The 256,362-nt window shown below is 47.4% G+C and overlaps 5 protein-coding genes across 6 annotated transcripts; 2 read left to right on the top strand and 3 right to left on the bottom strand.

The window, feature by feature from the left end:
* The first annotated feature begins 50,926 nt into the window (after positions 1-50,926).
* On the top strand, positions 50,927-68,433 carry DHX33 (DEAH-box helicase 33). Its single transcript, XM_063146511.1, has 12 exons — positions 50,927-51,109; positions 53,083-53,243; positions 54,544-54,771; positions 55,962-56,132; positions 57,976-58,161; positions 59,465-59,576; positions 59,867-60,026; positions 60,484-60,572; positions 62,045-62,172; positions 63,153-63,356; positions 65,638-65,724; positions 67,548-68,433. Exons 1-12 carry the CDS (start codon positions 50,962-50,964, stop codon positions 67,854-67,856), a joined length of 1,983 nt encoding a protein of 660 aa, XP_063002581.1. The 5' UTR covers positions 50,927-50,961; the 3' UTR covers positions 67,857-68,433.
* A 1,883-nt stretch (positions 68,434-70,316) lies between these two features.
* On the top strand, positions 70,317-77,070 carry C1QBP (complement C1q binding protein). Its single transcript, XM_063146579.1, has 6 exons — positions 70,317-70,575; positions 72,197-72,347; positions 74,031-74,115; positions 74,460-74,555; positions 74,865-74,987; positions 76,666-77,070. Exons 1-6 carry the CDS (start codon positions 70,332-70,334, stop codon positions 76,813-76,815), a joined length of 849 nt encoding a protein of 282 aa, XP_063002649.1. The 5' UTR covers positions 70,317-70,331; the 3' UTR covers positions 76,816-77,070.
* A 5,341-nt stretch (positions 77,071-82,411) lies between these two features.
* On the bottom strand, positions 82,412-115,637 carry CAMKK1 (calcium/calmodulin dependent protein kinase kinase 1). Its single transcript, XM_063146393.1, has 15 exons — positions 115,090-115,637; positions 108,659-108,706; positions 106,134-106,187; positions 103,944-103,995; positions 102,572-102,705; positions 101,581-101,617; positions 100,229-100,250; positions 98,670-98,758; positions 93,819-94,018; positions 92,739-92,792; positions 91,961-92,034; positions 88,863-88,950; positions 87,137-87,265; positions 85,879-85,982; positions 82,412-82,846 (listed from the first exon to the last, which is right to left on the bottom strand). Exons 1-15 carry the CDS (start codon positions 115,543-115,545, stop codon positions 82,774-82,776), a joined length of 1,614 nt encoding a protein of 537 aa, XP_063002463.1. The 5' UTR covers positions 115,546-115,637; the 3' UTR covers positions 82,412-82,773.
* On the bottom strand, positions 115,587-176,675 carry P2RX1 (purinergic receptor P2X 1). Of its 2 annotated transcripts, none has more exons than XM_063146392.1 (13): positions 176,298-176,675; positions 163,477-163,624; positions 161,789-161,860; positions 161,175-161,244; positions 159,799-159,895; positions 158,502-158,582; positions 157,500-157,641; positions 156,601-156,731; positions 155,156-155,246; positions 154,288-154,353; positions 153,158-153,259; positions 151,156-151,226; positions 115,587-115,649 (listed from the first exon to the last, which is right to left on the bottom strand). In XM_063146392.1, exons 1-12 carry the CDS (start codon positions 176,432-176,434, stop codon positions 151,188-151,190), a joined length of 1,176 nt encoding a protein of 391 aa, XP_063002462.1. In that variant the 5' UTR covers positions 176,435-176,675; the 3' UTR covers positions 115,587-115,649; positions 151,156-151,187. The 2 variants fall into 2 exon arrangements, with proteins under 2 accessions (XP_063002462.1, XP_063002461.1); XM_063146391.1 differs by lacking the exon at positions 115,587-115,649 and adding an exon at positions 149,271-149,631.
* A 14,378-nt stretch (positions 176,676-191,053) lies between these two features.
* On the bottom strand, positions 191,054-255,831 carry ATP2A3 (ATPase sarcoplasmic/endoplasmic reticulum Ca2+ transporting 3). Its single transcript, XM_063146736.1, has 21 exons — positions 255,696-255,831; positions 226,137-226,154; positions 225,439-225,521; positions 219,461-219,565; positions 218,716-218,854; positions 217,380-217,460; positions 216,388-216,473; positions 215,707-216,171; positions 207,427-207,515; positions 203,222-203,324; positions 202,359-202,490; positions 201,340-201,465; positions 199,412-199,630; positions 198,357-198,692; positions 197,133-197,353; positions 196,768-196,970; positions 195,804-195,889; positions 194,791-194,924; positions 193,789-193,906; positions 192,527-192,644; positions 191,054-191,323 (listed from the first exon to the last, which is right to left on the bottom strand). The coding sequence occupies exons 1-21, from the start codon at positions 255,811-255,813 to the stop codon at positions 191,304-191,306; spliced, it is 3,000 nt and encodes a 999-aa protein (XP_063002806.1). The 5' UTR covers positions 255,814-255,831; the 3' UTR covers positions 191,054-191,303.
* Positions 255,832-256,362: the final 531 nt, after the last annotated feature.

Raw genomic sequence — 256,362 nt, 5'->3', positions numbered from 1 at the left:
CCATGTCATGCAGATTCTGCAGACGTGCTGACCGGTTTTTCACTTTGGGGCCCCGATTTGTGCTAAGTCAGACTAGCGTGGATGTGCTAATGTGTGTTAGTGAATGCGAATCAGCGCCAGTGCGAATAAACTAGTGCAAATCGGTGCAAGCAGAACGAAATTCTGTTAATTAAAAGAAAATCGTTTCTGTCAGTTACCTAGGGAATCAGTTACCTAGGGAGATTGTGGGCTCTCCCACACTACAGTCATTCAAGAGGCAGCTGGACAACCATCTGTCAGGGATGCTTTTAAGGTGGATCCCTGCATTGAACAGGGGGTTGGACTTGATGGCCTTGTAGGCCCCTTCCAACTCTGCTATTCTATGATTCTATGAGCCAAGTAGAAATTTGGTGTTACGAATTCCCAACCCCATCCTGGCTCGGAGCGTTGGGAGCCGCAGTCCAACACATTGGGAGGGCCCCAGTGTAGGGTGGCCAAGTGTCCTCTTTTACAGAGGACCGTCCTCTGTTTGGTGGCATCCTCTCTTTGAAGGGCTTGTCCTGTCTGATTCCCATACAGGCCTCCTGGGCACCATCTTCCACACTAGGATGAGATGTACAGTATTTCTATTGAAGTGGTTGGAATTATTTCTAAATTTGCACGTGTCCTAAGTTAGCATGTGCCTATTTTATGCAAACGTGTGCCTCCTTCTGCCCTGTTTTTTGGCGGAGCTGTTAAGAGCGCTGGACTGGGACTTGGGGGAGGCCTGGGTTCTGATCGCCATTTGGGCCATGAAGTTCCCTGGGTGACTTTGGGGCAGCCAGGGACTCTCTCAGCAAAGCCTGCCTCACAGGGTTGTTGTTGTGAGGATAAAATGGAGGGGAGGCATTTTAGGTGGTAACAATAACACTTGCTTACGAATCGTTTAGGGCGATTCGTAAGCAGCTGCATCAACTCCGGACTGGGGGAGCCACCTTCTCAAAACCACAAATCCCAAGACTTCCTGGGCAGGGCAGGGCTCTGAACCAAGGCAGCTTAAGTCGGGAGCGCACATGCAGCCCAGGATCTGGAACGCCGTAATGGTTCCTGCAGGGCCGGCTGAGGAGGCAACTGAGAAAGCAGAGCTTCCCCTTCGCTTAGGGCCAGCCTTGACCTCCCGATGGCTTCCAAATGGCCTGTTTGTTCCCAGCCAGACTGGACAGGAGGGGGAGCATTTGTCTCTCGGGCACCACGATGCATCGTTGCACAACGCCACGGGGAAAGCATGTGCTGCTCACACCTTTGGAGCTGGCCCAGCTGTGCGTTCTTTTCCAGGTCTCCAGGGAAGGTTGAAGCTCCAACCAACCAGAATTCAAACTCTGGGCCTTTGCGTCACCAGCTCCACCGACCCACGGCTGGATTGCAACAGGCCCGTTTGCTGATGCAAGGCGAAGGAGAGCTTGCCACGAAGTGACGTCCTGCTGGCTGAAAGGCGGATTTGGGGAGGAGCTTCTTTTTTAAAAAAAGAAGAAGCCAAAAAAGCCAACAGATTCTTCTTGCAGAAATGGAGATGCTCATGGGAACTGGTCAAATCCTGCTTCTCAGTCGGCACAAGCAAGCCGTCTCCCAACCTGCTGCCTTCTAGATGCCTCGGACTGCAACTCCCATGGTTCCTAGCCAGTGGCTGATGAAGTGGGTTTAGCCCAGGAAAACTCATCAGGCCCTCATCATCATCATCATCATCATCAATAATAATAATTTTATTTGTTACCTGCCTCTCCCTCTGGATCAAGGCGGGGTACAACACAAATGAAAACACCATAAAATACATATAACTAATTATTATTATTATTATTATTATTATTATTATTATTTATTTATTTATATAGCACCATCAATGTACATGGTGCTGTACAGAGTAAAACAGTAAATAGCAAGACCCTGCCGCATAGGCTTACATTCTAATTAAAACATTTAAAACTAATACATTATTAAAAAAGGCGTCTTAACTGGGACATGGCTGGAAGTTATAGGACTTTTAAAACATGCCTAGGATTGCACCCTTATTTTTATTTTTCTTCTTCCCTCCCTGTTTCTTTTTCTTCGTATGCCTTTTTAGATTGCAAATCCACAGACGTGGATTGTCTTGTTTTGCTGATAGGTTATAAGCCGTCTCCGGGAGCCTTTTTTTTTTTTTTGGCTGAGGGGCAGCATAAAGACACTTCAAATAAATAACTAAATAAACATGCCTCGGTTCTTTGTGAAGGAGCCAAAGTTCAAGGGGAAGCATCAGAATTACAAAAATATATAGAATCCAGCTGCTAATGAAATGTCTTGTTTTGCTCTGCTGATCAGCAAGATAGAAGCTTGGATGCTTGCGCCCTGAGAAATGGATTTCCCCCCCAGCAAGATCCACCTGTCCAAATACTCTCATCAGGAGAGCGTGCTTTCTTTAAGGAGAACGCCTCGTGTGCTGTTGTTTTTGACTCTGGGATGGCGGTTCAGTGATGTGGGAATGAAGGAAAAAGGAGGAAAGGCAGTGAGAACAGCAACACATCCATCAAAGAGAAGAGGAAGGAACTTGGTGTGGCTCAGTCCAAAGCATGTCTACTCAGAAGTAAGCCCCACTGGGTTCAACAGGGCTTACTCTCTGCTAAGCTACTGGGGAGACGGACTTTTCAGTGGTGGCACCCAAATAGTGGAATGCCCTCCCACAACATGAGGACCCAGAACCACTGCCTTCGTCCTTTCGGTGCCAGGCATGCTGTTCGTGGCTTTTGATATGTACCGTGTCCTTTTCATTGCTTTTGTCTTGTTACTCTTTTAAGTAGTTCTACTGCTATTCTTTCTTTTTTACTTCTATACTTTTAAGCTGCCTTGGGGTAAAGTGATAAAAGCAGGATATAAATAAGATGGATGAATAAATAAATAAGCACACATTTGCTTTGCATGCTCATTCCACAGCCGGGGTGCCACAGCAGAGAAGGCCCTCCTCCTGGTAGCCACCTGCCTCACTTCCTTTGGCAGGGGCTCATGGGGAAGGACCCCTGAGGATGACCTTAGGGTCCGGGCAGGTACATATGGGAGGAGGCGTTCCTTTAGATAACCTGGCCCCAAGCCGTTTGATGGTGGAGTACTCCCATGCATCCTGCCTTAATTGTGCAATAAAGCCAAAAGATTCGCCGTATTTAGCCCCTACATTTTGAGTGTATCTTCCGAGCCACCGCTGGGGTGCAGGAGCAGGATTTTAAAGAAATGCTTACATCTGCGTAAGCTTTAAAGATAAAGACACCAAAATTGACACAGTAATAGATACCAGGGAGAGCTTTAAGCATACCAAATTTGAATTGAATTGGGTCATTCGTTGATTTTTTAATGATTTTTTACATTTCCCCCCTTAAACTCACTTCCTGGTATGCAAAGGATCGCTGTCGCCCAGTAGCAAAAACAACAACCGCGAAAGCTTAGCGCTACGGGGATAATCCAAGGGAAGCAGGTATGTGGGGTGAAACTTTACAGTTTAGATTGTATGTTCCATGGGGCAGAGACCTATCCCCCTCCCCAGTTATGTTACTCTGTGCAACACAGTAGAGGCATTCAAGAGGCAGCTGGACAACCCTCTGTCAGGGAGGCTTTAGGGTGGATTCCTGCATTGAGCGGGGGGTTGGACTCGATGGCCTTGTAGGCCCCTTCCAACTCTGCTATTCTATGATTCTATGATCATAAGAGAAGTCCTGCTGGATCGAACCAAAAGACTGCCTAGATAGGGCGACCATGTGGAAAAGACGACAGTTCTCCAATATCTTTAACAGTTGCATAGAAAAGGGAATTTCAGCAGGTGTCGTTTGTACGCGTGCAGCGCCTGGTGAAATCCCCTCTTCATCACCACAGTTAAAGCTGCAGTTAAAGCTCCATGCCCCCATCGTACCACCTGCGGGATGTTGCCCTCCCTGCCAAAAAGCTCAGATCACTGCCGGAAAAATAGTGCAGCGTGAAAACGGCACACTCAGAAGAGATGCTGCAATCTGACACAGAGTTACATCATGTGTAACCCGAAGGCTTTCCGTGTACACAATTGATGGCAAGCTGGCAGCCGAGATAAACTGGAAGCCCTTTACATAATTAATTCTTGAAGCAGAATTTGATTTCTTCCTTTCTTTGTTTTTACAAGTTTTCTTTCGCAAGGTTTTGCCTTGGCTTCTCCCTAGCATGGATGGGTGACCACAGGCAGACCTGCCTTTAACGCACCCAGCTGCTGTCGGTAAAAGCGACAGCAGGTTTTCAAACTTCAAAGAGCCCTGTGCAAAAGAGGGGATTTCTTTTCACGCAATATGCGATGATAGAATCATAGAATAGCGGAGTTGGAAGGGGCCTACAAGGCCATCGAGTCCAACCCCCTGCTCAATGCAGGAATCCACCCTAAAGCATCCCTGACAGATGCTTGTCCAGCTGCCTCTTGAAGGCCTCTAGTGTGGGAGAGCCCACCACCTCCCTAGGGAACTGATTCCATTGTCGTACTGCTCTAACAGTCAGGAAGTTTTTCCTGATGTCCAGCTGGAATCTGGCTTCCTTTAACTTGAGCCCGTTATTCCGTGTCCTGCACTCTGGGAGGATCGGGAAGAGATCCTGGCCCTCCTCTGTGTGACAACCTTTCAAGTATTTGAAGAGTGCTCTCATGTCTCCCCTCCATCTTCTCTTCTCCAGACTAAACATGCCCAGTTCTTTCAGTCTTTCTTCATAGGGCTTTGTTTCCAGACCCCTGATCATCCTGGTTGCGTTCAATCCACCCTAAAGCATCCCTGACAGGTGGTTGTCCAGCTGCCTTTTGAAGGCCTCTAGGGTGGGAGAACTCAAGCACTCCCTAGGGAACTGGTTCCATTGTTGTAGGGTTAAGTACGGGCTTAAATGCCTTTCAAAACATTGGACCCATTAACGGAAGACAGACCCCTCGATGCCTATCAAAGAGGATGACAAAATGAAACCTCCATGTTCAGAAGCAGTGTACCTGTGGGCACCAAGTGCTGGGGTCAAGCAACCAGACACGGGGATTGCTGTTATGCCATGCTCGTGGGCTTCCTAGCAAGATCTGGCTGGCCGCTGTGAAAAGCAAACGAGATGCCTGTGACCTGATCTAACAAAACTCCTCCTATGAATGGCCCTGTTCAGACGACACCTTAAACCACGGTGGTTAAGGTGTAAGGTGTCGTCCGAACCGGGCCAATAACAGGTTTGAAGCCGCTGCAGTCCTCGCCAGGATTTCCACTGAAATCCGCGTTTATTTCTGATTGATCTAATACAGCCTTCCCGCCGACTCTCCCCGGCAACTCCAGGTAGGACAGGGAAACCTCTGGCCTGAAACGCTCAGTGGTGTTCCTACGTAACCTGTTGCCTCCTATCATGCTCAGTCAGCATCCCTCCGCCTCCTCCTTTCGAAAACAAGTCAGCAGGGGAGAGGGAACCTCGGAGCGGCTCATCCAGGACACAGAGGCAGCAGTACCCTTCCTGAAGCTGATGCTTCCCCTGCTAGAGGTTGCATCATTCATTCATCCCGCTGTGAGATGGCACAAGCAGGCCTTGTGCATTTCCCCACAGCTGCTGCTGCTGCTGCAGAGAAGATCCCCACCAGCAGAGGGGCCTGGGAGTCCATTCCCCGGCGTTCGCTGTCAGCTGGAAGCCGGAGCAAGAAAGAGGCACAGAAAGATACCCCCTGAACGCAAAGCTCTGGGCAACTTACAGTACAGTGGTGCCTCTTGCTGTTTGGGATGTCCTAGCTGGGCACCTCCTGGCGACGGAGGCAAGAGAAGGTGCCGCAACGGCGCTCGGTCACAGAGATGCAAAGGCGGCACTGAGCGATCTGGAAGCCAGCCACATTTCCTGAGCAGCTCTTTTCTGCCCCCCCTTCGTAATCGCTGCATACATGAAAGCTGTTTACAGAGCAGCTCAGGAAAAGAGAGGTGTAATTTTGCACTTTTGTGGGGAGGAGCCCCTCAAAGCCAGCCCTGAGCGCTCCCGGATTGGCTCAGGGGAAGCCGGCAGAGCGACAGCTGGTGTGGGAGGAGGTGGAGACCTGGCACTTGCCAAGTTTGCAGGAGCCACGAGATTAAGGCCGTGGCGAGCGGAGCCAGGAGGCGGCCCGGGCCCGGGCCAGGATCAGGAAAAGGTGAATCCAGAGGGAAGAGGTGGCTGGCCGCAGAGGTCAAGGGTTACCACTAGGACCCTTACAAGGGCTCAGGATGGGATGCACTTCTCGAAAGTGCACTCTTCTGGAAACCCAGCGTTCTGAGGGGTTTCCAGAAGAGTGGCCGTGACGGTCCCACAGCAAAAGCCACAAAGAGCCTTGTGGCTCCCTAAATGTACTCTGCCAGGTGCTTTCCCGCACACCGTCCTCTTCATCAGACGCATGAACGCAGGGTGTTTACCCCCGGAGATCAGAAGCTCAGTGAGCCATTTCTGAGCTTTCTTTCTACCTGCAAAGAACTCTTTCCACGCGGTTTTGCCAGCCGTGAAACTCTGGTGCATTGCAGAAGATCCTGCGATGTGTTCCGAGAACCGTAAGCGGGTAACACCGAGCCGTGGATGGCTCCGTGGGAACTGCAGCACTCCCATCACTCCCCTGCAACTCAGGAGCCGGTGGGCAGAACGTCTTTTCTGGGACCCTTGTCTGCCACTCGTGGTCTTCTCACCAAAGAATCCCTGACAAGCATCCTTGCTCAGAATACGGCTTGAAAATCGCCGCTCTACATCTCGGTGGGAGACCATGGCCCTTGAGTTATTTAAATGGACAGAATACTTCAGCCTTCCCTGCCCCTGATGTTCTCCAAATGTGTTGGAACGGCAACTCCCGTCATTCCCAACCAGCATGGCCAATGGAATGATGGAAGTTGTAGTCCAGCACACATTTGGAGGGCACTGGGTTGGAAAAGGTTGGCCTATTCTTTTCCTGAACATAAAGCACATCTTCCAACAACAGAACAGCTGTTCCTGATCAAAGAGGATCAGGTAGCTGAAAGTCACCCAAAGACTATGAGTTGAACTCCCCGGTTGGAGGCAGGGGGTGATAAGTAAAAGAAAACACACACACACACACATGTATGCAAGACACAGCCCTATGAAGAGAGACTGAATGAACTGGGCATGTTTAGCCTTGAGAAGAGAAGGCTGAGGGGAGACATGATGGCACTCTTCAAATATTTGAAAGGTTGTCACACAGAGGAGGGCCAGGATCTCTTCTCGATCCTCCCAGAGTGCAGGACACGGAATAACGGGTTCAAGTTAAAGGAAGCCCGATTCCGGCTGGACATCAGGAAAAACGTCCTGACTGTTAGAGCAGTACAACAATGGAATCAGTTACCTAGGGAGGTTGTGGGCTCTCCCACACTAGAGGCCTTCAAGAGGCAGCTGGACAAGCATCTGTCGGGGATGCTTTAGGGTGGATTCCTGCATTGAGCAGGGGGTTGGACTCGATGGCCTTGTAGGCCCCTTCCAACTCTACTATTCTATGATTCTGTCACACACACACACACGTGTCTACCGGCAGGCAGCCAGATGTTCTGGAAATGGTCAAAGATGGCATCCAGTCAATGGACAGCCCCAATATCATTCCCAGCATTGAGTATTCAGAGGTATACTGTCTCTGAACAAGGAGGTTCAGTTTAATGATTACAGCTAATACATATACGCATTGGCAGGCTTCGTTCAGCCATGTAAAGCATTCCTTCCCTTGAAGGACAAGTCCTTCTGGATGGTTCATATAACTGAGCAAACTATGTTCTTTGCATGGAAAACCAAACTCAACAAAAATGAAGCCAGGTATGCTAACCAATTGCAGGGGAAATTCCACCAGCTATTCAGTGTCGAATATTGCCACATGACTCTGCCTTCGAGTCTTCTCGAGGGGAATTTCATCTGAGCGAAACTCACAACCCACCAAGCAACGGTTGCATCTGACCTGAGCCACAATCCTGCCGAAGTTATACAATTCAAGATCTAGAAGTTTAACTATGTCTGACGGGACTTAATATTGGTTGGGTTGTGACCTTAACAATGCCGTGACACCGGGCATCTCATGATCAGTGTTGCTCTCAAACGGTCCGTCACGGGCACGAACAATTCCGCCTGCTTTAATGTTTCATTTGCAGACGCATAAATGAAAAGCTGACATTCATTTCTACATCTCATGTACTAGTACTTGCCCTGCGTCTGCAAAGGTCATGAGTATCAATATATAGTTTTGAAAGAAACCTTTGTCATAGTTTTCTAATCTGGCCCACACCCTATCAGCGTTAGGACATGGTACTGGAAACTCCGCTCAGTAAGAGTAATTCATGCAAACAGCCTGAACTCCTTCGATAAAGATTAGACAAGCCTCTTGCTTTGGACGCTCCGGGTCAAGGTAGACGTACCATTTTATGAGTGACGAAGAGTGCATTAAAGATCCCCTTGCTACCTTCAGATTACATGCATTTTGAAAATTATAATTAGTATTTTATTATTATTACATTTTTATCTCACCCTTTTTCCATCGTGGAACTCAAGTTGGCTACATGGGATTCTCGGGATGTGGGTGTGGGTGTCTTCCCCTCCAAGCACGGACCAGGACCAAGCCTTGCTTAGCTTCAGCAAAGGGGCTGGCTGGCAACCCTCAAACCATTTTTCTGCCATGGGCAAGTTCTGGCAAACCCGTAACACAAGGGAAGTGTTATCTCAGGTATTCCAAGGGTAGCCTGCTCCTGTACAAACCTGCCCATCCTTTGAGGTTATACACAGGGAGATTTTTGGGTATGAGAGTAGGCAGATGAATCAGTTTTATTTCCTAATACTCTTTAATTCAGGATTTTATTGCATTTAATCTGCTAACTGATTTTTTATTCTTTTTTTTACTGCTGCCAGTGTTTTAATCGCTGTTTTCTTTCCTTTTACTGAGTATTAAGGTTTGTGCCCCACCGTTCAAGCACATAGTCAGGACAGCTTACAATAAAATATGTAAAACACCATATAATAACAAAATAGATAAAAAGAATAAGCTAAAAATAACAACTCCATAAAAGCATCGTAAACATAATATTGAAATAATCTGGGTAAAACAGGTCAACAGAAGTCTAGGAAAGGAAAAATGCCTTTGCCGGGCACCAGAAAGACATCGGAGATGCCGCCTCTCTGGGGAACGCATTCCTAAAATGTTGTGCCACTACTGAAAAGGCCCTTTCACACTTCAGATGTCTGACAATGATACCAAATATAATTGTGTCTTATTTTACAGCTTTAGTATTGGCATTGTGGGTACATTGTGTTTGCTGCCTAAGACAGTTATGAATAAGACAGGATATAAATGTATTGACAACCCAGCTACTGATGAAGGTGTAAGCCAAAACGTTTCACATTAAACATTTGGAAAGTACTCTGTTGTTAGTCTGTCTTACTTATATAGTAAAGAAATATATAGATAAAGCTTGCAGGTATATAAGGCAAGCTGCAAGGCTAGGTTTGCACCACAGGTAGAAAATCCCTTGTAACCACTGTTAAGAATATTAAAACTAAAGAAGAGCCCTGATGCTGGATCAGACCAAGGGTCCATCTAGTCCAGCACTCTATCCCAACCAGCTATTAGCCAGGGACTCACAAAGCAGATCATGGTGCAACTGCACCCTATCACCCATGTTCCCCAGCAACTGGTGCACACAGGCTTATTGCCTCGGATACTGGAGGTAGCATGTAACCATCCGGGCTAGTAGCCCTTGATAGCCTTCTTCTCCAGGGATTTATCCAACCCCCTTTTAAAGCCATCCAAATTGATGGCCATAACTACATCTTGTGGTAGTGAGTTCCATAGTTTAACTCTGCGTTGTTTGAAGAAGGGCTTCGTTTGATGGTGTTTGCATTTGTGTTGTACCTCGCCTCGATCCAGAGGGAGAGGCGGGTAACAAATAAATAAAATAATTATTATTATTATTATTATTATTATTATTATTGATCTGTCCAGAATCTCCCACCATTCAGCTTCATGAGATGACCTCGGGTTCTAGTATTATGATGTTATGTCTCTCTTCACCTTCTGTTGCAGTGATTCGAGAGAGTTTCTTGACGGGTTGCTAACGTCTTTGAGGTTGCTGAAATTCTGATGCTGTCTATGGTTTGCGCTAGCCAGGATTTTAAAATTAGCTGACACTGGCCCTGTTCAGACAACACACTATGCCATAGTTAGGCCGCAAATCCTTTTGCAGCAAATGATTAGCGAGCGTGTTTAATCTGTGGTTATGCAGCCACCATGGTTAGGAATAGTTCAGATGACACACTAAACCGTGGTTCACATGACCTGCTAAGCCAGCCTTCCTCAACCTGGGGCACTCCAGATGTGTCGGACTACAACTCCCAGAATGCCCCAGCCAGCTGGCTGGGGCATTCTGGGAGATGCAGTCCGACACATCTGGAGCGCCCCAGGTTGAGGAAGGCTGCGCTAAGCCATAACGTTTAGCTCAAAATGCTTAACCACTGTGGCTTAGTGTGTCTCCCTCCCACCCCCATGTATATTTTAAACTTTGTAAGGCCGCCTTGAGGCCCAGCATTGGGCAAAAGGCGGGATACAAATAAATAATAATAATAATAATAATAATAATAATAATAATAATAATAATAATCTGAACAGGGACTGCAATCCTATACTCCATTGATCCTCATAGGACTTGCTGCTGAATAAACCTGCGTAGGATTGCAGTGTTGTTAAGAGCTTCATCCCACGTACCCGTTTCCCTCGAATTATCCCCATAGCATAAAGCTGTTGTTGTTGTTGTTGTTAGCTAAATCACACTCCGGGCGGCGGCACTCCTAAGATCCTTTGCATACCGGGAAAAGGGTTTAAGGGGGAGAAATATAAAAAATCATAAAAAATCAACAGATGACCCAATCCGATTCAAATTTGGTATGCTTAAAGCCCTCCTTAATATCTATTACTGTGCCAATTTTGATGTCTATCTTTAAAACTTATGCAGATGTAAGCATTTGTTTAATTTGTACTTTAAACGTATCAAATCCTCTTCTATCGCCCCCAGTGGCCGCTTGGAAAACAACAAATGATTCGCTCCTAAACAGGTAGCTAAACAGGTTGGGTCTTTTGGCTTCAAAGCAGAATTAAAGCAGGATGCCTGGGAGTACTTCACAGTCAAAGCAGATTAAAACTGGAGAACTTCGGAGTCCTTTGCACGCAATTCACAGTGACTGCACTGTATAACACTGGTGTGATGAAGCTCATATTGCCCTTACAAACATTTTATTGTTTGTGCTTTGCTTTACTTGTGATGTAATACAATTACAATGATGTTGAAAGAAAGGAAAATCCACTAGTTGTTTTGCCTGTGCACCGTGCTGTCGTAATCGTATGTAATGAGAATAACAGCTCATTAAGGATAATTAGCACATCCCCTTAATTAATGTGCGTGTCAAATTCAAACAAACAACAAAGTGTGTAAGGAGCCATTCTTGGTAGCTGCTCCCCAGCTCTGGAATGTTCTTCCTCTTGGAATTCGTCAGGGTTTAACCTGCGCTAAGATTTGGCAACTAATGAAGATTTGCAAGCCTGTCCTGTCCTGTTTTTTGCTTTTAAAATCCACTCTGTGTGCCAAAACCAGCAGGTGAAACGTGTCATGGCCTAGACCAGCTTGCTCCAACTTGATGCCTTCCAGATGTTTTGGACTACAACTCCTAGCATCCCCAGCCAGTCTGGCTGGGGTTGCTAGGTGTTGTAGTCCAAAACATCTGGAGGGCATCAAGTTGGAGCAACCTGGTCTAGACTCTAGTCCTAGAGGTCAGCATTGTCTGCATAAACTGTTCTGCGTTGAGCAGGGGGTTGGACTTGATGGCCTTATAGGCCCCTTCCAACTCTACTATTCTATGATTCTATGGTTAAAGGCTCATTTACAGCGGCCCGGATGAAAAGTTGGCAAGCCTGATGTGAGCATCACCCGGACATTATGTAAACTGTTCCTCTTGGGTCGAGCATTTAGTAGTATTTAGTGGCTCAGGGTAAGTAAGTCAAATGGGGTGTTTTTTGGTCAAAATTTACAGGGTTCCATAGGGGGTATTCAACATATCCTGTACATGCATACATCCGTTTACAGACAGATGTACAAATGCACATGCTGTAGACAAGCAGCATGCATTAAATACTGTTTATTTCTTGCACTGCAAGTTTTGAGCCTCCAGCCTGGCTCAGAAATAGTTTCCTGGCTTCAGATGTGTTTTGGACCTGCAGGGGATCTACACTACTGCTTTTAAAGCGATTTAAAGCACTTTGAAAACGTTTTGAAACCTGTATATGCAGTGTGTCCTGGGCCCCAACAGTTGTCAAAACTGCTATAAAGCGCTTTAAAGCAGTAGTGTAGATCCCCCCTTGGAGCCAAACTAGATGTGAGGTTGGAAGTCTACCGATTAGACTACTGCAATGCACTCTACGTGGGGCTGCCCTTGAAGACGACTCGGAAGTTGTAGTTAGTGCAAAATGCAGCAGCTAGACTGCTGGCGGGTACATCTTAGAGAGACCACATAACACCGGTCTTAAAGGAACTGCACCATCTGTCAGGGATGCTTTAGGGTGGCTTCCTGCATTGAGCAGGGGGTTGGACTCGATGGCCTTGTAGGCCCCTTCCAACTCTGCTATTCTATGATTCTATGATCTCAAAGGTGTTATTAACCATGAGGCAAGGGATTGACAGGTTTTTACACGGATTTTATTCTGTAATTCTATATTCTGTTTTATCGTGAGATATTTTATGGTTCTGATTGTTCTGAGATGCCCAGAAAGCTTCGGCTATTGGGACAGTATAGAAGTGTAATAAACAAATAACAAATGAATACAAAATCCTTTCCGGAATCAAGAGGTGGCTTCCCTGATTTTCACTTGAGATACCTTTGATTCCTGACCATGCTGAGAAATGGATGTAAGCTTTCTGATGGCACAAGACTGCGTTGCCCTCTACTGGCAGGCTGCACATCCAGTGAAAATAAGGTCTCTGCTCACCACATGGAATCCTGGGAGTTGTAGTCCAACATCTGGATTGCACCAGGTTGGCAAAGGCTGATGCAGATAGAACAGATTGAGAGCTTCAGAACCAGGGCAGGGAAAATAATTGATGAAAGGTCCTCACCAGTATCTTACAAAAATGTCAACTGCTGTGGGCATTTTTTGGCATGCGTGCTCCGCTTTAGGGAAAATGCGTCTTCATTAGATGCTGCTTTTTTCTCATCAAAGTGCTAGAGAGTGGGGAGAAGCTGCATCCTGGAAAAATTCTCCCTTCTCTGCAACTCATACAGCCAGACTGGAAGCATGCTTTCTCAGAATTAAGTCAAGCAGAGGTCAATGGGTCTAACTTGAACTACAAGTTCAATCGCAGTTTTTAAAGCTCAGCTAAAAACTTTTCTTTTTTCTAAAGCTTTTAGAACTTGATTTTGATCTGACTTTTATACTGTTAGTTTTATCCTACCCTGTGCCTGTTTGGTGCATTCTCTTCCCCTTCTTATTGTTTTATTATGATTCTATTAGAATGTAACCCTATGCGACAGGGTGTTGCTATTTTATTGTTTTACTCTGTACAGCACCATGTACACGGATGGTGCTATATAAATAAATAAATAAATAATGATAACAACTTACTCATACACGTGTTTAAGACGGCAGCTTGAAACATACCGTAGAAGAAAATCCAAAAGGGAGTCTTTACCGCACGTTAGAGGAATTAAAAATGGAGGCTGTGTTGAAGGAACTTAAAAGTGGTGTTTGTTATGTTGAACTATGTAGGTGAAATCATTATGGAGCTCTGTGTAGAAACAATGCCAACGTTTGTATCCAAAATAACTTTGCTTGAAATAGATGGTGGAATCTAAAAACAAAACAAAATCACACTTAAAAAAGAGAATCTAGCCCTCGTCCAACCAGACTAAAGCAAAACAAGAGTCCTCAATTACTAGGAAAAAAACTCTTGTTTAGGATGACCATATGGAAAGGAGGATAGGGCTCCTGTATCTTTAGCAGTTGTATAGAAACGGGAATTTTAGCAGGTGTCATTTGTATACATGCAGCACGTGGTGACAAACACCCAGCTTTGACCTCCAGCAGCTAGTATTCAGAGGTACTTGCTCTTGAACATGGAGGTTCCATTTAGTTCTCATGGCCAAACAATAACTACCCAACAACAGTGCTGGCTTGCAAAGATGGTCTCCTCAGGAGAAAGCATGTCCTCTTTGCCAGAGAGTTCTAATTGGCAGCACCTGAGTCTGGGTGGGGCCCAGCAGCCTTTATGAGGAGAAGCCAGCAGTCAGCATTTGCTAGCTGCTGGAAACGACCTCTCCCCAACTTCTCCTGGTTTCTTCACCCTGCCTTGGCCATCTTGAACCCCTGTGCTATGAACTTGGGCTCCTGCTTGACCTTGCTACTGGATTGTGTAGGTATTGGGCTGCCTCTGTTCGACCACTTCTGCTTTGCCTGACTCTAGGGCCCTGTTCAGAAGATACCTTAAACCACAGGTTTAAGGTGTCTTCTGGACAGGGCCATCATCTTGGCCTGGTTGCCTGTGCTTTGACCCTGTGGCTCTTATCTTGACCCCTCCTGCATTTGCCTGAACTTCTCAAACTTGTCTGCTGGAACATTGACCTGGGTTATTACTTGTCCTTGCCATCAGCCCTATAACTAAGACTGCTACCAACGCAGGACACTGAAAATCAAATGTTAGAGAGGTGCTGTGTGTCTCTGGCCTGGTTCAGACAACACGCTAAACCATACTGCTTAACCACAAAATGGTTAAGGGAATTCCCTTACCCATTTTGTGGTGAAGCAGCATGGTTTAGCGTGTTGTCTGAACCAGGCCAGTGAAGGCTAAGGAAAATGGGTGATGGGGGGGGGGGGGGCTGACAAGAAGAGGCAGGACACCCACCAATGGCACTTTGCTCTGGCAAGCAAGAGGCCTAGTGCTTTCAGCAGGAGCCTTTCCTCTGGGAAGAGAGACTCAATGGTTTCAGCAGCAGTGTTGTACCTTGCCCTGGGGTGGGGGATAAGGCACACAGTCTTGTTTTAATTAGGTTTTACTGTTTTAAAATTTCATACAGGTTTTAACATAATACTTTAATTTGTTTTAAGATTGTATATTTATTCTATTTTATACCCTGAGATCTTTGTGTTATGTGGTGGGATGGAAATACTTTAATAAATAAAGAAAATGCCTCTGGGAAGAAGGGGAGCATTCTGTCTGCAAACTGGGTTCATTTTCACCTGTGCTGTTGAGAAGCTAAAGCATTAATGTTGGTCATGGGCGCACTTTGGTTTAGCACCTTGCTGTTTGGTGCTGGCATTTAAAAATAAAAGTTCAGTGGCAGCAATATTTGGCTTCACGCAGGCAGCCTGCGCATGATTCTGGGCTTCCAATTCTTTGTCTGCTCTCTTGTGACTGTAATCTGATATCACTTGCTGGTTTAGAGAGAGAACAGTGTTAATATTGAAACTTAATTCAGGTTTCAGGTAGACACCTCCTGCAGTTGGAGGCTCTACTTTTGAAATCCATTTAATTCCGTTTAGTTCTCATGACCAAACAATAACTACCCAACAACAGTGCTGGCTTGCAAAGATGGTCTCCTCAGGAGAAAGCATGTCCTCTTTGCCAGAGAGATCTAATTGGCAACACCTGAGTCTGGGTGGGGCTCAGCAGCCTTTATGAGGAGAAGCCAGCAGTCAGCGTTTGCTAGCTGCTGGAAAACGACCTCTCCCCAACTTCTCCTGGTTTCTTCACCCTGCCTTGGCCATCTTGAACCCCTGTGCTATGAACTTGGGCTCCTGCTTGACCTTGCTACTGGATTGTGTAGGTATTGGGCTGCCTCTGTTTGACCACTTCTGCTTTGCCTGACTCTAGGGCCCTGTTCAGAAGATACCTTAAACCACAGGTTTAAGGTGCTTTCTGGACAGGGCCATCATCTTGGCCTGGTTGCCTGTGCCTTGACCCTGTGGCTCTTATCTTGACCCCTCCTGTATTTGCCTGAACTTCTCAAACTTGTCTGCTGGAACATTGACCTGGGTTATTACTCGTCCTTGCCATCAGCCCTATAACTAAGACTGCTACCAACACAGGACACTGAAAATCAAATGTTAGAGAGGTGCTGTGTGTCTCTGGCCTGGTTCAGACAACACGCTAAACCATGCTGCTTAACCCCAAAATGGTTAAGGGAATTCTCTTACCCATTATGTGGTTAAGCAGCATGGTTTAGCGTGTTGTCTGAACCAGGCCTCTGTGTGTTCTCTCCTCAAACCCCCAAACCCCCAAATCTGGACTCCAGCAGGATCAGGAGAAAATTGCAATGCCCCAGGCCCTTCCTGGCTAAAAAGGATTCAGTAGCACCTATTCCAGAGTGTTTCCTAAAACAATTCCCATCTGCCCCTGCTTATTTTAGGGTGTCTAAACCCCCATTTTTTCATGCAAAAACGATGCAGTAACCAGCAAACTGTTCTTTTGGTAAACGTGGGGTGTGTCTGTGTATCTTGTGTCACCTTAAAAACAGAGCTGCAGCACAATCCCAAGTATATCTACTCAAAGTAAGCCCCACTAAGATCAGTAGGACTTACACCTTTCTAGTTTTGGGTCTGTCTACAAGACTTTCTAAACAAAGGAAGGTTATTAATACACAAACATATAACCATCTCGCTGCCTCCTTAGCAGAGGCAGGGTGTTGCATGGGTGAGCATTCTGTCTGCAAACTGGGTGCATTTTCACCTGTGCTGCTGAGAAGCCAAAGCATTAGTGTTGGTCATGGGTGCACTTTGATTTAGCACCTTGCTGTTTGGTGCTGGCATTTAAAAATAAAAGTTCAGTGGCAGCAATATTTGGCTTCACCCTGACAGCTTCCCCAGGATTCTGGGCTTCCAATTCTTTGTCTGCTCTCTTGTAATCTGATATCACTTGCTGGTTTAGAGACAGAACAGTGTTAATGTTTCAACTTAATTCAGGTCTCAGGTAAACACTTCCTGAAGTTGGAGGCTCTACTTTTGTAGTCCTTGGCCTGGTTCAGACAACACGCTAAACCATGCTGCTTAACCCCAAAATGGTTAATTGAATGCATTAAGGTCAATGCGTTCCCTAACCATTTTGGGGTTAAGCAGCGTGGGTTAGCGTGTTGTCTGAACCAAGCCAGTGAAGGGGAAGGAAAATGGGTGATTGGGGGGCTGACAAGAAGGGGCAGGACACCCACCAATGGCACTTTGCTCTGAAGCCTAGTGCTTTCAGCAGGAGCCTTTCCTCTGGGAAGAGAGACTCAGTGGTTTCAGCAGCGGTGTTGCACCTTGCCCTGGGGTGGGGGATAAGGCACACAGTCTTGTTTTAATTGGGTTTTACTGTTATAAAATTTCATACAGGTTTTAACATAATGTTTTAGGGTGGATTCCTGCATTGAGCAGGGGTTGGACTAGATGGCCTTGTAGACCCCTTCCAACTCTGCTATTCTATGATTCTATGATTTTAATTTGTTTTAAGATTGTATATGTATTCTATTTTATACCCTGCGATCTTTGTGTTATGTGGTGGGTTGGAAATACTTTAATAAATAAAGAAAATGCCTCTGGGAAGAAGGGGAGCATTCTGTCTGCAAAGTGGATTCATTTTAACCTGTGCTGTTGAGAAGCTAAAGCATTAGTGTTGGTCATGGGTGCACTTTGGTTTCGTACCTTGCTGTTTGGTGCTGGCATTTTAAAAGAAAAGTTGAGTGGTAACAATATCTGGCTTCACGCAGGCAGGCAGCCCAGGATTCTTGTCTTCCAATTCTTTGTCTGCTCTCTTGTGACTGTAATCTAATGTTGAAACTTAATTCAGGTTTCAGGTAGACACCTCCTGCAGTTGGAGGCTCTACTTTTGAAATCCATTTAATTCCATTTAGTTCTCATGACCAAATAACTACCCAACAACAGTGCTGGCTTGCAAAGATGGTCTCCTCAGGAGAAAGCAAGTCCTCTTTGCCAGAGAGTTCTAATTGGCAACACCTGAGTCTGGGTGGGGCCCAGCAGCCTTTATGAGGAGAAGCCAGCAGTCAGCGTTTGCTAGCTGCTGGAAACGACCTCTCCCCAACTTCTCCTGGTTTCTTCACCCTGCCTTGGCCATCTTGAACCCCTGTGCTATGAACTTGGGCTCTTGCTTGACCTTGCTACTGGATTGTGTAGGTATTGGGCTGCCTCTGTTTGACCACTTCTGCTTTGCCTGACTCTAGGGCCCTGTTCAGAAGATACCTTAAACCACAGGTTTAAGGTGTCTTCTGGACAGGGCCATCATCTTGGCCTGGTTGCCTGTGCCTTGACCCTGTGGCTCTTATCTTGACCCCTCCTGCATTTGCCTGAACTTCTCAAACTTGTCTGCTGGAACATTAACCTGGGTTATTACTTGTCCTTGCCATCAGCCCTATATGTAAGACTGCTACCAACGCAGGGCACTGAAAATCAAACGTTAGAGAGGTGCTGTGTGTCTCTGGCCTGGGTCAGACAACACAATAAACCATGCTGCTTAACCACAAAATGGTTAAGGGAATTCCCTTACCCATTTTGTGGTGAAGCAGCATGGTTTAGCGTATTGTCTGAACCAGGCCTCTGTGTGTTCTCTCCTCATCACCCCCCTGCCCCCAAAATCTGGGCTTTAGCAGGATCAGGAGAAAATTGCAATGCCCCAGGTCCTTCCTGGCTAAAAAGGATACATTAGCACCTTTTCCAGAGTGCTTCATAAAGGTTTTAACATAATGTTTTAGGGTGGATTCCTGCATTGAGCAGGGGGTTGGACTAGATGGCCTTGTAGACCCCTTCCAACTCTGCTATTCTATGATTCTATGATTTTAATTTGTTTTAAGATTGTATATGTATTCTATTTTATACCCTGAGATCTTTGTGTTATGTGGTGGGATGGAAATACTTTAATAAATAAAGAAAATGCCTCTGGGAAGAAGGGGAGCATTCTGTCTGCAAAGTGGATTCATTTTAACCTGTGCTGTTGAGAAGCTAAAGCATTAGTGTTGGTCATTGGTGAACTTTGGTTTAGCACCTTGCTGTTTGGTGCTGGTATTTAAAAATAAAAGTTCAGTGGCAGCAATATTTGGCTTCACCCTGACAGCTTCGCCAGGATTCTGGGCTTCCAATTCTTTGTCTGCTCTCTTGTAATCTGATATCACTTGCTGGTTTAGAGACAGAACAGTGTTAATGTTTCAACTTAGTTCAGGTCTTTGGTAAACACTTCCTGCAGTTGGAGGCTCTACTTTTGTAGTCCTTGGCCTGGTTCAGACCACACGCTAAACCATGCTGCTTAACCCCAAAATGGTTAATGGAATGCATTAAGGTCAATGCGTTCCCTAACCATTTTGGGGTTAAGCAGCGTGGGTTAGCGTGTTGTCTGAACCAAGCCAGTGAAGGGGAAGGAAAATGGGTGATTGGGGGGCTGACAAGAAGGGGCAGGACACCCACCAATGGCACTTTGCTCTGAAGCCTAGTGCTTTCAGCAGGAGCCTTTCCTCTGGGAAGAGAGACTCAGTGGTTTCAGCAGCGGTGTTGCACCTTGCCCTGGGGTGGGGGATAAGGCACACAGGCTTGTTTTAATTGGGTTTTACTGTTTTAAAATTTCATACAGGTTTTAACATAATGTTTTAGGGCGGATTCCTGCATTGAGCAGGGGGTTGGACTAGATGACATTGTAGACCCCTTCCAACTCTGCTATTCTATGATTCTATGATTTTAATTTGTTTTAAGATTGTATATTTATTCTATTTTATACCCTGAGATCTTTGTGTTATGTGGTGGGATGGAAATACTTTAATAAATAAAGAAAATGCCTCTGGGAAGAAGGGGAGCATTCTGTCTGCAAATTGGATTCATTTTGGTCATGGGTGCACTTTGGTTTAGCACCTTGCTGTTTGGTGCTGGCATTTAAAAAGAAAAGTTGAGTGGTAACAATATCTGGCTTCACGCAGGCAGCCTGCCCAGGATTCTGGGCTTCCAATTCTTTGTCTGCTCTCTTGTGACTGTAATCTAATGTTGAAACTTAATTCAGGTTTCAGGTAGACACCTCCTGCAGTTGGAGGCTCTACTTTTGAAATCCATTTAATTCCATTTAGTTCTCATGACCAAACAATAACTACCCAACAACAGTGTTTGCTTGCAAACCTGGTCTCCTCAGGAGAAAGCAAGTCCTCTTGGGCAGGGCTCTGGGCAGAGCCTTTCCTCTGGGAAGAGAGACTCAGTGGTTTCAGCAGCAGTGTTGCACCTTGCCCTGGGGTGGAGGATAAGACACACAGTCTTGTTTTAATTGGGTTTTACTGTTTTAAAATTTCATACAGGTTTTAACATAATGTTTTAGGGTGGATTCCTGCATTGAGCAGGGGGTTGGACTAGATGGTCTTGTAGACCCCTTCCAACTCTGCTATTCTATGATTCTATGATTTTAATTTGTTTTAAGATTGTATATTTATTCTATTTTATACCCTGAGATATTTGTGTTATGTGGTGGGTTGGAAATACTTTAATAAATAAAGAAAATGCCTCTGGGAAGAAGGGGAGCATTCTGTCTGCAAACTGGATTCATTTTGGTCATGGGTGCACTTTGGTTTAGCACCTTGCTGTTTGGTGCTGGCATTTAAAAAGAAAAGTTGAGTGGTAACAATATCTGGCTTCACGCAGGCAGCCTGCCCAGGATTCTGGGCTTCCAATTCTTTGTCTGCTCTCTTGTGACTGTAATCTGATATCCCTTGCTGATTTAGAGAGAGAACAGTGTTAATGTTTAAACTTAATTCAGGTCTCAGGTAAACACTTCCTGCAGTTGGAAGCTCTACTTTTGTAGTCCTTCCTCTATAAAAAAGGGCCGTTGATTAGGAAGCAAGAGCTGGTTAACAAACACAAACTGGTGTGATGGAGGTTTTAGAGCATGCACACATGCACAGACCATGTAAGGGGAAAAGGAGAGGGAGCCTCAAAAAGCAAGACACCTTTCCCCTTGCTGAAGCCCTTTCCTATAGACTGCAACTAGTGTGTGTCACAGCTCCTGGTCTCAGTGGCCTGGTTCAGACAACACGCTAACCCATGCTGCTTAACCACAAAATGGTTAATGGAATGCATTAAGGTCAATGTGTTCCCTTAACCATTTTGGGGTTAAGCAGCATGGTTTAGCGTGTTGTCTGAACCAGGCCAGTGAAGGGGAAGGAAAATGGGTGATGGGGAGGTGACTAGAAGAGGCAGGACACCCACCAATGGCACTTTGCTCTGGCAAGCAAGAGGCCTAGTGCTTTCAGCAGGAGCCTTTCCTCTGGGAAGAGAGACTCAGTGGTTTCAGCAGCAGTGTTGCACCTTGCCCTGGGGTGGGGGATAAGGCACACAGTCTTGTTTTAATTGGGTTTTACTGTTTTAAAATTTCATACAGGTTTTAACATAATGTTTCAGGGTGGATTCCTGCATTGAGCAGGGGGTTGGACTAGATGGCCTTGTAGACCCCTTCCAACTCTGCTATTTTATGATTCTATGATTTTAATTTGTTTTAAGATTGTATATTTATTCTATTTTATACCCTGAGATCTTTGTGTTATGTGGTGGGATGGAAATACTTTAATAAATAAATAAAATGCCTCTGGGAAGAAGGGGAGTATTCTGTCTGCAAATTGGATTCATTTTGGTCATGGGTGCACTTTGGTTTAGCACCTTGCTGTTTGGTGCTGGCATTTAAAAAGAAAAGTTCAGTGGTAACAATATCTGGCTTCACACAGGCAGCCAGCCCAGGATTCTGGGCTTCCAATTCTTTGTCTGCTCTCTTGTGACTGTAATCTAATGTTGAAACTTAATTCAGGTTTCAGGTAGACACCTCCTGCAGTTGGAGGCTCTACTTCTGAAATCCATTTAGTTCTCATGACCAAACAATAAGTACCCAACAACAGTGCTCGCTTGCAAAGCTGGTCTCCTCAGGAGAAAGCAAGTCCTCTTGGGCAGGGCTCTGGGCAGAGCCTTTCCTCTGGGAAGAGAGGCTCAGTGGTTTCAGCAGCAGTGTTGCACCTTGCCCTGGGGTGGGGGAGAAGACACACAGTCTTGTTTTAATTGGATTTTACTGTTTTAAAATTTTATACAGGTTTTAACATAATGTTTTAGGGTGGATTCCTGCATTCAGCAGGGGGTTGGACTAGATGGCCTTGTAGACCCCTTCCAACTCTGCTATTCTATGATTCTATGATTTTAATTTGTTTTAAGATTGTATATTTATTCTATTTTATACCCTGAGATATTTGTGTTATGTGGTGGGTTGGAAATACTTTAATAAATAAAGAAAATGCCTCTGGGAAGAAGGGGAGCATTCTGTCTGCAAACTGGATTCATTTTGGTCATGGGTGCACTTTGGTTTAGCACCTTGCTGTTTGGTGCTGGCATTTAAAAAGAAAAGTTGAGTGGTAACAATATCTGGCTTCACGCAGGCAGCCTGCCCAGGATTCTGGGCTTCCAATTCTTTGTCTGCTCTCTTGTGACTGTAATCTGATATCGCTTGCTGGTTTAGAGAGAGAACAGTGTTAATGTTTAAACTTAATTCAGGTCTCAGGTAAACACTTCCTGCAGTTGGAAGCTCTACTTTTGTAGTCCTTCCTCTATAAAAAAGGGCCGTTGATTAGGAAGCAAGAGCTGGTTAACAAACAGAAACTGGTGTGATGGAGCTTTTAGAGCATGCACAGACCATGTAAGGGGAAAAGGAGAGGGAGCCTCAAAAAGCAAGACACCTTTCCCTTTGCTGAAGCCCTTTCCTATAAACTGCAACTAGTGTGTGTCACAGCTCCTGGTCTCAGTGGCCTGGTTCAGACAACACGCTAACCCATGCTGCTTAACCACAAAATGGTTAATGGAATACATTAAGGTCAATGCGTTCCCTTAACCATTTTGGGGTTAAGCAGCATGGTTTAGCGTGTTGTCTGAACCAGGCCAGTGAAGGGGAAGGAAAATGGGTGATGGGGAGGTGACTAGAAGAGGCAGGACACCCACCAATGGCACTTTGCTCTGGCAAGCAAGAGGCCTAGTCTTTCAGCAGGAGCCTTTCCTCTGGGAAGAGAGACTCAGTGGTTTCAGCAGCAGTGTTGCACCTTGCCCTGGGGTGGGGGATAAGGCACACAGTCTTGTTTTAATTGGGTTTTACTGTTTTAAAATTTCATACAGGTTTTAACAATGTTTTAGGGTGGATTCCTGCATTGAGCAGGGGGTTGGACTAGATGGTCTTGTAGACCCCTTCCAACTCTGCTATTCTATGATTCTATGACTTTAATTTGTTTTAAGATTGTATATTTATTCTATTTTATACCCTGAGATCTTTGTGTTATGTGGTGGGATGGAAATACTTTAATAAATAAAGAAAATGCCTCTGGGAAGAAGGGGAGCCTTCTGTCTGCAAACTGGATTCATTTTGGTCATGGGTGCACTTTGGTTTAGCACCTTCCTGTTTGGTGCTGGCATTTTAAAAAAAACGTTGAGTGGTAACAATATCTGGCTTCACACAGGCAGCCTGCCCAGGATTCTGGGCTTCCAATTCCTTGTCTGCTCTCTTGTGACTGTAATCTGATATTACTTGCTGATTTAGAGAGAGAACAGTGTTAATGTTGAAACTTAATTCAGGTCTCAGGTAGACACTTCCTGCAGTTGGAGGCTCTACTTTTGTAGTCCTTGGCTTGGTTCAGACCACACGCTAAAACATGCTGCTTAACCACAAAATGGTTAATGGAATGCATTAAGGTCAATGCGTTCCCTAACCATTTTGGGGTTAAGCAGCATGCGTTAGCGTGTTGTCTGAACCAAGCCAGTGAAGGGGAAAGAAAATGGGTGATTGGGGGGCTGACAAGAAGGGGCAGGACACCCACCAATGGCACTTTGCTCTGAAGCCTAGTGCTTTCAGCAGGAGCCTTTCCTCTGGGAAGAGAGACTCAGTGGTTTCAACAGCAGTGTTGCACCTTGCCCTGGGGTTGGGGGTAAGACACCCAGTCTTGTTTTAATTGGATTTTACTGTTTTAAAATTTCATACAGGTTTTAACATAATGTTTTAATTTGTTTTAAGATTGTATATTTATTCTATTTTATACCCTGAGATCTTTGTGTTATGTGGTGGGATGGAAATACTTTAATAAATAAATAAAATGCCCCTGGGAAGAAGGGGAGCATTCTGTCTGCAAACTGGATTCATTTTGGTCATGGGTGTACTTTAGTTTAGCACCTTGCTGTTTGGTGCTGGCATTTTAAAAGAAAAGTTCAGTGGTAACAATATCTGGCTTCACACAGGCAGCCTGCCCAGGATTCTGGGCTTCCAATTCTTGTGACTGTAATCTAATGTTGAAACTTAATTCATGTTTCAGGTAGACACCTCCTGCAGTTGGAGGCTCTACTTTTGTAGTCCTTGGCTTGGTTCAGACCACACGCTAAAACATGCTGCTTAACCACAAAATGGTTAATGGAATGCATTAAGGCCAATGCGTTCCCTAACCATTTTGGGGTTAAGCAGCATGGGATGGCATGTTGTCTGCACCAGGCCAGTGAAGGCTAAGGAAAATGGGTGATGGGGGGGGGGGGTGACAAGAAGAGGCAGGACACCCACCACTGGCACTTTGCTCTGGCAAGCAAGAGGCCTAGTGCTTTCAGCAGGAGCCTTTCCTCTGGGAAGAGAGACTCAGTGGTTTCAGCAGCAGTGTTGCACCTTGCCCTGGGGTGGGGGATAAGGCACACAGTCTTGTTTTAATTGGATTTTGCTGTTTTAAAATTTCATACAGGTTTTAACATAATGTTTTAATTTGTTTTAAGATTGTATATGTATTCTATTTTATACCCTGAGATCCTTGTGTTATGTGGTGGGATGGAAATACTTTAATAAATAAATAAAATGCCTCTGGGAAGAAGGGGAGCATTCTGTCTGCAAACTGGATTCATTTTGGTCATGGGTGCACTTTGGTTTAGCACCTTCCTGTTTGGTGCTGGCATTTAAAAAGAAAAGTTGAGTGGTAACAATATCTGGCTTCACGCAGGCAGCCTGCCCAGGATTCTGGGCTTCCAATTCTTTGTCTGCTCTCTTGTGACTGTAATCTAATGTTGAAACTTAATTCAGGTTTCAGGTAGACACCTCCTGCAGTTGGGGGCTCTACTTTTGAAATCCATTTAATTCCATTTAGTTCTCATGACCAAACAATAAGTATCCAACCACAGTGCTCGCTTGCAAAGCTGGTCTCCTCAGGAGAAAGCAAGTCCTCTTGGGCAGGGCTCTGGGCAGAGCCTTTCCTCTGGGAAGAGAGACTCAGTGGTTTCAGCAGCAGTGTTGCACCTTGCCCTGGGGTGGGGGATAAGACACACAGTCTTGTTTTAATTGGATTTTACTGTTTTAAAATTTCATACAGTTTTAACATAATGTTTTATTTTGTTTTAAGATTGTATATTTATTCTATTTTATATGCATGGTTTTATCTGTACGCAGCCCTGAGATCCTTTTGTTATGTGGTGGGATGTAAATGTTTTAATAAATAAAATGCCTCTGGGAAGAAGGGGAGTCTGGACTCTCCCAAACCTGAGGGTACTTGTACAGTTCAGAGAAGTGCAGTGCCATGGGTCCTAAGCCCTGGAAAAGATGCTTCTTAATATGGGAGAAAGACTGGGCCACCTTTCCATCCCATCTAACCAAAGGGAAAAATAGTTGTAGGCTCCAGAAACCTCCTTTTAACAAAAGATGGCCTTGCATGCTCATGGCTGCCTTAAAAGACAGGTGTGCAGACTGGCCAGGTGTGTTACTAACGATCACTCTGGCTCTCCAGCATTCACATTCTGCTCAAATTTAAAATAAAACACACTTTTGCCTTTGGGGAATACATTTGTAAGAGGTCTGTTAGGGACTGAATTGCCTGGTCCAGCCTTTGCGGATTCCTCTCAGCCCTGTTCCCTGGGCTTTTCCCCCAAGGGGGGACGGAGAGGCCTTCGCTTTTGGGCTGCCTCAAAATGGAGCCGCTACTTCTCACTGGCAAAAGAGCTGCTTTGGAACAAGAGAGTTCCTTAAGCCCTGAAATAAGAGTAGGGTGACCCTTTGAAAAGGAAGACAGGGCTCCTGCATCTTTAACAGTTGTATTGAAAAGGGAGTTTCAGCAGGTGAAATTTGTATATATGGGGAACCTGGTGAAATTCCCTCTTCATCACACCAGTTAAAGCTGCCCTCTTTTGAATCTGGTCTCTCTAGTATAGCTCCTGCAGCTTTAACTGTGGTGATGAAGAGGGAATTTCACCAGGTTCTCCATATATGCAAAGGACACCTGCTGAAATTCCCTTTTCCATGCAACTGTTAAAGATGCAGGAGCCCTGTCCTCCATTTCATATGGGCCCCCTAAATAAGAGGCATTTGCCATGAATAAGAAACCCCAGTGCTGAGGGGAGAGAGAAAAATCCCCTCAGGAGGAACACCTCCTCCCAGAGCAGTTTGTAAATCAATCAGAATGCAATTAGTAACAGCTGGCTGCACTCTCGCCATTGCTGGGAGCCAGAGGAAGGCGAGGTGGAGATGGGTGAGGGTTTAGGGAATATGGCCTGAGGTAAAAAAGAAAGGAAAAAAGTATTTATTAAGAGGCTTGTAGGGTGGATTTGATTTAAATCATGATTTAAATCACTACTTAGAAAGACTTTGAGGTGACCCCCCCCCAAAAAAAGTGCACTCTTCCTTGCTAAATTTTACACAACTCAGAGTTACCAAAGACTCATTCTTGCTGGTATAAGCTTAATATTTGCAACCAGATGAATGTTTCATTTTTAAAATAGCAACTTTTCAGATTAGTTTTACAGTTACATTAAAAAAAAAGTGTCTAATAGTTCTTCATCGTGGTCTCTATGCATCACACATATGGGCTTTGCGCCTGCGCAGAGACCAGACCGGAATCTCCAATAGCTTAGGGAAACGCTTTTGGGCGGGAACCCCTCCCCCACGCTACCGCGCATGTCCACGGGGTTCCCGCCCTTCCCTCAGTTTTTTCGTCGTCCGCCATCGTGCACAGACGTAGAAACCGTGTTCTCTCCAGCTTGTGTAGTACTTACCTTTTTTTGCTTCGCTATCTGACTCTTTTTTCTGCGCTATTCTTCTTTTTCTTGTCTATCTGAAAAAAAAAAAAAAAAAATATATTATTGTTGTTTCCTACTCTTTTTCCAGCGATCTTTGATCGCTTTCGGCGCCTGAGGCGCATGGCCGTGAGGGCCCCCTTCAGGAAGTGCGTTAAATGTGGCGCTAAATTGCCACCTAAGGACGGCCATTCCCTGTGTGTGTTGTGTTTGGGTGAAGCGCATAAGGTTCAACAGTGCCACCACTGTATGGCATTTACCAAACAAACACGGAAAAATAGATCAGATAGACTGCGGTCTATACTGTGGGAAAAAGCTCTGCGAGCAACTGAACCTTCGCCTCATAAGCGTAAGGAGCAACACTCCTCAAGGGCAATGGAAAAACCTCTTAGCCCAGAAGTCCAATCAGTCGTTATTGGTGAGGAGTTGATGGCGGATAACAGGGCCATACCCCTGACGCCAGGCCGATCCCTAGCGGTTTCCGCAGCCAAGAAGATTTCAAAAAAGGCTCGGACCCCTAAATCGGCGGAACAGCTAAAGAAAAAGAAGAAAAAGAGGAAGGACGCAGAAAAATGCTCCACCTCGAGGGTCGATACCCTATCTTCGATACCCACCGAGCCTGCCAGGTCGGCGCCGACCTCGGTATCGACGCAATTGCCGACGCAATTGCCGATACCAACACCTTTACCGACTGCGAGGAGTTCGATGTCGGAGGGTGAAATTCGGGACTCCGTATCGGTTGCGTCCATACCATCGGCTCAGGTACCGTGCACGACTGAGTTGGAAGAGCCGACTAGGCTTGTTCCACATCGGCGGCACCGATCTCCTGGCCCGGACTTCGATCGAGTGTCTCAATACTCTGAATATCAACGGGACTACCCTTATGATTGGGAGTATTATCGGCCTCAGGACTATTATCCTTCTGAGCGCAGACGTATTGAGCATTTTGCACAGCCTCCTCCGAATTCAAGAGTCTTGCAAATTCCTCCAGATCCTCGATCCTATACACCTCGCAGCCGTGATAGCAGGACTGAGCGTATTGAACACCGATCAATACCGACTGCAACTGTCGTTGCGCCCTCACCTCAACATGAACGAGCTCTGCAGCCAGTGCATCAAACGGTGCGGGCGGCTCAAGAGTCTCCTGATGAGGACTATAGGTCTGATTCAGACTCTATTGTGTCCGTAACCCCATCTATGCCTTCACCTGACGATATTGTAAATAGTAATGAACCGGTCTCCGCCTCAGAAGATGTGGGGAAATTCTCTGACCAGGTACTCCGAATGGCCAAGTCCCTAGGTCTCGACATCGATCAACCAACAGAGATCGATGATGACCCAATCTACGATGTGACTCGAACGGAATCTAGCTCGACCATCGCGATTCCCTTCCCTCCTACACTACGGAGGACTGCACAGATCTCCTGGAAAAATCCGTGTGCAGCACAGTCGACATCTAAAAGATTGGAGTCAATGTATAAAGTCAAGGAGGCCAATGCCGAGTTTCTATTCCAGCACCCGAAACCTAATTCGATAATCGTGGAATCTGCCCAGGGAAGATCACAGAAAGTGCATTCAGCTCCTACCGATAGAGAAGGCAGAAAATTAGACTACCTCGGCAGAAAGGTGTATGCCTCGTCTTCTTTAGGAATAAGAACCTCTGCGTACGAGGCAACTATGGCCAGGTACCAAATATTCATTCTAGAAAAATTAAACTCTCTCTCTGACCATCTGCCCGAAGATAAAAGGGAGTTGGCGAGGATTTTCCATACCGAGGCAACTGCAATAGCCCATCTGCAGCTCAATTCTGCAAAACATCAGACGGATTCCCACTCCAAGTCGATGATGGGTTCTATAGCCCTTCGACGTCATGCTTGGCTGAGGTCAGCCAACTTGACAAATGAGACGAAGACTAGAATAGAAAGTCTGCCGTTCGACGGAGAGGGGCTATTCAACAATAAGACCGACGAGTCCTTAGATTCGATATACAAGGCTCGCACGACTGCCAAGAAGATGGGTTTCTCACAACCCCAACCACAATTTAAGCAAAGGCGCTGGACTAGACAACCGTACCAGCAGATCCAACAGCGCCCTCAGTTTGACAAGCAACCTCCAAAACAACAACAACAGATGCAGAGAAAGAGACCTTATCAAGGTCGATACCAGCAAAGCAGACATCAGCCGGATTTCTCAAAGAGGCAGCGGCTTTGACTTCTCCGTACCAGGCCTACTACCCTTTACAGACCGTCTAGCACCCAAGTACCATCAATGGGAGTTCATAACATCCGACTCCTGGGTGCTCACTATCATCAAGACGGGTTACGCCATCGAATTCGATGCCCTTCCTTTCTCTTCGGGAGTGAAGATAACAGCACCATCCCCTCCTCTGCTGCTCGAGGTACAGACCTTACTATCGAAGGGAGCCATCTCTCCCGTACCTACAGAGGAGCTCAACCAGGGATTTTTCTCCCGTTACTTCACGGTCCCGAAGAGAGATGGAGGTCTTCGACCGATCATGGACTTAAGACAACTGAACAAATATATCACCCCAAGGAAGTTTCGTATGACAACAGTCACTTCTATTCTCCAACTGTTGCATACAGGGGTTTGGTTCGCGGTAGTAGACCTGAAGGATGCGTATTTCCACATCGCCATCAGGAAGTCGCATCGAACTTACCTACGCTTCTCCATCGGCGTCGAGCAGTTCCAATTCAACGTCCTCCCTTTCGGCCTCGCGACGGCACCGAGGGTCTTCACGAAGGTGATGGCTGTTGTGTGTGCCCACCTGCGAAAGAAGGAAATACATGTTTATCCATACATAGACGACTGGCTCCTGGTTGCGGAGGACAGTCACACGCTCCAGGAGAATATAACCACGACTCTAGAACTTTTAGAATCCCTTGGCCTGTGGGTCAATCAGGAAAAATCTATACTGACTCCTCAGCGAACGATAGACTTCATAGGAGTGACTCTGTCGTCTCGAGATGGAAGAGCTTACCTCCCGTTAGCGAGGGCAAAAACACTTCGAGACCTGATTCTCGATGTCGAAACCCAAGCAAGACCTTCGGCATGGACAATCCAACGATTGCTGGGTTTGATGGCGGCGACTACCGCTGTCATCAGATTCGCCCGATTGCGAATGAGGATTCTTCAAGGGTGGTTCTTGAAGACCTTCGATCTTCGACGCAACGCTCGCAGGACTTACCTTTCGATACCGAGTCAGGTTCGGGCGTCGTTAAAATGGTGGCTTTCGATGGGAAACCTCCTGGAAGGGATTCCTTTTCAGCAAGGAGCACCGTCGCTTACCATCACGACAGATGCTTCTCTCGATGGATGGGGAGCTCACTGCAATTCGCTCACCGTCCAAGGTCGATGGTCCCCTCGGCAGAAAGGGGATCATATCAATCATCTGGAACTCTTGGCTGTGGAAAATGCTTTGAAAGCGTTTGCCCAGATCATCGAGGGCAAGGACGTTCTGATTGCAACAGACAACACCACTGTTGTCTGTTACATAAACAGGCAAGGGGGAACGAGGTCATACCCCTTAACCCGCTCTGCACTCAGGATTTGGAATTGGTGCATAAGGAGACAAACTTACCTGACTGCGATCCATGTAGCGGGGAAGGAGAACATCGTAGCGGACTCCCTAAGCAGGTCCTTCCATGTCAACCACGAATGGGAGCTCGATATCGAAGTAAGAAGCAACCTCTTTCGATATTGGGGCGATCCGTCTGTCGATGTCTTTGCCACTGCAGAAAACGCAGTTTGTACCAACTTCTGCAGCAGAGCAGGAAGCGGAAGGAACTCGCTAGGAGACGCCTTCGCAAGAACCTGGACAGGGGGACTACTATACATTTTCCCACCGTTCCCACTACTGACAAAAGTCGTGGCCAAGATAAGAACAGACGGCACAAACTGTATTCTGATTGCGCCGTGGTGGCCTCGACAACCATGGTTCCCTCATGCTCTTCGACTGTCGAAAGGGGATTACATCGAGCTACCATCGATACCGAACCTTCTGTCTCGACACCAAGGCAGAGTTCGACACCCAGACCTTTCGACTCTCAAGATGACGGCATGGAGAATACTGCCATAACCTCCGGCATCGAACAGTTGACGGTACAGAGTATTTTGACTGCATCGAGAAAACCTTCGACAAGGAAATCATATGCGACTAAGTGGCAGAGGTTTTCTAAATTTGCGGTGCAAATGAATCACATCGCTGAGGCTTGTCCCATGTCTGTGATTCTAGAATACCTACTCTCACTGTTCCAAGGAGGCTTAGGACTTTCGTCCATCAGAGTCCATTTGGCTGCCATCACTGCTTTTCATGAAGGTGTAGAAGGGTTCTCGCCTTTCACCCATCCTACATCCAAGGAATTTTTAAAGGGTTTGAAAAACACCATACCGACTACTAGAAACATCGTACCATCGTGGAGCTTGTCGGTGGTGCTCCATGCATTGATAAAGAAACCTTTTGAGCCCATGGCTACAACGGACTTAAGACTCTTGACTCTCAAGACTGTGTTTCTGGTAGCCATAACTTCAGCAAGGCGTGCAAGTGAGCTTAGAGCTCTAAGAATTGATGCGCCATATACAATTTTCCATAATGACAAGGTCGTGTTGCGAACAGACCCATCCTTTTTACCCAAGGTCGTGACACCCTTTCACTTGGCTCAGGACATTATTTTGCCAGCCTTCTTTCCAAACCCTACAACGTCTGCAGACACTGCTCTCCACATGCTGGACGTTAGAAGAGCTCTTTCTTTCTATAGAGCTAGAACTGAAGGATTTAGAAAATCCAAACAACTATTCGTATGTTATGGTGAGCCTTATAAGGGACTCCCGGTGTCATGCCAGCGATTGTCACGCTGGATAGTAGAGACAATTGAACTTGCCTACTCTATCTCTAAACTAGAGATACATCGACCTGTGACAGCTCATTCAACCAGAGCGATGTCGACGTCGGTGGCCTTCAGCAGGGGTGTTCCACTTCAGGACGTTTGTAAGGCTGCGACTTGGTCCACCCCTTCTACATTTGTCAAGCATTATAGCTTGGACACTCGATCCAGACATGACTGTTCGTTTGGAAGGGCGGTGCTCTCGGAAGTGTTGAAATAGTATACCAACCCACCTCCAAGGTATGTGAGCTTGCTACTCGCCCATATGTGTGATGCATAGAGACCACGATGAAGAAATGCAGGTTGCTTACCTGTAACTGTAGTTCTTCGAGTGGTCATCTATGCATTCACACAACCCACCCACCATCCCCTCTTGGTGGTGTGATATTTGATAATGACATAATTGACTATAGATTTATTTTATCTTATTTATTGATTTACACTCATGTTTATGGGGGCACGATGTCGGACTCCTGTAAACTGAGGGAAGGGCGGGAACCCCGTGGACATGCGCGGTAGCGTGGGGGAGGGGTTCCCGCCCAAAAGCGTTTCCCTAAGCTATTGGAGATTCCGGTCTGGTCTCTGCGCAGGCGCAAAGCCCATATGTGTGAATGCATAGATGACCACTCGAAGAACTACAGTTACAGGTAAGCAACCTGCATTTTCTAATAGTATCATATTTGGTGATACTATTAGAAACACATCATAGATAGATAATTATGAAATTATTCTGAGGTAAACTCTCTCCAGTTTAATAGGTTAATCACTCATATTTGGACCACTTTTCTGCTGTACTTTATTGGAAGGAGAAAAATAATCTTACAGAAACCTCTGGAAGAGGATGACATTGTGAATGGATTCATGGAATTCATTTACCAAAAAATTAAAAATGCCTCATGCTACGTAGTTAAAAACTAATCCTTATTTCATGATGAATAACGTTTGGACTATAATGTATCTTAAATAGAAAACTAGATAGATTTTTCCTCAAAAAACTTCAAAAGCATCAAATTTAAATTTAAAAACCCCATTTTTTGGGATTTTTTTTAAAAAATCATGGATTTTTAATCAGTGATTTTAAAAAATCACTGTTGCTGCTTGTAGTCCTTCAGAGTTGCCACCAAGCAATCTTGAAAATCCTAAAGTAAATATTAGGGTCCCCTCAGGTCTGGAGTTCTTGCTGTCTCCTGCACCCCACACTTTCAGTCCTTAATCTCTCTCAGGGAACCCCCCCCACACCACCCCCAAAACTTCCATGTCCCCTTTTAAGTCAAAATCACGCACTCCAGAGTAAAGTTTTAAAAATAAAACTTTTGGTGGTTTTAAATTTTGTATATTTGTTTTTAATGTTCATTGTTTATAACTTTTGTAAACCACCCAGAGAGCTTTGGCTGTGGGGCAGTATATAAATGTACTAAAACAATAAAGTTAACAGAAAAGGAGCACAAGTCCTGGTTTCCCCCAATCTAGAGCTTTCAGCTACAGAAGGGGCCCAATCCTCCCCCTTTCCCAAACACAGAGGTAAAGGGGTTTAAGGACTGGGGCATTGCTTCAGTAGGAAAAGCACCTAGTTTGTGTGAGAAAGGGGGGATCTACACTATTGCTTTTAAAGCGCTTTGAAAACGTTTTGAAACCTGTATATGCAGTGCGTCCTGGGCCCCAACAGTTGTCAAAACTGTTATAAAGTGCTTCCAAATCAGCTTTGGAAGAACCAGTTCCCCACTATTTATATTATATATTAATGCCACTTTATAACATTACAGACTACACAAAGGCTCGAGGCTGAAAAATTCTATTCAGGCGCAAAAGCCTGCTCATGAGGAGAAGGAACCAGTCCTTTTAAAGTTTCTTTTCCCCTTCTTTTTTTAATAGCTGCTTTCAGTGCTGCAAAGAATCGAATGGGCCGAAACTGAAGGGGTCTACTCAAGAGAAGGAAGGACCAGCTGTGAATGCCAAGAAGCCAGACTCGTTCAGCTGCAGCAACAGAGCCAGCGTGCGCATAATCTCTCCGTCTCACCCAGGACCTCAGTTAAGTGGAGAGTTTGCGCAGGGGAGAGACTCAAACGAAGAACCAGCCCTGTCGTGCCAGCAGCACAAACTGGCCATGTGGGGCCAGAGACTCACCTGGAAGTGGCTCATTTAAAAAAACCAGAGCTGCCTCGTGGGGGCATAGCCGGGCATAGCCGCCTCGTGGGGGCATAGCCGCCTCGTGGGGGCATAGCTGAGCATAGCCGCCTCGTGGGGGCATAGCTGGGCATAGCCACCTCGTAGGGGCATAGCCGGGCATAGCCGCTTCATGGGGGCATAGTCGCCTCGTGGGGGCATAGCCGGGCATAGCCGCCTCGTGGGGGCATAGCCGGGCACAGCCACCTCGTGGGGGCATAGCCGCCTTGTAGGGGCATAGCCACCAGGCATAGCCACCCGTAGGAGCATAGCCGCCTCATAGGGGCATAGCTGGGCATAGCCGCCTCGTAGGGGCATAGCCGCCTCGTGGGGCCATAGCCAGGCATAGCCGCCTCGTGGGGCCATAGCCGGGCATAGCCGCCTCGTAGGGGCATAGCCGCTTCGTGGGGCATAGCCGGGCATAGCCGCCTTGTGGGGGGGCACAGCTGCCACGTTGCCACGAGGGAGGACAGCCGAGCACAGCCGCCACGAGGGGCACAGCTGAGCACAGCCGCCATGAGGGGGCACAGTCGCCGCGAGGGGGCATAGCCGGGCACAGTCACCACGGGGGGGCATAGTCGGGCACAGCCACCACATGGCATAGCGCCTTCTTGCTTGGCCTGCCTGCTGACCGGGACTGTTTCAACCTGCAGCTGGCCACTAAAGGTTTGCTGTTGGGCACTCTGTGGTGGCTGGATTGGCCCAGAGCCTCACCTGGAAGTGGCTCATAAAAGAGCTAGCCCTGCCGTGTCCTTCCTTCCTGGGAGCAGCACAAAGGCCCAACTCGCAGCGTGAGACACCCAGCCCACTGCCTCACCTGCGTTTTACCTGCTAGCAAGAGTGCCTTCTCGCTTGGCCTGCCTGCTGACCTGGACGGCTTCAATCTGCAGCTTGGCTGGTAAGGGTTTGCCTCTGGGGACTGTGTGGTGGGGGGATTGGGCCGGAGCCTCACCTGGAAGAGGCTCATTTAAAAAACACACCACCAGCCCTGCCGCTTGGGGGCAAGCTGTCATTTGGGGGCAAGCCTCAACACACGGGCAACATTTACGATCATCAGAGGGGGCCCCTGTTTCTCGTTCCAAGAAGAACAAACTGTCGTCATGTAGATCCTCAATGGCAGGGCCTTCTCTGTAGCAGCACCCACCCTCTGGAAAAACCCTCCCTCGTGCAGTTTGGGAGGCGGAAAATGCAACTTCCTTCAAATGCCTCCTGAAGACATACCTGTTTAGACAAGCTTTCCCTGCACTATAACTTGCATTGGTTTTATATGACATTTTTAAATCGTTATTCTTGATTTTGTGTATTATGATTTGAGCTGCCCAGAGAGCCTTGGCTGTTGGGCAGTATAAGTATATAATAAAGGAATAAAATAGGGTTCTGCTCTCTTGGCTAGTCTGCTGTAGTTATGGCCAGGGTGGTCAGAGAGTTACTTGGCCAGTGGCTTTGCTCCCCTTCTCCTCCTGGTTGTGCTGAACAGCAGATGAGCCAACAAGCCCTGTTGAAATGCAGCTTCTGTTTGAGGGACACCTGAAAACTAAAGGTGTCTCTTTGGATATTGCAATTAGTAAGTTTTAGTTTACATTAGTCTTAAGTGTTTTATTTGTTCTTGTGTGTAATTGTATGTTTTCACTTCTCTTCTCAGCTTGTCTGTCTGCTTGATCTACTTGCATCAAAGACAGCTAAGTGCCTGGGATTTCATTTTATAATGTTTCTTGCGTTTTGCATTGTTGTGGGTTGCATTTTATTTTCTGATGCATTTGGGGTTGGAATTGTTGTGGGTTGCATTTTATTTTCTGATGCATTTGGGGTTGGAATTGTTGTGGGTTGCATTTTATTTTGTAATGAATTTTGTGGTTTGAATGGTTATTATTGTGAGAGTTGGGTTGTGTAACTTTTTTAGTGTTTATCACACAATCCTACGTGTGTTTAATCAGAAGTAAACCCCAATGACCCTGTTCAGGAGGCGCCTTAAACTACGGTGGTTCAGGCTTTTTTGTTAACAAAAAAGGCTGAACCACTGTGGTTTAAGGAGCCTTCTGAACAGGGCCAACAGGGTCTTCAACTGAAATGGGAGGGCACCAGGTTGGGGAAGGGTGGTTTAGAGGAGGAATGATTGGTACTGATGGGGTTAAACTTAAACCCCTTACCAAGATTCCTTCCTGGCTTCCTAAATGTGCTTTCACATTTTATATTTTATTTTATTTTATGATGCGTTCTGTGGTTTGAATTGTGTATTTCATTTTATTTAATGATGCGTTCTGTGGTTTGAATTGTATATTTCATGTTATTTAATGATGCATTTTGTGGTTTGAATTGTGTATTTCATTTTATTTAATGATGCATTTTGTGGTTTGAATTATTGTGTATTGCCCACAGAACTCAATTGTAAGAGTTGGTTAGTGCCACTTTTAGGATTTATTACACAATCCTATGTGTGTTTAATTGGAAGTAAATCCCAATGTGTTTAACTGCAAAATGGAAGGGCACCAGGGCAAGGGTGGGTTAGAGCAGCGATGGTGTGGTTGGGATTGCTTCCTAGCTTGCAGACTTCGAGGACCAGGCCCGCTCCCATCACGTCTGACAAGGTAAGACATTGTGGGTACTTTTACTTCTTTACTAGCAATTGTTTCATTACCTAGTCATGTTTTATTAGGTTGTGTGGGGTGGCACAGTTTTGGGGATTGCTTCAGGCAGCAAAACACCTTGGGCCAGACCTGGACTTAGAACTGTGTTAGACACATCCCTTTATGGGATGTCCCAGGTTAGCCATGGTGCCCTTCCAAGGACCCTCCTTCATGGAGAACATTATGGTCTAAGTGCTGGAACTTAGCAGACTTCTTTGCCACCTCTTCACGAGGACCGCTGACTTGGGACTGTGTTACACACAGGCACTGTTCCCTTCATGGGAATGTCTCAGGTTAAGTGAAGATGCCCTAGCAGGCATGGCCAGCATTCATGCATTTTGTGGTTTTAATTGTGAATTGCCCAAAGTGCTTCACTGCAAAGAGTTGGTTTGTGCCCTTTTTTAGGGTTTATCACACAATCCTATGTGTGTTTAATTAGAAGTAAATCCCAATGTGTTTAACTGTGAAATGGGAGGGCACCAGGTTGGGGAAGGGTGGTTTAGAGGAGCAATGACTGGCAGTGATACGGTTAAACTCCCTTTACCGAGATCCCTTCCTGGCTTCCTAATTACAATATAAAATGTAAAAGCACATTTTATTCCATAATGAATTTTGTGGTTTTTATTGCATTTTTTGTTATGGATTTTTTGGTTTTAACTGTATTGCGTGTTATTTGAACATGCATTTTGGAGGTTCAATTGTTGTGTGGTTTTGATTGTTGTGAGTTTCTCAAAGGGCGTCATTGGCAGAGACAGGGCTGGACACCGCAAGATTGGTTCCTAATTGCAATATAAAATGTAAACTCAAGATTCCTTCCTTGCTTCCTATTTGCAATATAATATGTAAAAGCGCATTTTATTACGTATTTTGTGGCTTTAATTGTTGTGTATTGTGTTTTATTATGCATTTGGTGGTTTAATAGTGTATTGTGTTTGATTTTATCATGCAATTTGAGGGGTTAATTATTGTGTATTGTGTTTGATTTACTATGCAAATTGGGAGGTTAATTGTTTTGTGTTGCAATTTATTGTGTTTTATTTAATTTCTTAAATTTTTATACTGTCCCATAGCCAGGGCTCTCTGGGAAGTTCACAAAAAAATAATTCCAGGCTCATAGAATCATAGAATAGTAGAGTTGGAAGGGGCCTATAAGGCCATCAAGTCCAACCCCCTGCTCAATGCAGGAATCCATATAATAATAATAATTAATATTTCTTAACCGCCTCTCCCTCTGGATCGAGGCGGGGAATAATATAAAACAATACAGATAGTGGGATAATTGTAAACAGTGAGGACAAAATAAAATTAACTGCAAAAAGCTGCAACTGCATTATCAGTAAACAAGGTAAATGATAATACCATCGCCCTGACACCAGGATACAATCAGACAGCTGGTGTTAATTGGCTTAATTGCCAGAGGTGTCGATGTATTCAACATAATTATGCATGGGGTTTAATTGTTGTGAATTTCCCAAAGAGCCTGGTTGTAAGAGTTTGTGCCCACAGGCTTTTTGCAAGGTAAGTGTTCATAGGAATGACGCATCTCATCAGGCTCATTAACATCAGTTGAAGACTTCTGACAAGGTGAGTGCAAGACTGTACATGTGTTAGAGTAGAATTATAAAAACTCAGCTTAGCTTAGTCCTATGTACATCTTTTCTCAGACACTGTTAGTTCTGTTGCTGCTTTACTAGCAATTGTTTAAATATCTAGTCATGTTTTATTGGGTTGTGTGGGGTGGCACAGTTTTTGGGATTGCTTCAGGCAGCAAAATACCTTGGGCCAGACCTGGACTTAGGACTGTGTTATACACAGGTAGTGTCCCCTTTATGGGGACATCACTGGTTAGCAATGGTCACTTGCAAGCAAGGCTGGCCCTCCATGGAGAACGTTATGCGCTAAGTGTAAGGACTTAGCAGTCTACTTGCCACCTCTTTATGGGTTGGCTGACTAAGTGCTGTGTTACACACAGGTAGCGTTCCCTTTATGGGGACGTCACAGGTTAGCAATGGCCACTTGCAAGCAAGGCTTGGCCCTCCATGGAGAACGTTATGCGCTAAGTGTAAGGACTTAGCAGTCTACTTGCCACCTCTTTATGGGTTGGCTGACTAAGTGCTGTGTTACACACAGGTAGTGTTCCCTTTATGGGGACATCACAGGTTAGCAATGGCCACTTGCAAGCAAGGCTTGGCCCTCCATGGAGAACGTTATGCGCTAAGTGTAAGGACTTAGCAGTCTACTTGCCACCTCTTCATGGGTTGGCTGACTAAGTGCTGTGTTACACACAGGTAGTGTTCCCTTTATGGGGACATCACAGGTTAGCAATGGCCACTTGCAAGCAAGGCTTGGCCCTCCATGGAGAACGTTATGCGCTAAGTGTAAGGACTTAGCAGTCTACTTGCCACCTCTTTATGGGTTGGCTGACTAAGTGCTGTGTTACACACAGGCAGAGTTCCCTTTATGGGGACGTCACAGGTTAGCAATGGTCTTTGTGGATTATGGAGGTTTTAATTGTTGTGTATTGCATTTACTGTACACATTTAACATTAGTCATTAGGCAGATTTAAAATATAAATTAATGAGAGGATATTAAATCAAAAGAAATGTTTTATTATGAATTTTATTTTATTTTTCTCCTGAGATATTAATGTAACAATCTAATAAAGGCATCTGAAACCTGAGTTGGTGTATTTATTTTGTCCGTGTGCATTTATTTTGCCTGTGGGTATGTAATAAAAGTATTCTGTTGCAAAAGTGTAATTTTTCTTTGGTCACCTTATTACTCTAAAAAGTTTATTAAGTTTCTCTGAAAGTGCCATTTTTCATGCTATAATGTATCATCTTATGTTGAAATGTTTTGCATCCTTGCAAAATTTGTTTATGTGCATTTGGCTATCTGCATTTTATTTTACAAAGTATTTTGTGGTTTTAATTGTTGTGAACTGCCCAAAGAAATTAGTTGTAAGAGTTGGTTTGTGTCATTTTTTTTTAGGGTTTATCGCAAGGTCCTATTTGTGTTTATTCAGAGGTAAATCCCAATGCATTTAACTGTGGAATGCGAGGACTCCAGATTGGTGAAGGTTGGTTTAGAGTTTGAGTGGTTGTCAGTGATAGGGTTACACATCCCTTACCAGGACTGCGCTTTTACATTTTATATTGCAAAACATTTCGTGGTTTTAATTCTTGTGTATTGCATTTTATTTTGCAATGTGTTTTGAGGGTTTTAGTTATTGTGAATTGCCCGAAGAGCATTGTTGTAAGAGTTAGTTTGTGTCATTTTTAAGGGTTTATTGCAAAGTCGACAGAAGTAAATCGCAATGTGTTTAACTGTGAAATGGCGGGTGAGGGACCAGCTTGGTTAAAGGTGTTTTAGAGGAACTGTTGGCAGTGATTGGGTTAAATACACCTTACCAAGTTTCGTAATTGCACGTTTTCATTGTTGTGTATTGAATTTTATTATTTTATTATAAAACTTAAATATCACCATAATACAGAAATCTTAAATGCAAGGAATAAGTAATAAATTGCTATATATATTTAAAAGAAAGAGTCCGACACTATAAATACCCAGTAGGAATTTAACATTAATTATTAGGCAGGTTTAAAATTAGATAAACTAATGGGAGGATAGGTATCAAATAGAAAGGTAGACTGTTTTTTATTATTATGTACTTTAATTTTTATCTCCTGAGAAACTATTGAAACCATAACCTAATAAAAGCATCTGAAACCTGTGTTGGTACTTTTATTTTGTTTGTGTGAATATAATAAAACACCGGCATTCTGTTGCAAAAGCGTCTCCTTCCTTTGCTTTCTTAATAGTCTAAAATGTTGAGTATGTTTCTCTGTAAGTGCTATTTCCCATACTGTATTGTACCGTCGTCTTAGGTTTAAACCCTTTTGCATCCTTCCAACAGTTGGCAAATGCCATTTCCCATACTGTATTGTACCGTCATCCTTAGTTTAAACCCTTTTGCATCCTTTCAACAGTTGGCCATTTGCATTTTATTTCAAAATGCATTTTGTGCCTTTAATGGTTGCTAGTAGACCAAAGAGTAAAGAGTTTGTGCCCACTTTGTGATAAATCCTAACAGTTTTCAGTTCCCAATCAGGCTTTCTGCAAGGTAAGTATGCATAGGAATGACACATTCCATTACTTCTGTCAAGGTAAGTGTATAATTTGTACATGTGTGAGAGCAGAATTATAAAAACTCAGCTTAGTCCTATGAACATCTTTTCTCAGAGACATTGTTAGTTCGCTTACTGCTTTACTGGTAATAGTTTCATTACCTAGTCATGTTTTATTAGGTTGTGTGGGGTGGCACAGTTTTGGGGATTGTTTCAGGCAGCAAAATACCTTGGGCCGGACCTGGATTTAGAACTGGGTTACAGCCTGTATCCCCCTACATGGGGATATCTCAGGTTAGCAATCCTGACTTGCAATCCTGAAGAAAGTTATGCTTGAAGTTCTCAGATATAGGGGGATCTACACAGAGTCGTCGGGGCGCCCTGAAGGCACTTGCGTGCGCCTCCAGGGCGCCCCGAAACTCCTAGTGTAGATACCTGTCCAGAAGAGGCGGAGGAGGAGGCGGCAGCGGCGGCGAAACGTTCCCAGGGCTCCTGTCAGATGCGAGGGTGCCTAGAGCATCCTTGCCGCCGCCGCTCACCTCCCCGCCGGCCTCCTGCTGCCGGCGAAAGAGCCACCGTGGTTGGAGAGCTTGGCGGAAGAAGGCGGGCTTCTGCTGAGCTCTCCAACCCGGGTGGCTCTTTCGCCAGCAGCAGGAGGCCGGTGGGGAGGTGGGCGGTGATGGCAAGGACGCTCTAGGTACCCTCGCATCTGACAAGGAGCCCTGGGAACTTTTCGCCGCTGCTGCCGCCTCCTCCGCCTCCGCCTCTTCTGGACAGGTATCTACAGGTATCTACACTAGGAGTTTCGGGGCGCCCTGGAGGCGCACACAAGCGCCTTCAGGGCACCCCGAAGACTCTGTGTAGATCCGCTCTTAGAGACCTAAGAGCTTGGTTGTAAGAGTTTGTTTGTGCCAACTTTGTGATAAAGCTTAACAGTGTTCAGTTCCCAGTCAGGCTTTCTGCAAGGTAATTGTGCATAGGAATGACGCGTCCAAACAGGATCATTAACATCAGTTGAAGACTTTGAGGACCAGGCCCGCTCCCATCTCTTCTGACAAGGTAAGTATATAATTTCTACATGTGTGAAAGCAGAATCATAAAAACTCAACAGACACATTGTTCTGTTGCTTCTTTACTCGTAATAGTTATATTGCCTAGTCATGTTTTATTGGGTTGTGTGGGGTGGTGCAATTTTTTGTATTGGTTCAGGCAGCAAAACACCTTGGGCCAGACCTGGACTTAGAACTGTGTTAGACACAGCTTGCATCCCTTTATGGGATGTCTCAGGTTAGCTATGGTGCCCTTCCAAGGACCCTCCTTCACGGAGAACATGGTCTAAGTGCTGGAACTTAGCGGACTTCTTTGCCACCTCTTCACGAGGACCGCTGACTTGGGACTGTGTTACACACAGGCACTGTTCCCTTCATGGGAATGTCTCAGGTTAAGTGAAGATGCCTTAGGAGGCATGGCCAGCATTCATGCATTTTGTGGTGTTAATTGTTGTGAATTACCCAAAGTGCTTCACTGCAAAGAGTTGGTTTGTGCCCTTTTTTAGGGTTTATCACACAATCCTATGTGTGTTTAATTAGAAGTAAATGTTAATGTGTTTAACTGTGAAATGAGAGGGCACCAGGTTGGGGAAGGGTGATTTAGAGGAAGAACGGTTGGCAGTGATAGGGTTAAACACCCCTTACCAAGATTCCTTCCTAGCTTCCATGCTTGCAGACTTTGAGGACCAGGCCTGCTCCCATCACATCTTGGAAGGTATGACGTTATCGGTTCTCTTGCTGCATTATTGGTAATTGTTGCATTACCTAGTCATTTTGGGGTGTGTGTGTTGTGTGGGGTGGCACAGTTTTTGGGATTGCTTCAGGCAGCAAAATACCTTGGGCCAGACCTGGACTTAGGACTGTGTTATACACAGGTAGTGTCCCCTTTATGGGGATGTGTCAGGTCAGTGAAGGTACCGTAGGAAGCAAAGCCAGCCCCTCTTTCATGTGTTTTGAGGGTTTTAGTTGTTGTGTATTACATTTTATTTCATGGCTGACTGTGGGGAATGCTAAGAGTGGTATTCTTGCGTGAAATTACATGTGAGCACACTTGTGATCTTGATCACGCTTGATTCCTCTACTGAGGATGTGCCTAAGTTCCTAAATTCTTAGCATACGTCCAGGATTCCTATTGGAAATCCCACGAGCCCTTAAAGGACTGGATTTCCTGATAACGCACATCCCTAGCCAAGAAGCGTACATCTAACGAGAGGATGTACGGCTGGGTCCAGGAGTTTAGAAATTCCTGTTTGAGAGAAGGGTGGGTCACTCTTGGGTCGACCTGTGCCAGCAGAAGGACAGAGGACCTGCAACCCTGTGGACTCCCTTGGACCTCTCATGCCATCCTTCTGGGAAGGCTGCCTTGAGTTGGGATGTGAAGTCATTATTGTGATGGTCCCGCTCCTGCCAAGAATTTTGAAGGTGCTGGTAGGGGATGATGGATCTGTCCTATGGCAGTCTTACTATGGAGTGTCTCAGGGCTTTATTTGACCCCCAAGCTTTTCAACATCTACATGAAACCGCCGGGAGACGTTTACCAGGGGTGCGGGCTGAGGCATCACCCATGACACCCAGCTTCGCCTTTCCTTCTCAGCTAACAGAGGTGGGGCAGTTGGAGCCCTGAACCAGCGCACGGGCAGGAGAATGGACTGCATGAGGGCCAATAAACTGAGATTCAATCCAGCCAACACAGAAATACTGTTTGCGCGTGGTTCATCATTCCGGTTTAGTGACATTGACCCTGTTCTGGCGGGGGGGTTCAGACTTCCCAATCGGTGACGTCTGTAGTTTGGGGACGGTCATGGATCCATTGTTGCCCGTAGAGGCACAGGCTCCCTCCGTGGCTCAGAGTAGCTTCTCATTAGCTTAGGCCAGGGAGGAGCAGCTGCAGTTGTTTTGGCCTAAAACTCCCATGATCCCCTGCCATCGGCGATGCTGGCTGGAGTTGATGGGGATTGTAGTCCAAAACAACTGAGGTCACCGTTTTTTTAATTTCCATTTGTATTTTAGTTGTGTTTTATTTTATTTTAGTTCATTTTTTTGTTTTTATTTATTGCACCCAATCCCAAAGTTCTTCAAGCATTTAAAATAATAAGAAATTAAAACAGAATAAAACTAGCCAAGATCCAAACAATAGAAATAAATATACTAAACTAAAATCAACAGGAGAGAAAATAACTAAAATCACTGAGTGTCTAATAATATTTAAAATAACTAAGAAGAAGTAAAAACATCCCCTTAACAGGTGGCTCTCTGAACCACTGAGGGAGCCTGTGCCTATGCGGACGATGACGGATCCATCATCGTCCCCAACTTGCAGACCTCACCCTTTAGGAAGTCTGAAACCCCCTTTCAGAACAGGGTGACTGTCACTTAACCGGATAGATGAACCACCCACAAACAGTATTTCTGTCTTGTCTCGATTGAATCTCAGTTTATTTGGCCCTCATCCAGCCCACTCCTCTGCCCATGCGCTGGTTCAGAGCTTCAACTGCCTCACCTCTGTTTAGCTGAGAAGGAGAGGTGGAGCTACGTGTCATTGGTGATGCCTCAGCCCGCACCCCTGGTTAACGTCTCCCGGCGGTTTCATGTAGATGTTGGAAAGCATGGGGGTCAACTACAGCCCTGAGACACCCTGTAGCAAGACCGCCGTAGGACAGACCCATTATCCCCTGCCACCACCTTCTCTAAGGGGCATTCTAGGCAGGAGCGGAACTGTTGCAATACGTGACTTCACATCCCAACCCAAGACAGCCTTCCCAGAAAGATAGCATAAGAGGTCCAAGGGAGTCCACAGGGTTGCAGGTCCTTCTCCCGGCAAAGGGCACAAGCAGGCTTGCACGTCCCTCACCTGGCTCAGGTCGACCTAATTGTTTCATGACCTAGTCATGTTTTATTGGGGATTGCTAAAGCAATTTGGGGATTGCTTCGGGCAGCAAAATACCTTGGGCCAGACCTGGACTTAGAACTGTGTTACACACAGCCAGGATTCCCTTCATGGGATGTCTCAGGCCAGTGAAGGTGCCCTAGGAAGCAGAGCCAACTTCTCCTTTATGGAGAAGGCCACGCTTGAAGTTCAGGGACTTAGCAGTCTGGCCTGCCTCTTCATGGGGACGGCTGACTTCAGAACTGACAGGCATGATCACAAACTTGTAATTTGGAGTTAACAGAACACAGGCTTCTAATATTGAAGGCTGAGTTCAGAATGTATTTAAATAGTTCTCACAGAAAAGAGACATTTGCACTGAGATTGTTTACTTCGCGGTATAAAAAGGCTGCTGTAACTGTTCTCTGGGCCTTCCCTCTCCTGTTGGGGTTCAGCCCACCGCTGTGCAAACTCTCTTTTGCTGTGGGAAATAATTCTGTTGCTAGTGTCTCACTGGTCTCTTTGTCTGTGCCTTGGAGATCCACGACAATACCTGGGGAGCCTCGTCTGGGATTTGACAGCACTCGTCAGAAGCACACCGGCAGAAGCTCTCTGGGGACCGCCATTCCAGCGCGCACCCAAGGTAAGAGACCTTTTGAAATCCCTATTGGCTTAGCCTCCTGTTTCAGGTGACACCGTGGGTCTGGATCACACTGGACTCCCAACCCAAGACTTCTGTGAGACCCAGCAAAACAGACTTAGAAAAGTGGGCCTGGTCCATTGGAGGGGCAGATGAGGTTTAACATGGCTGGGCCCAGCGCAAAAGACAGGTCAGTAAAACAGGTACCTGAGGAAGCAAGTGAACAGAGCTGTCGCTGACACCCACAGTGTATATGTACAAAAGTTATGGGCCAGAACCTGCAAATTTGAAAACACTTAAATTGTTGAGATTCTCTTTAAGATAGCTAGGAAGAAGTTGAATGGTTTGTGGCTTCGTTTGCAAAGAGACAGGTAGAAGAAGAGTTTAAATCTGGCACATAGCAAAAGGTGTTGTGGAGCCTAGAGACAAGAACCGAGAAAGAAAGGGGAGGGAGATTTCTCCTGCCAAAGAAAGAAAGGATTTTTAGGCTGTTGTATATTTAAGCTACCTGCATTTTTAAAAAATGTATCACTAGTATTGAATTGTAGGAGTAGAAATTTCAGACTCTGAAGGGTTAAATTGCATTTAGAGTTCAAGCAATTAAGAATCTCATTTTTAAAAAAGCCCACAAAACAAGAACAACGCAGAATCCATGGTAGATTCAAGGGCAGAGGCGATGGATGAGAACATGGTGTGAGCAAAAAGCAAAATCACCCTAGAATATTGCCACTATTGTGGTGAAATTGGTCTTTAGAAAATGAGTGTCTTAATAAGCCTGGCCAGCTTATGCAGACACCTCATAAAGCTAGCTGATCTACACTAAAGTTTCAAGATTTCCTTACAGCTACAATGTCTGCTAAAAAAATTATAGCTGTTGTAGGCATGTTTCTTAACTAACTGCCTCACTATCCAGACCAACATGCTTCCTCTTTAAGCAGAAGGCTATTCTGTAAATAAAGATTTACTCACCACATGAAGCATTTCTTGATGCCCTAAATATGTTGTGACCTTGCTGCAAAGCATGGTGTGTGTGTTCTCCTGATTCCTCTTCATGAAATCCAAACTTCCAGCCTGATCACCTGGGGGTCTTGGAATTTGATGAAATCCTTTTTTTGCAATTAAGAAAAGGGAGTATCAAGGATATCAGGGCACACCATGTTTCCAGGGAAGGGCAAGCTCATACCTCCTGTGTAGTCTGAGCTATATGCAGTTGATAACGCCATGATTAACAGCGTAATTACTCTAGTTGGGCAGAGCAGTTGGGTGTGTGGCCGGCCTCTGGCACTTACGAACAAGAGATTAGTCCTTATGGGAACCCTCATGGGTAAACCAATGACCCCCCCCCACTAACATTCAGGCCACCAAACTCCCGCTAACAGATGATCAAGTATTAAGACTATGGCCGTGCATTAATGAGGTAATTTTAGGTTGTCATTTACAGATTAAAGGCACCCAGACGAGCCCTGCACGACCACCGGCATCACGGTTCTTCAGTGGACAAGAGTGCCCAGGTGGAAAGGTCCCTACCAGATGTTCCCGGATCCACACATCACCCTGCAAGAGGGCCGTTGACCCAGACTTCGCCAGTCAAGTGTAGACAGCGACCGAGGCGGCGCTCTCAAGGACAACGCAGGCGATTTCTCCCCGACGCGGCCAACAGCAGGTGTCGACTGCTTCTCCCAAGACCCAGCGGATCATGCCCGGAGACCACCTAACTTTACTCTACAAATATTTAAGGGCCATAATAATGCCCAGCCACTCTCTAGAAACCAAAACGATTTCATCCTACTGGTAGAGTTGGCAAAAGTCCAGCCAGCTGCACGAAGACAGACTTCGCCAGGCAGCCAACGATGACGGAGATGGCCGCTCTGTTCCAGTCTTGTTCTTTTTGGACTATGCTTTATGGGAAATAAAGAAGGGAATAGTACAACTATGTTTAGCAGTAGCAGAAATAGTTAACCTTATTAATTTGTTAGATATGTGTTTTAAATGTTAGCTGTTTTTATGCTTTTTTAAAAAATTGTATATCGATTTTTAATGTTTAGTCTTTTTAATCTTTGTAACCCGCGCAGAGAGCTTCGGCTATGGGGCGGTATATAAACGTTAACCTTACTAACCTTACTAACCCTACTAACCTTATTTTATTTTATTTTATTTTATTATTTATTTTATTTATTACATTTCTATACCGCCCCATAGCCGGAGCTCTCTGGGCGGTTCACAAACATTAAATTCAAAGTATAAAACAACAGTGTAAAACCATAGTACAAAATACAATATAAAACTCAACCTAGTTAACCTTACTCACTGTGGGATATGCGCTTTAATTGTTTTAAACGTTAGCTGTTTCTATGCTTTTGATTTTAAAATTTGTATATCGATTTTTAATGTTCAGTCTCTTTAATCTAATCTTTTGAATCTTTGTAAACCACCCAGAGAGCTGAGGTGATTTTATAAATGTAATAAACAATAATGATATTAATAATAATGCCAGCCCATCATGCACAAGGCATACCTGTAATTAGTGTGCCTGCCTGTCTTGGGCAAAAGAAGGGTGGAAGGCATACCGGTTTGAACAAAACATCACCAAAGAAAATGAACAAACTTTGGTACAGAGATATATAGACTTTGCAGCTGAGAATCTAGTGACTGAATTTGCTTCCATCCCCTTTTCCCCTCCTCCCTCCTCACCTCCTTTCCTTTTGTGTCATGTTTGTTAGATTGTAAGCCTGTGGGCAGGAATGTTTTTTTAGATTGTAAGCCTGTGGGCAGGAATGTTTTTTAGATTGTAAGCCTGTGGGCAGGGACTGTCTTAAAAAATATTTTTGTAAGCTGCCTTGAGAGCCTTTTTGGCTAAAGGGCAGGATAAAAGTGCTTAATCAATAAAGTAAATAAAGGATGGAATATAATGGAATATAATCCATCCCAGTATGAAACCCCTCTACGCTGCCAGTACAATGGCCCATATCAAAATGCCACACATACTCAGTGACAACAACCCGTAGGAGATTACCCAAATAATAAAAGTTATTGTGGATTACTTGATTGACACTAATTATGGGAAAGTTTTAAGAGGTAGAACACTGCACAAGATTCTGGGTTTCTGAGTTCTTTGTCTACTCTCCTTTGACCATAATGTGATTGCACTTGCTGGTTTAAAGATAACACAATGTTAATTTTTTAGGCTTCATTCAAGTTTCAGGTAGACACTTCTTGCAATGGGAGGCTTCAAGCTAGAGATGGTTAGCAAATACAAAGACCTCTTCATTAGTAGCACTGTTGGTTCTTTCTCCTTTACTGTCTTGTTTCAAAAGCAGTTACACACTGACAGATAATGGTATAATAAGTAAACCCAACGTAGCAAAATGCTGTAAAGATTACAACCAAATAATAGAGAGGTCTCCCTCTTCTGTTATATGGTATTTGAGAAGGTGTGGAACATATTCCTCTACCAGTATGTTTTTCCAAAACATATGCCAAGGTGAGAAATTGTTAATCTACCCAGGGTTGCACGTCCAAGGACTCTATTGCCTCTGTGGACCATAAGATCCTGCCATAGAACTATTGCCTGGTCTCAGTTCACACACCAGTTTAGCAGCAGGCATAAGGTCAAAAGGGCTGTTGATAATCCTTTGGAAATGCGATACAAGCAGCCTTCTGCACATACATTAAAGGCTGTTTATTTCTTGCACTGCAAGTTTTGAGGCTCCAGCCTGGCTCAGAAATAGTTTCCTGGCTTCAGCTGTGTTTGGACTTGGAGCCAACTAGATGTGAGGTTGGAAGTCCGTAACTAGATCTTCCAATGTCCTTTTTTTTTTTTTAGGACTGAAAGCGCCCATGTTAGGAGGGGAGATTTATAAAAACAGATCTGCTGCGTTCCCTTGCAGTTTGCTGGAAGAGGGTGAAATGTGTGAAATGTGCCTTTGAGAGCACCCCGTCCCAATTTTGCCCCATTAGAGCAAACTGTCAGGGGCATAGAAGACGTATCAACTAGGGTGACCCTATGAAAAGGCAGACAGGGCTCCTGTATCTTTAACAGTTGTATTGGAAAGGGAATTTCAACAGGTGTCATTTGTATATATGGAGAACCTGGTGAAATGCCCTTTTCATCACAGCAGTGAAAGCTGCAGGAGCTATACTGGAGTGACCAGATTTAAAAGAGGGCAGGGCTCCTGCAGCTTTAACTGGTGTGATGAAAAGGGCATTTCACCAGGTTCTCCATATATACAAATGACACCTGTTGAAATTCCCTTTTCAATACAACTGTTAAAGATACAGGAGCCCTGTCCTCCTTTTCATAGGGTCACCCTATATCAACACCCCCTTTGAGATTTTGATCACTCCTGTAGTGCCGGGTTTTTTTTTAACCCATTTCCCCTGCCATGTTGTCAACCAATACCGGCCTTCCCCATCTCAAAGGTGTTGTTATTAATACCGTTGAGTAATAACACCTTTATTATTTTTATATGTTTAATATATTTTATAATGAAGGTATTATTACTCAAAGGTGTGATTACTATTACTCAAGGGTGTTATTAATAATATCTGTTTACACTTCCCTGTGCCTGTTTGCATTCTCTTTCCCTCCTTATTGTTTACTACAACTTTATTAGATTGTAAGCCTATGCGGCAGGGTCTTGCTATTTACTGTGTAATCTGTACAGCACCATGTACATCGATGGTGCTATATAAATAAATAATAATAATAATAATAATAAAGGTATTATTACTATTACTCAAACGTGTTAATAGTAATAATTCCTTTGAGTAATAATACCTTCATTACAATAAAATATATATATATTAAAAATATAAAAATATAAAAATAATAAAGGTGTTATTACTCTTATTAACACCTTTGAGTAATAGTAATAATACCTTTGAGTAATAATACCTTTAAGGTGTTATTACTCAAAGGTTATTATTAATAAAAGTTATTAATAATAAAAGGTGTTATTAATAACACCTTTTATTAACTTTTATTAATAATAACCTTTAATAACCTTTGAGTAATACTAACACCTTTATTATTTTTATATTTTTAATATTTTTTATTATAATAAAGGTATTATTATTACTCAAAGGAATTATTATTATTAACAACACCTTTGAGTAATAGTAATTATAATAACACCTTTATTATTATTCATAATAATTGGATGGAGGCGGGGAACAACATTAGTACAGGAATCGACACATCTTAAAAATATTATTATTATTATTATTATTATTATTAACCACGAGGCAAGAAATTGACAGGTTTATTTTTAGAGTTTTTATTCTTTGATTCGTCAGGGGCCCCTCCGGCAGGGACGCAGTGCGCATGCCTGGTTTAGGAGGGCGGGGCAAGACTGCAAAAGCCCCAGGGGCCTTTGCGCGCGACCCAGCGCGAGGCATCTTGGGAAGCGCAGTCCGCCCGCTCTGAGGGGGAGCAAGGGGCGGTCCCCGGCGGAGCGTGTTCCCTGACGCGGCCGGCGAGAGCGGAGGATGCCTCAGCGAGGCGGCGAGCTGCCCCCGACCAAGAGACCGAAGCTGGCGGCGGCGCCCCCGCGCAGGGCCATGTTGGTGGTGGCGGCGCCGGGCGCCAAGCGCCACCCTCCGCCGGCCTCCGCCAGCATCGACAGCCAGCGCCGGGGCTTGCCCATCTTCCAGGCGCGAGGGACGCTGCTCGGGCAGCTCCGCGGCCTGGACTGCGCCGTCCTCATCGGTGAGGAGAACCGCGCCCCTCCCCCCCCGCTCAGGACACGCCCCCTTGCCCAGGACACGCCCCTCCCCCGCTCAGGACACGCCCCCTTGCCCAGGACACGCCCCTCCCCCGCTCAGGACACGCCCCCTTGTCCAGGACACGCCCCCTTGCCCAGGAAGCGGGGTTCTATGGGGGGGGGGGAAATCGCAGGGAAAGGGCGGAGACTAGAGGTCTCCTTCAGGGGTGGCTCCGCCCCCCAAAAGAGGCCCGCCCATTTCAGTGCAGGTGGAAAGGGGCGGAGCGACTCTTCTCTTTCCCCACGTCTCCAGGACTGAGGGGCGGGGCGTATGTAAGCCGCGCCCTATTTGGCTCTCTTCCGGGTTGGGAGACAACTCATTTTTCATTGTGGGCAGCCCACCTCCTGTCATAGAATCATACCCTGTTTCCCCGAAAGTAAGGCATCCCCCCGAAAATAAGACCTTTTTTTTGGTTCAACAATAAATGTGTACCATATTCTTCTTCATGGAAAAATAAGACATCCCCTGAAAATGAGACCTAGCGCATCTTTGGGAGCAAAAATTAATATAAGACACTGTCTTATTTTCGGGGAAACAGAGTAGAATAGCAGAGTTGGAAGGACCCCACAAGGCCATTAAGTCCAACCCCCTGCTTAGTGCAGGAATCCACCCTAAAGCATCCCTGACGGATGGTTGTCAGTTGCCTCTTGAAGGCCTCTTGTGTGCGAGAGCCCACAATCTCCCTAGGTCACTGGTTCCATTGTCGTACTGCTCTAACAGTCAGGAAGTTTTTCCTGATGTCCAGCCGGAATCTGGCTTCCTTTAACTTGAGCCCCTTATTTAACTTGAGTCCTGCACTCTGGGAGGATCGAGAAGAGATCCTGGCCCTCCTCTGTGTGACAACCTTTTAAGTATTTGAAGAGTGCTATCACATCTCCCCTCAATCTTCTCTTCTCCAGGCTAAACAGGCCCAGTTCTTTCAGTCTCTCTCCATAGGGCTTTGTTTCCAGACCCCTGATCATCCTGGTTGCCCTCCTCTGAACACGCTCCAGCTTGTCTGCATCCTTCTTGAATTGTGGAGCCCAGAACTGGACGCAATACTCTAGATGAGGCCTAACCAGGGCCGAATAGAGAGGAACCAGTACCTCACGTGATTTGGAAGCTATACTTCTATTAACGCAGCCCAAAATAGCATTTGCCTTTCTTGCAGCCCTATCGCACTGTTGGCTCCTATTCAGCTTGCGATCTACAACAATTCCAAGATCCTTCTCATATGTAGTATTGTTGAGCCAAGTAACCCCCATCCTGTAACTGCACCTTTAGTTTCTATTTGCTTAATGTAGAACTTGGCATTTATCCCTATTCAATTTCATCCTGTTGTTTTCAGCCCAGCACTCCAGCCTATCAAGATCACTTTGAAGTTTCTTTCTGTCTTCCAGGGTATTAGCTATCCCACCTAATTTTGTGTCATCTGCAAATTTGATAAGCATTCCTTGCACCTCCTCGTCCAAATCATTAATAAATATGTTGAAGAGCACTGGGCCCAGGACTGAGCCCTGCGGTACCCCACTCGTTGCCTCTCCCCAGTTTGAGAAGGTTCCATTGATAAGTACTGTCCTTTCCCTCAGTGCCAAGGAAAGGTGGGGTGAGTGATAGTGGGAAAAATGCAACTTAAGTCCTGCTTAGAGTAGGCCCATTGAAATGAATGGGGCTTAAATTAGTCATGACTGTATTTTTTCGATTCTAAGACGCACTTTCCCCTCCATATAAACATCTCTAAAAATGGGGTGCATCTTAGAATTGCGGGTGCGTTTATTATTGCTTAGAATCAAAGCTTTTTTTCTGTTGGTGGTAATGAAATTAATGTGCATCTTACAATCGATGGCGTCTTAGAATCGAAGAAATACAGGTATCTCGCATCTTACATTGTTTTAGTGGACTAACCCCCCCAAATCTCGTTGGTTTAATGTTCTGCAGGGGAAACAGGTTCTGGGAAGACGACGCAAATCCCGCAGTACCTCTATGAAGGGGGAATCGGGCGCCAGGGCATTGTTGCTGTGACACAACCTCGCCGCGTGGCTGCTATATCCTTGGCTACCCGAGTCTCGGATGAGAAGAAAACGGAGCTGGGAAAATTGGTACGTCTCTGTTTGGCTAAGCTAAAAGGGTCCAACACACATTGAAACTCAATGCTTTGCAGATCAGGAGCTGGCTTCTAGAATGCAATGCCCAGAATGAGTTCCCCACCTCTCTCTCCCCTTGTTTGCATGTGGAACCTTGTTGAACATCGTGTATGCGCTGACGATAACCTTGACTAAGGATCTGCAGATTCCGTCATAACCGAACTGGGAGCAAGAATCAGGAATCCAGTCCTTTCTCCCCTTTCAGAAGCAAATCCCCACCTCCCTTCCTAATGGCTTAGCATTAAATGTAGATGAATGCTAACAATGGTTGATGCTATTCAGGCTGCAATATAACTCATTCAAAAGCAAGCCTCAGGAATATACTCTTCCTCTCTACTCGGAATTTCTATTGTAGACCGTTTAGAATAGGGAAGAATTTAAGCTTGCAGGATCTACTTTATTTTTTTTATAGAGCCCCAAGTTCCACCAAAGAGAGACTGTCTGTTGCAAAATTTATTTATTTATTTATTACATTTCTATACCTCCCAATAGCCAGAGCATTCTGGGTGGTTCACAAAAGTCACGCACTTGAGGGGAACAAAACCCTATAGCTCCCAGCATTCCCCAACACCGCTGAATTTATCATTTATACACCATGTTCTTAACTACTATATTGTGCTAGCGCATATTAGCAAGCGTTGAGGAGGGTCGCTTTGCTTGTTCAGAGGAGGGCAACCAGGATGATCAGGGGTCTGGAAACAAAGCCCTATGAAGAGAGACTGAAAGAACTGGGCCTGTTTAGCCTGGAGAAGAGAAGGTTGAGGGAAGACATGAGAGCACTCTTCAAATACTTGAAAGGTTGTCACACAGAGGCGGGCCGGGATCTCTTCTCGATCCTCCCAGAGTGCAGGACACGGAATAAGGGGCTCAAGTTAAAGGAAGCCAGATTCCGGCTGGACATCAGGAAAAACTTCCTGACTGTTAGAGCGGGACGACAATGGAACCAGTGACCTAGGGAGGTGGTGGGCTCTCCCACCCTAGAGGCAGCTGGACAAGCATCTGTCAGGGATGCTCTAGGGTGGATTCCTGCATTGAGCAGGGGGTTGGACTCGATGGCCTTGTAGGCCCCTTCCAACTCTGCGATTCTATGATTCCAAGTCTGGCTGGCTGAAATAGATGCCCTACGACTGGCCTTCTTTATTACATCACTGCCCAGAGAGCTTTGGCTATGGGGCGGTGTATAAATGTAATAAATAACAAAATAATCCTAATAAGTCTTCCTCCTCTCCTTTCTTCCGACGGCCGCAACGCTCAGGTCGGCTACACCGTGCGCTTCGAGGACCTCACCTCCGAGGAGACCAAGATCAAGTTCCTGACGGACGGGATGCTGCTGCGTGAGGCCATCGGCGACCCCCTCATGCACAAGTACAGCGTCGTCGTTTTGGACGAGGCCCACGAGAGGACGGTCCACACGGACGTGCTCTTCGGCGTGGTGAAAGCGGCGCAGAAGAAGCGGAAGGAGCTGGGGAAGTTGCCCCTGAAAGTGAGCGCTGGAAAGCAGATTGGGGAGGGGTGGGGGGTGGGGAGGCTGGTTAGGGGAGCCGTACTCCGGAACAGGTTTGGGAAGGCTGGGTGGAAACGGTTCATGGGCAGGATTTATGCATTAGGCTCCAGCGGATGTATGCGCAAGGCCTCGCCTTGCTCCCTTCCAGCCCCAGGAAGAGAATGAACTCTGTGCCCTCTTGGTGGCTCTGATTGTGGAGGCTTCCTCCATCGCAGGAGTCCATGGTGCCCCCGCCACAATGCCCCAGAAGGCAGTGCCATAGGAAAGGATTGGGAGCCATTCACCCGTGTGCCAGGGAAGAAAGAGTTCATAGAATCATAGAATAGCAGAGTTGGAAGGGGCCTACAAGGCCATCGAGTCCAACCCCCTGCTCAATGCAGGGATCCACCCTAAAGCATCCCTGACTATCCAGCTGCCTCTTGGAGGCCTCCAGTGTGGGAGAGCCCACCACCTCTCTGGCTAATTGGTTCCATTGTTGTACTGCTCTAACAGTCAGGAAGTTTTTCCTGACGTCCAGCCGGAATCTGGCTTCCTGTCACTTGAGCCCGTTATTCCGTGTCCTGCACTCTGGGAGGATCAAGAAGAGATCCTGGTGTTTCTGGAGATTGTTGGGGTGTCAGTAAGACTGTTCCTTGCCGTGGTGGTGATGTTACCCATTGAGAATCAAGCCTGCTCTTACCTGCGTAGTTCCCCACCCTGGATAATCTATCTTGGCCCCTCTAAAGGGTGCCAGAATGATGGGAGGCCAGGAGGGAATTTTGGGGAACATGTGTGATAATTATGGAAGGCTCTCCCCAACGAGGCCCGCCTGGCGCCAACATTGATACCTTTTCGGCGCCAGGTTAAAACTTTTTAATGCTCACTGTTTTTAACTTTTGTAAACTTCCCAGAGAGCTTCGGCTATGGGGCAGTATATAAATGTAACAAATAAATAAATATTAATGCAAGTTGCAAAGACCCACATCTCCTGGTTGGCTGCAGAGGAAAGTGAGGAACAGCTCAAAGCACAAACGTTGATGGTATTTCTCCGGTCCAAATGAAGACCTTTTACCTTCGCCAAAACCTTTGCCTGGCAGACAACCTGAGCACCAGTGACGCTGCCGCCTTCAAGGGCCTGAACGTATCCCACCCATCAGGCACCAGCCTCGCTAACAGTCCGCTTCTTACAGGTGATCGTGATGTCGGCCACCATGGACGTAGACCTGTTCTCTCAGTACTTCAACGGCGCTCCTGTCCTCTACCTCGAGGGCAGGCAGCATCCCATCCAGATCTTCTACACAAAGCAGCCTCAGAGCGATTACCTCCAAGCGGCGCTGGTGACCGTCTTCCAAATCCATCAGGTACCACGTTCTGTTCCAGTCGTTTTGTCTACCTGCTGCTCTCTCTGCTTTTATTGACTTTGCTACCTTTTCGTCCTGCCCTTCCTCCGAGGTGCTCAGGGTGGTGTCCGTAGTTCTCCTTCCCCTCTCGCCCACGTTACTTTCACAATAACTCTGCGAGGTGGGTTAGGCTGAGGAATGGTGACTGTCCCAACATCGCCTGTTGAGCTCCGTGGCGGAGTGAGGACTTGAACCCAGGTCTCCCCTGTCCTAGTTGGACGCTCTAGTTCAGCCTGCCCCAAGCTGGTGCCCTCCAGATGTTTTGGGCTCCAGTTCCATCAGCCCCAGCCTATGGTCAGGAATGCTGGGTTGTAGTCTAGAACATCTGGAGGGCACAGGTCGGGGAATGCCGCTCTAGCCGCTACACCATGGCGGTATCTAAATACATTTGGAGTCTTAAGATGTTCAAGGAGCAAGGTGCCTCGTTAACTTCCGCAGTACCCAGGAAGCTCTACTTTGGGGCATTCGCTCTCCGAGATGTATACAGGTCTTTGAAAATGGAATGGAATTGGCTGGGGGATGCTGGGAGTTGTAGTCCAAGTCATCCGGAGGGCACCAGGTGGGCAAAGGTGGGCTTGGGTCTCTAAAAAGTAAGTAGAATCATAGAATAGTAGAGTTGGAAGGGGCCTCTAAGGCCATCGAGTCCAACCCCTTGAGTATCGTGAGTTGGATCTGGATGCTAATTTTCCACCGGGTGGCAGAGCAGCAAGAGAGAACAGAGGCAGTTCTATTCCACCGCCTTTGCTGACAGGCCGGCTGCCTTTGCCACCCCCCTCAACTGTCTCCTAGCGGCAGCCATTCCACCAAGAGACCTGAACTGTTTCCATCGCGGCTGGCTGTGATAAGAACTATAACGTTAAGAATAGGTACCTGCGCTTGCTTTTTTTGTCCTCCCTCCCCATCCCTTCTTCCTTGTGTGTCGTGCTTTCCAGGCCTTTAAGTTTGTGGGCAGGGGCTGCTTTATTGCTGATGTTTGCAAATTGCTCTGCAAGTCCTTTTTGGCTGAAGAGCAGCATCGAAATGCTTTAAATTAACCTTACTCAACTGGGTGCCCTCCAGATGGTTTGGACTACAATCTCCATCATTGGGGCCAGGTTGGCTGGGGATGATGGGAGTTATAGCACAAAGCATCTGGAAATGCCCCGTCGGGGAAGGCTTTATTTATTTATTTATTTTATTTATTTATTTAAGGATTTTTATGCCGCCCTTCAGCCAAAAAAGGCTCTCATGGCGGCTTACAAAAGTATTTCTTGACAGTCCCTGCCCACAGGCTTACAATCTAAAAAACATGACACAAAAGGAAAGGGGATTGGGAGGGAGGAGGAGGAAAAGGAAAGCAAATTCAGGCACTACAATCTTAGTTGGAAAAGTTCAGCAGTTACAGGTGACAGCAGGAGGGAGGGGGCTCTCAGCTGGAGCTGGACCCAGGCACGGTGGAGAGGCGCCTGGCTGCTGCTTCCTCCCTCACTGGTGGCCTCTGCAGAGACAGTTGGTGGCAGGAGGGAGGGGGCTCTCAGCTGGAGCTGGACCCAGGCACGGTGGAGAGGTGCCTGGCTGCTGCTTCCTCCCTCACTGGTGGCCTCTGCAGAGACAGTTGGTGGCAGGAGGGAGGGGGCTCTCAGCTGGAGCTGGACCCAGGCACGGTGGAGAGGTGCCTGGCTGCTGCTTCCTCCCTCACTGGTGGCCTCTGCAGAGACAGTTGGTAGCAGGAGGGAGGGGGCTCTCAGCTGGAGCTGGAGCCAGGCACGGTGGAGAGGCTTTAAACAGATCCCTGATTCTTTTAATATATCTGATTACTTTAAAGGAAGCTCCTTCCTCCCACGACATCCTGGTGTTCCTGACGGGCCAAGAAGAGATTGAAGCAATGACCAAAACGTGTCGGGAAATTGGGAAGCACCTTCCGGACGGCTGTCCTCAGATGGTGGTCCTGCCGCTCTACGCTTCCCTGCCTTATTCGCAACAGCTCCGAGTCTTCCAGGTTGCGCCGAAGGTAAAGGAACCGGAGAGAAACAGCAGGAGGGGTTTTCTTGCCACAAACAACACTGTCTTTAAAAAGAAAAAATCATCTTCTTACAGTTTCCCAGATGGTACCCAAAAGGCAGGTGAAGTCCCAGTTGTCAGAGATAAGGATCTCCATCTGGTTGCGATTCAACTCTTCTTTATTGAACAGTCACAGCTGTGGGAGCCTGTACACGCGCAGAGTTCTCTTAGAACAAAGCCCACGCAGTACTTTTACAGGAGTTCACTTAATCTTAGAAATGAGTGAATCGCCCCAAAGCCTTGTTCCATAAATGGCAGAGCGCAGGTCATAGAATCACAGAATAGCAGAGTTGGAAGGGGCCTACAAGGCCATCGAGTCCAACCCCCTGCTCAGTGCAGGAATCCACTCTAAAGCATCCCTGACAGAGGGTTGTCCAGCTGCCTCTTGAAGGCTTCTAGTGTGGGAGAGCCCACAACCTCCCAAGGTAACTGGTTCCATTGTCGTACTGCTCTAACAGTCAGGAAGTTTTTCCTGATGTCCAGCCAGAATCTGGCTTCCTTTAACTTGAGCCTGTTATTCCGTGTCCTGCACTCTGGGAGGATCGAGAAGAGATCCTGGCCCTCCTCTGCGTGACAACCTTTTAAGTATTTGAACAGTGCTCTCATGTCTCCCCTCCATCTTCTCTTCTCCAGCCTAAACATGCCCGGTTCTTTCAGTCTCTCCTCATAGGGCTTTGTTTCCAGAGCCCTGATCATCCTGGTTGCCCTCCTCTGAACACGCTCCAGCTTGTCTGCGTCCTTCTTGAATTGTGGAGCCCAGAACTGGACGCAATACTCTAGATGAGGCCTAACCAGGGCCGAATAAAGAGGAACCAGTACCTCACGTGATTTGGAAGCTATACTTCTATTAATGCAGCCCAAAATAGCATTGGCCTTTCTTGCAGCCTTTTGCACTGTTGGCTCATATTCAGCTTGCAATCTAGAAAAAGGCCTGCTGAAATAGAAGTGTGTCTCTGCTGCTGTTCTGAGAGCAGGCAACGCCTGTACCTCTCTAGGAAGGCTATTTCAGTGCTAGGCTATCGGGGTACCCACCTGCCATACATCCCAAAACACAGGAGGGCCTTTTCCTGTTCTACTGCCGCTTTGTTATCCTTGATGTGTTATTTATTGACTCCAATAGATCCCCCCCCCCCGTTTTTAATTTCGGAGAGCCAGCTGGCACGTTTTTGAGACATTACAAGGCGAAGCATAAACGTTTAGAATGAAGAATAAAGAAATAACCGCTAAAGCTTTCCTACTTTCTTTTCTTCCAGGGTTACCGCAAACTCATTCTCTCCACCAACATTGCAGAGACCTCTATCACCATCGCAGGCATAAAATACGTGGTGGATACGGGCATGGTTAAAGCGAAGAAGTATTCTCCCGGTACGTATACGTCAGACACAACCTATGCTATTCTATGATTCTGTGAACTGAGCATAAAAAATGCTGGAAAACGTTGAAATGCTCCCTAGACAACTTAGTCGAGTTCAGCCTTCCCCAACTTGGATCCCTCTGTATGTTTTGCACTACACCACCCATAATCCCCAACAATGGGACCCTGCTGGCCGGGGCTGATGGGACGTTTAGTCCAAAACCAGGCTAGAGAAGGCTGGCCTCCTTCGATCCGAGGAGTCCCATCTTATTTAACGACAGACATTTCATACCCTTCGTAGAAAGCGGCCTGGAGGTGCTGGCGGTCCAGCGTGTGTCGAAGGCCCAGGCCTGGCAGCGAGCCGGACGGGCTGGGAGAGAGGACAGCGGCCTTTGCTACCGCCTTTACACGGAAGACGAGTTCGAGAAGTTCGAGAAGATGACCGTGCCAGAGATCCAAAGGTGAGCTTTGCGGGGGCCCTTTCAGGAACGGGGAGTCCCTGGCAGGGATTTATTATTTATTTGTTTACAATATTTATATACCGCTCCCCATGCAAAATTTATTTTACAAGGTAAAATAAAATAAAAGCAGCATAAACACTTTAAAATAGATTTTAAAAGGAAGCAAAATGTACAGTGAACCGTGGCTGGTGATTCAGGGAAGCCTTCCCGGAAGAATGACGTTTTCAGGAGTCGCCGAAAGGAATACCAAGAATGCAGGAGAAGTTGGACCTTAGTTGTTCAGCCTGCTGTCCATCAGCATTCCCTGGCGTGGACCAATGTCTCTCCTCCTGCATTTAGAGGAAGATTTTAATTTTGCCGGGTGTTCCCAAATTGCTCTTCGTCCATGGGCAACCCATCGACAGTGAGACTTCAATTTTGCACCGTTCTAAGAGGCCGGGCTCCTTTCCCTCTGCAGGTGCAACCTGGCCAGTGTGATGCTCCATCTCCTGGCTCTGAGAATCCCCAACGTCCTCACCTTTGACTTCATGTCGAAACCATCCCCAGGTAAGTGAACGGCGGCTAGGAATTGGGGCCAGAATAAGGTTTGCCTTTGCAGGCCTTTTCTCTGTTTATAAATCAATAGAGAAGGCCGTTGTTGTCAAAGACAAAATTAAACAGGTAGTGCATAAGGCAATTCTTAGATTTTAATTATACACACACACACACTTGCCACTGGGCAGTGAGAATACAGAAATACAGTTATTATTACATAAACATAGTTACTAGTTTGGCAGGGACTTCAAGTGATTCTCCATATGGAGTGGAGGAATATATGGAGTGGAGGCAGCTGGACAACCATCTGTCAGTGATGCTGTAGGGTGGATTCCTGCCTTGAGCAGGGGGTTGGACTCGATGGCCTTGTAGGCCCCTTCCAACTCTGCTATTCTATGATTCTATGATTCTTCTTGTCACCCACGGCAATAGCCTGTTAGACGGTGTTGGTAAACGATATTGGCTGATGAAGCCATTTGCAAAACAGGGTGTGAAAATATACCGGATGCCTGTTTAACTTTGTATGAATCGTTTATAACTCTGAAGAAATCTGTTTAACTTTGTCAAAAATTCCTCAGCTGTTCCAGCTTGTCAATAATAACTGGGTTTATGTAATAATAATTGTATTTCTGTATTCTCACTGTCCAGTGACGATATTGTGTGTGTGTGTGTGTGTGTGTATAAATAATTAAAATCTAAGAATTGACATATGTTATGAAGAATTGTGTACCCCAGCTTTGAAATCTTTTTTTCTGTGTAAACATGCACAGGATTGCACCTTAGAGGGTGCAATCTCTGAGCTGTGATTGGTATCCAATATCTTGGGTACCACCAGGAAGGTGTCTCCTGAGAAGCACACACAACCTTCCTAGACGATCAGGGGATCTCTTAAGTATCCTAGTCCTGTTTAGAGCTTTGTAAACACAGATCAACAGTTGAAACCTAGCCTGGAAGTATATAGGCAGCCAGCGCAACTTCCCTCCACATAGGGGTAAGATGCTGGCCATGTTGGCCCTGTTACCAACCTGACCGAGTGCAACTTCTGGACTACCATAAAGGGCAGCCCCCTGTAAAGCCCATTGCAGTAATCTATCTGCAGTCACGTTGAGCCTCGTGTGGCGCAGAGTGATAAGCGGCACTTACTGCAGCGGAAACTCTCTCCACGGCCTGAGTTCGATTCCAGCGGAAGCTGGTTCTCAGGCAGCCGGCTCAGGTCGACTCAGCCTTCCATCTTTCCAAGGTCGGTAAAATGAGTACCCAGCTAGCTGGGGAGAAAGGTAACCGCGACTGGGGAAGGCAGTGGCAAACCACCCCGCTGCAAAGTCTGCCGAGAAAACGTCAGCGAAAAGCAGGCGTCCCTCTAGGAGTCAGCAGTGACTCAAGTGCTTTGCACGAGAGGTTCCTTTCCTTTTCCCCCCTGACGTTACCGGTGCCTGGACCGCAGTGGCTGAGCAATGTCTGCTGTGCTTGTCTTGCCCCGACAGAGGCTCTCCAGGCTGCTATCGAGCAACTGGCCCTCCTGGGCGCGGTGGAAAGGAAAGAAGATCAACTGGTCCTCACCCCGCTGGGAAGGAAGATGGCTGCGTTTCCCCTGGAACCCAAATTCGCCAAAGTAAAATATTACGTTCTTGTTTCCTTGATGGGCGGCGGGGAGAAAAGGGACACTTTGAGTTGATTTCCTTTTCTTGCCCCTCGACCTCCTTAGCAAAGTAGAGTCTCCTACTTTGGTGTGAGTTTTTCCCCGTTTTGCTTTTCGCCTTCCGTTGAATGAGCAAGAGACGTGTCGGAGGGTGGGCGCCAGTTCCGCCCCCCCCCCCAATGAATTTGGTGAGGTGTAAAAAAGAAAAGAAAAGTAGGTTTTTGAGCCCAATTACCCAGGCTTTTGCAATGAGGAGGCCAGTATAGCCCAATCAGAAATGACTGGGGATTTGATTTGATTTCTCTCCCATCATGGGATCCAGAAGAATCCCCAAGGCAGCTTACAGAGACTAATAAAATTCATTTGAATTAGGGCTGCATGGCTTTGCGGTAGCATATTTCCCCCACAACCCCATTAGCATGGCTAATGGTTGGGGATTATGGCAGTTGTAGTCCAAAACATCAGGAGGGCACCAGGTTGTCTACTCCTGCCTTAATGGATAGTCTGTTGATTCGCAGCACTAGGTTTACAATCTAAGAAAACATGACAAAAGGAAAGGGGATTGGGAGGGAGGAGGAAAAAAAGTGCAAATTTAGGCACTAGATTCTTAGTTTACTGGGGTTTGAGCGGGGAAGAACAGCAGGAGCTTTCTGTCTGTGGCGTCACAATTAATTTGAAGAAGACAAGCTAGGCTGGCTACAAAAATTCCCAAGAGAGACTAGGAGAGGGTGTCCTTGAACAGAATATACATTCTCTGGCCTTATAGAAAATATTCTCTGTTTTCCAGTTTGCTGACTGGAAAGTCTTAAATGCAAACTTCAGCCAGGGATCACTTTAGGAGGACTTCTGTGTCGTTTTCTACACGCACATTTCTTGTCTGCCGGCTGCTTTGCTCGCTGAATCTCTTTATTAAAAGCCTCCCCTTCCCTCCCTCTCCTGCCCGTGTTCGGCAGACGATCCTGACGGCCCCCAAGTTCCACTGCACGGAGGAAATCCTCACCATTGTCTCTCTGCTCTCCGTGGACAGCGTTCTTTACAACCCTCCCTCACGGCGGGACGAGGTCCAGGCCGTCCGGAAGAAGTTCATCTCCAGCGAAGGGGATCACATCACGTTGCTCAACATCTACCGAGCCTTCAAAAACATCAGCGGCAATCGGGTAAGCACTCAGGGGGCCTCCGACTGAGCAGGCGCCGGGTCCTGCTTTTTACAACCCTAGAATCGTAGGGTTGGAAGGGGCCTATAAGGCCATCAAGTCCAACCCCCTGCTCAATGCAGGAATCCATCAGTCATACCTTCTGTCGCACATTTTATTTATTTATTTTTATTTATTTATTACATTTATATACCGCCCCATAGCCGAAGCTATGCAGAGTGCTGTCTGTAGAGTGCTGTCTAATTTTTGCCGGCCCTCCACTACCTCTCGGTCCTTCTATTCCCAACGTTCAGGCTGGGACTGCCCTGGCTTCTGTCGTCAAAATGGCACTGCTCAAGCACACGACAGGAGGTGTTAGCAGGCTTGAGAGGGACCCAAGTTTTGCAGAATTACAAAATACCCTTAGAGGGCGTGGGGGAGGGGGGAACACCACAGCAAAGACTGGGAGAGGATCCGAACAGGATAATTGCAGTAGGAGGGATGGAGAATCAGGTCCGACACGGGATGGAGGGTCTGAAATCCTGAGCACTCATTTTGGCAGAATCTAGAATGTGGGGGTTGCCATTTGGCAGAACTTCCATGACGTTTCTCTGAAAATTACTCTTTTGCCCCTCCAGATGTTTTGGCTGGGGCTGACGGGAAATATAACCCCCAACATCTGGAAGGCAGATTTGCCCACCCTGACTTCCATTTTCCGCTTCCCTGGGGGAAAGGCTTTCTTAAACCATAGAATCAATAGCGAATGAAACCGGCATATCGGCCCTCCTCTGTGTGACAACCTTCTAAGTATTTGAAGAGTGCTTTCATGTCTCCCCTCAATCTTCTCTTCTCCAGGCTAAACATGCCCAGTTCCTTCAGTCTCTCTTCATAGGGCTTGGTTTTCAGACCCCTGATCTAAACATGGTTGCCAGACCATGTTTAGCCTGGAGAAGAGAAGATTGAGGGGAGACATGACAGCACTCTTCTAATACTTAAAAGTTTGTCCCACAGAGGAGGGCCAGGATCTCTTCTCAATCCTCCCAGAGTGCAGGACACGGAATAACGGTCTCAAGTTAAAGGAAGCCAGATTCCATCTGGACATCAGGAAAAACTTCTTGACTGTTAGAGCAGTGCGACAATGGAATCAGTTACCTAGGGAGGTTGTGGGCTCTCCCACACTAGAGGCCTTCAAGAGGCAGCTGGACAACCACCTGTCAGGGATGCTTTAGGGTGGATTCCTGCATTGAGCAGGGGGTTGGACTCGATGGCCTTGTTGGCCCCTTCCAACTCTGCTATTCTATGATTCTATGATCCTCTTGGTTGCCCTCCTCTGAACACACTCCAGCTTGTCTGCGTCCTTCTTGAATTGTGGAGCCCAGAACTGGACGCAATACTCTAGATGAGACCGAATAGAGAGGAACCAGGACCTTGCGCGATTTGGAAGCTATGCTTCTATTAACGCAGCCCAAAAGAGCCTTTGCTTTTTTTGCAGCCACATCCCACTGTTGGCTCCTATTCAGCTTGCGATCTGTCACAATTCCAAGATCCTTCTCGCTTGTCGTGTCACCGAGCCAATACTGGGGCACACAAGCAAGAGGGTGCTGTTGCGGTCCTGGCCTGCTTCCAGGCTTCTCATACATGAAGCCACGGTGGAAACAGGATGCTGGACTAGGGAGGCCTTTGGTCTCATCCAGCACGACTCTTACGTTATGTGTGAGCACAAAAGTAGCCCTGCCCTCCTGGTCTGGATATCATCATCTGCTCTGCTTCTGGATGTGCTCTGTGGGGCGAGTTGGGGAGTGTTGCTCCTTGGTGAGGCAAAGACAGCTTGAGCAACCACTGATATCAGCAACTCTGCTGAACCCCCTCCTGTGAAGGTCTGAACTCCCATCAAATCAGCTGTCTGAGAGGAGAACTGTGTGTAATAGGAGGTGCAGCCCGGTGTCTCCCCTGTTCTGGTTCCTTCTCAAATATGGTTTTGGGGAGTGGGGGAATGGGTACTTCCAAAGAGGGATGGCCAGAGCCCACATAGACACCAGGCGTAGGGCGGTGGAGTCTGCCGCTTCAGGGGTGGAAAACTCTACCTGCTGGAGTCTGTTTCCGGGGAGACTGTCGGCAGCTTTATTGTGGCATGTTTGGAAGGAAACTTCCCAAAACCATTGGGGACTTTTTGTTGAAATATATATATATATATATCGATCTTGGTAAATGTATGGATATTGGAGTCGGATGCGTAATGCAAATTGGCTTGATTCTTGACCTTAGCAAGTAACTTTCTCTTCTCTTCCACATCCTTTTGCCTCAGGAATGGTGCAAAGAAAACTTTGTGAACAGCAGAAATATGTTGCTGGTCTCGGACGTCAGGGCTCAGCTCCGGGACATTTGTATGAAGGTAATTGCGGGAATGGTCAAAGGCAGCTGGTTCTCAAGCTGAATGAGCCAACAGTGCCATATGGCTGCAAGAAAGGCAAATGCTATTTTGGGCTGCATTAATTGAAGTATAACTTCCAAATCGCGTGAGGTCCTGGTTCCTCTCTATTCGGCCCTGGTTAGGCCTCATCTAGAGTATTGCGTCCAGTTCTGGGCTCCACAATTCAAGAAGGACGCAGACAAGCTGGAGCGTGTTCAGAGGATGATCAGGGGTCTGGAAACGAAGCCCTATGAAGAGAGACTGAAAGAACTGGGCATGTTGAGCCTGGAGAAGAGAAGATTGAGGGGAGACACGATAGCACTCTTCAAATACTTAAAAGGTTGTCACACAGAGGAGGGCCAGGATCTCTTCTTGATCCTCCCAGAGTGCAGGACACAGAGTAATGGGCTCAACCCAGATTCCAGCTGGACATCAGGAAAAACTTCCTGACTGTTAGAGCAGGGCGACAATGGAATCAGTGACCTAGGGAGGTTGTGGGCTCTCCCACAATAGAGGCCTTCAAGAGGCAGCTGGGCAACCCTCTGTCAGGGATGCTTTAGGGTGGATTCCTGCATTGAGCAGGGGGGTGGACTCGATGGCCTTGTAGGCCCCTTCCAACTCTGCTATTCTATGATTCTACGTTTACGAACTGTTTTTCATTGGACTTCGTTGTCATTCGGGCTCCGGCATTTAATTGAATAAAGCTGCAAGCCTATACTCATTTACCTAGGAGTAAGCCTCATTGAACGCATGGGATTGACTTTTGAGTAGCCTGGGAGAAGAGAAAAGTCTTGACCTGGCGCCTGAAAGATAACAGTGTTGGTGCCAGGCGAGCCTCATTTCTCAGCTCCCTCTCTCAAAATACCCCATGAAGCTGATTGGTGGGAGATTCAAGACAGATCAAAGGACAGACTTCTTCACACAGCGCAGAGTTAAATTGTGGAATTCACTACCGCAAGATGAATTGATGGCCACCAATTTGGATGGCTTTAAAAGGGGGTTGGATAAATCCCTGGAGGAGAAAGCTATCCGTGGCTACTAGCCCTGATGGTTGTCTGCTACCTCCAGTATCTGAGGCAGTAAGCCTGTGTGCACCAGTTGCTGGGGAACATGGGCGGGAGGGTGCTGTTGCACCGTATCCTGCTTTATTGGTCCCTGGACGACAGCTGATTGGCCCCTGTGTGAACAGAATGCTGGACTAGATGGACCCTCTGTTGGAAAGTAACTCCTCTCAAGAATAAGCAGAGTTCTGTTAGAAGTTCTCTCAGTAGAAACGCAGCAAAGACTCAAAGAAGCTCAAACACTTCGTTAAGATAAAACAGAGCTTTTTTTACTGGCATAGAAATTGGTTGAATAAATTAGTTACAACACACACAAACAACGATTTTATCTGATAACAGCAGTAGCAGTAAAGCAGCAGCAAGGGGAAAGAGATAATGATGCAACACAGAGCCATATATATAGTGTAAAAACTGTACAGTCATCCCAGCCACTAATTGACTAATTGAAAAATCATCCCAAGCCGTCAATAATTCAATAATTGCATCGTCCAGATGGCGGCCTTGACATTTAGAAATATTTCTTCATGTTTCTTCATATCTTCTGCCACTGGGGATCCTAAAACTAAGGAATGAAGTAAAACCTGATCCATTCCAGGATCCGACACCCTCAGTCTGATCCACTTCAGTTATGTCCATAACTGAATTTAATGAGCGGAGGAGGTGTGTCCTGGTCTTCGTCGCCTGTGGAGCGGTCGAACCTTGGCCTCCCATGACCTTGCTTTTGTCTTGCTCTCAACCCTCCAGCTTTCGATTCCGCTGGAGTCTTCCCGATCCGACACGGGGAACATCCGCCGCTGCCTGGCCTACAGCCTCTTCATGAACACGGCAGAGCTGCAGCCGGACGGCACCTACGCCACAACCGATGCCCGCCAGCCGGTGGCCATCCACCCTTCCTCGGTCCTCTTCCACTGCAAGCCAGCCTGCGTCACGTACAACGAACTGCTCCACACCAGCAAGTGCTACATGCGGGACTTGTGCGTGGTGGATGCCGACTGGCTGTATGATGCCGCCCCCGAGTACTTCCGCCAGAAGCTCAGGACGGCCAAGAACTGACCGTGAGGCTTCCTGGGTGTGTGTGTGTGTGTGTCTTGCGGGCCGGGATTTGGGTCACCAAACCTCCAGGAACTGTGCGGTACCGATCGCCCACCCGCTGACAGGAGAGTGTCTTCTTGAAAGAACCGTGTGTCGGAAACACGCCTCAGGCTGCAGTCGCCTTTACCTGGAAGCGGTTTACCAGGCAACGTTTATTTCTGCTGAAGCGCCTCTCTGAATTGGTCCTCCTCTGTTTCCGTTCCAAATGTGGGAGCGTCCCTATTTGACAGGTGGGGAAAAAGCTGTCCTTGGCCCTCCACTGATTTCAGTAGGATTGTGCACCAAGGGAAAAGAACTCACATTGCTTTCCAAGGCGAACTCGAGGGATCTATGTATTCGAAAATATATATATATATTGCTGCCTTGTCCTGGGCTTTGTCAACATGATGTTATAACCTGAATTGGAGGAGGGGAGTTTTTTGAAATGGTTATTTTGAGGATGGACGTGCTAATCTCTCTCCCCACCCCCTGGCACATATTTTAGGTTGTAGTTATTTTAATAGTAACAATTAATAATAATAAAATTATTTATTTCTTACCCACCTCTCCCTTTGGATCGAGGCAGGGAACGACATTAGTACAAGAATCAACACATCTTAAAAATACTTGATTTCATGTTCATCTGGGTCTGGGTAGGCCTGTTGGAAAAGGCTAGTTTTCAAAGCTGTCTTAAAATCGCAGAGAGAGTTAATTTTATGAATCTCCTCTGGAGATTTTAAACACTTTATTGCCCAGACGTAGTAGGCTGGAGGAGCACTTCTGTGGGTTTATTGATCAAGGGTCTGGAAACAAAGCCCTATGAAGAGAGACTGAAAGAACTGGGCATGTTTAGCCTGGAGAAGAGAAGACTGAGGGGAGACATGAGAGCACTCTTCAAATACTTGAAAGGTTGTCACACAGAGGAGGGCCAGGATCTCTTCTTGATCCTCCCAGAGTGCAGGACACGGAGTAATGGGCTCAAGCCAGATTCCAGCTGGACATCAGGAAAAACTTCCTGACTGTTAGAGCAGTACGACAATGGAACCAGTGACCTAGGGAGGTGGTGGGCTCTCCCACACTAGAGGCCTTCAAGAGGCAGCTGGACAACCCTCTGTCAGGGATGCTGTAGTGTAGATTCCTGCCTTGAGCAGGGGGTTGGACTTGATGGCCTTTTGGACCCCTTCCAACTTTACGATTCTATGATTTGTTTCAAGATGCATCAGCCCAGGGACTATGTGGTCCATCATCCACATCTGGGCAGCAAGGCGAACAGGCCTGCTGGCTGCTCAAGGGTGAGATGGATGGCATTTCCCGCCTCAATTTGAACCCTGCCCCTTTGTACACCTAAGGCTTACCCCAGGCAAATGGAGGGCTCGTCCCCTGCCTGCTCCCGGGATCCCCTGGGTGTCCTTTGGATGCACAGGGCTGATCCTGGGGCAAATGAGCTGGTGTGTATACCTGCTGCCCTATGTCTAAATGGGCACGTGTGGATTTGATGCAAAGTGCCGGCTTGGGTGCGACGCGTGCCTGTGTGTCCTGGAGGTGGTTTGTTGTTTATTCGTTCAGTCGTTTCCGACTCTTCGTGACTTTCTGGACCAGCCCACGCCAGAGCTTTCTGTCGGCCGTCGCCACCCCTAGCTCCCCCAAGGTCAAGTCCGTCACCTCCAGAATCTCATCCCTCCATCTTGCCCTTGGTCGGCCCCTCTTCCTTTTGCCTTCCACTTTCCCTAGCATCAGCCTCTTCTCCAGGGTGTCCTGTCTTCTCATTATGTGGCCAAAGTACTTCCGTTTTGCCTTTAATACCATTCTCTCAAGTGAGCAGCCTGGCTTGGTTTCCTGGAGTATGGACTGGTTGGATCTTCTTGCGGTCCAAGGCACTCTCAGGATTTTCCTGAGATTTTCTCCAGCATCTCTCTTCCTTCGCTCAGCCTTCCTTATGGTCCAGCTCTCGCAGCCATAGGTTACTACGGGGAATACCATTGCTTTGACTATGCGGACCTTTGTTGTCAGTGTGGTGTCTCTGCTCTTAACTATTTTATCGAGATTTGTCATTGCTCTCCTCCCAAGAAGTCAACGTCTTCTGATTTCCTGGCTGCAGTCAGCGTCTGCAGTAATCTTTGCGCCCAGAAACACAAAGTCTGTCGCTGCCTCCACGTTTTCTCCCTCTATTTGCCAGTTATCCATCAAGCTGGTTGCCATCATCTTGGTTTTTTTGAGGTTTAAGTGCACCCCGGCTTTTGCACTTTCTTCTTTCACCTTTGTCATAAGGCTCCTCAGCTCCTCCTCGCTTTCAGCCCTCTGCCACTCCCATCGCCCCTCTGGCTAGGGCTGATGGGAGTTGTAGGCCGCCCGCCCCTGCTTTAACTAGGAGGAGGCGGAGGCAGCCCCCCTTTCCCTTCCGGGCTTCCTCTGCACGTGTGTCCGGCTCGCTCGCTCGCTCGCTCTCTCGGCGCCACCATGCTGCTCGCCCGGGCTCTGCGCTCCGCCGCGCTGGCCGCCGTGCGCCCCCGCCGCCCTGCTGCTCTCCCGCTGCCGCCTCCGCGGCCCTTGCAGCCCGGTGCCCTGGTGGCCGCGGTGGCCGCCCGGCCGTTCACCCGCTCGCTGTGGCTGCTGCGCGGGGCCGCCCGGCCGCCCAGCGGCCTCCTGCGCGTCGTGCCCTCCTCCTCCGCGCCCTGCGCCTGCGGCGGCCTCCACACCGAAGGTGAGTAGCGGTGGCGGTGCGCCCTGGGCGCACACGCGCGCGCCAGGGCAGGGATGCCGGGCAGGGATCCGAGCAGGGCGCGCTGGCTCGCGAGGAAGCCCGGCTGCCCGCCCTGCGACCCCGAGGCGCGCTTGCACCCGGCTGGCGCCACTGGGGCGGGCGGGCGCGCGGGACCCGCTAGGCTCTTGTTTTGGAGACGATCTCCGCCTTCCCCGGCGGGGTGTGTGGGGGGCTCCCAACTCCCATCATCCCGGGGGTGCTGGCATTACAGCTTCCATTGCGGGGCTGCGACCTTGTGAGACTAGGACACCCCCCCCAAATGCGCCGTCTTGGGGGATGATGGGAGTTGGAGTCCCAGCCACCCCACCCCATTCCCCCGTAGGACTAGAACCTCCCCCATCAAACGCCAGCCAAGGGAGATGATGGGAGTGGAAGCCGCGTGCGTTTGGTGGGACTGCACCATGCCACTCCCACCATGTGCCGGCTTGGGGGAGTGATGGGAACTGTAGTCGCGCACATTTGGAGGGGGTTAGGGCGTGTGTGGGGGACGCTGAGATCATGTCCTCTTAGGCCCCTCACGTGGCTCTGGGGCTCAGCTTGTTGGAACAGGAAATGGGGGTGGGGGGGGGAGAGAGAGAGCACGTGTTCTATCCGATGGTGCCCTACTATTTTGCGCCCTAGGCAAAGTGAGCCATTTTCACACGCACCCCCCCCCCCCAAAATGCCAACTTTGATTTTTAAGAACAGATGTTTCCTGGAAAAAATAAGAAGCACAAAACCTGAAACTGCTAAATTTATTTTAAAGTGCAAGAAATATGCCATGCCAATTATAGCAAACAAATTGGAAAGGAACATCTATGGGTCTAAAATGCATTATTTAATAGGAATATCACCTCCAAATCATCCCCCCCAACCCACATGTGTGTGCATACACACACACTCAGCATCACTCACTCCAAACAAACACACGCATGAACACATGCGTTCACTCAAAGACCCCTTGATGCACCCCATTCACCCATACATTCTTTCTCCCTCTCTCTTCCGGGCGCGTTCCCCCCGTTTTATACTGTAGCTTTAAACTTTTGCACGGTGGAGGCTGGTGACTCCGATGTCAGTGGGGCAGTGACTCCTCTCCGGGTTTTAGTCAGAACTCTGTTCCTTTAGAGTTCTGACTGAAACCCAGAGTGGATTCACGGCCCCACTGACATTTTACATTATATTTTACCGTGCTGTATTTTATGATCAGGTATTGGGCAATATAGAAATGTAGAAAGAAAATAAGAGCCCTGATGCTGGATCAGACCGAGGGTCCATCTAGTCTAGCACTCCGTTCACACAGGGGCCAACCAGCCATCGGCCAGGGATGAACAAGCAGGACATGGTGCAACAGCACCCTCCCACCCATGTTCCCCAGCAACGGGTGCACACAGGCTTACTGCCTCAGATACTGGAGACAGCAGTAAATAAATTACACCTATCATCCTGAGACAATGTTGTCAATGGCAGAGCCCCAAGAGATAGTGTTATAGAAATTAATAACATGAAATTGCAGTTCCCCTTTTTAGCAGGGGTTTTGTGGGATTGTAACAGCGGCTGTTCCTTTCTTTTTGACCTGCAGGCGACAAAGCATTTGCCGAGTTTCTGACTGATGAAATCAAAGAGGAGAGGAAAATCCAGAAACACAAATCCCTGCCCAAGATGTCCGGAGGATGGGAACTGGACGTGCAAGGCACCGAGGCCAAGCTGGTGCGGAAAGTAGCCGGTGAAACGTAAGTGTGCAAGGAATTTGCACGGAAGAGCGTGTGGTGGTCCCTAAAATGTCAAGAGGGTTGTCCCTGGAAGCCAGAGGTTATGACTGTAGCATCATGGTTGTCGTCGTCATCATCATCATTATTATTATTATTATTATCTCTTTTCTCGCTTATGGTGGTTTTTCTAGATGGACATGACAGTTTTTTCCAGGTCCTGCTGTCTTTTACTGGTTCAGGAACTTCCAGACAATTATTTATTATTTATTTATTTATTAATTAATTACATTTCTATACCACCCAATAGCCGGAGCTCTCTGGGCGGTTCACAAAAATTAAAATCACTTAAAGTATAAAACAACAGTATAAAACCATAATATAAAATACAATATAAAAGCTCAACCAGACAATTGAGCATGTTTTGAGTATGACGGCTTTCTGGATATTGGTGCGGATGCATTTCGGTAGGCCCAGTTTCTGAAGGTTTTCTGTATAGTTTTTTGATGTGATGCCGGTGACTGATGTGACTAATGGAATAATTGTGACCTTTTCCTGTTGCCATAGTTCTTAAACCTCCATGGCCAGTGGTGTATATTTTCCTCTCTTCCTTGTCTAAAACTTGTTATTTGTACCACCCAATAGGTTAGGTTACAAAACCTTAAACATACAATAAAAAAAATATAATAGAAAAACCATGACATACAAAACAGTCAATAGAAAATCCCCGGAGTGGTTAAAACCTTATCATATGCTGACAAATGCGTATGATTTCTGCTTGAATCATCTTATATCTATTAATTCCAATGTTCAAGGTCAGCGTGCCGATGTTTTTGTCGCCGAAATTGCATCACTTATGCTTGGGTGACCCCAAAATTTGCAAAAGTAAACACACACGCACACATACACAGAGAGGCTAGACTGCCTCCCTCCTTGATGTATTTCTGGAGGCAGGCAAAAACTTTTTTTGTTTCAGCAGGCTTTTGGAACTATACTAGACCTGTGTTAATGTATTGGATTCCTCTCCCTTTTAATCTGTTGCAGTTTTTAATTTTTGTTAACATGTTTTTAATTTTACTGTAGGTTTAATTCTATTTTATAGCCTCGTGTGGCGCAGAGCGGTAAAGCAGCAGTTTCTGCAGCTGAAACTCTCCCCACGGCCTGAGTTCGATCCCAGCGGAAGCTGGTTCTCAGGCAGCCGGCTCGGGTCGACTCAGCCTTCCATCCTCCCGAGGTCGGTAAACTGAGTACCCAGTTAGCTGGGGGAAAGGCAATCACGGCCGGGGAAGGCAACGGCGAACCACCCCGCTATAAGGCCTGCCAAGAAAACGTCAGCGAAAGCTGGCGTCCCTCCAAGAGTCAGTAATGACTCAGTGCTTGCACGAGAGGTTCCTTCCTTAATTATATTTTAACTTTTGTAATTTGTATTTATGTGTTTTAATTGTACATGTTTTAATCACCTTGAGCCCCAGTCCTGGGAAAAGGGTGGGATATAAATAATAATAATAATAATAATAATAATAATAATAATAATGATGTCTACGTTGGCAGCCTTGGAAGTCCGGGGCACGGAATTCCGTGGGTCTGGCTCCCAGGTAAGTGGGAGTGGAATTGCGGCCGGGCTGTCCAATGAAATGAGAAATTGGAGCGTTGCATAATGTTGTCTGTCGATTTCGGTTTGCTAATTCTGGGACCCTTTTCCTGCAGGGTCACCATCTCGTTCAACATTAACAACAGCATCCCACCGAGTTTTGACGAGCCGCCGGAAGGGCAGAAATCCGACGAGCAAGAGGTGAGCGGAGAGGGACCTTTTTTTAAAAAAATAATAATAATTGCAAATATAAAACTTAAATATTAACATAATAGAGAAACCATACATGCAAGGAATAATAAATTACATATGCTATTTATAAAAGAAGCATTCGGGCAGAGTTGAGCGCTTTGAAGTCCTGTTGGATTTCAATGGGACTTGAATGGTGCCCTGTATTTGGATGGATCGTGTCCCCAGTGTGTCTTCGCGCCAGGTTTTAATCTGGAGCAGCGCCGGAGGAGCAGCTTGGTCTCGTCTGCCGTGCTGCGAGCGAAGCGTGCTTTTTGCGTCAAAGGTGCTTGGAATTTCCTGTCCTTTTTCTGCAGCCTGAGCTCACGTCGACCCCAAACTTCGTGGTGGAAGTCACCAAAGACGACACCAAGCAGACGCTCGTGCTAGACTGCCACTACCCTGAAGACGAGGTGGGTGTCGCCATAGATGCGCAACAATGTGCATTTCATGCAGGAGGGGGACTCCTGAGGCCTGGCAGATGTGGGACTCCGGACTCCCATCCTCCACGGCATGGCCAGTGTTAAGGGATGATGGGAATTGCAGTCCCACAACATCTGGAGGGACTCAGTTTTAATGGATTGCGCCGTTTCACCCGTGTCTCTGCGCGTGTGTGAAAGCCCCTGGCCTCTTCCGGGTCCTGGTCCTGTGAAAACTTTGGCCTCTTAAGAAGTGCAGAGTTTGGTTTTCACCCGTGCCTGTCTGGTTGCCCTCCTGATCAGGGTGCTCCCGGCGAGGAAGAGGAGAGCGACATCTTCTCCATCCGGGAGGTCAGCTTCCAGCCCACCGGAGACGCAGAGTGGCGGGAAAACAGCTACACCCTCAACACGGACTCGCTGGATTGGGTAGGAGGGGCTGCTAACTGGGATGGGTGCGCGCAGGGCTGATTTTGTATTATTTTAACTGGGTGATTGTGTGTGTGTGTGTGAGGAGAGCATGTGTGCTTATTTTGTGTCATCTTAACCAGTGTGTGCACATGAATGCTTTACAAAACCTTAACCTGTGTGTGTGGCAGTGAGTGTATGTGTGCTTAGTTTGCATAATCTTAACCTGTGTGGGTGTGCTTTTATCTTAATGTGTGTGTGTGTGTGCACGCATGCTTATTTTGCATCATCTTACTTGTAGAGAATTGACTTGGGTCAAGAGACTGGAAGTCAGACTCCGGCTGGACATCAGGAAAAACTTCCTGACTGTTAGAGCAGTACGACAACAGAACCAGTGACTTAGGGAGGTGGTGGGCTCTCCCACACTAGAGGCATTCAAGAGGCAGCTGGACAACCCTCTGTCAGGGATGCTTTAGGGTGGATTCCTGCATTGAGCAGGGGGTTGGACTAGATGGCCTTAGAGGCCCCTTCCAACTCTGCTATTCTATGATTCTATGAACTGTAAGCGGCCTGGCATTTATTCAAAACTCGCAAACCTGCTGTTATGACAGGCTGTGTGTGTCTGTGTGTAGCAGGAGCTGCAAAGGCCCAGAGAGAGAGGGGGGGGCACTGCTCCTGCGTCCACCGAAGTTGTGACTTCACCTGTTGGGTGACTGATGTCGCGTCAGAAGAAGGAACATCTTTTCTGAGGTGGCATCTTCTGACATTTTATTAAAAAGGTGCCTTTCCATAGAATCAGAGTTGGAAGGGAGTTCATCTATCCCAGCCCGCTGTTCAGTGCAGAGAATTGGCAATGAAATAAATCTGTGGCCTGATTCAATTGGGAGTGCCTGCTTTGATCAAGGAAAAATTATTTAAGGTGTAATTGTATGCATGTTTAGACAGGAAAAAGTCCTACAATCCAATGCATGTTTAGACATAAGCAAGTCTTATAAGCAAGTCTTACAATCCTATGCATGTTTAGACAGGAAAAAGTTCTACAATCCTATGCATGTTTAGACATAAGCAAGTCCTACAATCCTATGCATGTTTAGACATAAGCAAGTCCTACAATCTTATGCATGTTTAGACAGGAAAAAGTTCTACAATCCTATGCATGTTTAGACATAAGCAAGTCCTATAACCCTATGCATGTTTAGACTGTAAGCCTGAGGGCAGGGACTGTCTTTTTTTCTAACTAATTGTAAGCCACTCCGAGAGCCTTTTTTGGCTGAGGAGCGGGGTATAAGTATGATTAATAATACTAATAATGATAATGATAATAATAATAATAGACATAAGCAAGTCCTACCATACTATGCATGTTTAGACATAAGCAAGTCCTACCATACTATGCATGTTTAAACAGGAAAAAAAGTCCTACAACTTTGCGCTGGCTAGGGAATGCTGGGCGTTGTGGGATTTATTTGTGTCTAACCATGCATGCAATTGAACCCTTAACCAACTTAAACCAGTTGCAGCCTGGCTAAAAATAGATTGTGCGAATGGGAAAAGCGAGTGTAGCACACCGGCATACTTGTCAGGGAGCCGCCCAGGGCTGCAGCCGTGCGGACGGCTGCCGGCAAAGCCAGGTTTGCCTTGCGTGAGTGTGTGAAACTTGATTTTTTTGAAGCGGAAAAAAGCCCTAATTCTATTCCAGGCTCTGTATGACCATCTGATGGATTTCTTGGCCGACCGCGGGGTGGACAACACGTTTGCGGACGAGCTGGTTGACCTCAGCACGGCGCTAGAGCACCAGGAATACATCCGGTTCCTGGAAGATCTTAAACTCTTCGTCAAATGTCAGTAGGGTCTGAGCGCACGACTGCGGCCTGTATCTTCTCCAGATGGGAGCGGGGGGTGTGTGTGTGTGTGTGGATTTGCAAGTCAAAGCTGGACTCGTGTTTCAAAATCCCAGGAACGAGAGAGAAAGAGAATGGAAGCTTTCTCTTGGGAGTTAAGGCCGCACTGCGAGAAGAGAAAACAGCCGGTTGGTGGACCCCGTACAGTTGAAGGAGGACGGCAAACAAAGTGAGAATAAAACCCATGATACACTTCACCTGTACCCAGTAAGCGGTGTGTGTGTGTGTGTATGTGTGAGTTTTCGCCCCTTCTCGTCCTCCCCCTTATATCAGAGGCAGGGGACTATGGGCCATGCCGGCTGGCGCTGATGGGAATTGTAGTCTGGGAGTGCCACGGGCAGTGGAGGCTGGTGGCTGTGATGGTGGTGAAGCCGCTCTGGGTTTCGGTCAGAACTCTAAAGGAGAGGCAGTGCGGTGTAGTGGTTGGAGGGCTGAACTGGGAGTCGGTTGATCCGGGGTTCTAGTTCCCCGCTCAGCCATGAAGCTTCTAAAATATCAGCCTAACCTACCTCACAGGGTTGTTGCGAGGATAAACTGGAGAGGAGGAGGGTCACGCAAGCCGCCTTGGGTTCCTTGCAAGAGGGGAGAAGGCGGGATATATAGTATAGTAAGGATATATAGTAAATGTAAGAAATAAATATGTAAGGTGCAATGTCTCTTGGAGAGCGCCTTTGGGGTTCTGACTGACACCCAGAGTGGGTTTACCGCCCCACTGTCATCCGAGCCACCAGCCTCCACTGGCCATAGGTTTCCCCCTTCCCTGCCTCATATTTCAAAGTATTGCGAATTTTCCATAATTTGGCAAAAAGCTAGGACCTACGGTTTCTTTTAATGCATACTTCCTGGGATTTTTATATTTTCCCCTTCCTCCAAGGAGGCTGAGTGGGGATTTGAACTCGGGTCTCCCACACGCTAGTTTGACACGCGAACTGCTACGCCACGCTGGCTGGCTACACAGACCCCGCCTCGTTCTGGAATTCAAGGTGGCCCAGATGGGCACCTTCTTACCTAGGCGTTGCCTTGGCTGAAATTATCTGCTGAAATTAAATGGCGTTGCTGCGTCATGTGACTAAGCCATGTCTGTTTGGGAGAATGGGAAGGTTAAAAACCCTTCCTTGCAGTTGGAAAGCTAGCCTTTCAAGGAGAAGCATATCCTAAAATCCTTCCGTGCTAGCTTTCTATGTGCAGGGAGGCTTTGAAATGGGGGTGGGGGGAGAATTGAAACTAGGATCCTCTGCCTTTGCTCCAGGTGAAACCATCATATCCATCTCGAACTGCACCAGGAGAGATCCATTATGAGCATTTGGGGGAAGGACGGCAGCTTGATTAACACATGAGCATGACTCAACTGGTGCTTTGTTTTTTCCAAGTACTTTATTGGCATTTTCCACCATCCTCTCCCTCGTCCCTTCCATTCTCTAGAATACAAAAGCATGCAAAACCCCCCACTCCCCAAAATAAGCTCTCTAAGTCATGATACATATTTACAACGCAACGGCGGCTGAGGCCATCGCTGTGCGTGACTACGGACACAGCCTCATGCTTTCAGTTTCTTGGAGTTGGGAGAATAAATATACATACAGATCGTTGATCTTCACACCGAACACACACAAAGTACTGACACAGAACAGGCGTGTAACTTGGGTGCAAAGCAGCACAAAAGTAAAAAAAAGAAGAAAAAGGGATGCGTGGAGTTTCGCAACATTGGGGAGGGTCTTTAAATTTTTTAAAGTAATTAAGGCACCATGACAACAACACTAAGAATGCACGAACTGCAAGGTACATTATCCACGGCTCATTCGGTTACCCCTGGGCAAAGGGGTGGGGTGTTAAGTGTGGCTCATTACCTGCTGAGGATTACTTTGCATGCAAAGTGAGGGTGTGTTTTGATGCACACCCAAGCCCACATCAGAGATCAAGGGTGGACTACAGGTTCTTAGCAGTTGAAGACTGCGTTAACGTCGTGAAGCAGAGCACAAGCTAGACAGCTCTGTTCAGCTTTCGGCCCAGCTGAGAATTCCCTGAAAATCCTCAGCGCCTGTCTCTAAGCTGGGGGCAGTAATACCAGTCCACCTTGCAGGGTTGTTGTAAGCACTACGGGAGCCCTTAGAAAGTGCGCTACGTAAATGCTAAATACGACTATTTCTTGTCCAGTTTTGGATGACGTGCCAATGAGTTTCACGTTTGGTGGCCGTGCAAACCCATTTGCGGTTACATTTTGACCACAGACTACATTGGACAGACGTAACTACTTGAACGGGATTAGCAATTCATCTTGAGGTAGCATGTAGATGTTAAAGTGAAGAAAACTCAGCGACGAACGATCAACAGCCATGCGTTTGGAAAGCGATGGAATGGCTCACACCGACTTAATTTGGGAAGGGCAGGAACTTGCACACAATTTACAGAGGGGTGGAATAAATTTCGAAATGTTGGGAAGTGGAATCTTGAATCGGGATGCCGGGGTTTTCCTTTGGTCTGCATTTTTTAAACGACTCAACTCGATTCGCACTTAGATGAATATGGAAGGCTAGGAAACAGCTATTTCGCAGTCCTCCGAATTTTCTGAGCCAGTCTTGGGCTCAGAAAACAGACCCAAACGTGCAAAAAATATTAATGCATGTTTTAGGAGGAAATGAGTACAAAAATGTGTTTTATTTACAAAAATGTATACTTCGTGGGGGGAAATACATCCAAAAGCAATGCAATTTTTCTTGTGTATATATATAAAAAAACCACAGCCACAAAGTGATGTAAATGCAGGATGAAACTGACTTGAGGGAAACTGACATAAACCTGAAACCCAGTGATCCATCTGTCTCTAATTTTGAATACAGAGCTTTTTTTAATGTTAATTTTTAAACGTGACTGCTTCATAATGACTGAAAAAGCTTCTCCTGGAGTGCTCCCTTGCTGTATTTCACAATGGCTCAAACACACACACATTGGGCTGAGGATTTAATCTTCTCTTCATCAACACATTGGATTTTTATGTACTGCTTCGTAAGGCTGATCCCTGTAGCTGTGTTCATTGGTCTCCCTCTCTGGAACAAAGGATGCAAGTTGTAGACCCAGCCAGAGATGGGGAGAAATGTGTTGGGTTTAGCGTTCCACAAACTTCTTTAATTTCACACTTTCATCCTTCGAATCGACCGCTTCTCTGGATTTTGCGATGGGAGTTCTCTAATCAAAAAACGCGTACAAAAATGCATTCTGTTAGGAAAACCGCTTGCAAAAAAAGTGAAAATTAGGCAAAAATGCCTATGAAAACAGGAGGAAAGTGCACAAAAAGGCTTATGAATTTTCAGGTGAACTTGGAAAAAAAATCTTGAACTTCAGGATGAACTAAATGTAAGACTGGAAAAATAAGAAATGGAGGAGGGATCAACCCATCTGTCCCTAATTCCAGCATCTTTTCTTGCAAAAATTATGCTCTAAGTTCAGACCGTTGGGGTTTCAACCATGAAAAAATGGTAGATCTTAGATCAGGTTCAGTTCAGGGATTTCAGGTAGGCAGAAAAGGGTTGACCTCGTTGACATTGTTTCGTAAGTAGCCAGTTCTTGAATCAATGATTGGGGTCTGGAAACAAAGCCCTATGAGGAAAGACTGAAAGAACTGGGCATGTTTAGCTTGGAGAAGAGAAGATGGAGGGGAGACATGAGAGCACTCTTCAAATACTTGAAAGGTGGTCACACAGAGGAGGGCCAGGATCTCTTCTCGATCCTCCCAGAGTGCAGGACACGGAATAACGGGCTCAAGTTAAAGGAAGCCAGATTCCAGCTGGACATCAGGAAAAACGTCCTGACTGTTAGAGCAGTACGACAATGGAACCAGTTACCTAGGGAGGTTGTGGGCTCTCCCACACTAGAGGCAGCTGGACAGCCACCTGTCAGGGATGCTTTAAGGTGGATTCCTGCACTGAGCAGGGGGTCGGGCTCGATGGCCTTAGAGGTCCCTTCCAACTCTACTATTCTTTGATACTAGGATTTCCTTGTTCCCTAGAAAAGTTGCTTTGGGTCCCTGTCAAACACACCCAAGGCATTGTTCTGGTAGGCGCACGGGACATGCCTCAGAATTTGCTCCGCAGAGAATTTTCATCTATAGCAATTCTTCTATTTCTTTTCCTCTCATCACCCGCCTCTTTTACCAAGTGAAATGGTGTGACCGGTCTCCCTGCAAAATGCTGCCCTTTTATCACGCGCGTTCTTTCTTATCCGTGTTTCCGCCCGGAGTTACAAAGAGAGTTACAACAGGGCAGAGGCCAGGCGTAGAAGAGAAAAGAAGTTCAGTTCATTGCACGTGAACTGGACAGCACAAGTAAGAATGAACTGCAAAGCCCCAGGGCTTAAACTTGAACAAAATTCAGATGGGATCCAGAAAGATTTGCTGCGAATGGGTCTCCGAGCACGCAGTGGGCCTCCCCCTTTTAGGGGGTGTGTGTCTCTCCTCTGGCATTGCTGACTTTACGCTCCATGTATCGCTTGCCAGGACGCTGGGTCTCACCCTCTTGCCGGCAGGCCAATTTTAGGCTAGTGGTTCATCTCTCCGCCATCGGTGTGACCGACAGCGTCCTTGATGGGCTGGCCAAAGTTAACAACTCCGAGCAATTCCCAGAAGCGAGTCCCGCTGCTTTTAACCAGCTCCTGTAACGCTGGCATCTTCCTCTTCCTAAGGTTTGTCAGGCCTTCGGACAAGTTTTACAACGGGTGGGCAAGGCATGGCTCACCTGTGCCCCCTCAAATTAAAAAATAAATACACAGCGTTGTCTGTAAACCTACAGATTGCCCAAAAGGTCAAATTTAATTTGCAAACAAGCTCCTTTTGACCCTTTCAGCATACCGTCGCTGCTACGGACGCCATTAATTTTGTTTTAATTTGGCGCCCAGGAGGGGTGGTGGTCCCACCTGGAGGGATCCGTCTCTGGACTTCCACAGTTACTCATTACAAATCCCTCCCTGGTTTTGGCATCCATCTGACTGTTACTTCTAGTTTTCTGGCTTGGGTTCAACAGACATGCATCATGTGCACGGGGGAAGGCATGTACAAAGGAATATCAAGCTGTAGATCTGTTTTGACAAAAGGGAGAGGAACCGAAGAGGATTCCTACCTAACACACCGGTGTCGTTTCAGAAACTCCGAAATTTGGGGGGGAAGGGAGTATTTCGGAAGCCTCCCTGGGCACATCCCAACATATACAGACAGGCAGATCCCAGCTGTGTGAAGGCAGCCTTCTCCAACTTTGTGCCCTCCAGAGGGGCTGGACTACAACTCCTATTATCCCCAGGCATGCGGGGTCCAACACCTGGAGGACGCCAGGTTGGAGAAGGGATCACCAATCCCAACGAGAAGAGACCGGTTTCCGAAATGTACAATTCCACCATGTAATCAACCAAATCAGTCTCGGAAGAACCAACACGGCTGCTGGATCTCTGGTATTCAGAAATTGAAATAAATAACTGGAACGCAGGCAGTGCGCTGCCCGTTGGAGCCCAACGGTCACTGGCGGGGAACGCTGGGCGGAATTTACGAAACAGACGGGCGCCCGTTAGTCAAATTACCAGCGGGCGCCGGCCACAGACCACGCTATGAGGCGCAACCGGGAGGTGAGGCACAGGTCAAGTACACAACACCACAATGTCTGACGACGTGAACGCATGCGGACAGCCGGTTGCAGAAGAATCAACCGCTCCGTCTTCCTCCACCAGCTGGGGTTTCGCCGCTTTATCACCTTGGTCATGTATGTACGTGAGTATGTATGTATCTCGATTTTTTTTTGCAAGTCACGAACTTTGGTTGATGAGAACATCACGGTGCGCAAGATGACACCACCGCTCGTAATGGCTACAGCAGCAGCAGCAGCAGCGGTTGAATGATGGGGTCCGTGACATGCCATTGCCCGGGGCCTTCAGGAAGTGGTCTCGTCTTCATCAACATCGGGAAGGTCCGGGTCTTTAATCCCTTCCCGGCTGCCTTGCTTTCTGCAAGCGTGCGAGAGAAACGAAGACAAAGTGAGATTTCATGCAGGGGCAAAACGCACGGTCATGTGACAGCACCCACCGTAAACGGCTCCAAACGGTTTACCGGGGGGGACGGGGACCTACATTGTGGGTTCTGGACCTGCAATGAAACGGCATTTCTGGAGAGAAGATATCATCGAAGGGACAGAGTTCAGTGGAGGCTGGTGGCTGCAATGTCAGCAGGGCGGTGATTCTGCTCCATGTTTCCGTCAGAACCAGTCAGAGTTCTAAAGAAGAACTCTGACTGGTTCTGATGGAAACCCAGAGCGCATTCACCACCCCGTTGACATTGGAGCCATCGGCCCCCACTGCAATTGGGAATTTGAAACCCTTGCTGATCTACTGCGGATCATCCAGAGATTATCCAAAGCTCTGGCTTTTCATCGGCATGCTTGCTTCGTCTGCTGTGCCTGGGTTAATTGCGGCTGGTTGGCTTCCAAGGACCTGCCTGCTATCCCTTCTTTAGGGTTTTCTTTAAACTGGACTTGAACCGCACAGTCTTTCAAGCAGAGGACGCCTTCAAAGAGAGGACTGCCTGTTGACAGCCATTCAAATAAAGGCCTGTCCTGCGTAGACATTTTATTCTGTCCCCAGGACTAGCAGTGGGGACTAGCTAAACCCTGTCACTTGGAGAAACCCACAACACCCAAGCTGCGTCAATCGAAGCTGTAAAAAGAAGCTAGGAGGGGACAGAGAAGAAGGCGTTTCATGTCTAAAACATGAAGCATCACGCAAATGTACTCTTCTAGGGAGATCAGTAATGTCTTCTCTCTAGGACAACACGCACATGTACCACAGATATACAGACGGATGATCTACTGCACAGGGGTGGGAGCAAAGATGCTGAGTTACCTTAAAGATGGGTGCAAATATATAGATGGGCTTAACCGAAAACCGTGCCTGCAGGCAAAAGAAAAACAAAGGAAATGGTGGAAAGAAAAGCTGGACACGACGACTTGATAATGAGATTTCATGCGCCAGGCGGAAGACGGGGATTTTGCAGAGCCAAGCGAAGGAAATAAAACGTTGATGGAGGTGGCGAGTGAGGAAAAGAGGAAGGAGGAGGGACTAGAAGTCAGAGAGGATTTGGAAGGGACCGAAAGGTTGTTTCTGGACAGCCCAAAGGAAGGACGCCTTCGTGCTAGATGCGATTCATTTAATGCGCAACCCTGTGGACATTTAGGCAGAAAAACCACCTACAATCCTATGCATGTTTAGGCGGGGGGGGGGGAAGCCTGGCTGGAGCATGCTGGGAGTTGCTCTACTTCCTGCCCCCCTGCCTAAACATGCATAGGATTGTAGGACTTTTTTCCTGCCTACACATGCATAGGATTGTAGGACTTTTAAAATGCCCAGACACACATAGGATTGCATCCCTTATGGCAGTGGTCCCCAACCTTTTTGGCACCAGGGACTGGTTTCGTGGAAGACAATTTTTTCACGGACCGGGGGGTGGGGGTTGAGGGGATAGTTTTGGGATGCCCCCCCACTCCAGCATCCTGGCTTCGGAACGGCACGCCCGGAAGTTGCTCTCCCAGAGCGGCTTCTGGATGGGCGCACCATTCTGGCACCAAAGGCTGGTTGTGAGGGGGGGCATTGCAGCAGCATGGGGGTGTGTGTTACTGCTTGTGGTTCCTGCAGCCATGTGGTTGGCCGCATTGGGGCGGGGGACGACGTGCACGATTACTTCTGAGCAATCTGGATTGCTCTGGAAGTCAATTCAATTTGCGATAACACAGACATTAGAACAGGAAATGTCTTCATTCCCCCAATCGCGACCAGCTTCAAGGAGTGGGACCGCGAAGAGTTTTGCTGTTTCCACCTTCTTGAAAATGACAAATTCGTTTTGGGGAAATTATGACTTGGTACTGGGGGGGGGGGTGTCCAAAAAGTGAACCCAGCTGGTCCAACGGCTTCACGGGAAATGAGAGAACATTAACCCTAACAGGCCCACAGCCTTCATTGCGATTTGGGCAGGAGGCAGGCGGGCTCCCGCTGTTCCTTTTCCAGATGCCTAATTAAACAAATTGATCGTGAAATTGAAAATGAGGTTGGTTTTTTTTGGTGGTTTTTGTTGTTGTTGTTGGCCTAATTGCCTTTCTCCTTTCCTTAATTTTCTTTTAGAGGAACATGAAAGCTATTATCCTTCCTTCCGATGTGGAAATACACGGAACATTACAATTGCTAATTTTCCATAATTCAAAGTCGGTGCAACCAAAGCTGTAAAGGAGAGTGGAGGAATAATAATAATAATAACAACAACAACAACAATAATAATAATATCATCATCATCAGCAGCAGCCATTGCTGCAAAAAAAGAAAAAAGCAATCCCGGCGGCTCTCCTAGAGCGGCACTCGCCCTTTTCGTCACTCTTGCCAGAGAACTCTAAAGCCAGTGGGAAAAGTCCACTCAACGCAACGGGAAACTTCACGGAGCCCACCACACAACAGTTGTGCAGGAACTGTCCTCTGCACAGCATGGATGTTCAGTGTGGTGTGTTTCCCCAAAAAAACCCTCCACCGATGTGTGTTTTCCCACCAGACAACGCATTTCTCAACGGTGGTGTAAAAACTGGAGTTCTAAAACCACCATTGAAAAATGTGTTGTTTGAACCGAGCCTATGAGTTAGGCTGAGCTGAGAATCTGTCACTGGCCTAAAGTCACCCGGAGAGCTTCCACGGCCGAGTGGGGACTAGAACCCGGATCTCCCGACTGCCAGTCCAACGCTCTAACCACTAGGCAATGCCGGCTCTCTGTCTGACCTGTCAGTCATGATGGATAGCCACGAGACACCCTTTTAAATTGGGGGCTGCCATTTTTAATTTATACAGTGACCCAGAGCAATGCTGGGGCATTGAGGAATTTTTTTAAGTGGTGTGTTGTGCTGGGTGTGGATAATGGGCCTAGCGTTCCATCTTCCTCACTCCTTCCTTTTGGTAAACGAGACGTACACAAATTGTACAAGTGAGCATGAAAAGATGGGTTGACGTACATCAATAAATCTCCGGGGGCAGACATGGACCGCTCCTCTCGTCTCGCCTGGGCCTCGAATGGGTTTCCAAACGACCGTTTCCTCAGCATGGCTTTCACTAAAATCTTTGGGGGAAAAGGGGAAGGAAGGAAGAAAGAATCAGAAATGCAAAAAGATCTAATGTCAAGTAAATGAAAACACACAGAAGGAGAAAGACATATGGACAACTTTGAAGAACCCTGCTTCCCTTTTGTTGCATTTCTAAATACAGAAAATTCCTTCTAGAATTCTTTGGAGCATCGTTTGAAGCATTGGAAAAGCTGCATTGATGGATTTGTCACCAAAGAAGCAGTAAATACAACATAGATGGACCTTAGGACCTGATACTTCAATTATATAGTCTAAATGGTGGCGGTTCCTGACGCAATTGATTATTTATGGTTGTAACAGATAGTGAGAAGAATGTTATAGCTGTGTTTGGTTTCTCCTCTCTCTGTGTGTGTTTAAAAATAAGAAATACAAAGGGATCAGGAGGGGCAGGGTGGGAAAATGGCAGGCCTCTGGGCACCCCATTTCCAGAAGGACATTGACGGGTTAGAACAGGCAGGGCCTACACTACTGCTTTATAATTGTTTATAATGGTTTTGACAACTGTTTGGGTGCCGGAGACGCTACGTACACAGTTTTCAAACTGTTTTCAAAGTGTTATCTCCTGCTTGGTGTAGATCAGGCCCAGGTTCAGAGGAGGGCAGCAAAGATGATACAGGGAGTTGAGGACAGGCTGAAGGAACTGCCCTCGTAGGACCTGATACTTCTATTATAACTGATCTCTTCTCGATCCTCCCAGAGTGCAGGACATGGAATAATGGGCTCAAGTGACAGGAAGCCAGATTCCAGCTGGACATCAGGAAAAACATCCTGACTGTTAGAGCAGTACGACAGTGGAATCAGTGACCTAGGGAGGTTGTGGGCTCTCCACACTAGAGGCAGCTGGACAACCATCTGTCAGGGATACTTTAGGGTGGATTCCTGCATCGAGCAGGGGGTTGGACTCGATGGCCTTACCTTCCAAGTCTACTATTCTATGCTTCTAACTTGGGATGTTCACTCTGGAGCAAAGGAGACCGAGGGGAGACATGTGAGCAGTGTTCAGATACATCAAAGGGCTCCCCAGGGAAGATGGTCAAGAACTATTTTCCATGGCCACCATCTTGAATACCAAGAGGGGCCCAGGTTTTTGTGTCGCACCACAGAGCACCACAGCCACAGCGATACACACCACAGCAGGTAAGCTTGGGATGGTCTTGACGGAGTTCTTCACTTCCTCTTCAGTTACTTCCACGATGGTGCAATGCTCCTCCTCCAGAGGAAGTGGATCCTCACCAAACTTGGTCACCCAAGGATGCAACTACATGGAAAAGACAGCCAAAGTACATGGTAATGATTGGCAGGCCATTCGTGGCATGGATCATTTGGACACTTGGGGCGGTATCAACCACAGGAAGTTGCTACGAAAAGGTAACTGCACTGGAATAAAAAACAGTGAGGAATGCTTGCACTTGGCCTAGGATTAGTGCCTCACCTCCCTGCAGCGCCATGAGATGGAATGCAAGACCAACTAGCATGTAGTCAGAGTTTTTGAGACTTATTATTACCTCTTTCTCTATATAACAGTAAGGTGATGCGTGGCATGAAGGTTCTGAGCTATGAGAAGAACTTTGTACGCTGGAGGTTCTGAGCTATGAGAAGAACTTTGTACGCTGGAGGTTGCAATGGGGAAGGGGAGAAGCATCGTCCGTGGGGCCTCTGCTGGGATGTGGACCTTTGCAGGGTGTCCGATCAGCGAGGGTCCCAATTCTTTAACGATAGGAAGCAGCTCCAGATCTGCTCCAGGTTTCAGGCAGAAACTTTGAAGGCGCCATCCAAGTAATCTCAGACGGAGATTAGAATTTGTCACCCATTACAGGGCGAAATTGGCTCCGCCCCATGAACCACCATTTTGCATCTGGCTTTCACCTGGCCACTTTTGTGCACCTGCCTCCGCCTGGATAACTACGTCAGCCTCCTTGGCTGTTGCTGTTCTTCTGTTTGCCACCAGGGGGCAGGCCGCGCGCTACTACTCCGCATCCGTACAGTGCTTTCGAGCGGGGAAAATTTGTTTCGTTCGCAAATCACGTGAACCAGGGGCCCCCCCTCAGCATTCCTGAATGCGAACAGGAGTGCGTTCTTTCGAGAACTGTTTGCAAATGATTGAATTTGGGATGATGTTAAAAAAAAGTGTATTTTGCTGAGCCTAAGCCTAAAAAAAAAGAAAAAGAGATTGTACAGTTGGGAAAAGTAAAGAAGAGGGCAACTCAAGCATCTCCCCTATAAGGAACGGTTACAACAGCTGGGACTGTTGAGCTCGGAATAAAGGCCGGGACGATTTGGAGGCACCCCGAGTTGAATCGGGGCCGGTTTAGAAGCTCCGAATCGGCCTCCGAGGCGAATCGGGGGAGCTGTTCACAGCCCTAGTTACAACAGCTGGGATGGTTACACTTGGAGAAAAGGTGGGTAAGGGGAGACATGATGGCGTTGTACAAAATTTTGCATGGGGCGGAGAATGTGGAGAGGGAGGCCTTTTTCTCCCTCTCTCTAGAACCCAAAGGGAACATCCCAGGAAGCTGTTTGGCAGGAGTTTCCAGGAGAGATAAAAGGAAGGACTTTTTCACTTCTCATTACCAGAAGATGTGGTGACGGCCACCAATTTGGTTGGCTTTAAAAGGGGGTTGGACAATTCCTGGATGGGAAGGCTATCAATGGCTAGTAGCCCTGATGGCTCTATACTGTCTCCAGCCTCTGTATTCCAGTTGCTGGGGAACATGGGAGGGAGGGTGCCGTTGCACCCGTGTCCTGCTTGTGGGCCACTGTGTGAACGCAATGCTAGACTAGACGAACCCTTGGTCTGCTCCAGCAGGGCTCTCATGTTCTTATGACCCTGAATAAGTCATTAATGCTCATGCTACCTTAATTTCAGGAACAGTGATCCTGGATTCGGGTGATTTTTGCAGCATCTTCAGAATCAGATCTTTGAGGTCCTCGCTGACCCAGGGCCTGGGGGAAGAAAACACAACGAACGTGGTTCAGACAGAAGCGACAGGTTCCCACATCCCTCCTTGTCCAAATGCTGTCTTACTGGGTTACAGTCTTACTGACTTTGCCTGTAGCTAGACAGGCGCTGTTAAAGAGACGTTTCACTTGCACAAAGGTAGCTTTTGCTCCACTTATCACAACCGGACCTATAACCACAAAATCTGTTGATCGGAGGAGAAAGCACCATGAGCACAGCCCACACCAGCAGTGAGGAATCATGGGAGTTGTAGTCCAACACTTCTCAGTGGAGGCTGGTGGCTCCTATATTAGCGGGGCGACGAATCCGCTCTGGGTTTCAGTCAGAACTCTGAAAGTGCTCTCCAAGGTACGTAAGCTCTAACTCCTTCAGAGTTCTGACTGAAACCCAGAGCCGATTCGTTGCCCTGCTGACATCGGAGCCACCAGTCTCCACTGTTTGGTTACCCATACAACTTCTCTGCACGGCATTATTAGGGACTTTTAATTTAATGTATTTTTCTACAACCAAATGTGCATAAAATTCCGGAACGTTTTTAAAAACATGGCCAACAAGTCCACGGGATTCGTGTGAATGACCCGCTGCGCAATCCATGGGACGGATTCATAGAAATTCGAACTCCTTCGATTCCATTGTGGATATTTCTGACATCCCTTTTCAAAACACAACCCTCTTCCCCCCGGAAAGAACCACTTATCACTCGGGGAACTGGGGAGGCGAAACCATTTTTAAAAGCCCTTGAAAACCAAACGAAAACAAAACCTGTATGCTACAAGATGGAACCCGCTCTTTTGGAGTGTGAAACACACGGGTCCTTGACCTACGAACATTATGTTACGGCTTTGCCGTTCCTTCTCCCTGAAACCCCGCGGTAACGCTGCTGCAGGGTGGAGGTAGGAATTCCCCATGCCAAGAGGGAGTGTGGGGTTTCCCAGTGGTCGTCTGGGTACTTTCTCCCCGCTATCTCCCTGCCTTCTGGCGACCAATCACCAGTCACCATCTGCCCAGGATCTCCCCAGGAAGGGCTGTGGTGACCTCGCTTCTTCGGGGAAAACTCAGACAAGCCCCCGATTTTTCCAACACACAGCTTCGGAGGAAAGCCCCGAAGCAGCTACTGCTTTGCATATCCAACGCAGCGTCGATTTGCAGGGCTTAGAGGACGTATAGACAGCCCCCGAGAGGTAAAAGTTAAGCAACGCTGCCGAAGGATGGTCTGTCGGTGACTTATTTCCCTTCACGCTCAAGGAAGTAAAAGCAGAGATTCCTAAGGCTTCCTAACAGGCAGAAGACCACGTCCTCAGGTAGCCATGGTGGTATATGCTCCGCGTGGGAGATCTAAAGTGGAGCTCACCCAGTACATTCTAATTTCAAGATATTTTCCTCTCCCTCCCTCCCAGGTCGGGCTTTTATCAAATTGATGGGATTCGTTTAAACATTGAGTCAACACAGCCGTCATCCGCTCCGCCTCGCTACACACTAATGAGCAGAGAGGCCTTTTTAGATGGGAGATAGCAGGTCACCGGGATGTCAAAATAAGCCAGGCAGCCCGAGTTATTGCCGCGGGAGATGTGAGGAGGAAGGGAAAAGTTGCCCATTAAAAGTTAACCCCTCGCTGCGGAGGCAGATGGGAAGAATCACTCCCGAGCTGACTAATAAAGCCAAATATAATAAAGCGATTTGGAGAAGGTGGGCAGAACCATCCCCGCTATTCCTTCTATTTACGACGTTCAGGTTGCTGAGTGCCGACGCTTATGTAGCGAAAACTGCACTACCCATGCAAGGGGTTAGCAGCAGCGGACTCCAGGAAACCGCAGGGTTTGCAGGACTACAACGAATTTTATGGGAAACAGAAACGTCTCTCTCTCTCTCTCCCCTGCAACAAGGAACAGCCTAAGGAAGACGGAGCATGGTCAGTGGGCCCAGAATATGGACTGCCTGTTTTGCGGCGTAATGGAGTAGCGGAGAGGAGCGCCTGGCCGGCTAACTGGTACACTGGAAAAACAACGCTGCACACTGCAACAGTTTATTCCTTTTATGTTTGTTTGCTGCTCAAGTCACTTCTCTTGAACTGCTCAAATTTGAGCTGGAATCTGGAAGGTCTGCAAGGGATTTCTAAGTACATTCACTTGAAGCCTTCGGGATAAAGAATTCTTTTATTCTTTAACCAGTTCTTTCCACCTTTCCTCGTAGCGAGGTGGGAAGGCACCAAAACACATTGGATCCTGCAGCAGGGAACCCTTCAAGGCCCTGAACTTCAAAAGCACGGCTAGTTGGGAGATTGCAAGGTGGCTTATTCAAACACTTGCACAATACACACCCGTCAGTCTGCACGGGGTCCTCCAAACTGCCAACCCCCTCCCCAAAATGGGTGGCTCTGCTTTTTCAGCTCAGCCCTAGTTATAATGATCTTCCACGTAGGCAGTTAAGAGCCGGAACGGGAGGGGGAAAAAGACGGCAAAGCCCTTTGCGGATTCAATGGTTTTATAACACAACCAGGATAAAAGGCGCTACTTTTCTCGGGCTCATTCCCCTGCGCCCCACCTTAAATTCTCCACCCACCCGTTCCCCTACGCCTTTCCAAGCAGCGATATGATATCATCTTTACATTTGCAATTGGAGGCGAAGGATTAATTAATGCAAGTAGGTCAGCAATTCTTTGCCTGATAGGAAAAATCGCAACACTGGCATTGCATCCAAAGCACACGGGTTTTTTTTTTTGGAAGGGGTGTACGTGCGTGTTTGTATGTTTTGAGGGCGGACGGTTTAGATTGGTAATGCACCTTCCTGCGAGAGCTTCAGGAAAAGGTCAGAAACGGCCTTCCTGCCATGCATGACAGATTTTGTGAGTACATATTTCAATGCAGAGATTTAGAGAGGTGTGCTGCTAAATCTAGCCTACTATGCATGTTTAGATAGAAAAAAGTCCTACTATGCGTGTTTAGACAGCAAAAAAGTCCTGTGCATGCATTCCACACCTTTGTCAGGTTTACTTACTCTCCTGGAAATTCCAAGGGCTTGTTCTTGATCTTGTTGTGAAGGGCCAGAATGAATTCGTCAATGAACGGACACTGTAAAACAAACCAAAGTTTTCCTCGGTGGCTGGCCTTTGGGAACGCTCTGTTGGCAGGAGCATTCACAGCCTTTAGGATGCAATCCTATGCATGTTTAGACAGAGAAAAGTCCTACAATCTTATGCATGTGTAGACGGGAAAAGGGGCTTATAATCCCATGCATGTTTAGATAGAAAAAGTCTTACAATCCTATGCATGTTTAGATAGAAAAAAAGTTGTACAATCCTATGCATGTGTAGACTGGAAAAGGGGTTTATAATCGAATGCATATTTAGATAGAAAAACGTCCTACAATCCTATGCATATTTAGACAGCAAAAAATCCTACTATGCATGTTTAGCCAGAAAAAAATCCTACAATCGTATGCATGTTTAGACAGCAAAAAGTCCTACTATGTATGTTTAGATAGAAAAAAGTCCTACAATCCTATGCATGTTTAGACTGGAAAAGGTTCCCCCTCCAGATGTGTTGTACCACAACTCCCATTATCCCCAGACATGGCGGGAGGCTGGTCCTGGATGAAACTGAAGCTGAGAGCAGTGTTTGCAAGTTATTTGGGAAAAGAATTCAGAATGTGCGCAGCTAATGTGTATGCCTCTCTGGAGGTGCAGCATTTTTCCTTGGTTATAGAGGCCATGATGTACCGCCTGTGTTCACCCCCACTACCAAAACCAGGCTCCCCATTTTAACTGACGCCTTACCTTCCCATATACAAAGCAAAAGAGAGTGATCCCCATGGCCCAGACATCCAGTGCCTGAAAAAGAAGCAAGCCGATTTTATTAACGCGATAGATGCCATTCCATTCCACCTCTCTCCTGGTTTTCCGGGGTTCAACAACCCCCAACAACTGTCCATCACTCTTTTGTGGTCACTGAGCACGCTCTCCGTCCTCATCTGCCTCTTTTGACGGTTTCCCCCTCAAAGATGTATTGTCCTGCTGCAAAAACCTGGGGTTGCCCTCAGCCTGCTGATATCTCCCACTCATGAGTGGGTGAAATTGTTTTGGCTATGTAAGCAACTGCACGTCACCTCTGAACATTGGAAATAGAGGGAGTGATTTTGAGATCAGGGCAGAATGCGTGTCAGCAGCATGCATGAATAGACAGTTTTAGTCCTCCTTGCAGGGCAAACGTCGCTGGGGAACCCCACCCTTTGGGGGCTTGCTGGACTTCTGCAATGTGCCCAACTTGGCAAGCTGAGCTGTGCGGTTTCCCTGAGTTCTGGGAATTTTAAAGAATTTTTTATGTCTCTCGGTCATGATGTGCGCAAAACTAAATTTACACAAATTACGATTGCAAATTTGTGCAGATTTGTGCTGTGAATTGCGTGAATGTGAGCTGTGAATTGCGTGAATGTGAGCTGTGAATTGCGCGAATGTGAGCTGTGAATTGCGGGCACTTGCAGAATTTGGGCAAAGCATGGCTCCGATTTGCACAAATTATGCAAATTCGCACAATTCACAACTGAAATTTGTGGGATTTTTTTTACAGAATTATTATTATTACTTACAGCAATTCTGTCAGCTGGCCCAACTCAAAGACAGAACAGAGTCCGGCGGGCTGAGCCAACCAACGCTTATCGAGCCCCCACCCCCCGGCCCAAAACTGGCTTTCTTTGGCATCCCTAGCCATTCATTTCCTGTGTGGTTCAATGGAAGTGATGTGCTGTACGGGGGTGGGAGAGATTTTATTTGTCCATCCTCTGCTTATCCCATCCCAGCTGTTAGTTCCTCCCATTGCACAAGTGGTGGGGGAGTGGAATCACTTAAGTAGAATCTCACTTTCCCACTGAAGCTCTTTCCGGACTCCGAAATAGCTTCAGGGGCCATGAAGGCTGGCGTCCCTGCAGTGCTGGAAAGCTGAGCGTCGTTGCCCTCAAACTGATTGCTAACTCCGAAATCGGCGATCTTGACATGCCCATCATCGCCCAGGAGCAAGTTGGAAGGCTTGATATCTCGGTGGATGATCTTCTGGTAGTGCACTACAAAGTCAAGAAAAGAAAAAGGCGGATATAAGGATCTCTCCGGCTATTCTGCTGAGAAACTGGATGTTGTACAGAGGTGTCTGCCCCAACCCTGTCGGCTGCTCACTTTTATGTCAACAATAGGATTCTTGCTCTGGTGATTGTGTGCGCTCGCGATTGCTTCACCTGCGGTAGTTTGTGGGTCCTTGACTCAACGTCATCTTCTTCCGGGCCTTTCCCAAGCTTTGCAACCTTTATTGCTGTTTTTTTTTTTCCTAATGAGGAAAGTGTGGTATCGTTTCTGTATGATGCTATAACACCCTCATGCAATGGCGTGATTCCGCTATACCGCACCACCACCTAGTGGCCGTATAATGGAACATATAGAAAGGCCGAGGAAGAAAAACCACGGGGAGAAAAACACGTGTAAAGGAGCTGATTTTAATCCCGCAAAAAAATCCGGAAGCAGAAGTCTCGGTAAACTTGTGGAATAAAAGCCTCACGTGGACAACCACTATGGTTCCAACAACCATTCTTGGGATATTGCTTTTGGTGCAGCACAATCCTCTGCATGCCTACTCAGATGTAAGCTCTTGATAACCTTCTCCTCCAGGAATTTATCCTTTCAAAGCCATCCAAATGGGTGGCCATCACTACATCTTGTGGTAGTGAGTTCCATAATTCAACTCTGCGCTGTGTGAAGGCGATGTTTGTGGAGTTGTCTGCCTCATGTGCAAAAATAACTTTGTTGGCTTTTGATGCTCTACACCTTGAGTTGGGCGCGGAGTCTCTTGCTGCTCCACACCAGGCAGCAAACTCTCCTGGCCAGCCCTGGCACCTACTCTCAAGTAAACACGCTGGAAAAAAATCAACAGAAACGAAACAGCGAGACAAAATCGGAACGGCACAGATGGGTCATATTTATTTCGTAAAACTATTTCTCCTTGAATTTCCGTCCCGCTTCCATGATTATTACTTTTTTTTTTGCTTGAATCGCTGTTCCTTGCTAGCTTTGTCTGGTGCAGAGCGTCTAAATCGAGATCATTTTAGCTCCAGGCCATGACTCTGCACCTTTTGGAAGGACAGATAGAAAGCGCCCAGAGCCAATTTCTTCCACGCATCTTGCAGCAAAACCTCAGCGCATGGATGTGCTCTGCATCCGTAATGTGCCCGAGGCGCTGCTGCAGTGGCTGTTCTGCAATTTGCTTGTGCGGACGATGGGATAGAGGAGAGAGAGAGAGAGAGATTCCTTGCGGGAAAGCTGCCAACCAACGCACGGAGGCTGTGTTAACAGGGCTACGCTAGCAAAATAAAAGGCCATTGTAGCGTAACAACCAAACTGCGCACCGGAGCATGCTTCTTAGCACGAGAAGCCTGCTAACCTGCCACTGTACATCAATAAATCTAACAATTAAAGACGGCTACATCGGTGAAAACATCCAGGTTTTTCATTCCCTGCCACCCCAAACCTGCTTTTTGTCTCATTTTGCCTGATGTGATGACGAGATTTGAAGATCTCGAAAACTTGCACATTATTTTTTTTTTGCAGATGTTTGGTTGGCCTAATGAACAAGCACCTTGGAGATCTTATTTGGAGTTCTGACTAGTTCTGACTGAAAACCAGAGCAGATTCCCTGCCACTAGGTTATACCTGCTCGTGTATAAAACAACCTCCAAATTAGACTACTGCAATGCCCTCTACGTGGGGCAGCCTTTGAAGACGGTTCGGAAGATGCAGCTTGTGCAAAATGCGACGGCCAGATTGATAACTGGAACCAGAAGGTTCGAAAATATAACACCGATTCTGGCCCGCTTGCATTGGCTGCCTATACGTTTCTGAGCCCAATTCAGGGTGCTGGTTTTAACCTGTAAAGCCCTACATGGCTTGGGACCACAATACCTGACGGAACGCCTCTCCCGATATGAACCTACCTGTACGCTGCGCTCAACATCTAAGGTCCTCCTCTGGGTGCCTACTCCGAGGGAAGCTCGGAGGATGGCAACAAGGGAGAGGGCCTTTTCGGTGGTGGCCCCCCGACTGTGGAATGATCTCCCCGATGAGGCTCGCCTGGCGCCAACAGTGTTATCTTTCAGGTGCCAGGTCAAGACTTTTCTCCCAGGCATTTAACAGCACATGCTGAGGTTTTTTAACTGATCCCAGAACAGTTGTTCTAAATGGATATTGTCTGTTTGTATTTGTGCTTTTTATGGTTTAAATTTTTTTATATTTGTTTTTAATGTTCACTGTTTTTAACCTTTGTAAACTGCCCAGGGAGCTTCGGCTATCGGGCGGTTTATAAATCTAATTAATAATAATAATCTTCGGCTTATTGACAAAAGGGATGCAAGAAAGAGAAGGGTCTATTGCCTCTAGAATGATGCTTCTGAGCATGGCTTCCCTGATAAATATCTCTGGGCCTCGGAACGACCTCGCCACCATTTGTTGGGAATGGGGAAAAAAGTGTCTGTACTTGAACTACATGGGCACATCCTGCTGTGTGCTGAGGCTGCCGCTCGCTGCGTTAGACTGGATTAGCGGAGGCGTCTGCCGCAGTTCAAGGACAAAGAGCAATCCGTGAGGCGCTGCCGCAGAGACGCACTGAACTATCAGCTTTGCATCACAGCAGCCAAAGCGGAGAAATGATTTAACACCTATTCAAAGAAGACTGCAGGGAGAGAGAAAGAGAGAGAGAGAGAAAGAGAGCAAAGACGGGGGATACTAAGAACATCAGAAGTGCCCTGATGCTGGATCAGACCAAGGGTCCATCTAGTCTACCACTCTGTCCAAACAGTGGCCAACCAGCCATCGGCCAGGGATGAACAAGGAAGACATGGTGCAACAGCACCTTCCTGCCCATGTTCCCCAGCAACTGGTGCACCCAGGCTTACTGCCTCGAATACTGGAGGTAGCACACAACCATCAGGGCTAGTAGCCATGGATAGCCTTCTCCTCCAGGAATTTATCCACCCCTCTTTTAAAGCCATCACAACATCTTGTGGTAGTGAGTTCCATCATTTAACTATGTGCTGTCTGAAGAAGTATTTCCGTTTATTTGTCTTGAAACTCCCACCCATCAGCTTCATGGGATGACCCCGTTGGGTTCTAGTATTTTGAGAGAGGGAGAAAAATGTCCCCCTCTCCACATTCTCCAGTCCATGCATCATTTCGTCCATCTCTCTCATGTCTCCCCTGAGCCTCCTCTTCTCCAAGCTAAACAACCCCAGATGATGTAACCTTCCCAGCAATGCCAATCTGATGCATGTTTGGGGGAGAGCGATCAATCAATCATAGTTTATTGTGTCTTACCAAATTGCCATGATGCAGAACATTTTGTGGGGGGTGGGATCAAGGAGGAGGAAAGGGGGACAAAATGTGATAGGAACAGAGGAATCCACTTCATTGAATCCGTTCACTGGTCCCATCTGGAATGATTCTACATTCTAGGTATATTAGAGCAAAAAACCCAAACGAAACAAGCCTATTTGTCAACCCTGATTTTTTTTTTTAAAGCATTCTCAGCTTTGCATTTTACATCATTTTAATCCTGGGCGTTCCCAGTCCTAACTCTCAAATATCTAAAAATAAGAATGCTGTGGCAAATAGCTTCATCCCAAGTAAGTCGTGGCACGCCTGTGCCAGCCCAGGTGCTGACGCAGGGCCTTTTTTCCACTGGCTCCCTTGACCTGCTGCTGTCTGGAGAGCCAGCTGTGTCTACACCAGCCTTCCCTGACTGAGTGCCAGGCTGGCTGTGTATGATGGCAGCTGTAGTCCAAGCCATCTGGAGGGCCCCCGATTGGGGAAAGATGGTCTATATTGGCTTGAGACGGCTCTCTGGGTTTTCTTCCCCACCTGGAGACGCCGGGGACTGAACCTTCTGCGAATTTCTGTCCGATTAACCGCCGACTTTCCCTGAAAGGAAGTTCCTATTTGTGCAGCTTATATTTGGCCCCGTAATTCCAAATTCTTACCCGGCACCACTGTTGTGACGGAATGCAAGGTGTTCAAACTGAAACCTTTCCTTCCTTTAGCACTGAGGTTGGCGTATGGAGAACGGCACTCTGGGGGCTCGCGGTAGGATTGGACTGGCGAAGGCCCATCATCCCCAGTGCCTGTAGCCTCCCCGTGGTTTAAGCAGCGCTTGGCGGAGTTCTCTCTGTCTTCCTCCTCAACCCACACGTTCCGCCGGCAGAGGAAAACGGCTCCCTAGAGCCCACGGCCTCATGAACAACCACAAATTTTCCTGGACGCAATCGATAAAAGAGTTACAAATTGCAGCAAGAAACCAGCAAGGGGGAAAACCGAATTTCTCTCCACACACCCTGCCCAATCCTCATCACACCGACAGGATTGATTTAACCCTTGCCCTGTTATCGTTTCAAAGCAGAGATGGATTGTAGGTGGGTGACCAACGCTTCATTTGCACACAGCTTAATTTGTATGGCTTAGAGTTTCTGCAGTTTAGTAAAAAATGTCTCCTCCCCTTTCCACTGCCGTGTTCCTCTGCTGGATCTGGGTCCCATAACAGAAGCCTGGTTACGATCCAGGCCGTAGCACCAGTGGCCACATGGACCGTGGATGATAGGAGCTGCCGCCCTACGCGTCTGGAAGGCTGGCATGGTAAGCCAACCAGAACAGCCTTCCGCAACTTGGGGCCCTTTCGATACTCACGGTATTCAATGCCCAAGACAATGTCCCTGAGGTAGAGCCGGGCTTGCTCTTCGGTGAACGGCGTGTCACACGGCACTTCCATGACCGGCCTAAAAAGGGAGGCACGAAGAGGAACTTGAAAAGTGGGCTGGATATAATATAATTTATTCCACAGAATAAATCTGGCTTTACTACCGGGAGAAAACTCTGAAATGAAGAAGCACCATCAATCCTGGCTCCTTGGACTGCCCAGGTGCAGGCCCGGTGCCAGTACCAAACGTAACGGGGCAAATGTTGGGGCCCTGCAGGGCCCAATCCTTACTGCCGTTGGCCTGCCAGAGCCCTGACTCAGCCATGAGCGGAGCTCCAGGCCAGCTCAGCATCCAAAGAGTAGCCGGCCACCTCCCTTTTAATGATGGAGGCACGGCCCCTGCCATGTACGGTGGGAAGCGGATGGCGTCATTAACAGGGCGGCATTGACCAGTACATATGTGCTCAGCAGATCTGGAACTCTGCTCAACGAGGCCACAGCTGGGGCCCCGTCCCTCCCAATGGGCCGCCATTTTGAAAAGAGTTTCTCCCCACACTTCCTGGCATCCCTTTACAGACCAGAAACAAGGCACTTTGCAGACCAGAAACCTTTTAAAAAGAAAGGTGAGATCCTCCAAAATCCAATTCTAGTGTCAATCCCTCACTCTCCCCGCCCCCAGAATACGGTGGGCAACATCTGGCCCTCCAGATGTCCTTTACTTACAAGTATTAGATCATACAAAGAATTAAGAAATGATAAATCATTCATATTCCATTTTACAAGTATAAAGAAATACGTCCACATAATAAAAACATCACTTTTCAACACGAGAATCGTATCACTGCCTGCCCTCCCTCCCTCTGATCAAGTATGTAGTTGTTACAATAAACACTCTATCCCATATTTTAATCAACCATTTATCCAAGGTTGGGATTGCGCTTTTTTCTAGTTGCGAGGTATCATTAACCGAGCTGCTGATAGCAAACATGGAACTATTCTCACGTCATCAGCTAAGACCAGATCTTTAACATATCCAAACTGCAATGGTCCTCCAGATGTTTTGACTATGCTGATAGGGCTGATGGGTGTTGTAGGCCAAAACATCTGGAGGGGACAAATTGCCCACTGCCAGCATACACACAGCCAGTAAGACACTTTGCCAGTGGTGTCGTCCAGGTTGGCCCCACAGGGACGGAGCCCTGGCACTTTTTTAGTAGCAGGGACGCTGACGTCTCCTGTCACCCCACTTTGACTTCTCTCTTCTCTCTGAGCTTAGCTGCATCCCTTACAGGAGCTGTGGGGGGCGGGAGATAGATTTCCCTATTAACAATATATTGCTCCCTGTTGTACTGCAAAGGATTATGGGGCGGCTTGGTCCTGAATGAGTCATTAAAACCCATTCGCTTGACCAATGACCTGCTATTGGCGACGATGAAAATGGTGTGCTGATATGGATCCGCACAGCGGCCTGAATTTTCGGACTCTTTAGGGATGGGTCTAGTGGGTCCAGTCATGTTGAGTGCCCACAGAACTACATGACTATACTTACCCCTTTCGGAGGAGATCAAACACTGGAAGAGACGAAGAAGAAAAAATCAGGGAGTAAATTTTTACCGTGCAATCCTATCCATGCCCATTTAGAAGAAGGCTCATTGGGCCTGTTCAGAAGATACCTTCAGCCCTGCTGGTTAAGCAACAGGGTTTAAGGTGTCCTGTGTGATGAGTTTTACTAAACCCAGCTCACTCAACAAACCACGGTTGGACTGTCTGCAGCAGGGTGAGTGGCTCTAACCGTGGCTTAAAGTGTGCAACAGCACGGCTTGCGGTGAGTGCTAACCCTGGAGAACCACAGTTTTGCTAACCACAGAGCCTGAAGTGTCATAGAATCATAGAGTAGCAGAGTTGGAAGGGGCCTCTAAGGCCATCGAGTCCAACCCCCTGCTCAATGCAGAGATCCACCCTAAAGCATCCCTGACAGAGGGTTGTCCAGCTGCCTCTTGAAGGCCTCTAGTGTGGGGCCTTCTTTTCATGCAATATGCAATGATAGAATCATAGAATAGCAGAGTTGGAAGGGGCCTACAAGGCCATCGAGTCCAACCCCCTGCTCAATGCAGGAATCCACCCTAAAGCATCCCCGACAGATGGTTGTCGTCTGAACAGGCCCAATGACTTCAGTGGGGTAGGCCCAATGATTAACACCGCTTTACTTCTGAGTAAAGATGCACAGGATGTGCCACAACTGAAATTAAAAAAAAGTTCTACCCTATTGCCATATAGCTGCTGAAGGAAGTGTATGGTAACTTCAAATGGAGAAGGAGAAGCTACCACAGTTTTGGAAGGAACTGTGACCGCTGATATTTACGTTTTCATGGCTTATTACAGGAAGACACCAGAACCAAAAAAAAAAAAAAAAGGTTCAAAAAACTTTGGGCCAAAAATTGGGGACTACAGATTAGCCATTTCCATCGCTTGAAAATCCACTCCTTTCGGGCGTACTGCTGCCTGCCCCACTTGGGTTGCATTTGCAAGATGAGATGCGGGTTTCCCCTGAACTCCAGGGACTTTTAGGGTGTGTGTTTTTCTCACTGGGTTTCAATTTGCACAAATAGAGATTTGCACAAATTTCAGCCCAAATTTGTGCACGTTATAGCTGTAAATTGCACAATTCACTCAAATTTCAGCTATAATTTGCGCAATTCACACAAATTTCTGCTGCAATTTGCACAAATTAAAAACACAGAAAATCCACTAACTGCCCCAACTTGCTACAGACGGAATCAAGTCAGATAGCAGGAAATGGACCAAGGTCTGGGAGGGCCCTCACTCTAGCTGGCATCAGAATGATATTAGATGTGATCCCACAGGGCTCTCCCTCATCTTGCATTCTTATGAATTACTTACCCATGTACAGATTGTCTTCTGCAGGGTCATCCAGTACCTGGAAAGAAAGAACAAAGGAAAAGAGCATTATTAGAATTCATAAGCATCCTTTTCCTTTTATCTTATTTTTATTTATTTATTTATTACATTTCTATACCACCCAATAGCTGAAGCTCCCTGGGCGGTTCACAAAAATTAAAACCATGAAGAACATAATAAAACAACCAACAATCTAAAAACACAAATACAAAATACAGTATAAAAAGCACAACCAGGATAAAACCACACAGCAGAAATTGATATAAGATTAAAATACAGAGTTAGAACAGTAAAATTTAAATTTAAGTTAAAATTAAGTGTTAAAATACTGAGAGAATAAAAAGGTCTTCAGCTGGTATTGACGAAAAGAGTACAGTGTAGGCGCCAGGCGGTCCTCTCTGGGGAGCTCGTTCCACAGCCGGGGTGCCACAGCGGAGAAGGCCCTGCTCCTAGTAGCCACCTGCCTCACTTCCTTTGGCAGGGGCTCACGGAGAAGGGCCCCTGTGGATGATCTTAAGGTCCGAGCAGGTACATATGGGAGGAGGCGTTCCTTCAAATAACCTGGCCCCAAGCCGTTTAGGGCTTTAAATGTTAGTACCAGCACTTTGAATCGGGCGCGGACCTGGACTGGCAGCCAATGAAGCTGGGAAAGGACTGGTGTGATGTGGTCTCGTCGGCCAGTCCCTGTTAGTAACCGTGCTGCCGTGATATAAAAAAAAATAGTTGAACTTGTTTATGCAGGGGTGTGTGGACTAGAACAGGAGTCCCCAACCCCGGGGCCACGGACCGGGACCGGTCCATGGCCTGTTAGGAACCAGGCCACGCAGGTGAGCCGCTTTCACCCCCCCCCCCCACAGCGTACTTGGGCGCGGGGCGCCATCTCGCCCACCCAGCCGAAGCAAAGCCAGGACGCTGGAGTTAGCGTCAACACCCCCGACACACACGCACATACGCCCGACACAAGTCCACCCACCTCAATCAGTTTGACGATGTTGATATGATCCAGTTTCTTCAAGATGGCGATTTCCTGATAAATTCGGTCCAGCGGCGCCATTGGCTTGGGCTGTCCGCCAGCGGCTGCTTTGGAACCTCTCGGTGGTGGCCGGCCTTGAGCAAGGAAGCAAGGAGGTGAGCAGAGAAGCCCCGCTGAATCAGACCCCAGAACACACGGAACGTGTCGGGAAACTTTCCCCAAAAGTTCAGTACAGCATCCCCCAAAATCCAGCTTTGTCAGTCTCAAAGCTCCCAGGTTTTTCTCCACTTCTGTTTTCCACTGGTGAAGGAACCTACGTGTTTCGTGCAAGATGGATTTGCCTGCAGGATGTCCTGGGTTCAATCCCAGGAAAAGGATCAGGTGGAAACGATGGGGAGAAGGAATGTTCCGGCCTGGAGCGCCGTTGCGAATCAGACAATGCAGGGCTAGACAGACACAGTAGTCTCGTTCGCACAACACGACAAGCCAGAGTATGGGTTGCATCTTGGGTTGTCACTGAACCATGCGTTGTTGTTGAATCATGGGCTGTTGTGTTGTGTGAACCAACCGCACAAACAAACCATGGTTTGTTAACCACAAGCAACCCACAATTCAGAACCCAACAACAAACCACGGGTCCTCTTTGTGGCTTGTTCGTGGTTAACAAATCTTGATTTGGTAGCGCGGATAGGTTCACACGACACACCCACCCGTGGTTCAACCACCACCGCCCACGGTTCAACAATAACCCACGGTTCACTGACAACTCACGCTCAACCTATACTCTGGCTTGTCGTGTTGTGTGAACCCAGCCAGTGTCTGACATATAGCATAAGGCCACTCCCTGTGTCCCCAACTTTAAAATCACTGGCTGCCAATTAGTTTCCGGGTGAAGTACAAAGTGTTGGTCATTACCTACATGGTTTGGGTCCAAGTTACCTCTGGAATCGCCTTCTCCCATACAATCCTCCCCACACACTCAGGTCCTTTGGCTAACTTACTCCAGTTAGCCAAAACTAGGCTGACAACTGTTACCCAGACGACCTTTTTTTCTGTCGCCCCCAGACTGTGGAACGGCCGGCCGGAGGAGATGCGTCAGTTTAACTCTCTCTCTGAATTTAAGACAGCTTTAAAGACTAGCCTCTTCCGGCAGGCCTAACCCAGATGAATGTTAAACCAAGAATTTTTAAGATGTGTTGATTGTTCTTTTGACGTTGCATTGGTTTTATATGCTCTTTTAATTAATTTTATGTATCGGATTTATACTGTATTGTTGCACTAATTTTGTTCCACACCTCGATCCAAGGGGAGAATTGGGTAAGAAATAAATATATTACTATTATATTATTATTTCAAAGGCACAGATACCTACGTGGAAAGCCATACTGTTTCAACAGCTTCTTTTTAGAGAGGACTTTCATGGCCTGCAGGGGGAAAGAGGAAGAGGGAAGGGGAGAAATGCAGTGTTATAAAAACCAAGGAAGCTCCAGGGCTTAGAGTAGCAACTCTGTCCGGGGCTGATGGGAGTTCTAGTCCAAAAACATCTGGAGGGCACCAGGTTACCTGCCTTTACTCAAGATGTTTGTGAGAATACAAAATGCAGGTGGGGGGTTATGTTATCAGAGCATTTTCAGAAAAGTTTCTTGAATGTGAGCATTTGCGCTAAAGCACCCCCTAATGAAAAGAAAAAAAGAAGTCGCTAGATCTTTGTAACTGTTCCCCCCCCCCCCCCGAAAGAGCTGGGAGGAGAAATGAGGAGGAAACAGAAATCTGAACAGGTCCCAGTTGTCGGGATTTTAATGGTTCCAGACGCGTGGCGTGTTTGCGTGAAGCGTCTCCTCGCCCGCTTGACGGGTCCGTCAAGGTCCATCGTTGCCACACGATTCCCGCGAAGCGTCGATACGGAAAACACGGCATCTATTTCGGTTCGGGAATCTGTTTGCCAGGCAGGCAGGCGCGGAGAAGCAAACGGGCCATTAGCTAATTACGCCAATGTCAACTGTTTCTCTGAAGATTCTATTATGTTTCCCCTGTTCCTTTTTTCTCGGACGAAGAAAAGAAGAGTGCTTAATGGCTTGGGGAATCTGGAAGGCCCGGGCCAGTTAAAGATGGCTGGAATCAAAAGGGTTACTAGGCAAAACAGAAGTGATGAGAGGGATCATGACTGGATCTTTTTTTAAAGAAAAGAAACGAGCAGAACAGGAGCGACAGAGCAATGAGGAAGAGGTAGAACCCATCTTCCCAATCTAAAGAGGTTAGGTAGGTGTGGACTAGGGCTGTGCACAGCCTCCGCCCCCCGACTTGCCTCGAAGTCCAATTCAGGATCTCTGAATTGGCCTCAGGGCGCTTCGGATTCAGTTCTGAAGCAAGCTTCGGACTCCCTCCCCGAAGCAGATTGGCAGTTGCGGGTTTCCAGGCGTCAGATAAACAGTTGCTCAGCAGGCACCCAGGAAAGCCAGGCATGAGGTTGACTGTGAGTTCATTGGACTCCCCTCCCGACATCCCCAGAACCACTACCCCACTGCCCGCAGGACTTACCTTAGCTGTGGGTCCTCGATTAGAGCCATCATGTTAATCAAAGATGGGGGCTCTATGGTTTTCCTAGATCTACAGTCTCAAATGGCTCTTTACAGCCGTCGTAGTTTGTGATCATAGATCTAGCAAAAGTACAGAGCCCCAATCTTTGTTTAACGTGGCAGGACACGTGGCTAAGGTAAGTTCCGTGGGCAGCGTGAGAGGGATGGAGCGAGGGGGAGAGGGGATGAAAGGAAAGGGGGCGAGTGGGGAGTCCAATGGATCCTTTTCTGATCTGCTTTGGGGGGCCTCAGCCTGATGCGGTACCACTTCGGCTCAGATTTGGGGTTCAGCACCAAGGCAGTGCATTGCCTTAGTGGGCACATAGGACAGGGTAGCAGCCCCCCACCTTCCAAGGGAGGCCAGGTTGGCTACCGCGTTTTAGATCTGCTGGGACTGTTTCGTCCAACCCCTGACAGATCTCCACATTGTTCTGCTTTTATTTCTGCTTTTATCTGTTGTGATTTATTGTATTGTTCCAGATGTTCTTTTTCAGGCAGGGGTATTGAATCTCTTTCAGCCTGGGGGCCTGAATTCGACTCAAAAGCAAGAAGAGGAAATGAAATCTAGCAATGTTTCTGCTCGTCTCTGGGAGGTCTTTGCAGGTTCATGCAGGGATTGCATTTGCCACAGCTGTTATCGTCACTGGCTGTATCAAGCTCCCCAAAGCCTGGATCTCAATGATGGGGATTCCTCAGACCCTGAGCAGGAGCTGTATGCCCAGGAAGACGTCTGGAGCACGAATATGCCAGCGCTGTAGTCTGAAAGGTGACCCCTGGCAGGCTACACACCATGGAGAGCTCCTTCAGAGTTCTGAATGGTTCTGGTTGAAACCTGGAGCGGTTTTGCCACCCCACTGACATTGGAACCACAAGCCTCCACTGGCTAACCGAAAGACGCACAGCAGAAAGATGGCTTGTCTTGAGAGGGCAAAGGAGATCAGTGCGTTCAACCACCAGCACATCAGCTGCATGCAAAAGGCACTTACGTAATACTGGTCATCGCTTTCATTGTAGGCTAGCTTCACAACTCCATAGGAACCCTAGGAATAATAAATACACAGACAACATTGGTCTCGCTGCTTGTCTCATTCACTTGCCTTAGAATCGCCAAGGATCCTCCAATGAACCAGCCAACCCAGACTCGTGATCTCTCCGTCTTTGCACAAATAACTCCAGAGGGGATTCTTTCACTCCCTTTCCCCACCTCATTGATGGATTGACCAAGGGTTCGTGCTACCAGCATCCTTTGGGGCTCTAAGGGGTGGAAACGCAACGGCTCACAGGGAAGTCTTAGGCCTCTGTACCTTCGTGTGTGCACACAGCGGTCGGGTTCACACAACATGCTCACCCTCACTCAGCGGTTGAGTGTGGGTTGTTGCGGAACCATGGCTTGTTGCTGAACTGTGGGTTAGAGTGTTATCTGAGCCCAAGACATTTTCTGCAGGGTGGTTTGTCAAGCACGCAGCGTGGCTTGTGAGCCACCTTGGACATCTCAACAACAATCCATGGGTTCTCAAGGGGGCTTATTCAAGAAAACAAGCCAGACTGCGTTGTTAACAAGCCACCCTGCAAACATTCAGACCACATGCTAACCCATAGCACAACAGAGATAAACTTGGAGGGAAGGTAAAGGGGGCAGGCGGGATAGGCAGGGAAGGGCGGTGGCTGGAAAGGCCAGCTGACGAAGAACCCTCTCCAGCCTCTTTGCCTCCCGCTCCGCGAAAAAGCCCATCTAGCCGAAATGCAGAGCAGGAGGAGTGCAGCAACGAAGCTCTGCATGGGATGGCCCGAAGCCACCGAGTCTGGAGGCTGACAGCTGTCGCCACAGGATGGCGCCCTCAAGCCCATCAATCAGAAGCACAGACCAAGAAATCGAAATCGAACTGCACACAGCAGGTTAAAAACCCAATTCGGCAGAAAAAGAACTTCAATGCCAAACGCTTGCCTGAATAAAAACACCTTTGCCTGCTGGTGGAAGAACAACAAACACGGAGATATGCACGCGCAAATACCAACACAGATGTTGAAATAGATGTAAATTTAAGCGGTCTGCGGCTTCTAAGGTGGATGAGCGGTCAAGTAAAATCCTTAAGTTGCTCCGCTCCGGCTTACTCCCAGGTGAACGCACAGAGCAGCGCCCGCTTTCGAGTCGCCGTCCCTGCAAAGGGCAAAGCGGAAGGATGCCTCTGAGGGTGACACGCAGAGCCCAGGTGCTCCCGGGCCAGGAAATCTGCCACGTGTCTTGTTTTTGATATACATAGCAATTATCTCCATTGCAAGAGGTTGGCCATGGCACAGATTCCCAGAAGGCATTGGGGAGACCAGCTGCTCACCTGCTCCCTCTCGCCAGTTGGCAATGAAAAGCAGGAGCAGGAAGGGATGCGATTTAGAGTGGAGGACAAACCCAGTGTAATATCACTTTGCATCACCGCGACCCCTGTGGCTGCCCATGCCAGGCTGAGGGGAAGAGGCACAGGTGGAAGGCACTGACGTAGGAGGGCATAACTCCGTGGAAAGACACTTGCTTTGCATACAGAAAGAGCTTCTCTAAATGATATTGCACACTTGGGGTTCTCCACTCACAGAAGCTTTTGGGTCCATGACATGACGTCGTCAACATCCAGGATGTCTCCTGTGGTATCCCCTGGAAATCCCGCTATAAAAAGAACCACTCTCAATGTGCGAATATCTCGGGAAAAGCGGGATCTGCCACAACTGGATGGCATTGTCTTAATAGAAGTGAAGGGAGGGGAAATATTCCATTCAATGCACATGGCTGGCCCTCTCCACCCATGCAATGCAGCCCATAACAATTGCGCAAAAGGACCAGGAAGCACATAGCCCTGGTTAAGCAACGCGATTTCCCCTTAATGTAGAGACATTCAAAGTCCCAGCTTCAATCCCGGGTATCTCCCGGTAGGACTGAGAAAGACATGCTTTTGCAAGAATCTGTGTACGCTCTCTTCTCTAGAGTATGTTCGTTGTCTTCTCTAACAGATGCGTTAAAAAAAAAAAACTAGAGATCTACTTTATAGAATTGCATAGCCCAAAGGATAATTATGCTCTAGTCCATGTTTTGGTTCGGGAAGGGGGCATTAGGTTGCTTTGGATTAAAATGATCGAATTGTCAAAAAAACCAATACTCAGGAGGCTGCATTCTGTACCAGCTGAGGTTTCTGAACTTTCTTTAAAGGCAGTCCTAAGAGACTTTTAAGTCACCACTTTACTACCAACGCTTCTGTTTCCAGATTTTTTGCAGGATTAAGATCGGCTCCTTTACATGTGTTCCCCCCCCCCCCCGGGGTGTGTGTTCTTTCTCTTCCTTTCCTCATGTTCTATTACGCAAGCACTAGGTGGCACTGTGGTATAGTGGAACTGCGCAGTTACACCAGGCTTTATCCCGCCATTCATAAATAATACCAAATTTTCCTCGTTAGAGAGACCTTCCAGTACAGGTCTACTTTCTGCCCACCACTCCTGCTGCAACAATGAATAATTTGCAGTAACTTACCTTTCCTATTTCGGTTTTCAACTTGTATTGGTTCAACTGCACACAGTCCTGTGGGTCGAAACAGAGGAACAAATCAGGGTGTCAGTTCGAAAGGCATTTTTATTTGGGGGAAAGAACAGCAGAAACTAGAGGTGTTGGATATTTACTTTATTTGAAAAGATTTCAAAGTCGTTTCCGCGTAAGGCGGCTTACACAATCAAGTTCCGTACGGTAAAAACGCATACAAAAGCTAAAAGAACAAATATGAATTTAGGGTTAATTAATTGCAGGCAGCTTTGTTTTCCTCTGAGACGGTGTGGAGAATGTGGATAGGGAGACATTTTTTTGCCTCTCTCAAAATACTAGAACCCAACGGGGGTCATCCCATGAAGCTGATGGGTGGGAGATCCAGGACAAATAAAAGGAAGGACCTCTTCACACTATGGAACTCACTACCACAAGATGGAGTGACGGCCACCAATTTGGATGGCTTTAAAAGGGGGGTGGATAAATTCCTGGAGGCGAAGGCTATTGATAGCTACTAGCCCTGAGGGTTGTGTGCTGTCTCCAGTATCAGAGGCAGTAAGTTTACATTCACCAGTTGCTGGGGAACATGGGCAGGAGGGTACTGTTGCACTTATAATCTGCTTGTGTGTTCCTGGTTGACAGCTGGCTGTCCACTGTGTGAACAGAGCGCTGGACTAAATTGACTCTCGGTCTGATCCAGCAGAGCTCTTACGTTCTCATGGTGCTAAGTTATTAAAAAAATAACTTTCAAAAGCCATTAACGATAGAAATAAAAACGGAAAGGTGCAGGAATGTGGATGCACGAGCACCACACTGGAGACCTCAAAACTGGATGACCTACAGAGCACCTTCAAATTCTTCCGTTTCCAGGGGAGAGGGTGTGTAGCGAAACCCCCAGGCTGTCAAACCTGACAGTTTTCTGAACGCAATGCCGGCTCCCAAGGCTTTTCGCTCCCTGGGGCGAACGGAAAATGTTGTCGCCCCGTCCCACGCTGAGCGCGAGGGCCCTAACGCGTCAAACGATCGAGTGTCGGCTGGGATTAATTATGGATGGCACGGCGCGGAAGAAATCTGAGTGGATTAATTGTGCGGCGTTTGGTCAACACATCAAAACCAAAGCTGCCATTCCAACGCTCACGAGGGCGTAAACCCCACAGCGCGTAAACCTTCATACGATCGGCATAGGAGGGAAATAAAAACGCTCCAAACAAACAAACGAAACGTTGTCTTTGTTTTCAGGTGATGCACACCTGTGGCCCAGGAAGCCAAACCTCAGAATAGGTATTTGTCCTTTTCTTTCACACATGGGAGAGAAGGCCTCGTTCATTGGGGGCGTTTTTGGAAGCGCTCGGATTGCATTCTTTTTCCTTTTCAAGTTGACAACTCTTTGAACGGGCGAACCTTTTTTGGACTACGAGAACGCCCGTAGCCCGTTATAACAAATGCTGAAATGATAAACACCTGTATTTTATCATCTTTGCCTTGTTGCTAGATTTGATCCTGGTTGTATTTTCCTATTGTACGTCTAAGCTTTTCTACAATTTTCTGCGTTTAAATTTTTGCAAACTGCAGTATAGAAACGTGATAAATAAATAAATACAGGCAACATTATTATTTACCATTTTCTCATTTCCATATTTTTTTTGGTTTACTTGTATATGTTATTATTTCATCTTGGATCAAAGCTACAAAACGATATTAACATATAACTGTTATGACAACGGTATAGAAATACACACTGTTTGTCTTGCATTGTTTGTCAGGCACCCGGGTGGATACGGGAGATTTCGAAATGAGATATATAATTTTATAAGAAGGTTCACTTTCTATCCGCCTCATTTCTTGTTTCAGTTTCCAGTCTTCTCGGCAATTACCGTATTTCTTCGATTCTAAGACGCCGTCGATTGTAAGACGCACACTAATTTCAGTACCACCAACAGAAAAAAAGCTTTGATTCTAAGAAATAATAAACACACCTGCGATTATAAGACGTACCCCGTTTTTAGAGATGTTTATATGGGGGGAAAAGTGCGTCTTAGAATTGAAGAAATACGGTAGTCCTTTCCAGCAGTATGAACACCATTTCCTTTCTTCTCCCCACACTTCTGCTCCAGCAGCGAGGAACCTGTGGCCATGCAATTTTTTCTGGACTACAACCCCCATCTTCCACCACTCTGGATGGGGAGGAGAGGAGCCGGAGTTCTCCTTCCCTAGAGGAAAGGGCCATAGTTCAGTGGCAGAGACCCTGTTTTGCATGCAGGAAGGTCCCAGGTTCGACCCCAGCTGCTACCGGTAGAGAAGGAAACTTCCTGCCTGCAACCCTGGAAAGCCGTTGCTGCCAGTCAGTGTTGACAATACTGGGCTATATGGAACAAGGAACTGACTCAGTAGAAGTCATCTCCCTGGGTTCCTGAGTCCCGCCACATCTGGAGGGCCTGAAACCTCTTCACCCCTGCTCTGGGCAGCCAACAGAAAACGCCACGCCCTCAGTTGTGTCTGCTACGGCTGTCGCTGTCAAAGACGTGGCCCCCAAGAAGACTTTACCCACCCAACTTTCCCAAAAGAGAAGGGCAGAAAAAGAGCCCAAGTAAACACAATAAAATCAGTAAAATTTCATAAAAGCAACAAGGCATATTACAGTCGACTGAAAAGATGGGTTAAGGGCGCAGTGGCTCACTGGGGAATGCTGGTAGTTGTAGGACTTTTTTCTGTCCAAACATACATAGGATTGTAGGACTTTTTCCTGTGTAAACCTGCATTCGATTGTAGGACTTTTTCTGTCTAAACCTGCATAGGATGGTTACGGTCTGATCCAGCAAGGCTCTTATGTTCTAAGAGGCAAGATTTGAACAGGGAACTTCCTGAATTCATAGTCCAATCTCTCGGCCATTTCGTAAAATTAACTTGCAGGACTACCTGAAGAGTTTTGCTTCTCTTCCTCCACACCCTTACATTAGCAATTTGGTCCTCTTCCAGGAACCGTCTTTCTTTTTATGTTCTTATCAGGTAGAACCTTTGAACCAAGAGGCTGAGTAAGATAACCTGCAAGACCGGCGTTAGAGTCTGAAAAGGTTGCTAAGCAAACATAAAATATCCGCCTGGCGCCTACACTGTACTCCTTTCGTCGCCAGCTGAAGACCGTTTTATTCTCTGAGTATTTTAACACTTAATTTTAACTTAAATTTAAATTTTACTGTTTTAACTCTGTATTTTAATCTTATGTCAATTTTGCTGCGTGGTTATCCTGGTTGTGCTTTTTATACTGTATTTTGTAATTGTGCTTTTAATCTGTTGGTTGTTTTATTGTGGTTTTAATTTTTGTGAACCGCCCAGAGAGCTTTGGCTATTGGGCGGTATAAAAATTTAATAAATAAATAAATAAATAAATTTTGAATCAATGAGAGAAATGAAACTCAGTTATCATTCAAAATGTGCCCTTCTCTGAATGTTTCAATGTTCTCCAATCAAACACTGGTACAAAAAATAACAACAACCCAAGTGTATATTGGGGGAAATGCCCCCCAAAATGTGTACATTGGTGAAAATAATGCATTATTAGAGGGCAAATTGCTCCCCAAAATGCATATAGGATGCAAAAATACCGTGCAAAGATGCACCCCTTACGATAAAGGGGACAAAAACGCGTACAAATTTGCATGCAAACCTTTTGTTAAAAACGCTCAACATTCGGGACAAACGGAACTCAAGGTTGGGAAAATGCTCAGAGTTCACGTGGAACTGAACTGAAGACGAGAGAAATGAGAAAGTGATAAATGGATAAATCCGCACACCTCTACCAGGCCTGACTCCAAAAAGGAAACATCTTGATCGCCCCCCTGAGACTTTACTGCTCCATCTCTTCAAACCCTAGGCCTATAAAGGTGTCCTTTTAGCCCTCGATTTGCTGAAAATATTCCCTGCTCAATGCGTTGCTGACGGGGGACATGGAGGCATCACGTCCGCCCATTTCTGCAGACACAAACGCTGCCCTTCGGTTCCGCAGCGCAGCGTGCCGCCGTCTCTCCACCATGGCTCCTGGCTGACGGAGCCTGCCTGGCGTACACACGCATCGACTCAATCTTCATCTTTTGCCGAGACGGCAGCTCAACTTGCGTCATGATTTGCAGCCGCGGCACGACGGACGCCCTGCCTCCGGGCCGGGCGGGGATGGATGATGCTGGGAAGTCTGTCGCTTTCGAAGGCATCCAGAAAGAAATATATCGGGGGGCAGGATGATCTATCACCCTGCAGAACTTGCCTGCCAAAGATTTCCAAACAGCAAAAATAATGGGAAGGGGAGGCTACTGTTTGGGAAATCAACCTTTGAGCTTGTCCCTTTGGCTTCTTGATGCAGAAGGAATGGTATTATTTATTTACAATAAATTTGCAATGTGGAGTGCTCACGTTAAAGGAAGCCAGATTCCAGCTGGACATCAGGAAAAACTTCCTGACTGTTAGAGCAGTACGACAATGGAACCAGTGACCTAGGGAGGTTGTGGGCTCTCCCACACTAGAGGCCTTCAAGAGGCAGCTGGACAACCATCTGTCAGTGATGCTTTAAAGTGGATTCCTACATTGAGCAGGGGGTTGGACTCCATGGCCTTGTAGGCCCCTTCCAACTCTGCTATTCTATGATTCTATGTTCAAGGTGCTAGCAACTCCATTTCATTCACTGAGCGTGACCAGACCTCACTGAGCTGGGATTGTTTGTTTTCCTTAGGGTTTTTTTTCCCTGAAGGTTTTTTAAAACTTACCCAGAATATTATAAACAGAGGGAATGATTTATCCCAGAAGTGCCTATATGCGCTGTATTTTTAATGCGAAATCAAGCACGTCCTGCCTTAAAAAGAAAAGGAAAGAAATGTGGTTCGCAATTAATGACAACTCGTGGCTTTGGAGAGGGTGAGGTCACATGGTCTCCGGTAGGCATTCAGGAAGAACTGCCCGGTCGTCCAAGTGCCGGGTTGTTGTTTTTTTTAAAAAAAATAAAAATTAGAAAGGAGCCCCCTCAACACTTTAAAAGGTACGTGGCAATGCTGTTCCCCTCCCGCCAAGGAGAAAATTTCCCAAAATTCTCCCCCTCCCTGCGAACGAGGCGGGGGAAAATGCCTCTCGTGCAAGGAGAGAAAAACGTCCCGAAAATAGCGGAGGCAGGATTCAGCACGGCACTAGTAGGTAATATTTCATGCATCTGACAGAGAAATAGGACTCTGTGGAAGTTCATGCCACGATGCATCATTCAGTCTTGATGGTCCCGAGAGAATCTTTGCGGATGCCCCGTGCCCAGCGCAAAGAAAAACGAATTACTCTTATCTCAAAAAGGACAAACTCTTTCCCCTGAGAACAGCTGCCAACAGTCCAGCAACTACCCAGACATTCGGCTGCATTAAAATTTCAGACTGCAGGCTTTCTGCTCCAGTGTGCAAGCGCACTGGGAATTGTCACACACATCAGCGGATGAAATAATCATGAGCAGGCTGGCATCGCAGGCACCGTTCCCCAAGGGGCCCCAAGCCAAAGCAGAGGCATCCCGAGCTGACGGGATGGCAAGTTTAAAATCGAAAAATGGAGGGGGGGGGGAAATGAACGCTTGCTCTGCGAGTGGGGTTGGGGGTAGCCTGCCATGTGGGTTGGTTTAGGCAAAGCCTTTTGCACTCAAAGCATGTCTGCTACCACTGAACTACAGGTTCTCCTGTAGGGGGCAGTGTTGCTGTTAGCTAGTTATTGGATGAGAATTTTGGGCCTAGCTAGCCTTAGGATCTCTATAGCCTACAGTGTGGTTTCCTGCGCCTCCCCTTTCATTCCTCACACCCCACTCTCTCTCTGATCTTCCACCATTGCTGGGATCACATTGTGTTTGCTCTCTCTCTCTCTCTCTCTCCTGCCGGTGTTATAGAGCAAAGAAATGGACTGAAGAGACTCAGTTTTAAAAGTGTATGCTCTACCTGTATTTATATGCAAGAATATTGTGAGTAAAGCTTTTACCCAACTTGGTCTGCAGTGAGTCGAGCCAATTTGCAATTTTTCTGGGCATTTTGAACATTTTGAGGGGTGGGTGGGTGCAAGGAAAGTTCTGCAATTTGTGCAAATTTCTGTAATTTGCTCAAATTATGCCCAATTCGGCACCATTTATGGCTGGATTTGCCCAAATTCTGAACAAATTTGCAGAAATTATGGCCGGATGTGCACAAATTACGGTTGTATTTGCGCGAATTACAGACAAATCTGCGCAAAATATGGCTGAATTTGGGTAATTTGGAAAACCTTCCTCCCCCCCAAATGCACAAAACGTTCCTGGCATTTGGGGGAAATCCTGCAACTTGGCAGATGCAAACCTAGTCATGGTGGAAAGGCAGGCTACAAATCGGACAAATAAATATCTAACCAAACAGCATGCCATCATTCAAAAAGGACAGCAAACTTACTTCAGTATCCGAGATGGAGACACGATGGGACTCTATCGTAGGCCTCCTCACGATACGTGGCGAGATGTGCGTGGAGGGTCCGGTGGCGTAAGGACCGAAGGCTGCAGCGTCAGTGGAAGCCAAGTAGTTTCCAGCTGGCTTTTCTTGCAAAGAGAACTTCCTGCCGGAGAGGCCAGGCCTCGTGGGAGCCCTCTTGGGGGCTTGAAGTTCGTGAGCTCCGTCCAGTTCTTCGGCGGCCCCCAAATCCATGTCGACGCCGTTCTTTTGGTTCCCGTCAGCTTCAGCTTTAGAGAACGCAACCTCATCCTCTTCTGCTGGTTTCTGGCCGTTCTGGTTTGCCACGCCGGGGCCGACCACGACATGGATAGCAGCCACTCTTTCGGCCAGCTCCGTCTGAATAGCTTTGCAAAACGGGTCTGTGGATCTGCCTGCAGTATCCGCTGGAGAATCTCCCATACTTGACTCCTAACTCGTCCACGTTCTTAGACGGTGGCTGGGGCTGCCACGATTGCAGGGCTCCTGGGACGCATCGGGGGTGAAGGCCTTGCCCACATGGATTTCTGGAAAGAATCGCAACAAGGAAGGATTAAGAAAAGCCACAGCCATGACTTCAGAACATATGAAGAGCTGTGCTGGGTCAGACCAAGGGTCCATCTAGTCCTGCACCTTTTAATTTTTACTTAGATCGTAACGGTTTTCGAAAGTTATTTTTCAAATAACAGTGCCATGAGAACGTAGCAGGAGCCATGTTGGATCAGATCGAGGACTTACCTAGTCCAGGACTCTTTTCACACAGTGGCCAAGCAGGTGACCAACAAAGCAGGACATGGTGCAACACCACCCTCCCGCCCATGTTCCCCAGCAACTGGTGCACACAGGCTTACTGCCTCTGATACTGTCAGGGATGCTTTAGGGTGGATTCCTGCATTGAGCAGGGGTTTGGACTCAATGGCCTTATAGGTCCCTTCCAACTCTACTATTCCATGATTCTATGAGGTAGCACATAGCCATCAGGGCTAGAAGCCATTGATAGCCTCTTCCTCCAGGAATTTATCCACCCCCCCTTTTAAAACTACATCCTGTGGCAGTGAATTCCATAGTTTAACTATGCGCTATGTGAAGAAGGACTTCCTTTGATCTGTCCTGAATCTCCCATCAATTAGCTTCATGGGATGACCCAAATGGGTTCTAGTATTATGACAGGGGGAGAAAAAGTCTCCTCGTCCACATTCTCCACACCACCCATCATTTTGTCCACCTCTATCGTGCCTCCTCTTAGCCTCCTTTTTTCCAAGCTAAACAGTCCCAGTTGATGTAACCTTCCCTCATAGGGGAGATGCTCCAGCCCCTTGATCATTTTATCTGCCCTTTTCTGCACTTTTTCCAGCTCCATAATATCCTTTATTAAGGTGTGGTGACCAAAATTGTACACAAGTGTGATCGCAGCATAGATATATATAAAGGCAGTATGATAAATCATACAATACCTGATGGAATGCCTCTCCCGACATGAACCTACCCGTACGCTGCGCTCAACATCCAAGGTCCTCCTCCGAGTGAAGCTCGGAGGACGGCAACCAGGGAGAGGGCCTTTTCAGTGGTGGCCCCTCAAATATGGAATGATCTCCCCGATGAGGCTCGCCGGGCGCCAACATTGTTATCTTTCTGGCACCAGGCATTTAACAGCATTTAACAACATATGCAAAGTTGATTTTTTTTAAAGGACCCCAGAACTGTCATTGTTTAAAATGGATACTGTTTTACACTGTTGTTTTTTTATTTTTTGATGGTTTTAAATTTGTATACTTTTTAATGTTCACTGTTTTAACTTTTGTAAACCGCCCAGAGAGCTTCGGCTATGGGGCGGTATATAAATTTAATAAATAAATAAATAATGAACCAGCACAGTGTACTCCACTTACACCATGTACATACATACCAGTATCCTCATTCTCTCACCACTGTCTTTGTGGGATATTATTATTTTTAATTGGTCAGGTGTTAATTACTTATAGTACGTTTATGCTGCTCCCTATATTAATATCCCTAAATGGTTCACATTAAAGTACAATATAACAAGATTAAAACAAGACAAAAAATAACGAGAATTTCAAACATTATAATGCAATAACAATAAAACGAGAGAGAGTAACATAGCCCACTTCCTCTAACAGGTCAGAGGAAGCCTGTGAAAATCCAGGTGTGTTTTCAAGAGGCATTTAGAACTTGTCACTCTTTTTGCGTCTCGAACCGCCGATGTGAGAGTGTTGCATAGGGTAGGGGACACCAGTGAGAAGGCCCTGTTTCCGTACCACTAGCTAGTGACAGTGCATTGCTCTTAGAGGAATTTGAGAGATAATAGGTTATATTATACCACTGGATGCTTGAGTCATTTCATGTGTGTATGTGTGTGTGTGTGTGTGTGTGTGTGTGTGTTTAAGGGCTTCATCCCTTGCAAAGTGGACAGATATATAAGAAAAAAACATATTGTAATGGTTATTTGCATGCTTAATGAGGTTTGAAATCTACCCTGTACTATTTCTTGCTCAATGAAGATGAAAAATATGGAACAGTCTGAAACACAGTTGGCAGATCCTGGCAGATCCTGGAGTGGGGGGCCTCCCATCTGTGCTAGCCAGCCCTGTGCCCCCTAACTTAGTTATGCAGGACAGGACATGTCACATTCAGCCAAGAGGGAACAGTTAAACCATTGCCCTAAGCTAACCCTTACAAGAAGGTTTTTATTACAGATAAAATAATCTGCATTTTAATTCTCTGCACTGCTGCTAGGTTTTTATTCTGGGTTAACTTTTATACTGTAGCTTTAAGCTTTTGTGGTTTACATATATTATTTTACGCTGTAGCTTGAGGCTTCAATTTTTGTGAATCGCCTGCAGAGCTTTGCTTATGGGGTGGTATAGAAATTTAGTAAATAAATAAATGAGTAAGGGGAAAAAGGTACTTCTGCTTTTGTATCAGAATCAGCAGACGGCACTATATTTAGACGGAAGCAGAAGGGTGGGGGTGCAGATTGGAACATGGGAATCTGGTTCATTGGAAGAGAAGAACCTCTCTGAAGAACTCCAGAACGCTGCTGTTTCAAAGCCAACAGGATGATAGTTTTACGCTTTGCTGGGCGTTGTAGGCCTTTCTCCCCCCGTCTAAACAGAAGAACGTAAGAAGAGCCCTGCTGGATCAGACCAAGGGTCCATTCACTCCAGCACTCCGTTCACACAGTGGCCAACCAGCCATCGGCCAGGGATCCACAAGCAGGACACGGGTGCAACAGCACCCTCCAGCCCATGTTCCCCAGCAACTGGTGCACACAGGCTTACTGCCTCAAATACTGGAGATAGCACACAACCATCAGGGCTAGTAGCCATGGATAGCCTTCGCCTCCAGGAATTGATCCAACCCCCTTTTAAAGCCATCCAAACGGGTGGCCATCACGACATCTTGTGGTAGTGAGTTCCATTATTTAACTCTGCGTTGTGTGAAGAAGTCCTTCCTTTTCTTTGTCCTGGATCTCCCCCCAACCAGCTTCATGGCATGATCCCGTAGGGTTCTAATATTATGAGAGAGGGAGAAAAATGTCTCCTTCACCACGTCCTTTCTGACCAAACTATCGCTTGCGCTGCTGTTGATCAACCGTGGTAAAAGGAGTGTTAACTACAAACCCCAAATTTTGGCCTCGCCTCAAAACCTTAGCCAAAACTTTGGGCTAGTTCTGTGCTACCACCTACAAGGGTGTCCCTGAAATATGCCTAGCAAATACCAAAAGTACTAATATTATCATATCCCTACATAGCCTCAGCTGAAAGTGGTCCCCTCTGCCCCCAAAATAGTTCATTGCTGCTGTTGTGTGTTTTTTTAATGCTTCGTTCTGCTTTTTCACTGTTTCGTTGTGCGCTCCGTTTGTGCTGAAATGCCCCACGGATCCTCATGGTTTGGAAGGCGGGATATGAATATTTGGGACTGGTTGAATTTGAAATTCCTTCAGGGGGAGGGAGAGAATTGGTTTGCTCCACCTTCCAGCTGTGTTGGACTGCATCTCCCATTTCCCCCAGCCAGCGGCCATACTCGATGGGGAGAATGGGAGTTGCAGTCCATCGCACATCACCCTACAATTCTTGTTGCGGAACAAGCCAGGAGAGAGGTTTTAGCAGGGTGTTTTCAGCAGTGTGCTTGCATAACTTCATGCCTTTCCCCAAGACCCCGAAAACAATAAACCCAACCCATTTCCTTTCTCATAGAGGGTAAGACACACGGAGGGAGCCGTAAGCTGGCGTTTGGGCACCTCGCCCAAAGGAAATGAAGTTGTTTCAAATAAAATGAACGTCCCCTCGCAGATTCTCATCTATAATTGTTTACAATTCATCTCCGTCCCTGCAGAGCATCTGGTGACAATGTTCCTGTTTCCCCCCCTTTTTTGCTTGTAACGCTGTGCAGTTGGAACTTTAAAGATACACATGCAGTTGTAGCCCAATAGAAAATAAATATCAGAAGAGCCCTGCTAGATCAGACCAAAACCTGCCTAGTTTGGTATTCTGCTTCCACAGGAATGTATTTGATGTCTCAATGGGAAACCAGCATGAGTGAAATAGTATCTTCCCACCCATGTTCCCCAGCAACTAGGCATACTGCTTCTGATACTAGAGGAAGCATATAGCCATTGTGGCTAGTAGCCACTGAAAGCATTATTATTATTATTATTATTATTATTATTATTATTATTATTTCTATATTAAGAACATCAGAAGAGCCCTGATGCTGGATCAGACCAAGGGTCCATCTAGTCTACCACTCTGTCCACACAGTGGCCAACCAGCCATTGGCCAGGGATGAACAAGCAGGACATGGTGCAACAGCACCCTCCCACCCATGTTCCCCAGCAACTGGTGCACACAGGCTTACTGCCTCGAATACTGGAGGTAGCACACAACCATCAGGGCTAGTAGCCATGGATGGCCTTCTCCTCCAGGAATTTATCCAACCACCCTTTGAAGCCATCCAAATTGTGGTATATCGCTCCATAGCAAAAGATCTCTGGGGTGGTTTCAAAGATTACAAAACCATTACAGTATACACAATTTTTAAAACCACGTACATGGTTTTGCCTCATTATTTGCTCTTCTGTTCTTTTTATTCTGAACCAAGAACTAAATTTCTGGAATCTATCTTGTATCAATTACATTCCAATGCCATTTCAGAAAAGATTTTCTATCTCCTGTCTGACACTGACTCTAGGGTAACCCACAAGGTATCGCTTTTCGCCCTGACAGCAATGAAAATTTGGGCAAGATATATTACTGGGATCGCACTTGACTGTTCTGGAGATGCTCTTATCTAACTACAGTGTTATTATTATTATTTATATAATCTATGTTTTTAATTGTGTGGAATTTTATCCTTTCATTATGTAGGATTTATATGTGATTATATGCAGTATTTTTATATTGTTGTCTCTTCATATTGTATTTATTTTGTATGCGAATGGCCTAAGGCCTAAGCATTTATAAATTACTACTACTAAAACACACACAAACAGACCATACACCCCGAGACAACGTCTATCTAAAAACAACTTCAAGCAAGCCACCATAACCACTGTGGACAAGGCCTGGCTGGAAAACCGGACAAGGTTCAATGGCTGGAGAGGCAAGATGGCAGGCGCCTAGGGTTGACATTCAGTTTGGCCAATCCAAAGATTTCTCACTGCCAGCCAATGACAGGGGCTGATGTTGTGCACACCCTATTCCTGATTCATGCTCCAGGTTCCCCCAGCAAAAGAACGGGCCATCTGAGACCAAAACCTACATTATTATCTGCACTGTGCGTTGGCTGCAAACCATGCATATCCACCCACACTTTCATGTTACTAGTCCTGTGGCTTAACTCTCATAAGACCAGGGCCTGTATGCAGCGGTCTTCGACCACGAAAATGATTCTACTTGTGCCAACGTTAGTTGTGTTAAAGTGACTGAATTTGGTCCGGCCAAATTTGCCGCTGCAGAGGCGGGCTTTGCATTTTAAAATCTGTTTTGATTTTAAAATCAAAAACCTCCAGGGTTCTGAGAACGGCACATCCCCAACTGTTTTCTGCATTTGCACAGCTGGGCTGAGGAAGTTAAAGAAGAAAAGAGTACGAGAGAGAGAGAAAGAGAACACACAACTACATTATACGTTATCGTTCCACGTTCTAATTACACAATGAAGCTAATTTGCATAATCAGACGCAATTACCCTAATTGCAAGTATAAGCAATAATCAACCAAAAATTACCCATCGAAAGGGGAAGAAAACATTTCCAGGAAGCAAATTTAAAACAACACTCAGGAAAAGTGAAAACTGTGATGCCAACTTTGAGGATGCACCCCCCAATAATAATAATAATAATAATAATAATAATAATAATAATAATAATAATTCCAAAGGAAGTCCAGGTGTGGACTGCAAGATACCAATAATATCAGTTCTCTGCCATTAGGTTAAGCACGAGGTCTGAAATGGCACTAGTCCTCATGAAAATGACATCAGCCCAGAAAGCTGACTGAATGGGCATACAGAGAGGTAACTATTCTTATGGAATAGGAACGGGGGGCATCTTTCGAAGCAGAATGGACAAGTTCCTGGAGGCAAAGGCTATCCATGGCTACTAGCCCTGATGGTTGTATGCTACCTCCAGTATTCGAGGCAGTAAGCCTATGTGCACCAGGTGCTGGGGAACATGGGTGGGAGGGTGCTGTTGCACCATGTCCTGCTTGTTCATCCCTAGCCGATGGCTGGTTGTCCACTGTGTGAACAGAGTGCTGGACTAGATGGACCCTCGGTCTGATCCAGCATCAGGGCTCTTCGTATCTTATGTTCTCATGAGAAATAGCGGTAGTTCAGTCCTGAGTCAAGAGCCTTTGCAATTAGGACAGGAAGTAATAAAAGCTTCTAATGGCTCGTAAAGGCTGGCACATTTACGAGTCCACCGTCAGCTGCCACCCGGCCACATTTACTGGTCAAGTTAACCTGGGCATAAGCCCCCGATGTTCAAAATAGGCCACTTCAGAACTATTTATGGTATTAGAGCTCAGCTGAGGAGGAAAACGTCTGGGGGAGGCAAACGGTGGGCCGGCGGCCTTTTGAGCAACCCTCCTTCTGCACCCTTTTAGCTCTAAAAACGAGGCAAACACCCTTTCCCACTCTCTGCCTTTTGCGTCATAGGGGAAGAGCTGGGTTGAAACAAGCACGTCGAGCCATATCTAGGCTGGCCCTTAGCGTCTGTTTAAAAGACATGTTGACAATTTCAACTCCGGAAGACCCCTTTAAAGGGGATACTAGTCCTCAGGAATACGGAAGCATCTACAGGAGACCTGGGTGAACCTGTAAATTAGAGGTGAGCAGCTTTGGGAGGTGGGGAGCATTCTCCCCTGCACGCAATCATAAATAAACAAACAAACCAATAATAATAATAATAATTTTAAAAGCGAAGGGAAAAAATGGCGGTGAAAGCTGGTATGAGAGCTAAAAGGGTCAATTTTTGATCCTTTTGACTCACCATAGTCCTACAGGCAACATTTTCCCCTTTAAAAAATGGCTTAATTCCATCCCCCTCAGCGCCTGGGGCCGTGTCACCCTCCCTTGCTGTAAACGGATTGTCAATCTTCTCGGAAAAGGTTCCGGAATAGCTTTATAGAAGCCATGGTTTTAATTTCCCATGATGCCCCCAACACAATGTCACTCTGGGGCATTGTGGGAAATTTTAATGGCTCCCTACTGGGCGCTGAGGGCAGGGCCCCTGCATGGTGGCCCCATAGGAAAGGTCCAGACGAGGGCCTATTGCTGAGGGACCCCTCAACGCTGGAGTTGGCCTGGCCCAATTGGGAGGGGACCAAATTCACGGCCCATTTTTTAGATACTCAAGAGCTTGCAGGCTCCAGATGCTTCGGCGGAAAAGATAATAAGATTCCCCCCTCACTTTATTAATGGCTCTAAAAACCCACGGAGGAGCGAAGAGAACAATAATGCGGAGAAGCTGACAATGGTTGCTGCTGACAGAAGCCAGGCCTGAAGTATTTATGTGCTCCCGGGTGATGGTGTAGTTGTCATTGCTATGGAAACAGATTGGTTATATTCATTCTTGGGGAGGACTGGGGAGAAAAATTAGCAGCAATGGATGGGAGATGGAGTTCGGAGAGAAATGTACCGGCTTTTGAGCTAGTGGCCATTATCTACACACAAAAACACACGCAAAAAGTCGTTTTGGAGGAAGAGAACTCTTTAGTGGGGGGGGTTACAAATGTCGGAGAAATCTATTGGGGGAATGGGGGTGGAGATCAATAATTTCAGCACCCCAGACCTCGTTCCAGGGTCCCACTGCAGGACCTGACTTGGTTTGTAGTGAGTTGAGACCGTTTGCAGATTTTCCAGGCATTTTGAGCATTTCACCCCCTCTGGGTTCTGCAATTTGAGCGAAATTCATTCATTGCATTTTTATACCACCCAATAGCGTAAGGGAAGTCGCTTTGGGCGCATAAAAGGGGTTTCCACTTGGAAACCAAGAGGTGTTTTCATCCAGGTGCCGCCAGCTTGTCAAAGGAACCCTGGCCTGCCGAGAGGACGGCGAAACATCTGCTCTCTCAACCATGTTAATTTTATATAGTTAGCATTTATCTGCCATTTTCATTTCAATATGCAACAGGCACGTGGTACACCTATGTCACCATTTTCTCTCTTGCTCTTCCCCTAATCCCACTGACCGCAAAATGATGCAAGAATGAGAAGTGGAAATTACGATCACCTAACGGTGTCCTCCACCCTTCTAATCTGATATACGCCGTCACTTGCCATCATTGCCCTATGGCTGTATTCAAAGGACAAACAGGTCAGTCTCTGCGCAAGAGAATATACGGACACAAATCTGACATTTGGAAACCAAGCAGAGAACATTTCAATCTTCTGAGATTCTTTGCTGCGGACTTTCAAACTGACATTCTTTAACAAGAGAGAGTCCAGCTCCATGAACTATCAGCGGGTTTGATCCTATTTGTTTTCCACTAGCAATGGCGATTGTCATTTCCAGTGAGGGCTACCATGTGGTCAGAAGTAGACATATAAGGGATTAAAACTGGGAACTTCTGTACACAAAGCATGGACTCTTATAAGAACGTAAGAAGAGCCCTGATGATGGATTGTGTTCAAAGCGTGTTCAGAGGAGGGCAAAGAGGATGATCAGGGGTCTGGAAACAAAGCCCTATGAAGAGAGACTGAAAGAACTGGGCATGTTTAGCCTGGAGAAGAGAAGATGGAGGGGAGACATGAGAGCACTCTTCAAATACTCAAAAGGTTGTCACACAGAGGAGGGCCAGGATCTCTTCTCTATCATCCCAGAGTGCAGGACACGGAATAACGGACTCAAGTTAAAGGAAGCCAGATTCCAGCTGGACATGAGGAAAAACTTCCTGACTGTTAGAGCAGTACGACAATTGAAACAGCTACCTAAGGAGGTTGTGGGCTCTCCCACACTTGAGGCCTTCAAGAGGCAGCTGGACAACCCTCTGTCAGGGATGCTTTAGGGTGGATTCCAGCATTGAGCACCGGGTGGACTCAATGGCCTTATAGGTCCCTTCCAACTCTACTATTCGTTGATTCTATTATCAGACCAAGGGTCCATCTAGTCCAGCACTCAGTTCACACAGTGGCCAACCAGCTGTCAGCCAGGGATGAACAAGCAGGACGTGGTGCAACAGCACCCTCCCACCCATGTTCCCCAGAAGCTGGTGCACACAGGCCAACTGCCTCAAATACTAGACATAGCACACAACCATCAGGGCTAGTAGCCTTTGGTAGCCTTCGCCTCCAGGAATTTAGCCAACCCCCTTTTGAAGCCATCTAGATTGGTGGCCGTCACTACGTCCTGTGATAGTGAGTTCCATAATTTAACTACGCGCTGTGTGAAGAAGTCCTTCCTTTTATTTGTCCTGGATCTCCCACCCATCAGCTTCATGGGATGACCCCCATTGGGTTCTAGTATTTTGAGAGAAGGAGAAAAAGGTCTCCCTCTCCACATTCTCCGCACCATGCATAATTTCATCCACCTCTATCATGTCTCCCCTTAGCCTCCTCTTCTCCAAGCTAAACAATCTCAGCTGTTGTCACCTTCCCTCATAGGGGAGGTGCTCCAACCCCTGGATCATTTGAGTTGTCTTTTTCTTCACTTTTTATAGCTCTATAATATCATTTTTTAGGTGTGGTGACCAGAACCATACGCAGTATTCTAAGTGTGGTCGCACCATCGATTTGTATAAAGGCAGTACGATATTGGCCATTTTATTCTCAATATCACTGGGTAGCAGCTCCTGCCACAAAAAGCAATGGCCGTGGTGGAACCTGAACCCGCAACCTTTGAAGGCCTACCTCTTCAGCCAAGGCGGGTGTCAGGAATAAGGGTATCCCAACTCCGGTGTTGCATGACCCAGCTCACCCACAGGTGGTCTCTCCTCCCACCGATGGTTCTTCACCTTGCAGCTGGATTGGACAGCCCTTCAAAGAGAGGATGCCTTCAAAGGGAGGACTGCCCTCTATAAAATAGGACACCTGGCCACCCTGTGGGTGCAACGAGAAGTGTCCATGCAGTCGGAAGCATCCAGGCGGCAAGGAACTTTAGAGCAGCATTTCCCCAGGCTGGGGCCCTCTGGAGATGGCGGACTTTCAACACCCATCATTCCTGGCTGGGGTGGAGGAAATGATGGGAGTTGTAGTCCAACACTCCCAGAAAGCAAAGCTGGAGCAGGTATTGCGGCTGGGATGTGGAGCAGCCGCCAGGCCGGGACAGACACCACGGGGGAAGAAAACGTTCCTGCAATCCGGAGCCCCCACAGCCAAGTAGAAGCATCATCACACAGGAGAGGGAATCGCGTTTGCTTCGCGTCTCTCCCTCGTTACTTCCTCTTTTGAAAGAGGAAGTCAACAGCCTGCGTGTGGCCCATTCCGTGGGCCGTTTCGATCGCGCTGCTTCTCCTGCACGCAGCAGGTGATCGCGGCAACTTCCGTCTTTAATTTACGTGAGACTTACTGGGGTGGGGTTTTTTTTTGTGGCACGAAGAACGCTAGAAGGGGCGGGAGGCAGATGGGACCCGCGAAAACCCACGAGCGCCTGGTAACGAGCGTGCAATAAAACGCTCGTCTGATGGTGCGCTAAATCGACAGGCGGCACCCAAAGAGCGCGCTGCCTTTGATGCCGGCTCCCACCCACCCACCGCCTCACTCTGCAAAAAAAGAACAAAAGCCACCCTGTAATGATGGCTTGAAAAGCAACATGAAAGATGGTGAAGAAGAAGAAGAGAGAGAAAGGAGGGGGGGGACCCACCTATATGCTGGAGGAGGGAGCAGATGGAGCCGTTTCTTCCAGGCGGCTGCAGTTTGCAAGGAGAGGCAGACAGGGAGGAGGTGAGCTCTGCCCAATCGCGTCCATTCTCGGAGCGCCGGGGGGAGATGTGGGGGGGGGGGAGCAGGAAATGAAAGGCCGCGGCGGGTCGGGAGGACAGCTTGGATTCTCGCAAACGGATCGGAAGGCAGCAGCCGGGTTGTTAAGTGAGACCTGCTGGTCTCACCTGAAAGGTTGTCGCACAGAGGAGGGCCAGGATCTCTTCTCGACCCTCCCAGAGTGCAGGACACGGAATAACAGGCTCAAGTGACAGGAAGCCAGGTTCCGGCTGGACATCAGGAAAAACTTCCTGGCTGTTAGAGCAGTACGACAATGGAACCCATGACCTAGGGAGGTTGTGGGCTCTCCCACACTAGAGGCAGCTGGACAGCCCTCTGTCAGGGATGCTTTAAGGTGGATTCCTGCATTGAGCAGGGGGTTGGACTCGATGGCCTTATAGGCCCCTTCCACCTCTACGATTCTATGATCCAGCAGGGCCAGCACTGCTCCCGGTTTGCGTCTGGGTGCAGCGCAAAATGATGGTGTGAACTTCTACCTGTGCTCTCCGGTGTGTGTGTGTGGGGGGGGCATGGAGACCTCGCTGTGCACCCACCCCGCCTCTCCATATGTTCTTAGGATCTGTGCAACTCAAGACAGCACTCAGACCAGGGCATCGGATGAACCGCCTTCTCTCACATGAAATGGTTTGTTGGCAGAGAGCATGAGCTGAGATTTTCCAAACGTAACACCAGAAGTCCATTCTAGCCCAACATTCTGTTCACAGCGGCCGCCCAGCCGCCCACGGGAAACCCACAAGCAGCTCACGAGTGCAACAGCACCCTCCCACCCATGTTCCCCAGCAACTGGCGTACGTAGGCTTACTGCCTCTGACACTGGAGGTAGCACATAGCCATCAGGGCTAGTAGCCATTGAGAGCCAGTGATATCTGAACCGAGCCTTCGTTTTAATAGTGAGATGAAGTGACGGTATCATTTAAGGGTTTGTCCCAGAGAATTTTATGTCTTCTGGCTTTTATCTGGTAATGTCTTAACGCAGCCTTCCTCAACCTGGGGCGCTCCAGATGTGTTGGACTACAACTCCCAGAATGCCCCAGGTTGAGGAAGGCTGTCTTAACGGGTCATATGACAGGAACATCTCTTAGCTACCTGATTCTTCTTTTTCCCTTCCTTTCAACTGTGCGATAAGAACACCAGGAGAGCCCTGATGTTGGATCAGACCAAGGCTCCATCTAGTCCAGTACTCTGTTCACACAGGGGCCAAGCAGCTGCCCATGGGAATCCCACAAGCAGGTAATAAAAGGGTACCACCCAGCGTTAGGTGGTGTTTGTACTTACACAATGTTAGATCGCGTTCTCTGAAAATGTGCATGACAGCACTAATGAAGTAAGTTGATTTGAACTACTTCTAAACTGGCTGTAGTCTGTGCTTATTGCCGCCAATACTAAATGTCGCGTTGCCACGCTTTGTCCATATAAGGCAACTCTGCTGTAAGTCACACAAGCTATTTAAGCCAAGCGATTTCAATTATAATTAGTTATTTCCAACGTATTTAGAGGCGCCTGATAATGTAAGGTCCTAAACCATGGCTTAATGGGCTTGTTCCTAAATCCAGCACTGAACAAATCTGTCAGTTTCAGTCTCTCTCAAATTCTTTTTTTTTGTGTGTGTGGTCAATCTCACGTTCTTTCTGTCCCATTTACAAATCTGCCAATTTTACTAAGCTCTTCTCAACAGACAAAATGCTTGCCCATCCTTAACGGTCACTGACTGACGCATCTTTGCCAATTAATACTCCAGTTTCATTTGCCTAATGTAACTGGTTGCAAACGTTTTTCTAGCTGCTGCATTTGGGCTGAACTTTCCCCATTCGTGCTGCACACAACAGCATGGATTTAAGCTTCCCCCCCCCCCTCTCGGCTGCCATGGAGGCTGAGCTGAACCACCTCTTAATGCCAAGGGAACTCCCACCAGCCTCTGCTGTCTTCCCACTTTGTTTAATTCTGCAAACTTCAGCCTGGGGTTTTTATTCTTTGGACTCTATAAACACTTCATGTCTCTTCAAGGAGATCTCGTCTGTTAAAAGCACAAAGACAAGCTCTTTCCTGACAATAAATCACTTTCCCCATGAGGCTTTGGAAGAGGAGGAAGATTGCTGGACAAAAATATCTCCACTTTGGAAAATAGAGACAAGCGCAATTTTTACCACCCACGCTGGATATGCCAAGTTCTGCTACAGATTTCTAACTTTTGCTTCCCAGAAAATACACCGGGAAATCCTGCAGAAAGACCTTAGGGCTTTTCATAGGAGGCCAAAATTTTTTTTAAAAAAAATTACTAACCAACCAACCCCCCCTCCAAAACAGAGTTTGGCTTATCTGTTTGAAAGTATATAGAACACACACAGATTTTCGGGACTGATCCCAGATAATTAAGCCTCATTTAAAGATGATCATGGATTTAAAGATAATAATAGGATCATAGGTTCGTAGCTTGGGGGTTCTCCCAGAACCATCTCTGTCACTTGAGGCCCAGGTGGCCTCGGTGGCACGGAGTGCCTTCTACCAACTCCGGTTGGTGGCCCAGTTACGCCCCTATCTGGACAGGGATAACCTAGCTTCAGTCATCTATGGTCTGGTAACCTCCAAATTAGACTACTGCAATGCCCTCTACATGGGGCAGCCTTTGAAGACGGTTCGGAAGCTGCAGCTTGTGCAAAATGCGGCGGCCAGATTGATAGCTGGAACAGGGAGGTTTGAGCATATCACACCGATTCTGGCCCACTTGCATTGGCTGCCTATACGTTCCCGAGCCCAATTCAAGGTGCTGGTTTTAACCTATAAAGCCCTACACAGCTTGGGACCAAAATACCAAACAGAACGCCTCTCCCGACATGAACCTACCCATACACTGCGCTCAACATCTAAGGTCCTCCTCCGAGTGCCTACTCCGAGGGAAGCTTGGAGGGTGGCAACAAGGGAGAAGGCCTTTTCGGTGGTGGCCCCCCAATTATGGAATGATTTCCTCGATGAGGCTCGTCTGGCACCAACATTGTTATGTTTCAGGCGCCAGGTCAAGACTTTTCTCTTCTTGAACAATGCTAAGTTTGTTTTTAATGGACCCTAGAACTGTTGTTTTAAATGGATGCTGCTGTTTTTATACTGTTGTTTTTATGTCTCTGATGGTTTTTAGATTTTGTATACTTTTAATGTTTACTGTTTTTAGCTTTTGTGAACTGCCCAGAGAGCTTCGGCTGTGGGGCGGTATATAAATGTAATAAATAAATAAAATAAAATCCAATAAAATAAATAAAAGCAGAGCCCAGTGAGAACAGAACAACACAGCCGAGAGACTCCAATCAAATCAACTAATAATAAAATAGGGGGGTTAGAACAAGACCTGTCCCAAATCCCAGCCAATCACACGTCACATGGCAACAAGACCCGGAGAAAGGCCTTTGGATGATGAACGCAGCTCACGGGCAGGTCCAAGTGAGAGAAGGTGGTGGCTCAAAGCCCTGCACCACGGAGGACAAGAAAGGGGAAAATTCTTTCTGCATTCATTTTCTGAGAAGCTCTAGGATGACGACAACATGCATTCCAGTGGTGCGAGGTGCCAAAGGAAAAAAGGCCACGTCCAAAGTAACCCCCAAATAATACCAGCCTATTGCAGTTTACAGCTTTTACGGCCAGTAACGGCGTTTCCAGAGGGGAAACCATGAAGCAATCCGTGATGGGGAGAAAGGGGACGTGGCCACTTGGGGAATGCCAGAGGGCCAGGTGGCACCACTAGGAGGGCCAAATTTGGCCCACGGGCCTGAGGTTTCCCACCCCAGCAAACCTCCGCAAGGTTTTTCCAAGTACTTGAGAGGCACGCTTCAAAACTGAGTTGGTTTTGGAGGCAAACATGGGAAGGGGCTCCCTGTTCTCCCAACCTTAACAGGAGCGGGGTGAAGCTGCAGAAACCGATTTTTGAGCTGCTGCATAACCTCAATCAAGGCTTCCGTACAAATGCTTTTCCTTAGAGACGGAGAGAAAGCTTTCACTGTGGCGCCTGTGTGTGTGCGCGCTTGCTTGCTTGCTTGGCTGGTGGCCGTTCAAATCAAAAGCACCAAAGCTTCTTTTCAGCTCGCAGGACTCAGGTGACTCTGCTGAGATTAGCCGTTGCCGCATTTAGTTCTGTAAAGGGTTTATCTTGGTCCCCGTTCACCCAGGCAGAGTGCCCGGGCCCAAATGAAGGGCAGCCCTCCTCCCCGGATGCAAAGCGAGCTATCAAAATGCTAATTTGTGCCAAAGAGGCCTGCCATAATCTTAGCAGCCCATGCAGCTGACCAGACACAGCTCCGTTGAAGAAATTCAACCTGGCGCAAACTGGAGGCAATCTCACAAGATGTATTTGGAAGATGTGTATGTGTGTGTGTTTGAGAGAGAGGGAATATTTGTATATTATTATTATTATTATTATTATTATTATTATTATTATTATTATTATTATTATTATTATTATTATTCTGCCCCATAGCCAAAGCTCTCTGGGCAGTTTACAAAGATTAAAAACAGTGAACATTAAAAACATCCTATCCAAAGACACTCAAAGTGGCTAATAATAAAAGCAGCCTCAAACCATCTCATTCAAATGAAGAACTAATCAAACGTTAAAAAATAAATCCAGAGTGCAAAAATAACAAGTGACCAACCTTACAACCATTTTTTTTTTAAAAAAAGCATCGCATATAAACAGCTAGCACCCACCCACGGGGATTCACTGTGCAGGTACTCTGCAACCGGCCATTCCCCCAGGCTCAGTTTTCCCCCTCTGTAAAATGGCATGAGCAAGGTGGCGTTTTCCATTGTGTGGGCCATTAGGAGGTGCGAAAGGTGAGGAATTGCACAAAGTGAAGATTTGCTGCGGCAACCACAAAAAGGAAAGTTTGAAATGGTAGAAGCCATATATACAATGGGTTTTACTCTCGTGGGTTAACAATTATCCGACAAGGAGATATGGGGGGGGGGGGGGGAGAGAGAGAGAGAGAAAGAGAGATGGGGGTGTTCAAATAACAACCATGAACTTTATGTTTATACCAGCCTTTCCCAAACTTGTTTCCAGAGACTGAAAGAACTGGGCATGTTTAGCCTGGAGAAGAGAAGATTGAGGGGAGACATGAGAGCACTCCTCAAAGACTTGAAAGGTTGTCACACAGAGGAGGGCCAGGATCTCTTCTCCATCATCCCAGAGTGCAGGACACGGAATAACAGGCTCAAGTTACAGGAAGCCGGATTCTGGCTGGACAGCAGGAAAAACGTCCTGACTGTTAGAGAAGTACAACAATGGAACCAGTTACCTAGGGAGGTGGTGGGCTCTCCCTCATGAGAGGCCTTCAAGAGGCAGCTGGACAACCATCTGTCGGGGATGCTTTAGGGTGGATTCCTGCATTGAGCAGGAGGTTGGTCTCAATGGCCTTCCAGCTCTACTATTCTATGATTCTAACCTAGGGCCTTCTAGATTCTTGGACTTCAACTCCCATCAGCCAGCATGCCCAATGCTCAGGAATGCTGGCAGCTGTAGTCAAAAACACCTAGAGAGCCCCCCCCCCCCCCTGGTTGCAGAAGACTGCTGTAAACCCCCAGAACGCACGGCCTGTGTTTACAAGTTAATAATAGTAACAAGTCATTTATTCTTATCCAGTGTCTTTTCTGTGGCATTAATTGCATCGTGGTGGGCAGGGATTACACCGGTGCAGCAATTCCCTTTCTGCAGCTGTAATGACGGAGAAGCTGCCTTTTGCCTGAGACTGTCCCCAGCGACGGCTCTCCAGGGTTTCAGGCACGTCTTTCTCCTGCCCTAACCTCCTGCGGTTCGAACCTGGGACTTTCTGAATGCGAAGCAAGAACTCTACCAGAGAACTTCAGCCCTCCCCTGTAATTCATTCATTGTGCCATCAAGATTACGAGCGTCTTGGATCTAACGTAGGAGCTAACATATGCTCTGAAAGATTTGCTTGGATATCCAATTAGCTTGTGGATTCTCTGGTTTTGCTTCTTCTTTTTTTAATTTTGCATTTCCTTTTTGGAAGCAATTCCCAGAAGCTGATGTCTCTCTCTCTCTCTCTCTCTTTTTTTTGAACAATCTGTTTTGGAAAGACCTCAGCTGGAAGACAGCAAGAACCAAAGATCAGACATTGAAGTGCCAGAGGCCCCTTCATACTTCTCCACTCTCTCACAGTGTTTGCAAAGACTAAAATAATAATAAAATTTAAAAAAATTGGCCGGCCATGTGGGAAAGAAGATGAAAATGTATTATTATAATTAGACTTTCTCTCTAAGTCGAAGCTGTTGTTTCACCAAAATCCACTGTCTTGTCTGAATCCCAGTGCCTGAGTCACCCACAGCGATGATCGTCGTTATGTTAAAGTTCATCTGAGCTGATCATTTGACTGGCCCCAGATATTTCACTGCCCAAAACGAAGAACAAAATGGCGCCCTCTCCCATTCCATCTACAAAAGCCAACTGGACTGGCAATTAAAGCTTTCTTCAACACTGGTGATGGGACAGCACTCTCTACAACACCTGAAGGCAGCAGACGAGCTTAGGAGAGCGTAGGGCGGGCTGTGTAGCAGGCGAGCTTAGGAGGGCGTAGGGCAGGTTGTGTAGCAGACGAGCTTAGGAGGGCGTAGGGCAGGCTGTGTAGCAGACGAGTTTAGGAGAGCGTAGGGCAGGGTGTGTAACAGACAAGCTTAGGAGGGCGTAGGGCAGGGTGTGTAGCAGACGAGCTTAGGAGGGCGTAGGGCAGGCTGTGTAGGATATAGCTCTCTCCTCTGATACTTTGCTGCCTCACCTCAGCATCTGCCACCTGAGGCTGCTGCCTCATGGCAGGGCCGGCCCTGGGAGTGCCCGTAACAATTTTTTGTTAAACTGACCATTTTTTTAAAAAAAATTCCTGTAGCAATTGGCGTTGTGCCTCCAAAAAATAAATAAAAAAGGATTGCTGGGTGGGCGTAGAGGCTGGGCAGGGGTGGAGGCTAAATGTAGATTCTCCACCCACCCACATGTGTGCTGCTATCATCAACCTCAAACGGCAACTTGCCGCAAGGCAAAAGCCACGTCTGTATCACAGCCAAGTCTAGTAGGTTGGTGTTTGCTGAGCTCATGGACTTTACAGCAACAGTGAAATTAACGCAGAACATTGAAAGGGGGGTGGAAGTCTATATTATCTACACATACATAGCAGCAGATTTTAAAAATGTGCAAACATGACTTCTCTTCCTGGAAACGGGTTGCTCAAAACAATCTAACGAGGCAGAGAGTGATTTTGCTTGCCAAGGATCCATTTGGAATGATTAAAACCGGAGAGCGGCCCTCCCCACGTCTGCTGGTGGTGAACCCATAAATCAAAAAAGGAAGAAAAAAAAACCCAACCGCGATTGGATTTCTCATCACAGAGGGTTTGCGAGGGACCGACAGTGTCCTCTGAAGCCTGGAGATTTATGACTCAGCAAAGATACAGAGAGGAAAGGCGAGACAACGAAGCGATTCCAAACGGACAGGCAAGACGTTCACCCTGCAGTCAGTGGGATGGGATCCTGGAGCTTAGGAGGGCGTAGGGCAGGCTGTGTAGGATATAGCTCTCTCCTCCGATACTTTGCTGCCTCCCCTCAGCATCTGCCACCTGAGGCTGCTGCCTCACGGCAGGGCCGGCCCTGGGAGTGCCTGTAACAATTTGTTGTTAAACCGACCAATTTTAAACCATCCTCTGTTGCCTATGAGGGAAGGTGACAACAGCTGGGATTGTTTAGCTTGGGGGAAAAGGGGGCTGAGGGGAGGCATGAGAGAGGTGGACAAAATGATGCCGGGGGTGTGGAGTATGTGGAGAGGGAGATAGAATCATAGAATAGTAGAGTTGGAAGGGGCCTACAAGGCCATCGAGTCCAACCCCCTGCTCAATGCAGGAATCCACCCTAAAGCATCTCTGACGGATGGTTGTCCAGCTGCCTCTTGAAGGCCTCTAGTGTGGGAGAGCCCACAACCTCCCTAGGTAACTAGGTCCATGGGTAACCAATGCACACCTTGTCTATATTTCAGTGTGGTATAGTGGTTAGAGTGTTGGAATGGGGAGATCCGGGTTTAAGTCCCCACTTGGCCACGGAAACCCAGTGGGTGACTTTGGGCCAGTCACAGACTCTCAGCCCAACCTACCTCACAGGGTTGTTGTTGTGAGGCTTAAACTGGAGGGGGATTATGTACTCCATTTTGGGTTCCTTCAGGAGGGGGAAAAAGGCGGAATATAAATCTGATAAATAATTCCCAACTCCATCTGTCTACAAGCGTGTTCAGTCCTAATATAAACACTACAATTTCTTGAAAGAAAGAAAGAAAGAAAGAAGTAAAAAGCCATTTCCAAAGAGATCGAGTCTGTTGGTTTGTGCGCTTGGAACAATTTGCATGCCGCTGAGAGAGTTTCTTCCAACTCCAACAAGAAATTAAGGCAAGGAGGCGGCAAATCGCCCATTTCAATGGTGTCTCTTGTGGATTCCTGCCTCTCTGAGCTGGTTTCATGCTGCTTATAACTCTAGGTTGCACTGACAGAAAATTATTCCCTGTACTGGCAATTATAATTATTTTTGAGATTAAGTATAAGGCTCCTTAAAGACTCCGCCGATGACTTTACGTTCCCTTTCTGTGCCTGCCTACAAACCAGTCCTTTTTATGTACCTGGGCTAGTCCACGATTATTGTGGAACCGGCCCTGTGAATTCTGAGAATGGATGACTTAGGATCAAAGAAGGAAATCAAGCTTGATTTCGCTCTGGTTATTTATTTCTCACTTTAAAGTTTGTTCTGTGTCGTTACTGCATTGGAGTTTTAATCTCCCCCCCCCCCCCACCTTCCATACAAATATTTTGTTCTTGTTTTGAATGGGGGTAGGAGTATGCCTTTTTGTGCACACTTTCACGAAAAAATGCATTTTAAAAGAGATTTTCCAATTAAGAAAGCAGGTTTTCTCTCTGTGTGTTGTGCATTTTGAAATGTACACATTTTTGTGCATTTAAGAAAGCCGGCATTCTGCCCTTATAAATAAGCATTTTTGTGCATTTTTGGGAAATGTGCCCATTTTTATTTTTTTGCAAACTGCATCACAAACTTCAGAAAACTATAGATTTCAACAGTAAACTCTGTTCCGGTTGATGTTTAAGTTCAGGAAGTGTGAATTTGGGATTTTCATATTAACATGCCAATTGAACCAATTCCTCACCCACCCTTACAGAATTTACGGTCCCTATTTTGTGGATGCCTTATTAAAATTTTGTTAGCGGGAGCTGTCATTTTTCAGGAGGTAGCCCTTCTCCTAACCACCATTACCCAGAGGACCTTCTCTTCTGCTGCTCCCAGACTGTGGAATGGCCTGCCGGAGGAGACTCGTCAACTTAAAAGTCTACTAGCATTCAAGAAAGTTATAAAGACTGATCTCGTCTGGCAGGCCTATCCAGGAGAATTTTAGGATACTTTTAGTATGCTTTTAGGATGTTTTAACAGTGTTTACTATGTTTTTAATCAGCATTTTATGTATTTTATGCTTGCTGTTGTTCCCCGCCTCGATCCAATCAGAGAGGCGGGTAAGAATCATAGAACAGCAGAGTTGGAAGGGGCCTACAAGGCCATCGAGTCCAACCCCCTGCTCAATGCAGGAATCCACCCTAAAGCATCCCTGACAGAGGGTTGTCCAGCTGCCTCTTGAAGGCCTCTGGTGTGGGAGAGCCCACAACCTCCCTAGGTCACTGATTCCATTGTCGTACTGCTCTAACAGTCAGGAAGTTTTTCCTGATGTCCAGCCGGAATCTGGCTTCCTTTAACTTCAGCCGATTATTCCGTGTCCTGCACTCTGGGAGGATCGGGAAGAGATCCTGGCCCTCCTCTGTGTGACAACCTTTGAAGTCTTTGAAGAGTGCTATCATGTCTCCCCTCCATCTTCTCTTCTCCAGGCTAAACAGGCCCAGTTCTTTCAGTCTCTCTTCATAGGGCTTTAATATAATAATAATAATAATAATAATAATAATAATAATAATAATAATAATAATAATGGTCTCTAGAAATGAAATCAGCCAACTAAGGAGGAGGACAGGAGAAAAAGTCATGACTTAGGATCAAAGAAGGACCAAGGGTCCATCTAGTCCAGCACTCTGTTCACACAGCGGCCAACCAGCTGTCAACCAGGGACCAATAAAGCAGTACATGGGTGTAACAGCACCCTCCCACCCATGTTCCCCAGCAACTGGTGCACACAGGCTTATTGTCTCAAATACTGGAGATAGCTCACAACCATCAGGGCTAGTATGGCCTTCACCTCCAGGAATTTATCCAACCCCTTTTAAAGCCATCCAAATTGGTGGCCATCAATACATCTTGTGGTAGTGAATTCCATAATTTCACTATGCGCTGTGTGAACTGAGCGAGGGTGGGGGGCTAGTTGAACGTATCAGGCCCACGGCGGTTCAAAAACAGCCTGCTTCTCCTCCGATGCCCCCAAACCTGCATCCCTCACCGTTTTTCACAGAGAGGTTCGTCGCATCTATTGTGCTAAGACTGCCCCAGGAAGCAAGCTCTGCTGAGCGTCATTCTCCAAGATGTTTTCAACGATCCGTGAAATAACGCTCTTTTCATTCAACTGCATGCCCAGACGGTCAAGCTGTACGGGGAACAGCTCTGTTTGCTCTGCGTTATGATTCATTTAGTTCCGTTTACATTGGCTTAGGGCACGATCTTATGCATGTTTAGGCAGAAAAGAGTCTTACAACCCAATGCAGGTTTAGACAAAGGCCCCTACAATCCTATGCATGTTTAAACAAAAAATCCTACAATCCTATGCATGTTCAGGCTGAAAACGGTCCTACAATCCTATGCATGTTTAAACAGAAAAGAGTCCTACAACCCTACTGTTTAGAGACACAAAACAGTCTTAGAAACCTACACATGTTTAGACAGAAAAAAGTCCTATAATTCGCAGCATGCCTTCATTATACCAACGCTCAGGGTGGGAAGAGTGTGTGACTGCCATCAGTGTGCCTCATTCGATCACTCCAGATGAAAGAGATGCAGTACAATTACCTGCTTTCAGAGAAGAGACACCCAACAAGGTGAATTACAGAGAAACTTAAGGCGGCGGGTTCCTCTGAGTGCAGGTGTTCTCCAGATGTTGCTGCACTGCAATTCCTATCAGATCTGGCCATCGGCCATGCTGGCTGGGCCTGATGGAAGTTATAGTCCAGAGCACCTGGGAGACGCCAGGCTGCCTCCCTATTAAATAGCAAGTTTGATTCCATCTGCATGGGACTCAACAGAGACCAAGGTTCTCTCTCCCTAGAAGTCACCTCCAGTGCCCCTAAGGCACTGCCAAATTAGGAGTCACGCCCATAACAAGCAGCGACTCATGAGAAGTATGAGGGTGGGCTGCTTGGACCGTTAATTCTTGTGTCTGGCGTGCCCGCACATGCAACTGAAAAGAAGAAGACTCTGAGAGTGGAATGTGTCTCTCCTTTTACACGGTGTTGGGGAAGGAGGTACATTTCACAGCTACTAGACATTTGGGCGACATGGGCGTGTAGGAAAGCTGCAAGCCCACAGGCCAGAAGCCAGAAACCACTGAATTTGACAGAAAGCATTAGTTAGCGATGCGGAAAGAGGCAGGGAAGATTTGGAAACCTTCCTTCCTCTTTTGCGCAGAACCATTCCGCTCCCAAAAACAGACGCGGGGGAGGAGCCGTTGCAACCGGCTGCCAGCCCAGCAATCTGGTTGACTTCGATGAAGTGCTGGATAAACCAGTTTCTGGGGACCAGGTGGAAAATTCATGATTAGACCTGCCAGATCATCATTTTTTTAAAAACACGCACGCAACCCTTGGGAGCGCTGCAGCATGGAAAAAAATGAAGGGCACCCGTGATGTTCCAAGAGGATTTTATATTCTGGAATAAGGGCAGAGCGTGGAAAATAAAAGTGTTGAGAATGATCCAGGAAGCTGAAGATTAGCTGTCCATCTCGACACCCACACCCAAGGAGCTAGTGGAATCGTCTCCACGGGGTGCAGTAAGAAGGAATGGGGTGTAGGGATAAAACCTGACACTGGAGAAGATAATTTCCTCTAGATCTCAAGCCGGGGGAAAGAGAAAATGGGGCTTTTTCACCCCCACCTGTGTTTGCAGCTCAAAGGACGCAAGAAGGTGCCCTTTACCTAACGCAAGGCATGCACAACCTCAGCTCCCTGGGCCAAATTCAGCTCTCTGAGAGTTCCAATCCCCCACAAGCCCAGCCCCTCTTCCCCTAGCCCAGCCCACTTTTGCCTGACCACCGACGAATTCGTGGTTTCCTAGGGCTTGGCTATACACTCGAAATACCTCACCGTAGCTGCGCAGTTGCGCCCCGTCGATTATATGACGCAGACGCTCCTTTGCAGCTACGTCGGCCTTTTCCCTGGGAAACTGCGCTTTTTCTAAGTGTCGGTTTACCGTGACTTTTCCTGTTTCTCTGATGTCACCACTATTGTTCCTTTCCTGTCAGTGGTGGCATCGGTTCAGGTTAATAAAGTGGCCGTAGTGCTGGGCGGATCCCAGTGCAGGAACGCGGGGCAGGGGATGGTCTTGCCAGGTTGCTTGGCCGCCATGGTGAAGTTAAAGGGGAAGGAAAGTAATGGCAGTTCATATAGAACGCACTCTCTGAATAAATTAAATTAATAAATTAAATGAACAGCTTTCGGAGCTGTGCAGAGTTGCCAGGAAAAACAAAAAAGCATTCAGCGGCTTTGTCCCTCTGTTTGTTCCTCATTCCGGCCATATTTACCACCGAAAGACAAGGCCAGGCTCTATTCTTTCCTACCTGCCCCATGGATAACCCCGCTGAAGAAGTGACCATGCCTCCCCGCGCGCCCTCCAAGAGTTCGCTCCCCATTTCCGCCCTCTGACAACGGCGCTGCGGCTTTTCCTGGCCGACTAGACCGCGGTCCCTCCTGCCACGGACTTCTATTGATGTCACTTCACAGCAGCGCTGCTGCGGAGTTTTTTTTTGGGGGGGGAGAATCAGCGAGCAAAGTGGAGGCATGCAGATGCCCCCCTGGTTCCTGCAGAATTCCCCCCCCCCAAATTTGGAAAGGTTGAAATGCCTTTCCTAAGACTTAGTTACTGACAGTAAGGCCTGCAAGTGAGAACAGGTGGGCATTTTTCGTATTTGGGGGCTAGACCTGCTCCTTTTGCCCCGCCTCCTTTCACCTTTGGGCCTGCCCACCACTGGAATCCGCCCCTGACAGCTTTGCCAAAATGAAACACAAAAGAAGAGATAAACTTGTGACATTTGAAAGCAGGGCTGCACAACTTCTAGCCCTCCCATTACAGGAGTTAAACCCACATAGCCAAATTCAGAAAGATTGCGTGTTCTCCAATCCCAGCTCTTGTGGATATTCACCCTGCTCCTCTTTTTGCATTTGGGAACGACATGGCAAGGCCATCGGTTGTACTTCCTGTATTGCATGACCTATTTTTAGACTGCCTTTCAAGGCAAAAGCAGTTTACAAGTGAAAATGACAAAGCAATAACAAAACGCAAAATACAATCGCCGAAAACACTCCATTCCAATGCAGACTAAAAATATATGCAACGGTTTCAAAACGACAACACGTCAAGTGGGACCAGCATCACTATTCAGCTAAGCACGCAGTCCTCTAAGGCCTGTATCAAAACAGCCAGAGGCAGTTGGACACACTTCCTGCAGAAGAATATTCCATAAGGATGGGGCCATGACAGAAAAGCCCCCGTTTCGTGTGCCCACTAATCCAATGGACCATAGCGGCAACAGGCTCTGGAGCGTCCAATGTTACAGCCAGGTCAAGTTCATACCGGGGCAAGCAGTTCTTCAAATAACCAAGCTGTTTAGAGCTTTAAAGGGGACCACCAGTACTTTAAATTGGGCCCAGAAATGAAGTGACAACCAGAGCAGCTAGTCCACAATTGATGTCGTCTGCTCTGATCGCCTTCGCCCCTGGAAGAAGCTGGGCAGTTTCATTCTGCCCCAGCGGAAGCGTCCGCGCCATCTACAATGGCAGCCCCATGTGCAGTGCATTACAGTAGTCTAATCTGGATGTAACCAAGGCAGGCTGCCTTCTTCTAGATAGGGATGCAGCTTCTAGATGGTGAAGTAGCTACAGCTGATAACAGGGAACGCAGGCCACCTGTGCCTTAACAGCGTCGGATCTGGGAGAAGCCCCAAGGAGGCTTCCCCACTCAACGCTGGTTACTCACCGCTGCAAAGATCAGCACATTCCCCTACTTTATGGCCCCCCTGTCTTACCTGGATTACACTTCAGTTTGTTTACTTCAGCTATTTTTCTCTCTGCACTTTTGCATATGCATATGTACCTGCCCAGATCCTAAGGTCATCCTCAGGGGTCCTTCTCCATGAGCCCCTGCCAAAGGAAGTGAGGCAGGTGGCTACCAGGAGCAGGGCCTTCTCTGCTGTGGCCCCCCGGCTCTGGAAAGAGCTCCTTAGAGAGGTTCACCTGGCACCTCCGTTGTATTCCTCCCGGTGCCAGGTGAAGACTTTTTTTAAAAACTTCTCCAGGGATTTTGGCATCCTAGTCTTTTAACTTGCTGTTTTAAATCTGTCTTTTAAAACTCTGCATTGCTGCTCAGTTTTATTCTGGTTGTACTTCTATATCGTGGTTTAAATTTTATACCGAAGTTGTATTTTATGTTTTTCATTTCTGTGAACCGCCCAGAGAGCTTTGGCTATTGGGCGGTATAGAAATGCAGAAAATAAATAGATAAATAAATAATATATCTGCTAATTGAGGATCTGGGGTCTGGAAACAAAGCCCTATGAGGAGAGACTGGAAGAACTGGGCATGTTGAGCCTGGAGAAGAGAAGATCGAGGGGAGACCTGAGAGCACTCTTCAAATACTTAAAAGGTTGCCACACAGAGGAGGGCCAGGATCTCTTCTCGATCTGCATCCAGATTGTGCGTCCAGATGCCATCGGGTTCTTCTGGTTCTAGCTCTCCCGTGTTTTCCTGCTGCTTCTTCCCTCTTTTTTTTCTTAACCCCCCCCCCCCCGAAATATTCCATCAAGGAGGAAAAGACCGCATAGGTGTGCCGCGTCTCTTAACTGGTAGGGTCGGAAGCACCCCAAAACTATTAGCAAAACTCTTGCCAGGTGAGTTTCCTTTAGGGTTGAGGAGGATATTTGGAGACACCAATCCAAGCATGTGCAAAGCACCACTGTCCCACACCTGGGGGGGTGGGGTGAGAAAGGGATGGGGGAGGGGCAGTTTGCTGCCCTTGAACCTCTCTCTTTTGGAAACCCGGCATCCCAGTCTGTGGGAACCCCTTAAATGCTGGAGGGGTACACAGTACTTGTTCCTTTGTCCAAATCCTGCACACACCCCAAAGCCACTGCGGTTGTTGGGCACTGCTCCTTTTGAAACACAGAGAAACACAGACAGAGAAGCGCTCTATACATGCTCAGAGGTACCCTCTCCTTCCGGCCCCGGCTGACCCACAGTACTGGGGAGGGTGGCGGCTGTCCCCTGTGCCCAAACCCCAGTCAGCCTCTCTGCACGCACGCACGGTGGCCTTTTGGAAGAGGGTGGGGGAGGCGGAAAGGAAGACGGCGGCGGCGCGCAGCCAAAGCAGGAGAAAGGGAAAACCAGCCTCTCTCTTAGACACAGGTAGATCGATTCCCCACCTGCGGGGGAAACCGGGGCGGGGCGGGGTGGGGAGGGCAGCTGTTGCACCGATGGCTGCATCGCGATCTCCGCGGGGAGAGGGCAAGCCAAGAAAGAGGCACCGACCTGCTTTGCAGATGGATCCGCCGGGGAAAGCGGCTTCTCGCCTTCCTGCCCGGTTGCGCGTCTTTCGCTGCTGCGGCTCACCTGCCCGGCTCTTGGAGAACTCCCCCACCTCGCCTGCCTGCCCACTGGATCCGTCGCCCAGCTGCCGCCGCCTCCTCCTCCTCTTTAGGCTGCTTCTCCTCCTCCTCCTCCTCCTCCTCCAGCCGCTTCTCCCAACGCGCCCCCCGTTTGCAGAGAGCCGCGAACCCAAGCCCTCCAGGCAGCCTCTGCCGCGACGCTAGCCGAGGCGATGCGCTCCTACGGCTGTGCCGCTGCCTCGCTCTTCCTCCTCCCCCGGCGGCGCGATTGGCAGGCGGCTCCTCGGAGCCTCATTGGCCGATATCATTGGGGCTGCCGGCCGCTCGGCTCGTCATTGGCCGCCGGGGGAAGAGGGAGAGCGCCCCCGCTCGGTCGGCTGCTGGCGGAAAAAGCCTCGGCCCCTTCGCGGTCTGAAAGGGGCGAAAGGCAGCGCTCTCTGCTGGAGCCTGCCCAGGGTTCAAGAGCATGAGGACTGGGACCTTGCTGTGTTTTGAAGGGAGGTTCCGGAGCAGTCACCGCGCACAGAAATCCTCTCCCTCCTCCTCTCGTGGTCTGACTACGTTTTCACTGAAGGCTGCCTCCTTCCCCCCCAAAACCCCCCAATGAGGACTGGAACCTTACTTTAATTTTAAGGGCAGTAGTTGTGGGTTCCCGGTGGACAGCTGGCTGTCTTATAGCCACTGCCTACCTCAATATAATCCCCAATAGAACCCCCTGCTCAATGCAGGAATCCACCCTAAAGCATCCCTAACAGAAGGTTGTCCACCTGCATCTTGAAGGCTTCTAGTGTGGGAGAGCCCGCAACCTCCATGGGTCACTGATTCCATTGTCGTACCGCTCTAACAGTCAGGAAGTTTTTCCTGATGTCCAGCCGGAATCTGGCTTCCTTTAACTTGAGCCCCTTATTCCGTGTCCTGCACTCTGGGAGGATCGAGAAGAGATCCTGGCCCTCCTCTGTGCGGCAACCTTTTAAGTATTTGAAGAGCTGAATCCACTGCTGCTTCAGCTCAGAATTTGGTGCCAGAACTGGAGCAGTGCCTAGCCCTCATTAGCAAGCTGCCCTGCAGAAAATGTCCTGGGTTCAGACAACACACCAACCCGTGGTTCAACAAACAACCCACGATTCAACAACAGCATGCACGTGAGGATTGTATTGTGCAATCACACTGCCTTAGTCACAGAGTCATACGGCGAAGAAGAAAAAAAGAACCATTACAACTTTGTACTGCCCCCCCACCCCACCCCACCCCAAATGACACTTGGGCCAGGCCTGCTTATCCTGAGTCCGTCTCCATGTTTTCCTGCTTTGTGGGTTTTTAATAGCTCTTCCAGAGGTTCTGCCTTATTCACATTCTCCATGCAGCTGGAACCTCGTCACTTTCCAGATATTCCGTCAGCCAAAAGCGAAAGTGAGCTCCCGCATGAGTCACAGGCAGGCAGAGACAAGCCGGGAGGGGGACGTGGAAAATATGAATGAAGGGCGATGCAGCTGGACTGAATACCGTTTACGTCTCGGGGTGAAAAACCGAGAGGGAGCTGCAAATCAAGGGGAGATTTAGGGAATGTATACGAACAACAACAAAAGCCACATCCTTGTAGATACCCAAGGGATCTGTGAGATCCGTGAGCACAAGGCTGGTCACAGGACTGATGGCTGCTACCTCAGGTGGCTTTTTAAGTGATTGAAAAAGAGGATCAGAGAAATGTGTGGTCTATCCACGGCGATTAGTCCCTGATAGCTCGATGGAGAAGTCCTTTTGAAGAAATCCTCAGTTGGAGAGGCCCGCTGGTCGGCACACAGGAAAGCGTTTTCCCTGTTTTGCTACGAAACTCTGGAACATCTTCCCTGCAGAGTTCTGATTGTCTCCACTTCCTCTGCACGCAGGAAGGGGTTCAAGGCGTCTGTGTTCCCCCCTCATCACCGCTATGCTGTTTCGTGCTGTTTGTAAAGTTTGGTTGTGTTTTGATTTGATTGTGGTTTTTTAGGGTCTGAACTTTTGGTCAACTCCCTCGGATGGTCCCAGAAAGGTGGTGCAGAAATGCAAGAAAGAAAGAAATGAACGTAAGAACGTAGGGAGAGCCCTGATGCTGGATCAGACCAAGGGTCCATCTAGTCCAGGACCAGCCGTCGACCAGAAATCCACAAGCAGGACATGGTGCAACAGCACCCTCCCACCCATGTTCCCGAGCAACTGGTGTATATAGGCTTACTGCCTTGGAGACTGGAGGTAGCACAGAGCCATTGGGACTAGTAGCTATTGATGACCTTCTCCTCCAGGAATTTATCCAACTGCCTTTTAACGCCATCCCAATTGGTGGCCATCACCACATCTTGTGGTAGTGAATTCCATGATTTAGCTACGCGCAGTGTGAAGAAGGACTGCCTTTGATCTCTCCTGAATCTCCCACCCATCAGCTTCATGGGATGACCCATTTGGTTCTAGGATTTTGAGAAACGGAGAAAAAGGTCTCCCTCTCCACATACTCCATGCCAGGCATAATTTCGTCCACCTCTATCACGTCTCCCTGTAGCCTCCTTTTTTTCCAAGCTAAACAATCCCAGCTGTTGTCACCTTCCCTCCTAGGGGAGATGCTCCAGCCCCTTCATCATTTGAGTTGCCCTTTTCTGCACTTTTTCCAGCTCTATAATATCTCTTTTTAGGTGTGACCAGAACTGTACACAGTATTCTAAGTGTGGTCGCACCATAGATTTGTATAAAGGCCGTACGATCCTGGCCGTTTTATTCTCAATTCCTTTTCTTATAACGCCTAACATGGAGTTTGCCTTCTTTACACTGGGTGGCCATTTTCATCCATCTGTCCACCACAACCCCAAGATCTCTTTCTGGTTCGTTCACCGCCAGCTCAGATCCCATCAGGTTATACTTGAAATTGGGATTTTTTTTGCCCCAACGTGCATCACCTTACACTTGCTCACATTGAACTGCATCTGCCATTTGGACGCCCGTTCACCCAGCTTGGAGAGAACATGACACATGTTCAGTCTTCAGTCGCCTGTTTTGTGCTTTGTCCATCTTGTGCAGCAGTGACAGGGCCGGCACTGCCATAGAGGCGAGTCAGGCGGCCGCCTAGAGCACCAAGATAAGGGGGCGCCGAACGCTGCGCCTGGAAGTCGCCCTCCCATTCCCAGAGCCGCTCTGGCCAAGTGAGGGCAGCTTCTGGGTGCACCGTTCTGAAGCCACCCTTCCGCCTGCCCCATCACAGTGTCCCGCCCAGCCGAAGCCGAGCCGGGACGACTTCGGGCAAGGGAAAGGTAACGCAGCCTCCATCCTTGCCTGTCTCCGCCTACCTGGGGTGGGGTGGCGGTACGGTGGGGTGGTGGTGGTGGGGTAGACTTGGTGGTGGGTGGTGGTGAAAGCAGCTCACCTTGCCTAGGGTGCAAAAAAGCCCAGCACCTGCCCTGAGCAGTGATGCCATTTTGGCTGCACAAAGACCCTATATACACATTGACACTCACACCTGAGCATCGAAAATAGAAGGAATGATCTCAATACGTGGATTCCCAACAGCCACATCCAGAAGGCATCAGGTTGGGACCGGCTCCACTTCAGAAACAGGAATGATGGTTTGGATCCCTGGGAAATTCTGACCAGAATTCATTGGCCCGGGTCAATGAAATCGGCTCTACTCCTCGGAAGGTCGTGCCGCATTAAAAACAGGCCGCGTTGAGGTGCCTCAAGGCTCTGCTGTTTTAGCCTCAGTGGGAAGTGCGATTCCGGCCAGGCGAGTTCCAACAGCTTGCAGGTCCCTCTTGCGAAAGTCCACTCTTGACTTGAAGGTGGACCTGTCTTATGACGGCGGGATTTTAGTGGCATACTTGCAAGTGCTCCCTCGCCCCCTGCTGGCCGCTCTCTAACCTTGCAGGGATGAATCCTTGGCGAGAAATTTTAATTTCTGTACAAAAGAATGGATGACATCATCTCCTGGGCGGGACAGGGTTGGAAGCTAGGCACCTATTCCCCAAAAGCTTGTCCTTTCCCGAATGGCTGCTAGTCCTGATGGCTATGTGCCAACAGAGGTAGTATGCCATGTGCTGGGGAACATGGGTGGGAGGGTGCTGTTGCACTCATAAAAAGATCAGAAGAGCCCTGATGCTGGATCAGACCAAGGGTCCATCTCGTCCAAGACTCTTTCACATAGTGGTCAACCAGGGACCTGAAAGCCCTGATGTCTAATTTATTTATTTATTGCATTTATATCCTGCCTTTTTTCCTCCAAGGAACCCAAGGCGGCGTACATAATCTTCCTCTCTATTTTATCCTCACAACAACAACCCTGTGAGGTAGGCTGGGCTGGGAGTCTGTGACTGGCCCAAAGTCACCCACTGGGTTTCCCGGATCTCCTGACTTCTAGTCTGACACTCAGACTACTACATCACTTGTGGGCTTCTAAGAGGCAGCTGGTCGGCCCGTATGCGAACAGAATGCAGGACTAGACGGACCCTTGGTCTGATCCAGCAAGGCTCTTCCGACGTTCTAATGTTTAGACAGAAAAATGTCCTACAAGACCCAGCAATCTCCCATCAGTCAACTCCATGGGATTACCCCTTTGGGTTCTAGTATTATGGGAGAGGGAGAAAAATGTCTCCCTATCCACTTTTTCCACACCAGGCATAATTCTGTACACCTCTGTCATATCTCTCCTCATTCACATTTCTCTCTCTCTAAGGGTTGCCCTTTTCTGCACCCTTTCCAACTCCACAGTCTCCAACCATGTGGGTAGCAGCCTTCTGTTGCTCGTCCCTCTGCCACCGCTATCCAGAGGTATACAGCTCTTGAACATGGAGGTTCTGTTTAGCTATGATCGGACCTGACGGGCTTTGCCAAGTCATGCTGTCGTTGACTGATTCAGGCATTTCCTGACAATTGAGCATGTTTTAAGTATGGCTGCTTTCTCGATGTTGGTGCGGATGTATTTTGATAGGCCCAGTTTTTGAAGGTTTTCTGTATAGTTTTTTTTTTTAATGTGATGCCAGTGACTGATGTGACTAACGGAATAATTGTGACCTTTTCTTACTGCCATAGTTCTTTAACCTCCATGGCCAGTGGTGTATATTTTTCTCTCTTTTCCTCTTCCTTTTCTACAACATTTTTGTCATTAGGTATTGCTGTGTGGATGAGGTAAGTGTATTATTATTATCATCATCATCTCTCTTTTCTTGCTCATGGTGTTTTTTTCTAGATAGAAGTGATGGCCCTGATTTTACTGATTCAGAAATTTCCAATTCAGCGTGCCTTAAGTATGGCTTCTTTCTGGGTGTTGGTGCGGATGTATTTTGGTAGGCCCAGCTTCTGAAGGTGATTTCTATAGCACCCCATAGCTCTCTGGGTGGTTTACAAAAACAGTGCTGCCAATGTCCTTCCCTGCCACCAAAGCACCTCCTCCACCCATGTGCAGTGGTCCCAATCCAGATTGGGCCCCACCCACTTACACCAAGGTAAACAAATGCTGCAGACCCGCTGTGAGTGATATATTTAATGCAGGTCGTCGTTTACCTTTCTGCTGCTCTGCTTCCCACATTCAGTTCTTTAAAAAATCTCTGGTTCTTTCCATCCTGTGCATGAAAAATTTGTGGATTTTTGGTACTTATGAAGCAATGAACCGAACAAAATTCTCATCCGCCCCGAGCAGACGTAAGTAGGGGCAATCAGCGAGCAAAGCCAGACGAAGGAGTACCAAAACTAGAGTTTTATTTCTCTTTCTCTCCCTCTCTCTTTTTTAAAAATAAAATTACAATATTTCCCCCACTCCACGAAATATCCCTCAGCAAGCCTCCTTCCTCAATTCATGCAACAGGAACAGTGTGTGTGTGTGAGTGTGTATAGGAAAGATTGTGTGTGTGTGTGTGTGTGTGTGTGTGTGTGTGTGTGTGTGTGTGTACATGATGTGTGTATCCCAGTTATTCAGTTGCAAAGGCCAGTTCACACAAGCTGGAAGCCTGGCGATTGGCAGTCAGAGTGATCTAAGAGGTAATAGAGGAACTCCCATTCATATAAGCAGTGGAGGTGGGTGACTCCAATTTCAGTGGGTCTGTGAATCATAGAATCATAGAATAGCAGAGTTGGAAGGGGCCTACAAGGCCATCGAGTCCAACCCCCTGCTCAATGCAGGAATCCACCCTAAAGCTTCCCTGACAGAGGGTTGTCCAGATGCCTCTTGAAGGCCTCTAGTGTGGGAGAGGCCACGACCTCCAAGATGCCAAACCTATTTTGGGGAGAGTATTCAGCACACCTTTCAAAGCTCCTTTAGAGTTCTGGCTCGTTCCGACTGAAACCCAGAATGGAATCACATCCCCACCCTAATCGGAGTCACCCGCCTCCACTGTGAACTCATCCCCACTGCTGAGGCTCAGAAAAGAGATGGGCAAAACTGTAAAAAGTCCCATTTCGCTCAGGTTCGTCTTTTCCCCAGTGCTGTGTCTGTTACATCCCAATTCTGGATTGTGATTCCCCCCTCACCACCAGTCTGCGTTAAAATTGGTAAGTATTTTCATGCATTCTTTTTCTGCACACTTTTCCAAACGTGTGCACGTTTTCACGTGATTTCCCGATCAAAACCATGAGCTCTGGTGTACCTTTTTTTGAAATGCACACGATTGCACATGGTTTGAAATGTAAAGGGTGTGGGTGGGTGTGGAACTTGGGGAATTTCGCTGGTAAATTGCATTCCATTTTGCGTTTGGGTTCCGCAAAGGCGACTTTGATAAACCGACATTGATAAACCAAAGACATTTATGGCCCACAAGCAGCACGTTGGTGGCCACTGTCTTCTCCGACATGTGGTATAACTTGGCTGGATCTAGAGCATAATTCTAAGACGAACAATCAGTGCACTGGTATTGGCACGCGTTTTCAGGTTCCGCTTGGCACACAACCGGGAAGCCAGAAGCCTGTCACAATTGCACCCGTGACGGCCCCCATCTCGTGATTTACACAGAAGCAAACCATAGCTTCAGCCATCACTTGAAGGGACTCCTAAACCGCGCACTGTCATTCTGATGCTCTGGGCTGAAAACGTTGAAGGATTCTGTCAAACCACCTTTCCCCTCGTCCCTAGAAAGGATGGGAAGTAAATGGGTAAGGAGGCAAACTCCACAGCTCTTTGCTCAGGCATAGGTTGGTTCAACTCCAGGGTCATTGGCTTATTCAAGAAGGAAGAGTAGGGAGGGTTTGTGTTGGGTGTGTGAATCCTGCAATCAATAAATATGAGAGATAGAGAGATTTAGAGCTTCTCGACATTAAACAAAAATTCTGCATCCTCACCGGGCTTTCTTATAGAATCGTAGAATAGCAGAGTTGGAAGGGGCCTACAAGGCCATCAAGTCCAACCCTAAAGCATCCCTGACAGAGGGCTGTCCAGCTGCCTCCTGAATGACTCTAGTGTGGGAGAGCCCAACACCTCCCTAGGTCACTGGTTCCATTGTCGTACTGCTCTAACAGTCAGGAAGTTTTTCCTGATGTCCAGCTGGAATCTGGCTTCCTTTAACTTGAGCCCGTTATTCCGTGTCCTGCACTCTGGGAGGATCGAGAAGAGATCCTGGCCCTCCTCTGTGTGACAACCTTTCAAGTATTTGAAGAGTGCTCTCATGTCTCCCCTCAATCTTCTCTTCTCCAGGCTAAACAGGCCCAGTTCTTTCAGTCTCTCTTCATAGGGGTTTCCAGACCCCTGATCATCCTGGTTGCCCTCCTCTGAACCCGCTCCAACTTGTCTGCGTCCTTCTTGAATTGTGGAGCCCAAAACTGGACCCAATACTCCAGATGAGGCCTAACAAGGGCCGAATAGAGAGGAACCAGTACCTCACGTGATTTGGAAGCTATACTTCTATTAATGCATCCCAAAATAGCATTTGCCTTCCTTGCAGCCATATCGCACTGTTGGCTCACATTCAGCTTGTGATCTACAACAATTCCAAGATCCTTCTCGCTTGTAGTATTGCTGAGCCAAGTATCCCCCATCTTGTAACTGTGCCTTTGGTTTCTATTTCCTAGATGTAGAACTTGGCATTTATCCCTATTAAATTTCATCCTGTTGTTTTCAGCCCAGCACTCCAGCCTATCAAGATCACTTTGAAGTTTGTTTCTGTCTTCCAGGGTATCTACTATCCCACCCAATTTTGTGTCATCTTCAGATTTGATCAGCGTTCCCTGCACCTCCTCGTCCAAATCATTAATAAAAATGTTGAAGAGCACTGGGCCCAGGACTGAGCCCTGCGGTACCCCACTCGTTGCCTCTCCCCAGTTTGAGAAGGTTCCATTGATAAGCACTCTTTGAGTCCGATTCTGTAGCCAACTGTGAATCCACCCAATAGTTGTTCCATCTAGCCCACTTTTAGCTTCTTCTTCTGGAGTCTTTCCAGGTTTACCATGGGCTCCTTTAGACGGCCAACATATGATTTGGAATTGAAAACTTCCTTTCTCAGCAATGCTCTATATGTTCAATGAAACACCCCACCACCACTGGGTGCCTTAAATACCCTGTTAAAAGAGGCTTTAAGGCCCCCATCGGCGGTGGGAAGGAAGAGAGAAATGCAATTTCCCCAAGGGTGGGAAAACTGCGTATTTTCTGGCATTATTTATTTTATTTTATTGCATTTGTATACCGTCCCATAAGCCTCCTTCCCAGGGGTGGGTGAGGAGGTAGAAAACTCTCAGGAAACTAGAGGACAGATTTCGCACAGCACTGCAATAGGTATTATTCTTTTACGGCCACTTACCATTTCATTGAGAAAGCCTTTTCCTTCCCTCCTCAATCACACGTAAAGGAACTGACAGCATCTTCTTGTTCCTAAGATCGTTTTCCAAAAAATAAATAATAATATTTATTTATTATTTTATTTATGTATTAAAACAATTGCATCTCGCTCTTTATCACTGGGATCACAGGGCGGCGTAGAGATTAAATGTAAACATAAATATACACAGCTAAAAAAAAGTATTACATTGTTAACAAAACCAATAGAATATTTTTAAAATTTATTTATTTATTAAATTTATATACCACCCCATAGCTGAAGCTCTCTGGGGGGTTTACAAAAAAAGCAATAAAGCAATAAAAACGATTAAAACTATGTGTGAGTGTGGTGGCAATAGCAGGGAGAATTCTATTTATTTATTATTTATTGCATTTATATCGCGCCTTTTTCCTCCAAGGAACCCAAGGCGGCATACATAATCCTCCTCCTCCTCTCCATTTTATCCTCACAACAACAACCCTGTGAGGTAGGTTAGGCTAAGAGTCTGTGACTGACCCAAAGTCTCCCAGTGAGTTTCCACGGCCGAGTGGGGACTAGAACCCAGACCTCCCAACTCCCAGTCCAACACTTTAGCCACTACACCACACTGACTGTAGACTCACCAGGGCAGGCTGCTGGCTGTGATGTCAGCGGAGCGGTGAACCGGGTTTTAGTTAGAGCCAGTTAGAACTCTAAAGGACCACCTTGGGTAGCTACTTTAGAGTTCTGACAAAAACCTGGAAGGGATTCACTGCCCTACTGACATTGGACCCTCCACTGAGACTTGCTGAGGGAGGAGGTCTTGAATTTCCAACATCTGTAGCCAGCATGAGCCAGGAAAACAGTCTTTGCTTGGGCAAGGCACCAGCCCCCAAAAGAGGCCTTTTAAAGCCCTTCCTGTTCCCAGGGCACCAAAGGCCAGTGGGTGTTCAACCGGTTCTGGATGGGGTTGCCCTCCCCCTGAAGGAGCAAGTTCGTAGCTTGGGGGTTCTCCTAGAACCATCTCTGTCTCTTGAGGCCCAGGTGGCCTCGGTGGCACGGAGTGCCTTCTACCAACTCCGGTTGGTGGCCCAGCTACGCCCCTATCTGGACAGGGATAACCTAGCTTCAGTCGTCCATGCTCTGGTAACCTCCAAATTAGACTACTGCAATGCACTCTACGTGGGGCAGCCTTTGAAGACGGTTCGGAAGATGCAGCTTGTGCAAAAAGCAGCGGCCAGATTGAGAACTGGAACATATAACACTGATTCTGGCCTGCTTGCAATGGCTGCCTATATGTTTCTGAGCCCAATTCAAGGTGCTGGTTTTAACCTATAAAGCCCTACATGGCTTGGGACCGCAATACCTGACAGAACGCCTCTCCCGGCATGAACCTACCCGTACACTGTGCTCAAGATCTAAGGTCCTCCTCCGAGTGCCTACTCCGAGGGAAGCTCTGAGGATGGCAACAAGGGAGAGGGCCTTTTCAGTGGTGGCCCCCCAATTATGGAATGATCTCCCCGATGAGGCTTGCCTGGTGCCAACATTGTTATCTTTTCAGCGCCAGGTCAAGACCTTTCTCTTCTCCCAGGTATTTAACAGCATTTAACAACATATGCTAAGTTTGTTTGTTTTTTAACGGACCCCAGAACTGTCGTTGTTTAAAAGGGATACTGTTTTATACTGTTGTTTTTATATTTTTGATGGTTTTAAATTTTGTATATTTTTTAATGTTCACTGTTTTTAACTTTTGTAAACCGCCCAGAGAGCTTCGGCATGGGGCAGTATATAAATGTAATAAACAAAAAAATAAATAAATAAATTGGTGTGGATGGTTATGGGTGGGTGTGGCCAGCCCACAACCCAAGAGAGGACTTCATTGGCCAGAGAGCTGGTGTCTTTTTAAAGGGAGATCCAGGCTCTCTCGCAGCAAGCAGAGACGGCGGCCCGGATGCACAGCGGTTTGCAATCCCAAGGAAGAAACGGCGCAACAGTGCCTACTCACAGGCTTGATTGAGTTCGCCTCGGCCTGCTTGAATTTCTTCTGCTTGTAGTAGTCCCGGTTGGAAAGGAAGTTCAGCAGGAGTACATCGCAGAGCACGGAGGCCTACCGAAAACAAAACAGAGCAGAGGTCTGGAATTTCTAACGAGCCGACGTGGTTCCTGGACCTGGACAAAGCGCACGGGTGGGATGGTGGAGCTGAGAAGTGTCTTCTATCATTCTCACGGACATTCCCTCTGCCCCCATTCACCAGGCGTAGTCTTTGTTTTCAGATATCTCTGCACATTGTGGTGCATTGCGCCGCTGTTCTATTCCGCACCAACCTCACGCGCGCATCAGCACAAGTCCGCAGCAACTACTCCACGTGGGCATGAACTAATGCAGATGGTCCCCATTTTTTTTGTCTCCAGTTTTTGTCTTTCATGGAACTATCGGTTCTCTAGAAGTTACACCTCCAAAGAGCGGAGGGATGCGGAGGACATGCATCTGAACTCTTGCGACCATTGATGTCAACGTACACATGTCTGTAGGGCACCCATGTGTCCTGCTTTATAGGAGTTAATTCTCTATTTGAAGTGCTGAAAGAGAACAGTCCTCCACCCAAGGGCATCCTCCATTTCATGAGCAAAGTCCGGTTTCAAGATCAAAATCTCTAAGAAAGGACTGGACATCAGGAAAAACGTCCTGACTGTTAGAGCAGTATGACAATGGAACCCATGACCTAAGGAGGTGTTGGGCTCTCCCACTCTAGAGGCCTTCAAGAGGCGGCTGGACAACCATCTGTCAGGTATGCTTTAAAGTGGATTCCTGCATGGAGCAGGGGGGTTGGACTTGATGGCCTTAGAGGCCCCCTCCTACTTTACTATTCTATGATTCTATGATTCTAATACTCCGTTAGTCATTAATATTGTGACTCTCTGAGCCTGCTTCTGCCTATTGATGTCATGCCTTCCTTATGCATTTCTCAGAGGCTTCTAGCTGGGCACTGTAGCAAACCAGACACAGTTTGGGCTGGCCCAGCAGGGCTCTTCTTATATTGACCCTTACAGCCAGATGTGGTATAGTCCCGGAAGGATATTGCCGCCTCCCTTTTTGGGACATGGGGGAACAGTCCCAAGAGCCTGAGCACTTACCACCCCAAAGATGCCTATCCCAGAACCGATGGTCGTCATTGTTGGAATGATGTCGAATTTCCCTGCCTGGAGATAAGCAGAAATAGCATGGAGAAGGTTGCCAAGTACCGGCGGAAAATTAGCGCAGTCACTAATGGAAGTGGTCAAATGATTTTAAGTTGACCAACCAATTAATTCTGATTTTTTAAAACTGTTGTTTTTGTATGCAGATGATAGCAGTGCAATCTTATAGACTGGAAAATGTACCCATTCAGCCACACCACTCTCTCCCTTTTATACTGCAACCCTGTACATGTCTACTCAGAGGTAAGCCCCATTGAGTTCAATGGGAATGAGTTCCATCAGACGCCCAGGCTCAGTTGAGTGCCCACGACATCCTCCCCTGATTTATACTTTCAAACAAAATCACAGCAATATATAACTTTCTTTCTTTCTTTCTTTCCTTCCTTCCTTTCTCTCTACATGGAGTCATCACATGGGGGGAACATCCTCATTCTTCCTGGGCGGGAAAGAGGAAGTAAACGGCGAGCACGTGGCCCATCTAGGAGGGGCGTTTTAGTCGCGCCATTATTCCTGCCTGCAGCAGGAATTCGTGACACATTCCGTTTTTTTAAAAAAAACAGTCGGATTAAAAGGGGTCTATTTTGTGTCGGAAAAATGAGTGGAAGAAGCGGAGGGTGGATATTGTCATGTGAAGGACATCCAGCATACGATAAAATGCTCGTCTTATGAACCCAACGGTTGATCCTTTTTGAAAAAAGTTACCCAGCGGGGTGTTCCTTCCAGTTTACAGATCTAGTTCCGGGCAAGACAGCCCAGGCGGCAAAGATGGAAAACAAAGGACAGAAGTAGTTTGCCAAAGCGTTACCTTTCCGCTCACGAGAATGTCGAAGCGGATGCCGAAGACCTTGTACAGAGTCCGCAGGTCTCTCCCGTTTTCTCTGTAATACCTGGCATACCTTCCAAAGCAAAGAGAGACTTAGAACGATGTGTACAGGTCTGGTCTCTACACCTTAAGAAAAGGATATTGTGAAGCTGGAAAACGTGCCGAAAAGGGCAACTCAAATGTTCCAGGGGCTGAAGCATCTCCCCTACGAGGGAAGGTTACAACAGTTGGGATTGTTTAGCTTGGATAAAAAAGGAGGCTGAAGGGAGATATGAGATTGGTGGACAAAACTATGCCAGGAATGGAGAATGTGGACAAGGAGACCTTTTTCTCCCTCTCTCAAAACACCAGAACCCAACAGGGTCATATCCCATGAAGCTGATGGGTGGGAGATCCAGCACAAATAAATGGAAGGACTTCTTCACACAGCGCAGAGTTAAATGATGGAATTCTCTACCACCAGATGTAGTGATGGCCACCCATTTGGATGGCTTTGAAAGGGGGGTTGGGTGGATTCCTGGAGGAGACGGCTATCATTGGCTACTAGCCCTGATGGCTGTGTGCTATCTCCAGTATAAAGGGCAGTATTTTGTGAACCACCGGCTATTGGGCAGTATAGAAATACAATAAATAAATAAATAAATAAATAAGCTTGTGTGCACCAGTTGCTGGAGAACATGGGTGGGAGGCTGCTGTTGCACTGTGTCCTGGTTGTGGGTCTCTGGTGGACAGCTGGTCGGACACTGTGTGAACATCCCCAAAAAAGCCTTTGCCATTTTTGCAGCCACATCACACTGTTGGCTAATATACAGCTTGTGATCATGCGATACTCCGATGTCACTTTGGATCTAATTTTGTAATTGATGAAACCAAACGTCTGTGACATTATCTGGTCATAGCATACAACTAAGATCTAATTCAAAAAGCCTTATTCACCATGGTTAAAGCCGTGGTTGAAGGTGTCTTCTGAACGGGGCCAATGAGAGATGTGGAGCTGCATCAGCCTAGCACCATTTATTTATTTATTTATTTATTTATTGCATTTATATCCCGCCTTTTTTCCTCCAAGGAACCCAAGGCGGCGAACCCAATCCTCCTTCTCTCCATGTTATCCTCACAACAACAACAACCCTGTGAGGTGGGTTGGGCTGAGAGTCTGTGACTGGCCCTAAGTCACCCAGTGGGTTTCCATGGCTGAGTGGGGACTAGAACTGACTCCCAGTCCAACACGCTAGCCACTACACCGCTAGGCGGGAGGCCTACTTCGGTTAGCTAAAGTGTGTCGTAAGCCGCTCACAATGTTAGACTACATGACTTTCTAGATTTTCTATGCCCTTTACGAAGTTATACCGGACGTAACTGTGAGATCTCACTCAACCTCCTTGCCAGTTTTTTTCCAGTACCAAACCCACTACAGGCCACCCTACCTGAAGTTGAAACCAGGTGAGATGTTATTGCTTTCACTGTAGAGCCGATGAAAGTTGTAAACGGGGACGCAGTGTCTCACTGGCCAGTCAAGGTCACAGTCCCAACTGATGGTGACGCCGACGACACCACCCTGTCGGAGCAAAAGAGCACATCCTTGGAGCGCGCACCTGGGTCTGGGCGGGTTGGTGGAGCAACAGACACGAGGTGTCTGTTGCTCAGCTCAGCTCAGCTCTTGGTGGGGTTATGAATCCATTCTGGGTTTCCGTCAGAACCAGCCAAAGCTCTAAAGGGGGCATCCAAGATACTGAACTGATTAAGGTTCAGCACCATGGATAGCTCGTTTCCTTTTGGAGAAGCCCTCGTGCGTGGAGGCGCCTTCCAGTGATGGTCATTGCTGAAGACAAAAGGGGGTGTGGCTGAAGGTGGAGGGGCGGGGTCAAAATAGCAAGATTGCCAGCCTAGTCTAGCTTCGTGCTCTGTTCACCAGCAAGTAAGGTTTAGGAGAGGCATCTCAACCTTTTTAGCAGGAGGGAAACTTGCATGAAACCTGGGGAGGCACTAAACAACAGAGGGGGCGAGGAAGGGTGTGTGGCCATTTGGGGAAGGCTGGGGTGGGCAGATTGGTAGGGATGGGTTTGACTCAAGGGCCTGCAGTCAATGGAGAGGTGAAAATTTAAAACAAATTTGGATGGCTTCAAAAGGGGGTTGGAAAAATTCCTGGAGGAGAAGGCTACTCAGGGCTACTATCCCTGATGGCTATGAGCTACCTCCAGTATCCGAGGCAGTAAGCCTGTGTGCACCAGTTGCTGGGGAACATGGGTTTGAGGGTGCTGTTGCACCGTGTCCTGCTTGTTCATCCCTGGCCGATGGTCTGACCCAGCATCCTTAGTGTCATCACCTTCTCAGCGACCAAGGGAAAATCCTGGCCGGATTCCTTCACCACGTATCCCAGTTCAAACACGGGGCACAGCGGATCTCTGACTTTGTGATAGGTGCAGTTTTTCAGGTAGGCCTTGGTGACTCTCTCCACAAGGTTGCGCCTGCACGGAAGTAAAAGTGAAACCTGAGGACCTCTGTCTTGTTAGATTTGCTTTCTTGTTTGGGGGTCGGTTTACAATTGCCAGTTACTAACCGACGCCCTGCCCCGGCCCACCATCAAGCAAATAGTAAAAGGGTTACTATTTGCTCAGGTTATTATTTTAACTTTTTTAAAAATAGCCTGCCTTTTGGCCACAAAATGTTACTCAGTCCAAAGTAAATATGTTGAGCATCAGGGCAGAAGAAGCAAATTCCATTGTATTCCTGTATCTCAGATATTTATTTAAAGTGAGACAAAGGAACATCCACCAGCAGCCGGGTTCAGAGATCTTTGCCGGCTATTTATAAATTTTAAGAAAGCACACATAAACATAGAAGTAGCATGTCTATGGATATTATATTTCTAAATGTTCACATTTATAAATGTGTATTAATAAAAATATTTTTATAGCCCCCCAAAGAAGGCCAGAAATATATGCCATAGGGCTGAAACGTGTTGGGCTACTTCGAAGAGTAAAAAATTATTTCCCTACATCCTCAGACTTGTTTTTTCCGCTTTTCTATCAGATTGCTCTATTTAGGGAGCAATCCTATGAACCCTAGACAATATCTGCGGCCATAGGATACTTCGGATTCCCAGATCCGGGGTCACAGACAGTGTTCAGACCCTGGAGCTGTGAGTCCACACACCTTGCCCACTTTTTACTGTCTAAACATGCATAGGATTGTAGGACTTTTTGCTGTCTAAACATGCATAGGATTGTAGGATGTTTTCCTCTCGAAACATGTCTGAAGCCTCCCACACCTGAACTAGAAGGTCAAAATGACCGTGTTCTGTCATCCCAGGGATTCTTTTTCTTACCTGGCAACTTTGAACTTGGGGAAAGTGATGCTGTTCTTAATAAATAAGGTGAAGTTTTCGGCTGCTAGAAGCAGCGGTGGTCTGTAAGACACAAGCATTGGTGGCCACAGGAAAAGAGGAATGGTTCCTCATCATGCCCCATTGATCAAATCTGGAATTCAGTTGTGTTAGAATGCCTGTGTGGGTTGCCATTTATATACTTCCTTCCTTAAAGCATTCATGCCCCCCACCCTTTAGCTCAAAACGCTCCCAGAGCAGCTGACATAGCAACGTGACAGTCCATGCCCTCAGGCGTACAATTGAAAATGAAGACACGACATGGAAGGAAGAAGGTATGGGTCGGGAGGAGGAAAAGAGCAAGTTCTGGTTATAGTGTTGAGCTGGGATGAAAGCACTTCAGGTAGCGTGCTAGAGGGGCTGCTGCCCAATTGAGGAAGGGACAAAACTGGTGTCTCAGCAGAGGTGGTGGAACTGCCCGGCTTTCCCCCTGTCCCTCTGCTTTTCAGCCAGGTTGAATGGCTGCCATCTTTTATCTCAAAGACCAGACATTGCCCTGTAAACCTCTCACTGAAGTGAGTGGAGGAAGGGAGAGTCTTTACACCATTCCCTCTGTGGTCCTGACGTTTGCCCCCTCCCTCACCTGCTCAGGTGTGCAGATCCTCAGGTGTGTAGCGCAGCAGGTGAGGGGCAAACGGCCGTTGCAGCTGCACCACATAATCCCCATTTTGGCACTACTTTTGCCCCACTACAAGGGGGCCTTCTTTGAGTGCCGAGGGGCAGGAAACAGGTACCAAGATGACCCAGGTGCTGGAGGAAACTCACCTACGAGGAAAGGTTACCAACGTTTGGGGCTTTTTAGCTTCGGAGAAAAGGGAGAACACCATAGAGGTGTACCCAATTACGGCAGCGCCACCCTCTGGCCATTCACAGCGGTGGCTCTGCTGAGCAACAATTATGATGCCTGCCTAGAGTGACCATATGGAAAGGAGGACCGGGCTCCTGTATCTTTAACAGTTGTGTAGAAAAGGGAATTTCAGCAGGTGTCCTTTGTAGGCGTGCAACATCTGTGAAATGCCCTCTTCATCACAACAGTTAAAGCTGCAGGAGCCCTGCCCTCTTTTGCATCTGGTCAAGAGGGAAGGGCTCCTGCAGCTTTAACTGCTGCGATGAAACGCATTAGGTAATCTTCTCCAGCCTAGTACTCTCCAGAGGTGGGTCTAAGACAATATCCCATGTTCTTGTGAAACAATGAGGACTAGTGTCATTAGGAGGAGGAAACAGAGCCCTCCCTTCTTACTTTGGAACTTTGTCATCAATCTCCACTGGGCACCAGCCAAAGATTTCGCAGGTCTTCGCCGTACGGCTAAAATTCACGCACCTCCCGGTCATGATCCCTGAAGGAAGACACAGGGCATGGGGCAGTGAGTAAGAGATGATCACTCTAGAGGCCGGCAAGATATATGTGGAGTCTCTGGACCACCCCTTCCCTAACCTGGTGCCCTCTAGATGTGTTAGACCACAACTCCCATCATCCCAATGCATGCACCCGCAGCATTGCCTTACCCATAAGGGGGTGAGGGAAGAGAAACGTTAGCAGTGTGCTCCGGGAGGGAAATAACACAACATGGGCATTTAAACGGGAGCCCCTTGAGACCAGTAAGTCCAGGTCTGAAACAGCTGTCTTCACTATTTTTCATGCAAGAGACACTTTAGCTTCAAACCCCAGCCCTGAGGCTGCTGGAGGGGGGCGTGCGTTTCCTAGGCCACAAGGGCCACCTTTCCTCTCCTCTGCACACCCCTTGATGTTGTTCAAACAAGACCTCATCAGTGTGTGTGTGTGTGGGTGGGTGGGTGTCTGTCGCCAGGAAATCCATCCTTCCTTTGCCTCGCAGAAGTTCTGCAGCGTGCTTGACTCGGCTTGCGTTTGTGGCTTTCCCCTGAACTCCAGGGACTTTTTTGTGTGTGGCGTATTTATGTGTGTGCGTGTCGAGCCGTATCTTGCGCAGATAGAAACGTGCACAATTCCTACGACATCCCAACCCATCGCTCAGTCCGTAAGTGACGAGGAGGGCAAATTCCAGCAGACTCACTCGGACCTTGGCTTGAGATGGATCTTTTTCTGGACACTAAAGAGGTGCTCAACTCTACTCAGCACCGCAATGTCTCCCATTGCAGCTCCACATTGATCTCTCTCACGCTTGTGCGTTCAATTTCTTCTGCGCCTGTGCAAAGCACCACTGCAGCTAGCCAGTCGCGTTGCTCTTTGCCTTTCGGCTCTTCTGATTGCTCCTCTTTGCCACCTCCTTACAGCTGATGAAAGGCAGGTCTCCCGGTTCCCCAACCCCTGAAGGTTTTCCCAGTAGCCCAGATCACAGCTTCTGAGCCGCTACTGAAGCAAACACCAAGGCAAAACTAGAGAGCCCCTGCTGAGAGTGAGCAGATACTGGAGAGAGAGAGAGAGAGAGAGAGAGAGAGAAGGTGAACAGATAAGAGAAAGAGAGGACTGAAGAGCCTTGCAGTGAAGAACACTGGTCTAAAATGACCCAGCTGCGCAACTGCTGGGAATGGACATAACGCTGCATATAAGTACACACATCAAGAAATATGAAGAGTGGCTGAAACCACCCAGTGTCTTGCAAGACAGGCTCTCTGCTCCCAGGTGCGCTTTCTCACCTTGACCCCGACGAAGGAATTTCCCTTCAGTGCATGCCCCGTCTTCATCACACTTCCCTGCCTCCGGGTTCTGAGATGAGAAAGGAAAAGAAAAGGGAGCCATTCAATAACCAGGGTGCATTTTAGGTATAACTTCGCCTTTGGCTTCTTACACGGGCTGGGGATTATGGGAATTGTAGTTCAACATACTTGGAAGGCGCCAGGTTGGGGAAAGCTGAGGTAACCTATTGGTCAACGCTCATTCTGTTTTGCCTCTTGATTTTCTCTCTTTCTCTCTGCTAACTGCCTTTCTAACAGGAGGCATCATGGCTAAATAATCCCATCATCTCTCTGCCTTAAGCCCTGGTCAGAGATCTGCACTGCCTCTTTAAGGCTGTCCACTCAGCCAGGTAGGGGGTGGAGCCTGAGAGAGGTTTATACCTGGCTGTCCAGGTATAAAAAGCCTCCATCCCATTTCTGATCCTGTTGGAAGCCCATGGGTTGCAAAGAGCCCTCCTTGGTGTTGCAAAATCCGGGTTGCCTTGCCGCCCTGAGCCCCGTGGTCTCCTCCCTGGGGACCAGAACAGGGCACTAAAAAGTAAATATGTAGATGAAAATAATAAACTACCAATTACCTCCGGGCACGCTTCCTGTTTCTGACCGCGGGTGATAATGAAGTTGGTCATCACCACGAAGGAACTGTCCCCCTAGACAGGGAGACAAGTCTTACTTGCTGTTGTTAAACTACTGACAACCGATTGCTGATCATCCGGAGAACGGCTGGTAGTCCCTGACGTAACTTCTCCCCACCCTCTTCCCAATGGAGAAGTGGGCACAAAGACCCAAGCGATTTAGAAAGGGAGTAGTGTTCCTTCCCAATATTATTTTTTTTGGTGAGGGAAGACCCCCCCAAACCCCCAAAACTTCCTGACTGTTAGAGCAGTACGACAATGGAATCAGTGACCTAGGGAGGTTGTGGGCTCTCCCACACGAGAGGCCTTCAAGAGGCAGCTGGACAACCGTCTGTCAGGGATGCTTTAGGGTGGATTCCTGCATTGAGCAGGGGGTTGGACTCGATGGCCTTGTAGGCCCCTTCCAACTCTACTATTCTATGATTCTCAGCCGCTGTCCTGAGAAAGGAAGCAGCCAGCTTTCTCTAAAACAGGGCTAGGGAACCAGTGAGAGCCATTGTGGTATACTGGCTAAGGTGTTAGACTGGGAGTCGGGAGACCCGGGTTCTAGTCTCCACTCGACCATGGAAACCCACTGGGCGACTTTGGGACAGTCACAGACTCTCAGCCCAACCCACCTCCCAGGGTTGTTGTTGTGAGGATAAAGTGGAGAGGAGGATTATGGGTTCCTTGGAGGAAAAAAGGCAGGATATAAATGCAATAATAAATTAATAATAAATAACTAAACTTCAAAACCAGGGGCTAATTTCAGCTCTCCCAATCCAACATTCTGGGGTGGGTGGGTGTGTCCCCAAATGGCCACGCCCCCTCCCCTGGCCACCCTTTCTTCAACCCCACCAATCGTTTGGGCCTTTCTTGGCTTTTGTATATCCCCCTCCCCTTTCTAAAAGGTTGAAATGCCTCCCCTGAGGCTGAGTGACCGGCAGGGAAGACCTTTAAGCGACAATACACTGGGAGGTTTGCTACTTTTGGCCCTGCCCACTTTTTCTTCTGGCACCGCCCATCACTGAAATGCAGCCTGCAAGAGCTTGTCCGAATGAAGCAGGTTCTGGTGTACACAGGCTTACTGCCTCGGATATTAGAGGTAGCACCTAGCCATCAGGGCTAGTAGCCCTTGATAGCCTTCTCCTCCTGGAATTTATCCACCCCCCTTTTAAAGCCATCCAAATGGGTGGCCATCACTACGTCTTGTGGAAGTGAGTTCCATAGTTTAACACTGTGCTATGTGAAGAAGTCCTTCCTTCAATCTGTCCTGAATCTCTCACCCATCAGTTTCACCCGTTGGGTTCTAGTATTATGGGAGAGGGAGAAAAAAATGTCTCCTGATCCATCTTCTCCACACCAGGCATCATTTTGTCCACCTCTATCAGGTCTCCCCTTGGCCTCCTTTTTTCCAAGCTGCTCATTTGAGTTGCCCTTTTCTGCACTTTTCCCAGCTGTATAATTCCTTCTTCTTTTAGGTGCAGTAACTAGAACTGTACACAGTATCCCAAGTGTGGTCGCTCCATAGATTTGTTGAAAGGTAAATTTGTATTTGTTCCCCTTTAACGAAGAGAGAGAGACAGAGAGAAAACGAAGGGGAAAAGGTGTGTGCCTTGGACGCACCCGTCCCCCAGCTCCGAATTCCGTACCTGGGGCGGGAACACATAATCGGCCACGTCCCATATGTGGGGTCCCATCTCACTGGAATTGGTCAGCGTGAAGCCTTTGAGTTTCACCGAGACGGAGCTGATGATACCGTCCTTTGACTGGTACCCTTTCTCGTAAAGGAACACCCATCTAGGGGGAAAAGCCAGAAGAAGAAAATCATTCATAAGTGTGGGAAGTAAAAGCAGTTTGGTACCAGGTTCGATTTCCGCTATCTCCAGTTAGGGCTGGGGAAATCTCCTTGACAAAACCCTGGAGAGGTGTTGCTGCTAGTCAGTGTTGACAAGACTGGGCCAGGTAGACCAAGGGCCTGAGTCAATATAAGGCAGAAAACCCCTTTCCTTGGCAATAAACCACAATAATAATACATTAAATGGGGCGGGCCCAAGACATTTTGCTTCCTGAGGAAAAGGAAAAGATGCTTCCTGTGTCCCCACCCCCGAATGGCAGTTGAATCTTTCTTCAGTGCTGCTGTCTCTATTGCAGTGGTTCCCAATTGATGGTTTGCAGCGCGTAACGCACCCAGGGGGTCCGTGGCACCATTCACATATTAGCTCTGCAAGGTCCGCATTTTAATAAAAGAAAATACGCCGTCTCCCGTGCTCTGTTGCTTCCATGGTGACGTCATGCGCAAAAGCACCTGTGTGATTTAGCGGCTAGCTTCAGAGATTCCTTCCCTGCACCTAATCCGGAAAACTCATGGAGAAGGAATCCTTTTGAATGTGGTGACGTACAACTAACAACTCTCTCTGCGGAAGAGCGAGATGCACTTGTTGACGCGACTTGTGTGATGGTTCACTGAAATCATTTTTCAAAGAATATAGACTGGACCAATTCTGGACGAAGGTTTTTCCTGATTATAAGAAGTCGGGTGAAAAAGCTTTGAAACATCTCGTTCCCTTCTGTTCCACATATCTTTGTGAACAAACATTTTCGACATTTTGTTATATGAAGAACAAGCATCGAAATCGGCTCGACGTGGATCCAGAATTGAGATTAAAAGTAGGAAATATTGAACCGGATGTGGAAGGGATTGTTCGAGACAAAAAAAAGGCAGGATTTCTCCCATCGCATTTAGGTTTAGTAGCTGCTCGACAAGTCATAATTTGTTCCATTGTAAACTAGACGTTAGTAAAATTAAATCCGTCTTTATATTCCTAACTAAATCATTGTCATTTTTCATGGTAATATCACAAATTTTATGGTCTGTTTTTTAGTATACATAAAATCCTTTGCTTATTAGGGGCTACCCCTTATTTTTTTTCCAAAAAATTGCTTCGCACATAGAGATAACATAATTTTCAAAAGTAGGGGGTCCATGGCTTGGCATTTGAAAAACAAGGGGTCCCCAGTACTTAGCTAATTGGGAACCACTGCTCTATTGCACCTGAGGACAAGGACGTGTCCTGCTTGGTTGGGCCCTAGTCAACAGCTGGTTGACCACTGTGTGACCAGAGTGCTGGACTAGATGGACCCTCGGTCTGATCCAGCATCTGGGCTCTTCTGGTGTTCTTAAGATAGCTCTTGGGGCCCAGGATAGGCAATTTGGTACACACACAGTTCTGTGCTCCAACATCTTGCTTCCATAAGAACATAAGAAGTGCCCTGCTGGATCAGACCAAGGGTCCATCTAGCCCAGCACTCTGTTCACACAGTGGCCCATCAGCTGTTGACTAGAGACCCACAAGCAGGACATGAGTGCAACAGCACCCAACCACCCATGTTCCCCAGCAACAGGTGCACACAGGCTTACTGCCTCTGATGCTGGAGGTAGCACACAACCATCAGGGCTAGTAGCCATGGATAGCCTTTGCCTCCAGGAATTTATCCAACCCCCTTTTGAAGCCATCCCAATGGGTGGCCATCTCTACATCTTGTGGTAGTGAGTTCCATAATTTCCACTCGCTGCATCATCAGATTCAGCTGCCTGAGGCAGTTGCCTCACTACAGGGCCGGCCCTGTAGGGACAGACTAATGTGTCACTTCTGCTTTTTCCCAGATCCATTTTTTAAAAATAAATAAATAAATAAATAAATAAATAAATAAATAAATCTCAAGTTCTCCCTGTCCCCTTTTGGAAGAAATGTTAGGTATTTTTTAAAAAAATCAAATAAACCCACCGGACAAAATCCCTAGGACCCAGACGTACGCCCAACCCTTGGGTGATATCTCCTCTGCTGTCACGGAAAATGAGGAAGAAGTGATTTCTATTAGATGGGGCAGGATTAACCCTTAAAAGGAGTCCGTCTTGCCGTAGTGTGGGACCGCGATGAGTCCTTGCTGAAAGCATTCGCTTTGTGTGCCAGGATTCACGGGAATAAAGCCCACAGCCTCGTAGCAAGAAAACAGATTTCTCTCCTTTTTTAGCCTGGCAGATGCAAGGAGATCTTTCCAACTGGGTCTTTGATTTCCTCTAGAAAGAAACGGCTTTCCTTACAGACGCCGTGGCTGGCCAGGATTGAATTAAGCCCTGTAGATTTGCTGGTGGTTTAACTTTAAATTAAACCAGTTAAAGAGTAAGAAGGAAAAGATCTGAGGCCGGGGGAAATTAATCTGACACACAAACCCCAAGGAAAAAGAGGATAAGGTCAAGGCCACGTATGGCATTTGAGACTGAAGTGGAATTAGTTGCTGAAATACTTTACGTTTTTACTAAATATAACCTGCATTAGAACTTCGGGGTATAGCTTTGATCAGGCAGTGCGGCATGTATGGGGAAAGGGGTGCTGGTGTTAGGATTCCACCTGCCAACTCTTCCCACAAACTTTGTGCGACCCGAAGAGATTGCAGGCCATTTATCCAAGGTGGTTCCCCAGCCAGCTAGGACTTTTTCTCCCCCTGTCTAAACATGCATAGGATTGTAGGATTTTTACCATCTAAACATGCATAGGATTGTAGATCTTTTTACTGTCTAAACACACATAAGATTGCACCCTTCAGCGATCAAGTTGAAAAGCTTGACACCTTTTCTGCAAGCAGAGTGGGGATGGATTGTAGAGTTCAAGTGAGCCTCTGTAAGTGAGGGTGTCCTTGAAAGGATTCCTCCTGCTCAATTTAATAACCGAGCAAGTTCAGAACATGCCAGGCGGTCCTATAGAAAACCAAATCCTGAGGTGTCTAGGCCTTTAAGGGTTAAAACCAATGTCTTGATTGAGCCCAGAAAAAATGGTCAAGCTGTACAGGTCCTTCAAGACAGGTGTGATATAGTCCCAAAATCGTGTGCCGATTAACAGCCTAGCTGGTACATTTGGCACCAGTTGAACTTTCCAGACAGGGCTGCTGTTAGTAGGCTGTAGTCTGGCACCTCCCTGGATCTCTGCCTGTCAAGCAAGCAGGGAGGGGCCCCATTCAGGTTATCTTGTCCTACCCCCCCCAAAAAAAAATCAAGGGTAGCCCCATGGAGAGTGCATTGCAGTAGCCTAAACGCGACGTAAACACCATAAAACAACAGCAACATACCCATACAAACTAAATACATACATACCAGAATCGTTTCAGATCAACATCGTTTTAGATCAAAACCTGCTAAGAGGAAAGTAATAAGATAGGGAGGAAGTCAGCCCAATCATTTGGGTTAGAAAACTCCTGGGTGCCACCACTGAGAAGGCAGTCCCAACAATAGCCTCCTCCTCCTCCTTCCCTGGTGTCCAAGAGAATGGTGAGACCATGAGAAGCCCAGGAACATCTGTAGGACTGGTGAGAATGGTGAGACCATGAGAAGCCCAGGAACATCTGTAGGACTGTGTTTCTTGGCTCACGCAGAGATGCCTTCTCATCAGAAGCTGGCAACACGCCCATTGCAGTTGCTCCAGCAGAAACATGTATTCTTTGGGATGACAGAACTTATTTTATGGGACTAAAATTAATGCCCCCTTGACTCCCTGCTGGGCTTCTCGTTCCCAGCCTCTTGAGCGATGGCAAATGCCAGTGACATTACGAGCCGGAAATGTCTGAAAAGTTTTGCATTGGTAGGAAATTCCCATACTATAGGATGTTTACTTTATCCGGCCGAGCCAGACATCCCCATGAAATAGACATCCCCATAAAATCTCACACTTTGTCCTGAGTCTTCGGCTGGGTGCAGTGTCCAGGTTTTCAATGTCTAGTTCAGGAATCAAAATCCATATAATGTGTTTTTTTGCTGTCTAGCTCTTTCCTATCTCTCCTCTCTCATCTCACCCTATTGCCCCGCTCGTGCTCTTCGCTCCTCTGATGCCATGCTTCTCGCCTGCCCAAGGGTCTCTCCTTCCCTTGCTCGGCTTCGTCCATTTTCTTCCGCTGCCCCTTACGCCTGGAACGCTCTTCCAGAACATTTGCGAACTACAAGTTCAATCGCAGCTTTTAAAGCTCAGTTAAAAACTTTTCTTTTTTCTAAAGCTTTTAAAACTTGATTTTGATCTGACTTTTATACGGTTAGTTTTACTCTACCCTGTGCCTGTTTGGTGCATTCTCTTCCCCTTCTTATTGTTTTATTATGATTCTATTAGAATGTAAGGCTTTGTGGCAGGGTTTTGCTATTTTACTGTTTACTCTGTACAGCACCATGTACATTGATGGTGCTATATAAATAAATAAATAAATAAATAAATAATAATAAGGATCCAAACCTTAAAAGCCTATGAGTGTGACAAATGAAGTCAACAGAAGAGTCTACTGTGATATAAAAGATGTATATTCTACTACAATAGTATCAATGGTCTATGTGCATCATCTGTTACAACACATGATCAGGATATCCTTAACACTTCATTGAGGTGCAAATGTGTGTTACAACACAATCAACCCAAGAATACACATCCATATTGCAACATACAGTTGGTGGACAGCCAATGCTATGTTGTTAGTGTGTGAATGTGGTTTCATACTCTTGGCTATTCCATCAACTCTATGTTATTTATTTATTTATTTATTTAGAATATTTATATACCACTCCTCATTGAAAAAAATTTAGGAGCGGTGTACAAGGTAAAATGAAAATAAAAACAGAATAAAACAAGTTAAAACAAAATTTAAAAAGAAGCAAAAAACAGAAATCCAAGGCTGTATGTTAAAGAAAGGCTTCTTGGAATAAAGATGTTTTCAGGAGGCGCCGAAAGGAGTACAAGGTCGGAGCCTGCCTGACTTCCAGAGGCAGGGAGTTCCACAGGACGGGGGCCACCACGCTGAAGGCTCTTCCCCTGGTGGATTCCAATCAGAGGATGGATCTAGGTGGAACCACCAGGAGCAGGCCCTCGGATGACCTCAGTGACTGGGCAGGTTGGTAAGGGAGAAGGCACTCTCTCTCTCAGGTATCCTGGTCCCAAGTGGTTTAGGGCTTTGTACACAAGTACAAGAACCTTAAACCTGGCCCGGCAGCGAATAGGCAGCCAGTGCAGTTCCCTCAGCAGAGGAGTTCCATGCTGGAAAGGGGCAGCTCCAGACGACAGCCGAGCTGCAGCATTCTGCACTAGCTCCAGCTTCCGGAGCAGCTTCAAGGGCAGCCCCACATAGAGCGCGTTGCAGTAATCCAATCTTGAGGTTACCAATGCCTGTACCACCGTGGCCAAGCTATCCCTGTCCAGCAGAGGCCGTAGTTGGTGAACCAACCGAAGATGGTCAAAGGCACTCCGAGCCGTGGCGGCTACTTGAGCCTCCAACGACAGAGATGGGTCTAAGAGTACCCCCAAACTACGAACCTGTTCTTTCAGAGGCAGAGCAACCCCATCCAGAACAGGCCATGAGCCTGTCTCCCGGACTCGGGAACCACTCACCCACAGGGCTTCCGTCTTGCCAGGATCCAGTTCTCAGGAAGAAGGAAGGAAGGAAGATCTGATCTCACCAGGAGCCTTTGCTCTGGTGCTCGCTAGGAAGAATGACACCATTGGGAATTGTAGTTTTCCCCAGGGCGACAGCAAATGGCAGGGAGGGGGGGGGCAGCTTCTAAAACTGGACTAGGTTCAGAAAAAAAGCCAAGCCCATCTTCCCAACCTGGTGTCCTCCAGGTGTTTTGGACTACAACTCCCAACAGCCTTAGAGCCAGCATGGCCAATGGTTAGGGATGACCCAAGAAGTTGTTGTTGTTGTTATTATGATTATTATTATTGAGACTTTTAACCTGCCTTTCAGGATGCACTGCCCTGACAAGATAGCTTATGGTATTCCAAAAAGAAGTTACAATTAAACACACCCAGAGCAATAGCAGCAGAGAATGATTTTAAAGCATTGAATGCAGACTGGAATAAATAACGCTTCAGGGTCTCTTTTAAAAGCTCCCAGCGATAAGAACATCAGAACATCAGAAGTGTCCTGATGCTGGATCAGACCAAGGGTCCATCTAGTCCAGCACTCTGTTCACGCCGTGGCCAAGCAGCCATCAGCCAGGGACCCACAAGGCAGGACACGGTGCAACAGAACCCTCCCACCCATGTTCCCCAGCAACTGGTGCACACATGACGGAGGCTGTTGGCTCCAATTTCGGTGGGGATGTAAATCCATTCAGAGTTTTAGTCAGAACCATCTAGAACTTTAAAGGAGTGATCCAAGTTGCTGAGCCGTACCCTCAAGATGCATTCAGCACATTGGATAGCTCCTTTTGACTTCTGGCTGCTTTTGACTGTAACTCAGAATGGATTCCCCAGTGACTAGTGTACACAGGCTTTCTGCCTGATTCTGGAGGTTACACCTAGCTGTCGGAACTAGTAGCCAAAGAATCATAGAACCATAGAATAGTAGAGCTGTAAGGGGCCTCTAAGGCCATCGAGTCCAACCCCCTGCTCAGTGCAGGAATCCACCTTAAAGCATTCCTGACCGATGGCTGTCCAGCTGCCTCTTGAAGGCCTTGAGTGTCGGAGAGCCCACCACCTTCCTGGGTAATTGGTTCCATTGTCATACTGCTCTAACAGTCGGGACATTTTTCCTGAAGTTGAGCCGGAATCTGGCTTCCTTTAACTTGAGCCTGTTATTCCGTGTCCTGCACTCTGGGAGGATCGAGAAGTCATCCTGGCCCTCCTCTGTGGGACAACCTTTCAAGTCCTTGAAGAGTGCTATCCTGTCTCCCCTCAGTCTTCTCCAGGCTAAACGTGCCCAGCCCTTGATAGCCTTCTCCTCCAGGAATTTATCCAGCCCCCTTTTAAAGCCATCCAAATTGGTAGCCATCGCTACATCTTGTGGTAGTGAGTTCCATAGTTTAACCACGCATTGTGTGAAGAAGTCCTTCCTCTTAACTGTCCTGAATCTCCCATCCATCAGCTTCATGGGATGACCCCCAGTTGGGAACTATATATTTTGAGAGAGGGAGAGGAATGTCTCCCTGTCCACATTCAGTCCACACCCTCCATACCATGCACACTTTTGTACACCTCTATCATGTCTCCCCTCAGCCCCTTTTTCCCAAGCTAAACAATTGTATTTTATATTGTATTTTACGATGGATTTTCTTGGATTTAATTGTTGTGAAGCACCCAGAGAGCTTGGGCTATTCGGCGGTATAGAAATATAAGAAACACATAAACTAACTAACGAACTGTAGGGCATCTACAGTATTTCCAGTTCCTCTTTGGAGGAATCTCAGCTGATTTCCATGACCAGTCCAACTTTAGCTCACTTATCTCTTGTAGGAATGGAGGTACCTGAGAAGATCTATGAAGATGGAAGTTGTTTGAAGATGGAAGATATATGAAGAGCTAAGCTGGGGACGGAGGATGGTATGAAGAGCAGATGGCAGATATATGAAGAGCGAACCTGGGATGTTCACGCTGTAGGACGTTTATCATTATCACATCCAAAAGGACTCTTGCGCTTGTAAACACCCTGGAGCATTGGTGTACATTTTTGGCTGACACCATTTTAAAACGGTCGCCCTTTATTTATCACTGTTTGAAATGCACACAGTTTTTCTGTAGTGTGCTGGAAGAGGTATCTGGAAACTCTCTTGTTTTGTGGTGACAGCTCTTTGCTTCCCGGAGCACGCCTTATTTCTCCCCTGGGGTGATGGATTGAGAAACGGAAGACATGTATGACCGTATCTATACAGGCCAAGCGGCCTAGGGGTTACAGTAGCCTGCCAGATGTGTTGGACTGCAAATGGCCATTCTGATTGCCGATGATGGGGGTTGTGGTCACACACATCTGGGGGACACCAAGTTGGAAGGCTTGGGTAGGATGTCCTACAAGAACTGAGGAGAACCAAGTTCAAATCCCCGCTTGGCTATGAAGTTCACTGGGGCCGCAGCTAGACCTAAGGTTTATCCTGGGATCATCCAGGGTTCGCTCCTGCCTGAGCACTGGATCCCCTGTGTGTCACCCAGATGAACAGGTTTGACCCCTGGACGATCCAGGGATAAACCTTAGGTCTAGCTATGGCCTGGGTGAGTCACTATTTCTCAGCCTAATCTAGCTCACACGACTGTTGTGAGAAATCGAGGTGGAACTACATACATCACCTTGAGGTCCTTGCAAGGGTAGTAGATAGACAGATATATCATTTGATAACCTATCTATCCTTTCTTTACACACACACACACACACACACACACACACACGTTTCCCCTTGGAATCCACAAATTACAGAAGGTTTTTATAGCTGTTGTAGTTTGCAAAGAGCGAAAGACATTTCTAGGATAGTAGAGAAACAGTAGATAGTAGAGAAACAGAGAGAGAGAGAGAGAAGTGAAAGAAAGAGAGAGAAAGAGAGAGAGAAATAGAAAGGAAGAGCAAAAGAAAAAGGAAAAAAGGGAAGAGAAACTGAGCCATAGGGAGGTACTGGTTCCTCTCTATTCAGCCCTGGCTAGGCCTCATCTAGAGTATTGCATCCAGTTCTTAGTTCCACACTTCAAGAAGGATGCAGACAAGCTGGAGCGTGTTCAGAGGAGGGCAACCAGGATGATCAGGGGTCTGGAAACAAAGCCCTATGAGGAGAGACAGAAAGAACTGGGCCTGTTTAGCCTGGAGAAGAGAAGATGGAGGGGAGACATGATAGCACTCTTCAAATACTTAAAAGGTTGTCACACAGAGGAGGGCCAGGATCTCTTCTCGATCATCCCAGAGTGCAGGACACGGAATAATGGTCTCAAGTGACAGGGAGCCAGATTCCGGCTGGACATCAGGAAAAACTTCCTGACTGTTAGAGCAGTACGACAATGGAACCAGTGACCTTGGGAGGTTGTGGGATCTCCCATGCTGGAGGCCTTCAAGAGGCAGCTGGACAGACATCTCTCAGGGACGCTTTGAGGTGGATCCTTGCAGTGGGCAGGGGGTTGGACTCGATGGCTTTGTAGGTCCCTTCCAACTCTGCTATTCTGTGATTATGAATATTTAAGTTGTTTAAGCCTTGAACAATCCGATGCGGCCACAGCTTGACTATCCATAATGGCTGCTTGCATCCACTACTTTTTTGATTGTGTGAACTGGGCAAGGAGGCTGGTCTGCATTTCTACTCAGAAATAAATCTCTTTGAGATTGAGCCATATGGCTGATAAAACAGAACTTCATTTCATAAGAGGAAGGAAAAGGCTCAAACTAACATGTACACAGCTAAGATCCAGCATGCTCTTTTCCAGTGCTAGCCCATCCATGTCAACTCAGAGGAAAACGCTCATTGAATTCAATGGGACGTACTGCCTGGCACCTCCATCTACACACTTAGGAGTGGGTCCCAGTTCAGTACCGAAGCCTCTTTAAGGCCACTGTAAACAATACTGAACAAGGTGGACCAGACGTCTGATTTGCTATAAGTCAGGTTCTGCTGTTCCTACATCGCTCTTTTGAATGTTCAAATGGTTCCATATGAACTAACTTGTTGCAATGTTTATACCCGCCCTGTGGGGTACGTTGGTATTATCGTCCCCATTTTGCAGATGGGCGACTGAGGCCAATAGGCTGTGATTCTCCTAAGGCCACTGAGTGATAGAAGCTGGGATTTGTGGGGGGGGGGGGGGCGTTCACAGGACTACTTTTGAGCAGCTACGCAACCCTGAATTTGGTGTCCACTAGGCATTGCGGTGTCCACTAGCCTTCTGGATATTTTGGACTTCAGCTCCCACCAGCCCCAGCCAGCATGGCCAATGGCCAGGAATGCTGGGAGTTGTAGTCCGAAACTTCTGGAGAACTGGGTTGGAGGGTTAGAGAAGAATCAAAGGAAAAAGCTCAGAAGGGTTCAAATCCCTGCCTGGTGGCTTTGGGTGAGTCACGCTCTCTCAGCCCAACCTACCTCACAGGGTTGTTGTTAAGATAAAAATGGGATGTGTGAATTTATTTTTTTATTACTTTTATATACCGCCCCCATAGCTAGAGCTCTCTGGGCGGTTTACAGAAATTCTAAAATTGAAATAGAAATGAATATACAAAATTTAAAATAGGAACTTTCAGGGGGCAGGATGAAGCCAGGGAACAAATGAAACGAATAACAAATAATAATAAAAACCCACATAAATTATGTTAGCGGTCCTGGTTACTCTGTTGCTGCCCCTGGGATTTACAATGGTTAATAAAGGTCTTATCTTAAACCAAAGTCAACACACAAGTTTAAGAAGGCTTGTAAAGTGCAAAATTCAGTTGGAGCTATCATTAAATAAACTTTAATGAAATTTAATAAAATAACTAATCCGAACTATAAAGTATGAAAACTAATTGAGCTTCAGCTATTGGGCGGTATAAAAATGCAATAAATAAATAAATAAAATAATTGTAAACATTTAATTATATAACAAGCCATATGGCATTTGGTTTGTTACTCAGTCCAAAAACACAGTGATCTAAGTTATTTCTAATAATCATAGAGCAATCTTCATCACAGGGATAAAGAGTTTTATCAAAACTATAGCCAAAAACCCTAAAAAAGAAAAAGAAAAAAGGTTTCTAATTATCCAATTCAGTCCTGCAAATAATAATTAAAGATAACAACGCACTACCATGTTACCAACACACAACGCCTAAAATTAAACACACAAATTTGAACTGATAAAAATGCATTTACCAGAAAGTCACTCTTGCGTAGCTTGGCTAATTTTATCTTTCTCCGTCAGTTTCTGGATGCATCAAAAGAGGAAGTGAAGAAATGTTTTAATAAATGAAGTGAACATATATATAAGGGAGATCAAACTCTTTATCCCACTGATGAAGACCCTGGAGGTTCAAACGGGACAAGAAGATATATACTAGTACAGCCTACTACATGGTTATTAGAAACTACGTTTGCATCTACTTTCCATTTCGGTATAACTTTATATGGCTTGTTATAGAATTAAATGATTACAATGACTTTCTATAATTTGCAGCAGGGATTCGTGATTTCGTTTAAAAGTAGCTCCGTCCGAATTTTGTGCTTTAAAAGCACCCTCAAAAACATTTTGCTTTGTGCCATGAGATTTAAACTTCAGAGCCTTCAGCTTCCAGTAAAACATACTACAACCCCTGGGGTGGTCCATTCTCAGCCTGTGTCCTAGATGTGGATATTACTACAGCCATTTTGGGGCTTGCTGCTGTGGTCGCAATTTTGGCGGTGCCCAGGAAAGGAGGCCACCCCAGCTGGGTTCTGGGAGAGGGGTAACCCCTATACTACCGGTTCCACTGAACCAGTCTGTGAAAACAATTAAACATTTACTTTCAGTGAATAAAGGTGCAATCCTATGCATGTTTACACAGAAGGAAGTCCTACAATCCTATGCATGTTCAGACAGAAAAAAGAGCTACCCTATGCATGTCTGCCATGCTGGCTGGAGTTGATGGGAGTTGGAGTCCCCACCCCTTCTTCAGCATGGCTGGTTGGGGGATTTATTTATTTATTTATTTATTGCACTTATATACCGCTCCCATAGCCAGGGCTCTCTGGACGGTTTACAGAAATTCTAAAATTAAGATAAAAACGAGTCTACAAAATTTAAAATTCTAAAACATAGAACATACACACATAAAGCATTAAAAACCGTTAAAAAAACCCTAAACATGTGGGTGATTAAGATGTGCCGCCGTATGCCTGGGCAAAGAGGAAAGTCTTAACCTGGCGCCGGAAAGATAGCAGCGTTGGCACCAGGCAAGCCTCGTCAGGGAGATCATTCCACAGTCTGGGGGCCACCACCAAAAAGGCCCTGTCCCTCGTTGCTACACTCCGAGCCTCTCTCGGAGTAGGCACCCAGAGGAGGATCTTAGATGTTGAACGTAGTGACTGGGTATATTCACGTCGGGAGAGGCGTTCCATCAGGTATTGTGGTCCCAAGCCGTGTAAGGCTTTATAGGTCAAAACCAGCACCTTGAATTGGGCTCGGAAACATACGGGCAGCCAATGCAAGCGGACCAGAGCAGGTGTTATATGGTCAAACCTTCTGGTTCCCGAAATCAATCTGGCCGCTGCATTTTGCACAAGCTGCAGCTTCCGAACCGTCTTCAAAGGGATGCTTGGAGATGTAGGACCTTTTTTTTCTGAGTAAACATGCAGGCCTTCTTGCTGTCTAAACAAGCATAGGATTTGCATGCTTAGTCAATTATAGTCAGGTGTAGTGGTTAGAGTGTCGTATTTGGACTGGGGAGGCCAGAGTTCTAGTCATGAAACTCACTGGGGGACTTTGGGCCAATCACTGACTCTCAGCCTCACCTACCTCACAGGGCTGTTGTGAAGATAAAAGCAGAGGGGGGTCGTGTTTTCCATGCAGGGGGCGGGGGGAAGACAGGATATAAATGCAATGACAAAGAAATATCGAGGATTCAATAGAGGGCAATACATTATATTCATTTGGCTAGGAGCGCATTTATCCAACAAGGCACTGGGCTACCAGTGGCCCATCAGGAGAGTTGGACATCTTTCTGGTGGGGCCACCAACCACCAGACACTTACCCTATGATGTACGCGAGGACCACCAGCTGGATGAGTCGGAAGGTCAGGCCCACTTTTTTATTACGCACTAGGACCATCCGCGGGGTGTCATACTCGAAGAGGAACGAGGACAGGTTCGTCGTGAATTTCTGCCCCATCCTGGCTGGGCGCCTTCCGACCGTCGGTGGTGGAAGCCTCCCGGCTGATCCGTGCAGCGCTCGCCTCCCCGGTGTTTCCGTCTGCTCCTTCTGCCTTTCCCCGGGAGAGTACCAGAGAGCAAACTCTCCGGGTGCAGAAGTTCACTTTACATCTCCTTAGATGGTCTGCGGGGTGGGGTCGGGACGGGAGATGGGTCTGTTTGTAGGAAATGAATCGAATCGCCTCCAAACCACCCCCCAAGGCTAGATGAACGGCTGAGCTTCACGCCTGCACCCTGTGCGACTCCCAGCGTTTTGCAAACAGAAGCAGGGGCACGCTGAACTCGGTCACCGAACGTCCCTCCCTGAGCTCTGCTCTGCTGCTACGCCTTGCAGAATGCGCTCCTCTCTGCTTCCTGTTACGCTGCAATTCTTTACTCGGTGCTGATTGAAAAGGCAAAAAGTTACTTCAATATTTGCTCTTTGGGTTTCAGAAGAACACTGGAGGGGGAAAGATGTAACCACCATCGTCATGATAAATCATCACGAGTTCAACACATCAAGAGCGGGGCTGAGGAACGTATGGACTCCAGATGTCATAGAATCGTGGAGTTGGAAAGGGCCACACGGATTATCTAGCCCAACCCTCGGCAATGTGCAGGAAAACCAATGATACCATCCATGAGAATTGGCTGTCCGGCCTCTTCTTAAAACCCTCCAGAGATGGAGAAGCCACAGCCTTCTTAGGTAGACTCTTCCGCTGTTGTACAGATCTTTCCAGCAGGAAGTTTTTCCTTACATTTAATCCAAATCTAGGTAGCTCTAACTTATACCCCTTATTCTGGGTCCTAACTTCTGGGGCTGTGGAAAATAGTTCTTGACCACCTTCCCTGTGTCATCCTTTGATGTACCCGAACACTGCTCACATGTCTCCCCTCGGTCTCCTTTTCTCCAGACTGAACATCCCCAGTTCCTTCAGCCTGCCCTCAAGTCCCTGTAACATCTTGTTGCCTCCCCCATTTTACCATCAGAACAACCCTGCGAGGTGGGTCTGGGTGAGGCACAGTGACTGTCCTGAGGCCACTGAGGTCTTTTCACAACTGAGCAGGAATCGGAACTTGGGTCTCCCTGGTCCTTGCCTTGACACTTTCAAAACCACTCCATCACACCAGCTCTGAAACCAGGTCAGGGGATGTCGGCCCCTCCAGGTGTCTGCTGGACTACAAATCCCATATGTAGTAGTCCAGCAACAACTGGAGAGCCCAGTTTCCCCATCTCTGCTATACTTCCCTGAGAGTAGGTACTGTGTTTCCATCCGCATTTGAAAGGATGCACCAAAAGTCAAAAAATTATTCCTTTTGGGGGATAGGAGGAACTCGAGATTTTTTTAAAAAATGACTATGATGGGGTTTGTAGTCCTTCTGACTGGTTCGGACTGAAACCCGGAGCGGATTTACCACCCAACTGACATTGGAACTTCTTTCTTTAGAATGGTTGGTCCCCCCCCCAACCTTTATATGCACATTTGTGTAGAACAACTCAACTACTTTAATCCAAAATCCATGTGATCTATCCACTTTGTTTACCCGGGTGAAAGTACACCTAAAACAGAAATGTCGAAGGCGTCTCCAAGTGAGTTACAGGACAGCGCTGGGGTTTTAAGCCTTTTGCATAATCTATAGCGCTGCTTTCTACAGCTGCATCCTGGGTGTGTGTGTGAAAAGAACGAAAAGATACCGTTAACAGTAAGGCGCTGTTTTTGTCCCCTTTCGTGGGGACCGGAAGAGGCCCCCGTCTTTGGTTCAGGAAGCAGCGTTTTGCTTGTCACTATTTTCCTGTCAGGCCCCAGATGTAAGAGATGAGGAATGATTAAAACCGAGCAACCAAAGGCAGCGTTCTGATCTTTAAAAGAAATGTCCGTGGTTTGGGGAATAGTGGAAGACCTGGCTGTTGCTTAAAAGCTGGGCGCTTGAGGGGAGGTTTTCGTCTGCCACCTTTTACAAGCCTTTTGAACAAATAAAAAGAAAACAAAAGTGATACGGAGAGAGAAAAAGAGAAGAGGAAAAAGAGAGAAAAGAAAGAATGTGGACAGGGAGGTATTTTTCTCCCTCTCCCATAATACTAGAAGCCAATGGGGTCCTCCCATGGAGGTGATTGGTGGGAGATTTGGGACAGATGAAAGAAAGTCCTTTTTCACACATTGCAGAGTTAAACTATGGAACTCACTACCACCAGATGTAGTGATGACCTCCAATTTGGATGGCTTTAAAAAGGGGTTGGATAAATTCCTGGAGGAGAAGGCTATCCATGCCTCCACACTTTGGACAACTTCTTTAGCGTTCTGACTGCTTCTGACTGAAACCCGGAGGGGAATCAACGCCCCGCTAACATTAGAGCACCAGACTCCACCATGTAGGGCTTTCTGTGGTAACAGCAGCACCTTGAACTTCTCCTGGTTGCTGATGGTCAGACAGCGCAGGGTTTTTTTTTAGCTGTCGGAAAGAGCCCCTGGCTACCCACCTCACAGACATCAAAGCCAAGCAGCAGAAAGCCCTATGGCTTGCCTGATAGTTTTGTTGAGCGATGCCACTGAAAGGAAATGGGAACAACAGTTACATGCCTTTTTCCCCATTTCCATTCTGTTCCATTTTTTTTAATGCTTGCTGGGTTGCAGATGCCTGAAGCTGCAATCCTATGCATGTTCCGACAGAAAGAAGTCCTACACTCCTATGCATGTTTTGACAGAAAAAAACACCCTACAATTCCCAGCACTCCCCAGCCAGCCATGGATTGCATTGGACTGTAGGATTTTTTCCTGTCTAAACATGCATAGGATTGTAGGAGTTTTTTCTGGCTAAGCATGCATAAAGTGGGTACTAAATGGGCCTCAGTAAAGGAATGCCATAAATGGGGGTTTCGTGGGTGAAACCATCCTCTCCCTAGTCACCCTCCACCTCACCCCTCCTGGCAGGAGGACCTGACAGACAGCATTGGCAGTGAACCTCAATCTCTGGCATATGGGAAGCCATATGGGAGCAGGCCATTCTTTATATTCCTGGGACCCGAGCAATCTAGAGGTTTTGTAAAAAACACACACATCTCTTTGAGTTTGGTTCGGAAACAAACGGTTAGCCAGAGATGTTCTTTTAGGACCGGCGAAACAGGGTGCCTCACAAGCTGTCCCCGTTAAACATTGAGAAGCCATATTCTGTACTAGCTTCAGTTTCTGAACTGTCTTCAAGGGCAGCCCTACACACAATGCATTGCAGTACTCTAAGTGAGAGGCGGCCAGAGCATGGATAACTGCGGCCAGGCTATCCATGTCCAGGAAAAGCTGCAGAGAAGTCCGCTCCTAATACTCCCAACATGGGGACATTTCTCCATAGCAGATGTCATCAAGGACAGAAATGTCCCCTAGTTCCAGAACGGCTGGTCCCATCTTTGAGTGTGGAGCAAAAGGGCACAGGACACCCCGGTTCTTTTCCAAACGAGCATGGTCCGGTATGGACCCTTGACTTCCTTTTTCCTTCAAGAGGCTGCATGGTACAAGACGCTTTGTTGTTAAATTTAGATATCTCCGTTTTCTTATTGTCACTGCATTGGCGTGGTCAGCCACCCAACCTTCCTTAGAAGGACTTCATCTCATGCTGTCGGGGACCGTTCATTTCCTCCCAAGGAGAGACCTCTCTTTATAAGGCCTGCTTGGTGCACTGGAAAAGGCCGGTCGTAAACAATTGCCATCGCATTTTAAAGTTTGCATTTGGGCATCTCATCCGATGGTTATCGACCTTTCCTTCAAGTCGAGGGCCTGGCTAATGTCACGTTGACAAAACCGCTATCGTTTGATCTTCGTTTCTCCGCTGTGTTTCATGCCCAGAAAGTTCCGATCCAACCATTTCAAATCCGTTTCCAAGCAAAACATTTCTAGTGCTCGATGCCTTCCTTCAAACCTCCTGAACTTTTTTCCTTGGCCAAGTCCTAATTGATTCGTTCAGGCCTTTCACTTACTTGACGTCTCTGTCATGTTTGAGCTCAAAGGCAGAACCATGGCCATATAAGCCGCAGATAGACAAGAAGGTAAGATTCTTCAATCCATTTTACAGTCAATGTGCTATTTTGGGGGTATAACATTCCTTTCCGTCTTTTGCGGATTGTTAGGGGCATTTCGTTCCATCACCCACTCTTTGACTGAATAGGATTTCTCCTATTTCCCCAAATTTGCACAAATTTCCATTTGCGTAAATTCACACTTCTGAAAATGTGCAATCTCACGAATCTCCCAAAATGCACATTTCATGCTTTCGCTTATCAGGGAAATGCACATTTTCAGCTTTTTTTTTTTTTTTTTTTTTAAACCAACCACGTATTTTTCTGTGACTAAATTTGCGTAAAATTCCAGAAAGCTTTTAAAAAATGGTCTGCAAATGCGTGAAATCGGCGTGACTCCTGAACAGTCGCTCCACTTCAGAATTTGTAGGTCGGATTCCTAGAAATTCACACCTATTCAATTCCATTGTGGATTTCTCCAACACCTCGGGGCAGCATAAACCAATGGGACAACATTTTCACAAGGCATGCCAAATCCTGGTCAGGAAAAGAGTCTGAAAGAATTTTGCATCACAAACCAAACCAAACCAAAAACCGAATAGCTTCGACTCAGCCCAAATAAAAATAACCACAGACCATACTTTAGAAAGTTGTTCATGAGTGCATCCAAGAATAAGTGCTTTAATCCTTGCTTGGAAACATTGTCTTCATTGGCATGTTGTCCTCTAGATAATTTAGACAAAATGCCAATCATCCCTGACCATAGACTATGCTGGCTGATGGAACTTGTAGTCCAAAACATCCGGAGGGCACCAGGTTTCTGGGAAACTGCCTTGTTCTGAAATGGTGCCAATGAAATCAATATACCCTAAAACAGGTGCTTTTTTCCGGGAATGAAGTCTTCTGCATGTCCTTAAGGTGGATGCTTCCCTTTAGCAGGGGTTTGGACTCGATGGCCTTATAGGCCCCTTCCAACTCTACTATTCTAGGATTCTAATAGTCTTCTAACCTCCTAGATCCACTTGTATGCACTCTAACCATACTTGACTTCCCCTTACCACTGTTGAAATTATTATTTGCTTCTAGATCTGGTGCCCCCTAGGGACTTGGACACCCACAAGCCCCAGATAGCACAGCCAGTGTTCACGAATGCTGGGTGTTGTAGTCCAAAACATCTGAAGGGCACCAGGATGGGGAGACAGAACATCCCATGTGTAACCGGCTACAGCTGGATAATGCACCCCCGTTTGCTTTGGGTGGGATGAAACACATTCTCCGTCTACATAGCTGAGTCGGTTGCAATTGGCTCCTTCCTTCCTTCCTTCCTTCCTTCCCAAATAAAACATCGACAGCCTTTCTCTATTTAAGGTTTTGGTTGTCCTGGTGATGAAATCCCACAACATCATTACGAATCCAAGCCAGCATGAACGGATGTCGGGAGCTGTTACATAAGCAGTCGGCTTTTCAAGAGCTGTCCGTCAGAAGGAAACGTTTCGTCGGACCTGACAGTCGGGGAAGATGAGGACCTTCCTGTCCATGACCTCCCTGGCTTTTAAGCAAGGTCCTTCAACCGACGGGTCAAAGGTGGGACAATCGCAAAAGTCCCTAAAGCGAGAGTCTCGTGATCGCTGCTCCTCTAACTTTGCTGCCCAGGTAGGGCTGGAAACATTCCTTCCTGAAACCCTGGAAAGATGCTACCAGTCGGTGCTGAAACTATTGGGCTAAACGAAATGAAGGCCTGACTTAGAAGAAGGGCAGCTTCCAGAGATTTGGCCGGATTCAACCCTCTGTTCAGAACAATGAGGACTGGAAACTTGGTTCATTTGAGGGGATGTAGCTCAGCAGTAGGCCACCTGTTTGACGTGCAGAAGGTCGTAGCTTTGCTTCCCAGCACCATTTCCAGGGAGAGCTATAGGAGAATCCTGCCTGAAATCCTGGAGGCCCATTGCTGCCAGTCAGTGTCGCCTATATGGGCCAAGCATGGGACTCAGTGGAAGGTCGTTCCCAATTCTCCCCACAACGCAGAGATAGCAAATGGCCCTGAGCCCAGCTAAGGCTGGCTGGAGTAAAGCAAAGCTGCCGTGGTCAATTCATGCAGAGGAATCATCGTTCAGTGAGCATAAGAACATAAGGACATCATAGAACATATGAAGGACGTATTAGGTCATGTCCTTCATATGTTCAGGGTAAGAGGGCTTTTTGCCCTCTTACCCTGAAGAATATGAGCCCTGATGGATTGGACCAAGGGTCCATCTAGTCTGACACTCTGATCATAGAATCATAGAATAGCAAGAGTTGGAAGGGGCCTACAAGGCCATCGAGTCCAACCCCCTGCTCAATGCAGGAATCCACCCTAAAGCATCCCTGACAGAGGGTTGTCCAGCTGCCTCTTGAAGACCCCTAGTGTGGGAGAGCCCACAACCTCCCTAGGTAACTGATTCCACTGTTGTACTGCTCTAACAGTCAGGAAGTTTTTCCTGATGTCCAGCTGGAATCTGGCTTCCTTTAACTTGAGCCCGTTATTCCGTGTCCTGCACTCTGGTAGGATCGAGAAGAGATCCTGGCCCTCCTCTGTGTGACAACGTTTCAAGTATTTGAAGAGTGCTATCATGTCTCCCCTCAATCTTCTCTTCTCCAGGCTAAACATGCCCAGTTCTTTCAGTCTCTCTTTATAGGGCTTTGTTTCCAGACCCCTGATCATCCCGGTTGCCCTCCTCTGAACACGCTCTAGCTTGTCTGCGTCCTTCTTGAATTGTGGAGCCCAGAACTGGACGCAATACTCTAGATGAGGCCTAACCAGGGCCGAATAGAGAGGAACCAGTACCTCACGCGATTTGGAAGCTATACTCCTATTAATGCAGCCCAAATAGCATTGGCCTTTCTTGCAGCCCTATCGCACTGTTGGCTCCTATTCAGCTTGTGATCTACAACAATTCCAAGCTCCTTCTCGTTTGTAGTATTGCTGAGCCAAGTATCCCCCATCTTGTAACTGTGCCTTTGGTTTCTATTTCCTACATGTAGAACTTGGCATTTATCCCTATGAAATTCTGTTGTTTTCAGCCCAGCACTCCAGCCTATCAAGATCACTTTGAAGTTTGTTTCTGTCTTCCAGGGTATTAGCTATCCCACCCAAATCTGTGTCAGCGGCCAACCAGCTTCCCATGAGAAACACACAAGCAGGACATGAGTGTAACAGCACCCTCCCACCCATGTTCCCCAGCAGCCGGTGTACATCGGCTTACTGCCTCTGAGACTGGAGGTGGCCATCAGGGCTAGTAGCCCTTGAATTTCTCTCCCGTGAATTTGTCTAACCCCCTTTGAACATCACCCAAATTGGTGTCCATCGGCACGTCTCGTGCTAGCAAATGCCATCGTTTGACTATGCACTGTGTGAAGAACGTTCATGAATAAAGTTCTGGGTACAGTTCCCGCTCTCCGGGCTCAAGATATTTTTCTGCCTGAGGTGAAGGACAAGATAGCACCCTGTCCCATTTCATGGACAAAAGCTGACCGGACTGTTTCTTCAACACATTTGATGGCACATCATCCTCCACTGAACCTGAAGGCAGCAGGTTAGCAAAGGGTGCATAGCCATGAGGGACACAGCTGTCTCCTCCCAACACCTTGCTGCCACCTCCCAGCAACTGAAACCTGAGGTGTCTGCTTCACCTTGTGTAATATGAGGGCCAGCCCTGCCTGTGTGTCTTGGTCTGTCTTTCTGCTTCTCGCTTTCCCTGTATCTGTCTGTCTGTGAGTCTTTGTGTGCATGGAGGTTGGACTCGATGGCCTTGTAGGCCCCTTCCAACTCTGCTATTCTATGATTCTATATATTGGCGACCTTTAGCTCATCCGAGCAAACAGGTATAAGACAGATTTCTTTTGGCACTCAGCAGACTTCAGTTCCTTAATGACGTTATTTCTCACGGGGCACTCATGAGATCTTCCCAGTTACATGAGGCTGCCTTTCCTGACCCACAGACTGGGATTTGCTGCATTAGCCGGAGTCACGGATGGAGGACACGCCCCCGAATAATCATATTTGCAGGATTCATCCTTTTCCTTCAACGGCATCAATAGGGCCATTGTACTGGCTTTCGCTGTGGAAAGATGCCAAGGATGCACACAGAGTGCAAAACGGCACACCATTTACGGTCCGTTTACAATCCTTTTACCAACCCAGAAGGTAAATTTGTTTTTGGATTGAAGCAGATATTTGCTTTACATGAGAATATCGAGAAAGTTCTCTCTCAGCAGTAATCCAGAGTAATTCTTTGGGAACAGGTCAGGAGAACATCAGAAGAGCCGTGATGCTGGATCAGACCAAGGGTCCATCTAGTCCGGCACTCTGTTCACACAGGGCCCCACCAGCCATTGGCCAGGGATGAACAAGCAGGACATGGGGCAACAGCACCCTCCCGCCCATGTTCCCCAGCAACTGGTGCACACAGACTAAGTGCCTTGAATACTGGAGATAGCACACAGCCATCAGGGCTAGTAGCCAGTCCAATTGGCCAGTGCCTGGGAGGATGAGGAGAAAGGCTTTCTCTGCAGTTTCAGTGTTTGTTCCATTGGTTGCGTCATCCAGATCCGAAAAGGATTTCACTACGAGCGCCTTCTCTTCTCTTGCAAGGCCTCAGCAAAGTTTTGGTCGGTTGTCAACAGCGAGATAATTTTGGACCCTGGATTTAATGCTCGAATGGGATGGGGGTGCCTTAGATGGCCATGTATGCTACTTTGGTTGGGAAGCACGTGGCTTACATTTCTCTGCTGTCCTCCCCAGCCATTCCAGGCTTCACATCTGATTCTACAAAGTATTTTTTTACTCGATGCATTTTAATGTTTTAATTATAACTTGGTTGTTTTAAGTGTATTTTACTGTTAGCCACCTTGAGCACGAATTTCAGTGGAAAAGCAGGATGTACATTTATGAAATAGATAAATACTTAGAATCATAGTAGAGTTGGAAGGGGCCCATAAAACCATTTAGTCCAACCCCCTGCTCAATGCAGAAATCCACCCTAAAGCATCCCTGACGGATGGCTGTCCAGCTGCCTCTTGAAGGCCTCTCGGGTGGGAGAGCCCACCACCTCCCTAGGTCACTGGTTCCATTGTCATCCTGCTCTAACAGTCAGGAAGTTTTTCCTGATGTCTGGCTTCCTGTAACTTGAGCCCATTATTCTGTGTCCTGCACTCTGGAATGATGGAGAAGAGATCCTGGCCTTCCTCTGTGCGACAACCTTTCAAGTATTTGAAGAGTGCTCTCATGTCTCCCCTCTGTCTTCTCTTCTCCAGGCTAAACATGCCCAGATCTTTCAGTCTCTCTTCATAGGGCTTTGTTTCCAGACCCCTGATCATCCTCATTGCCCTCCTGTGACCCCTCTCCAACTTGTCTGCATCCTTCTTGAAGTGAGGTACCCAGAACTGGACACAATACTTAAGATGAGGCCTAACCAGTGTTGAATAGAAGAAAACCAGTACCTTGCACGAATTGGAAGCTATACTTCTCTTAATGCAGCCCAAAATAGCCTTTGCTTTTTTTTGCAGCCACATCACACTGTTGGCTCCTATTCAGCTTGTGATCTACAACAATTCCAAGATCCTTCTCTCTTGTAGTATTGCTGAGCCAAGTATCCCCCATCTTGTAACTGTGCATTTGGTTACTTTTTCCTAGGTGTAGAACTTGGCATTTATCTCTCTTAAATTTCAAGTTAGCACTGCTGAATTTGGGGGCTCTCCTGCCACAAATGCTAACCTTATGGCACCATCTCTTTTCTGACGGTGTTTCAGCATCTGCTGAAAATACTATATTGCACTGTGTTTCCGGGCTCAAACAGTTCCTTCCGTGGCTAACGTCTGCTGCGGTCGACTTTTCTTCTGTTATTCATTGGTTTCACTTTTTATTATTGCTCAGCCTCCTGTGCACAGGTCCCTTGGCAGCATATGAACATTTTATACTATTTTGTTTACATTCTGTTTTAAACTCAGTGGAGGCTGGTGGCTCCGGTTATGGTGGGGCTGTGAATCCTTTCTGGGCTTCCGTCAGAACCAGCTGGGATTCAAAAGGAGCTCTCTGAGGCACCGAAACAAATCCCCCAAACAGCTCCAGCACCGTAGAGAGCTCCTTTGGTTCTGACGAAAACCCAGAGTAGTTTCACAGCCCCACTGAAATCGTAACACCCTCAGTTTAAACTAAAGGTTTTGTTATTATGTCTTAATATGCTGTTGTACTTTATGGTTTTAAAGTTGTTTTTTCTGAACCGCCCCGAGGGCTTTGGATATCAGGCAGTGTAGAAAGGTAATACATAAAATAAGAAAAGAGGTAATTAAAATAATAACAAAAATCCAACAGAGATCGACCCTATAGAACAACAACAAAAAACACATCACACATTCGGAAAGTGAAGAATAGGTTGTCTTTCGGTTTCTTTAAACAACTTCCCTGTAACCACACAGTATCTATAAAGGTGTTTCCGCACCCCTCCCCAAAAGCTCCATAATAAAGTTCCTTGAATACAGTTATATATTAAATACAGTAACAACATTTCATGCATGATTTGTATTTCTGTACAGCTCAAATAGCTCAGTAGTTTATACATTCCCAGAGGCTTGGCAACACCCCTCCCTGACCTTTTAATTAACATTTTAATTTTATACAATGCTGGTGATAAGAAAAGGGTGGAGTGATAGTCTTTTGCCGTTCACTTCTTAAAGGATTGTCATCATTTTAGAGGCCAGTGACTGTGGGTGTTCTTTGAACAAGGCAGCAGCCATTTTTAGGGACCTCCGTTAAGATTTTTTCGTCTATTGAAATCGTATTGTATTTTGACGCACGGGGAGGCTTAGGAAAAGGCCAAACAGGGACAAAACAAGTCCAACTGGGTTCAATGGATGTTACTTCCAGGGGAAGCTGTGCAAATCGGCCCATTTTATTTATTAATTTATTTAGAATATTTATATACCGCTCCCCATTGAAAAATTTCTTTTGCTTTCTCCTGCATTCAGATTTTTTGAAATCTGAAGTTCTTTCCCCCCTGAACATGGAATGTAAAGATTTGAGTACATTCTTACTGAAACAAAACAAAAACTCCAAAATCCCAAAATGAAATTCTCCCTCGACCGCATCAGCCAAATTCAATAGGTCCAGCTAGTCCCAACATGGAGAGAACTCCAGTTCTTTCTATCCTGAATACGAAGACATTTGTGAATTTCGGTAAATTCTCATCAAAAACCAAACTGAAACAAGGTTCTCAGCACTCCCAGGTAAGTCAGGTGTATTCCAACTCCCATAATACCTGTCTATGGGCTATGCTGGCTGGGGCTCATGGGAGTTGGAGTCCAACTGCATCGGGAGGGCTGAAGTTTTCCCACTCTGGATAATGATTACAACTTAACAGTGCGGTCTACTCAGACATAAGTCCCATTGAGTTCAAACGGATATACACCCAGGTACGTAGGTGTATACCAGCCTTTCCCAATCTCTGCCTCCCCTCAGGTGGGGTTGGATTACAACTCCATCATCCCCCCAACCAGCATGGACCTGCTGGTTCAGAGTGTCAGGAGTGGTGTCCAACCCCATCAGATCGCAGCCCAAAAGTTAAATACAGACTACGCAAATTGGATTCGATACTTGCTTAACAGTCGTGGCTTTCTCCTGAGAATTGTAGGTTGTGTGTGTGTATAAAAAGAAGGCGCTAAGAACTTGGATATGAATAGAACTGCAGAATTTCTCCCCTCCAGTTTTGATTTTCAGTATGAACTGGCAGTTCTGGTATGATAAGAAATCCCTCCCTCCCTGCACCAACTTAGAACAAATAGCCTTCATCTTCATCATCATCATCATCATCATCATCATCATGTCTGTCTATTTGATATCAATAAGGGTAAGCAAGAGCAATTTAATTCAATAACTGAATAGATTAGCACAAAAAGCCATCAAAATGGGGAGGAGGGGTATTTTTTTGGCACCGTCCAAAATGTTTGCAAAAAAGTGAGTTGTTCTGGCTCTGAAAATCCCTTGTCTTAAAATTGACAGTTCCTTGGTTTCTTTGGGCTGGGAGCCATGACAGATAGGATGACCAGAAAACGGGTTTAAATTTGGTGGCTGGTGTATCTAAAATACATTGGGGAATAAACTAGGTTACCAAAGAGAACACGAAAGGGACACAAATATGGCACTAGGGTCGGACGGACTGTCCTGTGTCCGATTCCTTGGATGTGTGTCCTGCCGCCCCAGCGTGAGCTTCTATTGATGCTCAGCAAGCGTCTGGTGACGTACCGAGCCCGTCCGCCCTCGTCCACAACCTCCGTTGCGTGCAGCAATCCGCCCCTTTTTTGAGCTCACCGGATTTATGGGAGTTGTAGTCCAATGCATTTTGCGAGCCAAACCGCGCACTTTCCCTGAGTTCCGAGGACTTTTAATGCATTATTTGGGTGTGTGTGTGTGTCTCTTGGCCATAAATGGCGCAAATTAGGAATGCAAATCATGCAACTTTGCACAATTGGCGCAAATTTCTGCTGGAATTTTTGGCCATTAATTTGCACAAATCATGCACATTTGGGGGGAGGGGTAATTCGTGCAAATGATGCAAAATTGTGCAATTTACAGCCAAAATGTGTGCGAACCATTCTCATGCCAAACCCACCACCAACAGAACTTCCACCAGCTGCCCTGACTCGTTGCACGTCAAGGTGGGCCAGGTGGCAGAAGAGAAAACAGAGTTTAGCGGTGGGGAAGCCACTGAAAGTGCGTGGACCTGCACCCCGCAACTGGATTCCTCCAACATCCTTAATTACAACACTCTTAATATATCGTTGTTGGGAAAATTCATTTCAGCTAAGCTCAGAGGGAACAGGGAAGCCTGAGGAGGTAGCAGATGGTGTCAGCATCCATGCTACTAAAAACGTCCTGGGGCTGTGTCCCCGTGAGCCCTGCCTTTGCTACACCACTGGCTCCCACCGCTACTGCCACAAAAAGAACTTGTGGCCATTGAATTGTGCATGAATTCTTCATGGCATGAGCTCAAATACTCCAACCGTGCACAGCCGCAGGACAGCTGCACATGCGAGAGACGCATCCCTGAGATTCAACAACCTCATGCCCCAACAATTGTATTTTTTCACAGATGCAAGCAGACCCCCCTCACCCTTTTATACTGGATTGAAACCAGTTTAAACTGTAATTGCATCTCCCACAACACCCTCCCCCCCCCCGCAACAACAATCACGCAACGCCCCCCTCTCCACGTTTGGGAGCTGTAGCTTTTTGTGTGACGCGAAGACAATTTCTTGTTTAGCTCCTCTGCAGAACTACCATTTCCAGGGTTTCAGATTGAAAGCTAGGCCTATTAAACAGGGTTAAAGGTGTGTGTGTGTGTTAAATGTAGTGAAAACATACCCTTGAAAGCTAATCGATATATTAACATGTGTACCATTTTAAAATAAAACACAGGTGGTTGGATCCAGATTTATGGGGTAATCCTATACATATTTAGCCAAGAAAAGTCCTACAATCTATGCATGTTTACACAGAAAAAGGCCTATAATCCTATGCATGTTTAGACAGAAAAAAGTCAGACAATCCTATGCAATCCATGGCTGGCTGGGGAATGCTGGGACTTTTTTTCCTGTCTAAACATGCAAAGGATTGCACCTTTAGCCATTCTTAGTTGTGACTAGATTAAGTTCCAGTCCCTTCAATGGGTCTACTTTACATAGGGTTTACGTTGGATCTGACCCAGACATGCTGATATGTCCCATGTTCTCCAGAAGTTCTCATGTGGAGCACCCCAGGAAAAAGAGAGCGGTTTCTACACATAGAAAGCTAACACGTTGGGGAGATGGTGATGCAAGAATCCTTCATCCCGGCATGCTAACTTTCTGCAGGCAGTGCGTCCCTGACTTATAGGCCCTCAGGTGGAGGTGGCCCTAGTGACGCGGCAGAGCTTTGAAAAGAAATTGTGGGATGGGGGAAGGATCCCCAGACGGAACAAAACGGGGGTCTGAATTGGGGACATATTGACCTTTTCCATCCATTTGCAAGAACTGCAACCATTTCCTCAAGCCCAGAGCTGTCAGGACACTCAGATTTGGAGAAACAAAGGAAGTCACTGCTGTGGTCCTCCGTGAAGATCTGTCCCAAAGGAGGGAGATGCAAGGGAACCATTCCAACCAGCCCAAATGCCCCGTGAACAGTGATAGGCCACAGCAAGTCATGTGACACCTCCCAACATCTACAAAACCTTCAAGGTCAAGCCCTGCTACAGCTTTTCCTGCGAAGGTCAGCCTGGGCCTCTTCACCCGGCCCTGAGGGATACCTCCACATTACGCCCTTCTGCACCCGGAGCTGCGTCCGTCAAGAACCCATCGGTACATCTCACCCCGAAACAATCACAAACTCTGTTTCTCTCTCCACCTCGAGAGAGAGAGAGAAATGCAGTCATTAGGGCACTGAAGCAGGGCAGAAAAAGAGAAAAGCGTGGGCGGAAAAGAGGAACCGAATCTTGAGACGAAGCGGAGTTTACCCTGCCTCCATTACAGAGCAAATTCTACCCCCCCGGCAAAAAAAAACCCCTCCCCCCACCCGCAACCCCATAATTTAGCTATCCAGTATTTGCACCATTATGTACAAGGGAGGAAAAAAACCCTACATAACCGAAGTAAAAAGAAAAACAAAATCGGATTTCCTTTTCATTTGACGATTCACCCGCATTCAAGTCCGAGACTTTGAAAACATGCATTATTTCCTTGCTGGCTCCTGGCGATGTTCGAGCATGCAATTTTTTTTCCAGTCCCAGATCAGAGTTTGGGGTTCGTTTGCAGAGAAAGAGAGATTCCTTTGTGTCATTCATTTCTTCGTCTCTTTGCCTGGGGAGGGGGCGTTTGGGGGTGGGGAGAGAGACAAGAAAGGGCTGTGAGTTTCCATTTCAAAAGTAAATAAAAATAAAAACTTCTCCGCCTCCCTTCATAGGGAAAATCAATTTCCCCATGAAACTGATGGGGAGAAAATTGAGAAGTAGAATCCTTAGTACTACCTTAGATGGCTTTAAAACTCAGGTGGGGAATTTTCCAGCAGAGGTACCCATTGCTCCACAGTCTGTCTTTTCTGCTCCAGCAGAAATATTCCCTGATTCAAGGAACAAGTGTGTGTCTTCAAGTCCCCGTCCCCACTTAGGGCTGAGCACCGCTTCGGTTTTTGATCAGAATCCTGACCCGAAGTTGGCCGAAGCAGTCTGGAGTACAGATGTGAAGGCCCAGAAAAAAACCCCAGAAAAGTTAGGGGGAAAAAGCCTTTCCCCAACAGACCTGCTTCCATACCAAAGGCCTGCTTCAATAAAAAGGTCTTTGCCTGCTGGTGGAAGGACAGCAAAGAGGGAGCCATCCTCACCTCCCTTGGGAGGGAGTTCCACAGCCTGGGAGCCATCACCAAAAAGGCCTGCTCTTGGCTTGCCACCAATCCACTTCTAAAGGTGGCGATCTCCAAAGAAGGGCCTCTTCAGAAGATCTTAAGAGCTGGGCAGGCGCATATGGGAGAAGGCGGTCTTCCAAGTACCCTGGTCCCAGGCCGTATAAGGCTTTATAGGTCATAACCAGCTCTATGAATTCTTCCTGGAAAGACATTGGTAGCCAGTGGAGTTGTTTTAACAGGGGAGTTGTATGCTCCCTGTAACCAGCCATGGTCAGCAGTCTGGCTGCTGCACTGACTCGTCTTGTGTTTCTGAGCCAAGCCAGGCTATGGGTCTCTTCCCAAAATCTGGGAACCCTTTTGGCTTTTTTTAAAAATTGCGTAAATAGCCATTTTGCATGATTTGCGCAATTCGGGGCCGTGAGTTGTGTAATCCGCAGAAGTTATGGCAAAATAGGGCTGCAATTTGCGCAAATTACACAAATCACTACTTGTGCAAATACCACCCCAGGCCAGCTCACAGGAAAACGAGCCGAGATCCAGGGATTCGACCTGCCGAAAGTTCTACGAGGATGGATTCCTCTGACGTCCCTGTTCGTACACGACGTCAACGGATGGTGAAAAGCAAGGAGCTGGCCGGCACTCCCACCGTAGGTCGCACTTACCGTCTAAATGGTTGCGGGAGAGGTACTTCAAGCCTTCATCTAGCAGTATGACCGGCAAGGAGATTTTCAGCACCGTCACCCATTGAGGCCAGCTAAGTGGGGTCACCTGAAAGATCAGCTGCAAAGCAACGAGACGCTACTTACGACTCCCTCTAGCTTCCAAGTTCAGCGGGGAGTGCCAATGCTGATGTAGGCACCACGGCACCCCCCGCATGCAAGAGGGCTGGGGGTTTGGAGAATGCAAAGGCTGACTCAAAGTTTTGCAGAGGTTAAAACAAAAAAAACTTAGAGGGGAAAAGCCTGAGGGAGGGAGACACCCCAAACGGCCGCATGGGGGGCTGAACAGAATGCCACAGAATGCCATTGGGGAAAATGGAAAACCAGGAGTGGGCGGTGGTGGAATGGAGTGTCCTGGACGAGGCCCTATTTGGCTGATTGGAACAGCGAAAGAGGATGCTTCACGGCGTAACTCTTTTTGTTGCAAGTCCCACTTGTTGGAGAGAATCCTAGAATAGTAGAGTTGGAAGGGGCCTCTAAGGCCATCGAGTCCAACCCCCTGCTCAATGCAGGGATCCACCCTAAAGCATCCGTGACAACGGGCCGTCCAGGAATGCCTCTCGTGTGGGAGAGCCCACCACCTCCCTAGGTCACTGGTTCCATTGTCGTACTGCTCTAACAGTCAGGAAGTTTTTCCTGATGACCAGGAAAAAAAAACTCTACACGTTCCGTAGAGACGTTTTCCCCCAGCATGGAGAGAAATCAGAGCTGCCCCAGGTGCAAAAGGCGAAGTTTGAAACACTGGCCCAACCCTCACGACTAGCTCCATGGGTTTGGCGGATGCATGAGAAAACGGGGTCACTCTATCACACGTCGGACGCGCCCCAGGTGACCAGATGTAGTTGTTCAGTCCCAGGGCAAATCCTGTGTGTGGAACCAGGATCCACAATGAAAATTGGACCAACGGCCAGCAGAGGGAGAAACCAACTGGTACGGCATCAACCCTCCCGCTCCGGGTTTCAGTCAAAACCAGCCAGAAGCACCTCAAGTAGCTCCTTTTGAGTTCTAACTGAACCCCGGAGTGGATTCAACGCCCCACTGACGTCGGAGTCACCAGCCTCCGCTAGTTCAACGTCACATTGCTCGGCCCAGTCCTGAACAGGTTCCTGCTTGGGCCCAGAGTCCCTCCTGGCTAAGAAGGGCAAGGGGACAGAAGCACCTTCTTGGGGCCCCACGGCTTCTTCTCTCAAGGCCCCGCTACATACCGGCAACGGCTTCACGGAAAGGATGAGGAAATGCAAGGCCATCGAGATGACAATGGCCCCCAACAGCCAAAGGTTGAGCCAGGGAGGCATCCTCAGCAAGGACTGGTTTTCAGAAACGCTGTAGAAGGGAGACAGAAGCGAACCCCTCAAAGCCTATTCCTGCGTGCCTTGAACCCGTGACGAACAGCCTTCCCCTTTAAGAGCTTTTCCCAGCAGGCCGAGGGAGATGAGAGGGGAGGTGGGGCGGGGCCATGCCACCAGCCCCGCTGAAAGACCACTTTCTTCTTTTCCCTCCTCCCTCCTCCTCCTTTTTTCCTCTTGTGTCGTGTCTATTTAGATTGTAAGCGTGTGGACAAGGACTGTCATGTTTTTTATCAATTGTTTAAACACACTCCCTAACCATTTGCTGCAAAAGGGTTAGCAGCTAACCACGGCTTAGTGTGTTGTCTGTGACCATATGAAAAAGAGGACAGGGCTCCTGTATCTTTAACAGTTGCACAGAAAGGGGCATTTCAGCAGGTGCTGTTTGTATGCATGCAGCACCTGGTGAAATTCCCTCTTCATCGCAACAGTTAAAGCTGCCGGAGCCCTGCATAGTGTGACCAGATACAAAAGAGGGCAGGGCTCCGGCGGCTTTAACTGTTGCGATGAAGAGGGAATTTCACCAGGTGCTGCGTGCATACAAACGACGCCTGCTGAAATTCCCGTTTCTATAAACTATAAACTGTTAAAGATACAGGAGCCCTGTCCTTCTTTCCATAGGGTCACCGTAGTCTGAACAGGCCCTGTGTCTACCTGAGTTTTCCAGCCCCATGGTACAGGAACATGTACAAACTTCACGTTTCTCTGCACATCTGGGTGTTTTTTTTTAGCAGGGGCTTCCACAGAGCCTGGATTATGGTGCTCTTGTTATCCAGTCCCCATTTGATTCTCAGGTCCTACTCAGATCGTTTTAAACGCTGGGGGCAGGAGAGAAGATGTACCCGGCAGGTGGCGCCGTACCTGTTGAGCGCATTGCACATCTCAATGGTCACCAGCACCGAGAGCGCCATGGTGGTGGGATAACGAGACTCAAAGATTTCGCACTCGATGCCTTCGAAGATGGGGTTGTCCTCCGTACATCTCATGAAGTTCCTCTGTGGGCAGAAGAAGCCCATGACAACACTGGAGAGGGAGGCTGTGGGCAGGAGAACCCAGCCACGGCCACCCCTCCGTCCCTAGCAGGAGCCGTCTGCTGCTAATATTTATACCTCCGCTTTGATAGCATTCGTCACGAAGGAGCTGTGCTACAGCTTCACAACAAGCACAGTCAAGGGATCCTGGCAACTGTGTGGAGAACGTGGACAGGGAGACCTTTTTCTCCCTCTCTCAAAATACTAGAACCCAATGGGGGTCATCCCATGAAACTGATGGGTGGGAGATCCAGGACAAATAAAAGGAAGGACTTCTTCACACAGCGCAGAGTTAAACGATGGAACTCACTACCACAAGATGTCGTGATCGCCACCCATTTGCATGGCTTTAAAAGGGGGGTGGATAAATTCCTGGAGGTGAAGGCTATCAGTGGCTACTAGCCCTGATGGTTGTGTGCTATCTCCAGTATTCGAGGCAGTAAGCTTGTGTGCGCTAGTTGCTGGGGAACATGGGCGGGAGGGTGTTATCAGACTCATATCCTACTCGTGGGTTTCCTGTGGGCAGCCGTGTGAGAGACCAACAAACTTTGGCCCTCTCTCAACTGCCACCTAGCGGCCAGCAGGCGTGTTTCCTACCCAGAAGGTTGTGATAAGAACTGTAACTCTAAGAACTCGTCCCTGAGTTTGGTGCGTTTTCCTCCTCCCTCCTCACCGCTTGTTCCTCGAGCATCACCTCTTTTAGATTGTAACCCCGAGGGCTGGGACTGCCACACTGCTAATCTTTGAAAGCCGCTCTGGAAGCCATTTTGGGCATTTTGACTTAAAACATGTAAGTCAAATAAAATAAAGATGTAGACTGCCTGATCCGGACAATCGACTTACCAGCTGGTAGAAGGTAACTTGCGGCCCTTCGGAATCATACAAGAACCACCAGGTCGCTGCCCCCACAGTTGCAAAGCCGACGTACACTTCAAGAGAGGGGGAGAAATGGGAGAACGGGATTGATAACACAGCCTAGTAGTCCTCATGAAACCGTGCAGCCGTCAGGAGGCAGCCAAAGAGGTTCTAACCCAGCCGCTGTCTCTTTCCACGGCAAACCAAGGTCATTTGCCAGAGTTCATTTTATCTTTTATGGATTGGGTGTTGTTGTTGTTGTTTTAAAAATATTGTGAATATCAACAAAACAGAACAAAACAACAACACCATTGTGAAAACAGAAAGAAAATACATTACATATACAGGAATATCCTCGTTTTTCAGCAGATATACCATTAATTTTAAAATAGGGGAGAGGTCTCAAGAAAAGCAGACCAAAGGTATGGAATAGAAACAAATTGACTTCCCCAGTTCATTTCCCTTATTGTTCTTTGGTTGCTCTGTGCTTCATGGCCCCTCCTCTCGAATGTAGGTACAAGGAGGGTGTCCAAAATTACGCTCTAGAACTGGAACGTGCACAGCAGAGAGATTTACGCAAACGCTTGGGAGCGCGAAGGGGAAAAATGCGCAAATCGAATTGGGAATTTGCGCAAAAAAAATAAAATCGGAGTATTTTTCAAAGTTGCACAACTTACCTCCATAACATTAAAATGTGAAATTGCCCATGTGTTGTGTGTGTGTTTTTTTTTTAAAAAATGCACAAATTTGAAATGGCTTTCTCTTTGAAATTTGTGCCATTTGCGAAGACGAGTGCGTGTTTGAGAATTTGCGAACAGGTTAGGAGCACACAATGTTCTGCTCGCACTCACATTCGAACGGGGCACGATTGATTGATTGTGAGCGCATACGAAATTCTACCATGTCCCCCAATTGAACGTCCCTTGGAAATCTAATTTGATAGGATCCTCACCTCCAATCGCGAGGTAGCGGAAAAAGAGCCAGCCGCTGATCAGTGGCTCTCGGGGGTTGCGCGGAAGTTTGTCCATGATGTCGAGGTCGGGAGGGTTGAAGCCGAGAGCCGTGGCCGGCAACCCGTCCGTCACCAGGTTCACCCAAAGTAGCTGCACCGGGATCAAAGCTTCCGGGAGGCCCAAAATGGCCGTCAGGAAGATGCTAAAAGTGGAACGCAAAAACGTTCGGGCAAGAGTGAGTTAGGCCGTGCTACTTTTCTCTTCACTTTTCTTGGGGGTTTCGTTTCAGAACCTGGACCTAACGTCCTCGTGAGAGCAATCCTATGGTCCCAGGGGAACCCATCTCCCGACCAAGGGCTCTTACCAGACGACCTCTCCGACGTTGGAGGAGATGAGATACCGGATGAACTGCTTCATGTTATTGTAGATGGCCCTGCCCTCCTCCACGGCGGCGACGATGGTGGAGAAGTTGTCATCGGACAAGACCATTTCGGCGGCCGACTTGGCCACGGCCGTGCCCGAGCCCATGGCAATGCCAATTTCGGCTTTCTTCAAAGCCGGGGCGTCGTTCACTCCGTCACCGGTCTGGGGGAAGCAAGACACTCTGTTAAGAATGGAAGACAAGGCCTGCAGAGCAGGCCACAGGTCCACCTATCTCGTTTCCAGGAAGGGCCAGCCATATGTCTACAGGAAACCCGGTAGGAAGGCCTTCAAGAGGCAGCTGGGCAGGAAATAGAAACCAAATGCACAGTTACAAGATGGGGGATACTTGGCTAAGCAGTACTACAAACGAGAAGGATCTTGGAATTGTTGTAGATCGCAAGCTGAATATGAGCCAACAGGGCGATAGGGCTGCAAGAAAGGCAAATGCTATTTTGGGCTGCATTAATAGAAGTATAGCTTCCAAATCACACGAGGTACTGGTTCCTCTCTATTCAGCCCTGGTTAGGCCTCATGTAGAGTATTGCGTCCAGTTCTGGGCTCCACAATTCAAGAAGGACGCAGACAAGCTGGAGCGTGTTCAGAGGAGGGCAACCAGGATGATCAGGGGTCTGGAAACAAAGCCCTATGAAGAGAGACTGAAAGAACTGGGCATGTTTAGCCTGGAGAAGAGAAGATTGAGGGGAGACATGACAGCACTCTTCAAATACTTAAAAGGTTGTCACACAGAGGAGGGCCAGGATCTCTTCTCGATCCTCCCAGAGTGCAGGACACGGAATAACGGGCTCAAGTTAAAGAAAGCCAGATTCCAGCTGGACATCAGGAAAAACTTCCTGGTTGTTAGAGCAGTGCAACAATGGAACCAGTGACCTAGGGAGGTGGTGGGCTCTCCCACACTTGAGGTATTCAAGAGGCAGCTGGACAACCCTCTGTCAGGGATGCTTTAGGGTGGATTCCTGCACTGAGCAGGGGGTTGGACTCGATGGCCTTGTGGGCCCCTTCCAACTCTACTATTCTATGATTCTATGCTTGCATTTGCATCTGGGGATGCAAAGGGGGAATGTTCTGGTGCTGAACAAACTGAAACAAAATCCTCACCCAACCCGCTCCTTGACCTCAATCAGGTTTGGGAGCCGGGTGCGCTCACCATGGCCGTGATGTCGTTGAACGACTGGAGGTATTCGACTATCTTGGACTTGTGGGCAGGCTCCACACGAGCAAAGCAGCGGGCCGACCGGCAGGCGTCACTCTGGGCTTCCGGCGAGAGGTCGTCAAACTCCCTGCCCGTGTAAGCCTTGTCCGCCACCTCCTCGGTCTCTGTGAAGATCCCGATCCGCCGGCAGATTGCCACGGCCGTCCCCTTGTTGTCTCCGGTGATCATGATGACGCGGATGCCGGCTTTCTTGCACATCTCGATGGACGACACCACTTCCTTCCGGGGAGGGTCCAGCATGCCCACGCAGCCGACGAAGGTCAGATTGGTCTGGGGGGCGCGAGAGGGGAAAGTACCCATGAACCAGGGGGCGGGGGAAATCGGGGGTGACAGGTATTTGCGAACAGGGGTGGGGGAGAAGGTTGGGAGAGAAAGGAGGGTGGTAGGATGCGAAGTCTTCTGCTAGGTCTTCTGCAAATCTTCACAAAATGACGCGGAGGCATTCTTTGGAAACCAGCCATTGCAAGCGAATTTAATTGTGACAAAGAAAGCCAGCATAAAAACATCTGAATAGTTGCATAATAAGGACAAGACAATACCTTGAAATCAATCAAACAGAACAGTTATAGGCAAAAAAAGAAAAACACACCGACCTCATCGATATAGCAATACCTAGTGACACAAATGTTGTAGAAAAGGAAGAGAGAAAGGGAGAAAAATATACACCACTGGCTATGGGAGTTAAAGAAGTATGGCAACAGGAAAAGGTCACAATTATCCTGTTAGTCACCTTAGTTATCAGCATCACATAGAAAAATAAACCTGTACAGAAAACCTTCAGAAGCTGGGCCTACCAAAATACACCCACGCGGACATCCAGAAAGCAGCCATACGTAAAACATGCTCAAAAGTCAGGAAATTTCTGAATCAGTAAAAGACATAGGGAGCAATGACACTGCCCTTAGAATCCTCGCTTATTAACCACGTGTGTACTTTCCGTACCACAGACTGCTCCCGCCTCGCGCCCCCGCCTCCAGGGCCAGGCTTACCTCGTAGTTAATGAACTGGCTGGCGTCATCCAGGCGCATGTCCTCTTTCCGGGGCGGGTGGTCCCTCGTGGCCAGGGCGAGGCAGCGCAGCGTGTCAATGCCGGTCCCCCACTCCCGGATTTTAGATAAGATCTTCTCTTTGGTGGAGAACTTCAGCGGGACCCGATTGTTGCCCACCCGGATGTATCTGCAGCGCTCAATGACGCTTTCCGGAGCACCCTACAGAAATTAAAAGCAATACTACTACTACTACCTATATGTACCTGCCCGGTCCCTTAGGTCATCCTCAGGGGCCCTTCTCCGCGAGCCCCTGCCAAAAGAAGAGAGGCAGGTGGCTACCAGGAGGAGCAGGGCCTTCTCTGCTGTGGAACGAGCTCCCTAAGGAGGTTCGCTCGGCACCTACATTATATGCTTTTAGACGCCAGGTGAAGACCCTTTTATTCTCCCAGCATTTTAACAGTCTATAAATAAATTTTAACTTGGTGTTTTAAATTTGTAATTTTGCATTGCTGCTGTTTTTATCTGGTTGAGCTTTTATATTGTATTTTATATTATGGTTTTATACTGTTTGGTTTATACTTTGAATGTTTTTAATTTTTGTGAACCACCCAGAGAGCTCCAGCTATTGGGCAGTATAGAAATGTAATAAATAAATAAATAAATAAATAAATAAATAAAATACTACTACTAATAATATATTTCTTACCCACCTCTCCCTCTGGATCAAGGCAGGGAACAACATTCAATACAAAAATACCACAAAACGCATAAGACTAAAACTGAAACAATATTAAAATAACCATCAGACATCTTAAAATTCATCTGGGTAGGCCTGCCGGAAGAGATGAGACTTCATGGCTTTCTTAAACTCAGAAAGACATGATAGCACTCTTCAAGTACTTAAAAGAGGGCCAGGATCTCTTCTCGATCCTCCCAGAGTGCAGGACACGGAATAACGGGCTCAAGTTAAAGGAAGCCAGATTCCGGCTGGACATCAGGAAAAACTTCCTGACTGTTAGAGCAGTATGACAATGGAACCAGTGACCTAGGGAGGTTGTGGGCTCTCCCACACTAGAGGCAGCTGGACAACCCTCTGTCAGGGATGCTTTAGGGTGGATTCCTGCCTTGAGCAGGGGGTTGGACTCAATGGCCTTCCAACTCTGCTATTCTATGATTCTAAAGATGTGTCCGTATCTTTCTTTATGGAGACAATCCATCCCTTCTTTGATCTTCCTCTTTTCCTCCTGCCTTCTCTTTTTCCCAACATCACTGTTTTTTCTAATTAGTTGTTCCTTTTCATTATATATCCAAAGTAGGATAGTCTCAGTGAGAGTTCTGGCTTAATTCTTTCCAGAACCCACTTATTCGTCTTTTTCATGGTCGGCGGTATCCACAAAACTCTCTTCCAACATCTCATTTCAAAGGAGTCGATCTTCTTCCTATCTGCATTTTTCATTGTCCGACTTTCGCCTCCATCACAAAACAGACCCTGCAAGCTTGAAGGCCTGCCCACGCCGGCTTAAGCCAAGCTCAGCTCACGGGAGCCTGCATTTCCTCTAGGGGGCGCTTGTTTGCCACTCTTCGCTGAAACATCTTTTGAAGACGGACAGGTCGGCGAACAGAGCAGAGTCATGGCAACGCGTGGGGGGGAGAAATTTATTTATTTAATTAATTTAATTTAATTTATAATTCTTATATACCGCTCCCCATTGAAAATTTTGGAGCCGTGTACAAGATAAAAATAAAATAAAAACAGAATAAAACCTCATTAAAATAGACTTTTTTAAAAAAAGGTTCAGAAAATTGATGTCAGCATTCCATGACAATCCGGCCCCACAGCCACCTTGCTATTTTGCCCGGGACAAGTTCATAGCAGGTTTAAAAAAGTGGTGTTTGCGTCCTCCGGCCCATCCCCAGAGTGCTGTTACCTTGACAAAGAGCTTGCTGCTGGAGGAATTGTGCCCGGAGTCCACAGGTGTGCAGTAAACGGACATAGACTTGCGATCGCGGGAGAATTCAAGGGTACATTCCTTCTTCATCAGTTGTTTGATCACCTGAGGAGGAAAAGATGATCAGGAACATGGAAAGGGCACTCAAAGCAGCTGACAGGTTCGGTTCTAGTTCTGTATTCTGTTTCTTTTTTAAATAGTTTTTATTCTTTTATCCTGTCTGCTGCTCACCGGCCTGAAATCTATGGATATGGAACGGTATTTCTTCGATTGTAAGACGCCATCGATTGCAAGACGCACACTAATTTCAGTACCACTAACAGAAAAAAAACCCTAAGACACACCCGCGATTCTAAGACGCACCCCATTTTTAGAGATGTTTATATGGGGGAAAAAGTGCGTCTTAGAATGGAAGAAATAGGGTAAATATAATAAATAAATAAAGACACGGACTGCACAGATCTCTCGCTCAACCCGAGAGCCAGCCTTCCTGCCGTGGCCATATGCAGAAGTCTTCTCGCTTCTTTGAGGCTTCACGCCTAGGAAACTTTGGAGCCGGGAGGCCTCCGTTTTGCATCACGCCAACCTTATATCGCTTAGGTCGTTTCATTGGTAAACTCCCTGGGTTCTGGCCTGGAAATAAGGTGGCATTGGCTGAGGCCTACTGCCCAGGCCACAACCTTTTGCCAGGCTTGTATTCAGCACTTGGCTGGTCGCCATAGGCGATTAGGGATTGTCTGCAGGCGAGCGCCTGGAATTCCATGTGGATGGTAGAGCAGGCTGACGGAGGAGGTTTGAAGGCCCTTTTTCAATGGAAACTGTTTTCCCTTTTGTTATCCCCCACCCGCTGTAGGGAGAGGCTTAATCCTCCTCTCCAGGAGTGTGGTGGTCCCCATCCGAATCAGGGGCACACTAGAAAATAAAAATAAAAAGTTAACTCTTAAGCTATGCACTGTAGTTTGGGCTCCAATACACAGGGACCGTAATTCCTTACTCACTGTATTACACGCATTGGCTCTCTCGACTTTAGAAAGGTTGCTGGTGTCTGTATTGAAAACGTTCATTTTCTCCACCAGGCAAGTCAACGCTGTTTCTGTTGCTTCGCCCACCTTTTCGTAGACTTTCTTGGACTGATAAGAGGAACGTAAGAACATCAGAAGAGCCCTGCTGGGTCAGACCCAGGGTCCATCTAGTCCATTGCTCTGCTCACACAGTGGTCAAACAGCTGTCAGCCCAAACCCCACAAATTGGACATCTGTGCAACAGCACCCTCCCACCCATGTTCCCCAGCAACTGGTGCACTCAGGTTACTGCCTCAGGTACTGAAGGTAGCACATAACCACCAGCACTAGTAACCCTTGATAGCCTTCGCCTCCTCCAGGAATTTATCCATCCCCCCTTTAAAGCCATCCAAACGGGTGGCCATCACGACATCTTGTGGTCGTGAATTCCATAATTCAACCCTGCGCTGTGTGAAGAAGCCCTTCCTTTTCCCTGCCCTGAATCTCCCACCCATCAGCTTCGTGGGATGACCCCGTTGGGTTCTAGTATTTTCAGAGTGGGAGAAAAATGTCTCCCCGTCCACATACTGAAATGCTTGACTGGGGGGAACCCTCTCCCCTGCGGAAATCACAATCATAGTATAAAACCTGTACGTGTCTACTCAGAAATCCTACTGAATTCAGTGGGACTTACTCCCAGGTAAGTAAGTATAGGATTGTAGTGTTAGGCTGCTCTCTGTGAGTGGTCCTGTTTTGGCTACTTCAGCATTTTTGCTCCCCACCCGAACACTGGAAATAGACGGAATGTATCCTATTAATAACAATAAAAATACTAACAACGGGTTGCCATTCCCACCCACCTCGTTGTAATCTAGCGAAGAATCGTTGCAAAGGGCACAGATGGTGGCAAGTTCCACCAAGCCGTCAAATTGTCCACACTGAACAGGGCAGTCATTCTTCAAGCTGTCAGAGCAAAGGAAAAAAAAATCTTACGTAAGAATATGGCAGTGTAAGTCTTAAGTTTCTACGCATGACCAAACAGCAGCACACGTTCGATTCACGTCGCTCTCCCCATTCGGTTTGTGCAAACTTCCAGATTCGCGCAAATTGTAAAATCATCCCCATTCTAGTCTCTGGGGAAATTTCTGCCGGTTTGGAAATTGGCACGAATTAGGTCATTTCCGCGCCCCTTTCGCGTTTGATAACGATTCGCTCTGCGCGATTTCCCCCTTCGCGCAGTACGCAAATGTAAAGTGAGCGCGAGATGAGTAGGGAGCCGACGGTCAGAAAACCTTGGCGAGCTCAGACTTGCCTGTTGACCCACCCCTATGAAAATGCACTTTGTGCATGCTCAGAGGCCTTCTTTGTGGGAAGTTGTCTTAGATTGAGTCAAAACGTTGATCCATCTAGCTGAGAACCGTCTATTTCATAGAATCATAGAATAGCAGAGTTGGAAGGGGCCTACCAGGCCATCGAGTCCAACCCACTGCTCAAGGCAGGAATCCACCCTAAAGCATCCCTGACAGAGGGTTGTCCAGCTGCCTCTTGAAAGCCTCCAGTGTGGGAGAGCCCACCACCTCCCTAGGTCACTGATTCCATTGTCGTACCGCTCTAACAGTCAGGAAGTTTTTCCTGATGTCCAGCCGGAATCTGGCTTCCTTTAACTTGAGCCCGTTATTCCGTGTCCTGCACTCTGGGAGGATCGAGAAGAGATCCTGGCCCTCCTCTGTGTGACAACCTTTCAAGTCTTTGAAGAGTGCTCTCATGTCTCCCCTCCATCTTCTCTTCTCCAGGCTAAACATGCCCAGTTCTTTCCGTCTCTCTTCATAGGGCCTTGTTTCCAGACCCCTGATCAGCCTGGTTGACTGGGGAAGTTCTGTGGCATCCCAGGAAGGGATCCGTCCCCAATGTCTTGCCTCATCCTTTTACCTGGAGGCACTGGGATCGAACCATAGACCTTTTCCATGCAAAACAGGGGGCCACAACCTCTGAGACCCCTCCTCATACCCCCAGCTAAGGCTCTGCCATTGACAGGTGACATCAGGACCGCACGGTGGCAACATTTCTCTCGAATTCCCGAGTCTGCCCTAATCAACCCCTCCAGGAGAGACATTTGGGGAAGGTCGGAAGGCGGCCTTCTGTCGAAGAGCTATTTCGAAGTGAGTGACAAATTGTACCCTTTCCGCAAGACGTTAACACATGTCTCGGACGGAGCGCAGCTGCGACGGAAAAGCTCTTGGCTAATTAAAAGCTCGGCAGAGCCTCCACGCCGCAGAGTCAGGAGGGAAGAAAAGTTTATATATCCAAAAGGAGAGGAGACGTAACACACTTCTCTCCTCAACCAATCCTATGTGCGTTACCAGGGCTGTGTTCACGCTGAAATACCTTCGGAATGTGGGAAGAGGGGGACACACAGTATCATGGCTTTCTTTTGTTTATTTTTTAAAGCATCTAGTCCTTATGATGGCAAAGAATGGCTTGAAAGAGGGTGTACAGCAGGGTGCAAAACTCTATCGGGGTTGGGTGACTGATATCACCCCCGCTCCAAAGGGGGAAGCCTACATTCGCCACCTCCTACCTCCCCTCCAAGCCAGTGAAACTGGCATTAGATTTGCTCTTGTCAATTACCAAAAATGGAGCACCAATGGCAAAAAAAATATACAAATTTGAGCTAAGGCCCAAACAGCATAATGTACTCAGGATGTGTACAATTCAGCTTCTTCTTTTTTATGGTAAAGAAGTTTGCCTGGCTGCAGAATTATATATACTTTTGAGAGACAGAGTAACAACAGAGTAATTTCAAAATATATTTAGAGCTAAATGTTTTGGCTCCTGCCCTCATCAGTAGCTATGACGGTAAATATAATAATCTCCCAGGCATTTAACAGCATTTAACAACCTATGCTAAGTTTATTTGTTTTTTAATGGACCTCAGAACTGTTGTTGTTTAAATGGATACTGCTGTTTTTATATTTTTGATGGTTTTAAATGTTGTATACTTTTTAATGTTCACTGTTTTTAACTTTTGTAAACCGCCCAGAGAGCTTCGGCTATGGGGCGGTATATAAATTTAATACATAAATACATTATAAACGCCAAGTAAAAAAAAGTGAGCTGCTATTTTCTAGGATTGTTTTCAACAATTTTGTCTTTCCCCATTCCACCCCTTTTACAGGCAGACAGGAGCACTGATAAAATGCTGCATAAAAAGCCATTTTTTATGTGAGTTTACGAACAGCTGTATCAAGGTTTTCCCAACACACAGGAGCGCATGCACGCACCTGTAAAACAGCCGTTGTGCATACAAACACATCAAGAAGGTTACTTTTTTGCAGTGTTTCATTTCCTACTTTTTTGTAGGGTTTTATCCACATGCATTTTTTCTTGCAGTGTTTCATTTCCTACTTTTTTGTAGGGTTTTATCCACATGCATTTTTTCTTGCAGTGTTTCATTTCCTACTTTTTTGTAGGGTTTTATCCACATGCATTTTTTCTTGCAGTGTTTCATTTCCTACTTTTTTGTAGGGTTTTATCCACATGCATTTTTTCTTGCAGTGTTTCATGTCATACTTTTTTGTAGGGTTTTATCCGTGTGTGCTGGTAGCATGTGGGGGGGGCAGTTGGCACAGAAGATTCACACGAACTGAACAGTTGTTGCTACAGGAATCTGCTTGTGTACTAATTCTTGAGCTCATATTTAAATTTCTCCAAGTCGAACTGGAATTCAGCAAAAGTGACCGGAAAGGCAGCGTGATTTCAAAGAATGGAATCTCGACCATTCTCTGTATTGCGGGACAATCCAATTTGGTCAGCAAGCCCGCATCAAGGTTTTCACTGGATAATATTTGCCCTTCCGTCCGTGGACTCAATTTCCCCTTTGGTCTCCGTTTCCCAAGGGTTGTCCACCCTGTGTTATAATTAGCTGTTTTTGACAAAGTAAATCCAGCTTGTATGACACTTGCGTGCTCCTTTGGGATGGGAGATGTGGAATTCCCACAGATTTGGGGAAGGAAGATATGGAGAAAACTACAGCTGCTGTGAACAGCCCAGTTTAGACTCCACCACTCATACGCAAGCTGGGGAAAAAACCCAGTCGTCACACATTCCTCAGTACATACTGTTTCTGCTTGCTGTTTTCCCATGGATATTTTTTTTTAAAAAAAGGCAGAGAGACAAAACTAATGATGGCTGTCCGGGAAATCCAGCTTTTTTCCGGCTTGCCTGATTTTCCCCGAGCCAGGTCCCGCCCCCCAGCAAAATCCAGGAACTTTATTGATTTTCCCCCTCCTTAAATCACCATTTATGCAAATGGCAGCCCAACTTACACAAATTTCGGCAGCCATTCACTTAATTTGTACAACTTGCGGCAGTCCTATGCTTTGTTTTGTCCAAATTCCAAGTGCAATTTAAGCATATTACGGCCACCATTTGCGTGAATTCAGCTAATTACAGCCACCATTTGCATGAATTATGCAAATAGTGACTGGCATTTGCATAAATGATGCAAATGGAAGCTGCCACTTGCGTAAACGGCAATTTAAGGAAAAAAGCCAAACTAAAAAATCCACGCACTGGCCCAACTCAACAGACTCCATCTATAACTATGGGGCTTGACTCCATCTATACTTATGGAATTAGGAGTTTCCAGGAATCTTCCACATTGTTTTGGGGAAGGTTCTGCAATTTGCACCAATTCCTGAGCCATTGGCACATACCCTGGAGCAATTTGCACAAATGATGGCCTTAATTGTGCAAATCCAGTCCAATTTGCGCACATTCTGCTAATTCAGACGAAATTTGCGCACGCTGCTCAGAAATGTGCATAAACCTCAAAACCTTGTCCAAAAACAATGTACAAAGAAGTTGCCAGAGTGCAAGGAACAGCCCGCAGCTCGGCCGCCAGTGAAGCGTATACACCACAGAACTCCGTCAAGCCCCCCATCCCCCAAAAGCAGATTTCCTAGTGACAGGCATCCGTATCCGCAGCCCCCGGAGATTCATTTCTAAACCCGGCTTGGGAGAATTTCTCCAGCGTCTCCTTAAAACAGAACTGACAAGCGCTCACATTTGTCCCTCGGGGGTGTAGGTGGACCCGGTGATGGTGAACTCATGCAAATTGCAATGAATGTCCTCAATCTTCTCCACAACGAACATCTGCAACACAATGAAGAGAGAGAGAAAGATGAGCAATTAAAGGATTATATTGCTGGGGCGCTGGTTGAGATACACGAAGTGTGCTTCCAGATGAGCGAATTATTGTGCAATTGCCCTGCCTCATTCACAGAATTTTAACGCAGGCTCCGGAAATTGTGCATTTTCCCGTTCTGTAAGTGACAGGGGGAATGACGTAATTTTCAGAACCTCTGCAGTCGCGCACCATGGAGGCTCTGGAATTGGGGTGGATATCTGTCAGGCTGTTGAGTGCACGGGTGCTCAACCCGCGGATCTGCAAATCTGCTGTGGGTGCCCGACGGCGTCCGGAGTGTGGGAGTCCGTCAGACTCCCGGACCGGTCGGGAGCCTGCAACAGCCCTAATCCAGTGGATGCTGACCTGGATAGTGAGGAGGGGGGGAGGTGAGTTCTTTGGGGAACAATTGAAAGGTTTGGGTACATTTAGCCTGGAGAAGAGAAAATTAGGAGATATGAGCGCCGGCTTCAAATATCCGAAAGGCCCTCGCACAGAAAACGGAGCAGTCTCGTTGCTCTAGACGGCAGGACTAGAACCAAGGGCTGGAAAAGTGCAAGGAAGCAGATTTAGGCTAAACATTAGGAGAGACAGCCTCATATCCAGGACAGTTCAACAGCGCAGCAGACTGCTCGGGGAGCTGATGAGTTCTGCACCCTGACTACTACGATCTCCAAAGCTCCCTTGCAACTCTAAAATTCTATTATTTTAATTAATAACGTGGATTTTGGATTGTTTCTTACGGTCGACATGGCTTTGCACGTTTTGCTTTAAATTGTAGGACTGCTCCCCCACATGTCAAAAAGCGTGCATGTAAAAGAACTAACCCCTCAGGGAGAAAAGGGTCTCCAGGCTACTCCATACTATGCTAGTTTTCTGGTTGCAGGGCGTAATTCATACAGGGAGGAGCATTCAAAAAGGCGGATTCCCCACCCACAGTTGGAAATGAGGGAGTTCATTCCAGTGTGGCCTCCTTCAACCTGTGTCAGAGCTGGCTCAGAAGACAATGAAACAACACACAAAAGATAAAAGAAGTGGACATCGAGGAGTTGTATACATTTTTGCGACTCAGACGCCCACGGACTCGCGGTTACTTCCCCTTGGCTTTTGTTTTGTGTAATTGGACTGTCATCGCTGCTGAAATCTGGTTAATGTTCCAAAGCATAGCGGAGCAGGAAGAAGAAAAGGGAAGATGATAGATGGGGGAAAGCGAAGTCTTGATGCTCAGCAGTGGAAAACGAAGCCAGCTTATATGTTTGAAGGAAAAGAAAGAAGCAAAACAGACCTATCTAAAGAAGACTCAAGTAACCACTTCGTATTTTCCTACGTTACGTATTTGTATCATTACCACCATTCCCTCTAATAGCGGGCTCAGGTGGTTGAGTGTCAATCATTTTGGAAGTGAAAATGGGCCTACCCAAAAATAAGGAGCGGCTGTCATGCCCCTGTTTTGGGAGAAGGTGTTTCAGGTAATCAATCAGAATCAGATTCAAAACTAGAAGACGCAGCGCCAGACACCAGCCAGCCTGTACCAGTGGGGGAGGAAGCTCTCACGGGTGATTCCCCAGCTGGGAGTCAGCCCTCTCCAGAGCTTATCTCCTCAAGGCCAAATCCTACACGCTCAGTGCGAAGTGAGCTTTCTTTCGGAGGAGAGCGCCCCGACAAGCTAGCTGATGCTAGGGTCCATCAGAAGCAAAAACGCACAGAGCGGAAGGAAGGTGTGAGAAAGTTGGTCTGACTAGGATTGCACCAGAACCTGCCTCTGCACCAGACTCTCTGAAGTTATGGGCATTTGGGAAGGGGCTTCCTGTTCTCCTTGATTGGACAATTGTCTTGCTTAGTTTGTAGTTTTGCCTAGGGGGAAGTTTCCAAGAGATTAGACTCTCTTCAGGTGGAAGAGATGTTTGTTGCTTAATAAAAGCTTTGTGGATTACCTAGCAGGCCTCGTCATTTGCCTCCCATCGAAAGCAGGAGTTTTCTGAGAAACACAACAGTGGCTTTTATACACTCAATCAATGCTTTAGTACAGAATCATAGAATTGGAAGGGACCTACAAGGCCATCGAGTCCAACCCCCTGCTCAATGCAGGAATCCACCCTAAAGCATCCCTGACAGAGGGTTGTCCAGCTGCCTCTTGAAAGCCTCTAGTGTGGGAGATCCCACAACCTCCCTAGGTAACTGGTTCCATTGCTGCCCAACAGAGTCGGAAGCAACTGAGTGAATAAACAACAAATAAATAAACTCAACGTGCACGCGCAGAAGACTCAAGGCACGGAGAGGGACATCGTGAACTCCCGACTGGGTCGGGGAGTCTGGCGGACACGCCTCGCACTGCAATGGTAAAGGCATGAAGAGAGCATTTGCGCTTTCCCCCTTGCGTAAATGGGGCCTTTACAGTCGCCATTGATGCAGCGGGGAAAGCGTGCCATTGATGGATGCTCTGGACATCGTGCAATTACCCCCGCAGCATCAATGGCAGCTGCCATTGACACAGGGGAAAGGGAAGTGCACAATTTTGGTGTGGGGGCGGGCGGTTGTCAAGCACTCCCTGGGCCAAGCTAAGCTTCAGGAAAGGCAAGTGAGGGAGAGTTTGCCCCTGAGCAGTAAGGGATTCCTTCGAAATTACAAAATCCAACGGGACGGGACGGGGCGGGGAGGGATTCTCCAGAGAAGCGTCTCCACCTTCCAGCGGGTTGGAAATATACCCCTCTCTGGCTCGAGTTTGTCATTCAACTCCCCACTTGAACTTGTGGCGTTTTCCTGGCTTTGGGTTACTTCCATACCAGCCTGGGCATTTTTAGATTAACTCAGATTCAGGATTCAGGCCTGCGGCGGACAGAAAGGCAAAGCCGTTTCCTAGAGCAACTGAGCTGTGCGTGCCATTTATTCCCTTCGCAAAGCATTCGGTGACGAACGCCAGAGCAGACGAGGCCGAGCGTTCAGCAGAGAGAGAGAGAGACTGTCAGTCTTCTGTTTTATGCACAATTTCAGTGTGGCGTGGTTTCCCCCCGCTTAACGTCTTTCCAAGATTAATCTAAACAGAGGAGCGGAACATAGCAGGAAGTTAATCACCAAACCGGATAAGCTGGCCTTCCACCTTCCACAAAGCATTTTACACGGGACCTGGAGAGCCCCCAGTTCAACGCCGCTTCTGTATACACAGAGGGGCCCGTCTACCTTACAAGGCGGACCGGTGCAAGAGCTCGCACCTGTGTCCCAGGCACGGAACACTCCGCTGGCGCAGGGCCAGCGCGCACCCGGGGACGCCGACCCGCGGCGCTTTCTCACAACCCTCTCCGCCCGAGGCTGCTGCGGTTGGGGTTAGGCTGTGTGGACATCCACTCAGGTGGTCAGAGGACTAAGAGCCGCCGGGTAGGAGGTTGGTTTTTTTTGGGGGGGGGGCAGTTAAATTATCGCAATCTTTTGGATGCTGCCTTGAGAATCTTCCAGCTGAAAAGCAGGGCGTGCATCGTACAATGAAACAAACCTGTTGAGGGGAACGGCACCCTTGCACCAGATTCCAGCTGTACATCAGGAAAAACTTCCTGATTGTTAGAGCAGTATGACAATGGAATCAGTTACTTAGGGAGGTTGTGGGCTCTCACGCACTAGAGGCCTTCAAGAGGCAGCTGGACAGACATCTGTCAGGGATGCTTTAGGGTGGATCCCTGCATTGAGCAGGGGGTTGGACTTGATGGCCTTATAGGCCCCTTCCAACTCTACGATTCTAGGATTCTAGGATCAGTCCACCTCGTGCCACCCTGGCTGTGGGTGGGATGCAGGTGCGGTATGCAAACGGTGCCCCTCCTGGATCCAACAAAAATCAATCTGAATGTTTGTCCAGGATCTTCCCAGTTTATAGAGCGCTCAGGGCAGGGCATGAGCTAAGCTGTTTAGAAATAAATATAATCTCCCCTGAAAGGGGGGTGTTCTACTGTTGCCAGGCAAATATTTAACTTCCTAAACAACTCTGCAAACCTATGAACAATCACCCATATTCCTGCCATTAAACAGTTGCCTTTAATGAAGCGGGGAACTCCTGATGGCTAAACATTAACCAGATTTTGCAGCCTTGTCCTAGCGTTGATTGGTGCCTGGGACAATAAATATTGATCTAAGGGGACCATTATTTGACTCACGGAAATGCAGGCAACACCTGTCCTTAGATTTTCAGTTAGTCATCTTCTGCATCATGGCTTTGGGCTGCTTTCGACTCCAGCTCCCAGCATTCCTGGCCATCAGCTGGGGCTGATGGGAGTTGAAGTCAAAAACATTTGGAGGGCACCTGGGGAAGGGCCGCCTTCCTCCATTCACCCATCGAAATTCATTTGATTAATTACACATTCGTTAAGCAATGGCCTCTGCACACATTTGCTTACAATAAAGATTTGAGGAAGTATGGACTCAAGCCAGAGAAAAGGAGCCATTTGGCAGACCCAAGGTTTCCAGTGGAAAAGCAAAGCACCTGATGGTGTCTGTCTTGTTAGGATACCTGAGAGGGGGCCTTCTCCCTTACCAACCTGCCCGGTCACTGAGGTCATCCGAGGGCATGCTCCTGGTGGTCCCACAGGGGCCCGTGGCCTGATTGGAGACCACCAGAAGAGCCTTTCTCTGTGGAACTCCCTGCCTTCTGGTGCTTCCTGAAAACAACTTGTTCCAAGAAGACTTCTCTAACTGACCAACCACTGTTTTTCTGGTTCCTTTGTTTTTAAATTGAACAATGTCAATTTGCTTTTTAAATCTTCTCTCTTTTGCTGTTTACACCTATGTGAACCACTCTGGAATCTGTGTGAGATAATTGAGCGGTATATAAATATTGCAAATCATCATCATCATCATCTTGAAAATGTCTTAGCTAGATTTCACCTTCAGTGTTGAAAAGGCAAGGAAGTGCATTCTTCGAATGTAATAGGTACAGGATGCGTTGACGTCAGACCCTGGTATTCCATGGTGCTCTGAGGAAGGCCCAGATGAAATTCAAGCCACTTTCTCCATGGGGGGACCTTCAGTGCACAGACCTCCTCCCATGCCCTCCCAGCTGAAAAATGTGGCTTTACCACCATCTCCTGGACCTTGTAGAAATCGAAGGATCCAGATGTAGCTAGCTCCCTGGCGGCCTTCATATGGCCTCAGGTGGCTTCGTCTCTTTGCTAAAGCAACATTGCTCGATAGCTCAGCCAGCTCCTTGGGAGCTTTCCAAGGTCCTGCTTCCTGCTTCAAATGACCTGCCTTGATCCAACTTTGCCTTTTCTTTTGCTTCACTAGACTTCGCTCTCCAAGCGCTGTGCCTTAGCAGAACAGGAACACCACGGCTGACATTGTACGTGTAAACAATGTGAAGTCTTGTCTTTCTTTTTCAAAAAATGTAAAATGGGTAACAGGAGGGGAAAAAAGACTTACAAATCCCAGAATGTCCCAACCAGCCATTCTGGCTGGTCCATGGTGGGAGTTGTGGAACATTTTTCAGTGGCAGATGAAAACCTTTTCATTCAGCCTGGCCCTTTACCTTTCTAGTGGCTACCGGGAGGAGGGCCTTCTCTGCTGTGGCACCCCGGCTGTGGAATGAGCTCCCTAAAGAGGTTCGCCTGGCACCTACACTATTTTAGACACCAGGTGAAGACTTTTTTATTCTCTCAGCATTTCAACAGTCTATCGACTTAATTTTAACTTTGCTGTTTTAAATTTGTATTTTAAAATTATATTTCTGCACTGCTGCTAATTTTATCCTGGTTGTGTTTTTATATTGTATTTTATATCATGCTTTTATATTGTTTGCGTTATATTTCGAATGGTTTAAATTTTGGTGAAGAGCTTCGGCTATCGGGCAGTATAAAAATGCAATAAATAAATAATAAATAAATAAATAAATAAATAAATTGTTTTTATTGGCTTTTAGGTTTCACTATTCTTCCATTCAGTGGCAATGCCTTTAACAGCAGCAAACTATTCAACCAATAGATCACTCATCCCCAACCTGCTGCCCTTCAGATGTAATCATCCCCTGCTGACTGGGGATGATGTGAGATGTAGTCCAAGCCATTTGGAGGGGAAAGGCAGGAAAACATCCATGTAATAAGCAACCCTACTTAGTTTTACGTTGAGTCAACATTGCCGTGTTGACACTGTAACCAATAACACGCCACCTTTAAAGCTATTATTAAATTAAAATGAGAGCTTTTATATAAACCGATTTTCGTGCCGCCTTCCTTCTCTAGCTCTTGTTAATGGGATGATATAATAGAATTACATGATCGTGTGTTTATAACCATATGTTGCATTTTTTGTGGGGGAGTGACCCATTGAACTTGGATACGGACGGACAAATCTCATCGCTGAATTTTACTGGGGGGTTTCCAGACCGTGACATTGGCCATTTGTGACCCTTGTACACTACTACCATCTTTTTTCCCCAACAAGAAAAACAAATCTGATACAGAGGAAAAGCTGGAGTGGTTGCAAATGCCTTTTGATTGCAAGCGTTAGCTGATCTATGCCTGGAAGCCCCCCTTGAGTTATGGGGCAGCTAGAGAAATATAGTAGATACACAAATCTGGCACAGATGTGCGTACACCCGCGTACCCATGAGGCCGAGGATTTTAAAAAGAGAGGTCTCCGATTGGCAGATCCCAAGAGCCGATCAGGGTCCCGCCTCGCAGGGGGGGATCAGGAAAAAGTCACCCCAGGATTCAAGTCCTTAAAATGGGTTCTTCGAGAGCTGTTCCTCCAACCTTCTGGTTAGTAAGCGATGCTTCCGTCGCTGGGCATGACCCCATCAGTGCTGCACGGAGCGGCGTGCCACCCCCGCCGCCCCCACGCTCATTACACAAAATTCACCGTAGGCCGCTCATGTGGCTGCATCGCTAAGGAAACAGCCAAGGGGGAGTTAAGCACCCTTTCCTTCTCAGCAAAGGCCAAGTGCTCATTCGCCTCCTGGTCCCAGAGGTAAGGCATCACATTTCCAGCTGGAACAGAACCTGAGGGGAGCAGGTGCACGTGTGGATTTGGATCAGGACCGAACACGCAATCCTCCCAGAGTGCAGGACATGGAATAACGGGCTCAAGTTACAGGAAGCCAGATTCCGGCTGGACGTCAGGAAAAATGTCCTGACTGTTAGAGCGGCACGGCAATGGAACCAGTGACCTAGGGAGGTGGTGGGCTCTCCTACACGAGAGGCCTTCAAGAGGCAGCTGGACAGCTACTTGTCAGGGATGCTTTAAGGTGGATTCCAGCATTGAGAGCAGGGGGTTGGACTTGATGGCCTTATAGGCCCCTTCCAACTCTGCTATTCTATGATTCTCTATGTTGGGGCAGCAGGGTTTCACTGACCCTGTTCAGATGACGCACTCAAGCATTTTGAGATCAATATTTTTGTGTATTTGTTTTTAATGCTCACTGTTTTTAACCTTGGCAAACCGCCCAGAGCGCTTCAGCTATGGGGCGGCATATAAATGTAATAAATAAATAAATAAATTTATCATCTATTGATCTGGCACCAGGTTATTTTCTTACCTTGTTATTTTCTCCACTATGTCCATTGTCTTAATTCTGTTATTGTATTTTAAATCTCCGCATTGCTGCTAGGATTCATTGCGGTTTGTACTTGCGTGTTGTGGTTGTGAACTTTTACATTTTTATATTGGATTTTAGGGTGCATTTTGCGGCTTTTGTTGCTGTGAGCAGCCCAGAGAGCTTCAGCTATCGGGCAGTATAGAAATGTAATAAATAAATAGTACGCTGCTCCCAGAGATTTCTCGGCCAAAGAGCAAGGTAAAAAAATGCCAGAGATGTGTAAACCTACTACGTCCCTTTCACAGCCTTCTCAAACGGTGGCTACAGAGGACCATCGTAAAGCAAAAGCCTCCCCCACTAACTCAAATACTAGTTTAAGGTGGTACAGTCCTCCTGTGGAGACTGTACCACCTCTGTTTTTCCATCTGCCCGAAGGATAGGGGAAGACGGAACTCTTATCACAAGCAAAACAACATTCGCCCTGCAACAGGCAGAATGGCTGACTCCTGAAACTACTCTGTTCTCCCGGGCAGAAATTACAGGCGAACGTGGACCATGCAAGACCAACAGCCTTAAATAAGCAAGTTTTCCAAGCAAGCCGGAAGAATGGCTTGTGCAACTGGCGGAAAATGGCGGGGGAGGCATCTTACCCTGCAGACAGACATCTGGTTGGTGGTCAGGGTACCCGTCTTGTCAGAGCAAATGACGGACGTGCAGCCGAGGGTTTCCACGGAGGGCAGGCTTCTCACGATGGCGTTCTTCTTGGCCATGCGGCGCGTGCCCAGGGCCAGGCACGTGGTGATTACGGCAGGAAGTCCCTCGGGGATCGCGGCCACTGCCAGAGCCACCGCGATCTTGAAGTAGTAGATGGCGCCGCGGAACCACGAGCCACCGTGCACCGGGTCGCTGAAGTGGCCGATGTTGATGACCCAGACGGCGATGCACACCAGCGAGATAACTTTGGACAGCTGCTGGCTGAACTCGTCCAGCTTCTGCTGCAAGGGGGTCTTCTCGGGCTCGGTGGCCGCCATCTGGTTCCGGATCTTCCCGATTTCCGTGAAGACCCCCGTGGCAATGACGACGCCAACCGCTTTGCCAGCAGCGATGTTGGTACCCTAGACGGGGGGTGGGGGAACGGGACTCGGTTGGTGTCATTCTGTGCTCTCCAGCGGTCAGAATTTGGAGGGAGGGTGCTCGAGATGGCAGGATAATGGCCGTGAGGGCCGAGGACGATGGGAGCTGCAATTTGGCAGACCACCATGGGGAAGGGGGATCAAACGGACTCGTCCTGGAATCAGGGCCTTGCAACGGAGCGGCCTTGGAATACTTACAGAAAAAAGCATGTTCTTTTTATCCTGGTTGACGGCCCTGGGGTCCGGAATCGGATCGGTGTGTTTAATGACAGAGACGGATTCGCCTGCGAAGAAAAAGGAAGCCGGCGTAATTTAAGGAGTTTGACCAAAAGGGTACAGAAGGAGTCGATTTCATCCATGGCCTGGGGTTGGAGATGGGAAGTGGCAGCCACGGACACACTGAAAATAAAAGGGAATTCTGGGGAATATCTGAAGCATACTGTGCAGAGGGGCCTCCTCCTTCGTCCGGGCAAAGGAGCCATTTAACTTCACTGCTGAATTTTGAACTAACTCGCTTCACCTGCAGCTGCAAAGTGAAGATCCGGAGCGTCCAATTCCAATTAACCACAGTTTAGCATTGTGTCTGAACCCTAAACTATGGTTAATCTTAACTACAGCTGGTTGAAACAAGCCAGCTTTCTATATCATGGTTTGAAGTTGGCTTGTTTCAAACGAACATTAACCGCAGTTCGTCAGGTTCAGGCGACACAATCAGCCACGGTTAAACACCAATGGAATCGCGGCTGTGCCAAAAGAATAGTGGGGAATTGGGTGAGCCCAAGGCCCTCCAAGTCTCATTCCCACCACAATAAACCATGGTTTATCGTGATGTGCAAACACAGCCATTCTCTTGTGGCACATTTCCATGGATATGCAGACCACTGATGAAACTGATCCCAGTCTAGCCTTCCTGAACCTGGCACCCTTTGGGGGGGGGGGTGGTTTCTGGACAGAACTCCCATCTGTCCCGGTCCGAATGGCCAACGGTCAGGGATTATGGGAGTTGTAATCAAAAACATCTGAAGGACCCCAGTTTGGGGAAAGGCTGCTCTAGCCTGTGGAACTTCCTGCCACACCCAGAACCAGGTAGTTTTGAAAGGTGCCACAGTTTGTTGCCACGTACAGTGTAGCCCACTAAGCTGCTCTCTCAAATTCCACCTGCACACCTGCGTTTTTCACCCCACACTTACCAGTGAGAATGGACTGGTCTACTCGTAATGTCGTGGATTTAATCTCAATGATCCGGATGTCAGCCGGCACCTTGTCACCGACTACAAGAAAGAAAGGAAAACAAACCGGCTTGTGAGACCGAAACACGTTTGCGGTGGAAGAGAGATCTGTGTGACAAAGAAGGCGGCTTACAGAACCTATTAAAACTGATTAGAACACTACATTGAATGAATGAATTTTGAATGAATTTTGAAATACAATAAAACCATAACGATTACAGGAAAAATATTATTGAAAACAGCACCAACCCTCCAGACCCGCTTACAGGCTAAAGGCCTTCTTAAATAAAGGTTTTGCCTGCTGGGTAGAAGGACAGCAGATAAGGAGCAAAGCGAGCTGCCTTAGCAAAGGAGTTCCACAGCCTGGGAGCAACCACCAAAAAGGCCCTGTCTTGGGTCACCCTCAAAAGTGGTACCTTTGAAGGTGGTAGTATTGAAAGGGCATCCCCTGAAGATCTTGGCACCCGGGCATGCTTGTACCATGGGTTAGTGTGTTGTCTGAACCCAGGACATTTTCTACAGGGTGGCTTGTTAACCACGCAGTGTGGCTTATATGTTTCAAACAGGCCACCTTGAGAACCGACGGTTTGTTGCTGAGTTGTTCAGGGTGGTTAACAAGCCACCCTGCATGGGTAACAAGCCACCCTGCAGAAGAAAATGTCCTGGGTTCAGACAACACGCTAACCTACGGTTCGACAAACAACCCACGGTACAACAACAAACCACTCTCAACCACTGAGCATGGGTTTGTGTGTGGTGCAAACCCAGCCATTGATGGTGGCCCACGTTTCAGGGGAGTTGAATCCGTTTTGTCAGAATACGTCGGATAAACTCGGCTCCACTCCGCAAAAGCTTACGCTATCATAAATGGGCTGGTCTTTTAAAAGGCCACGAGTCCCTTGGTTGCTTTTGCTACGACAGACTAACACAGCTACCCTTTTGGAAGAAAATCATCAACAGCTAAAGAATAAGTAAGTAAATAAGTAAGTAAATAAATAAGTAAATAAGTAAAATGTAGTTGCTGATACTTCACTGCAGATAAGGAGAGGTACTGAGAATCTGCTAAGGTGGGAGGGGTGGGCAGGCAACTTGCATTTGTTTTGGATCACAATTCCCATAATCCCTGACTGTTGGCTGGGGCTGATGGGAGTTGTAGTCCAAAACGTCCAAAAGAGCATCTGCTTGCCTACTGCTGCACTACGCCCTTATTCTCTGTGGTTCGTCCCCTGAAGTCCCAAGAAAAGAAACTCAGGGTGAAAACACACACGCAAAAGCCAGCCAGCCGCCTGAGTCCTACCTGCCACCTCCACAATGTCTCCCGGAACGATGTCTCGTGCTCGGATGCGTTGGACTCCATTCCGGTCTGCTCTGATCACCTTCCCCATTTCTGGTTCGTATTCCTTCAAGGCTTCGATGGCGCTTTCGGCGTTCCTCTCCTGCAAAAAGGGGTTGTTCTTTAATCAAATGAGGGGAAATTTGGAGTTTTCCCCCCCGTTACTCAGCAGTTCCATAAATGAGTGCCCGTAGGAGTCCTGTTACATTTCAAGATCAACTTCAGGAACCATCCTATCCAGATGCCAGAGTGGTGCTCACAAAGAGCAGGGCTTTTTCGGTGATAGCCCCAGAGAACTGGAACGTCTTTCCTAATCTCTAACCCCAGGCTCTGAACAACCAATTCCAAGATCTCTATTAGGGAAGATGACCCATGGGGTAGTGAAACTGACCAGGATTAACCTGCCTGCCTCAGACAGAGAGAAACTGACCGGTCTTAACTTGCCTATCTCAGGCAGAGTGAAACTGACAGCAATTAAAGAGAAACTGTGGGCACTTATCCCAAGGAGAAACTGACCAGGATTAACATGCCTTGCCTCAGGGAGGGAGAAACTGACCAGGATTAAGCTGCCTTCCTTTCTCTGTGGTCTTATTGGTGCCTGAGAAAGGCACCATGTAATAAATAATAAAAAGAGGCACTCTGGTTTTGCAAGTAACCGTTTGGTGCTTACAAAAATGCCGACAACGGCGAGAGAGCAAACCCCTCATACCTGCCACACTCCGACCACTGCATTGGCAATGAGGATCATGATGATGACAACGGGTTCTACAAAAGCCGTCGTGGTTTCTTCCCCTTCCTCAAACCAGGCCAGGATCTGCAGCGGGAAGAGAGACAGACACATGAGGAGGACGGAGAACTCCGGTGATCCTCCCTAGAAACAAACCCACATATACCCTGGACTGAAACAATAAACACATCCAGAGCAAGGGGGTTCATTACATCTGAGAGCCGGGCTGGTAATGGAAATCAAAGCTGCAGTCGAGAGGTTATTTAAAAGAAATTACTTTTATTAGCCGGCAAAGAAATCTTTTGGAGAAGTGCATAACATCTCCCTCGCATGATGGGTAGTTTTAATATGTACATCAGGATTTCAAAATAGGAAAATGACGCTGCCCGGGGAAGAGGTATGACCTTTCATGGTCTTTAGAACTTTTACCTGTTGGTTCCACTAAACAAAATATGAAATCACGGTGGATCTAAGATTCCTGGGCAAATCACTTTTTTAAAAAAATACTCTCACTTTGACCTGTACACAGCTTTGAAGTTTATTTCCCCCCCAGAACTTAGGTTCCACTTGATGCCCTCTGCATATCTTGATGGCAGATAGCTTAGAATCCCAGTTAAGGAACAGAAATGCATATTTGGCTGCCATCAAGTTGAAGACATGAGTCATTATTTGCTGTTTTGTCCTTTGTATGAGGTTCCATGGAGCAAATTTCTGCCATTTTATTACCCAGCTGTATTCACAGAATCATAGAATCGTAGAGTTGGACGGGGCCTCTAAGGCCATCGAGTCCAACCTCCGGCTCAATGCAGGAATCCACCTTAAAGCATCCCTGTTCAGCTACCTCTCTAGTGTGGGAGAGCCCACCACCTCCCTAGGTCATTGGTCCCATTGTCGTACTGCTCTAACAGTCAGGAAGTTTTTCCTGATGTCCAGCCGGAACCTGGCTTCCTGTAACTTGAGCCCGTTATTCCGTGTCCTGCACTCTGGGAGGATTGAGAAGAGATCCTGGCCCTCCTCTGTGTGACAACCTTTCAAGTATTTGAAGAGTGCTATCATGTCTCCCCTCAATCTTCTCTTCTCCAGGCTAAACATGCCCGGTTCTTTCAGTCTCTCCTCATAGGGCTTTGTTTCCAGACCCCTGATCATCCTGGTTGCCCTCCTCTGAACCCCCTCCAGCTTGTTCAGATCGGATACCTCAAGAACTAGTAATAGAACTTTTAGCTGATAACCATTTTATTCTATTTATTTTTATTAGTTTCTCGGCTGCCCAATTTGGCATGGCAGCCAAGAAGCTGCACTCTTGTTACATCAAGAACTATGGTGTATTATAAACTTCACCTTTTTAGTTTTAAGCATTCAACCGCCTTAGTGGTTGGTTAATACTGTCGGTTTTTAACTGTCTTGGCGAATTCTCTAATCATTTTTATTCAAATCAGAGTTTGCATTGCGAAAGGCCTCTTCCCTTTTAACGTGTTTAAGTATTGTAAAAGCCTTTAGCCAGTGTGGTGTAGTGGTTAGAGTGCCGGACAGAGAGTGGGGAGATCCAGGTTCGAGTTCCCACTCATCTGTGGAAACCCCCTGGGAGACTTCGGGTGAGGCACACTCTCTCAGCCCAGCCTACCTCACAGGGTTGTTGTTGTGAGGATAAGACGGAGAGGAAGATTATGTACGCTGCCTTGGATTCCTTGGTGGAAAAAAGGCGGAATATAAATGTAATAAAGAAGTATACAATAAAGTTACATGTGTATATATTCTCACTAGTTTTATTTCCCTTATCAGTCCCTACCCCCGCGATTCCACCCATGGCAGACATTTTATGAATGGGGACGCGCCTTGTGGCAGCCATTTTGTGAGAGTGCCCATGACACCTTCAACATTCCAAATGTGCCCGTTGGCCCCCCAAAGGCCGGCCTTAAGCTCTGAGAACGTTCACATGCTCAAAGTCAGAAGCTGCTGTTTATAAGCGCTCCCACCGCTCTGCAAAGTCCATTGGGGCTGACGTTTTTGAGACGGGGCGTTCACGCCGGCAAAGCACACAAGCCCCCTGCGTGGAACTCCGCCGCCTCCCCCCACACCAGCCAGACCTCACTGTGCCGTTTGTGTGGCTAGAGGGTGGGAGCGCCCATGACCCAGGAGATGAACGCCAACCTTAAGTCCTACTGCAAATCCACACGTAACTCAGAGGTCCCCCCCCTCCCATGTTGACTTTCAGGGAGGTTGGGCAACGTCAAATTTCCATAGGAAGAAAAACAAACAACAAAACTCACATGAAAAAGAATCTACAACTCTTCCGCAGCTCTCTGAAGGATGAAATTGAGGGCCGAGCTCCATTGCGGGGCAGCTCCAGAAGGCATTCCACCAGTGGGTGGAACCAAAGGCAAATAGTTCTTTTTGGATATTCAGTAGGGCTGTGCAGACTTCAGGCTCAGCTTTGGAATTCCGAAGCATTGGCGGCCATTTTGCATGGCATCTGCCACTTTATGCACAGCCCCAGGGTCAAGCGAGGAAAGGTCCTACAACTCCCAGCATGCACTGCTAGGGATGGATGCACCTATCATTCAGGTCTTTGGAGGAGGTCTTGCTTGTTGTACCAAGATCCTGCAGACCGGCATCTCCCAGAAGCCAGGCCTATCCAGAGCTACTAGTCCTGATGGCTACATGCTCCCTCTGGTATCAGAGGCAGTAAGTCTGTGTGCATCAGTTGCTGGGGAACATGGGTGGGAGGGTGCTGTTGCACCGTGTCCTGCTTTGTGGGTCCCTGGTCGACAGCTGTGTGAACAGAGTGCTGGACTAGATGGACCCTTGGTCTAATCCAGTATGGCTCTTCTTACACACGTTCTTATGTAAACGCTTTAGTATTAGTATTTTAATTGTATTTTAGTGCATATCATTATGTATTTTAAAGTTTTTTAGATGAAAATCAAAATCAGGAAAAACTTCCTGACTGTTAGAGCAGTACGACAATGGAACCAGTTACCTAGGGAGGTTGTGGGCTCTCCCACACTAGAGGCCTTCAAGAGGCAGCTGGACAACCATTTGTCAGGGATGCTTTAGGGTGGATTTCTGCATTGAGCAGGGGGTTGGACTGGATGACCTTAGAGGCCCCTTCCAACTCTATTGTTCTATGATTCTATGAGGAAAGTTTTTAGGGTGTATTACTATGAACCTACCGATGGACGTGGTATGCGTTTTTACATGTTTGAATGCAGTTGTTTCTCCCTTCCTTCTTGATGAGGCCAGATTTTGAGAACTCATTTGAGAACTCATTTTCGGGGTGGCAGGAAAAGCCCACGTCATTCTGCTTCATCACCTTATCGGGTTTTTTGTATTGCTCTCGGAAATGGTTGGTTGGAATTGCATTTTGTATTCTATTATATGGGTTGATGATTTTTTTCACACCACGCTGGGAACTTTAGTAGAGAAGCTGGATATACATAACTTCTAAATATTCCTTATTATTTCATCATGACTGTTTTTCGTTCCTGCTATTCCAAAAGGGCTCCCAAAAGCGAAAATACAAAAACGATGATTTGATCCTAATAAAAGATCAAAAGGGGTGGGAGCGGAGTTTGTGGTTTTCAGTAAGAGCTCCCCTAATTCTGCCCCCTCCTTCACTCCCTAATTTGAGCACCGACGGTTTACCAAAATCTCATGATCTCCACTGACCATTGGCTGTGTGCTAAAAGCTTTAAAAAGATAATCTGAAAATTGACGGTTCTTTTTTTCTTTTCTTTTTAAATGGCTTATTTAATGATGCGGTGGGTGGCAATTCCTCTGCCCAATTTCCTCCGTCCAAGTAATTTTTCCCAGGTGGGGGGCACAGCTGAGGAAAGAGGCGTGGCTAGCCTCCTCCACCAACAGGAATTTCCTGCAGCCTCAACGCTGCGACCAAGATAAATGCTTTAAAACAGCGGTTGCCAAACAGAAATCTACTTGGGTCACTATTATTTGTTCTTGCATTTTTACAAACACACACACACACACACACGCAGCTCCACTGGCCGAATTTTCCTTGGGAATATTCCTTGGGCAGCTGCAAAGCGTAATTTTCCTTCTCCGGGGCGAGGCGAGGCAAAGCCAGCTCCAGCGGGCAAAGGAGCCATTCCCCGTTGCGTTAATGCGACGCTTGGCGAAGGCAACGGGACCGCTTCGTACGAGCACGATTGCATTCCCACTGAGCTGCTCTGGTTCTTTCTGTTTTCATTTTTATCGGATTAAGTAATGGATGTTAATAAGAAGACAAAATGAGGGGAGGAGGAAAGGACCCCCACCAGGATTAATAGCTCTTGTATTCAAAATGTTATTATTCTGCAGACTGAGTGTGTGTGGGGAGGGAGAACGCTAAGGAAAATTGGATTTTATTTCACATTCAGTTTCATGGGGGAAATGTTCAAATGCCCCACGCCCCCCATCTCTACCCAGAGATTTCTGAGGACATATCCTTGAATGTGGCAAACCTGTCTCCGTCTTCATAGTCCCATGAGGTGCCGGAAAAAGGACACGAGGTCATTCTTTTTAGGATGGGGGTGACCAGAGGCATATCTGTACACCATCCATTTATCCCAGGGCCAGCTGAAGGTCCTCCCTGTGTGTCCAAATGGCGCACAGGACATGGACAACTTTTCTCATGATTTTTCCAGCGGCCCCGGGACAACCCTGAGGATCGCGGGCGGTGTGGCGTGGGCCCCTGGGTCCTCCTTCCATCCCATGAGGAGGGCCTCAGCAAATGGGCACGGAGCTGTGTAGAAGGACTCCGTGCCCATTGGGGGTGAGGCAATAGTACTTCTGCCATTCCCCAGGCTGGCTGCCGTTGCTTTTCAGCACCGAGTTTTTATTTCGTTTTGACTTGTAATTACATTTTGCACAGGATCGGGGCTGTGCAATTGCACGACTGGCACCTGCTTCCAAAACACACACACGCTGAGACGGAACGCCCCTCTTTAGTTCCGGGAGGTCGCGCTGGCGTGTGCACCTGGGAGGAGGAAGCCGGAAGTCGGGGATCCTCCCCTGCTCCCTCCCAGAAGGCTCATAGGTGTAGACGAGCCCTAGGAAAGCACTCGGTATTCCAGATGCATTTTATTTTCAATCCCTTTCTCGCTCGAAGTCCGTAATCAACCGCTTTAAACTTGTTTACATTGCTTCTGCTAATAGCAAACGCCCCTGGTTTGTGCCAACGAAACGAGGCCACAGAAAAACAAGAAGTATGAGCCGTTTTGGAGAGCCCACAGGTTTGCAGAAGTATTCAACGAAAACAAAAATCCATGAGAAAAAAAGACAGATGGGGGCACGCTCTCTCTCTCTCTCTCACACACACACACACACACCCCTCAAACAGCCCAAGATCTGAGCATGTTCAGTGGCTAAAGAATGCTGAGTACTAGCTGTGGGGGAAGAGGAAGGGGAAGGAGAAAACGAAATGGAGTATTTTCGAAAAGGGCATGGTTGACCGGCTGGCAGTTCAGTGGATTGCAACGGCACACAGATCTAGTAGCCTCTAATACTTTATTAGTGCGGTAAAGTGGGTGGCCACCAGAGAAAGAGAGAGAGACTTTTCAGTGGTGGCACCCCGGTGCTGAGATTGCCTGGTGCTAACCTTGTTATCCTTTTAGTGCCAGGCAAAGATGAGTTTATTCTGTCAGGCTTTTTAATGTACCTCTTTTAACACGTTGCTCTTTATAACATTTGATGCATAGTGGTGAACAGTTCCGGAAGCTGCACTGCAGAGCATCCAGGGTGTGGCGACACTGGGGGCCATGGGATCTGGCTCTGGCTCTATTTCCCATGGCCCCGGATTTATTTCCCGTGGGAGGTGGCAACGTGGAGCCCACAGCTCCCTTAAAGGAAAAAAGAGACCCACATTTCACCATCTGCTGCCCCACCCCTTTCCACGGCCAGCACGGGGTTCAAACCATGGCTTTTCCGAGCACAACACTCCGACCCACAGAGCCAGACATACTTACAAACGAGATGAAGGCCGCCAAGAGAAGGATGCGAACCAGGAGGTCTTCGAACTGCTCGATGATCAATTCCAGGAGCGACTTCCCTAGCAAGAGTAATAACATAACAAGAACCACCCTCGAATAACCGAAGTACTCCAAGACGCCCTGGCATTAACCACCAGCAGCCTCCAGCACAGGACGGCACGAACTTCATTTTGGAAACAATGAGAAACCGAGCAAAACAGAACTTCACCAATTTTTCTGTCCTTACGTGGTTTGATTCACCCCCTACCCCAATGCTGTTTTTATCTTCACAACATCCCTGTAAGGTTGTTTAGGCTAAGAGGTAGGGATTGGCCCACAATAAGCCAGTGAGCTTCACAGATGGGCAGAGATTTGAATCAGGAATCTTCCCGATCCTATTTTCTCCCCAGTGCATCTCACAGAAGCCCTGGTCCCTGCCCAGATACAGTGGTTCTTAACGATCAAGTTTCATAAGAGAGCCAGTGTGGCCTAGTGGTTAGAGTGTCGGAATGAGAGTCGGGAGATCCGGGTTGGGCCAGTCACAGACTCTCAGCCCAACTTACCTCGCAGGGTTGTTGTTGTGAGGATAAAATGGAGAGGAGGAGGAGGATTATGTATGCACCCTTGGGTTACTCAAGGAGGAAAAAAGGCAGGATATAAATCCAATAAAAAGTAATATAATATAATCTACCTACCTTCTTCAGCAGGGAGTTCTATTGGTTTCCACCGGACGATCCCCAGAGAGCAGCCATGGAAAAGAAGAAGAGAAAAAAGAGAGAAAAGAAATGGAAAATTTAGTTACTGCTGTGTGAGAGCACATATACACAAACACAGCCCACCCACAACTTCAGCGTCTTCTTGTGCCGTACTTAATTTGAGAGAAAATGGCACACATGTATTTTCGGGGACTGTACACTTTTTCAAATACTTATGTCAAAAATATATGTTCAGATTAATGTGAAACAGAACAGAATGAGATTCTGGGTCAAAAACACACTTGGAAGTGATACAGGCTGAAGGTATAAAGAGCTCAAGTTAAAGGAAGCTCAAGTTAAAGGAAGCCAGATTCCAGCTGGACATCAGGAAAAATTTCCTGACTGTTAGAGCAGTATGACAATGGAATCAGTTACCTAGGGAGGTGGTGGGCTCTCCCACACTAGAGGCCTTCAAGAGGCAGCTGGACAACCCTCTGTCAGGGATGCTTTAGGGTGGATTCCTGCATTGAGCAGGGGGTTGGACTCCATGGCCTTGTAGGCCCCTTCCACTCTGCTATTCTATGATTCTATAAATAGATTTCACCATCCCTAACGTGCAGTGAATATTTCTTGCAAACAACTAGATCATATTTTGGGGTGGGGTGGGGGAACCCAGCTTCCACCAAGTCGCCCGCTTTCGCTCTCTCAATTTTGTTTTAAGAAATGTTGATCAGCATTCAGTGAATTAATCCACATTTCATAGGCGGCCTCCGAAGTGACTCAGAATTGCAGACAACATTGGAGGATGATCAGCAGTGAATCGCATCCTGCAAAGGAAAATCTACAGAAGGCGAAAGCGTCATCACAGGCAAGCTGCAATTTCACTTTCTGTGGAGGCAGCAGGCCAGCGAGCAAGGCAGAGCGTGACGGGGTACGTGTCCAAGTCAGGGGCGTAGACACGCGGTAGGTATTGATGGCACAATGTTAGGTAGACTTCCTCGGAAGTAAGCCCTGCTGCATCTAACGGGATTCACTCCCTAGTCAGCACTTTGGATGATGCTTAGGGCTTTTGCTAAAAGATTTGGGGGACCAAGCTTCCCACTTTTGAGGGTACAGTGTGCCCCCCAACTGGAAAAGACCCCCCTGGAAATCTCTTCCCCCCCCAGACATGTATACTTAGAAAGAAAAGCTCCCACTTCCATTTCCACAAATGGAAATACATTTTTCTAATCTTAACTCTTACACAGCGTGATTTGGGGGAGGGGGTTTCAGCAGGGTTGGGGGGGACGGACATTTAACTCCTTCTTCCCCAGGTGCAGCCGCCTTTGAAAGTTGCCCCCTGCATGGCAATTAAGCTGAGAAAAGACCTGGGGAAAAGATCCGGGGCCTGAATGCACCCTATACTGGAAAGTTTAACTCTAAAGGACCTCTCCAAGGTGCGGAAGTTCCTTCAGAATCAGACGGTGCAAAATAGGCCAAAAGGTTTTCCCGCGCAAAGCAGCTGCAGAAATCCGGTTCCCAAATCTGCTGCCTTAATTTGCCTCGCATGCACAAAGGTTTGAGAAGTCAAAAAAGTCCTAAAATTGGAAAGGTAAGGGGGAGGGGGGTGAAATGCCCTCCTTGTGTTCCACCTTGCGGGGGCGTTAGAGTCAAATGAGATCTATGTCTTCAGACCTTTCTCCCCAAATCTGTAGCCCTGCGCTGCAAATATCTGCCCACCCGATAAATCAGACGCACCCTTTTAGCCACTTAAAACATTTTCAGTGAATCGTGCTAATCGATTAGAGCGGAGTTGCAGAACCTGCTTCATCCGAAGGGTGGATTCAATTTCGGAGAAGCTCTAGGGGGCACATTCCACTGGTGGGTGGGGCTGGAAGAAAAAAGGGCGGAGCCAAGACGCCCCAAATACCAGCCTGCTGGAGCTCGAAGCCCTTCCTACTAGTAACTAATAGGAGGGGCATTTCAACATTTTAGAATGGGGGGAAGCAGGCAAAACCACCAAAGGATTGACCAGTGGGGAAGGGGAGGAGCCTCATGAAGGGGGCGTGGCTACCTGGGAAACACCCTGGATTCGAACTTGCAACCTGGTAAAATACTCTGATGTGAACATATTGTCCAGGCTTTGTAAATGACATAAATGCAGCCTGAGTAAATATGTCAATTTCTCTTTTCTTCTCTTTTGCTTTTTAAATCCTTCCCTCGTCCCCCTTTTGCCTCAAGGTTCTAAGACAAAGAAAGGCTAACTTAACTGCGGGAAGGTTTGCTCCAGGCCTGCCTAGGTTCGGCCTCTTCGAGATTAATCTGGGAGGGAAAGGGGAAATCACCGGCGTAACTGGAACTCCAACTGTGGTTGCTATTTGCACAGCGCTGACATTTCAGCCGCTGCCAATGCAAACACACATCCTTGTGCAACAGGACGTCCTCAGAGTGGAATCCCTCAAAAGAAATCCAACGGCAGGCAGGTGACAAGAGAGGCGGATTAATGCAGGATGGGAGGTTGGGAGCTAAATGACACAAAAAAGATGGCCTTCCAGAAAGTAAAACTGCATTAGTGCGCCCTGAAGAAATCATATAAATCAAGAGCATTACATAGAGTCAGTTACCTGTCTTGCAAAAAACCATTCCACTTCTGTTAGTCATAAAGACACACCTTGACCACACACACACACAGTGTTCTCTGGTTGGGGACGGAGGAGAAATTCATTCCGTTTGCATCTCAATTTAACCCCATTTTGCATTTTTGAACCACTCTGCAAACTGAAAACTCAGCAAGACATCCAAATTCACACTCCTCCAAATTTCGCGACGGAGTTCCCCCCTCCCCATCAATAAAAGCCCTTACAGCAATGCATAGATTAGAGGAAATAATGTTTGGAAATGCAATACATGAGGAAAATGTATTTATTATTTTATACCGAAGCTCTCTGGGTGGTTTACAAAAAAGGAGGGCTTGTGTGGCTGGACCAGGACACAGGAGGTCCGGGTTCTAGTCATGACTCAGCAATGACTTTGGGCCGGTCACTGGCTCTCAGCCTAACCTACCTCACAGGGTTGTTGTAAGGATAAAATGGAGAAGAGGAGTATTATGTACACTGCCTTGGGTTCCTTGCAAGAGGGGAAAAGGCGAGAAAGAAATGTAATAAATGTAATGCAAAAGGTTTAAAATAGGTTGCAGAAAATCTGTAGTTTAGGGAAGAATACATAGAAAAATGCATGTATTAGAAGTGCTTAAAAATTTCATGTAAGCTTTTTTTGGGGGGTGGGTGGGGAATTATCTCAATGTTTGGGACGAACCATAATTCAAGAAATTCTCGATGTTAAGATTAGAAGAATGACAAGCTGGAGCATGTCCAGAGGAGGGTAACCTGGATGATCAGGGGTCTGGAAACAAATCCCTATGAAGAGAGACTGAAAGAACTGGGCATGTTTAGCCTGGAGAAGAGAAGATGGAGGGGAGACGTGAGAGCACTCTTCAAATACTTAAAAGGTTGTCACACAGAGGAGGTTCAGGATCTCTCCTCGATCCTCCCAGAGTGCAGGACACGGAATAACGGGCTCAAGTTAAAGGAAGCCAAATTCCAGCTGGACATCAGGAAAAACTTCCTGACTGTTAGAGCAGTATGACAATGGAACCAGTGACCTAGGGAGGTTGTGGGCTTTCCCACACTAGAGGCTTTTAAGAGGCAGCTGGACAACCCTCTGTCAAGTATGTTGTAGGGTAGATTCCTGCACTGAGCACGGGGTTGGACTTGATGGCCTTATAGGTCCCTTCCAACTCTACTATTCTATGATTCTATTTCACTTCTCTAATTCAACAGGGGAAGTGGACGATTTATTCCTTTCTTTCCCAGAGTCCAAGACAAAACTCGTGTATACCTGAGTGCATTGTTGAACTATGGAAATCAGTACCACGAGATGCAATAACGGTCATCAATATGGGGTTGGATTCCTGGAGGAGAAGGCTAGCAAGGGCAGCTATGTGCTGCCTGCAGTAGCAGCAAGCTTGTATACACCAGTTGTTGGGGAACATGGGTGGGAGGGTGGTGTGTGTAGATTTCCTGTGGACATCTGGCTGGCCATTGTGTGAACAGAATGCTGGACTAGATGGACCCTTGGTCTCATCCAGCAGGGCTCTTCTTATGAACCCCCAGTTGACCCCCCCCCAAATACACACTGCACGATGGACCACAACACAGCGCTAATAATAAGTGGTTAAACCCACAGACCTTAAGTCCCCTTCATAGGCGAGGAAGTGAACTTCCATTACAGAAACGGTTCCCACCTAGACAGCATCCCTGTAAAAACATTCTGTTTAGAGCCATCACACATTATCTTCTCTTTCAGCCATCATAAGCCAACACATTGCACCATCGCCATGGTTACGTTACAGGCCCAGCACCCACAGCCAATTAACACATCTTGTTTAGGATGCTTTGTGCACACGCGACAACATGAGGCCTAAAACACATCTCTTGACGTGTCGTGGGGAGTCATTCTGAGAGGGCTCAACCCACTGAAGGATTTTCACAGGCTGGATCCAGATTTAGTCAGAGCTGACCCATTGCAAGCCAAGAGGCTTGAATCAGTCGTGACAAATTTAAATCCCACTGATCTTAATAGGTCTGAGTATGACTAAGTTGGGATCCAACTCTAGTTCTTTAAGGGTGAAATCCTATGCATGTTTAGACAGGAAAAAGTCCTGCAATCCTATGCATGTTTGGACAGGAAAAAGTCCTGCAATCCTATGCATGTTTGGACAGGAAAAAGTCCTGCAATCCTATGCATGTTTGGACAGGGAAAAGTCCTGCAATCCTATGCATGTTTAGACAGGGAAAAGTCCTGCAATCCTATACATGTTTAGACAGGAAAAAGTCCTGCAATCCAATGCATGTTTAGACAGAAATAGTCCTGCAATCCAATGCATGTTTAGACAGGGAAAAGTCCTGCAATCCTATGCATGTTTAGACAGAAATGGTCCTACAGTCCTATGCACGTTTAGACAGAAAGCAGTCCTGCAATCCAATGCATGTTTAGACAGGGAAACGTCCTGCAATCCTATGCATGTTTAGACAGAAATGGTCCTACAGTCCTATGCACGTTTAGACAGAAAGCAGTCCTATAATCCTATGCATGTTTAGACAGGGGGGAAAGTCCTACAGCTCCCAGTTTCTTCCAGCTGGCATTTCTTGAAGATAGACACTTGTTGTTGCAGGGACTTGCAATATCGGGCCAAAAAGTGGAGTGTTGGGCTCTGGAGACTGCAGCAAGAATCACCTGGTCCCCAAACTGGAAACTTACATCCACCAATGGCGAGAGAGTCCAATAACACCTGGAGTGCTACACGTTCCCCAACACTGCCTTGCAGATTTAGGTTTATCTCCCATAAGTGAAGAAGGGCCATAGCTCATGTGAACGCAATGCCATCAACCTGACTGCCCACACCCTCCCGCCCACACCCAGCCAAATCCACACAACAACATCAGAAAAGCTGACATACTACCGAAACACTTCCTGGAGAATGTCAGGACATAACAGGGTTTAAACAGCTGTACAAATATCAATCACCTATCAAAACATCACATATTAACAAATATACACAAAGATTAAACAGGCATTTGACAGCTCCTGGAATCAGCCGCTTGATCAGGCATTGGTATTTTATGGGTCTTAGCTGTTGCAAATGGTATGTTTTAATACCTTTTGTAAAGTGCTTGGAGTCTTTTCCTGAGAACGGTGTCTAATGAATTTTAATATTATTTATTTATTTATTGCATTTATATACTGCCCCATAAGCCAAAGCAAAAGTTGCAGCCTTGTAAATGGAGTCCACGTGGGCCCTGTTCTCCGGAGCGAGGTGGGAACGAGTCAGACAGGGAGCAGAGAGCCGTGCCTTGCAGGATTCGCAGCTAAACGGGGCAGCGTTCGGCTTTTGGCTAATGACTCAATCCCACCCTCTCCCTTTTTTCGGTTGTATTTGCATGCTCCACCCACTGGGAGAGGCAACAACTAGCCTGAACATTCTCTGCTTCCTAGCAGTACAAGCGGGCGCACCTAAAAAAGCCGGGATTTCCCTCCTAAGGAACCCCCTTCATAGCCAGGAAACAGGCCTGGCCAATCAGAGCGAGAGAGAGAACATGATCCCCTCCAGTCCACCCTGTTACATAATAGACAGGAAACCCCAAACCAACCCAGGATATCTCAGTTGCCAGCCGTAAAAAACAAACCAACAAAAAGAAAACTCTGCTGGCATCAATTTACATTTTCCTCTGAACCTGAACTTCTCCACAGGGGCAGGATTTGGACAGCACAACGGAGGATTTTCGGCACCGTCACTAGCACCACCTTTCCACCTTTCCACAGCAACACACTCACTCCCCTCTTACAGAAGCGAGAAGTCAAAGGTGCACATTTTTAGCCCTGTTGTAGCAGTATCCCCGGCAACAGATTCACTGAGAAACCTAAAAAAAAGGTGGTGGGGGGGTGGAGAAACCCAACAAGAAGGGCTTTTAGTGTCTCCTTGTCGGAGCAGCAAATCCAGTAAGAACAATTTCCAGATCTCAGTCCTGGAGGTTAAAAACACACACATGCTTTCAAAATAGCATCAGCGTTTCAAAACCAGAGGAAGCGGCCATGCACAAGTCAAACGCGGGGATGAAATGAAGCTTTGGTGGGATGTATTTCCCCCCGGAGTTCTCCAAACGACGAGACGTTCTGGATGCGCGCGGTTCTTCCCTGGGTTTGATTCCACCATGTCCGCGTTCTCCCTCGGATCACTGTAACTGTCCTCGGGGCTCTTCAATGCCTGAAGAGGAATTCTTTCTCTCTGCACCTTTTTGTCTTTCGAATGCTACAGACTCTCAACACATCAACGTTGGTCGGATATTGGCTCAGAGCAGAGGTGGGGAACCTTTTTAAGCCCGAGGGCCGAATTTTATTTTGGAGAAGCTCGGGGTGGGGGGGGGGAGAGATTCCAGTGGTGGGCAGGGCCAAAACATAAAAATACCACCCCATTGTAGCTAAACGTTCATATAGTCATTAACTACGGCTTAGGAGAGGCATTTCAACTTTTTAGAATGGGGGGAAATTATGCAATTGCCAAGAATCTACAACACTTTTGGTGGCCAGGGCAATTCTTGGCCCCACCCACCGTGGGTATGCGACCCCTGAAAGGTTCTCCAGGATTTAGTTTGGTCCTCAGAGCTGAAAGAGGTTCATTGCAAACTCAGCACGCGGCCCAAAGCTTCAAGGATGTCATTTGACGCTGCTGCGTCAGGCTGCCAGAGCATTCCATCAGCTGACCTCAATGGGCCAATCCCTGCCCACTAGGCCTATAAATCAACCAGCTTCAGAGGTTGCCAAAGCATCAACTCCCTTCCCCTGCTCAGTGCTTAGACTTTCGCCGTGCTAGTGAAAAGGGCAGAAGAGGCAAGCCAGAAAAGGTTGCAATCTTAGTCAACCCAGCGACCGGCCCTCTGCAAAGTTGTGACTCCATCAAAGGCTGCAAGTTACTCACAGGAAACCACAGCACTTCCCCTGCCATCGGGCTAGTGCACAGAAAGAGAGGTCTCCCCAAGGAGGTATTTTCCACCACCCCGCCCCTCGACGCTTTCACGCACGCACGCACACACACACTGGACTTTTGTTTGCCTTGTGCTGGTTTCCGCCAAAGCTGCTCAAATTACAACTTCCTCTTCTCCCCCCACCCCTCCATCACCTGTGCCAAACATCAGCCTGATAAGACCTCGTTTTGGTGGCTGCCTGTTTTTGCAAACGGGTGCGAAGAAAATGGTTTTTACCCACTCGAAAACTGATGCAGCTTCACGGGTTCTTGGAAGCCTTTTGATCACAGCAACCGAAGATGAAAACCACATGCAAGCCGGATCTCCCAGCGTATAAGCTAGCCTTCCTCAACCTTGTGCTATCGGCCATGCAGGCTGGAGATGATGGGAACTGTGGTCCAACACATCTGGAGAGCACCAGGTTGGGGAAAGCGGAGCAAAGTCTTCATAACGGAAAAAGCTGAGTCGATTTTTCCATTCGGCCAACTTAGACCATTAGGCCTAGTACTGTGCCCCAAAAATGTCTCCTACTTTTTTCCTTCTTTTTCTACCCTTCCTTTTCAAGTTGACGGAACAGAAATGGATGCCAAAAACAAATTCAATGGTGCAGAAAATGTTGCTTTGGGTTCCTTAGGAGGTGCGCAAGTACCTTGTTTTTCATTGTAATAGAAAGAAAACACACACCCTTGACTAGGGATGTCTGTAACTGAGAAATCTAGGAGAGGGGGGTTGGTTCAACTGAGTCCTGTTGCATATATAAGCTGAGATATATGGGCGGGCGTTTTTGTGTGCATTTTCAGGCACAAAAAGAAAACATCAGGCTGAGATGAACACAACACAGTCAAGTGTGGTGTCGCGGCTAGAGTGCGGGATTTCGACCAGGGAGATCCAGGTTCCAGTCCCCAGTCGGCCATGAATTTCACGGGGTGACTTTGGGCCAGTCGCTGATTCCCAACCTAACCTACCTCACAGGGTGGTTGTTGTGAGGATAAAATGGAGGCAGAGGGCTGCGTACGCCACCGTGGGTTCCTCGAAAATGGGGGTGGTGGAAACGGGTTATACAAGTAATAATCAATAAATAGCAAGCCGTGCTTGAACCTCAGAGGTGCCTTTGAGTGTGGAGGTTCCATTACCCATTCCTGGCCATGAGTTGGTGTGACTCTGTTTTACATTCTTGCGGGAATGCCGTACAAAGCCAGCTGACAGAGGGGTGGGTGGGTGGCTGGGCTGCTTTGGACAAGCAAACAAATGCACCAGTGGCGTGGAAACTTCCTGGCCTTTGGTATTATCAAAATGCACGTCTTCCTGTACACAAAAGTGTGGGGGGAGAGAGAATATATATATATACACATACACGCACATATGCCGCTTGGCATGCATTCTGGGAACAGGAAGGAGGCCCGCTCAAGTGATAACCACTTACAAATTGTCTAGCAAAGCTGACAGGTTCGCCTTTCTTTCGGTCCGTCATTCTTTTCTTCTCCCTTACATTCTTTTTCTTTCCTTTCCATCATCATTTTCCACTTAGAAACCCCCCCCCCCCAAGGTCAACAAAGAGGCTAAAATAAGGAAATTGCGGTGAGCGGGTGGAAAAACCAAAAAAAAACCAAACAAAAACAAAACCCAGAACAACGTCGTTGCATCCCTCACAGGAAACCGGCCGGGCCCGTGCAAAGTTGCAGGTCTCAACGTTAGACGCAGAGGCTGCTTCGGGCGGGCGGCCTCCGAGCCGAAATCGGGAAGGAACACAACCCCTCCACCTCCACCTCTGCAGAACCAGGGTCTTATTAGTTAAATCCAGTGCACGGTCAAAGCTAGAGCGTCAGCTGTGCCCGTTCCTAGAGATGCCGGACGTGGCCACAGCGACACATTCCGTTTGGATTACTGCAACACGCTCTACGTGGGGCTGCCTTTGAAGACTGTTTGGAAACTTCAGCTGGTTCAAAGAGCTGCAGCCAGAGTGTTGACCGGGGCTGGTTACAGGGAGCAGACAACAACTCCCCTGTTAAAACAGCTCCACCGGCTTCCAGTCTGTTTCCGGGCACAATTCAAAGTGCTGGTTCTGACCTATAAAGCCCTACACAGAACAGGTCCAGGTTATCTGAAAGACCGTATTCTCCCTTACGAGCCTGCCCATTGTCTGAGATCTTCAGGGGACGCCCTTGTCTGGGTCCCACCACCACGACAGGCATGCCTGGTTGGAACGTGGGACAGGGCCTTTTCGGTGGCTCAGTGCAGGAATCCACCTTAAAGCATCCCCGACAGATGGCTGTCCAGCTGCATCTTGTGTGGGAAAGCCCACAAGCTTCCTAGGTCATTGGTTCCACTGTCGTACTGCTCTAAGTTTTTCCTGATGTCCAGCCAGAATCTGGCTTCCTGTCACTTGAGCCCGTTATTCCGTGTCCTGCACTCTGGGAGGATCGAGAAGAGATCCTGGCCCTCCTCTGTGTGACAACCTTTCAAGTATTTGAAGAGTGCTATCATGTCTCTCCTCTGTCTTCTCTTCTCCAGGCTAAACATGCCCAGTTCTTTCAGTCAATGGGCACATCATTTTCTCTTCAGCAAGGCCGGTATAGATTTTCCTGACACGTAGCTGCTAAAGGCAACCCTAGCTGCGAAGCCACAAGGGAGGATGCACCAAGCCTCCGGGGTATGCTTACGGTGGCAAAACAAAGTCAAACCACATTTCTCTTGACTACAGAGCAAAAAAAAAAGGCAAGAAAAGAAGAGTCACACCCAAACCAATTCACGCTGCAAGTTCTCGAGATGAATATTCAGAGGCGGTTTTCCCATGCACTGGGGCGGACGGAGCTGGTGAGCAGTGTGAAAAATAAGGGAGGGTGCAGAAAACATTCAAACGCCCCGCCGTCCAACACAAATCCCTTGTAGTAGACACAGACACTGAACATGCCCCAAAGTCCAAGGCTGGCTTCTCCAACTTGACGCCATCCTTGTGTTTTGGACTACAACTCCCATCACCCCCAGCGTTTCCAGCCAATTGCTGGGCGATGGGAGCTGCAGTCCAAAACAACAGGAGGGCGGCAGGTTGTGGCAGGCTGGTCTGACAAGGGTTGTATTTTGGAGCCTTCCTTATTTTGCACTTAAAAATAAAATAAAATAAATCAATGAGCTTGTTAATGCAGTGATGGGACAGGACTTTCCCCCCAACTAATAGTTCGTGAAAAACAAATCCCTAACAGTGCAGTCCTAGACGTGTCTACTCAGCAAGTTCAATGGGGCTTATTGTTGTGTTTCTATCTAACCTCCCGCCTTCTTGGGAGACAGTAACGAGGCCTGCTAAGTAATCCCCAAAGCTTTATTCCAGCAATAAACACCTCTTCCCACCTGAAGAGAGTCTAACCTCTAGGATCTTTCCCCCAGGCAAAACTATACAAACTAAGCAAGACAATTGTCCTTTGAAGAAGGGAAATCCCTTTCCCAAGACGCGTTAACTTCAAAGAGACTAGTTGTGATGCAGCTTCTGACGGGATGCCAGCCAGGCTGACTTTCTCTCGCCTTCCTTTAGCTCCGTCCATTTTAGCCTGCGGCATGCTCTAGGATCAGCTAGCCTTGCAGTGCCCTCCTGCTCAGAAGAATACTGACTTCCCACAGACGCTGTGTCGTTAATGTTTTCAGTGATAAGCTCTGGCGAAGGTTCATCCCCAGCAGGCGAAAAGCCTGTGAGAGTTACCTCCTCCACTCCCTGTGTAGTCTGGTATGTTTCTGGCGATCAATGTGTTTGTGATCGATCGTCTGAAACTCCTTCCTCCAGCCTAAGGGGAACAGGCCTCGTCATGACACTTATTTTCCGGTTAAGTGGATACAGGATTGCACCCTAATTGACTAGATATAAACAATATGGTCCAAACTTACCCATAGACAATGAGCAAGACCTGAAATCCTACTCCAAGGGAGGTTCGTGGCCCCTAAATATGGAACGTTCGGACCTATGATACCAGACGGAGCGCCTCTCCCGGTATGAACCTGCTCGTACACTATGATCAGCATCTGAGTGTGTCCACCAAGTATTTATTTTTTATTATTTATTTCATTTCATTTCTATACTGCCCAATACCTGAAGCTCTCTGACCGTTCACAAAACTTAAAACCATTCAAAGTATAAAACAAAGAGAATAAAACCATAATATAAAATACAAGATAAAAGCACAACCAGGATAAAATCAACAGCAGTGCAGAAAGAGAAATTTAAAATACAAATTAACAACGGCAAAGTTAAAATTAAACTTACAGACTGTTGAAATGCTGAGAGAATAAAAAGGTCTACACCTGGCGTCTGAAAGAATATAGTGTAGGTGCCAAGAGAACCTCCTTAGGGAGCTCATTCCACAGCCGGGGTGCCACAGCAGAGAAGGCCCTCCTCCTGGTAGCCACCTGCCTCACTTCCTTTGGCAGGGGCTCGCAGAGAAGGACCCCTGAGGATGACCTTAGGGCCCGGGCAGGTACATATGGGAGGAGGCGTTCCTTCAAATAACCTGTCCCCAAGCAGGGAGGTTTGGAGGAATGGCATCATAGGGGAGGGCCCCAAATGTGGAATGTTTGAGACCACAACACCAGATCGGAGTGCTTCTCCTAGAACAGAGACTAAGGATAGCAAAGGTGCGCTCAATTAATTTAAACGGCAGCTTTCATATATCTGCACCATACTTGTAAACAAAAACCTCTAATGCTGTCCATTGTCAAGGGGGAAATTAACTATTATTTATGACTGCTAAACAGTTTAATTGTCAATTACAGAGGTCTCTTGGCAGAAGACTCATAACATAGAGAAATCTCACATCACCAATGGGCAAAAGCAGTTTGATTAATCGTTGTTATTGTTTGTTTTTGAACCTTGTTTATTTTAGTTGTTTTAAGAATCATACTTTGTTACTTTGAGATATATATTTATGTTCATGTGTATATTCTATTTCATAACAATCTACTCCATAACAAATGCACAGTTACAAGATGGGGGATACTTGGCTCAGCAATACTACAAATGAGAAGGATCTTGGAATTGTTGTAGATCGCAAGCTGAATATGAGCCAACAGTGTGATATGGCTGCAAGAAAGGCAAATGCTATTTTGGGCTGCATTAATAGAAGTATAGCTTCCAAATCGCGTGAGGTCCTGGTTCCTCTCTATTCGGCCCTGGTTAGGCCTCATCTTGAGTATTGCATCCAGTTCTGGGCTCTACAATTCAAGAAGGACACAGACAAGCTGGAGTGTGTTCAGAAGAGGGCAACCAGGATGATCAGGGGTCTGGAAACAAAGCCCTATGAAGAGAGACTGAAAGAACTGGGCCTGTTTAGCCTGGAGAAGAGAAGATTAAGGGGAGACATGAGAGCACTCTTCAAATCCTTAAAAGGTTGTCACACAGAGGAGGGCCAGGATCTCTTCTCGATCCTCCCAGAGTGCAGGACACGGAATAACAGGCTCAAGTTAAAGGAAGCCAGATTCCAGCTGGACATCAGGAAAAACTTCCTGACTGTTAGAGCAGTACAATGGAACCAGTGACCTAGGGAAGTTGTGGGCTCTCCCACACTAGAGGCATTCAAGGGGCAGCTGGACAACCCTCTGTCAGGGATGCTTTAGGGTGGATTCCTGCATTGAGCAGGGGGTTGGACTCGATGGCCTTGTAGGCCCCTTCCAGCTCTACTATTCTATGATTCTATGACTTTGGGAGTCGAGACATGGCCCTGAGGCTTCTCCAAACACAACTGCCGTGGCCGTTCCTTTGAGTGGATTTCCGTCTGTCTTCACCCCCTTTAGAGGACGTTAAAAATACACGGCTCAAAGCTTTGAAAGGCCAGGAAAAGGGCGGTTCCGAAGCACAAGCCGGCTAAAGTCAGGGACAGGATCCGAGGGAACCACGGGGGCACGGAAAAGGGATTTCCTCTCTCTAAGTCACACCTCCATCACTGACCGAGTAACAGTCAAAAGTATAAGGTGTCCCACCAGATAGGGTGCACCCAGCTTTATGCAAGCCACAATGGGTTCCAAGCTGACTTTGGGTGTTTCTTGCACACCCAGGTGAAAATGGCACAAGTTACTAAAAAGTTTTCCAGTCTCGCAAACAGGGGTGTTGCAAAACAATGGACTAGGCTAGGATACAAACAATTGCAGGCAGCCGAGAAAGAGAGAAGCCCAAAGTAGCCGGGTAGCCTTAACATACGGCATCGTTCCACGAATACTCCTGGTAGATTTAGAGAGTTACAACAAATGAGTCTCTGCCCCAAAGACCTTACAACCTTTTTTTAAAAGAAATCAAAACACCGCAGCATACAGGAAGCATCAAAGGGAGGGGGGAGAGGAACTATACATCCAGTTCCACATCATTAGGTTTCAGCAGGAGAAAACAACCAGTGATCCTGTTCGAAGCACAAACAACCAATGATTGGTTACATGGCATCTTTACGGAGATTCACCCACCCACCCCGCCCTGCAAACTTTGAAAGAACACGGGAGGCTTGTGCAGCTGCATGGGTTAGCCCCACCCTTGCTGTGGCTGTGCCGTGCCCCCGAGCTATGCAAGCCACACCCAGGAGGCAGAAATGCTTCCCCATGCGAGTGGGCATAGAGTGCCTCCAGGCTAAACACGTGGAGGGCAGGGAATAATTTCCGCCATGGGTGTCCACGGCAGGGGCGAGGCTGTGGCACACATCAACAGTGGGGCTAGCCCTCGCAGCTCAGCGGCCTTTCTCCCACTCCCCCACCCCAAAAGCATGTTATTCTCCCTTCTGTGCTCCCTGATTGGCTGGATTACACCATTTGGATAGCAATTCCTCCCTTCATCTAACAGCCCAGACCCACACATGGTACTGCCTATTTCCTTCCAGTCCTGGACACCAAGTCAAGGTAGCGAGCAAGCTTTCAAGTGCATCAAAGTTCTTCAACAGGCTAGAGCCCTGTAGTGGCTATAGTGTCGGACTGGGAGTTGGGAGATCTGGGTTCTAGTCCCCACTCGGCCATGGAGACCCGCTGGGTGACGTTGGGCCAATCACAGACTCTCAGCCCAACCCACCTCACAGGGTTGTTGTTGTGAGGGTAAAATGGAGAAGAGGAGGATTATGTATGCTGCCTTGGGTTCCTTGGAGGAAGAAAGACGGGATATAAATGTAATAAATAAATAAATAAAATAAAAATAAGCACACACACAGTTTTCAAGCGGACGGGAAAAGCAAAGCCACCAGTAACATGTATGTATTGAAGCCTTCCTCAAACTGGTACCCTCCACATACGTCGGACCACAGCTTCCATCATCCTCAGCCAGGGAATATGGGAGTTGTAGTCCAACACACCTCGAAACTTGGGGAAAAGCGAGTCTTTTACCAGTTCTAGGACCACTGTTTTCTCTTCATCTTTCCAAAAGCCAGTCATGGTGCGGCCTGCTTTTGGCGGGGGTGGAATTCTGCTGATTTTACCCTAGCGATAACCCTGTGAGGTAGGCTACGTGAAAATAAAGGGCCTGGCCTAAACAAAACTTGTGAATTCTCTCCCTGGAGCAGTGGTAAAGACAGAGACCCACAGTGCCGGATTCGAGTTAGTGCTGGCGTTTACGGCGTCCCCTCTCGGCCATGAAAGCTCATTGGGTGACGTTGGGCCAGTCACAGACTCTCAGCCCAACCTACCTCACAAGGTTGTTGTTGCGAGGAATAAATGGAGAGGAGGCGGCTCATATATGCCATCTTGGGATCCTTGGAGGAAAAAAGGTGGGATATAGATGTAATAAATAAATAAACTTGCTTTAGGCAGAGTGAGTCATAGAATAGCAGAGTTGGAAGGGGCCTACAAGGCCATCGAGTCCAACCCCCTGCTCAATGCAGGAATCCACCCTAAAGCATCCCTGACAGATGCTTGTCCAGCTGCCTCTTGAAGGCCTCTAGTGTGGGAGAGCCCACCACCTCCCTAGGTAGCTTTTTCCATTGTCGTACTGCTCTAACAGTCAGGAAGTTTTTCCTGATGTCCAGCCGGAATCTGGCTTCCTGTCACTTGAGCCCATTATTCCGTGTCCTGCACTCTGGGAGGATCGAGAAGAGATCCTGGCCCTCCTCTGTGTGACAACCTTTCAAGTATTTGAAGAGTGCGTGGGAGCAACCAGGGGTGGGGGTGGGGGAGAGAAATCACACCCCAAATTGGGAGCTCGGACTTCTTCGCTTAGTAGAAAACGCTTAAATCTCAAATCCGGATGCCGAAGGACTACTCCGGCAGCTTAGCAGATCTCAAACCTGTTTTTTTGATCTGCATTTCAAGACGGCATTTTCAAATGTTCAGGAAAAGATTGGGAGTTTTAATGAGCTGGGTCCCCACCCACCCCCAGTCATTAAGGCAAACTAAATTCAGCTTTCCTTCCCCCCCCCCCACCCCAAGCTACAATGACTATTTTGAACAAAAGGGAGATTAAGAAGACTTGATTATATATCTATCTATCGACACAGCCTGAGAAACAACTGGCAAGCGTCCAATTTTGGCTCTGGCATCTTCTCGCGAAAACGGTTATAGAGGGGTTTTTAATCCTACGGAAGAATGAATCTTGCAAACACATCGCGCGCGTCATGGAAACACTCAGGAAACCACAGACGCTCCCGCAGCAGGGCCATAAAGTTCATACCTGTTTATTGATGCCTTCGTGAAGTTATACTTGCAGGGCTCTAGCTATCAATGCCTCCGTCTGAGAAAAACTTTTTAAAAGTACATAAATCCAAACACACAAGGCGGAGAGGTGCTTGTCCACTATCTTCATTTTGTGAACTGCCCAGAGAGCTTCGGCTATTGGGCGGTATAGAAATGTAATAAATAAATAAATAAATCTAGGCAAGAGACCACCATCCCTTTAGTAACATAGGAAGCTGGCTTATACTGAGTCCGACCCCTGGATCTAAGGGGCCAAGGAACCGAAAGACGTACACACATGCGATGCTGCAATGAAAAACGCCACGTTGTAAATTCCTGAATAGGTAAAGGCACAATCCTAGGGGATGTGTTGACAGAAAAAAAACGCCCTACAATCCTATGCACATTTAGACAAGAAACAGTTCTTCAATCCTATGCATGTTTAGACAGGAAAACATCTGACAATCCTATGCATGTTTAGATAGGAAAACATCTGACAATCCTATGCATGTTTAGACGGGGAAATTCCTACAATCCAATGCATGTTTGACAGGAAAAGTCCTACAATCCAATGCAAGTTTAGATAGAAAAAAGGCCTACAGTCCTATGCATGTTGAGACAGGAAAAGGTCCTACACTCCTATGCATGTTGAGACGGGGGAAAAGACATAAGAACATAAGAGGTACCCTGAAGGATCATGCCAAGGGCCCATCAAGTCCATTCTGTTCACACAGTGGCGAACCAGCTGTCAACCAGGAACCCACAAACAGGACATCTGTGCAACAGCACCCTCCCACCCATGTTCCCCAGCAACTGGTGCATATAGGCTTACTGGAGGTAGCACAGAGCCATCAGGGCTAGTACCCATTGACAGCTTTCTCCTCCAGGAATTTATCCAATCCCCTTTTAAAGCCATCCCAATGGGTGGCCATCCCCACATCTTGTGGTAGTGAGTTCCACAGTTTAACTCTGCGCTGTGTGAAGAAGTCCTTCCTTTTATTTGTCCTGAATCTCCCACCCATCAGCTTCATGGGATGTGGGGGAGGCAGAAAAATGTCTGCCTCTCCACTTTCTCCAAACCAGCCATCATTTTGTACACCGCCCAGAGAGCTTCGGCTATTGGGTGGTACAGAAATGCAATAAAATAAATAAATAAATAAATCTCCCCTTAGCTTGGTAGACTGTGGGGGCAGAGAATTATGCCCCTCCCCTTCTGTGGGGCACCCCCCCCCACACACACACAGGGAAATGAGAGGACAGGACTCCCCTTCAGGGGTCTATATAGCAGGGGTGTCACAGCAGGGGCCACGCCTTTGAAGACCGTTCGGTAATTGCAGCCCTTCTGAAACAAGGGACACTGGCACAATCTTATCGTGATGGTATATTGCATATTCCATGTTTCTTTTCTGCATGTAGCTCACCCTTGGGAGTGCTTTGCCCCCACCCCACAAAAAAAACCACACACACCCCAGCATGGAAACCATTAAAATATGTAAAACAATGAAGAGCAGAATAAGACGTTTTCTCATTGATTTTTAAAGTAAAACGTAACACTCAGCTTTCAGACGTGTGCAAGAATCCTCTATTGTGTGTTCCCAATTGACATGGGGGCGCAGGGATCCAGGCAGGAAGAATTGGGGGGTGAGGGTGAATGACACGACCCGGACTCTGCCCAGTCCAGCCTCCACATTCCTATCTGCATCGGTGCCAGCTCCAAAAGACCTTTTCCTTGCCCCGTTTGAACAACAGAGCGCTTACGGGTTTGCCCAGATTCACAACCATGCAAGGCGTTTGAATTTTTCCAAAGAAAAGAGATTGGGGTGGGTGGGTTGGTGAGGATATGGGAGGGGGGGAGCAGAATGTTTATGAATCAGACGGTTTAAGTGTGCACATCGGGGGCTACAAAGTGGGCGACGTGCAGAAGAACAGAAAGCCGAGCAAGATGAGTCAGGAAGTTGGGTTTCTTTCTTTTTTTATTATTATTTTAAGGGTGTTTTTCCTTCTTCTTTTCTGCCACTCCAGGAAGCTAAAGCCTTCAGAACTGATGCTACCATAATAGCGGTTTTAACGTTGTTTCAGTGCTTTTATGTGCTGTTAGGTCCCGCGGTTTGACGGGGTGTTTTGGACGCATTTGCACAGCGGTCAATTTGGGCATGCAGCCGCCCCTCGGGTCCATCCCCACTAGCCACGCCCCCAAGGAGAGTCCAAAAAATGCAGGCGGCTCCATTACCCACAATCCAGTTCCAGCAGTTTTCATCGCCATCAGGAACAGTGCTTTTGTAATCCTAAGGTATCTTAATTGTCCGTTTGGGACCAAGCCAAGCCAAAATACTTTGCATGAAAACAGGAGAGGCTCACAAAAATATATTGTTCCTGGAGCCACAGCTAGCGTGATCATAGGTGGGCAAATGGGCCACGTGAGATTTGCATTGTCAACCCATGCACCTGTTCCTGGGAGTAATTATTATTATTATTATTATTATTTATTACATTTTTATACCGCCCAACAGCCGAAGCTCAATAGCCGAAGCGGTATAAGTCCCAGACTTACTTCTGAGTAGACCTGCAAGGGGTTCGACTGCCAGCGTTTCAGCTCTAAGGGTGCGCATTTGTTTTAAAATAGCAGCAAGGAATGCATCCACATTCCTTTTACGTTTCAAGCAGAAAGATTCAAATCCATTCGGGTTTCTCTGAACACGACCTGTAGCTTCCACAACGGACCGGCTTTTCTCCAAGTCACGCAGACTCTGAGGACCTGCAGACAGCTTTTTCACTTTTAGGGAGCATTTGCGCTACTTCGCGTTGGCGCAGGTTAACGAATGCGGACTAGTGCATTTGCGCAGGGGCGCTTCTGCGCATTAGCAGTGAAATTCTGGTTTTAAAAAATCTGATTCTCTGAATGAACAGATGACAGAATGAAAGATAGCTGAAAATCAGTGAAACACAGATGGAACAGATATAACAAAATACATATATTCCCTACATGTGAAAAGCAAACGGAGGTAATTCCTGTTCACATCTGATTTTTTAAATTTGTTCTTTCTTACTTTTAAATAATTTTATTAGGGTGCAATCCTATGAGTGGGTGGGGAATGTGGAGGATTTTAGGACTTTTTTGTCTAAACGTGCGTAGCGTTGTGTAACGGGGTCTACTCTATGTTTTATTTAGTCATTTCAAGTATTTTCACCTCGCTATTTAGCCACGAAAGCAACTTACGAGGATCCAGTGAGCCGGATGACTTTCCTGGCCCAGATATGCCCACTTTGCTAGCGTGCTTCCTGTAAAGTGATACTGCCTTCAGGAGCCACGTAGCACCTGAGCAAGGTCGGGCTACATACCCAAGAAGTCCCACAAGTCCCAGGAAAAGTAAGCTTAGCTGGAGAGCAGGCGCATGGAGGAGGTGGGGTGTGTGTGTGTCTCCACTTCAGGCTGCGATCTGCCTTGGGGCCCACCTGGCCCAAAAATGGGGCGGAGAATGTCGATAGCTCTGGTTTGAAGTGCCCGAAAGGATTATGTCCCGCAGCCAAATTTTTAGCCGATAACTTGCCACCAGCTGAACTCCAGCCAAAGCTTTCGCCTCCCAAAAAGCCTTTGGGATAATGATGATTCACTTCAGAGCGGCCAAAACTGCTTTTTGAAAGCGTGCCGGAGGGAGCTGCAACGTCCTTTTAATTACAGAATGACAAATAAATAGCATTCCAAAAGAACACTGTTCTTTTATTATTATTTTACAAGAGGGACGCTGGGAATTTATAAATGGGCTCTGCCTGAACGACAAAATCATCCATCATAAACAGGTCACCTCTCATTTGTGCCAAGACGATTACATATTGTCAAGTAGGGGGCAGGGTGGAGAGGAGAGAAATTTTCTACCACAAAATTGTGGGGGGGGGCCCCTCAAATACATGACCCGAATCCAGCTCAAATCACTCCTGATTAGATCCCCTTGAAGACTTTATCCCTCTGCATCACTGTAATGATGACAGAGAGCTTCGGCTATTGGGCGGTATAAAAATGTAATAAATAAATAAATAAATAAATAATCCCAATCTGGACCAGGCCACTTTCACATGCTACCTGCATTGAAAGATAATCTCCGGTCCATACTAACCGAAGGTTTTCTTCTGATATGGGGCACCCACTGTGTTCACCCATGGGGAGGGCGGGACAGAGGGTTGTATGTTAAAGTAGGCCCCATTGAAATCAATGGGATTTCAGTTCATTGTAAATCAACTGAAGTCCCATTCATTTCAATGGGTTTACTCTAAATAAGGCTAACATTCCATACAACTCAAAGGGTTCGGCTACTGGGTGGTATAAAAATGCAACGAATAATAAATAAATAAATAAGGGTTAAAGCCCCCTAACCTGCTATATGTGGGTATGTGTGTTATACATACAAACGTGCATACCAGATTTACTTTCAGTTTCAAAACTCATAGAATCGCAGAGTTGGAAGGGGCCTACAAGGCCATCGAGTCCAACCCCCTGCTCTCAAAATAAGATACTGCATTCCGGTCTCTGTTATCATTCTCTGCACTTGTGTAAAAAGACATTAGAGAGCCCAGTTTCCAACCCATAGGTTGGATCCAGACTTGGGCATACTTGGAGAAGTCCCATGAAAATCCATGGGACCTAAGTCAGTCATGCCTAACTTAACTGCCACTGATTTCAGGGGGTCTACTCTAAGCACAAGCAAGTGTGGATCCAACCCAATGAGTTAATTCTTCCATTTCTCTTCCTGCCCAAAGACATTATCGGCCCATTTTGGGTCATCTCTGCAGCCTCTAAAGCTAGTCTACTTTTCCATAAATAATCTATCCTGTGACTGAATAGTAAGAGTTGCTGTCCAGCTGACCACGTTCTCTAAGCCTCAACTTCTCCATCTGTCGTCTGAATTTTTCTGTTTTTTCCCCAGGCCTTCACATCGCTAGCTGGGAAACCAGCAAACGGTGTGAGGGAATGTGAGGTAGACCAGGGAAAGGAAGTGTGGCCATTGGTTGAACCTTGGGTCAGCCAGATTTGGCCCGCATGCTTGAGGTTCAACACCCCTGGCGTTGACAATATTGAGCCAGATGGATCAAACCATGGTGTGACTCAAAGCCCCATCACATCTACATCGAAACGCACGGCTCCCGTCGCTTCCTAAAAACAGGAAGTTCAGTCCGGGAGGAGAGAGCAGCAACCAGACTTTTTCTGGGGTGTGTGTGTTTGCGGTGCAACGAAGGCTAGAAGGGGCGGAAGATGCGCGAGAGTAATCCTTGAGTGCCCAGGAACGAGCATGCAGTAAAACGCTCGTCGGATGGAGCTTTCGGTATAAGGCAACTTCGTAGGTTCATAACCAAGAATTTATTTGTGTATAGTCTTGGCATCATTCCACGGCCCTCCTATATTGCTGTTGTATTGCAAAGCCCAAAGTAGCTTTAGAGGTGAATCAAGAACTCCCGATCTTGTCCGTGATGGTTAACTCTCATGCTGCTTCATCCCAAGCATCCTTGCTCAGAATTAAATCCCACCGGGTTCAGTGGGACTTACTCCGCAGTAAGAGTGTGCCGGATTGCAGCGTTTCTTCACTGCCGCCTCCAATCCAATCCAGCACCTGGGGGGGGGGGGGGAGGAAGCTTTTTAAGCCCGAGGGCCAAATCGTGGGCGGGGCTTGAGGCAAAGGGGGTGTGGCCAGTAGCAAAATGGGCGGGGCAAAAATACAAAAACACCACCAGGAGATTGGCGCTTAGAAGAGGCAGTTCAAGCATTGAAAATGGGAAATGGGGGGAACCACCAATTGATCAGTGGTTGGGTGAAAGGAGCATGGTCTTCTGGGTATCCCCAGAGGGCTGGATTAGTTCTCCAGCCCTGAGGTTCCTCACGTGGACGGGTCACAGTGAATACAGGAATTCCACCCTATAAGGCAGGAGAAGCTGCAAAACCCAACAGCACCCAAAACCATCCAGACAGCAGGAAAAGGAATCCTTCAAATCATCTATAAAAAAACCAACCCACCATTGCAGAGACCTGCCAGCTGTACCTACTGACAAAAAACAGCAGTTTAACTTTAAGAGGACAGAAACACACACACACACACCATGCAACTGCTAAAAAAAGAATGCTCAGATGATCAGAAATTGCTTCTGGAACTCGATTTAGCATACAGGGTTGTTGTGCGCGCATGGGTTTTTTTCTTCATTGTTTCATTTTTTTTATAAACCCTACCACATCCCTTTCCCTCCATCTGGTTAATATCTTCCAAACGACACCCTTTTTCATTTCAGCTCCATCCAAGCTATTTGCATATGCAAATACCGGCTTGGTCTGAAAGGAGGTTTCCAACGGGCGTCTTGAAATTAGACAAATATTGGCTCAGGCGCGGTTACGCTCCCCCCACCTCTCTCGGTGGCCAGTTGCGCCCTTGTTTGCAGAAGGATAACCAAAATTTTCTCCGCCGATGCAAACTTAAACAAGCTGGTACCCAGGGCAAGCTGAGGTCATGGACTTGACCCTGGGAGCGTTTAATTTAATGTATTTAACACACTTTTAACTTGCTTTCCTATAACTACTTTTAAAACAAAATTATTGGTTAATGGCAGTGGATGTAGGTGGCTGCCATGTCAGTGGGGTAGTAAATCCGCTCTGGGTTTCCGTCAGAACCCTTACTCCTTTAGGGTTCTGACAGAAACCTGGAGTGGACTCACAGCCCCACGGACATGGCAGCCACCAGCCTCCACTGGTTAATGGGTTATGTTTCATTTCTTCTTAACACTCTGCAGAAAAAAAAAATCTGCTTGATAAAATTAAAAATAGCACCCGTAACAGAATAAGCACGCTCTTCGAAAAGCAACAAGCTGCTAAAACAATAAAACGCCTGCTTAAATAAGCAGGCTTTCAGCATTCATCTGAACATGGCAAGGCCCAACTGTTCCACACAAGGAGGAAATTCTACCACTTAACCTTTGGTGCCATCGCTGAAAAGGCCCCGTTCCCCAGCATGGGGAAAGGTGTGAAGGCAGGGCTCCAGCTCAGAGGCACAGCATTTAGTTCACAGGCAGGAGGGCATGGGTTCAATCTCCGGCATTTCTAGACAGGACTCAGTTTTCTATTTATGCCAGTTACATACATCAGTCAACTACTACCCTGAATCAACTTCTGAAGAAATGTAAAGAATTACTGGGCCTGTTCAGACAACATGCTAAGCCATGGTTAGGGCTGCTGTGCTTTTTGCAGCAAGTGAGCATGGTTAAACCATGGTTATGGAGCCACCATGGTTAGGGGGGAAAGCCATTCACATGTTACACTAAGCCACAACAGTTAGTTCAAATACTTAACCAGCTGTCAACCAGAGACCAACAAAGCTGGACGTGGTGCAACAGCACCCTTCCACCCATGTTCCCCAGCACTGCATCTTGTGGTAGTGTAGGGGCCTACATGGCCATCAAGTCCAACCCCCTGCTCAATGCAGGAATCCACCCTACATACTTGACAGATGGCTGTCCAGCTGCCTCTTGAATGCCTCCAGTGTGGGAGAGCCCACCACCTCCCTAGGTAACTGGTTCCATTGTCGTCCTGCTCTAACAGTCAGGACGTTTTTCCTGATGTCCAGCCGAACCTGGCTTCCTTTAACTTGAGCCCATGATTCCGTGTCCTGAACTCTGGGAGGATCGAGAAGATCAACAAGGAGACACGGCTATCCATGGCTACTAGCCCTGATGGTTGTGTGCTACCTCCAGTATCCGAGGCAGTAAGCCTGTGTGCACCAGTTGCTGGGGAACATGGGTGATAGGGTGTTGCTGCACCACGTCCTGCTTTGTTGGTCCCTGGTCTACAGCTGGTTGGCTACTGTGGGAACAGAGTGCTGGACTAGACGGACCCTTTCTGATGTTCTTATTAACCATCACGGCTTCTTAGCGTGTTGTCTGAACAGGGCCGTTACAAAAGTTCTAGATCTGGGGTGTCAAATTTCAAAGACGTTCTCAGGAGGCACCTTGCAGCTGTGATTTTTGCACCCCAATGACAAAAGGAGGCGGAGCCAATGCCCTCACCCTTCCAAATACCAGCATATTATAGCTGAAAGCTCTTCTTGCGTGTAACAAAAGCCGTAGAAGAGGCATTTTCGACCTTTTAGAATGGGGGAAAAACACTGCACAAAAAATGGAAAACTACCAGGGGAAATAGTGCAACCAACTTGGGGAACTCCATGGGGCAGGATCAGGGCCCTTAGAAAGATGGCTTTGGTCCACCGAACTGAGATTCATAACCCTGTTTTAGAATATGTTACAGAAGTTTTCTATAAATGAGAATGGTAGCTCTTTTTGCTTTTATCTGAGAACTCCAAAGTTAGCTGAAAGGTGGAGAAAGCAGGATTCCCCCCCTATTGCAAATGCCAGCTTCAGGGGGAAGGGTTTTTTTTGCTGGACTGCAGCAGGGGAGGAAAGGGTTAAAACAAAACAAAAAACAAAAAGACCTTGCCTGCTGTGGTGCTAAAAATGATGTTCCCCACAACAGATGCTATTTGCATTTTTTAAAAACTGCTCCTTAAATGCAAAGACACATTGAACGTCCGTCTTCCCTTGGATGCAAGAGCCCAGATTGGTGTGTAATCAAATTCCTAGCCCAATTTAGGCACACTATAAATATTAAAATTATATTGTTACGGTTGCTGGGGGGACTGTTGCTGGTGAGGCCGCTTGCTTGCTTACAATCAGGGATGGGTGGTTGACGTTTTTACTCAAGACGCCATCGTAACAAGAGAGGTTTCCCTGAATGGGAAATTCACCTACGGGGCGAGGTCAGAAAGATCAGCGCTCTTTGAAAGGGAGACCGGAGTTTAAATGTCAGGAAGGGGGAAAGAAATATTTTCACTTATTTATCATTGCATTTATATCCTGCCTTTTTTTCCTCCAAGGAACCCAAAGCAGCATACATAATCCTCCTCTCCATGTTATCCTCACAACAACCACAACCCTGTGAGGTAGGTTGGGCTGAGAGTCTGTGACTGGCCCAAAGTGACCCAGTGGGTTTCCATGGACAAGTGGGGACTAGAACCCGGATCTCCTGACTCCCAGTCCAACGCTGTAGCCACTACACTGGTGTAAAGGAACACATGCAAGGGATTTTTGTGAACCGCCCAGGGAGCTTCCGCTATTGGGCGGTATAAAAATGCAATCAATAACTAACTAAATAAATCCCTTGGACTCAGCTGGCCTCTCTCGGAATCCGAATTTGAAGTTCAGATCTGTTTTACCAGCTTTCCACAGCCGGGGGTGGGGGTGGGGCAGGGGCTCCAGACGTTTTGGTCTCCCAGCATGTCCCCTGGACTATGGGAGTTAACGTCACAACATCTGGAGAGCGCTAGGTTGGGTAAGGCATGATGGGTGGCATGGTTGGGTGGCATGGGTTGGGTGGCATGATGATTCCAGCTTAGTGTTGCTCCCATTTTCTTTCCAAGTTTATTTAGAGCCGGCAGGTGTTAGGCGCAGAGCGCTCTCACGAGAGAAAAGTTGGAGCGGAAGGTGGACAGGCACAGGCCAGGCGCACCGGAGGCAAAGAAGACGCGCCTGTCGTCTGGAACACAAAACAGTCCCGGCTGACAGTCGAAGAGCAAACACTGAGACTGAAGGGGGGGGGGGTCATGGAAATGAGGGGAGGGGCGTGTGTTGCATGGGAAAACTCAGGCCTGAGGTCCCAATGCTAAAATATCAAAACGCCTCTCCTAAGGATAAGTTTCTTGCAGAAAGAGCTTTAGGTTGCCATATGCAGGATTTTTATTTTTATTTTTGCCTCTTACTTGTGTTTGGCTCCACCTACCAATGGAATGAACCCCCTGCCCCCCCACCCCCACCCCCGAGAGCTTCTCCGAAATTGAATTGGGCCAAACTGGATACATGCTCCGGTCTGCCAGTCCTCACCTCCACCATGCCAGGACAACAGTTAAAGGCACAAACCTGTGTGTGTTTAGACAGAAAACACTCCTACAATCCTATGCAAGTTTAGATGGAAAACACTCCTATAATCCTATGCATGTTTAGATAGGAAAAAAGCCCTACATTCCAATTCATGTTTAAACAGAAAAAGCCCTATAATCCTGCATGTTTAGATAGAAAAAAGCCCTACATTCCGATTCATGTTTAAACAGAAAAAGTCCTACAATCCTATGCATGTTTAGGAACAGTTTAGCAGCAGCTAGGTAGACGAGACGTTGCGGCAGAGCAACGGTTTGGCCCCGGAGAAGTTGCTAGCCGGGTTTCCACGCAGCTCGTGCAACGACCACGAAACACGCCTCGCGCCCATGGCAATCGGGTACCAAGTTCCCCAAAGTGGAGAGGGAGGGGCGGGAGGGGCCGTGGCTCAGCATCTCCGGTTCAGAGATGTCAGTTGGTAGGACATAGGGATGTAAGAAGAGCCCTGATGCTGGATAAGACCAAGGGTCCGTCTAGTCCAGCACTCTGTTCACCCAGGGGCCAACCAGGAGACGCACAAGCAGGACATGGTGCAACAGCACCCTCCCGCCCATGTTCCCCAGGAACTGGTGTACACAGGCTTACTGCCTCTGACACTGGAGGTAGCCCACAGCCATCAGGGCTGGTACAGCTATCAATACCCTTCTCCTCCAGGAATGTATCCACCCCCCTTTTGAAGCCATGCAGATTGGTGGCCATCTCTACGTCTTGTGGATGTGAATCCCAAAGTTAGCTATGCGCGGCGTGAAGAAGTCCTTCCTTCTATCTGTCCTGAATCTGGAGAACATCTTTGAGGACCAGTGCAAGAATAAACACAGGATGAGATGGGCCAACAGCTGGCATCCATACCTCCTCCCTGATCTGCATCAATTCTTCTAGCGAATTCATCCAAAAGTTTTCACTTTACCACTCACACCCACTCCTCTGTCAGCCGAATGATAGGGGCCCACAACTGCCTTGCCCAGAGCACCTCCTGCCTCCCACCCACCCTATTTATTCAAATGCCTCCTCTCCCCCTAGCCTAAATGTGCTCTGAACTGTTCCCTAAGTCACCCTCAGCAGTCCATCCCCAGGTGATCCCTGCCCACTCCCAGTTCTCCAGAGGTTCCTATGACCAGCATGACCATGGGGTTGATGGGAGTTGTAGTACAACACAGCTATTGCAAACTGGGTGCCCTCCAGGCGTGTGGGTCTGCAAATCCCACCACATCCCCCAAGCAGCATGGCCATTGGGGATGATGGGAGTTGCAGTTCAACACATCCATTGCCGGCCAGACGCCCTCCAGGTGTGTTGGCCTGAAAGTCCCACCGCACGCCAACCAGCGTGGCCACGGGTGATGGAAGTTATAGTCTAAAGCATTTGGAGGGTAACAGGTTGGGAAATACAGCTGCCATGTCCGAAGCTAGAAACAGGTGCTGTTATAACTAAGCACACCCTTATTGCAACCAGGAACGAATCTCCAAAGATGAAGACCAGTATCCCATACAAGCCATGTGCCCTGGCTTTTCCCAATCCAGGCCCTCTCTCTACCCCAAACGTGGCTGTACCCACAAACCAAGCGCCTCTCATCAGTTCACCCTTCCAAGCAGGGGTGTTGTTAGGCGAGGACCCCACTGGGCCCAGGCCTTGGTTCTATTTCCCGGGGCCCTGGATCTATTCCACAAAGTGAATAGATCTGGTGTCCATCAGATCTGAGTCCCCAGCGATGCCAAAAGAAGGGGTGCTTTTTCAGGAGACTTGCCACGCAGGGGGAAATTTTCAAGGGGCGTTGCAGCAGGGGAAGGGAGGATTAACTCTTTCCTCCCCACACGCTGCAACTCACCCACTCACCCTCCCTCCAAATAAGTATTTTCTCGCATGGCATTTCAGCTTAGAAAAATCCCTTTTCATAAGGCTTAGGAAGATCTAGGCCAGGATGCCAATTAAATGAAGAATGTATTTTGTTTGAGATTATTTCAATGGAAAGTTAATTGGCTGGCTTGACCTCCTGCTAAATTTAAATACATCCTTCAATATAAATTAGCATGTAGATTTGTGTCCTATGGGCCAGAAACTTTTCAGTGCATACCAATGCCCCTACTTCCAGGTAGACTTTAGCATCCTGCCCTCCTCTCCTCCCTTTCATCAACTACCCTAGTCAACATGAACTCTACCCTACAACATGCCCTAGCCTCCTCACTTAAACCCAGTTTATATCCCCGTGCCATTAAATCCAGCCACCTCTCAAGCCTTTAGCGTCCCTCATCCCCACTACAAAGAACTCTCTGTGGAACCTCCATATTTAGGGGCAGAATGCCTGTAGATTGTACCGGGGCAAGCCGCAAGAGCATGTGGCTGACCCTGATGGAAACAGGATACTAGGTTAAACAGGATTAGAACAAACTCATGGGAGGATAAGCCTCTTAGGGTGAAATCTTATGCAGGCTTAGACAGAAGAAAAGTCCTACGACTCCAGGCATTGCCCAGGGAGCATTTCTGTCTCAACAGGCATAGGGTCGTAGGATATGTGTGTGTCCCCCACCCCCATGTTAACCTTGTGAACCTGCATGTTTTGAGGCAGTCTACCCTGCAAACGCAGCTTCCGCTGGTGAGCAGCAAAAGTGGAAGTTTCCTGCGCATGGGTTTGCAGGAGGCACCGGTGGCAATGAGGTGCTAAAGGAAGAACATCAGAAGTGCCATGCTGGATCAGACCGAGGGTCCGCCTAGCCCAGGATTCGGCTCACACAGCAGCCAGCCAGCTGCCCATGGGAAATTCACCAGCAAGACATGACTACAACAGCACCCGCCCACCCATGTTCCCCAGCAACTAGAGGATACAGGCTTACTGCCTCTACCAGAGATAGCCATCAGGACTAGTAGCCATTGCTCGCCTTCTCCTCCACACATCTGGGCACGCTCAAGATCCCTAGCCTCTCTCCAAGCACGAGCCCTCCAGATGTGTTGGGACTCCAACATCCAGCATCCCCAAGCCAGCACTCTTGAAGTTAAGGTACATTAGAAGCCGCAAGGCTGGGGGAAAGCTACCCTAGACCTTCCCCCTTTAGGCACAGACCTTACCTAGAAGGGGCTGCAGATGCTCAGGGTTGTAGCCCCACACATCTGGAACACACCAGGTTAGGGAAAGGCTCCTAGACTCCCCCCCCCGGCCCTTCCTCATAGGTGGCTGGGAAGGCTAGGAGTTGTAGTCCCACGCACCTGGAAGGTCTCCCCCAAACCGGTCTCCCTGCGACACAGGCACCCGTTGCCCCAAGAGCCTCGACGCCCAGCCCCACAGAACTCCAAAGCCTGGAGGGGGGGCGCGCGAAGATTCTCCCCCCCTCCCCAACAAAAACCGCAGGCGCCTCCTCGTTTCGCTCCGCTCTCCGCCAGCCGGCCCCCGGCATCCCCGCCGGTGCCTTTCCGCGAACACCGCCCGCCATGCCCGCGGGGACTCACCGTTGGCGCCGTACTTCTCCCGGTGCCGCCGGACCTGCTCGGCGCTGAGCCCGCAGCTCTCGCGCACGCCGAAGCGCCGCAGCGCCTCCTCGGCCGTCGAGCTGTGCGCGCCCTCCATGCTGCCTCCGCGGCGCTCCGGTCCTCTCCGCGGGCTCCGGCGGCGGGGTGAGGCTCGGGGGGGCTGGGCTGCGCGGGGCTGGGGCTGGGCTGGGGCGGGGCGGGGCGGGCTCCCTCCTCAAAGCCGCGGGCGCGTCCGGCCGCAGAGACGGAGCCACGCCGGGCTGGCGGCTGCCATGCCGCGCCGCGCCTCGCCAAGTTACTTTCTCCGCCGCTCGCTCGCGCCCTCGCTCCCTCCCTCCCTCCGCGGCCGCAGCAGCGCTGTGGCCGCAGCACCGACGACGCCACCCGCCCCGTCCGCGCTCTCCCCTCCCACTTCCTCCGCCCCTTCTGGGCTTCCACCGGGTCCGCAATTCCGCCGCGATCCGCTGGATCGACCTCTGCCGGAGAGATCCTCTGCCGGGGATTTCTCCCAGCCCCGCCGACGGCTCAGTCAACGGGCTCGCGACTCCTTCCCCCTCCCAGGACACTTTCGCCATTCACAACCTACCTGCCGCCTCCTGATTGGTTCCGCCGCTGCCTCCCTGCCTCCCTGCCTTCCCGCCATTGG

This window comes from Elgaria multicarinata, chromosome 22, assembly GCF_023053635.1.
Source record: "Elgaria multicarinata webbii isolate HBS135686 ecotype San Diego chromosome 22, rElgMul1.1.pri, whole genome shotgun sequence".
NCBI classification, from domain to species: Eukaryota; Metazoa; Chordata; class Lepidosauria; order Squamata; family Anguidae; genus Elgaria; species Elgaria multicarinata.
The sequence above is the reverse complement of the archived record's forward strand: the minus strand, read 5'-3'. Positions and strand labels throughout refer to the sequence as shown.

Coding starts and splice junctions, on each gene's coding strand:
- P2RX1 (XM_063146392.1), bottom strand. CDS start 176,434: ATGGGGCAGAAATTCACGACGAACCTGTCCTCGTTCCTCTTCGAGTAT. Junction 163,625..176,297: donor GTCCTCGCGTACATCATAGG/GTAAGTGTCTGG, acceptor TTTTCCCCCTAG/ATGGGTGTTCCTTTACGAGA. Junction 155,247..156,600: donor TCACCTGGTTTCAACTTCAG/GTAGGGTGGCCT, acceptor TTGCTTTGGAAG/GTATGCCAGGTATTACAGAG.
- CAMKK1 (XM_063146393.1), bottom strand. CDS start 115,545: ATGGGAGATTCTCCAGCGGATACTGCAGGCAGATCCACAGACCCGTTT. Junction 92,035..92,738: donor TTTGCTTTGTATATGGGAAG/GTAAGGCGTCAG, acceptor TTTGTTTTACAG/TGTCCGTTCATTGACGAATT. Junction 82,847..85,878: donor GCCCCCGGAGATTTATTGAT/GTACGTCAACCC, acceptor GCACGCTTGCAG/AAAGCAAGGCAGCCGGGAAG.
- ATP2A3 (XM_063146736.1), bottom strand. CDS start 255,813: ATGGAGGGCGCGCACAGCTCGACGGCCGAGGAGGCGCTGCGGCGCTTC. Junction 219,566..225,438: donor TGGCGGCCTTCATCTCGTTT/GTAAGTATGTCT, acceptor TTCCCGCTGCAG/ATCCTGGCCTGGTTTGAGGA. Junction 197,354..198,356: donor TCAACGACATCACGGCCATG/GTGAGCGCACCC, acceptor TGCTTCCCCCAG/ACCGGTGACGGAGTGAACGA.
- C1QBP (XM_063146579.1), top strand. CDS start 70,332: ATGCTGCTCGCCCGGGCTCTGCGCTCCGCCGCGCTGGCCGCCGTGCGC. Junction 70,576..72,196: donor CGGCGGCCTCCACACCGAAG/GTGAGTAGCGGT, acceptor TTTGACCTGCAG/GCGACAAAGCATTTGCCGAG. Junction 74,116..74,459: donor AGAAATCCGACGAGCAAGAG/GTGAGCGGAGAG, acceptor CTTTTTCTGCAG/CCTGAGCTCACGTCGACCCC.
- DHX33 (XM_063146511.1), top strand. CDS start 50,962: ATGTTGGTGGTGGCGGCGCCGGGCGCCAAGCGCCACCCTCCGCCGGCC. Junction 53,244..54,543: donor AAACGGAGCTGGGAAAATTG/GTACGTCTCTGT, acceptor CGCAACGCTCAG/GTCGGCTACACCGTGCGCTT. Junction 63,357..65,637: donor AAAACATCAGCGGCAATCGG/GTAAGCACTCAG, acceptor CTTTTGCCTCAG/GAATGGTGCAAAGAAAACTT.